Source organism: Sciurus vulgaris, assembly GCF_902686455.1.
Source record: "Sciurus vulgaris genome assembly, chromosome: 3".
NCBI classification, from domain to species: domain Eukaryota; kingdom Metazoa; phylum Chordata; class Mammalia; order Rodentia; family Sciuridae; genus Sciurus; species Sciurus vulgaris.
Genome location: NC_136463.1, coordinates 39,582,949 through 39,871,306, shown reverse-complemented (window position 1 = coordinate 39,871,306; position 288,358 = coordinate 39,582,949). Strand labels below are relative to the sequence as shown.

General features: G+C 43.1%; 8 protein-coding genes and 1 pseudogene across 25 annotated transcripts; 5 read left to right on the top strand and 4 right to left on the bottom strand.

The window, feature by feature from the left end:
* Positions 1 to 49,510: 49,510 nt before the first annotated feature.
* Positions 49,511 to 117,204, bottom strand: CCT6B (chaperonin containing TCP1 subunit 6B). Of its 6 annotated transcripts, none has more exons than XM_079135424.1 (14): positions 100,072 to 100,223; positions 96,871 to 96,934; positions 96,203 to 96,337; positions 92,752 to 92,925; positions 89,997 to 90,100; positions 84,123 to 84,233; positions 83,827 to 83,986; positions 81,549 to 81,631; positions 80,470 to 80,566; positions 79,765 to 79,912; positions 53,570 to 53,703; positions 52,125 to 52,227; positions 50,629 to 50,701; positions 49,511 to 50,119 (listed from the first exon to the last, which is right to left on the bottom strand). In XM_079135424.1, exons 1-14 carry the CDS (start codon positions 100,206 to 100,208, stop codon positions 50,047 to 50,049), a joined length of 1,596 nt encoding a protein of 531 aa, XP_078991550.1. In that variant the 5' UTR covers positions 100,209 to 100,223; the 3' UTR covers positions 49,511 to 50,046. The 6 variants fall into 6 exon arrangements, with proteins under 6 accessions (XP_078991550.1, XP_078991551.1, XP_078991553.1 ...); XM_079135425.1 differs by having other exon boundaries at positions 52,125 to 52,194; XM_079135427.1 differs by lacking the exon at positions 92,752 to 92,925.
* Positions 100,253 to 102,273, top strand: ZNF830 (zinc finger protein 830). The gene has a single exon (XM_079135436.1). It carries the CDS (start codon positions 100,377 to 100,379, stop codon positions 101,493 to 101,495), a length of 1,119 nt encoding a protein of 372 aa, XP_078991562.1. The 5' UTR covers positions 100,253 to 100,376; the 3' UTR covers positions 101,496 to 102,273.
* LOC306657577 (trafficking protein particle complex subunit 4-like) lies at positions 110,934 to 114,713 on the top strand (annotated as a pseudogene). Its single transcript has 2 exons — positions 110,934 to 110,946; positions 111,197 to 114,713. The product of its transcript is annotated as a trafficking protein particle complex subunit 4-like (transcript).
* Positions 117,205 to 117,257: 53 nt separating the features above from the next.
* Positions 117,258 to 142,762, top strand: LIG3 (DNA ligase 3). 5 transcript variants are annotated; one of them, XM_079135416.1, is made up of 21 exons: positions 117,258 to 117,387; positions 117,986 to 118,057; positions 119,312 to 119,865; positions 122,423 to 122,566; positions 124,759 to 124,956; positions 125,575 to 125,726; positions 126,360 to 126,526; positions 126,655 to 126,732; positions 127,185 to 127,353; positions 129,023 to 129,178; positions 130,869 to 131,000; positions 131,691 to 131,770; positions 132,857 to 132,944; positions 133,331 to 133,408; positions 133,681 to 133,804; positions 134,373 to 134,515; positions 134,776 to 134,850; positions 135,261 to 135,407; positions 135,846 to 136,050; positions 136,424 to 136,509; positions 137,553 to 142,762. In XM_079135416.1, exons 3-21 carry the CDS (start codon positions 119,316 to 119,318, stop codon positions 137,784 to 137,786), a joined length of 3,006 nt encoding a protein of 1,001 aa, XP_078991542.1. In that variant the 5' UTR covers positions 117,258 to 117,387; positions 117,986 to 118,057; positions 119,312 to 119,315; the 3' UTR covers positions 137,787 to 142,762. The 5 variants fall into 5 exon arrangements, with proteins under 5 accessions (XP_078991542.1, XP_078991544.1, XP_078991543.1 ...); XM_079135417.1 differs by having other exon boundaries at positions 117,344 to 117,362; XM_079135418.1 differs by lacking the exon at positions 117,986 to 118,057 and having other exon boundaries at positions 117,270 to 117,387.
* RFFL (ring finger and FYVE like domain containing E3 ubiquitin protein ligase) lies at positions 140,693 to 206,519 on the bottom strand. Of its 6 annotated transcripts, XM_079135431.1 has the most exons (8): positions 206,310 to 206,519; positions 188,400 to 188,543; positions 156,448 to 156,635; positions 151,641 to 152,045; positions 148,066 to 148,149; positions 146,960 to 147,170; positions 145,658 to 145,681; positions 140,693 to 143,272 (listed from the first exon to the last, which is right to left on the bottom strand). In XM_079135431.1, exons 2-8 carry the CDS (start codon positions 188,494 to 188,496, stop codon positions 143,091 to 143,093), a joined length of 1,191 nt encoding a protein of 396 aa, XP_078991557.1. In that variant the 5' UTR covers positions 188,497 to 188,543; positions 206,310 to 206,519; the 3' UTR covers positions 140,693 to 143,090. The 6 variants fall into 6 exon arrangements, with proteins under 6 accessions (XP_078991557.1, XP_078991558.1, XP_078991559.1 ...); XM_079135432.1 differs by lacking the exon at positions 148,066 to 148,149; XM_079135433.1 differs by lacking the exon at positions 188,400 to 188,543.
* A 7,887-nt stretch (positions 206,520 to 214,406) lies between these two features.
* RAD51D (RAD51 paralog D) lies at positions 214,407 to 227,330 on the bottom strand. The gene is made up of 10 exons (XM_079133571.1): positions 227,041 to 227,330; positions 226,630 to 226,691; positions 226,367 to 226,485; positions 220,543 to 220,624; positions 220,182 to 220,316; positions 219,589 to 219,684; positions 218,453 to 218,543; positions 218,273 to 218,343; positions 215,051 to 215,218; positions 214,407 to 214,901 (listed from the first exon to the last, which is right to left on the bottom strand). The coding sequence occupies exons 1-10, from the start codon at positions 227,120 to 227,122 to the stop codon at positions 214,818 to 214,820; spliced, it is 990 nt and encodes a 329-aa protein (XP_078989697.1). The 5' UTR covers positions 227,123 to 227,330; the 3' UTR covers positions 214,407 to 214,817.
* A 184-nt stretch (positions 227,331 to 227,514) lies between these two features.
* On the top strand, positions 227,515 to 236,343 carry FNDC8 (fibronectin type III domain containing 8). Its single transcript, XM_079133572.1, is given in 8 exon segments — positions 227,515 to 228,962; positions 232,308 to 232,677; positions 234,096 to 234,332; positions 234,857 to 235,006; positions 235,010 to 235,075; positions 235,081 to 235,104; positions 235,108 to 235,126; positions 235,129 to 236,343. Coding segments are annotated over 8 exon segments (1,224 nt in total). The 5' UTR covers positions 227,515 to 228,729; the 3' UTR covers positions 235,254 to 236,343.
* A 139-nt stretch (positions 236,344 to 236,482) lies between these two features.
* NLE1 (notchless homolog 1) lies at positions 236,483 to 245,362 on the bottom strand. 2 transcript variants are annotated; one of them, XM_079133559.1, is made up of 13 exons: positions 245,141 to 245,356; positions 244,865 to 245,008; positions 243,647 to 243,864; positions 242,759 to 242,838; positions 241,853 to 241,929; positions 241,408 to 241,505; positions 240,891 to 241,083; positions 240,268 to 240,403; positions 240,083 to 240,129; positions 238,702 to 238,904; positions 237,524 to 237,683; positions 237,359 to 237,429; positions 236,483 to 236,812 (listed from the first exon to the last, which is right to left on the bottom strand). In XM_079133559.1, exons 1-13 carry the CDS (start codon positions 245,156 to 245,158, stop codon positions 236,800 to 236,802), a joined length of 1,458 nt encoding a protein of 485 aa, XP_078989685.1. In that variant the 5' UTR covers positions 245,159 to 245,356; the 3' UTR covers positions 236,483 to 236,799. The 2 variants fall into 2 exon arrangements, 1 of the variants encoding a protein (XP_078989685.1); XR_013762811.1 differs by lacking the exon at positions 236,483 to 236,812 and having other exon boundaries at positions 238,785 to 238,904; positions 245,141 to 245,362.
* A 4,454-nt stretch (positions 245,363 to 249,816) lies between these two features.
* On the top strand, positions 249,817 to 274,679 carry UNC45B (unc-45 myosin chaperone B). Of its 2 annotated transcripts, none has more exons than XM_079133547.1 (20): positions 249,817 to 249,969; positions 250,275 to 250,446; positions 250,923 to 250,959; positions 251,815 to 251,990; positions 252,863 to 252,952; positions 254,542 to 254,709; positions 255,273 to 255,441; positions 257,361 to 257,531; positions 260,295 to 260,466; positions 262,712 to 263,012; positions 263,881 to 263,975; positions 264,148 to 264,289; positions 264,884 to 265,024; positions 267,394 to 267,521; positions 268,324 to 268,390; positions 269,173 to 269,286; positions 269,641 to 269,756; positions 270,173 to 270,290; positions 271,023 to 271,178; positions 274,020 to 274,679. In XM_079133547.1, exons 2-20 carry the CDS (start codon positions 250,279 to 250,281, stop codon positions 274,278 to 274,280), a joined length of 2,790 nt encoding a protein of 929 aa, XP_078989673.1. In that variant the 5' UTR covers positions 249,817 to 249,969; positions 250,275 to 250,278; the 3' UTR covers positions 274,281 to 274,679. The 2 variants fall into 2 exon arrangements, with proteins under 2 accessions (XP_078989673.1, XP_078989674.1); XM_079133548.1 differs by having other exon boundaries at positions 249,826 to 249,969; positions 250,279 to 250,446.
* Positions 274,680 to 288,358: the final 13,679 nt, after the last annotated feature.

Sequence of the window (288,358 nt, the reverse complement as noted above, 5' to 3'; positions counted from 1 at the left end):
AGCCACCATTCTGGTGGCTTTTACCCCTGTAGCTGACCTTTGCTATTTTTGAGTTTCATACAAATGGATTTTTACAGTAAGAACCCTTTTGTGTCTGACTGCTTTTGTTTAACATTATTTCAGAGACATTCACCCATATTCCACAAAGAGGTTGCTGGTTCTTTTTCACTGCTGTATAATATTTTATTATAGGCATGGACAACAATATAAATGATCTTGGATATTTGGAACTGTCCCCAGCTTGAAGCTCCTCTAAACAATGATTCTCTAACATTCTTGTAACTGATTTTTGGTAGAAATAAGATTTGTTTTGCTTGAGTCTATATCTGGAGGTAGAATTGCTGGATCAGAGTAGGCAGGCATCTAGTGTTTGTAGATGTTGCCAAACAGCTTTCCAAAGTGTTTGCATAAAAACTGAGAATGTATTTGAAGTGGAACAGCACTTGATGAGCATGTATAAGGCCCTGGGTTTGATCCCCAGCATTGCAAAAAAAAAAAAGTGGCTGTACAAATTTAGGCTACAACTAGCAGAGTTGAAGAACTCCTGTAGCTCCTTGCCCTTGCCAGTACTTTCAGATCTCTCATCTCTGCAATCTAGTGCAGAGTAGCAGTATTCTATTGTGGTTTTAATTAGCATTTCCCTTATGACCCATAATACTGAGCCCCTTTTAATATGTTTTTCACCATTTTGTACTTACTTTATAAAATGCCTATTCAAATCTTTTGCTTATCCTTAAAAATAAGAGTTTTGTTTTATGAACTTGAGACTTTTTTAATTACTCCTCCGTGCTCATGGGGACATAGGTTCTATGCTTAGCATCAGGCATATAGAAGGTGCTCAAGAAGTAGTGGGCATTATTCTTCTATGCTATTAATAGTGTTACCATCTAGGGGTGCTGGATTCGTTGTCTCCATTCAGCAAAGAATTGAAGTACAGGACACAGAGACAGCAAGCAAGAAGTAGGTTTATTGCAAAGGCGACAGAGATACAGAGAGAGTCTTCCCCAAAGAGAAGGGGCCCCAGAGCTGGGAATCTTGTGGGAAAGTTTTGATCTGTTCTTTTTATGGTCTCTGGAATTTCCTCCTCTCCTTATCTTCTCCCGTCCACGTGCTCCTCACTATTATTGGTGCCCCCTCTGTCCACACATCTATTTTAATTTTTCTTTTGGTCCCCCCATTTAGGAGCACAAGTATAGAAGTGTCTGATTGGGTTCCCCACTTGTATTCACAAGGACTTTCTTCAGGCAGGGAGTTGACCTCATCAGAAGCCCCTCTCCGTGCTCCTTTGTTCTGGCCCTGGCCCTAACCTCACTCATCACCTCCCCCTGACAGCCGAAGTCCCTCTACATCTCCCTCAGTAGGCCACAGGCTGGGCAGATGGGTCAGCTGATGAGCAGCCAGGCTTGCACAGGTAGACAGGTAAACCTGAACACAGGCCATGGGCCTGCCCAGGCCAGAGAGCAAGGCTCTGCTTGAGGGGCCAAGGAAACCATTTGCCTTTGTTGGGTGTATAGATTGCATGTATTTCCCCAGGTCTTTGACTGGTCTTTTCACTCTTTAATATATCTCTTACTGAAGAGGAGTTCTGAATTTTAATAGTCTGTTTAGCAATATTTTATTTTATGGTTTTGTGTTCTGTCTAAGAAATCTTTGTCTATCCCAAAGACTTAAAGGTATCCTTCTAGAATTTTTATCCCTGGAAACTTTGCTTTATTTTTCATGTGTAGGTCTATGATCCATCCTAAATGAATTTTTGCATCTGGAAGGCTGTCAGGATTAAGGTTCATCTTTTTCATATGTCTTTCCAAGCACCCAGTAGCAACAGACCCTTCAAGTCAAGTCATTCGGCCTTAGGGGATTACCTTCCAGGGTTTCTGGTAATCCTCAACACTCTGCTTTGGAATTCCTCTTACTCCAATGTTAGACCTTCTGGATTTCCTCTGGGTCTCTCTCACTCTCTCTCTTTCTCCTTGTCTTTTTCCTTTTGTGTTTTACTTTCTGGAATTTTTTTCAGCTTCACCTTCCAATTCTCCCGTTGAATTTGGTTTCAACAATAGTTGATACTGCCCAGCCTTTTGTCTTGCTTTCTGATTGTTTTTGCTCCACGACTCTGCCCTCCTGGGATGCTAGTGGACAGCTCCCTGTTCAAATGACCTGGTGCATCACCCGGGTGCCTTGCAGAGCCTCCTGCACTGAAAAGGAGGGCTGACATCTGTCCTGGTTGGAGTTGCAGGGAGAACCCATGTACTTGGAGGTTCCATCTCCTTTCCTCCATTATTTCTGCCTCCCGTGCTTTCTTTTTTCTCATTCTCGTTATTTCACATCAGATGCCCTAGGGAAACAGATTTACATGCAGGAAATGTTTGGGCAGGATCAACCCCAAGGAGAGGACAGAGTAGAAATGGGCAGAGGAAAGAGCTGAATTGCAATACAAAAAAGACCTCGGTTCACCCAAGGAGAGCTCCCTACTTCCTCGCCTGGTCATTGAGTGCAGTCTGCCTTGGGCAAGGGTGATCTCAAACCAAACAACTCTGCTTGCCTGAAGGCAATTTTTTTGGGGGGGTGGGGGACATAACCGGGGATTGAACCCAGGGACACTTAACCACTGAGCCACATCCCCAGCTCTTTTTTGTATTTTTAGTGACAGGGTCTCACTGAGTTGCTTAGGGCCTCGCTAAGTTGCTCAGGCTGGCTTTGAACTCATGATCCTCCTGCCTCAGCCTCCCAAGCTGCTGGGATTACAGGCATGTGCCACTGTGCCTGGACCAAAGGTGATTATTAAAGAAGGACTTAACCAAGAACCTTGAGCTGCCAACACCCCCAGAACTGAGGGAATGAGTGTCTCCTGGCCCCTTTACACCAGCACCCTCAGGATCCAGTCTGTAACATACCCACCTTGCTTCTGTCAAAATGTGTTGCTAGGTCCCACGGTGTAGGGTCTATACGATCCCTTTCCCTTGATTGCAGGCCCAGCACCTTCCCTAGTCAGGTTATATTTTGCATTAACCCTAGTTACTAGGCAGAGGAGAGGTAGGGGGAGAACCTGGTGGGGGTAGTGCACCTCATTCTTCTAGGCAGAGGCCTCTGCAGCATCTTCCAGCAAGGGTAGAGCAGGGGAGGTTGTTGGCCTTTCACAGGGAAGAGCAGGTCACTTCTTCAGGCCCAAAGGGTCTGTGGGCTTCTGAAAATTCATGAGTTTCAAATGCATTGACCCTGGTCCCAGCAAAGTCTTGGTGCCCGACTCCTGCTCTTTCTTGGTTCTGATCTTGAAACAGCAGGCTGACCTTGGTATTCAGTTTTTTCTTTCCTTCAGTTCCAAGATCCTTTTCAGTGCTGTCTCCTTGGCACTAACTTTCTTAGGTTGACTAAGGCCGACATAGAGAAAGAAATCTGCATTCAGAAAATTTACTGGGGCCAGGCATGGTGGCACACCCCTATAATCCCAGCTACTCAGGAGGTTGAAGCAGGAAGATGGCAAGTTCAAGGCCAGCCTGAACAACACGGCCAGATCCTGTTTCAAAAAACAAAGTTTACTGGGAACTTCTTGTAATCCCTGCCCATAGGGGACAATAAGTGCCCTCCAAGTCCTTGAGGCACACCTCTGCAGCTGGGCGGGTTGGGTTTGCTATGATGAGAAGACCAGACACCATGAGGACCCTGGGAGCACCTTAGTAAGAGGGTGCTACAAAAGACACATAGCATTTGAGCTCACGGTAGGTGATTCAAAGAATGGTTAAGGAAGTGGTGCTTGGTTCTGCTGTTAGGAACCAAGGGTGATTCTATGACTGGGTGTCTTATTAACTTATCTAGAAAGAGGGTTAGGGTTACCACAGTAAGGCTAATGCTGGGAATGGGAAAGAGGGAGCATCGGTCACATGATTTGGGACAGGGTGAATGCAGCTTTTGTGGTTTGGACAACAAAGAAGCTTTTATCTTGGCCCAGATTACAGAGTGCTCTTGTTTTGTCCTTCATTTCATCTTGGTCACTGAGGGGCCTTGCCCAGCGTACTGTGAGAGTGTCCCCTTCAACCAGGGGAACACAAAGGCCTAGGTGTGGGTACTAGGATGGTCCCAAGCAACACCACGGCCTAGCTGATGGTACCAGGCCAGCTCCCAGGGATCGAGGGTTGCTTTTCTCTCTCGGGACTGAAGGAAGCAGGCTAGAGTACAGTGATGACATAGCACAGGCCTCTGTGGATCCCACAGGGAGTTAAGGAGCTGGGATCCTCCATGACCCTGGGGAAGGGACAAAGCCTTTACTCCACCTCCCACATTGGATGCAGACCACCCATGGGGGGGGGGGCTTAGGCCTTTGATGAGGCCCTTTGGCTGAAACAATCCCAGAAGACAGCTCAACTGACAGTCATCAGCTGTCAGCACTCCCAGCAGCTGGGGGAGGGAGTGACCCAGTCCTGAAGGGAGACTCTGGACCACGCAGCACACCACAGTGTCCACTGCTCTCAATATGTCTCTGTCACCCTCTGCACCCCCCTTGAGTACCTTACACGAAAATAGAAACCCTGAATCTCCCCCTGGCACTAGATCTTACTGTGAGGAAATGAAGGCGTCCATATGGTTATTTCCCCTCAGCCCCACAATAGCCTCCCACCCACCTGGCCACTTGGAACTGAAAAATGAGGTAAAGGGGAGAAAGCTGGGGCAAAGGAAAGGTAAATGACAAGAGGACAGGACCACGGGCTGTGTCCTGGACCAGAAACAGGGAGTGGGAAATAGAATGAAAACCACTCAAACGAGCACCTTTATACCAAAGCCTCCCGCCTCAACCCCCAGCTCAGCCCCACGTCTTGCTTCTGCCTCCTGGGAGCAAAATAATGTAAAAGATCCTTCCAAGAAGCTCATCTGCACTACAAAGAGAAGTTGGGGGAGAGGCTTTGGCTACAGGAAAAGATTCAAATTGAAAATGCTCAGGGGGCCCCATTAATAAAGCCAACAGTTCAGCTCCTTCCTAAGCAACCCCAGAACAAAGAGGAGAAATTGCTGAGTCCCTACCTGAAGAGGGACCGAGAGAGGTGAGACAGGGACAGTTTAATTCACATTGCTGGAACCACAAATGCCCCTTTGAGTTTCTCCAGAAAAACTTACAGATCTGTGATTTCAATAAACTCTGTTATGAGGTCCAAACCAAATTTGTCCCTGGTTGCTTCCTATGGCAATTCTCCCAGCTGGGATGAGAAATTCTTTCCAAGGAATGACTGGCCAGAGCCCTGGGCCCAGTGGGAGTCACACGCACTGCCCACGCAAGAGAGGAAGGAGCACGAGCATTGGAATCACCAGTCACAAGCCAGGGGCTGTACAGTCTCCATCGTCCCTTATCTCGTATGATCTACAGCCCAGCGTGGTAATAATAAAATAACAAGTATTTACTGAGAGCTCATTATATACTAGATGCTGTGCTTTATCTCATTGACCCTCACAACAAAATGGAGAGGTAGAACCTATTTATAATCCCATTTTTCTTTGGTAACAGCTTTGTTGAGATATAATTCACTCACTGTACAATTTAATGTGCACCATTTAATGATTTTTCAGTACATATACAGAGTTGAACAACCTGTCACCACAATTTCAGAACATTTTCATCACCCCAAAAAGAAATCCCATTCCCTTTACTGATCACTAGCCCCAATTTGTCCACCTGCCCACTCTGTCCTTGACAACCACTCACAGACTTTCTATGGATTTGCCTGCTCTGGACATTTCCTGTATGCAGATTCATACAACACGTGGTCTTTGTGAGTCAACCATGTCATAGAGAGTCACTAATTTACTCCTTTTCATGACCAAATCGTATTTCACGGTGTGGACACCACATTTCATTTACCCATTCATTCATTGATGGACATTTGGGTTGTTTCCATCTTTTGACTACTAAGAATAATTCTATGAGTTTCTGTGTACAAGCTTCCATGTGGATGTATGCTTTCATTATTTGGGGTTGTATTCATATTAGTGGAAGTGCTGGGTCACATGGTTAAGTCGATGTTTAACTTTATGAGGAAGTACTGACAGCTTTCCAAAGTGGCTGTACCATTCTGTGTTCTCACCAGCTGTGGAAGATTCCAATTTCCCCACATTTCCCCAACACCTTTTATTATCTGTCTGCTTTATTAGTCATCCTACTGGGTATGAAGTAGTATCTCCCTGTGGTCTTAATTTGCATTTTCCTAATGGCTAATGATGTTGAGCATCTTTTCATGTGCTTATTGGCCATTTGTATGCCTTCTTTGAATAAGTAGCTATTCAGATCCTTTGTCCACTTTTAAATTGGGTTGTCTCTTCATTATTGAGTTGTAAGAGTTCTTTATATATTCTAAGTAGAAGTCCTTTATCAGATATATGATTTAAAATATTTTTTCCCATTCAGTGGGTTGTCTTTTCACTTTCTAGATAGTATTCTTTGAAGCACAGAAGTTTTAATTTTGAGGAAGTCCAATTTATCTATTTTTTTCTTTTGTTGCTTATAATAACCCCATTGTGTATGTGGGAAAAAAAAAAAAAAAAAAAAAGCAAAATGTAGAAATTGAGAAACTTGCCTGAGAACACATCATAGTAACTGACAGAGCCAAGATTCAAAACCAGGTCAGCAGATGCCAAAGGAAGGCCTGAGGAAATCACCATGAATGGGGACTGTGTTTCCTGCAATCACAGCCCCAAGCCCTGGGAGAATGTCTGTGTCTGCTTCTGCACATGGGGGTCAAGAATGGCCACAGCATCAGGCCCTGGCAGTGAAAGAATGTTACCCCGTCCTGACGCAGTACCTGAACCACTCACTGATCAGCAAGTCTATCTAGGAGGGCCACAAGGCACAGAAGAGAAATTCTCCTTGCTGCACAGTCCTGTAGATCATCACCTGGGGCAGGGGCGTGGATAAAGAATTGCAACCTGTGGCCCCTCGGCTCACCATAGGCCAGGAGCTCAGCCAATTATATTAAGAGACCCTTTCCCAGTCTGTTATGCTCCAGTTGAATCTCCCCTCTGTATCACCTCATCATTCTCAATAAATATTCAGACCTTCGATGGATGTGTATCTGTTCCCATTTGATATAAAGCACTAAGCTGAGAAAGCGTGGAAGATTAAGCACTCTTCTCTTTAGATCAGTCAGGGAAAGGGGAGAGATTAATTAATACCTTTAACCCAGAGATGAGGAAATAAAGGCACCAGAATATTTCAAGTCTTGATAGAGGTAGCAAACCCAGACAGGGGTCACTTACTAGAGCCCAGTTCTCTGAGTCTTGCATCATGATGAACACCACAGTGAACGTCCAGTCAACAGGGTCAAATTCAAGGTTATCTCTGCCTCAGTTTCCCCATCTAAGAATAGGAGTCTCCCATTGGAGAAATATTACTGGCAGCAAGAGGGAGCAAGAGGTCCCTCACTGACTGTTCCGTCTGCTTCTTCAGCAGAGACAACATGGTCTCTCCACAGATTCAGAGAAAAGCCCCTGCCAGGAGCTGACTCGGCAAGCCAGCCTCCTGCCTAGCAAGATGGGGCCAAACCTATCTTTTGATTATTATTATTTTACGACTAATTTTCCGGGCAAATCTTTCACTTGTGTAAAAGCCCGTCCAGCCTTGAGCACATTCCTCTTGTCTTTGAATTTTATCTCTCTTTTTAATTAAAAAAAAAAAGTACTTGCATAAGGAGACACAAATTAGGTCACCATCAAAGACTTCTTCCTTTTAAAGAGCAGGTCTGCAGATATTAACCCTCGTGCTGCTGCTGAGTCGGAGCTGAACATCCGGGACGCTTCACCTGTCTAGGCTGGTTTTTCTTCTCTGCAGAACGTGGTTCGGGCTCCTCTCTTCCAAGAGTGCTATCCAGCCCTAACATGCTAGGGTCCTCATTTCTAGTCCTGAGTCACAAAAACACAGCTCTATCCAACCAGCATGGGAGGGGAGCCAAGTTACACAATGACCTCAAATGCAAACCAAGGACACATTCCACCTGTTCCTGAGGATGACAGGCCCATTTGTTGAGCACCTGTTGTATGTCAGAAACCTCATCTCTAATCTTCCGTCGCCAGTGTGAAGCAGCCAGAGGAATTCTTTTTAAATATACGTCAGATCATATCATTTCTCTGCTCAAAACCCTCTGAGGCTTCCTTTTCACTTGGAGTCAAAGCCAAAATCTTAACAATGACGTCCAAGGCCATTCGCCATCTGACATCTCTCAATTCCTCTCTTGTCTCCTCTTCACCAGCTTGCTCCACTCCAGTCATGTTCCACTGACATGCAAGCATGTTCTTGCCTCTTGGGCTTCGTTCCCTCGACCTAGGATTCTCTTCCCCCAAACCAGTGTCTCTCAACTGCAGTTGCCCCCAAGGGACAGGCGACAAAATGTGGAGACATTTTTGGTTGTCACCACTGGGGAAAAGTTGCTAAATAAAGACCAGGGATGCTTCTGAATATCCTAAACTGTACAGGACAGCCTCCTGCAGCAAGGAATTGTCCATTCTGGAGTGCCGGCCTCGATCCAGAGGGTCTCCCGGCTCACTCCCTCGCTTCCTTCAGGCTTCTGTCCTCTTCATAGAAACGAGGAAACTTCCCACGGTGACAGCTCCTGTCTCCCAACTATCTTATTTTTCTCTGTAGAAGTGAGAATGCTCCAGCCCTCATCATTTCTCTTTCCTGGCTAGAAGGCCAGCTCCCTGGGGTCAGGGACTCTGTTGCGTACGCTGCCATGTTGCCCCCCCACACACAGGAGATGTGCTGAGACAATAAATCAACCGTCGTTTCGCCCCTGTGGCAGCTGAGGCTCAGTTCCTCGTCTTGTTCAGGGTGGCTGTTGGGGATGCTGTGGGTGCTGCCCAGGGCCCCCTGCAGGGCTGAGGCCCTCACTCTCCAGTTGCCAGGACTGCCATCCACCAGGAGCTCATGGTCGAGTCCCTCTGGAGACACTGCCCTCAGTCCCAGACTGCCAGGCCCAGGTTGAGGCCCCTTCCTGGGAAAGCTCACTTCTGATGCGGCTCTGTGAGGGATAGGAAGGCACTGTCCTCTTGCCTTGATCTAGGGCAACTCCGTCTAGCCTAGAACTCCCCATGGAATCAGCGGAGGCCTCTGTCACAAGTGCTTCTGATTGAAATTCCCCCTCAGCCCCCGCCCGCTTCCCTCACTCCCTGGTAGATGTGGTTCCTACAGGCCACCTTGTGAACCTCCTCGCAGACAGCAGTTCACAGAATCTGCCTCCAGGAGAAAGAGTCACACAGCTTGAAAGTGGTGGGACTGGGGTCCCGACCCAAACGTGACTGACGAACAGCCTCACTCTTTCTGCTCTTCCGTGACGCCTCCGCCTAGACTTCAATCAGTCAGGGGTGGGCCATGAGCTGGTGGTAGCCTGGTGAATATGACAGATCCCCTCTGTGTGAGACATCACAGTCCCCCAAGAAAGACAGTTCCCCACCCAGCTTACCAGTGGGAAGAGCCCCAAAGGCGGAGGGCACCAGGCTCTGGAGGGACTCATGGGCAGCCCCCTGGCTCAGGGCCCATAGCACCACCTGCAAAGGTCAACAAGACAGGTCCCCTCTCCCAGACTCAGGGCACAGTCACTTCAACCTCCATCCAGCAGGGCCTACAGCAGCCACTGCTGCATGGATCCCTTGGGGTGAACTTGAATAGAGGACCCCTAAGTGTCTTGTGTTCATTTTCAGTCCCTGGCCAGGTCTCTCCAGGCTGGCTCAGTCTGGTCCTTGGCACAGGACTGCACCTCCAAACTGATGACCACCAGGTTTTGGGTAGCTTTTGTGTCACTGTGATCAAAAGAACTGACAAGAACAATGTAGAGGAAGAAAAGTTTATATGGGGCTCATGATTTCAGAGGGTTCAGTTCATGGTTGGCCAACTCCATAGCTCTGGGCCCTCAATGAGGTAGAACATCATGGCAGAAGGGCGTGGCAGAGGAAAGCAGGTCTGGATACAGCAGTCAGGAAGCAGAGAGTGCTCCACTCACCAGGGATAAAATATGCATCCCAAAGGCATGCCCCAGTGATCTACCTCTTCCAGCCATACCTACCTGCCTTCGGTTACCACCAATGAATCCACCAGCTAGGTTTTAACTCTCATAATCTAATCATTTCACCTCTGAATGTTCTTACATTGTCTCACACGTGGGCTTTTGGGGGATACCATATATCCAAACCATAACACACCTCTACCTCTTCTGCAGTTTCTCTCTAGCCTTTGCTCTGCCCACCCACCCACCCCCGCCCCCAGTTCTAAGGCTCTCAAGAAATTCTCCAAACATACTCACCTTTTTCCATGTGATTCTATTGTCCAGGTCTACCTCCTGGTCCTGGCATATTTTTTTAAGATACTGCGGATTGAACAAAGGGGCACTTTGCCACTGAGCTACATCACCAGCCAGTTAAAAAAATTTTTTTGAGACAGAGTTTCACTAAGTTGGTGAGTTTGGCCTCCAACTTGCAATCCTCCTGCCTCAGCCTTCCAAGTCATTGGGATTACAAGCATGTGCCACTGTGCACAGTCCTGTTTGGTGTCAGATGTTCAACAAGTGTCAGGAAAGGAGAAAGGGAGGAATAAAGGAGAAAAGAGAAGGAAAAGGAAGGGGAAGGAAAGTGAAGTGAAGAGTACTTGTAAGGAATGCCCCCTATTTATCTGTTTTAAGGAACTGGGCTCCAAAACGTCCCCTAAGGATTTCTGCAACACTTTGATCCTCCAGGGTAAGTCCCTTGCCTCCACCTCACAGCTGAAAACACTGAGGTTGAGGAATAAATGAGAAAACTTTCCTGAGAGCATTGAGAGACAGCAGCAAGCGATTCGGGTCTGGAGCATCCTCGCTGCTGGCAACGCTGAACTCCCGAGTGTGAGATACTAAGGGGCTGTTTCCCCTGACACCAGGATCAGCAAGCAGCCACAGACCAGAGCACCTCAGCTGGAGCAGGAGCCGCTCTAGCATTCTTTACACCCGCTGCTGGCTTCAGGGACGGGCCACTGGGCCGCCAGGGGTGCAGGACACACCCTGGTGCCTTCAAGGCTCTGCTATTCCACATTGGTCCTCAGCCACCACCGCCAGCTTCAGAGGCTGCAGAACCCAGGCCCAGTTTCTGCTCTGCCCCATCCTTGCTGTGTAGCGTTGGTCACGTCCCTTTGCTCTTCTGGCCTCCATTTCCTGCCTGTAAAATGGGAAGGCTGGAGGTGATGGTTTCTGAGAGAACTTTCTAGAAGGAAGGCCTCCAGGCTCCAGGGCACAGCAGGTATAAGACACCCACTAGTGGGCCCCCACATGGAAACGAGTACTCTCTTAACCAGTCCCCTGTCAAGGCCTTCGACAGTGGCCTCCACCAGCCAATCCATCAGTGCAGCCGGAGCCCCTCCAGTGGCTCACTGCCCAGCCTCCCTTGCTTTCTTCAGGATTCTGCATCTCAGACCTTGGTTCTGGGACTGGGCCCTGAAACTCTCACACTGAAGAGGAAGAGGAGGAAGACTGTTTTAGTCAGCTTTTTGGCTGCTTCGACTAAATGACCTGACCAGTACAATTATGGAGGAGGAAAGGTTTATTTGAGGGCTCAGGGTTTTGGAGGTCTTAATCCTTAGAAGGCTGTCTCCATTCTTCAGAGCTCAAGGTGAGGCAGAACATCATGGCAGAAGAGCGTGGCAGAGGGAAGTAGCTCACATCATCAGAAAGGAGAGGGGGACAGGGGGGAGGGGGAGAGGAGTGAGGGGGAGGGGGAGAGGAAGAGGGAGAGAATCCACTCTCCAGATACAAAATATATACCCCACAGCCATGACCCAATTCCCATCTCCTCCAGCCTCACCCTACCACTTCAATTAATCCCATCTGGGATTAATTCACTGATTGGGTTTAGACTCTTACAACCCAATCATTTCTCCTCTGAACCGTCCTACATTGTCTCACATGAGAGCTTTTGGGGGACACCTCACATCCAAACCATAACAAAGACCAACACTCGATAAGCTCCTTTTCCATGCCGGGCCCAGAACCCCTGGGCTCTGACACATACTTCTTGTTAGGATTCTTCTAGTGAGTAATCTTTTTCTCACCTGAGAAATCTAAGGCTCAGAAGTTAAGTTACTTGCTCAACATCACACAGCTCTTGGTGAGCAAGGCCAGAATTTCAGCCTGTGCATCGTCAAAGTTGCTCCCTGAGAACCCATCCCCTCCCTTCTGCAGCCAAAGAACATCCCATGCATTTTGGAAGAGGAAGCCTTGTTGCTGTGTGAAGCCAGGTTTCAGGGCTCATTTGACAGGTGACCAGATACAATGGAAGAAACCCAAACTCTACCCTTGGAATTGAACCCCAACTCTGCCCCTTGCTAACTGGGTAAACTTGAGCATGTTATAACTTTAGTTTTCTGATCTGGAATGAAAGGCTATTCATTTTAATCTACCTCTTTGTTGGAAGCGTTGAACCTGACAGTGGATGTGAAAGCACCTGGCATAGGGTACGCGGCAGATCATACCACACTCCTGCCCCTTCCTCACAGCCCAGGTTCTCTTGGGCTTAACCCCTGCTCCTCCACACATTCTAAGTCTGGGCAGATGGACATGGATACATTCACCTTAGCAAAATGTTTCTATCATGAAGACCTACCTGCAAGAGTGGCTTCTTACCCTGTCCTGGCCCACAAAGCTGCATCAAGGAGACACAGCCCAGGCAGTGGCCACAGCAGCCTGGCTGGTGAGGACAGGCTTGGCCTTCCTCCCCTCCAGCCTGGGTGCCTGCCATCTCTCCGCATACCTCTCCAGCTGAATGTTGGCACACAGGCGCCAACGAGCCAGATGTTTGAGTTTTGTTAAGAGCAGCTTAAATAAAGCCTTTAAAACAATAATTCTCAGCCATCAAAGGGACAGTTCTCTTCTGGCTTCATCTTTCTGACACACACAGAGTTTTTAAAAGACGTGAAGAGGGAGAAAAACAAGTGCTGTACAAAGCAGGCATATTTTTAAACACACACAGATTTTGCTCTGGCCCTTCTGATATCTCCAAAGAAAGAGAAATGGAACTTTGAGGAGGAACCAATTTTCTCAGGCTCCTGGTGCACACCTGCCACTCCAGAAGGTGTCTGGGCAAAGCTGATCAGGTGGTGGCCACTTGACAAGGCCCCAAAGGCAGAGTTCAAAGAGACCTATTCTTGACATCACTGGCGAGTTGGGGAGGCTACCTTCTCCCTCCAAGACTGCTTCTCCCAACAGACTGTGCCAGGGGTATGCTTAAGACAGGGACAAAACCCGCCTCTCACCTCCAAGCATGAGGACACCCGGAAGGGAGACCTGGGGCTGCATGCCCCAGCAGCCCAAGCCTTCCTTCCCAAGGAAGGACACATTGAAAGGGACACCCATAGGAAGCAGCACCACCCAAAGGGTTGTCATGGATACAATCACCATGCTTCCAAAAGTCAGTTGGTTACAAAACAGCAGCATCTTGGTGCAAGTACCTACTAATAGGTGTTGGAGACCAGACTTCTTGGGACTCTGCTGGGCCTGATGGAGCTGAGCCCAAGCCAGGATGTGGTGGCACACACCTGTAATCCCAGCAGTTTGAGAGACTGAGGCAGGAGGATCGTGAGTTCAAAGCCAGCCTCAGCAAAAGTGAGGCACCAAGCAACTCGGAGACCCTGTCTCTAAATAAAATACGAAATAGGGCTGGGGATATGGCTCAGTGGTCAAGTGATCCTGAGTTCAATCCCCAGTACCCCCACATACACACACCAAAAAAAAAAAGAACTGAGTCTGAGCCAGGCATGGTGGCACATGCCTGAAATCCCAGTGGATCAGGAGGCTGATGCAGGAGGATCCTGTGTTCAAGGCCAGCCTCAGCCACTTAGCAAAGGCCCTAAGCAACACCGTGAGACCCTGTTTCAAAATAAAACATAAAAAGGGCTGAGGATGTGGCCTCGTGGTTAAGCCACCTTGGGTTCAATTCCCAGTAGCCAAAAAAAAAAAAGAACCGAGCTTACCTGGTCAGAGCATAGAAGGAACTATCCGCTTCAAAGGGGAGCAAAGCTTTCAATAATGACCAAATACCTCCTATCAGATCTGTCCTCTTACAGATAAAAACGGTAAACTCTAGGTACACTGCTTTAAAGGCATTGGTAAAACAAACAGCAGCCAGAAATCAGAAGGGAACTGACACTTGGAAGAATAGCAGTGGGTATATTTTATGTTTTAAAAGCTTTTCTCTTGAGGGCAGATGTCACATAAGGTAGGGGAATTTATAGGAAACTACAGTATGAGAAGCTTAAAGAACCAGAAAAAAAAAGTGAGTACATCAACTGGAGAGTGATGATGGAAATCCCATAAAGAAGAGAGTCACAGAAAGTAAGCCATAACTTCTACATATAAACTTTGCCCAGATCTTTGCTGATCCCTCTATGTACACTCACAGGAAGACTGCAAGCCACCCAGCTAAGATGAAATACACTGAACTGAGATTTCAGCACCACCCAGAGGGTTGTCATGGACACAGTCACCAGGCTTCCAAGGGAGGTCCACCAGAGGGGAGACCGAGTTTGAAGTTTGAGTTCAGGCAAACCAAATAATTAAAAATCAGCACTCTTCAGAGGAATATAATAGAATCCAGAGTCTCTCCAACATGCCCTTTGTGATGGCCCAGACTCAATCCAGAATTATTAAACATGTAAGAAACAGCAAAATGTGACCATATTCAAGAGAAAAAGGCACTTGATGGAGACCAATAGTAAGATGGCATTGTGGATTCAATGGACACAAGGGGGTCTGGAATAAGAAATCATTTTACTGGAGAAGATCCCATTCTGAGGACAGATCGCCGTGGTTTATGTCCCAGGTCCACCACTCATAGATGTGTGACCCTGGACAATTTAGTTCCTTTACTTCTCTGAGCCTCCATTTCCTCATCTGCCAAAAGAGAACTTCCTTCTAAGGTTTTCATGGAACCAAATGAAGCAATGAATATAAAAGTGCTTAAATTGCATTGGGTGCATATATGAACTCAATAACTTATTTGTTGACTCTAAATGATTCCCCCAGGGCATCCCTGTCTCCATCTCAAGAATCCTTAAGCTCCTTGACATTCCATCTCCTTCAGCTTTTAAAATGCAAGTGTTTTGCTTTGAATAATGGGAGTTATGAGACGATCTCTCAAACATATTCTAAGAGAAAGCCCCACTTAGTCATTGGAAGGCATATATCCAGGGCCAGGGTTGTAGTTCAGTGGTAGAGCACTTATCCAGCACGTGTGAGGCACTGGGTTCCATCCTCAGCACCACATAAAAATATAAACAAAATAAAGATATCATGTCCATCTATAACTAAAAATATTAAAAGCAAAAAGAAGGCACGTATTCAGCCACATTAGTAAAGCCTTAGAAGATTTTCTTCCTCACCCATCACAAGGTTCATGACTGATGCCTCAATAACAAATGACAGATTACCAAGTGAGAAGCATTACTAATTTATTTAATATAAGTTTTACATGATGAAGGAATCTTCAGAAAGGAAGACCTAAAGATCCACAGGAAACCATGTGTTTTATGATCACACAGAAGTGTCATTGGAGAACAAGAAGGATATAATTTAATGGTTATAAACTAGGGGTGGGAATTTAGCAAGATCTATTTGCAGATTCTTCTTGGGCCCCAGGTATACATCAGGAACCCTTTGGAGTGAGGGTCTCAGTTGCCTACTTTCAGGTGAGGTAGATCACAAAATTCTTTTATGACAATGCTTCCGATGAGAAAAGTAGGAGAAAGAGAATCACCTTTTTGTCTGCGATTTTCTCAATTTCCTTCAATTTAAAATCCTGGGTATATGAAGGTGTGATATTTGGGGGTATTATGTTCAACACCTCCCACGTAGAAATCATTTTAGTAAGATGCCTATCCCAACAAAGCTCTGTCTCTTCCAAAACTCTGCATGTCCCACTCTCAGCTGGGGACATGTCAATCAGAAACTGAGGTACCAAGATAGTGGTAGGATCAGAAGTTGTTCAGGGTGGACAAGAACCAAAAGTTCATTTGACCTAAGCTCTTACTTAGATACAGGGACTCTAAAACCCAGGAAAAAGTAGTGATTGGAGTGGATTCCTGTGGGGAATTAACAAGAGAATTCATCACAACACAACCCCTTACAAGATACCAAGTGCATGTTCATAATTCTATTTAATCTATACTGAAATTGTATTTATGAGATATGAAGAGGGCTAATGGAAGGAAATGCTATTCCCATTTTCCAGATAAGGAAATTGCAGCACTATGAGGTGATGTGACTTGTTCAATGCCACCTTAACAAGCAATGTCTGCTTGGGTTCATCCTGGCCTCTCAATTCCTGGTCCACAGACACAGCCATTCCTATTAGATCGTGTACCTGAGAACACCCTTCTTGGAATCCAATCAGTAGAGGAAGCTACATAGAAGTTGGGACTATCCAGAAGGATTCATGATGTTCTGCTGTTGGCTGTGGGAACAAAGCCAGTCCTCTGCTGGGTCTGGAAATCTCTGGGGCCTTGACCTTGGAGATGGCCTTTGGGATATTCCTTCTGGGACTTGACCTACATGGAGTGTGTTATTACCCTCACACTGACAGTCTCTCCTGGAAGACTGGGAAAGCCTCAAAAAGCAACTTCTTGGGTAAGTGGGTCTCTCACTCACACCTGAAGATGGATTGTGTTTGCTTCTCAGAAGCGCTGTTCTAGAAGTCCAGCCAAGCCTCTGGATTCTGGCCGAGCACCCCACCCACTAGGCTAAGAATATGCCCCCTCCCTCTGTCCTCGCCTCTTCTCTCCTCTGCACCTAACCGAGACCCAGGCTACAGGGAACAGAGTAGGATTTGTTCTTCCTCTGAGGCCTGAGGGGCACCCTTGCTCCTTCTTGGACCCTCCTGCCCCATTTGTCCAGGAAATAGACAAATTCCACCAAGCTGGTGGCCCAGGTGCTGGAGCCCAGGGCCCCTCTTCTCTCTCCAGTCCCATTCCCCAACTCTGCCTCCCCCTAGTGCTGCCCCCAGCCCTTCAGACCAGTCCTTCACCCGTCCCCTACCCACCCCCATACTGCTATTCTGAGCTGCTCATAAATTGCCAAGTTTGACTCATTTTTCTTCATAAATCCAGAGCTTCCAGCCTCCTGTTTGATTTGTGTTCCTGAATTATCCATGAAATTTTCAATGGCTCAGCAAACTGCCAAGCAGAGGTCCCCCTTGGTCCAGAAGAGAAGCACTGGAGGCCGAGACAAGTTGATGGAGAAGGTGGCAAGTTGTAGGAAGAGCTCCAGCCTCGAGAGAGAGGATGAACTTCCAGGGGACATGACCAGAAATTCCTGGAAAGCTGTAATGGGAGGCTGACCAGGTCTGGAGGAGCCACTTCCTGCCACCACCCAAGGAGGTGAAATGGAGAGGGAAAGGGACTTTGCTGAGCTCTACAGTCTGCTCCTAGAGTCCCCTCACCTTTCTGTAAATCCAGGATCATCATTCCATGGAACAAGACTGGAAGGGCGCTTCAGATTCAAATGATTTTTAAGAGGGTGTTAAATTTTTTTATTGGACTAAAATATATTTAACATAAATGTTACCATTTTACCTATTTTTAGTCTACAGTTCAATGGCACCAAGTCCATTCACCTTGTGCACCACCACTATCCACTCGGGGAGCTGCACCTGATTCCACAGACTGAACACGCAAGAACAGAAAGATAGAGTACCATTCAGCCTCTGCAGCCCCTGCCAGATTAGAACCTGTCCAGCCCAGTGTCACCCAGAAACAGACCCCTGTTGGGCCCCAGCTGAGCCCACACTCCAGGAGAGAAAGGACTCCCCCAAACCCCACCCAGCAGGAGCCCCTCTTCCCCAACACCTGATCAACCCCTTCCTCTGTGAACTTGAAAAATGGCCTCCAGCTGCATCTGAGCCAGCAAACAGTAGGGGTTGTAGGGGTCAAGGGCCCTGAGGGTTCTGGGAAGCCATCCATTTCCAGCTGAGAACACCACTACATAATCAGCTCTCCCCCACCCACCACCCACCACCCACGGATGCCACCCAACCTCCTGAAACCTCTCTGAAGCACTTTTTTTTTTTAATTGAAAACATAAATGGACCCAGGGCAGACCAGAAACCCTGTCTGACACCAGCCCCATCCCTCCCCCTGTGCCAGTGGCAGAGTAGAGTGGCCTCTGTTTAGGCCCAAGTCCCTGGTGTGGCACAGGCAAGATCAGACACTGGGATGGGACCAGTAATAGAATTCACCTCCCCAACACACACACCCCCGACTCCACACAACCGGGAAATCACTTCCTGACAGTGAATGACCCCCATCTCTCTCTCCGCTCTTGCCAGACATCTTCCACTGGGATACTTGTCCCAGTAATAAGCCCTCAGCCTCCATCTGAATAATTCATACTTGGGCAGGGCTGGGTCTCATGGGGATGGTTGGGATGAAGTGAGAAGCCAGGGGGAGCCTGAGGGCTGATGGAGGCGGGGGCTCAGGCCCATCTACCAGCATCTCTCTGAGAAGGTGGCATTTAAACTGAGATTGAAAGTGTAAGAACACCCTGTCATGGGAGGAGGGCATTTCCAACAGAGGAACCCCAGGCCCCAGGCCACCAGCCTCCCCAACATCTGTACAATCCTATCTACCCCAGGGCTAGTTTCCCTCTGCCCTGCTTACCAGGTTCATCGGTGAAAACTAAATAGCTCCTCCCAGCTGACAGACCTACCACAAGTCGCCCTGGGAGTGGGTCAGGAAGACACTCTAGAGATGACAAAAAGTGGGACTTTAGAGACATTGAGTGACTGCTCAGGACACAGAGGCTGGGACAAGCCAGGCATCCTCCCTCCAAAGCCTCTTCTACTTGCTTCCTGCTCAAAGTCAGAGAAGCTGAGTGGGACAGGGAGGCCAGCCGGAGTCCCACCCACTACCTGGGGACCCTTGGTTTTCACTCTCTGCTGAGGACAGGGCAGCCTAGCAAGAAGGACACAGGCCCCAGAATCAGACTATCTGGCTTCACACCCCTGTGCCGGCTCACTCCACCCCTCCAAGCCTCAGTTTCTCCATCTATAAAATGAGGTCAGATGCTCCCTACTTGGTAAGGTTGCTCTATAGACCTTTGCACAGAACTAAAAGAAAAAAAAAACAAAAAAACAAAAAAACACTGAATCTGATTAGCATTACTCAGGTTCAGGACCAAGACAAGTTTGGGCTTCTTAATTTGTCTTGAACACAAAAGAGGGTTGGGGTATAGCTCAGTGGTAGAGCACTTACCCAGCCTGTGCAAGACCCTGGGCTTGATTCCCATCACTGGAAAACAACAACAACAACAACAACATGAAACAATGAAAGACACACCTCCAGCCCTCACATCCCCACGATTTTTATATATGCCAACATGTCGCTCTCTCCCTTTCCTCCCCTCCTGCTACAAAGGGCCTAATATTGACCTGAGCCCACAAGAGGAAGCACGAGGGTGCTGTGCGGTCTATCTAGACCCTGTGAGGCTTTGCACACCAGAATGAGAGCTGCACAAATGGCCTCTGTGGATTAACCTGCTCCTAAAGCACCAATCTCGCTATCTGCTGCTTCCGGTCCCTGCCGGTCCCCCTACTTCTATTTTTCGTTTGTGAGCAAGCAGCCGTACAGCTGCACCCTAAGTCTTGAGCAGACTTGTCTCGTCGTAATCAAATAAAACTTACAACAAAGCTAATCTGTGCAGTGCGTCATGATGATCCTGCCACTTGGAGATAAGCTCCCAGTGGAAAGCAGCAGCTCGGAGAGGGAGCGTTTGTTCTTCTCCTTTGTGGATGCTTCTGAACTTTGAAATGTGGTGGTGGTAGCTTGAATCCATGTTGCGGACACATAGACTGAAATTCATACTCAGCAAATTCCAAAGACCCTGCCTGCATCTAGCAAGCTGGGGTACCCTGATGCCCCTGATCCATCCAACCACTCCCAGGTGTCTGAAGCATCTAGAGATGGTCCTGGGGGGTTCAGAGTTCCAGTCAGTGTGGCTCACCTTCAAGTCCCATCTGTGCCACTCACTAGCTACACGACTGCAGTCAGTACAGGGGCACATGGAATAGCATGCATCTTAACAGAGCGGCGCACTGTGCAGTCTCCAGCACCAGAAGGCGTGGCTTCAAATCCCAGTTTCCCGACTTATGAGCCAAGTCCTTTGACTTCTCTGAGCTTCAGACTCCTCTTTTGTACAATCAGAATAGAAATGGTCCCTGCTGAATAAGGTTGTCTTGGGGATTGACAGGGACGTTATACAGAAAGTGTTTGGAAGAATGCTTGTGTTGCAGAGAGCACAAAACAGATTGTCGTAGTGGCTGCGGGCACTGTTAACTTGTCCTGTACTTGGCACATCTTAGGTATTATTATTCAACGTGGAGCTTCTCTGCTCACACCTGAAAGGGGGAGCCCAGGCGAACCAAGTAACAGTAGCCTTGGAACCCATAACCATGGCCCAGTGGCCACAAGGAGGGTTTACAGGGCTTCACCTGGAGTAAGGCTGGGGCTGGAGTAAAAATCCAGACAGGAAAAGATCAGGGAGGGGTCACACTGGTGGGAGACCAGAGCTTAAGAAAGACAAGCTCCAGAGCTTAGGGCTATGAATTAACACTATTGATGAACCTAAAAATGTGGGCCTTCCCCCTCAGCAATTCTGGGAAGACATGCCCAGCAGGCCTGACTTTGAAATGTGCTCCACTCCACTGTGAATGAATAATTTACAGTCTTTGATCTTATTTTGCTGAGAAGACCATGAAGGCATTGGGTAGCTGAAGATGAGAAAGGAAGAGAGGAAATGACTTCACCCTCTCTGGCCCCCCTGAATGGGCAATTCTCCTGCAGAGTGGGTCCCAAGTGTCCTGGAGCTGGAAAGCCTGGGATTCCTGCCTCTGGGAGCCCGTGCACCCCCCACACCCTCTTGATAGGGGTATCAAGAGCCACAAGAACATGTTCAGTCTGGCTCGTCACTAAGGCCAGTGGGGAAGAGAAAGAAAGGTTGCTAACTTGTGAGTCACAAAGTTTTGTGTGCAATTATCAGCACCGTTCCAGTCACCCCCACAGAGATCACCTCTCCTGTTGACATATCGCTTTCTTCATGCAGAAAACATTGATGCGGCCCTTTCTTCACCAGCCGATGGGTGTGAATGGCACAAACAACACCCAAATATTGCAGGCGCCACGCGCCTATCTGCCAACTGGAGATTTCCATCCTTTGCAAAGCCCACTCCCACCCCTGAGAGCCCCAGGGATGTCTCACCGTGGGTTACCTGGGTTTCTACTTGCTGGACTGCTCCCCTGGCAGCTATGTTCTCCCAAGACCCTTGCAAATTGTTAATGACAAAAATGGTTCATTGAATGAGCTTTTGGGATTGAATGGAAAAGTAGCATTACTTTAACCAAGTGCGGCTGAGCACCAGCTTTGTAGCAGCTGCTGTACCAAGATTCAGCATTCTCCTGCCAGGAAGGAAGACGGGTCCCTCGGTCCACCTTGGGGTTCAGGTCCTGAAGGAGGGGCCCCTGAAGGGTTGCATGGCCCCCAAAAGGTTAGAGAGTTGTAGAAACAATTCTTTCAGTTCACACACAGTTTCTCTCTCTCTCTCTCTCTCTCTTTTTCTCTCTCTCTCTCTCGGACACATAGGCCATCAAAGTCATTGGGTTGGAAGGGGTTTGAGGGTCAGCCACACACCCATTCCCAAGACAACTGCCCTTCTGGTCCTCAGGCATTCTGCAGCCACCAAACCCAAGGCCAGGCCTCTTCAGTCCCTCATGATGATTGCACTCTCTCACAGGGACCCACTGTCCCACACCATCCTGGCTTCCACTGGCCTTCTCTCTGCTCCAACACACACAACTCTAAATACATGACTCCAGTTGTGGTGGACAGAGTGAAGTATTTGGGACCCCTCCACCCTGAAGTGTCACTCTCCAAGGAATCGATGAATACCAATGGGACCTTGGGGTAAGAGGGTCATTATGACACATGACAGCTAGATCAGAGCCTTGGCTCAGGCCTGGCCAGACCAGGAGACTGCCATCTCCCTCTCTCCCATGGGCTCTGTCCTGACTGGCAGCTCCTGGTGGGAAGAAGCCACTGAGGCCCAAGGCTGGAATGGAAGGCTGGCAAGGCCTCCCTGCAGAGTTGGGCCTGCTCTTTTCTGAGTCTGGTCACGTGGGAGACTGGGACATAGTTGTCCCTGACATGGGCACCCTCCTTTGGCCCTTCTAGCTAGAACTCAAGGTAAACAGAAAAAAGTTCAGGAGGAGACAAAAGGGATGGGAGGGGGTATGGTCAGCCACAGCCAGCTTGCGCACACACTCCAGGCTGGATGACCCCTCAAGCCAGCATGCGACCTGGAGGTTCCAACCCCAACCAACACTCAGGTCCTGACCAGTGGTTTCCACGACCTCCTGCCTCCTTCTGAGGCCAAGCCCCACTTTAGGCTCCCATTCTGATAACTGCAGCCAAACTTGGGCCTGAGACCCTGCCTCAATAGCAAACTAGTAATAACTTAAAAATCAATAAAGATAGGTAATATTTATTGATATTATGAGTCATACACTGTGGCTCTAATTCACACAACCTTGAGAGATAAGAGCCCCATTTTACAGATGTTAAAAGTGAGGCCTGTTCCCCCAGGGTTAGGCCTTACCTAACCCCTCATCCACCTGCTATGGGCCTCCCAAGGTTGACACCTTCTGCCCGCATGACATCATCCAGCTGACTCATCTGCAAGCTGGAGACAAGGCTCCCCATGTGCACTCAATACCTTATGTACATCCTATTTCATCCTTGAAGTGGTTCCAGAGGTGAGCTTTACTGCCCCACTTTGCAGATTCCAACACTGAGGCTCAGAGGCTTGAAGGGCATACCCAGGTTGGCACATCTGGTAAGTAGCAAAGCTGGAATGCCGGTCCTCATGGCCTCTGCCACCAGTGTCCCTTCCACACGAGCATCCAGATTCCGTAGTTGCCAGCAGGTGCCCACCCTTACTTCTCCACAGCTCAGGTTCTTGGGGGGTGGTCTCTGTTCCAAGGGAGATGAGAGGCAAGTGAAAAAAGCAGGCCAAGCATACACTGCAGGGAACAGGATTTGGGGGGACCCTCTGGGCAGCTGCACCCCTCCCCCCTCCAGGGAATCTTGGTGAGGAGAGGCACTCAGACCTGGAGGCCTCTGGTAGAAAGGCCTTCTAATCAAAGGCCCTCCAGGTTATGAGCAGGTCCTCCACACGCCAACACCAGCTCCCAGGCTCGGAGGGCCAGGCCCTGCTGCCACCAGGGATGAGTGTTCTTCTGCATCTTGCTCATCCTCATGACCAGAGCTGCAGCCCCAACCAGGAGCGAGGCCCAGCACAGGAGGACCAAGGGAGGCCTGGGTCTTACCTTCCTCCGCTACACCCCCCCCCCCCCCCCCGTCACTCCATTTTACTTTTACTTTTCTTTCCTTAAATCAATCTCTTTCTGCCACAGGGAAGAGCCACATCCCAACTCCCTGACTATGTCACAGGCCTTGTGGAACCTGGCCTCCCATGGCTCCACTGCCTTCCAGAACAGCCCCACTCTGCTCTCTGCCACCCCCCCCCACCCCCTAGGATGTGTCCCTTTGCTCCAGTTAGAGCCTTCTGAGTGTTCTTGGAAGCTGAAGGAGCTACCAGCTACTCTCCCTCTGGGTCTTTGAAATGCTGTTTCATCTGTGGGAAAACGGTTCCACTCTCCTTGCTCCGGAATCTCCTTTGACTCATGTCACATGGCACGGTGCCCATGTCACCTCCTCTGTGAAGCCAGCCACAATCGTGCCCCAGGATTGATCATTCCCTGCTTGATCATTCCCATCACCCTGTGATCTAACTATGGTCCCAGGAGCCTGCAAACAGCAGTCTTACCTAGCTTGCACAGGGTCAGCGCGCAGCAGGTGCTCAGTAAAGGCTGGGCGGAGAAGCAGCTCGCACTTTCCCTGGGGTGGGATCCCACAGGAAGGGTGGCTCTCATCCCTTTGCAGATCTTGCTCTGCAGTGGGGCCAGGGCAGGATCGGCTGGAGCTGGGCTCCTCGCTGGCACTCAGAACAAACCAGGATCACAGATTCTGAGTAAGGCCGACATTCACCTGGGCACTCGTAGGTGCTGGGTGCTGTGCTAAGCACTTTACTCTCATTATCCTATTTATTCTTCACAATAACCATGTCGCATGGATACCATTAGCCCCATTTTCAGGTGGGGAGGTGGAAGACCAGAGGGGTTAATTGAGCTGACCAAGGAGACACAGTGACTAAGTGGTGCAGCCAGAACTCAAATCAGGTTCGTGCGCCTCTGCAGCCCGCTCTTATCCTCACTGAGCTATCCGCCAGCTCCAGGGGCATCCGCACCCCACTCTCGCCACGCCACAGTGCCCCGCCCACTGTTTGGTATTCTCTGAAGACAGAATGGACCAGAGGCTCTGCTGAGACCAATGTAAACTCCATGCCCCACCCTGTGTCAGGACTCAGACACCCAGGACCATCAAAGGAGAACATCCTGGTCAATTATGGAGTAACTGCTCCAGCTTGGGAGATGAGCTTCACCTGTCAGATGAAAGGTCTTACCAGGCAGGTGCCCAGTCACCTGCCTGTGCTAATTAAAGGGAAGCCAGGGCTCAGATGCAGTTGAAGTCCCCAGCAAGCCTGGTGGGCTCCCTGTGCTCCTACCCAGGCCCCAGCTCCCCTCCAGATCCAAGAACTTTGCGCCAGCCTCCCTGACTTCACCAATCACCCATGCGCTGTCCACCGCCCTGTTCCTGAACAACCTGGAGTTGAGGCACCAGCCTCACTGGTTCAGTGCTGGGGGCTGGTAGGATTCAGGGTCTGGCTGCTGGAGGTGCCAGGCTCGAGGCAAGTGAGTCCTTGGACCATGCGCATGCTGGAAAGAATTTAAGGGTCACCTTTAGAAGAAGGGACACTGTGATCTTGTGCAGGCCTATGGAATTGTGACCATTAATGGTGACCAGGGATTCCCACTGTTACAGGATGCTCACATGGGGCAGACACTATTATAACCACTTTATGTATATTTTATCCTTGGAACAACCCTCTAACGTGGAACTATTATTATCCCATTTTAAAGATGAGAAAAGTGAGGCACAGAGATGTTAAGTAAATTGCCTAAACACACAGCTGGTGTGTGTTAAAATCTGGGTCCAGGTTATCTCTAACCAATAGGCCTTCCTGCCTCTCTAGAGTTGGGTTTGAGGGACAGAGACAAAGTCAGGGAGTCTGCCCTTTTGGACAAGGTGATCAGAGGGAGCTGCCCCTTGGTGAACACTTACTATGTGCCAAGCACTTTCCTCACCTCCTTTATCCAGTAGTTCTGAAGGACAAGACCCCTCACCATAGGGAGACTGGAGTCCAGAAAGCCCAAGATCTCCTGGGTGGCAGGGTGAGTCCGCCATGTCTAATTCCCCTTCCATCTTGCTCCCACTGCACCCCAGCCTCGTCCTCCTGAGCCCAAAGCTCATCCACCCCTGCATTCCTGGGCACTGGTGACTGCACTCCCTGGGGATGGGCAGTGAGGTGACCAGAGGCTGGACAGGGTCACACCCCAACAGCGCTTCCAGCTCTCCCCACCCAGGAACCAGCTGCTCAGCTCCTGCCTCCCCTTCAACCCAGTGGCCTGCCCATGCACCCAGGAGGGCTCTGCAGAGGGGAAAATCCCTGGGCGACCACAGTCTGGCACTAGAGAGACCCCAGTGCTGGAGGACCCCTCCCCAGGCCAGCCTGAGGTAGGTCGCAGATGTCCACCTATGTGCCCAGCAGCCTAGCTGCGCCCTGGCCACCCTGGGACAAGGTCGTCCCTCCTCTCCCCATGAAGGCCCAGTCCTCCTCCCACCTCCTCCGGGAGCCTCTGCCTAACCCTTGGAGCAAGCTGTCTGGCAAGCTCTGCAGAGGGTGCGTGGGGCAAGGCTGCCCCCCACAGGCAGTCCGGGGAGGAGGCTGCTGTGCTAAGAACACCAGAAATCCCTTTTCCAGAAGCGAGGGAGGTTGGGGCGGTGGGGAGCGCCATCAGAATCTCTTAGCTGGATTATCTTCGGGATCCTGTACCTCACCCCTAAGACCAAGGCAGAGAGAAATCCATTTAAAAGGGTATCAGAAGCAGACTCAGAGCGGGGGTGGGGGTGAAGGGGTTCCAGACCTAGAGTGTTAAGGTGGAACTCGGGGCAGAGAGAGAATTTCAGTGTCAGATCCCTCCTCCGGCCTGCGCCCACCACCCCCACCTTACCCCCTTCACAGTCTCTACAGTTAGCACTGGGCTCCCCCCAGCCCCCAACTGTCTTCCTCAGATCCAACCAGAATCCCTCCTGCTGCAACTGAAATGCAGGCCCGGCTGGGTGCAGGGTTGGGGGAGATGGAGTGGAGGGCAGCCTGAATGGAGAGGTGGGCCAAACCAGTACTGCAAAGGAGCCAGGGAAGTGGAAAGCCAGAGGGAAAGTCACAGGCCAGGGACAGCAAAGCAGAGCTCAGAGCATCTTGTGACGAAGGTCTGTGCTTCCTTCAGCCAAAGCCCCGTTTCCATAAAGACAGCGTGCCTCCAACTCTTCCACTTAATTGGAGTGCGTCTGGAGCAGGGAGCGTGCCCACACCAGCTGCGGGGGTAGCCCTGCTCACCAGCGCTTCAAAGCCAGCTGACGAGGGGCTGGAGAGGGTGCACCCACTGCCAGGTCAGCAGGGACTCTGGAAGGGGCAGTTTCTTCCTGGTTCTTGCCTGGGTTTGAATCCCAGTTCTACTACTTCCTCTCTGAGCCCCCTCGGAGTTTCCTTATCCCTAAAGGAGGGAGGACAATTCTGGCCTTGGGTAGTATTTGAAAAGATTGTAATGAGAGGTCACTTCCAAAGCCAGCACTTGCTCAGTGCCCCAAACATATTCAAAAGCAAGTCCTTCCAAAAAGGATGGACCTGTCTGGGTTCCAAACCCATCTCAACCCATTTCCATAAGGATTCTCGGATGGTATATAGAGATTCCCAGCACCTAGAAACTCAGGTCTGTGCTGAGTCAAAATTATTGGCAACCAAATGCCACCCACTAACCATAGGCCAAGGAAGAGACAAGAATGTGTCAGAGGGAAATCTGAAGCCAGTTGTGGAGTTTCCCACTGGTTCCTCCAATGGCCATCTGAATAGTCAAACTCAGGGCACTCAATACCAGGGCTACCACCCATGGCCCTTATCAGGAGGTCTCTCAGGACTGCTGGGTAGGTGATAGGGACCACTGTCTCTCCCCAGAGCACAGAAGTTGGCTCCCTGATTGCTTCTCAGACTCCTCACCACGAGGGTGGGCTCACCCCACACACCAGCTCTGAGACCCCCTGCATCAAGCACACTCTACATCTGTCTGCCTGAGCTCAGGAAGCATGATGAAGATGAAAGGCATGGACATCTTCCTATCCTGGAGAACCTCAGAGTCCTCTCCTGGGGGACCCTAGAGCTATTCTGCCATTGGCCCAGGAGGTCTTTCAGAGCCCCCATGTCTGGGGACCTGGAAGAACCACAGGGCCTCACTGGACAGGGTTAGGACAGTGAGGCCCAGAGAAGGCGAGGCTGGCCTCGAGTCAAAAGGCAAGTCATCAGTGACAAGCTTAAGACAGACCAGCTGAGCCCCAGCCAGGGCAATTCCCCTGAGCCCACCTTTCTCCTGGGACCAACAGTGGCTTCACCACACCAGAGCAGCCTGCTGGAGCAGAGGGCCCGAGCTCCAGTTCCCTCTGTCCCTCTTCCTGGCAGGGCACCTCTGACAAACTCATGCAAGCTCTCCTTCTGAGTGTTGCTGGGATCTGCACATATGCTCGCCTCTCGAGGTGGCTGTGAGGATTCAGGGAGATGATGGAGACAGGTCGTGTGAAAGAATGTAGCCCATGAAGAGCAAACAATACGGGGCAGCCATCGCCATGCCACCTCTGGGAGCTCTCTTCCTACACGCTCACGTGTGCACACATGTATTCAACACCCACATGCACAAACACCCACCAAAAACACAAGCAACACATGCTACAAATATCGCTAAAAGGGAATAAAATAAAAGCCTCGTGCCAACAACCTGGGACGTTGTCCTGCACATATACAGTCTCAATGGCACTGCATGGAGGCGGACAGGGACGAGTGGAACAGGGCCCTCCAGGGTGCAGGGATTCACCCAGAAGCTAACGAAGAAGGGGCCAGGTTTCCACCGCCGTCCTGCTCCACCTCTCCCCACCAGCCCCTGCTGGTCACCTAGCAACAACATCACTCCCAGATCCTTCCCAAATTGCCAAGAGCCTCCTCTTCCACAAGGCTCCCACCACCCTCCCTCCAGGCACCTGGAAATCCACACCTGGCACATCCTCCAGGGCCATCTCCCAGGCCAGGAGGACCGTGGGAAGCATTGCTGGGAGTCTCCATGACAAGGTGCTCAGGTGTCTGACATCCATTGGGGGCAGGACCAGGGTTTCTGAGAAGCCGCTGGGCACATTCCAAAGGCCTACCAGAGACCCTGGGACTTGGAGGACTCCTTGTCCCCTTTGGGAGCCCTGAGGAACTGTTGCCTAGTGACATCCCTGGACTGCCTCTCAGTTCCAGGGACTCATTACTGACCCAGTGGATTCTGCACAGGGGGCTCTGCACATGCCCACAGCTGGCAGTGTGGCTGGGGGCTGCCTGGAGAGGTGGCGATGGGAACAGAAGTGTCAGCGGAACCTGTCCCTTAGCAAGGCAGCCAGCTCCCTAGGCATATGGGGGGCGGACAGCGAGGAGGACCCCTGCCCAGGACAGCAGGACCTGGGGTGCTGGATGTGTGCCTGATCTGCCACCCTGGTGGGAAATTCCTATTCCATGGCTCTGGGTGGCCTGGCAGCAGTATTTTTTAAAAAGCCCTCTTGGAGGTTGTAGCAAACCTGAGGACCTCTGGAGGAATGACCGTTCATAATACGTCAGCTCAGAAGTCACCCCACCCTGGAAGCCTTCCCTGCCCACCCTCCAAGCACTTCCTCTGTGCTCCCAGGACCCCTGGCAGCTCCAACTAGCCCTCGTCACAGAATACTGTAATCCACTTCGTTACAAGTCTACCTTCCAAGGACTGTGAGCAACTCCAGGACTAAGACTGGGTCTAAATTAACTTCTGCATCCACAGCACCCGGCACAGGACCTGCCTCGGAGACAAACTTCACAAATGCCTGGTGAGTGATCGAATGAACCACTGAACCCAGTACTAGTGCCTGGCTGCTGAGGCCTCCTCCCCGCTTCCTCGGACAAGTCTCCCTGACGGCTCAGGCAAGTCCTGAGCTGTCCCTGAACCACCCTGGGCAAGCCTCGCAGGGCATTCTGGCTGTTCCAGGAAGCCTCCCAAGGTCAACGGGATGGACCCCACCAATTCAAAACACTCCTGGTTACTTTCCCATCATACTACTCCCTCCTCGAATGTGGGAGGCTCAGCACTGGGTTGACCACAGATAATACTTGGGAACCAATCTGGGACAAAGAGTCAAGAGGTTTGGGTTCCTGCACCAATTTCCTGGGTGACCTTAGGCCAGTCACTTAACCTCTCTGTGCATAAGATGTCTCATCTATGAAAGAGGGGAATCAGTAAACACTTATTTCAGACTGGCTGCAATAATTAAATGAACCGATGGGCCTCAGAGCCGTGCCAGGCACCGACTGAGTTCTGTTGTGGGCGCATTCACCCGCTTCTTTCATCCAAGTCCAGGGAAGATAAGTCTCTGGGCTGGAGGCTTTCAGCTCCACACGTCATCTTACCCTAGCAGCTGGCCCAAGTCCCCAACCATGGACAAGGCCACCAGCAAGAGACAGTGACAGGCCACTGGGTCCAAGTCTGCTGAGGTTCGTTTCTGTGAACACAGCATGGCCCCGCAGACACCAGGGCTGAACGGAGTCCCACAGGAGAGATCTCAGTCCGGAAGTACAGATCTGCCCTGCTAGGGTCAGAAAAGGAACCTTTTGCAAAGTGCTGAGGCTACAGCAGCCCCAGCTTGTTTTTCCTGCTCACTTTCAGCCTTCATCTCCCCCGTCAGGCCCAGTTCGTCAGGCCCAGTTCGATTCCTTTCGTTCCCTCTCCCCTCTCCTTAAACAGACGGGAGCATCAAAGCGCGAAAAACATTGAAATTGCCAAATGCAATTTCTCTCCAGAGACGACGAATTTGCTGCAATTTGTATTTCCAAACAGGAGCTGCAGCTCCTGAGCTGAGCAGCTGAGCAGGTGTCCTGCCCCCACCAACCATGTTCTCCCAGCGGGCTCCCTCACCCCCTCCACCCCTGCAGAGGACGGGATGCCCGCCCCATCTTTGCTGGGGCGGGGGCACTGCTGAATTGTGGGGAGGGTTGTTTGGGCAAGGGTAGGGGATGGGAAAAACAGCCACCCCTGTGTGCAGAGCTCAGACCGAGAGCTCAGCAAGAATCCCCAGACCGGCTTCCAAGACCAACCAGCTCTGCCTCCAACAGACAAAAACAGAGTCCCAAAGCATCACCAGCTGTGCCAGTCTTGTCACTTAGAAATCCCTGCTCCTGAGGCCACCCTGGGAGCCAGATGGGTTTTTCTCCCTCTTATCTGAGGGGAAACACCTAAGAGGCTGTAATGGGCCTGGACCAGATTTGGTCAGTTAGTAGGAGGACATTACACGGAACTCTAACTCCCTGACTCTGAAGCCCCAATTCTTCCCATCACCTGGGGACCTTGGCCCCTCTCTACATCTGTTTTCTCATCTGCAAATTGAAGCAATTTAATCAATGATTCTCTTTTTTTAATCTGTCTTTTGAACAGAGTATGATGGCTAATTTTAATGTGTCAATTTTGGGACACAGGGTGCTCGGATATTAGATCAGACTCTGGGTGTTTCTGTGAGACTGTTTCTGAATGAGATTATCACTGAAGTCGGAGGACTGAGTAAAGCATTTTGTCCTCTCTAACTTGGGTAGGCCTCGTTCAATCAGTTGAAGACCTGGCCAGCTCTAAAAGCTGACCCCTCCCTGTGGAGTAAGAGACAGTTCCTCTTGACTGTCTGCCACCAAACTTGGACCTGGGTTCATTCCTGCCTTTGGACTCCAAAGAAACATGCACTCTCCCTGGGTCTTCAGTCCACTGCCTTCTGATGGAAGTTATACCTTGGGCTTTCCTGGGTCTTGGGCCTGCAGACTCAGACTGAAACAAACCATTGGCTCTCCTGGGTCTCCAACTGTCAGTCACAGCCTGTGGAAGCTGGGGCCTACCTGTCTCCATAACTGTATGAACCAATTCCTTACAATAAATCCCCAGGATCAGGAAGTATGTAGGATGTACCCATGCATCCTGTGGTTCTGTTGTTCTAATACACAGAACCCTAATACACAGAAGCAACATTAAAAGCCCTTCCCCTTTGTGTGATCTGTGTCATGAAAAACAGGGGTTTTGTTTTCCGAAAGAGAATTCTGGTATCCAAAGGGAAGCTTCATCTCCAGAGATCCTAACGCTGGTGTTTTTCCACTTGCTGCCCCTCACTGCTGCAGGAGGCCCGGATGTGGCCCTGTGGGGGGGCAGAAAGCTCCTGTTGCCCACAGCGTCTGGTTTAGAGCTCTGGGCCCTGGCTCCTGGCTGCTGTGGTGGCTCCCAGGCTGTGGGAGGCAGAGGAACCCTGGTGCTCCCCTCTGCACGGGGAGTCTGGGCAGGCACTTCTCTGCTCCTTAGTTTGTAACCTGGGAATAATAAGAGTTCCTAATGGTGGCGTGAGCTAACCCTGCAGCACGTTGAGAACGCTGCTGCCGGCAGCACTGGGGAAGTGTTCGCCATCACTGTGCTTTAGGGATGCTCTGTCTCCAGAGACCCTTCATCTGCCTGCACCCCGGAAACTCCCGGAGCTGCTGCCCATGCGGTGGCTGGGTCCTCGGAAATCATTGTGTGGACATGCGTGATTCCGGGTGTGCTTCCACTGCGACTTCTCAGTGCTCAGGATCATCCAGGATTATTGTGGGTCTGAGGATCTGCAGAGACCCAAACACGACAGTCTCTCTCCAGATTTCATTTTTTCGTCTTTGAGGAACTAGCCATCTGGGGGAAATTTGAAGTTAGATCTTTACCTCACTCCATATACCAAAATAAATTCCAGATGGATCTCAAATTTAAACATAAACAATGAAAGCAAAAATGTACTTTAAAAAGAAAGAGAAAGCTTAAAGTGAGCAATCCTTTTCTAAGTAGGGCACAAACCAGAAGCCATAAAAGGAAAATAAGAATAAATTCAGTTCCATGAGTTTTCTTACTTATGTGAAAACAATTATAAACAAAATTTAGAGGGAAATGGTAAGTTCAAGGAAATACACTTTAATCCATATTTCATAAATAAGGCTAACTTCCTAATGAAGAACTGGAAGTTAATGAGAAAATACAAAGATCCTATTTAAAAATGGATAAAGAACATGCTCAGATGATTCATAGAGGAGATAAAAATGGCTCCCAGACATCTGATCAGGTTACCAATGGCTTTTTATCTGTCATTGAAAAATAATTCAAATTTGCTAATACTCTGTTGGGAAACAGGAAGTCTCTCTGCTGATAGAGGTTGGAAATTGACAGAATTTCTGGGGGGCAGGGGCAGGAATTTGGCAGAATTTGATCCCAGCACTCCCACCTTTAGAAACCTATCCTTTCCACCTGTGCAAAATGGCATAAGTACAAGGATAACATTGCTGCATAATAAACCCCACACCCATGAGCATAATCAGCCAGAGGTAGGCCCCCTCTCTGGACCTCAGTTTCCTTATCTATAAAATGGGGACAACAAAGGAGATGACCTCAGAGGTTGTTGTGTCATGTACATATGTAAAACTCTGCAAACAGCAGCTGGTGTGTAGTAGTGAGGATTTGGTTCATGTTATTGGGATTAGTTCTGCTGTCTTCAGTGGGACCCCACCCAGAGATGACTCAAACCACGTAAGTGAGGAGTTTGGGAACAGCCCCACTGCCTGCCATCCTCCCTTAAGGAGGAGGAATCTGTGGGGCCAGGCAAGATTGCAACTGCACCTGAGCAGGCAGAAATCTGGTCATGGTCCATCTGGCCTGTCCAGCAGGGGAAACAGCAAATGGCTTTCCCAGAAGCAAATCTTGACAGTGCCTATTCCAGCTCCAGCTGGGGCAGAGCACTTTGGTTGAGGAGGCTGGACCCTTCCTTTCTTCCTTTCTTAGTAACTCTATCCAAGTGAAAGCCCTGCTTAAGTAAGACCCTGCTCCACCGTTCCCGATCATCTCAGTAAGAGCTAACGTTTCCTGATGGGTTTTCTGAATACCAGACTCCCCCAAGCATTTAGTGTCCAGCAGTTCATTATTCCTAATAATGGCTCCATCAGGCAGGTACCATTTTTCTTCCCATTTTACAGAAGCGGAATCAAGGTTCCAAGTTGCAGGGGTTTGCACAGCAGGTAAGTGGCAGAGCCCACATTTGGATCTAGATCTCTCCTGGCATCACCTGGCCAAGGTGGGCACTCCTTCCACTTGGGCAATTGCATGTAACTGGGTGTGGTGGTGCCTGCCTGTAATCCCAGCTTCTCAAGCAAAAAGTGGGGACAGGAGGATGGCAAGTTGGAGACCAGCCTGGGCAACAGAGCAACACCCTATTTCAAAACTGAAAACTGAAAAGGAGCTCAGTGGGAAAGCACCCTGGGTACCTAAGAAAGAAAAGGAGGAGGAGAAACCAACCAACCTGGGCAAAGCCAGTGTCTGCAGGAAGGGGTTTAGAAAGGCTCATGTGCAAGGGCCAGCAGAGCGCTCCAGCATGTCCCCATGATGAGGTCCCCAGCAGAACCAGAATTCTATTCAAGACCATCATGCCCCTCCCCTCCTGCAGGAGGGGTGGCTCTCAGCTGTCCTGGCTAATCACCTCTCAAATAAAGGAGGGGTGGGCACTGGGGAAGGGGTGGCAGTCAGCGCCCCCAGGTTTCCGGGAATCCTTGTAGTCCCTTTTACACAAGATAAATTGTTGCTTCTGATTCAATTTCTTCCTCGCTTGCCCCCACCCCCTGCAGCTTCCTTAAACAATAAGAAAACACATTCTTCATCCTCACTGTAATCCTTCAGGCCTGGAGCAGGAGCGACACAACCTGTTTTGAACATCAAATAAAGTGGGAGAGGGAGAGATGGCCGGCCAGGGAGAAGCCAGGGCAGGTGGGAGAGCTCCAGGAAAGGCAGCTCACGGGCAGAGAGGACGAGGCTGGCCTTACTCTGATCTTAGTGAGATCATCCTGTAGTATGCTGGGGAGAGAAGTGAGAAAGACACAGGCCAGAGTCACCATGTACTGGGGGGTGTCTGAACTGCAAGCCACTCACTAGCTTAGAGCACTATACCAACTGACAGGGGATGTGCTGGGTCCCGGGGAACAAGGATGAGGGGAGGCTTCACCCCGCCTGTGGAAGGTTTTGCAGTGGATGGGGCATTTATGATTCCCATCCACCCCCTGAAATTTGCCAGGCCAAAGACCCAGGGAAGAAAAATGTCATTTCAGTAACAGCCCTCTACTACTGCAGAGGTCCCTACAGCGAACACCGCACAGGACCTTACAGTTGGCCAATGATCTCCCATTCATCTTATTTCCTCATTCCTCAGGCCTGTGAAGCAGGGACTGTCCTATGGTACCCATTCTGCCGAGGTCCAGGTGGAGAAATGGCTTGTCTGAGTTTCCACAGCCAGTGAAGGGTAGAGCTGGAGCTCAAACTCAGTGTTTTCTGACTTCAAAACACTGTGTTCTTTCTACATAGAGATGCCAGCTTGTCCCTTAGGCAAAGGGGTCTGCAGGAGAGGCAGTGGGGATGGAGGGGGCCCAAGGTGGGGTTAGAGAGGGCTGGTGGCCACGGAGGACAGATGGCCATGAATCCCTGAAGTCAGCCAGCCGCCAACCCTGGAACACAATCGAATGCACACACCTTGCTAGGTCCGAGCTGAGAGTGCACTGGTGCTGGGGTGATATTCTCACCCAACCACACAGCCACAGTGGACAGTGCACCTGAGTCATTTTTTGTTTGTTTGTTTTAAGGAAATATGTTTGGTCTGTTGGCTTGGATTTGCAACTCCTATAATATGGAGTTGTAGATATATATGTACAGGTTGTATGTGTGTAATGTGTGATCAGTTGCTATTTGGGGTGGTACTGGGGATTGAACTCAGAGGCACTCAACCACTGAGCCATATCCCCAACCCTTTTTTGTATTTTATTTAGAGACAGGGTCTCACTGAGTTGCTTAGCACCTTGCTCTTGCGAGGCTGGCTTTTTACTCGCACGTGTGCCACCATACCAGGCTCGACTGGCTGCTATTTTGAAAATGGACTGAAGGAACAAGAACATAAGTTTTCATAACAATTTAAATGTGCTAGGTACCATGCTAGGCTATCTATTTCACTGGGCCACCCTGTCAACTCTGTCCAGGAAAATACTAAAATAGTGCAATCCCACTAGCGAGATCAGAAAATTGAGTCTCAGGTGAAGCTGTTTGCCCAAAGTCTCTGACCTGAGTCTGAGAGGAGACTCATTCCTCTGCACCCTAAATCTCAGAAAAGGAGTAGCAAGAACTCCTCAGAACCTGAAGAGCCACTGTGTGGCTTCCCCCTGGATGTCCCAGGGGCCTTCCAATGAGCCCTTCCCCTTCATTTTAAGATGATCAATGTCAGTAACAGTAATTCTCAGCGCTACCATTTGTTTATCAGAGCAGGCTCCTGAGAGTTTTGACTACAAGTTAACTAAAGCAGAAGAGAGCACCAGAATTCCAAAGGAGACTATTTTAATATCTCAGGAAGTGTGACCCTGAGAAATAGAAAGAGCAAACAGAACTACAGCATCCCCTCCAAACTGAAGGCTCTGGAGCCGGGAGACAGGAGGGTACTTAAATGACTCAAGAAGCCATCGAATGGCAAATCCAGCTGTGAGCAGCAATGGCCTCAGAGAAGTTCAGCTGTACCTGCGACTAGCCTGAAGAATTGTGTGACAGGGAACTCGAGTCCAGGGCCAACAGCGGCCGCCCTTTCTTTAGTTTATGGAGCCCCTGACAGAGCATCCAATAGAGCTTAGCGGGTTCCATCAGTGCCACCGTAGGAACCCTGTCGAGTTGCAACTGATACGATGATGATTTTGTAACTGCAACTGAGAAGATGACCCCCCCACAAAAAAAAACAACTTGGGAAAGTGTAATTATCTCCTCAGTGGGTAAAGGTTTTCATCCTTAAATGTGAAAATGTTTGAGATACTTAAAGCCACAGGATGGGTATTTTTAGATGTTGAAGAATCTGAGCATATTTGGTACCCAAAGAATCTGTAATGACTGAGAATTTGGCCTATTTCAGTAGCAGATCAGCTTCTAATTGCAATCTAAAATAATCGAATTATAGTTATCTTACAATTTTAAAAGGATCATATTAACTTCATATACATTTAAGGTTCTCTTAGACATCTAAGAATTACGCTCAACTACTTGGGAAGGTTTATCACTCGAAGTAGGAAACTTAAAAATGAAACCTTAATTTTATCAAATGGTATTTTAAATGTTGGAAGATGTGTAAGTTTTTGAATGGGACAGACACCATTCAAAAGCTCCTTTAAAATGACTGCTAAAATTTAGTAGACTGACACATATAATAAGAAAAACTATAGGGCTCAATTTTAAAAACATAAGGAAGAACTAGATCATTACAAAGTGAGTCACTTAGATAAATTAAACATTCTTTTCAAAAACCAAAGTACCTTCTGAATATTTTTCTTCTGCATTAACAATTGTCTCTGAGGACAGAAAATACCTCACGCCCACATTGAACACTTCCTACATGCTAAGAGCTAATGCTTCACATCCTTGCAACAATAAAACTAGGCACTATCCTCATCTCCATCAGCTGGGGACCAAGTGCCGGAGATGGGGTTCTGATTTTACAGCTAGAATTTCAGAGCCATCTGTCTTAATCCCTAGTCTGCTATTTCCCATGTAAGAAGCACCCCCGCCCCATAGGGCTGGCTTGGTCACCGGCCTCTTCTTTCACTCTAATGAAACCAGATGAGTCCACACTCTTCATTAGCATTGGGCCACAGCTCCTGACCTCACCTCTGGATTTACTTCCAGCTTTGTTCCTCCATGTGTGGTTCAAGAATTCACTGTGTGGGCACCACTTGGGATCTTATCAATAAATGCAGCACCTCAGCCACCCCCCGCCTTTCTGCATCAGAGTCTGCAATTCCAGGTTGTCCAGGTGACATGTGTTTGCAGAAGCCCTGCTCTAGGTGTTAGTTTGAACCAGCCTTGCCCTACCTGGCAAGGCAAGTTGCCAAGTTTCTCTCTGGTGCACTTCTCCCCCAAAGACACCAACCTTCTGCTGGTGGGGGCGCGGGCAGAGTTAATGAGAGAGGTGGCAGAGCAGGTGGCCCAGTCCCCTAGCACGTGAGGCCATTCCATGATTTGAGGTTCTTCTAAAACAAGCTGCCGAGAGAGGTAAATTTCATTGAACTGCCCAAGGCCACGCTGATCTTTAATTATTCCGATAATGTTCGTCTTCCTCCAGGTAGTCAGCACACCTGCAGCTACTGTGGTGCCCTGGCTTGAAACAGCTTACAGATTTCCTGACGGTATTAACAGAAGTTTCACAAATTGATTTGTGGAGATTAGGTAGAAAGAGTCTGGCATGACTTGACGTGAAGCCCATTCTAAGCAGCTCAGAGCCCTGGTGTCCTTGATCCCTGCCCAGGGCAAGAAGAAAGAGCAGGAATCAGGGATAAGGATTCCAGGCCTGGCTCTCTTCAAGCAGGCTGTGACCTTGGGCCTGCCAATTCCTTCTATGCCTCTTCTTCAAAATGAGCAGTTAGGACTCATCTAGATTCACTAGAGGGCTCTCCTGGCTTCTGCTGCCCTGATGGCTGAGTCTTAGAGGCTGGAGGAGGGCTTCCCTTACAGCTGACCAGCCTCCTTCCCTTCTTCCTTATTCATTCAGCCCCCAGGGCACACCACTGAGGACAGTTTCCATGAGGCTCTGCAGTTGCCACTGGGGACAGGTATGTATTAACTGCTTCTGGCTGGCAACACTGTCAGGCCCAGGAAAACCCAAGGTCAGCAGTGCCCCATGGACTGGGCCAACTTGGCACCCAGGGGCTGCTCCAAGATGCAAAGGAAGGGAAACACCAGAAGAATTAGTGCACTGGGGAAGAAAGAGAAGTGGCCTGGGTGCCAGAGGCCTGGGTGCTCCCACCAGGGCTGGCTCAAATCACTGCATGGCCTAGAGCAAGTCATCTTCTATATGGCCATGGTGACCTTCTACAAAAAATGGGGAAATGGGGACAATAATCCTACCCTGGCTTGCCTTGCTACAGGATGGTTGAAAAAAACACAATTAGTGAGCCCCCTGGCCTTTTGTCTACAGATGAGGGAAGAAGGATCCCATCTCTCAGTTGCCAAGGAGCTGACCCACCTGCCTTCAAAAAATCCCATTTGACAGAATATCCAGAGATCAGGCCTATATACCTATCTCATAAGTGACAGTGACCTCAAAGCTTTTTAAAAATTCCCATGAAGACAGACAGAGCAGGGACAATGGAAAAGTGACCCAGAGCAGGGAAAGCAGAGTCAGAGCCAGAATAAAGGTCAGGGGTCTGCCCTGCTCCTTAAGATGGTCCTCAGTGGGGGACCTGAACCCTGAATCCCCATCATAAAACCATTGCATTGAAGACATCCAGGGACTCATTCCCACCCCAGCATCCCGAGAACTAAGGGAAGTGTCCCTAGTTCCACACCCAGTGGGACAGGTTCCTTGTGCCCCAGGCATATCCTTTAAGTGGGGACACCTCTGCATCTTTGCCCTTGTGCCTCCGCCTGCCAGCTTCTGTCTCAGCTCCCCTCTCCACCAGCCCTGCCGCCGCCTGTGTCTTCTAACAGGTTGGCTCCCTCAAGCCTCCGAATTCCTGCCAATACCATATCCCTGGCTCCAGAGCCTCTGTCAGCTCTAGCTCAACAGATTCACCCCTGTCACCAACACAGCCAGCAACAGCAAGAAGGGCTTATGGACCTGGGGTTTATTCTAAAAATAAGTTTTCAACTGAAGTATGAGAGGTATGAGAAAATGCTGCCTCAGGCAGGCAAGGCCCCTCTGCCAGGCTTCCTCAAACAGATGGTTTGTAGCATTTTTAATTAATGCGTGATGGTGCAGATGGGGGCCCCTTAATAGCCTGCAGCAAAATGTAGAGGCTGGGAGGGGTAGACGGGGTCCCTAGGCAGGCTCTGGAATGGGGGCTGGCACCAGGGCAGGGGAGGGGAGCACTGCCCCTCAGCCCTGTCTCCTTCATGGAGGACCTGGGTCAGGCGTGGCCAGCTCTGAGGATGGGAGAGCTGCCCCTCTGCCCTGTCCCAGCACATGGGAAAGTAAGGAAGTGGAAGGGCAAGCCACTCTGGACAGATCGGATGGACCTGAAGGGCCAAGCAGACCTTGCCTTGGGATGTCCTATTCCTCTCTCCCCAAGTCATAAAACGTCTCTGAGCCTTAGTCTCTGAGGAAGATAAGGATGAGAAACACACACCTGCAGGCTTCATGAAAGGATCATAAAGCCATGTAGGTCACCCATCAGGGCTGGCACACTACGAAGACGCCCCTACCAAGTAAATTTCAATAGCTGTGAAAATTAAGAGAAAATGATAAATATGAAGTTGCTTTGAAAATGGAGCAAAACTACCTTAAATTACCAGAGCAGGCAATCAGGGGCCAGGAGAGGAGAATACAGGGATCAGCCAGGAGAAAGTCTCAACACAGGATCCTAATACTTGCCACTGAAGCCCACCAGGTGACAACCAGCTCTCCTACTCTATACCAGCCTAAGTCTATCCCCATCCCTTGAGGTTTTTGCTCATCCCTTTAAAATTGGAAACCAGATCAGAGAATGTATCCCTCAGTGGGTAATAAGCAGCAATTCACTCCATTAGCAAAGGCCCAGAGCCCCCACTATGTGCCAGAGACTGCTTAGGCACTGAGGATCCCACTGGGGATAGAAAGCACCTTCCAGTCTGGTTGAGGAGGAGAGGAACAAAAATAAATATAGCATTTTATTTAATGTCAGATAGTGATTGAGTGATCTGAAGAAAAAGCAGAAGATAAAGACCATGGGGAGAGGCTATTTTTTTTCTCTTAAGTGTAACTAAATTAATGAGGGCCTAAGTCATGCAAGGGTCTGGTTTAGGCTGAGGGAATAGCCAGGGTGAAGTCCCCAAGACAGAATTAAACTTGGCAGGAGGAACAACAGGAGGCCAGTGTGGCTAGAGAGAGTGAGCAGGGTTGGGGAGGGTGAGAGACAGAGTAGGAAACCAGAAGCCATGGTGATGGGATCTCTTTCCTGGCTGGAGCCCTCTTTCTACTTCCTGCCACAGCAGCAACCCCACTTCCATGTTCTCTGGCTGCCCATGGTTCTATGAAGACAGGAAGGTCCCAAAATATTTGTCATCCACCAAGGCATCCCAGAAGTGGGATGGCAAGGGAGGGCTCACTCAAGTGACTGTAGGGACAGAAGAAGAAATACTTCATTATTCAAAAGAGATAAGAGAATGTGAACTTCTGTGGAAAAGTGAGGGCAGGGGGGACCATAAAATGTAGACAAATTATGCAGAGAGAAGGAAAATAGCAAATAATAACAGGTAACACTATATGCCAGACACTGTTCTTAAAACTTTATAGTATCTCTTCATCTTCCGTCAACCCTATAGGGTGGCTACTATCATGATGTTCATTTTACCGATGAAGAAACTGAGAGGCACAGAACAGTTAAGTGACCTCAAAAGTCAGCCAGTTAAGTGGCAGGGCTGGGGTTCTACCAGGTAGGCTGATCTGAGTTTGTGTTTATAGTTAGGTAGGATGCTCGGGACAGGAACCTGCCCAAAGACTGCTCTACAGAAGCCTGAGAGGTGACAGGGGAAGCTAAGCGAATGAATGCTGCCTGTCCTATTATTTTCTTGCCATAAAATTCAAAGGTGGTGCTATCCACTCAGTGCACGGGAAGCTTACACAGCGCCCTTCCCATGGGTCCTTTCAGTGACTCTGTGGGGTAGGTGGATTCAACAGGTGAATCAACCTTACTAAGGAGTAGGAAAGATAAGATTCAAATACAGGGTTTACCTACCTTCAAATCCCATGCTTTTTCATTCATTCAAAAGACATGTATGGGTTCTTGAGTGGCAGGCACTGAGCTAAGTATTCGAACCGGGCAAAGACACTGCCCTTTGGAGAATCCCTTGGTTAGAGCCCCTGTCACCCACATTCTGTACACAGCCACATAAGGAGCAGTCATCTTAGTCTTAGCACATGAGCCTGGGGGTGGGGGCTTCATCAGGTCCTGCTCTGTGCTTGGCACTTTTCAGGCATGATGTCACTCACTGATCCTTTCCATCAGCTCAGTGGTATGGGGATGACTGAGACTGCTTTTCCAATCCAGTGACATATTCTCCTACCTCCACAGCATGAGAATTCTGGTTTTATTGCCAATGCACTTAACTAAGGACTACACTTTAAAGCTTCTATTACAATTAACTAGCCATAGAGCTAAGCTGTGGCTAATGCAATACAAGAGGGAGTCACAGTGCAGACCTTCAGAAAAAGCTTCTCAAAAGGAGTGAATCTGCTGAGGTGCCTTTCTCCTTGCATCCTCTTCCCCTCCTGGAACACGGTGAAGCTCCCATAGATATCATGGATCATAAAAGCAACCTTGAGGTTGAAAATCATATGCTGGAACAAAATAATTAGAAGCCTGGGCCTCAGATGTTATGAGAAACCCCAAGTCCTGATCTCTGTGTCTCTGAACGTGAGAGAAAAGTAAACTTCTGCATTGCTTATTTTAATATTATTCCTGATCTGTCACTGGCGTGGGGTTTTGTGTTTGTTTGTTTGTTTGTTTGGGGGGATTGTTTTATTTTTTGTACTGAGGATTGAGACTAGGGGTGCTCTTCCCAGTTTCCAGTCCCCAGTTTCTTTTTTTTTTTTTTTTTTTTTTTTTTTTTTTTAGACAGGGTCTCACTAAGTTGCTCAGGGTCTCCCTAAATTGTTGAAGCTGGCCTCAAACTTGCAAGCTTTCTGCCTCCAGAGCAAATGCATGCTAGAAATCAATACAATTGTTTTACTATCATACCATTTGGAAATTGAGGCATGTTGCCCCAAATCTCTGTTGAGAGAAGAAATTGGATTAAAACTTGAATCTTTGTTGCTCCAAAATCCGCGATTCTCCCACTCCTTTGGTAAGAAGCCTATGGACAATTCAGTCTCAGAATGAGCACACAGGCATTGTAGTGGAGTTTAAAGCAGCTGACAACTGCTACATCTACTACTTGTCCTAAAAATGCACATCACGACAGTGGGACTTTCCCCTCCTCTACACACTCTAGGAGGCAGACTGTTCATTTCCATTTAACATCCTCTCTGCCTCCAAGTTGGCAGATTCTTTTCAAGGGCTCCAGAAGAAAGTCCCATAAATTCATTCTTATGCAAACTTGATGATGTGCTCTCACAGGAATACTTGAATTTGTGAATTCCTTGCAATTTTTAAAGACTAGATCATGTTGTCTAAAACCAGCTTTACTTCCTTTCTTGCCTCGAAACACTAGCTAAAACCTCTAGTAGTATGTTGAATTGAAAAGGCAAGAATGAACATCTTTGGTCCTGATCTTGGGTGGAAGGTTTTCAGGCTTTTGCCCTCACATGTGGTGTTTTCTTTAGTTTTCTCTGGATTCCTTTTCATCAGATTAAGGAAGAAAATTATCTGCTTTGAGTTTTTACCATGAATTTTGTCATTTTTTCTGTGTATATATTAGGACAATTGTGAGATCTTTGTCCTTTATTTTATTAATATGGTATATACATTAATTGATTTTGGACATTAAACCAACCTTGTATTCCTGGGATAAATCCCACTTGGTCAAGGTGTATAATCTATATGAATGTTGAATTTGGTTTGCTAATATTTTACATATGATTTTTGCTCGGATATTTTTGTGCAATATTCCTGTGATGTCAAGAATGCTAATCATGTCAGAGGTCCCCAAGACCACCTTTTGGTTCAATGATTCACTAGGAAGACAGGATTCAGCACAGGGTCACATTCATGGCTGTAGTTTATTTCAGAAAAAATACAAAACAAAATCAACAAAGGAAAAGTCACATGGAATGAGTAGCCCAGAGGAAACTTGGTGTAAGCTTCCAAGCGTCTTCTCAGTGGAATCAGACAGAATGTTCTTTTTCTTCCAGAAATAAACTGGGACATGTTGAAATGTTGTCAACTAGTTAAACTCATTAGAGATTCAATGTCCAGGATCTTTATTGCCTTACAGGTACCCACATTATGCCTTACAGGTACCCACATCCCAGACTGAACAACTGTTTTCCTAAAAGGAAAACAGTTGTTCAGCATAAACTGACAGTTTAGACACAATGAGATACTCTTAATCAGTTAGGGCAATGGGAACGCTCCCAAAATCCAAGTTTCGAGATGCCAAGCAAGGAACAAACTTGCAAGAAAACCCTACAAGGGATAGGAATTGGGTCTGCTATAACTTTTTTTCTGCACACTTGCATTTAAAACAAAAACCCAGAAGGTAGATGATGCTTAATACAATAGAATTAAATGCTAATGTTGGAATTTGAGCCACAGGAGAAAGGAAGATCTGAGTGTCAGGACATACTTGATAACTTAAAACATTCCCTTGCCTTACTCACATGTCTGTAAGGTTAACTCTGCTTCTTTAGAAAGTTTAATATGGAATGACAGAGAAGGGCTCTCAGTTCATGTTGTACATTGCTTAGGCAGAATATTTTCCCTGCACTCTAGAGAAAATGACTTTAAAGGCCTGTGATCTTTCAGCAACATGAGATCCCCCACACTAAATGAGTTTTACCAGTCAGTTGCCATTCTGGGGCAGAGATTGGGAGAATGTCAAAGGGGAACACAGGAAAGCAAACACTCATTTGGCACAACCTCTGTCACGCTCTCCAGTCAGCTTCCAGTCAGCTCCGTCCTGTCCTGCATCCAAAAACACTTCTTCACTGCTACAGCCAGAAGCTTGCAGAGTTGTTCCTAATTTTGCTCTCTCTATATTAAAAACTGCACATCCAACCCTTCTCTGATGCACACAATTAATTACAATAAAAATAATAATAGCTAAACAGTTAAGAACAAAGAACAGATCAAGCAATGTGATGCAGTTTACACATACTAACTTATTCTCACAACAATCTAAGATAGATATGATATTATCCCTCTTTAAAGGGGATGAGGAAACTGAGGTTAAATAACTGGGGCACACAACGAATCCATGGCAGAGATGGAAAATGATCCCATGTCCCACACACTGTGGTCCCAGAGCCCAGTATTCTAAGCCACCAACACAACCACTCTACAAACACGACTCCAAGATAGAGGAAGTTTCCAGCATTGTCCTCCCCACAGAATAGCCCATCACTCTCTCTAATCCAGATTGGTACACAGGGTAAAAAAAAAAAGTTACTTTTGAGACTGAAGTTTAGTGAAGACAAAAAAAACCAAAAAAACAAAAAACAAGTAATCCAAACAATCATATAAAAGGGGGTAAACCTCAAAACAAAATTTCCTTCAGTGTTAGTATCTTCCAGAAAACATGTGGAAATACAGGGGCCTTTTTTGCTATCTCAAGAAATGGGAGGTACTGGGGCTGAAGTTGGGGCTCAATGGTAGAGTGTTTGCCTGGCATGTGCAAGGCCCTGGGTTTGATACTCAGCACCACGTAGCTGTTGTCTGTGGACAACTAAAATAATTTTTAAAAAAAGAAAGAAATGGGAGGTACTACTGGTCTTCAGCACCTGGATACCAGGATGTGCACCCTCCTCCAGCCTGCTTGGTAGAACAGTCAAGCACAATGAGCAGTACTAATAAACATCACTCCTGCTAATACATTGCCCTGTATGTATCTCCAGAGCCTTAGAAGAAGTAGGCAATAGAAAAGATCCCTTTAAGCTCACAGCTTTCAGAGCCTTACTTTATGCACCTTGAGCTTTTGTGAATTACAAAACAGGCAAGCATATGGCCCCAACCTTTCCCCCAACCTCTGCATCTAGATTTATTTCCAAGGTATGGACAGGAGCCAGATTTAGGCCCACAGGCTATTTGTCCAACAAGACACTTGGCTCCTTCCCAGCCCAGGCAGTGAGCAGACATAGGGCTATACCAGCTGTTTCTTGAACTAAGCAATTGGAAAATATTAAGAGTCTCAAAAGGAAGCAAACTGTGGTCATTGCTCATCAAGACTGTCATCAGCTCAGTTCTATACTGTCAAGGACTCCACTGAGCACAGAGAAGATCTTGGCAAGTCAGGCACATGGGAAAACCATTCTTTACCATCTGTGGGTTCTACGGAGATTCCAGCACCCAGTCTGGTACTTCTCTTCTCTCTCTGTCCTTGACCATAACATCCTTCAGTAGAAGACCAACCCAGGTCCCAGGTGTCCTCGTTGAAGAAGGGCTAATATTTATGAAATAATTAAAGAGCAGGATATCAGGAATATACGATTGACTCCATATTAAAAATCACTTAGCAGTGTGTTTTTCACTAAAGTCAAACAAAACTGATCTTCCAGTTTCCCGTCTCTGTCCCTTTCCTATACAGATGTTCCTTGACTTACAATGGGTAACATTCTGATAGACCCATCATAAGTTGAAAATATAGTAAGTCAAAATGCATTCAATATACCCAATATGCCAAACATCCTAGCTTAGCAATGCAGTACACTGTAAAGTACAGGTCATTTGCCCTCATTATTGGGTGGCTGACTGGGAGCTGTGGATCCCTGCTGCTGTCCAGCATCCAGAGAGCATCACACTGAACATTGCCAGACTGGGAGAAGATCAAAATTCAAAATCTGAAGTACAGTCGCTACTGAATGCATTTCACTTTTACGTTATCTTAAAGTCAAAAACTCCTAAGTTGAACGATTATGTGGCTGACCAGGAAAGGTATGATTGAAAATTAAATCTAATTCATGGGGCATTTGATTTCTTTGTTGGTAATCTTAAAGACCTCAATCTAGAATAGGATAAGGAAAGCAAGACTATTAAGAGAGTCACTGGGGATGCCCTTAATGATTGCATCCTTGTACCCTAGATCTCTTTGACAATTATATAGGCAGCTGTAAAGGAAGAGTGAATGGATTGTTACAAGGCCTTAATACCTACAGATATTAAACTGAATTATGTTCAAAAGTCAAACCCCTGGAAGGCAGTGGTACTGTGGGAGGCTGGGAGAGCAGTAATGTATAACTATGAGGCAAGATCAAAACATAAAGCGATAGTGATGGCACCAATAAAGTGATTATAAAGAAATAGCTATTGTTACAGAAAGGACTGTTAAAAAAATATAGGTAACAAACAGTTAAGAGAATGGCAGACAGGGGGATAACGATTCCTGGCTCATATTTTAACTGAAACCAGGAGATTTATGAAACAATCTTAGGATAAAGTCTTTTTTATTTTTAAGGGAACTGTCATAAATTTTTATGGACTTACAAGTTGGATACTCTCCAAAAGACAGAAAAATTAAACAATTTGCATTATAAACAGATAGGTCTGGCAGTTCTAGCACATTGCAGACTTCCTAATGTGGACCACCTTCTACCTTGTACCAATTTACAAACAAAAATGCTGGAGAAAATATATGGTCCACAATGAGATACCATTCTACACCTATTAAGATGGCTATTATCAAATGATAACAACAGTCACTGGAGATGTAGAGAAATTAGAACCCTTGTATATTGCTGGTAGGTATGTAAAATATATGGAAATTCCCCCCAATATAATTTCCCCCAAAAATAGAATTACCATATGATCCAGCAATTCCACTTTTGGGCATATATTCAAAAGAACTGAAAGCAGGAAATGTGCTCTGCTCATGGATGCTATAAGAAATTGAAACCCTAGGTCTATATCATGCTCAGGCATGGATGATGAAATTATAACACCTGAGGTTTTAAAATAAGGTAAGAGTAAGTGTAAGTATAAAAAAGGTAAGAGTAAGCCTTATAAATTGCCAATGAGAGGGCAGAAAACAATGTAAAAACATTTGCAAAGTGCTAAGAGAAAACAACAGGTAACTCAGAATTCTCTGCCCAGGTAAATTAGCACTAAAAATTGTAAGGCACAATAAAGAATTTTTTGAGGGAAGCAAAACTCTCTAAGAGTGTTACAACACACCTGCACTAGAAGGACTAAACATACACATATATACACAAATATATAACATATACATGTACATATATATATACACATATATGTAATATATGTATATCTAGAGAAAATGAAAAAGTGTTATGGTTTGGATGTGAGGTGTCCCCCAAAAACTCATGTGTGAAACAATGAAGAGGGTTTTGAGGAGAAACAATTGGATTATGAGAGTCTTAACCCAATCAGTAAGTTAATCCACTAATGGGGATTCACTGAGAGGTAACGGAAGGCAGGTGGGGTGTGGCTGGAGGAGGTGGGTCATTGGGGGCATGCCTTTGGGGTACATATTTCATATCTGGCCAATGAAGTCTCTCTCTACTTCTTGATCATCATGTGAGCTGCTTCCCTCCACCACACAATTCCTCCCTGATGTTCTGCCTTACCTTGAGCCCCAAGGGATGAAGTCAGTTGTCTATGGATCAAGACCTCTGAAACTGTGACCTCCCCAATAAACTTTTCCTCCTCTAAAATTGTTCTTGTCAGGCTTTTAGTCACAGCAGCAAAAAAGGTGACTAAAGCCAAGCATGGTGGCACATGCCTGTAGTCCCAGCAGTTCAAGAGGCTGAGGCAGGAGGATCTTGGGTTCAAAGCCAGCCTCAGCAAAAGCGAAGCACTATGCAACTCAGTGAGACCCTGTCTCTAAATAAAATACAAAATAGGGCTGGGGATGTGGTTCAGTGGTTCAGTGTTCCTGAGTTCAATTTCTGGTGAACCACCCCCCCAAAAAAAATAAATAAAAGCTGACTAAAATAGAAAGTGAGTCCAAAGAGAAGAAAATAGTTGCAAGAAAGGTAGTATTGAACAAATAAATGAATAAACATGAAAAAGTCAACAGGAACTAATTTTATAAAATAATAATTATTATTATTATGACTAATTTAGGGAATTTTAAAACAAAATGGAACTACAATACTGAATAAGGACACAATTAAGCCACGCACAAGCACCCCTATAATCCCAGGTACTCAGGAGGTTAAGGCAGGAGGATTGTGAGTTTGAACCCAGCCTTAGCAATTCAGTGAGACCCTGTCTCAAAATTAAAAAGGGCTGGGGATTGGTATGTGGCTCAGTGGTAGAGTGCCCCTGGGTTCAATCCCTATTACCACAAAAATAAATAAATTAATTAAGTGGGAAATAAAAGCAGCAAAAGCATATTACAGAATGATAAGTACTGACACATTTTTAAGTCAAGAAAGAATAGTTTACACTGTCCCAGATACATGCACATATATTAAGAACAACAAAAAAAAAAAATGCACAGGGGTCAAAGATTACCTCTAGGGGTAAAGGATGGGCAAAGCAAATGATGGAGTGTGGTGGTGAAAGATAATACTGTAATTAACATTCATACTTTTATTTCTTAAAAGAAAATTTGAAGCAAACATGGCAAAATGTTACTATTTATTAAAGCTAGATAAAGGGTACAAAGGTATTTATTATATTATTTGCTCTTTTTCTACATTTAAAAGATTTCATGATTTAAATATTTTACATAGAAAAGGTCCAGCAATATGCATGGTATACCCATTTTAAAAGTCTATACTATGGACTAAGGCAGGTTAAAAAAAGGAGATCTTTGTTTATAATCATAAAAAGTTAAAAATAGAATTATATTATTTATAAACAATAAATATTTATAATAGAAATAGGATCATATTATTTAGTTGAATTATATTTATTTTCAAAATAAACTGAAGTACAACCATACAATGAAATGCTATGTAGGACAATTCAGAAGTGTGATTATTGACTTGGAAAGATATTGACAACATTTCAAGTGGAAAAAAATGACTATAAAATTATAGGTTTTCAACTAAGGGAAACCTGCATGCACACATAGACTAAATATCCATTAATGCACCTGCCATATTTTAATCTCTTGGACCCATTAACAAGTTAGCCAAAAGGAACCCAATAACAATTAAAAAGTATAATAGATTAATTCTAGAGTTTGGAACAAGAGGGGAATGAAGGGCCAGGAGGGAGAATGGGAATAGGAAAGACAGTAGAATGAATCAGATATAACTTTCCTATGTTCATATATAAATACGTGACTAATGTAACTCATGTCATGTACAACCACAAGAATGGGAAGTTATACTCCATGTGTGTATAATATGTCAAAATACATTCTACTGTCATGTATAACTAATAAGAACAAAAAAAAATCTATATAGAACAGTGGCATTCAAAGCCCAAACAATTAAAGAATTGATGCAAACAATCTCTACCTTTCAGATGAGACTATTTCATTATATATTCAGATCTGAGCTAGCACAGTAACCTAAGATGTTAATCACGCATAAAATCAAATACACAAAGAGTCAGGGGAAATATAATAAGCTATTTATTAAATAAATGAATTGGGTATTGTAAATCAATGCAACCCAAAATTATACTCATAAAGTGATGTTATGTTTATAAAAAAAAAAGAGTGGAAACAAGAACTTACTGAAGGACTTTTAAGGCAGTAAAACAGTTTATCTTACTACATTTATACCCTCTGATAAATGGGGAATTGATTTGGGTTCTAAAACCTATGCTCCATATTTGAATAATTGGAAGTTGCCCAGAAGGTCTAACAATGACAATAGATTCTATTTTATGAAAGTTGCAATAGCTTATAATTTAAAAGGTGAGGAATTAGGACTCTTAGAAAAAATATTTCCATTATATTCCTTTACCATGCAAATATTTCTTGTGTTCTTTATAACTTGACAAAATATCTTTGAGACCATTAAAACTGTAATACATAAGCTGCATTTATTTTGTAAAAATTAAGAATGACTATCCCATAGCAGTTGAAAGTCAGATGCACTGAATCCTGTCTTCTTTCAGGAGAGCTGGGTTTTCATTTCATCACCCTTTGAGAGAAGACATCCCAGCTCGCATAATTTCATCAACCAGGAGAATGTTGGTGGCAATCACTGTGCTAAGGGAAGAGATGCACATGAGTAAAGCCTCTACCCTGTGCTTATCCTTCCCCAGCAACTTGCAGCTATGAAGCACTTTTTCCTTCAATTATGTTAGTGTGAGATTTTACAAGGCAAAGCTAGTATAAATACAAATCATGCTTTCTATCACAGGTCAACTCCTTCGCTGATAAGGTGGAAGCTTGATTTATGTCCCAGCAAAACTGAGCTTATTGTTAAGCACACTGTTTGATTTTCCCCATAATGCCAGGTGGTACTCTTTCAGTAAAGTTTCCTCTTTCCTTTCCCCCTCACATACTGAGATTAACCTTTCCTATAGCTAATATTGCTACAATCAAAATTTAAAAGGGAATGTAAAATTATAGAAGCTAGTTTTAATAACTGGGTCACACCTTTTCATATGCTTCACAATTTTTCCATTGTAGGGTCACAAAAATAATAGAAAAAATTTTAATGTTATCAATTTTTACCCTTGATGATAGTTCTCTTTATGTTATTACCAACTTACCAAGAGTGAAGAAGTTGTTTTTTCACACAATAATTATCCCAAACTCCTGCATCTGCGGGAACCATTGGCTCCCCTGCAAAGTAAAAATATATATATTGCTGGAGACTGAACTCAGAGCCTTGCTCACATTTCAGTGTAGGAAAGTGGTAGGCATGTTCTCTACCACTCAGCTACAACCCCAGACCCAAATAAAACATTTTAATGCTACAATCTTGATGTTCTCAATCAGTGTTGATTGGTATAGTCTAATAATATGTAATACATCGCTAAGACTACTTTTGTCAAGAGTCATCAATGACCTCCATGTTGTTAAATCCAATGGTCAATTTCCACCCTTCATCCAGCAGCAGTTAACAGTTGATAACTCCCTCTTGTATTTTGTCTTCCAGGACACCACTCTCTCCTGCTTTTGTTTCTTTTGTCCTAGTGGTTCCTCTTCCCTGAGCTCTTAATGTTGGAGTACCCAAAGTTTCAGCCCATTACTCTTCTTTTTCTATACTTACCCCCTAGGTGACCTCATCCTATTTTCCAGATTTAAACTATATATACACCCTCATGACTCTCAAGTTTTTATCTCCAGCTCAGGTCTCTTTCTTGAGTTCCCAACCCATATACACAATTGACTATCATACTTGAAAGACTACAAACACTTCAAACTTGACTTTGCCAAAACTGAATGCTGATGTCCCTTCACCCACAATCTGCTCTATCCAAAGTCTTCTCCAAGGCAGCTGATGGCAATTCCAACCTGCTAGTTGTTCAGTTGACTCCTTCCAACAGAGTGGGGAGTAGCCAGAGTGAAACTTTTGAACATAATTAGACCATGTCATTCCTCTGCTCAAAATAGATCCCCACTTCATTACAAAAAAAAAAAAAAAATCCTTGGACTAGCCCACATGTCCCTGCATGATCTGACCGTCTATCACTTTGGTTCCCTCTTTCCTCCAACTCAAAAACATCAGATGCTGGCTTGTCCCTGGCAGTTCCCTCTCCCTATAATACTGACTCCCAGTGCCCCACATAGCCAACCTCCTTACTTCCTTTGACCTTTTCAGTAAACATCTTCTCAGTGAGGAAGGTCTGCTCTGTCCAACCTGTTCAAGTTGCAACCCCTTTCCTGCCCTCCTGTACTAGCATTCGTGATCATTCCTATACTGCTTTTACTTTTTTCATCAAATTTATTACTTTCTCAAATTTGAGAAGAACTTATTATCTATTAAGGTTATTATTTTCTGCCTGTCGTCTTCACTATAATGAAAGCTCTGAAGAGCAGGTATTTTTGTCCATTTTGCTCTGTGTGGATGCCAATGGGCAAATAATAAGCACTTAATAACTATTTCTTAAATGGACATTTTAAGAGGTCTAAAAGTAAACTAGAGGTATTCAAAATTTAAATAATAAAATCACCCAAACCCCCACCCCTTACTAAAAGATCTGGTTCAATGAAGAGCATCTTGTTTCTTTATTAAGCAGTTCATTTTTCTTCAGTTTCTTACCTGTATTCAAATCTATGCCAACCAGTTGCTTTGATTCTGAATGCTCAGCCTGAATTTTCACTAGTGTTTCCTGCAAGTCATAACCAGAATTCTGAGCCAGAACCTTTATGAATAAAAATTATAATAAGTACATGTATGGAATACCTTCACATATATATTTGAACATCAAATATAAAAGTAAGTCACTATTAGTCTTGGGAAAATACATCCATAAAACATAATCATCTCCTTTTGAAGAATTCCATTCTTTTTTGTTTTTATTTACTTATTTTTTAAGAATTCCATTCTTAAACTAAATAAAAATTTTGTCTATTAAGTAGTGTTTATATTTACTTATGCATTTCCCATATGCACATCACACTAAATTCTGAGGATACAAGGGCTCCCCACCCCTACATTAATTTCCTTCCTTAAAAGATTATTTTAACTGTGAAAGGAAGGAGAATAATATTCTTATTCCCTCTTGTCCCTGTAGCCACATGTTCTTCAGTTTCTCCTAGCCACTTGCTGAAGAAAATCAGCATATTTGCGGCACCTTTGTGCCCCTCATCTTCAGGAGGAGAGCCACAACCTGTGGTAACACGGAAAGAGACACCCACACTCCCAAACAGGCTCATGTCAAGGTGGTCCCCAACAAACAGCTAATGAAGGGTACCACCAATGTATACTAGGGTTACCCCTTTGTATCATCAATAAGATCATTACTTAATGACTTTGCTGCTTTGGGGAAAGAAAAAATAGGTATCTGATTCAAAAAGAACCCACAAATTATGAATAATTTTAATAACAATTATTTTAAGACTTTGCTAGTATTGTTAGTAAAGTTTTAATTTATATTAATAGCATATTTGAAATAGTTTGTTGTATTTCTAAGTGGTTCACAACCAATCTAAGGCAAAGAGAAAAGAAAAGTAGTTAAGTTCTCTGTCCTTTGTCACCCTACGGGGGGGGGGGGGGGGGGGGGAAATTCAGTTTCTCTCCTTTTCTAGGAATTAACATGATAATGACAAATGCAACTTAACAGTATTGAAGAATGCTAAACAGCCTAAAGTCCTCACTTTCCATAATTGGAAGTGATTACATTTGGAGGGTATCACCAACAAAATAAAAATCTACCATAAAATTTCACTAAATTTTAAATTCTAAAACTTCATTATGATTAGTTAATAATGAACCATTCCTGAAGGACCCGTTTGGAGCTGATTCATTTTCTGAAACTCAGAGAATACAAAGGAATCATCTGGCTAAATGATGCTTCTAAAAGGATCTGAGCTATTATTCCAAAAGTTTCCCTGCTTGAGTTGTAAAATATATAAAACTATGTGAAGAAATGCAAATCAATACTTGTCTTTATACTCTGCTAACTGTTAGATAGTCTGGGCAATTTGCAATTTAACATCTTTAGGTCTAAACCAGTTGTTATTTGGCCAGCAGAATGATCATACCTTGGGAATAATGAGTAAGGCGTCAGAAAAAGCTTGGACTCCGAGACGAGCTCTTCCCTTTACACTGTGCTTGTACTTAACAAGAGCTTCAGCTATCGCCACTTCAACTGCACCAGCCCCTGGAACCACACAACCTGTCCAAGGAAGAAAATGATTACCAGGACACGCCACACGGGAAGAGAGAGGGAGAGGAAAACGCAATCAGCTATGTGACCTCACTCTATTACCTTGCCTATCTCGAAAATATATTTAAGTATATACAGAAGTCAAATGAATTGCACAGCTCAGTAATTAGCTGTCCTACAAAGCATTCTGAAGTTAAATAATTAAGTAAGGTATAGATAAATGGTTATAAACAGCTAATTTCATTGTTTATCTTCTGGCAAATAAAGAGTAGGTATTTTTTTCACTTTCAACTTCACCTTATACTTCTATGACTACATGGAAAAGGTAGCTATTTATAATTTATACTAGTAGGTAACTATAATATCTGATATGAAATTTCTTAGGTCAAGATAATTTTGCCAGAAATTTTGGTTTGAAATTTTTGAGATTCAATGAAGTTTTTGTTTTTTGCATTAGAGCAGAACCCAAACTGCCATAGTCTCCAGAGGGAGTCCAAGGAAGTCCCAAAAGAGGAAGACCTCAGTTTCGAGTCATCCATATTCTTAACATTTGTCACAGAAAAAAATTGGCAGGATGAGTCAATAAGCAAGGCACAGGTAAGGATTTGTTTAAGGATAGAAAAGAAATTCACATTCAGAGGAAGTGTGGGCAATCTTCACCTCTCAGAGAAGATGCGTGATGTGGCTAGGTTAGACTCTCTGATTATGTACATAATTTTTGGGGCAGCAGCAGGGTGGCATCCTAAGCAGGCAAACCATTGTTAAGATTTTGTTGATTTGGAAAATGTTTAAAAACATTTTTGGAGGGGCTGTGATTGTGGCTCAGTGGTAGACTGCTTGCCTAGCATGTGTGAGGCACTGGGTTCGATCCTGGCACCACATAAAAAAAAAAATGAAAGTATAAAAAAAACATTTTTGGAGATCAAGTCTCATGGCAACCAAGTTTCATGGTGACCACTATACACTTGGAGGTCAGAATATTCTTTGGTCAAACATCCCAGCTATTTTATTAACTACTTGTGGGAACATTGTATAAGTTCCTCAGGTAGGTGGCATTTTTTTTTCTTTTTTTTTTTCTTTTTTTAAATTGTAAACAAATGGGGGCTGGGGAGATAGCTCAGTCAGTAGAGTGCTTGCCTTGTAAGCACAAGGCCCTGGGTTCGATCCCCAGCACCCAAAAAAAAAAAAAATTAAATTAAATTAAATAAATAAATAAATTGTAAACAAATGGGGTACAACTTGTTTCTCTGGTTGTACATGAAGTAGAATCACACATTTGTGAAATCATACATTTTCATAGGGCAATGATGTTTGATTCATTCTGTTATTTTTCCTTCTCCTCACCCCTCCAACCCCTCCTTTCCATCTATAAAGTATCTCCTTCCTCCATTCTTGCCTCCCTCCCACCCCCATTATGTATCATCATCCACTTATCAGCGAGATCATTCGTCCTTCAGTTTTTTGGGATTGGCTTATCTCACTTAGCATGATATTCTCCAACTTCATCCATTTGCCTCCAAATTCAATAATTTTATTCTTCTTTATGGCTGAGTAATATTCCATTGTATGTATATGTGTGTGTGTGTGTGTGTGTGTATCACAGTTTCTTTATCCATTCATCGGCTTCTAGGTTGGTTCCACAATCTGGCTATTGTGAACTGAGCAGCTGTGAACATTGATGTGGCTGTATCTCTGTAGTATGCTGATTTTAAGTCCTTTGGGTATAGGCCAAGGAGTGAGATAACTGGGTCAAATGGTGGTTCCATTCCAAGTTTTCTAAGGAATCTCCACACTGCTTTCCAGAGTGGCTGCACTAATTTGCAATCCCACCAGCAATGTATGAGTGTACCTTTTTCACATATCCTCACCAACACCTATTGTTGCTTGTATTCTTGATAATCGCCATTCTAATTGGGGTGAGATGGAATCTTAGGGTAGTTTTGACTTACATTTCTCTTATTACTAGAGATGTTGAACATTTTTTCATATATCTGTTGAATGTTTTTACATCTTCTTCTGTGAAGTGTTGGTTCATTTCCTTAGCCCATTTGTTGATTGGGTTATTTGTATTCTTGGTGTAAAGTTTTTTGAGTTCTTTATATATTCTGGAGATTAGTGCTCTATCTGAAGTATAAGTGGCAAAGCTTTTGTCCCACTCTGTAGGTTCTCTCTTCACATTGCTGATAGTCGCCTTTGCTGAGAGAAAGCTTTTTAGTTGGAATCTATCCCAGTTATTGATTCTTGCTTTTATTTCTTGTGCTATAGGAGTCCTGTTAAGGAAGTCTGATCCTAAGCCGACATGTTGAAGATTTGGACCTACTTTTTCTTCTATAAGGTGCAGGGTCTCTGGTCTGATTCCAAGGTCTTGATCCATTTTGAGTTGAGCTTTGTGCAGGGTGAAATAGGGGTTTAGTTTCATTTTGCTGCATATGGATTCCCAGTTTTCCCAGCACCATTTGTTGAACAGGCTGTCTTTTCTCCATTGTCATACCTTTGTCTAGTATGAGAAAACTGTACTTATTTGGGCGTGTCTTTGTGTCCTCTATTCTGTACCATTGATCTACCTCTTTATTTTGGTCCCAATACCATGCCGTTTTTGCTACTATTGCTTTGCACTATAGTTGAAGTTCTGGTATTGCAATACCCCCTGCTTCACTCTTCCTGCTAAGGACTGCTTTAGCTATTCTGGGTCTCTTATTCTTCCAGATGAGTTTCATGATTGCTTGCTCTATTTCTGTGAGGTATGTCATTGGAATTTTAATTGGAATTGCATTGAATCTGTATAGCACTTTTGGTAGTATGACCATTTTGACAATATTAATTCTGCCTATCCAAGAACATGGGAGATCTTTCCATCTTCTAAGGTTTTCTTTGATTACTTTCTTTAGTGTTCTGTAGTTCTCATTGTAGAGGTCTTTCACCTCTTTTGTTAGATTAAATCCCAAGTATATTTTTTTCAAAGCTATTGTAAATGGGGTAGTTTTCCTAAATTCTCTTTCTGAAGATTCATCACTTATGAATAAAAATGCATTAGATTTATGAGCATTGATCTTATATCCTGCTACTTTACTGAATTCATTTATGAGTTCTAGAAGTTTTCTGGTGGAATTTCCTGATTCCTCTAAATATAGAATCATGTAATCAGCAAATAGGGATAGTTTGAGTTCTTCTTTTCCTATTCATGTCCCTTTAATTTCTTTGGTCTGTCTAATTGCTCTGGCTAGAGTTGCAAGGACAATATTGAATAGAAGTGGTGAAAGAAGGCATCCCTGCCTTGTTCCAGTTTTTAGGAAGAATGCTTTCAGTTTTTCACCATTTAGAATGATATTGGCCATGGATTTAGCATAGATAGCTTTTACAATGTTGAGGAATGTTCCTACTATCCCTATTTTTTCCAGTGTTTTGAGCATGAAGGGGTGCTGTATTTTATTAAATGTTTTTTCTGCATCTATCGAAATAATCATGTGATTCTTAACCTTAAGTCTGTTGATATGGTGAATTACATTTATTGATTTCCGAATGTTGAACCATCCTTGCATCCCTGGGATAAAACCCACTTGATCGTGGTGCACTATCTTTTTAATATATTTTTGTATGCAATTTGCTAAAATTTTGTTTAGAATTTTTGCATCAATGTTCATTAAGGATATTGGTCTGAAATTTTCTTTCCTTGATGTGTCTGTCTGATTTAGGTATCAGGGTGATATTGGTTTCATACAATGAGTTTGGAAGGGTTCCCTCCTCTTCTATTTCATGGAATACTTTGAGGAGTACTGGAATGAGCTCCTCTTTAAAGGTTTTGTAGAACTCAGCCAAGAATCCATCTGGTCCCGGACTTTTCTTTTTGGTAGGCTTTTGATGACTTCTTCTGTTTCTTTACTTGAAATTGACCTATTTAAATTATGTACATCCTCCTGATTCAGTTTGGGTGAATCATATGTCTACAGAAATCTGTTGATGTCTTCGAGATTTTCTATTTTGTTGGAGTATAGATTTTCAAAATAGCTTCTAATTATGTTTTGTATTTCTATCATGTCTGTCGTGATATTTCCTTGTTCATTCCGAATTTTAGTAATTTGAGTTTTTTCTCTCCTTCTCTTTGCTAGTGTGGCTAAGGGTTTATCAATTTTATTTTTTCAAAGAACCAACTTCTTGTCAATTTTTTCGATTGTTTCTTTTATTTCAATTTCATTGATTTCAGCTCTGATTTTAACTATTTCCTGTCTTCTACTACTTTTGTGTTGATCTGTTCTTCTTTTTCTAGGGCTTTGAGCTGTAGTGTTAGGTCGTTTATTTGTTGATTTTTCTTCTTTTATTGAATGCACTCCATGAAATAAATTTTCCTCTAAGTACTGCTTTCATAGTGTCCCAGACATTTTGATATGTTGTATCTTTGTTCTCATTTACCTCTAAGAATTTTTTATTTCCCCCCTGATGTCTTCTGTTATCCATTCATCATTCAACAGCATATTATTTAATCTCCACATGTTGGAGTAGTTTCTGTTTTTTTATTCTGTGATTTATTTCTAATTTCAATCCATTATGATCTGATAGAATACAAGGTAGTATCTCTATCTTCTTGTATTTGTTAACAGTAGCTTTGTGGCATAATATATGGTCTATTTTGGAGAAGGATCATGTGCTGCTGAGAAGAAAGTTTGTTGGATGGAATATTCTATATATGTCCATTAAGTCTAAATTATTGCTTGTATTATTGAGATCTATGGCTTTTTTGTTCAATTTTTGTTTGGAAGATCTGCCCAGTGATGAGAGAGGTGTGTTAAAGTCACCTAGTATTATTGTATTGTGGTCTATTTGATTCCTGGAATTCAGAAAGGTTTGTTTAACATACATGGATGAGGCACTGTTTGGGGCATAGATATTTATGATTGTTATGTCTTGCTGATTTGTGCTTCCCTTAAGCAGTATGAAATGTCCTTCTTTATCCCTTCTGACTAACTTTGGCTTGAAGTCAACATTGTCTTATATGAGGATGGATACTCTGGCTTTTTTGCTGAGTCCATGTGCATGATATGTTTTTCCCATCCTTTCACGTTTAGTCTGTAGGTATGTAGGTATTTCTTTCTATAAGATGAGCCTCTCACAGACAGCATACTGTTGGATCTTTCTTTTTAATTCAATCTGCCAGTCTATGCCTTTTGATTGATGTGTTCAGGCCATTAATATACAGGGTTATTATTGAGATATGTTTTGTATTCCCAGTTACTTGGCTTATTTTTGGTTTTTAACATGACTTGGTTTCTCCTTTATTTGGCTGTTCCTTTAGGGTAGTCTCTCCCTTTGCTGATTTATATCATTGTTTTTCATCTCTTCCTCATGGAATATTTTGCTGAGAATGTTCTGTAGTGCCAGCTTTCTTTTTGTAAATTCTTTTAGCTTTTGTTTATCATGGAAGGATTTTATTTCATTGTCAAATCTGAAGGTAAGTTTTGCAGGGTATAAGATTCTTGGTTAGCATCCATTTTCTTTCAGAGCTTGAAAAATGTTGTTTCAGGCCATTCTAGCTTTTAGGGTCTGGGTTGAAAAATCTGCTGATATCCATATTGGTTTCCCCCAAATATAATTTGATTTTTTTCTCTCACAGCCTTTAAAATTCTGTCTTTATTTTGTATGTTAGGTATTTTCATTACAATGTGCCTTGGTGTGGGTCTGTTGTAATTTTGTATATTTGGAGTCCTATGAGCCTCTTGTACTTGATTTTCCATTTCATTCTTCAGATTTGGGAAATTTTCTGATATTATTTCACTGAATAGATTGTTCATTCCTTTGGTTTGTTTCTCTGTGCCTTCCTCAATCCCAATAATTCTTAATTTTGGCCTTTTCATGATATCCCATTATTCTTGTAGATTCTGTTCATGATTTCTTACCATTTCTCTGTTTGTTCAACTTTGTTTTCAAGATTCAATATTTTGTCTTCAATGTCTGAGGTTCTGTCTTCCAGGTGTTCTATCCTATTGATTATGCTTTCTATGGAATTTTTAATTTGGTTTATTGTTTTCTTCACTTCAAGGATTTGTTTTTTTTTCAGAATCTGTATCTCTATTGAAATGATCTTTTGCTTCCTGCATTTGCTCTTTTAACTGCTGATTGGTGTGATCATTCAAAGCCTGCATTTGCTCTCTCATCTCATTCTTTGCTTGTCTGATGATTTTAATTATGTATATTCTGAACTCCCTTTCTGACATTTCTTCCATCATGCTGTTGTTGGATTTTATTGATGTAGCATCTAGGTTTCTTTGGGATATTTTCTTCCCTTGTTTTCTCATATTGCTCAGATATCTTCCCCTCTAGTAGTGAAACTCTGAGATATTGCAGATTTCCCCCTATTGACTCATAGTGCCCCTGTAGATTTCCAATAACTCACCTCCTAGCCTTCAGTAGCCTGAAGTCTTGGAGGAACTTGATAATGCAATGATCCACAAAGGAAGCTGTCCCTCTAGGGTTGGTGGCCTCCAGGTACGGTATATTCCCTGCTAGTGGGCAGAGGCGCCTCCACATGCTGACCTACAGTCAGCCAAAGGGGAACTAGACTGCGGACTGGGGCATGGCTGGTCTGGGCCTGGGTCTCTATTTCTCTCACCTAGGTGGGAAAGCCTCACCCAGCAGGGAAGATTTGCCCGGTGGGGAAGTCTCACTGGAAAGGTCTCCTCCAAGAAGTTCCCTGTGGTCTGGTATCAGTGCCCAGGCCCAGTGAACCTCACCCTGTGGGGTAGTCTCTTGCTGGGCAGCTGTCCTCTGCAATGTTCCCAGCTGTCCAGGTTCACCGCTCCGGCAGGAAAGTCCCTCGCTTGGCAGCTCTCTTCTGAGAAGTTCCATGTGGCCTGGAACTACCACCCAGGCTGGGGAGCCTCGCCCTGTGGGGCAGTCTCTCACTGGGCAGCCCTCCTCTGCAATGTTCCCAGCTATCCAGGTTCAATGCTCCGCTGGGGGATTCTCGCTGGGAAACTCTCCTCCATGAAGTTCCCTGCATTCCAGGACTACTGCACCGGCCCAGGAGCCTTGCCCAGCGAAGAAGACTCACCCAGAGGCTCTGAATTGGTCCTGAGACTCTCAATACCTCTTCTTCTTGAATCTTGAGTCCTGGAGCAACATGGAATGCAGTCACCCTCTAGTTCGCCATCTTGAAACCTCCAATAGTGAAGATTCTGTATGTGATTTAGGATTCAGTTGAACTTGTGATTATCTCCAACTGTGAATTGAGTTATCCATGAGAGGAATGTAGCCAGATTAAACAGAATTTGTACAATCAGGCATGATTCTCTGAAAACTGAGACCTTCATTTATCACCTTTTACTCAATACTGAAATGTTCAGTCAATGTGTTTCATACAAATTCAGGGTCAGGCAGCAGCATTCTACCCTTCTTGGTGAGTCTGTTGGTGGGTGGCATTTTAATTGATAATATGTTTAATCTTTTAGAAGATACATTCAATGTTGTTTATCTTTAATCAAAGCAGCAAGTTTGACATAACTTTTCTCCATAATAAGGTCCCCATTACTGAGGGTTTCTCCCATTGGTCTGTTTTAGTTTACCTATCTCACTACCTGAGAAAAATATTTGGTAGTCTTATTATTCTAAGGCAAGAAGTTTGCTTAAACATATCAATTTTCGGGATTCAAGATGGCGGACTAGAGGGTGGCTGCGTTTCGTGTTGCTCCAGGACTCAGGACTCAAGAAGAGGAGATATAGAGAGCCTTGGGACCAACTCAAACCAGCCGGGCGAGAATCTCCCACTGGGCAGACGTCCCGGACGGGGCAGGAGCCCTGGACGGGGCGGTAGCCCCAAAAGCAGGGATCTTTGCAAAGTAGAACGGCCGCGAGGCGCCCCTCCCCCTGCCGGAGCAGTGATCACAGACAGCTGGGAGCATTGAAGAGGGGGCTGCCCAGAGGAGAAGGAGAAATACGGGTTCGGCACGTCGCTTGGAATTGGATCAGCTGCGCCAGGGCTCCGGGCGGCTATCCGGAGGAGCAGCGTGGGTTCAGGACTCAAGAAAAGGAGATATTGAGAGACTTGGGACCAACTCAAAGAAGCCGGGTGAGTGTTTCCCACTGGGCAGGCGGACGAGGCGGTAGCCCCCGGACAGGGCGGTAACCCCGAAAGCAGGGATCGTTGCAAAGTAGAACTGCCGGCGAGGCGCCCCTCCCCCCGCCGGAGCAGTGACCGCAGACAGCTGGGAGCATTGAAGAGGTGGCTGTTCACCACAGCGCTTAGACTCGGCGCAACCCACCCGCGCTCTGGGAGGCTGCCCAAAGGAGAAGGTGCTTGGTGAGCTGTTTGGACTGAACGTGACCACCCCTGAACACAGGGGGCTGCCCAGAGGAGAAGGAGAAATACGGGCTCGGCACGTCGCTTGGAATTGGAACAGCTGCGCCAGGGCTCTGGGCGGCTATCCGGTGGAACAGCGTGGTGAGTGGTTTGGTCCCAGAGCATCCGCTCCTGAACATAGGGGGTTGTCTGGAGAAGGAGGAGGAGCGCGGCGGGGTGCTTGGGCTCGAAGTGACTGCACCAGGGCTACGGGAGGTAGTTGGGACAAGAAGGTGCACAGTGAGTTCTTGGGACTCGTGACGCACCAGATCTCTGGGTAACTGCCTGGTGGAGAAAGTGGTGCGTGGTGGGTCACTTGGTCTTAGAGCGACGGCACGGAACAACAGGTGGCTGCCGGAGGAAAAGGCGTGTGGCGGGTCACTGGGACTCGGAGCGATTGTAAGGGGCTCCAGGTGGCTGCTCAGAGGAGGGGCCGCATAGCCAGGTGAAAAGTGCAGAGCAGGGTCCTAGTCGGCTTCTTGGTGGAAGGACCCCACAGACAAACTGAGGGGCGGAGCGAAGGCTCCAGGACTGCAGGCAGCTTCTCTGAGGAGAGGCAGCCGAAGGAGATTCGTTTGCGAAGGGTGAGGCTTCCAGGCCCAGGAGGTAGGTCCGGGTCCCTGGGATCATTGCAGAAGAAGGCTGCCCAGCCCAGGCGGTAGTTGTGAATTGAACGGAACCTCTGGGAGGAAAACCGACCAGCGAGACCTCCCCACCAGGTGACTCCTCCCTGTTGGGTGAGGTTCTCCCAAAAGGACCGTAAAATCAGAGACACAGGCCCAAACTGGTCTTGCATCAGCCCACAACCTACTTCCCTTCTGGATGACCATTCATCAGCAAGTGAAGGTACCTCTGCCCACTAGCAGGGAATATACCCCACCAGAAGGCCACCACCCCTAGGGAGTCAGCTCCCTTGTGGAGCACTGCATTATCAACTTCCTCCAAGATTTCAGGCTACTGAAGACTAAGAGGGGATATAATAGAAATCTTCAGGGATATTATAAGACAATAGAGGAAATCTGCAATATCACAGTGGTCAACTGATACCTGAACAATATGAGAAAACAAGGAAAGAAAATGCTGCAAACAAATCTAGATGTTACATCAATGAAACCCAACGACAGCATGGCAGAAGAAATGACAGAAAGGGAGTTCAGAATGTACATAATTAAAATGCTCAGGGAAGCAAATGACGAGATGCAAGAGCAAATGCAGGCACTGAATGATCGCACCAATCGACAGTTAAAAGAGCAAATACAGGAAGCAAAAGATCACTTCAATAAAGAGTTAGAGATATTGAAAAAAAACCAAACAGAAATCCTTGAAATGAAGGAAACAATAAACCAAATTAAGAACTCCATAGAAAGCATAACCAATAGAATAGAACACCTGGAAGACAGAACATCAGACATTGAAGATAAAATATTTAACCTTGAAAACAAAGTTGAACAAACAGAGAAGATGGTAAGAAATCATGAACAGAATCTCCAAGAACTATGGGATATCATGAAGAGACCAAATTTGAGAATTATTGGAATTGAGGAAGGCTTAGAGAAACAGACCAAAGGAATGAACAATCTATTCAATGAAATACTATCAGAAAATTTCCCAAATCTGAAGAATGAAATGGAAGATCAAGTACAAGAGGCTTATAGGACTCCAAATATACAAAATTACAACAGACCCACACCAAGGCACATTATAATGAAAATGCCCAACATACAAAATAAAGACAGAATTTTAAAGGCCGCAAGAGAGAGGAATCAAATTACATTCAGGGGGAAACCAATACGGATATCAGCAGATTTTTCAATCCAGACCCTAAAAGCTAGAAGGGCCTGGAACAACATTTTTCAAGCCCTGAAAGAAAATGGATGCCAACCAAGAATCTTATACCCAGCAAAACTTACCTTCAAATTTGATGATGAAATAAAATCCTTCCATGATAAACAAAAGCTAAAAGAATTTACAAAAAGAAAGCCAGCATTACAGAACATTCTCAGCAAAATATTCCATGAGGAAGAGATGAAAAACAAAGAAACAAATCAGCAATGGGAGGAACCATCCTAAAGGAATTGTCAAATAAAGGAAGAACCAAGTCGTCTCAAAATAAATAAATAAATAAATAAATAAATAAATAAATAAATAAATAAATAAAATGAACCAAATGACCGGGAATACTAATCATATCTCAATAATAACCCTGAATATTAATGGCCTGAACTCATCAATCAAAAGACATAGACTGGCAGATTGGATCAAAAAGAAAGATTTAACAATATGTTGCCTGCAAGAGACTCACCTCGTAGAAAGAGATACACATAGACTAAAGGTGAAAGGATGGGGGAAAACATATCATGCACATGGACTCAGCAAAAAAGCTGGGGTATCCATCCTCATTACAGATAAGGTGGACTTCAAGTCAAAACTAGTCAAAAGGGATAAAGAAGGACATTACATACTGCTTAAGGGAACCATAAATCAGCAAGACATAACAATCATAAACATCTATGCCCCAAACAGTGGCTCATCCATGTATGTCAAACAAATCCTTCTCAATTTCAGAAACCAAATAGACCATAACACAATAATACTAGGTGATTTTAACACGCCTCTCTCACCACTGGACAGATCTTCCAAACAAAAATTGAACAAAGAAACCATAGATCTCAATAACACAATCAATAATTTAGACTTAACGGACATGTATAGAATATACCATCCAACCAAGAGCGAATACACTTTCTTCTCAGCAGCACATGGATCCTTCTCTAAAATAGACCATATATTATGCCACAAAGCTAATGTAAGCAAATACAAGAAGATAGAGACACTACCTTGTATTCTATCAGATCATAATGGTTTGAAGTTAGAAATAAATGAAAGAGTAAAAAACAGAAGCTACTCCAACACCTGGAGATTAAACAATATGCTATTACATGATGAATGGATAACAGAAGATATTAGGAAGGAAATTAAAAAATTCCTAGAGGTAAATGAGAACAAAGAAACATCATATCAAAATCTTTGGGACACTATGAAAGCAGTACTTAGAGGAAAATTTATTTCATGGAGCGCATTCAATAAAAGAAGTAAAAATCAACAAATAAACAACCTAACACTTCAGCTCAAAGCCCTAGAAAAAGAAGAACAGACCAACACCAAAAGTAGTAGAAGACAGGAAATAGTTAAACTCAGAGCTGAAATCAACGAAATTGAAACAAAAGAAACTATACAAAAAATTGACAAAATAAATAGTTGGTTCTTTGAAAAAATAAACAAAATTGATAAACCCTTAGCCACTCTAACAAAGAGAAGACGAGAGAAAACCCAAATCACCAAAATTCGGAATGAACAAGGAAATATCACAACAGACACGATTGAAATACAAAACATAATTAGAAGCTATTTTGAAAATCTATATTCTAACCAAATAGAAAATTTCGAAGACATCAACAGGTTTCTAGAGACATATGAATTGCCTAAATTGAGCGAGGAGGACATACAAAATTTAAATAGATCAATTTCAAGTAATGAAGTAGAAGAGGTCATCAAAAGCCTACCAACAAAGAAAAGTCCAGGACCAGACGGGTTCTCAGCTGAGTTCTACAAAATCTTTAAAGAAGAGCTCATTCCAATACTTCTCAAAGTATTCCATGAAATAGAAGAGGAGGGTACCCTCCCAAACTCATTCTATGAAACCAATATTACCTTGATACCCAAGCCAGACAGAGATAAATCGAGGAAAGAAAATTTCAGACCAATATCATTAATGAACATTGACACAAAAATTCTCAATAAAATTTTAGCAAATCGCATACAAAAATATATTAAAAAGATAGTGCACCACGATCAAGTGGGTTTTATCCCAGGGATGCAAGGTTGGTTCAACATCCGGAAATCAATAAATGTAATTCACCATATCAATAGACTTAAAGTCAAGAACCACATGATTATTTCAATAGATGCAGAAAAAGCATTTGATAAAATACAACACCCCTTCATGCTCAAAACACTAGAAAAAATAGGGATAGTGGGAACATTCCTTAACATTGTAAAGGCCATCTATGCTAAGCCCATGGCTAATATCATTCTAAACGGTGAAAAACTGAAAGCATTCCCCCTAAAAACTGGAACAAGACAGGGATGCCCTCTTTCACCACTCCTATTCAATATCGTTCTTGAGACTCTAGCCAGAGCAATTAGACAGACCAAGGAAATTAAAGGAATACGAATAGGAAAAGAAGAACTCAAACTATCCCTATCTGCGGATGATATGATTATATACTTAGAGGAACCAGGAAATTCCACCAGAAAACTGTTAGAACTCATAAGTGAATTCAGTAAAGTGGCAGGTTACAAGATCAATGCTCATAAATCCAATGCATTTTTATACATAAGTGAGGAATCCTCAGAAAGAGAAATTATGAAAACCACCCCATTCACCATAGCATCGAAAAAAATAAAATACTTGGGAATCAATCTCACAAAAGAAGTAAAAGACCTCTACAATGAGAACTACAGAACACTGAAGAAAGAAATCGAAGAAAACCTTAGAAGATGGAAAGATCTCCCATGTTCTTGGATAGGCCGAATTAATATTGTCAAAATGGCCATACTTCCAAAAGTGCTATACAGATTCAATGCAATCCCAATTAAAATTCCAATGACGTACCTTACAGAAATAGAGCAAGCAATCATGAAATTCATCTGGAAGAATAAGAAACCCAGAATAGCTAAAGCAATCCTTCGCAGGAAAAATGAAGCAGGGGGTATCGCAATACCCGAACTTCAACTTTATTACAAAGCAATAGTAACAAAGACGGCATGGTACTGGTACCAAAATAGACAGGTAGATCAATGGTACAGAATAGAGGACACGGACACAAACCCAAATAAATACAACTTTCTAATACTAGACAAAGGTGCCAAAAATATGCAATGGAGAAAAGATAGCCTCTTCAACAAATGGTGCTGGGAGAATTGGAAATCCATATGCAACAGAATGAAACTAAACCCATATCTCTCACCCTGCACAAAACTCAACTCAAAATGGATTAAGGACCTTGAAATCAGACCAGAGACTCTGCAGATTATAGAAGAAAAAGTAGGTCCCGATCTTCAACATGTCGGGCTAGGACCAGACTTCCTCAATAGGACTCCCATAGCACAAGAAATAAAAGCAAGAATCAATAACTGGGATAGATTCAAACTAAAAAGCTTTCTCTCAGCAAAGGAAACTATCAGTAATGTGAAGAAAGAACCTACAGAGTGGGAGAATATCTTTGCCAATCATACTTCAGATAGAGCACTAATCTCCAGAATCTATAAAGAACTCAAAAAACTCTACATCAAGAATACAAATAATCCAATCGACAAATGGGCTAAGGAAATGAACAGACACTTCACAGAAGAAGATGTACAAGCAATCAATAAACATATGAAAAAATGTTCAACATCTCTAGTAATAAGAGAAATGCAAATCAAAACCACCCTAAGATTCCATCTCACCCCAATTAGAATGGCGATTATCAAAAATACAAGCAACAGGTGTTGGCGAGGATGTGGGGAGAAAGGTACACTCATACATTGCTGGTGGGGCTGCAAATTAGTGCAGCCACTCTGGAAAGCAGTGTGGAGATTCCTTAGAAAACTTGGAATGGACCCTCCATTTGACCCAGCTATCCCACTCCTTGGCCTATACCCAAAGGATCTAAAATCAGCATACTACAGAGATACAGCCACATCAATGTTCATAGCTGCTCAATTCACAATAGCCAGACTATGGAACCAACCTAGATGCCCTTCAATTGACGAGTGGATAAAGAAACTGTGGTATATATACACAATGGAATATTACTCAGCCATAAAGAATGACAAAATTATGGCATTTGCAGGCAAATGGATGAAATTGGAGAATATCATGCTAAGTGAGATAAGCCAATCTCAAAAAGACAAGGGACGAATGATATCGCTAATAAGTGGAGGATGACACATAATGGGGGGGAGGGAAGGGTTAGTGTTAGGGTTAGAGTTAGGGTTAGGGAGGGGGGCAAGTATGGAGGAAGAAAGTACTGTATAGAGGGTAAAGAGGGATGGGAGGGGGTGGGGGGAAGGGGAAAAAATAACAGAATGAATCAAACAACATTATTGTATGTGGATTTATGATTACACAAATGGTATGCCTTTGCGCCATGTACAAAGAGAGAGACAACATGTATCCCATTCGTTTACAATAAAATAAAAAAAAAATAAAAAAAAAACATATCAATTTTCACACCAGCTTATTATTCTTACATCTTCTTGTATAGTTTTATAAGACTTATGACTTAGTAGAATCACAAACTTGCTTTGGAATCATCTCTCTTTAAACAAAAAATACAAACACAATTGCTTCTTTTATTTTGTGTCATTTAAAAAATTACTATGCCCTTTTCCCACTTCATTTCACAATAAAACCACTGAAAGTATTATTCACTCACGAGGTGATTATATCCTTACATCCTGCTCACACTTTTTAAAAAACTCCTTGATAAATACAAAATACACTCACAAAAAATATTTATAGCATAAAGTATAAAGAATAAGTGTACAAATACACAAATGAACCCATGTACCTAACTACCTAGCTTAAGAGATTACTAGTACCTTTGAAAATGTCCCAGATCCCATTCCCCTGTGAAAACACAGCATATCAAAAATTGTGGGATGCTAGTCAAACAGTAAAGAGACATCTGTACCACTAAATACGTACATTAGAAAAGAAGAAAGTCAGTCCCAGCTACTCAGGAAACAGGCAGGAGGATCACTAAATTCAAGGTCAGTCTGGGCAACTGAGTGAGACCCTGTCTCAAAATTTTCAAAATGGTAGGACTGGGAGTGTAGCTTAGTGGTGGAAAACTATCATAGCATGGGTGGTAATATCCTGGGTTCAATCCCCAGTACTGTGGGAAAAAAAAGAAAGAAAGAAAAGAAAGCTCTTAAAACTGATGAGCTAAGCTTACACCTTAAGAAATAAGAAAGAGAAGAGCAAATGAAACCTAAAGTAAGCAGAAGAAAGGAAACAATAAGATCAGAATGGAAATTAATGAAATTAAAATGATAAATGTGAAAAGTGACAATACATATTACACCAATACTAAGATTAATGATAAAGGAATATTGTGAAAATTGCAATAGCTTATAAAATAAAAGCTGAGGAATTAGGACTCTTAGAAAAAATATTTCCATTATATTCCTTTACCATGCAAATATTTCTTGTGTTCTTTATAACTTGATGAAATATCTTTGAGACCATTAAAACCATAATACATAAGCTGCATTTATTTTGTAAAAATTAAGAATGACTATCCCATAGCAATGAAAGTCATATGCACTGAATTGTGTACCAATAAAATTTAAAACTTGGAAGTTGGTAGACTTTCTGCAAAAGGCAAGTTAATAAATATTTTAGGCTATATAGACTATATCACTTCTTTTTCAACTCTTTAACTCTACTACTATGTTTTAGTTACCTTTTTCACTGCTGTGACTAAAGGACCCAACAAACACAATTAGAGGAGGAACAGTCTATTTGAGGGCTCACAGTTTCAGAAAGTTTAATCCATAGAAGGCTGGCTCCATTCCTCAGAGCTTGAGGTGAGGCTGAACATCATGGTGGGAGAGGATGGCAGAGGGAAGCAGCTCACATCAAGGTGATGAGGAAGCAGAGAGAGACAGATTCCAGTCTCCAGATTCAAAATATATACACCCCACAGCCATGCCCAAATTCTCAGCTCCTCCAGCCACACCCTACCCATCAGAGATTAATTCACTGATTGGGTTAAAGATTCTTAAAACCCAATCATTTCTCCTTTGAACTGTCAGGGACGCTCGCCCGCGGAGGCGGGCACGCCCTGGCCTGATCTTCAAGATGGCGCCTGGCGTGGTGACAGGAAAAGCTTGAAGCTGTTAACAAGTTTCAGGAAGTATTCCTGATTGGCTGATGTACCTTGTGCTTGGCTTGTGTACAGTACATGTTTTAGGCGTTTACTTGATATGTCCATGCATTCGCCGGAGGGACAACTTTCTGATTGGTCCCTGTATTCCTTATAACCTGGAGTAGTTCCGCATAAAAGAGCCTTTTGTACACATTAAAGAGAAGAAGCTTCACTGCACCAAAAAAGGCGTATGTGTTATCATTTCCTCCGTGGGCGGTGGGAAGTGATATTGAACCTTCCTACATTGTCTCATGTGAGCTTTAGGGGGACACCTCATATCCAAACCATAACATACTGTAACACAAAATAATCACAGAAAAGACCTGAGCAAATGTGATGTTCCAATAAAACTTTCTTTACCAAAAACAGACAGCAAGTCAGATTTAGTTGATGGGAAGTAGTTGGATGGTCCCCAACCTAGAGAAAGTGGACAAATTCTTGAAAGACAGACTACTGAAGCCAATAAAAAAAAGAGGTAACTGTAATATCCTTGTATCTATTAAAAATGAGATTGAATTTGTAGTTAAAAGCCTTCCCATAAAGAAAATCCCAGTTTCAGATGGTTTTACTGACAGATTCTACCAAACATTTAAGGAAGAAGTAATTCCAATTCTACACAATGCAACATTTTAAAACCCTTGAACAGGAATAAAGATTTTCCAACTCATTCTATAAAGAAAACACTATCCTAACATCAAAAAGATAAAGGTATTACAAGAAAAATATATACAGACCTATATCCCTTATAAATTTAGATGTAAAAATTCATAAGAGAATTTTGATCTTTCAAGTCCAATAATATATAAAAAGGCTAATACATTTAGCAGTGTTATTCACAAAACCCAAAAGGTAGTTGTAGCACAAGTTTCCACCAACAGATGAATAGATGAATAAAATGTGGTATGTACAAACAATAGTATTCAGTCTTAGAAAGGAAGTTAAAGCTTATCCTACAACGTGGATGAACCTTGATGCCATTATGCTGCTAAGTGAAAGAAGCCAGACACAAAAGGACGAATACCGTGTTATTTCACTCACATGAGGTATATGGTGTAGTAAAATTCATAGGCAGAAAGTAGAATGGAGGTGGCAAGGGATGTAGCTCAGTGGTAGAGCACTTGCATAGCATGCCTAATACCCTAGGTTCAATCACCTAAATTGCAAATGAATAAATCAATTAAATTTCCTTTTATAAAAAAATATGGAATGGTGGTTGCAAGGAGATGGGAGTAGGAATGGGGAGTTATTGTTTAAAGGTACAGTTTCACTTTACAAGATGAAAAATGTGTGGATAGATGATGTAATGGTTGCACAACAGTGTTGACTGCATTTATTGCTACTGAACTATACACTCAAAAATTGTCAAGCCATAAATTTTATGTTATATATATTTCATCACAATTTAAAAATAATTTTTAAGTGTAATATATTTTTTTAAAAAGTATCATGCATCATATCTAAGTAGTTTATCCCAAGAATGTAAACTTGATTGAACAGTTGAATCAGTATAATTTACCATTTTAAAAAACTAGAGAGAAAAATAATATGATCATCTCAATAGATGCAGAAAAACCACATGACAAAATCCAATATCTATTCTTGATTGAAAAAAACAAAACAAAACTCTCATTTGCTGGGCATAGTGGCACATGCCTGTAATCCCAGCTACTCGGGAGACTGAGGGAGGGAGAATTACAAGTTCAAGGCCAGCCATGGCAATTTTGTGAGGTCTTGTCTGAAATTTTTAAAACACAAACAAAAAAATCAACTAAGGGCTTGGAATATAGCTCAATGACAGAGACTGACATGCACAGGCTCCCAGGTTCTAGGTTCAAACCCCTAGTACTACAAAAACTAATAATAATAATAAGATTTTTTTTTTTTACAACTTTAAGCTTTTATTTTTTTAAATTTTAATTCATTTTTATTGTAAACAAATGGAATACATGTTGTTTCTCTGTACATGAAGTAGAGGCATACCATTTGTGTAATCATACATTTATCTAGGATAATAGTTTTTGATTCATTCCATTATTTTTTCCTTCCCCCCACCCCTCCCACCTCTCTTTTCCCTCTATACAGTCCCTCCTTCCTACATTCTTGCCCCCCTCCCACTTATCAGTGAGATCATTGGTCTTTTGGATTTTTGAGATTGGCTTATCTCACTTAGCATGATATTCTCCAACTGCATCCATGTGCCTGCAAATGCCATAATTTTATTATTCTTTATGGCGGAGTAATATTCCATGGCACATATATACCACAGTTACTTTATCCATTCATCAATTGAGGGGCATCTAGGTTGGTTCCACAATCTGGCTATTGTGAATCGAGCAGCTATGAACATTGTTGTGGCTATATCTCTGTAGTATGCTGATTTTAAGTCCTTTGGGTATAGGCCAAGTAGTGGGATAGCTGGGTCAAATGGTGGTTCCATTCCAAGTTTTCTAAGGAATTTCCACACTGCTTTCCAGAGTGGCTGCACTAATTTGAAACTCCACCAGCAATGTATGAGTGTACCTTTTTCCCACATCCTCACCAACACCTATTGTTGCTTGTATTCTTGATAATCACCATTCTAATTGGGGTGAGATGAAATCTTAGGATAGTTTTGATTTGCATTTCTCTTATTACTAAAGATGGTGAACATTTTTTCATATGTTTGTTGATTGCTTGTACATCTTCTTCTGTGAAGCATCTGTTCATATCCTTAGCCCATTTGTTAACTGGGTTATTTGTATTCTTGGTGTAGTTTTTTGAGTTCTTTACATATTCTGGAAATTAGTGCTCTATCTGAAGTATGAGTGGCAAAGATATTCTCCCTCTCTGTAAGCTCTCTCTTTGCATTCTGATAGTTTCCTTTGCTGAGAGAAAGCTTTTTAGTTTGAATCTATCCCAGTTATTGATTCTTGCTTTTATTTCTTGTGCTACAGGAGTCATGTTAAGGAAGTCTGATCCTAAGCCAACAAGTTTGGACCTACTTTTTCTTCTATAAGATGCAGGGTCTCTGGTCTAATTTCAAGGTCTTTGATCCATTTTGAGTTGAGTTTTGTGCAGGGTGAGAGACAGGGGTTTAGTTTCATTTTGCTGCATATGGATTTCCAGTTTTCCCAGCACCATTTGTTGAAGAGGCTATCTTTTCTCCATTGCATATTTTTGGCACCTTTGTCTAGTATGAGAAAATTGTATTTATTTGGGTTTGTGTCCGTGTTCTCTATTCTGTACCATTGGTCTAGCTCTCTATTTTGGTGCCAATACCATGCTGTTTTTGTTACTATTGCTTTGTAGTATAGTTGAAGGTCTGGTATTGTGATATCCCCTGTTTCACTCTTCCTGCTAAGGATTACTTTAGGTATTCTGGGTTTCTTATTCTTCCAGATGAATTGCATGTTTGCTTGCTCTATTTCTGTAAGGTACGTCATTGGGATTTTAATTGGAATTGCATTGAATCTGTATAGCACTTTTGGTAATATGGCCATTTTGACAATATTAATTCTGCCTATCCAAGAACATGGGAGATCTTTCCATCTTCTAAGGTTTTCTTTAATTTCTTTCTTTAGTGTTCTGTAGTTCTCATTGTAGAGGTCTTTCACCTCTTTTGTTAGGTTGATTCCCAAGTATTTTATTCTTTTCGAAGCTATTGTGAATGGGGTAGTTTTCCTAACTTCTCTTTCTGAAGATTCATCACTTATGTATAAAAATGCACTGGATTTATGAGCATTAATCTTATATCCTGCTACTTTACTGAATTCACTTATGAGTTCTAAAAGTTTTCTGGTGGAATTTTAAAAATATGTAACACTTCACGAAGTTGCGTGTCATCCTTGTGCAGGGACCATGCTAATCTTCTCTGTATCGTTCCAATTTTAGTATATGTGCTGCCAAAGTGAGCACAATAAGATTATTTTTAAAAGAAACCTCTCAGTAAATTAGGTATAGAAGACAATTTCCTCAGCCTGATTAGAAAAAAAAAAAAAACTACAGCTGATAAAATACATAATGGCAAAACACAGAATGCTTTCTACCTGTGTTAATTAGCTTTTCATTCTTGTTATAAAGTACCTGAGAAAACAACTTGAAGGAGGAAAGATTTACTGGGGTCACAGTTTCAGAGGTTTTAGTGTAATGGTGGGGTGGCTCCATCGCTATGGGCCTGGAGTGAGGCAGAGTGCTTGCAGAGAAGATGTGGTACAGCAGAGCTGCTCACTTCACAGTGGCTGAGAAGTTGATGGGGAGGCAACTGGGGAAAAGGGCATGCCCCAAGGACCACTCCCCTCAACTGGGTCCCACCTCTCATATTTTCCGTCGGTGATTAATCTATTAATAAGATCAGAGCTTTCATGATCCCATTACTTCCTAAAAACCCCATCTCTGAACATTGCTGCTCTGGGAACCAAACCTTCAACAAGTGAGGTATGAGAGAAATTCCAGATCCAAAATATAACATCTAAGATCAGGAGTAAAGAAAGGAAATCCACTCTCATCATTTCTATTCAATGCTGTATTGAAGGTTCTATCCCATGAAATTGAAAAAAAGAAAGAAAGAAAAGTCATCCAGATTATAAAGGAAGAAGTTAAACTCTTTATTAGTAGACTATGTGATCATTTACATAAAGTTCAACGAAATTTATTTTTAAAAAGGCTATTTGAACTAACAAGTGAGTTTACCAAAGTTGCAGAATTCAAGATCAATATACAGAAATCAGATGTATTTCTGCATGTTAGCAACTAATAGCATGAAATTGAAGTTTTAAAAGCAAAATATAAATAGTATCAAAATATCTGAAAAACCTAGGGCTAAATCTGAAAAAAAAAAAAAAATGTCAGAAGCTCACACTGATACTATAAAAAATACTTTTTTTTTTTTTTTTTTTTTTTTTTTGCGGTGCTGGGGATTGAACCCAGGGCCTTGTGTTTACAAGGCAAGCACTCTACCAACTGAGCTATCTCTCCAGCCCTATAAAAAATACTTCTGAGATAAATTCAAGAAGATCCAAATAAAAGGAGAGAAATACCATGTATTGAGGTAGAAGACTCAATACTGTTATCAAGTATCCCCAAAATGATCTACAGAGGCAAGGAAATTCCAAACAAAACCCCAACAGTCTTTTTGATAAAAATTGACAAGCTAATTCTAAAATTCATATGGAAATGCAAAGGACTTACCATAACAAAATAACACAAAAAAGAACAAAATGTGAGACTTAACACTTAATGATCTGAAGACTTATAAAGCTCTAGTCATCAAGACAGTATGATATTAACATTAAGACAAATAAACAAATCCATGAAACAGAATAAAGAACACAGAAATAGAACCACACAAATAGGGACAAGTGATTTTATTATTACTATTAGAATTCGTATTAGTATTAGTATGGAGGATTGAACCCCAGGGCACTTAACCACTGAGCCACATCCCAGCCTTGCCAAGTTACTTAGGCCTCATTCGGTTGCTAAGACTGGCCTCTAACTTGAGATCCTCTTACCTCAACCTCCTGAGTCACTGGGATTACATGTCACTATACCAAGTAGGACAACTGATTTTTAATAAAATACACAGGGAATTTGGTGGTGAAAACATTCTTTTCAAGAAAAGGGGCTGAAACAATTTAATACTTATGTGTGAAAAAAATGAACATGGATCCATATCCTGAACTACAAAAATTAAATGAGGCGTAGAACTATTGCTTCCTGACTGTGGTGTTCTGAGCTGCTTTCTCCTGCCATACCCTTCCACAATGATGTGCTGTCTCACCTCAAGCCCAAAGCAATAGAGTTGGTCATCTGGGGACTGACACCTCTGAAACTAAGGCCACTCAGACATAGATACAATCAGATATATGTATTGCATCCTGATGAAGAATTATACCCAAAGGACTTAAAATCAGCATACTACAGTGACACAGCCACATCAATGTTCACAGCTGCTCAATTCACAATAGCTAGACTGTGGAACTGATACCCTTCGACTGATGAATGGATAAAGAAACTGTGGAATATTACTCAATCATAAAGAAGAATAAAATTATGGCATTTTTTAGTAAATGGATAGAGTTGGAGAATATCATGCAAAGTGAAATAAGCCAAAGACCAAATATTTTCTCTGATAATTGGATGATGATACATAACGAGAGGGGGGGTGGGTGGCAGGGCAGGGCAAGAGAAGAATGGAAGAACTTTGGATGGTATAGAGAAAAATGGGGTGGGATGGGGTGGGGAAAGAAAGATAGTAGACTGAGACAGACATGATTACATGAATGGTGTGACTCTACTTTGTGTATAACCATAGAAATGAAAAGTTGTATCCCATTTGTGTACAATGAATCAAAATGCAATCTGTAAAAATAAAAATAAATTATAATAAGTCATCAAAAGGCAGCCATGGATCTCTGCTACAAAGTAGTGTCTGATAAATACCTTCCACTGCCACCAGGAAGGCAGCACAGCTATTCTCTAAAATGAATAACTCTGCATTCAAGAGGTTTTCAAAGAAGCTAAGAACTAAAACAGTTTAAGATGAACTGAAGACACAGAAAATCATTATGTTCACAGAATAAGCAGTTTTAGTCATTTGATGTTAAAATAAATGTACTTGGCAGTGATGTGCTGCTCTTACCAGTAAAAGAAAGAAAGAAATCAAGCAGGCAAGCAAGCAAAGACCCAAATGTAAACCCTAGGACGATAACACTTTAAGAAGAAAAAAATAAGAGAAACTTTGTGACCCTAGGTTAGGTAAATATTTCTTAGATAGCACACCACAAGTATAATCTGTGAAAGAAAAAAAACTGATGTTAGCCTTCCTCAAAATAAACAAGAACTTCTAAACTTAACAAGAAAACAATCCAATTTTTAAAAAGGGCAAAAAAATTGAACAGAAATGTTACGAAGGATACAAGATAACAAGCACTAAAAATATGCTCAACATCAATAATTATTAGAAAAATGCAAATTAAAACCCCAGTTTGTTTTTTTGTTAAATATTCAAAAGGCTGAACAGGCTTATCATATCAAGTATTGATGCAAATAACAGGAATGCTCTTACACTGATGATGGGTGTAATGTGATGGTTACAAAACAGTTTTGCAATTTCTAAAAAGTTAAACATGTACCTATCATAGTCATTGGATTCCCAGGCATTTATCCAAGAAAAATGAACACCTGTGTCCATAAGAGACTTACCCAGAAATGTTCACAGCAGCTATATTTGTAATAGCCAAGAACTGTAACTAAATTCCATTAACCAGTGAATGAATAAATTACTATTTAACAATAAAACAGAATCAACTACTGAAAGATAAAATATTTCAGAATAATTATTCAGTATCAAAGAAGCCATACTAAAAAAAGAGAACATACTATATTATTGCATTCATATAAAGTATTAGAAAAGGCAAACTTGTCTGTAGTGACAAAAAGCAGACCAGTGATTGCCTGGAGATGGGATGGCATGGGGAGTAGCAGAGAGAAGAATTATCAGTGGGCACTGAGGAAGCTTTTTGGGGTGATGGGTATGTTCATTATCTCAGTTGAGATGATGGTCGGGGTGGGTGTTCATTTTAAATATGTGTACTTCATTATGTCACTTATATCTTAATAAAAATCTTTTTAAAAAACCTAAGTGATTGAAGTAATAAAGAAAAAAATAATAATTCATCCATGTAAGTATTCTAAAGTCTAAGAATCAACTGTAACTTCCAAAGACTTCAAGCCTGGATCACTTCAAGATGTTTTTATCCTTAAAAAAAGCCAGTAGGGTCCATCAAAAGTAACTACAAAAGTTCGGTGTGGTGGTGTACGCCTGTTATCCCAGTGATTTAGGAGGCTAAGGCAGTTGTACTGCCAAGTTAGATGTCAGCCTGGGCAAATTATAAGACCCTGTCTTTTTCAAACTAAAAAAATAAATAAATAAAAAGGGTTGTAGACGACACCTAGTGGCAAAGCACCCCTGGGCTCAATCCCCAGAATAACAACAAAAAAAAAGACTACAAAAAGCAGACAGTGACCCATATATAAAACCCTATATTATTTCCAAATAGGAACTGATGTGTTTTCTCCTTTTTTATTAATGAAATCTATGTACATTCTGGTAATTTAAATGTTAGTAGTGATTAATATTAATAATAGTGATTCTGGCTGGGGATATAGCTTAGTTGGAAGAGTGATTGCCTTGCAAGCATAAGGCCCTGGGTTCAATCCCTAGCACTGCAAAAAGAAAAAGGAGGGAAATAATAGTGATTCATAGTAAATATTAATAGTGATTATTATATTTGCTATTATTGATATTCTTTTCTCTAGGTTCTAATTTTCCACTTTAATTTTACCATTATTTCACATCTGGTTTTGCTTATCAGACAAACCTAACCATTATGTTTCTTATTCCTCTCATATGCCATAAAATTCAGCCTCTTACAGCGTACGTTTCAGTGTTTTTTAAATACATTGCTGGGCGTGGTGGTACACGTCTATAAATCTCAGTAGCTTGGGAGGCTGAGGCTGGAGGATCACAGTTCAAAGCCAGCCTCAGCAACAGTGAGGTGCTAAGCAACTCAGTGAGACGCTGTCTCTAAATAAAACACACAAAAAAAGACTGGGGATGTGGCTCAGTGGTTAAGTGCCTCTGAGGTTCAATCCCCAGTACCAAAAAAAAAAAAAAATTATAATTTGCAGCACTTTGCAACCATCACCACTATCTAATGCCAAAGCATTTTCATCATTCCCCCTGCAAAAAAGAAAAAAAAAGAAAGGAAAAAAAAGCCCAGTGCCCATTACCAATCACTCTTTTTCCCTTCCTAGTTCTTGGCAATTACTGGTCTCCTTTTTGTCTATATGTGTTGTCTTTCTTGGACATTTCACATAAATGGACGCATATATGTGAACTTCTGTATCTATATTCTTTGACTTGTTTTCAGGGTTCATCCATGTTGTAATATATATCAGTACTTTATAATACTCTATCATATGAAAATACCACATTTTTTATCCATTCATCAGCTAATGGACATTTGGATTATTTCCATGTTTAGCTATTTTGAATAATGGGGCCATGAACCTTTGTATACAAGTTTTTGTGTGAACATGTTTTCAACCCTCTTAAATATATCCCTAAGACTTGTTAGGTCATACAGTGACTGTATGTTTAACTTTCTGAGGAACTACCTGTCTTCCAACAGTTCTCATTAGCATTGTTTCCAGTTTCTCTACATCCTTGTCAACACAATGTTGTCCAGCTTTTTTATTATAGCCGTGCTAGAGGCTGGGAAAGAGTATCTCTTTGTGGTTTTGATTTTCATCTCCCTAATGATTGGTGATGTTGAACCTCTTTTCATGTGCCTATTATCCTACTTTAAATGATTATCTGCCCCAAATGCTTTTCATAAAAAAAGTTGGTTATAAGTTATTAATAAATAATGAATGTTAATATTCCTTCCTAATCTTTCATAAAATTATACTGCACCTGAGGTATGGAATGAGTTCTGAGCTATAAAATTTTTCATGCTTTTAAATATAAATTTCTAAAAATAAATAATATTATGTCATTAAGTCAAGTACTTTTTATTTCATAAATAGGAGTTAATTAAGAGAACAGCAGAATATTAAGAATATTTCAAAGGAAAAATCTTTACAACCCAAACAACATACTGTCTAAAGTAAAAAGAGAAAATAGTAATAATTTTTATCTTTTAAAATACCATATATATCCTGACAGATTTATTACTACTTCAAAAATATGTGAGGACCATATCCATCACAAAAAGAGCTTACCATCTTCAATGGCATTTTTGATGGCACGAAGCCCATCTCTTAGGGCATCCTTGATTTGTGTGAGAGTATGCTTATTTGGTCCTTTGATCAACAAGGTGACAGAGCGAGGGTTAACACAGTCCTCAATAAAAGTGAATTTTTCTTCACCCTAAAGAATGACACAAGAATTTCAGGCTGGGAATGTAGTTCAGTGGTAGAGTGCTTACCTAGCATGTGTGAGGCCCTGGATTCAATCCCTAGCAACACACACACACACACACAAACACACATACACACACAGATATAAACTTTAATATTCAATGTGATTATGAAACCAAAACCTAGTTTATATTAGAATCTGTTCTTCACGTGAACTTTTCCTAAGCGTAACTAAAAATATATGTAAAAGTAATTAAGTTATATTTGAACTCTTAAGAAATATTTAGGTAAATAAATTGTAAAATATATCTGATGGGTTAGTCAGATCTCAAAATGCAAAATATGAATTAAAAAGCTAGTTTTTTTTAAAAAAAGGCTTAGTGTTCACTTTATCACAACTATTTTTTTAATTTTTTTTTAGTTGTAGATGAACACAATACCTTTATTTTACTTATTTATTTAATCTGGTGCTGAGGATCAAACCCAATGCCTCACACATGCTAGGCAAGTGCTCCACCACTGTACTATAACCCCAATCCTATAACAATTATTCACAGAAATACTCACTAGTGTATACTCATATACAAGACCAGCATGTCCCAAGCAATCTGCATTGAGGTCTTCAAGAGAATTCACAGCTATTCCACCACAAGCAAGAGAGAGTCTGGAATTATATAGTTTTGGTTATGAAAAATATAAAGGCTAACATCTTAAAGATGAAAGGATCTAATACAGAAGACTATATAGTTGCTGTATTACATTATTTGGGGGGCAGTTTGAATAAGTTTTTTTTTTTTTCTTTTTTCCATCCCCCTCCCTGTTTAAGTTTTTAGTTGACAAATTATATGTATTTATCAGGTAAAACATGATGTTTTAAAATATTTATACACTGCAAAACGGCTAAGTCTAGCTAATTAACAGATGTTTTATCTTTCATAGTTATCAGTTTTGGAATGATAACACTCTTAAAATCTAGTCTTAGCATTTTCAACAATATATTATTAACTACAGTCACTATGATGTACAATAAATCCTTGAACTTACTCTTCCTAACAGAAAATTTGCAATCTTTTACCTACATCTTCTAAACCCCCAAACTGCCCAGTCCCTGTTAAACTACCATTCTCCAATCCACTCCCACCCTACCATAGGGGATTTAATCCAAGGGTGCTTTACCTCTGAGTTACCATCCTCACCCCTTTTAATTCTTTATTTTGAGACAGGGTCTCATAATTGCTTAGGACCTCACTAAGTTGCTGAGACTGGCCTCAAAATTGCAATTCTCCTACCTCAGACTCCTGAGTTGCTAGGATTACAGGTGTGTGCCTTTGTTATTGTTTTCTGTCTACTTATATGACCGACCACAACATTTTTAGACTCCACATGTGAGATCATGTCCCATTACACTGCATTGTTTTTAAGATCTATTTTTAAAATATGAAAACCTTCTTGTACTTTAACAAAATTCTGTAGCAAGTTAATGACCCTTATTTTCGACAATTCAACTGTTTATTAAAACTAAAACAAAATTTGGAATTTGTACACTATATTTTGTTCAACAATGTTTACTTACAAACTAAAAGGATTACACATGGAATAGTTTCAGTTTGTTTAAAGATGTTATTATATATAATGAACAATCTTACCTTTCCATATTTCTTCTTTTTGCTCTGCGAAGAGCTACTATTCCATGTTTTGCAAGAGTATCTAAGGAAAATGGATCAATTCCCTATAATCAAATTAACACAAAAATTGTAAACATTTTTTTCTGTGCTGTATATCAAACCCGTGCGAGGCAAGCACTTTACCACTGAACTATTCTCCTAGCCATAAACATATTTTAAACCAGAATTTCTCAAACTTTTTGGTCTCAGTACCACTTTACACTCTTAAAAATTATTAAGAAGCCAAAGAGCTTTTGTTTATGTGAGCTATATGTGTTTATCATATTATAAATTAAAATTGAGAAATTCAAAAATACTTGTTAATCCACTAAAATAATAAATTCATTTTAAGTTAACATAAATAATACTTTTTAATGAATTTGCTATACTTTCCAAAATGATTTACATGAGAATGATTTACATTTTTGCAAATCTCTATAATGTCTGCCTAAATAAAAGACAGGTAGATTTTCATATTTGTTTCTGCACTCAGTTTGGTATTATATGTTGTTTTGGTTCAGATTCATAAAGAAACTCTGGCCTCACATAAGATAAAAATTGGAAAGAGAGGAACATTTTTAAAGCCTTTTCAGCCAGGTGTGGAGGCACATGCCTGTGATCCTAGTGGCTCAGGAGGCTGAGGTCAGAGGATTGCAAGTTCAAGGCCAATCTCAGCAATTTAGGGAGGCCCCAAGAAACTTAGCAACTTAGGGGGCCCTAAGCAACTTAGTGAGACCCTATCTCAAAAAAGAAAAAAAGGACTGGGGATATGGCTCAGTACTTATGCACCCTTGGGTTCAATTCCTAAAAGCCTTTTCAGATAACTATGGATATTCTTCTCTAATACTACATGTGTTATGGTTTAGATGTGAGGTGTCCCCCAAAAGCTCACATATGAGACAATGCATGTGCTCAGAGGTGAAGAGATTAGGGGATTAACTGAGTGGTAACTAAAGGCAGGTAGGGTGTGGTTGGGGGAGGCAGATTATTGGGGGTGTGTGCCTTTGAGGTATATATTTCTTATCTGGTGATTAGAGTCTCTCTCTGCTTCCTGTTGTGATATCCTGAGCTGCTTTCCTCCATTACACTTTTCTGCCATGATGCTGTGCCTTATCTCAGGTCCTGAGGAATGGAGTCAGCCATCTATAAACTGAAACTTCTGAAACCATGAGCCCCTAAATAAACTTTTCTTCCTCTTGGTCACAGCAGCAAAAAAACTGACTAAAACAACACATATACCAGAACTCAACAAGTAAGAGTATCTTAAAAGTTGGTTTCAATGTGGAATAAAGAAACCATTATCACTGAACTTTTCAGATTCACATTAAAATTCATTTGTTTTCTTTTCTTTTTTATGGGAGGTTGAACCCACAGGTGTTCTCCCAAAGAGCTACATTCCCAACTTTTTTATTTTTATTTTGAGACAGTCTCACTAAGGTTCTGAGGTTGGCCTCAAATTTGCAATCCTCCTGCCTCATCCTCCTGAGTCACTGGAATTACAGACATGCACCACTGTGCCCAGTCATTGGTCTTATACTTTAAATGGATTATTTATCCATGAGTGATTTTGTAAAATACTGCATTTGTTAGTTGTTTATAAAATATTGATTCAGTATGTTAGACTCAAATGTTACCAACTGGCAACAAACACTGTCAGGTGTTTTCCTTGAAGTGATAGGATTGCTTCATTCATTTCTCAGAAAAATCTTCCAAATACCCAAATCTAAATAATATAGTTTGTCTATCAGTCATACTTTCAAGTGAAAATGGCTTTTTATAAATAAAAGTAACTAGTTTCATTCACAGCTCAATCACACAAGGGCTTTGCTTCAAGACAACCACCACATTTTGGTATGCAGCAGAAGTACTCCTTGTGTGCTTCATATTTTATCACACAAGATTTATAAAAGAATGAATTGAAGATCGAAATTTAATAAAATTTACAAGTTTTATCACTTTATCAAAACATTCTTAAATGAAATTGCCTTTGTTTTCTGCAAGAGTGTGGTGGTGTGGCAATAAAGACGATGTTAACTACTACAGTGGTTTGGGGTTGCTGCCTTCATTTGTACTAAGGTGCTGGCAGTTTTATCTGCATTGCTTTTGCACCATCATTGCAAATGTCAGCACAATGTAAAAGGGATTAGTATTAATATGAAAATAGTTTTAACTTCAGACTCCCTGTAAGGGTCCATAAAGTACTTTGAGAAATACTGAAGAACGTTGACAAATAATTAAAATCTAAGTGTTTTTTCCTCACCTTTTGATTAATGACAACAAATCCTTTATTGGACTCAGCACAGACTTTCTCTTTCAAGTCTATTATTTTTTGTACTCTATCTTCAATAAATTTCCTTTCAGCTTTTACCAATTTCTCTTTTTCTTCTGCAGTCTTATAAAAAAAACCAGAGTTCACCTCTCTAAAAAATTAATAAAAACAAGCCAGTAAACACAGAGGGAAAAGAAGTCAACAGAAGAACATATGAGAGGCAAAAGATTTAAAAACACTTTTGGAAAAAAATAGTTTAAAATTTATAAAGAGAAATTATCACGTACGTTTTTTCATATTCCAGTGACACGTTGCAAGTAAGGATAAATGCATCTTTTACTTGTTTCTTCATATCTGGATGACGGGCACCATGATCCAAAACTAATCCTCGGATCAACCTATTAAAACATGCAGTGTTTCTTACTTTGAATATATGCTCTAAAATTTGATATAAAATTAGAATTATACTCAAATTTATAATAAAACAGCCAAAGCACACATTGTTTCTTTGTGAAAACTTCAAATCTAACATATAATTAGTAAAATCAGGGAAGAGAATCTACTTTAACATAGTATGACTGTGAAGTCACAATGAAAAGTCAAACCAGAATTATTCTCTAAGTTATCAGCTCAAAAACATGACACAGCTGATCAAGTAATGAAAGGGAGGCATAAGATGAAGCTCTTAGGAAAATTTGTTCAGAATAATTACATGGAACAACTAAAAATTGTTAACCTAAATATCTAACAATAGGATATTGCTCAGCAAATAATGACCCAACTATTTGACGGTCACAAACACTATGTAACAGAGTTGGGCATAGTAATGCACACCTTAATCCCAGTAACTCAGGAGGCTGAAGCAGGAGGATCCCAAGTTTGAGGCCAGCTTGGGCTACACAGAGAGACCCTTTCTCAAAATAAAAAATTAAAAGGACTGGGGAAGTAGCTTGGTGGTAAAGGGCCTCTAGGTTTGATCCCCCATACAATAATAATAATAATAATAATAATAATAATAATAATAATAATGTGGAAAAATATTTATAGGATAGTTGATAATCACAGAATGACAATTTGCATTTAAAGCACAACTGTAACTATCCTTATAAAGAAATAAGCATCTAGGGCTGGGGAGATAGCTCAGTCGGTAGAGTGCTTGCCTTGCAAGCACAGGCCCTGGGTTTGATCCCCAGCACCGCAAAAAAAAAAAAAAAAAAAAAAGAGAGAAAGAAAAAAAAATAAGCATCTTGACATTAAAAAGGAAAAATATAAGAACCCTAGGCTTTGATGGTAGGAATACAGATAGGGTACTTTTTTGTTTGTTTGCCAAATATTCTTTCTAAAGTATATATTTTTATAACTTGTAAAACTGATTTACACATAATTAGGGGATGACATTCCTACTTCAGAATCTTTTATAAAGCCAATATTTGTTACACCTTAAAGAAATTATTTTTAAATAGTTCAACATAATTATAAGGCAGTTTTCAAATGTTTAATACAACTAGATTACTACAACTCCTAACCGAATGAGATGTTTTACTTCAGAAGAAACTAAACATTCAATGTTCTTCACTTTTCAAGCCTTCTTCATGCTCCCTCTCTCCTAGCTCTCATCAAGTGACCTTGTTTCTTTGAGAAAATAGAAACGCTGTTCCATCACTACCTCTATCAGTTCTAGGGCACTTGAACCTGGACCTCCTACAGCTGTGAATGAACTATTCATCCTCCAATGTAAGGTCAATCTCTCTGCTTATTTACTGAACTCCATTCTCCCCTCTCTATGCCTGCACTGTCTCCCATATCAATTCTTCTTTCCTATTGGAACATCCTTATCAGCATCTAAACTTGCTATGATAATTCCCATCTTTAAACCAAAAATATTCTTCTCTATGAGCCTCATTCCAGTATTTTCTACTATTTCTCTGCTCCCCTTTGCAGCTAAACTCCTCTGAGTTGTCTAAGTTTGCATTTCCACTTCTTCCCTTACCATCCTCCCTTGAGCCCACCTGCAATCTGACTTTCATCTCTATCTTTTTACAGAAGCAGCTCTCATTAAAGAAACCAAAAAACTGTTTTCCATATATAACAATCAATTTTCAGTTCATAACAACATTGTTAAACTTTCAGGAGCATATGACAAAGCTGCTCATTCTGTCATTAAAATACCTGCTGATTTTGGCTTCTGGGGCACTCCTCTCTCTTGGGTCTCCCACTTCAGTGACCACTGCTTTTCAGCCTACTTTATAAATCTTCACCTTTTCGAAATATGAACACTATAATTCCCAAGCCTCAATCTTTAAACTTCATCTTTTTTCTGTTTATATTCACCTCCCAGATGATCTTGTTCACTCTCATGGCTTTAAGTCACTTATATACTGATGATTCTCAAATATACATTTCCAGTCTTATGTTAAACTCCATATATCACACCAACTTCCTACTCAACATCTCCACAGGATACCTAACAGGCATCTTAAACATAACCTTCCCCCACACGTTTCTCTAAACTTGTTTCTCTCAGTCTTTTCATTCTCAAGACATGGCATCTCCACTTTTCTAGCTGATCATGCAAAAATCCAAAAGACATCCTTGACTTTTATTTCTGTTCCATTCCATATGGAACCATTACCAAATCCTACTGCCTCTTCCTTCTAAAATATGCCCTGATCTAAACGATTTTCATTTCTAACCTGAACTATAATAACAGATTCCTAATTGCTCTCCTTTCTTCCCCTCCCTGACCTCCCTACTTGCTCCAAAGTGTATTCTCCACACAGCTACAGATATCCTTCTCAAATGTAAATCAAGAACTTGCTAACCTCAGTAACAGTAGGCTAATTTGGACCAACCCTACTAACGAAAACCCCCCAAAAATGCTGAATTAAAAACCAAAACTTAGTAACACTGTACAGCTACAAGATAGTAAATTAATAAACCAAAATGAAAAACAAAACAAAACTTCAAGAGATTAAGTAGAGAACTGCAGGTACTTTCATCCTAAAGTTATTTAACAAGCCTTGCAAATATGAACTTTAGTTACAATAACTTCAGAATGAAAATGGGACAAAATTTAAAAGCCCAGTGAAATTAAAAGTCTAATAGGAGATCTTCTTTACATTGGGTTTGAAACTCAAAGGGTTACATACTCAGGGTCATACAGAAAGATGAACTAGAAATAATCAGTCCTCATATGGACTGGCATTAAGAATTCGTATCAAATGAATATGCCAAAAAAATCCCAAGCTATAAATGTAAAGTAGTCCCTGGGTTCCCAACACCAGCAAATATAAATCCTCTTTCCAGAAAGGCACCTTCATCCTAGGTCTCCAATTATTTCTACAAATACTTCTTTCAAACACAATGAATGTGTTTCTAGCAAGAACTAGAAAAATACAATCAACACCTGAAACAAACCAAAATTAAGATATTATAATTATCAGATATAAACTATATACTTTAAGGAGTTTATTTAAAGGTAATTTGGGGAAGATCTCCAGGGAACAGGACACCATAAAAAGTGACAAGGCAGATTCAAGGAAGAATCAAATACAACTTCTATAGTAAGTGCATAAAGAAATACACACAAGCACACACCACCATTAAGTTTTTAACAAACAAGCTAGGCACAGTGGCACGTGCCTATAGTTCCAACACTCAGGAGGCTGAAGCTGGAGGATCACTTGAGCTCCTGAGTTTAAGACTAACCTGGGCAACGTAGTGAAACCTTGACTCAAAAAAATTTTAAGGGATCAACAGACATGCAAACATATGTTTAAAAAAAGGATGTTATAATATTTATGGAAGCACTATTCATAAAGGTCAAAAATTGAAAACCACCTAACTGCCTCAATAGAAGAATGAATGAACTGCAAGAGTAACAATAAAATACTAAGGAGCAATGAGAATGAATAATCTACTATACATGGAACAATACAGATGAACCTGACAAACAATACTGAATGAAAAAAAGTCATATACAAAAAAGTACCTACTTTATGATTCCCCTTAGACAAGTACAAAACAGGTAATATCAATCTATGCCATAGAAATACAGGCTACTCTTGAAAAATAATGGCTAAAAGGGAACATAAGAGGGGCTTTGAATATTCTTGTAGTTCTGTTTCTTTTATGAGTGCTAATTATACAGATATATTATAAAATTCATCAAGCTATGCCATTATGACAGGTACACTTTGCACTGTTTTTCCCTTTTTATACTTCATTATAAAGTTTTTTTCTAATCAAAGGATTTATTTAAAGATTAGCTACTGTTCAACAGAAAATTATTGAATAAATCACTACAAAATAAATCACTACAAATTATACAAATAATTGAATATGTAATGTAACACAAAAAAACAAGAGAGAAGTAAATGGAAGACAGAGGAAGAACATCAAGCATACATTTAACAGAAGAAAGAGAATAGGTAACAGGGCAGAATAAAGATTTCAGAAAGTAATGAATGTGAACCAAATAAAATACATCAAGAAACCTGGAAAATAACAAGCAGAATAGACAAAAAGAAATCCACATGTACATACATCATAGTAAAAGTGTAGAATACCAAAGAGAAATATCTGTGTATCACCTAGATAAATTAAAAATTCCCTTAAAAACAGCTAATTTCTTAAAAGTAATAATGGAAGCCAGAAGACAGTATAACAATACCTTCAATCAGCTCAAAGAAAATGCTCCTCAACTTACAACAAAGTTCCATCTCAATAAAAGCATCAAAGTTGAAATCAGCCAGGCCTGGTGGTACATGCCTGTAATCCCAGCAGCTTGAGAGGCTGAGGCAGGTGGTCAAGAGTTCAAAGCCAGCCTCAGTGAAAGGGAGGCACTAAGCAAATCAGTGAAATCCTGCCTCTAAATAAAATATAGAAACAGGGCTAGGGATGTGGCTCGGTGGTCCTGTGCACCTGAGTTCAATCCCTGGTACACCCCTGACCCCCTGCTCAAAAAAGCCAAAGTCGCTAGAGGTCCACGTGTAGGTGTTCCAGTTGAGCCCAGATCCCCAGAGGGTTGAGAATGTAGCTCAGTGGCAGAGCACTTGCCTAGCATTTGCAAAGCCCTGTGTTCAATCCCCAGTATTGAAACACACACACACACACACACACACACACCTCATGGACATTAGAAAATATTTAAAACAGCATAAAAATTATAAAACCACATATCAAAATTTAAGGAATGCAGCTAAGTAATACTTTCAGGAAACTTTAAAGCCTTAAATACTATATTAGAAGAGTGGAAAGCTGAAAATCAATGACCTAAGTAGCCATCTCAATAAAACAGAAGCAAGAACTTGGTGTAGTAGCAAGCAGCTGAAGTCCCAGTACTTAGGAGGCTGAGGCAGGAGGAATCACTTGAGCCCAGGAATTCAAGATCAGCCTGGGCAACATAGTGAGACACTATGTTTTCTCAAAAAAAAAAAAAAAAAAAAAAGGAAAGGGGGGGTTGAGGAAGGAAGGAAGGAAGGAAGAAGGAAGGAAGGAAGGAAAGAATGAGGTAAAAAACATATTATAGAAGCAGAAAATTTCCCCAAAAAAGTAAAAGAAATAATAAATAATAAAGAGAAAGACACTATGAAGCCAAAACCAAGCCAATCCCTGGCAAAATTTACCAAAAAATGAAAAAATAAGGATATCCTGCAAACAGGATTTTTATGAATATTTTATGCCAACTATTTGAAGATTTAGATAAAATTGCTGCATTCCTGGAAACACATTACTTAATAATATGGTTCAAAAACAAATAGAAAACCTAACTAGTCCCAAGAGAACTGCATGATTAATCAAAACTCTTTCCACAAAAATATCTTCAAGACAAACAACCAGACTTCTTCAAACTAATTATCAAAGTAAAAAGTGACTGGCAGGGCTGGGGTTATAGCTCAGCAGTAGAGTGCTCACCTAGCATGTGTGAGGCACTGGGTTGGATCCTCAGCACCACATAAACATAAATAAATAAAAATAAAACGTGTCTACCTACAACTAAAAAAATATGTTTTTAAAAAAGTGACTGGCTCATGGTAGGTTCCCAATTAGTGCATGTTGAATGAATAGACAAATGTCAAGGTAAAACAACTAATAAAATTCATGAAAGAACATTTGATGAAAACCATATATTCTAGAACCTATGTATTGTCAAAATTTACTGTGTATCTGTTCCTGATTTATGCTTCATCTCCACTATTTCCACCATGAAGAGATCAATAGGGTATCCTGGTCTTCTAATAGCCAAAACGGAATCCACCACAGCCTGAAAGAGAAGTGAATGAATGAAGACAGTTAATTATTTAGACTACCAAAAAAACCCACTGGCCCCATAATCTATCATCATGATAAACACAGAAAGGGCTTTAGGCTTCAAAATATAAGGCAAAGCCAACAAGTGCTACTTTACTGTAGACACTGACAAAAAAAATATCAATGGATACTTTAGAGTCTAATGGAACTTCAGAGATCATCAGGTTCAAATCCTTTATTTTATAAATAATGAAACTGAGAGAACTTAAGAAATTGCAGTTTAAAAATAAGGTCTAACAGTAGCAGATCCAGGACTAGAATTCAGGACTCTGTTATTGTCAAACCACTGGTATTTCTGCCACACTAACACTACACAACCTTTCCCACCGAAGGACCCCATAATAGAAAAGGAGTAAATGTAATCTAATATACAAGCTCAAATTTGCTGCCTATAATAATATGCCATTTTAAGCCTCATGTTTTTCCATGAAAAGTTTCCAGGTCATGCCACAATATTTCAGTGTGAAAATAATGCTTCCACTCAAAATGGTAAAGTAAAATTGACACTCCAGAAAAACTTGTCTCATTTATTTTACAATATATCCCGAGGGCTATGAAATTTGAAAAGCAGAGCACAACACATCTTATTGTTTAGCTCAGAAAAGAATATGAAAATAACTGATTAGGAGTATTAAGAGCTAAGGTATAACCACCCTAAAATAGAAATAAAACAAAAAAAAGATATCTTAGAAAATTTTACCTGAGGTAACATAATTCTTAATTGTGGCACTTACTAGGGAATAAGACAAAGGTCACTGGGTAGTAAGAACATAAGTGATTTTATAGCTCCAAAAGAAAGTGGTGCTTCTGCACAGCAAAGGAAACTATTAGGAATGGGACAAAATCTTTGCTAGCTACTCTTCTGACAGAGAATTAATATCTAGAATTTATTTAAAAACTCAAAAACTTAACACCAAAAAACCCAATTAATAAATGGGCAAGTGAATTAAACAGATACTTCTCAAAAGAAGAAATACAAATGGCCAACATATACATGAAAAAATGTTCAACATCATTAGCAATTAGGGAAATGCAAATCAAAACTACACTGAGATTTCATCTCTTTCCAGTCAGAATGGCAGTCATCAAGAATACAAACAATAATAAATGCAGGAGAGGATGTAGAGAGAAAGGAACATTTCCCACTGTGAGTGGGATTGTAAATTAGTATGATCACTATGAAAATCAGTATGGAGGTTCCACATGACCCAGCTATACCATTCCTTGGTATTCATCCTAAAAAATTAAAGTCATCATACTATAGTGATGCATGCATACCCATGTTTAGAGCAACACAATTCACAACAGCTAAATTACAGAACCAGCCTAGGTGTCCATCAACAGATGAGTAGATAAAGAAAATCTTATATAATGGAGTTTTATTCAGCCATAAAGAAAAATGAAATTATGTCATTTGAAGGAAAATGGATGAAACTACAGATTGGTTAGCCAAAATAAGTTAAACATATTTAATAAAATAAATATGTTTCCTCTCATGTGGAAGCTAGAGAGGAAAAAGAAAAAGAAAGGTGGGAACAGGGATCTCATAAAAATCAAAGGTAGATGAATAGAGGAAAGAGAACAGGGAGTGAGAAGATGGGAGAAAGGGAGGGAGAAAGAAGTGCTGGAGAGTGATATTGGCCAAATTAAATTGCTATATTGTGTGCATGTATGAATATGTAACAATAAATTCCATCATCATATACAACTACAATACACCAATAAAATATGTGGAAAGAGAAAAAATAAAGAAAATGGCTGCCCTAAATAGACAGCACAAGATCTTGAGCCACTTGAGTACTCCAACAGAAAAAAAATGCAGCTGTTTCTTCTGACTCTGCTCAGCAAGAAATTGTCTGATTTTAATCAAATTTCCCACATTTTTTCCTATTGGTAAGGAGAACTGAGCAGAAACAACTCAGGTGTTCCAGTCCATCTGGCATTTGTATTTCTCAAATTAATAAGATAGCAGTCTGCTTTGTATCTCAATGTCTTATGAGTTTGGTTACTATGAATTCATCATTCCTGATAAATCTAATATAGTCAATTTTTAGAACTGCAAAGCTGGGGAACAAAAATGATATCATCAAATGATAACATGATAAAAGTCTTCTTAAGGTATCCAGTCAATCTTGTTTGTATATTACATATGTTCTTCCTTTAGAAGAAAACAAAGCAAATATACATTTCCCAAATGTGAATATTATATATATCAAATCAATCATGCTTCATTAAAGTGGTAACTTTAACTACAAGGCATACTGCCAAAACAACTTCCTCATGTATCACTCCATATAACAAAATACAAACCTGTAGGTTTAGACCAGTATACTATTCAAAGGCTTCCAAAGGAGATAATCTACAGGCAGACAACACCCTACCAACTTTCAAGTCACTTCTGCGTTAATATAACACTTTTGAAAAATTACAACTTCTATTCTGACCAACCAAATGTTGTCTATACATAAGCCTGTAAACATTTATCTCCCTATTTTGTTGTGCATTCAAAAGAATCACATGGAAATCTTGGCTGCCTTCTAAGAAAAAGAAAATATCATCATGTGTTAGGCTATACTTATTCTCAATACAAGTTTAATCACATACCTCTGTTAACACATCAGCCAGTTCTGCATGAACTTTCGTTCGTAGAGATGTTCTAGCCACATCTAAGAGGATTTCTCTTTTCATCTCCTTTATTACTTTAACTTCTTCCAAAACCTCAAGTGCTTTTATCTTTGCAGCTTCAAATCCTTCTGCTATTATTCTAGGGTGCAGGCCCTATTACATCAACATAAAATTTTAAACTGTGAAGTAAATTATTGAAAGGCAAGATAACTGTCCTCTCCTATTAATATGCCCTGAAAAGGAATGTTACTCACATTAATGCCACTAAACATAATTGTGCATATGTAATTTATAAAAGTCACTTTTTATTTCCAAAAATCATGACTACATTGTCATGTGGTGTCCTTCTAAATGAGTGTCAACAACAACAACAACAACAACAACAAAGGCTCCTTTTAATGCTAAGCAAAAGAACCAGCAATGATTTAGAAAAATGTGGTAGATAAGGGCTGGGGAGATAGCTCAGTTGGTAGAGTGCTTGCCTCACAAGCACAAGGCCCTGGGTTCAATCCCCAGCACCACAAAAAAAGAAAAAAAAAATGTGGTAGATAAACAACACCTTCACTCAGTGATCAAAGTTAACATCACAGTAATGGGATAGATAGGCATCATGTGCCTCCTGATAAGATGCATTCAAAAGAGCACAATAGTACTTTTGTGATATTCCTGCCAAATATTAATAACCTGAGTCTAACTGTGAGGAAGCAGACAAATCCAATTAAGGGACTTTGTATAAAATAACTGGCCTATAGTCCTTAAAAGCAGCAATGTCATGAAACATAAAAAGGCAGCTCAGGAACTATTTCAGCTTAAAAGAGATAAAGGAACATGACAACTGAATGCAATGTGTGATCCTAGATTTTCTCTTTCTGTAAAGGTCACTATTGAAAGCAGTGGTGAAATTTGAATAAAATATGCAGATTAGGTAATAGTACTACATGAATGTATCAATGTTAATATTAATTCCATTTTATATAATTATACTGTGGTTATATAAGAGAATCCTTTATTATAAAAATGTACACTGACTAATACTGAAATAGATTATATCTGCAGCTTAACTCAAACCATTTAGAAAAAGATACATACACTGATATATATTAGTTCCTCTGATATACAGTATGATATATGTGATATGTACAATGATATACATTATTTCCTCTGATATTATAACATTATGTTATCTATAATTATATGCACATAATTCATACGTTATATATATCAGAGCAAGGCCAAAGATGGAGAAATTATAACACTTGGAGATTATGGGTAAAAAGAACACAGGAATTCTTTGTTAACATTCTTGCAACTTTTCTTTAGATGTGAAATGGACAAAATAATTTTAAACAGTATTATTTATTATGAAAAATAATAAATTTTGTGAAAGCTGGCACAATTTCTAATTCATTCCTTTGTATCACTCCTATAATATTTAAAAGTTGATGTTAATTGAGCATTTGTGCTGGGCACTATCCTAAGGGCTTTACATGAATTAATTAATTTTACCCTCTCAACAACAGTATGAAGTGGGTATTTATTATTCCCACTACACATATGAGTGACCTAAATATAAGGGAATAATGTAATTTGCCTTAGATTAGCTAGTTAAGTGGAGTCATGTACAAGGGAATGAAATTGACCAAATTATGTTGTATGCATGTATGAGTATGTAATAACAAATACCAATAACAAGTAAAATTAGAGTGTACCAATAAAATTTTTTTTATAAATGTGGAGCTAGGATTTAAACCCACAAGCCCTGATCCTAGAGCCTATACTATTACCATTTTCAAAAATATCCTCAGTCCAAGACTTCACAATTGCTCATCTGGACTAATAAAACCTCTGATCATGAACCCCTTAAAATTGTCCCCAAATGTTTAAAATGCCAATATGACCATGCCAGGTGTTACTATGTTGATATGTATAGTCTGTTCAACACAAAATAAAGCACAAGTTTCTTGGCTAATGTACTGCACACCCTCTGTGATCTGGTTCCCACCTCCTACAGCCTCTTCTCTGTTACCATCCAAATCATTTTAAACTCCAGCAACACCAAAATGCTTGTTGCTCTATCCAACACTATGTTGTTCCTTCTGTATGGACTGCCATTCTCCTCCATCCTCTCTTTCATCTGACTTACTCCATCCTGAAAATTTAGCTCAATTTACATCCTCCAGTGAGTTGATTTCTGACTATGATGGGTTAGTTTAGGATAGCCCTCTCTCCTCAGTGTTCCTACCATATCCTGTGCCTGGCTCTATCACCATATGCCCAGTTTCATGATTATGTCATCTGCCAGTATCTCAAAATAAGCCAAACCTTATTTTGTTTGGGTGCCCCTCTTCCACCTATGCTCCAGAGACAACTAGCCTCATTCCCAGGTCAAGGAATGGATCCTGATTAATCAAGTCAATTCCCTTTAAAATGGTTATTGATTTAGAAAGGGCATAAGACAGAAGTTGGCCCAACCACACGAGACGTAGTATTTATATTCCTTAGTTGTGTGAATGGTTTCCTCTTGCCCTCCCCTATTGCGTATTATCAAGAAGCAAGTAACCCTAATTTCCTCCAGCAGTCTTACACTCAAGATAAAAACAAGTCTTAGGATGAAACAGTACTATGAAAGGAAGAGCGAAGAGACAGAAAGGTTCCAGGTACTTGATGACTAAATAAACTTTTTAATCAACTAACCTTGGATCCAGCCTTATCTCTTAATGTTCTATTATGAGAGCTTAATAACTTCCTCATTATTTAAGTGAGTTTTAGTCAATTTCTATTGCTTACAGCCCAAAGCATCCTAACTGAGATAAGTTGTAGGTACTGAATTAACAGACAATTCCCAATACTGAATAAAACACAAAGAAGAAATAATTTTAGCATTTTAACCAGGTAATGCTTTGCTGAATGGTCTCTGAATAAGAGGAAAAATTCAAATAATTATAGGAAAAAGGTAAGTAATACCAAGAAAAGAATACAGATTGAACAAAGACACAGAGGTAAAAATGTGCATTATGTTTCTGAGGCTAGTAAATGGAGGAATCTGAATAGATGGTTTATAAAGAAAAATAAATCTAAAAAGGCAGGTAAATTCACAAGGTAGGAGACCTTTAATAATTTCCTCCAGTTACTTTTTAAAGGGGTATAATTTGATTTCAACTTTTATTAGTGGCATTTTCTTTCTTAAGCCATTACTCTTGGGTACATGGGCAATTTTTTTACCTTTCTATAGATCTTAACTATTTCATTTTTAAAAGAGGCATATAATTCCAATAAAAGGCATTACTTTGGGGATGAAGTTCACTGTTATTTCCATTTATAATTATTCAAGGATATCTTGATTAAATTAACTTTTACCCTCTAAAATGAACCATTTTGCTTTTTTATAAAATTCATTCAAAATAGAGTGAATTCTGTGAAATATTAATACCTCAGAAATGTAAAGATCAGCTTGTTTTAATAATTCTCCAATAATTAGAACATTTGAAGTAGTACCATCTCCTGTGATGTCATCCTGGGCTGTTGCTACTTTTGCTATCAAGGAAGCTGTTGGGTGCTGAATTTGCTGGAAAGAGTAAGCAACAGATTTAAAAAGAAAGGGGAATGAGATACAGAAGACCACAAAAAGATAACCTAAGGGTCAGCAGTATAATTACAAAAATGAAATAAGCTTGATCCTGCAAGTTTGCAAGTTTTATATTATCAAATACTTAGTAAATGTCAAGTTCAAAATTTTAAAATAGAGAACTAATGAGGTTTGAACATTTTAGAACACTCCTTTTTTCAGAATGCAATGACATTTCCAAAAGAAGATTAAATCCTTCAATCTCGAAGATGAATATTTGTGAAAATTGCAAATGAATTTTTATTCTTCCATGATTACAAATAATATAATGCAGTGCCTTATTATGAATTTGTAAGTATCCCTCAATTATCGCTTGAAAATAGCAAAAAAAAAAAAAAAAAAAAATCAACCCAACAGGGATACCTCAGAACTGCAGTATTTACCTGATAACCTTGACTTAAATGTATACAGAGTGTACCATGTTCTTAATTAAGGCTTATTAAGGTTTATTAAAGTCAGCAGCATTAGCTCACCATCTCATGGAGCAGTACATTGCCGTCTTTAGTGAGTTTGATGTCACCAGCACCAGAAACAAGCCTGTTCAAAGAGCAGTAATGATATTAACTTCACATGTCAAGAGTCAAACACAACCTTCCCAGTACTTGCCATTCCACTTTCCTTAACACAGGAAGCAGGGCTTTGAAAACTCCATTGTGCCATGGAGTAATACCACAGTAACTACCACTATTTGCAGTTCACAGGATCATTTCTCCCAAGGTGGATTTATGGTGAATTCAGACCAAATGGAGCATTAGAGAGTGCTTGAGGAGATAGGAACATGGGTCAAAGAGGAGTATGAGTAACAAAGCACATGTTTGCAAATTTCCAGCAGATTTTTAATTTTGGTAAATGTTATCAATCATTCATTCATTCATCTTAGTTCCCCTCATCCATCACAGTTGTTAGATTACCAAGCTCTGTTAATTCTATGATCTAAATATCTGAGTCATATCCCCTTCTCCCCATTTCCACTGTCATTATCATCCTATCCTGAACTACTTGAACAGCATCCTGATTATCTCCAAATTTGAATTTAACTTCCACACATTTATCTTTCTAAAAAGTAATGTGACTCAAAAATCCCTCAATAATTTTTATGTTCTCCATCACCTTCAAGGTAAAATCCAAACTAATTTAGCAATGACATACTTGACCTTTCCCAATCTGACTTGTCTATCTTTCTTCCTCCTCTACCATCTTCCTACAAACCAAGTATTTTGGTTTCCTTAAATTGCCAAATTTTTTTGTTTGTTATGTTTATATTGTTGGGTTTTCTTATTCCTGAAATTACTCTACTTAGGAGGCCTTGTACTACCTTTTCCAACTGGTGAACTCATTCTTCTTTTAAGACTATGATCAAACATCATATGTTATTTGAGAGGCTTTACCTTCTGCCATCAGTAATTAGTCCCTTTCTTCAGTATAATCATATACATCTATATATAATTAGCACCTTTGTCTCTACCAGATCTTCTTAAGAACTGAAACTATCTTTGTCATGTTTTCCCAGCATCTAATGCCTTCTTTTACCATTAATATCAGTTCTCTTTCCTGTCAGGATGTTTATCTTACACCCTTTTGCTCTCACCAGTATCCTCTCCACTTATGTAAAGAAAATAATGGTTACTAGACAAAGGTGCCAAAAATATGCAATGGAGAAAAGATAGCCTCTTCAACAAATGGTGCTGGGAAAACTGGAAAACCATATGCAACAGAATGAAATTAAACCCCTATCTCTCACCCTGCACAAAAATCAACTCAAAATGGATCAAGGACCTCGGAATCAGACCAGAGACCCTGCATCTTATAGAAAAAAAAGTACATCCAAACCTTCAACTTGTTGGCTTAGGATCAGACTTCCTTAACAGGACTCCCATAGCACAAGAAATAAAAGCAAGAATCAACAACTGGGATAGATTCAAACTAAAAAGCTTTCTCTCAGCAAAGGAAACTATCAGTAATGTGAAGAGAAAGCCTACAGAGTGGCCACTCATACTTCAGATAGAGCGCTAATTTCCAGAATCTATAAAGAACTCAAAAAACTCTACACCAAGAATACAAATAACCCAATCAACGAATGGGCTAAGGAGATGAACAGACACTTCACAGAAGAAGATGTACAAGCAATCGACAGATATATGAAAAAATGTTCAACATCTCTAGTAATAAGAGAAATGCAAATCAAAACTACCCTAAGATTCCATCTCGCCCCAATTAGAATGGCGATTATCAAGAATACAAGAAACAATAGGTGTTGGAGAGGATGTGGGGAAAAAGGTACACTCATACATTGCTGGTGGGGTTGCAAATTAGTGCAGCCATTCTGGAAAGCAGTATGGAGATTCCTCAGAAAGCTTGGAATGGAACCACCATTTGACCCAGCTATCCCACTCCTTGGCCTATACCCAAAGGACTTAAAATCAGCATACTACAGAGATACAGCCACATCAATGTTCATAGCTGCTCAATTCACCATAGCCAGATTGTGGAACCAACCTAGATGCCCTTCAGTTGATGAATGGATAAAGAAACTGTGGCATATATATACAATGGAATATTACTCTGCCATGAAGAATGATAAAATTATGGCATTTGCAGGCAAATGGATGAAATTGGAGGATGTCATGCTAAGTGAGATAAGCCAATCTCAAAAAACTAAAGGACAAATGATCTCGCTGATAAGCGGATGAGGACATATAATGGGGGGTAGGAGGGGTTAGGGTTAGGGTTAGGGATAAGGAGGGTGGTAAGAATGGAGGAAGGAAGGACTGTATAGAGGGAAAAGAGGGGTGGGAGGGTGGGGGGAAGGGAAAAAAATAACAGAATGAATCAAACAACATTGCCCTATGTAAATTTATGATTACACAAATGGTATGCCTTGACTCCATGTACAAATAGAGAAACAACATGTATCCCATTTGTTTAAATAATAAAAAAAGAAAATAATGGTGCTAAATACATACTAAACCAATGAACAACTATCAAGAACTATAGGCATAGAGCATTCAAGGAACTTGCCTAAGTACTCAGAGCTATATTTTGAAATTTGAATTTGAACCTATGCCTGCCTGGCTCCAAACCCTGTACCCGTTCCATGACAACACATTGATTGCCATGAAAAAGACTATCAGTCCAGGGGATGGGAATTTAGCTCCGTGGTAGAGCTTACGGCAAGCACGCGCAAGATCCAGGCTTAGATGCCCCGCAACACAAAGTGGCGAAAGGGGGTAGGGGGTGGGGAGAGGGGGTCGAATTTATAGACTTGAGGGCATAGTCTTTAAAAGCAGAGGAGTTGGGGATGATGGTGTAACTCAGTGGTACAGCATTTGCCTGGGGTACACCAAGCTCTGGATTCAAACCCAAGCACGAAAAGAAGTAAAGAGGAGTTAAATGCCTTCCGTTTCCAATGGGCCGTTAAATGAACTGGCTTTCTAACCGCACGTGAAACTTAACGAAAAAGGGGGTGAGAGGGGCAAGTCAAAACTTTACTCATGGGACTCTTCCCCGGGGGAGGTTTTTCTCCTCCTCCCCACCAGGCTAGAGATACTCTCAGGGAATTAGCGAGAAGAAGGGAGCCAGGCGCACAAGTTGACACCTCCACTGTATTCGCGGAACTTCTGCCTTAGAGGACGCCCTAAACCCAAAACCGCCTGGTGCCCTAACGGCCGTCTCACATTTTCATGGTGCCCTTAGGACCCAAGTTGGTCCGCAGCACATCTTGCAGCCCTCGGGCGGCGCATATGTTGACAGCCAAGGCCGCCTGGGCCCGCGCCACCTCAGCCTTGGAGTTTATAGCCTTGATCGCAGCCATAGCCCAACGGCTGAGCGGGGAAAAGACAGGCTTTGTGGTGGTTCTGAGGGGAAATCCTGGCGCCACGCCCTTCTCGGGAGCTTTGACCAATCGTCGCTTCGGCAGGAAGTGACGCAATCAGGCCTCGTCGGGACGGAAGCCAGAATCGCCTGGGATCTGGTCGCGAAGATGGCGTCCTCCGCCTCCGCTCGGCCTCCGGCCGGGAAGCGAGTAGTAAATCAGGAAGAACTCAGGCGATTGATGAAGGAGAAACAGCGTCTGAGCACTAACCGGAAAAGGATAGAATCTCCATTCGCGAAGTACAACCGTTTGGGCCAGTTGAGTTGTGCCCTCTGTAACACCCCGGTCAAGAGCGAGCTCCTGTGGCAGACTCACGTCCTGGGAAAGCAGCACCGAGAGAAAGTGGCCGAGCTGAAAGGCGCGAAGGGAGCCACACAGGGTCCATCTGCCAGCGCAGCGCCTCAGTCCGCCAAGAGGAAAGCGTCGGATGCGGATAACCAAGACGCCAAGAGAGCGAAGGCCTCCTCGGTTCCTCAGGTACAGCCCTCCACGTCCTCCTTCTCCACCAACTTTGATAAAACAGGGAAAGAGTCCGCTAGAGCGATACCTAGTAAACCTTCGGGACTCGGTTTACTCCCTGAATATGAAGATGAGGAGGAGGAAGAGGAGGAAGAGGAGGGAGGAAGAGAAGGAAAAAGAGGGGATGGCAGCAAACTGCCGCCCAACGCACAGGGCAAAGAACACTCGCTTTCCTCCTCGCGGGAAGCAACAAGTAGTGCGCTGCCAAACGATTCCTTTAATACGAATCCTCCCAAGGCCCCCTTAATTCCTCATTCAGGGTCTATTGAGAAAGCAGAAATACATGAAAAAGTGGTGGAAAGGAAAGAAAACACCGCGGAAGCATTACCGGAAGGATTTTTTGACGACCCTGAAGTAGATGCAAAGGTACGAAAAGTTGATGCTCCAAAGGATCAGATGGACAAAGAGTGGGACGAATTTCAAAAAGCCATGAGGCAGGTCAACACTATTTCTGAAGCTATAGTCGCAGAAGAGGATGAAGAGGGACGGTTGGACCGCCAGATTGGGGAGATTGATGAGCAGATAGAGTGTTACCGTAGGGTAGAAAAGCTGCGGAATCGCCAGGATGAAATTAAAAATAAACTTAAAGAGGTTTTGACCATAAAAGAACTGCAAAAAAAGGAAGAGGAGAATGCTGACAGCGACGATGAGGGAGAACTACAGGACTTGTTATCTCAGGATTGGAGGGTGAAAGGGGCTTTGTTGTAAGGTTTTTTTGTTGTTTTGTTTCTTACCTTACTGGGGATTGGATCTGCTGAAGCTCTACAACTGAGTCACAGCCCCAGCCCCCTGCCCCTCCCTTTTTATTTTGAGACAGGGTCTCCCTGACTTGCCCAGACTGTCATTGAACTTGGAGATCCTCCTGCCTCAGCCTGCAGAGTAGCTGGGATTCTATAGGCGTGCCCCACCATCCACTGCTATTGTAAGGTTTTAAAGATCCAAGCTTTTCAATAGTTAAAAAAAAAAAAAAAAACTTTTCAATATATAGATATATCTGTTACTCCTTTCCTAGAGATTTGTATACTCATGTCAGTCGTTGAGATAAAATGAGCCAATGAACAGCAGCACTTTGGAATGTTGGTGTATTTTTGAGGTAAAATTGCTTTTGAAATTTTTGAAGTGTTACATAACAAAGTGCCAACTTTTTCATACATTTTAAGGCTTAAGTGTTTCAATTTTGAGTTGTAAAATCTGTAAGTTGTAAATATTGTATACAGTTAAATATATATTTACCTAAATAATTGTTTTGGAATTTATAAGTTAATATAAGTCTGACCAACAGACAAGTGTTTACATGAATATACTCTGCTGTTTAGGATGTACATATTTTTTCTGATCCCTATATCAAAGGGTTGAAATATTTTGTATTGTCTTAAGAACACTACTCATAAGTTATTCTAGGTTACTCGGTTCTCTAGCTAGGTATTCTGCTTTCAAAAAAGTGCTTTAGAAAAACACTGAGAAAAATATATGCCAAACATGTCCAGCCTCCTTAAAGCAGTTTCTCTTGACTAGACTGGTGATTGTCAGATGTGGATGTACTTGAGAATCAACTTTGAAACTTATAAAATTGTACACATGAATCACCTATGAAGTTTTTTTTTAAAAAAAGTCAAATATCAGAGCTTAGATTCAGTAAACCTGGGTGGAATGGGATTCAGACAACTGTATTTTTCTTTTTTCTTCTTTTTTTGCAGGATTAGGTATCAGACCTAGTACATATTAGACAAAACACTCTACCCCCAGTAGAGACAACTATATTTTTTAAAGTTCCCAGGTAGGGGCTGGGATGTAGCTCAGTTGGTAGAGTGCTGGTCTTGCAAGCACAAGGCCATGGGTTCAATCCCTAGCACCGCGCAAAAAAAAAAAAAAAAAAAAAAATTAAAGTTCCCAGGTAATTCTAATATATGCCAAAATTGGAGAGTAGCTGCCCTTAATCTAGAATACGTTTATGTTGTTTTCAGAATTGCTTTAGTGCTAAAACATTGCATAAATATCCTGCTTCTTGAATGAAAGAAATACTTATTACCTTTATTTCTATCTTTTCCAGTCTGAATTTTTATTTTGTGATAAATTAGGGTTCATTTTTATAGGTTTTATTAATTATGGAGAGGTCATTTAAGTTTTTGTTTTTCTAATAGTAACAGTTACCCTTATGTTGGTTTATAATAGATGAAGTCAGTCCTCCCTTTGGAGGTGGAAGTATTTAAACAGGAAAAGGGAACTAGTGTTCTCGAGACAGAAATGCATATCCAGACAGCATATTCAAATAAAAATGAGCATATGCAAATAATACTTGAGATTTAACAGTTCTTAGAACAGGCCAGGCAGGATTCTAAGTGCTTTACATATATTAACTCACTCCAGTTTCCCTAAAGCTCAGATTTTATAGTCAGAAGTACCAAGAAAGGTTTGCAAAGCCTTGAATTCTAAAGAATTCTTCCTGTTGGCACTGTGAAAATTAATAGAGGTATTTTAAGCAAAGAATCTGCAAAGAAATATCAGATGTTATTCTAATAACATCTGAATGAAATGAACATGAAAGAAAGAAGCTGGGAGACTACTTGAAAACTACATGTACAAAAGCAAGGTAACTAAGACTGATCAGATATGGACTGAGAAAAATAAAAAGTTCATAAGAAGAGTTGTTTTAGTGACTACATTTGGAAGAAGAAAGGAGAGAGAGATGTAGTCAAAGTATTGTTTTTTTAATTAGTGTGGGTGCCTAGAAGTTGTCTGGCAGAAGCACAAGTTACTAGTGTAGTCTTTCCACCTCTGGCACAAAAATCTTTGCTTTCTTGAGCTGCCAGTTGGTCAGTGATAGGAATTTCAGTTTAATGACTAAGGGTGCCTCAAATCTTTGAGCCCACTCTTAGATGTTTACGTCATTCATCACTTTATTATTTCAGCATGCAACAAGTACAAAATGGGTTGAATTGTGAGCCCACTTCTACCTTGGTTAGTAATCTAATAGAGCACTGCCCAATAAATAATACAAGCCACATATATTTTAAATTTTCTAATAGCCAACTTAAAAAGAAATGAGTGAATTTAGTTTTAATTTTTTTATTTAGTATATCAAAAATATTAACATTTCAGTATGTAATCAATATTTAATGCGACATTTTACTTCTACTTTTATTTTTAGCAAGCAAGAAGTAGGTTTATTGCAAGAGATAGACTCGTTCAAAGAGAAGGGGCCCCAGAGCTGGGAATCCCTCTCTACTACATTTTTAAAATCTGAGTTTTTAAAAATCACAGTTTAGACTGGCCACATATCAAGTATTCAGTAGCCATATGTGACTAGTGTGTACCATAAAACACAAATTTAAAGAGAAATTTATCCAGGTGAAAAAAATAAAACATGCTTAGGAAGTAGTGAGCAGGCTTATATGACTAGAGCAGAGGGTTCATTCCTGGCAACAGAGAATTAGCGTTGGAAAGAGTTTATGAACAATGTGGAAGGTCTTGAATGACATGCTGTAAGGAATTTGAACTTACTTTAACTCTTTTTTACATAATACTTATTTTTACTTATTTTACTTATTTTTTTACATAATACTTATTTTACATAATACTTATTTTACTTATTTTTTTAATGTGGTGCTGAGGATCAAACCTAGTGCCTAACACATGCTAGGCAAACACTCCACCTAGCTACAACCCCAACCTTAATGTTGTACCCTTTCCCCCCATATGGGGGGATTGAACCAAGGGATGCTTTGCCACTGAACTATATATCTGTAGTCCTTTTTAAACTTTTCAGACAAGGCTCACTGAATTGCTTAGGCTGCCTTCGAACTTGCAATCCTGCCTCAGCCTCCTGAGGCATTAATTAGGATTACCAGTGTGCACCAGTGCACCCAGTGAATGTTGAATCCTTAATTGTCACATAATTAAAGAAGGGTTTAAGTACCAGGTGTGTGTCACTATGCATTTGAACCTCAATGGGGCTTTTGGACAAAAAGCCCTCAAAATCTGATCTCAATACTCTGAATCCCAGAGCAGTTAAGAATGGGGCCCCGACCATCATTAGTGCTCTGGTAGTCCTTGTTGAATTTGCTGTGCTGGTCTCAAACTTGGGATCTTCCTACCCCAGCTTCCCAAATCACTGGGATTATAAGCTTGTTCCATCAAGCCTGGCTCTGACCAGATTGTTTTTAATACTAAATGTTCTTTTAGCCTGTATGATAGCAGGAATTTAGAAGATTTAAATCTGAATAGGAAAAAAGATCCCAGAATTCACTACATTCTATTTTCTACCTACATTTTCACCCTCAGTGATCTCATCCATTTCCATGTGTTCGTATGTCATCTATGTGCTGAAGATCCCCAGTTTATCTCCCCAATGTGATCTTCCTCTCCTAAGCTCCTGGGTTATTTAACTGCCTATGTAACATTCCACTCAGATCTTTAATTGGTTTCCTTAATTTAGTTAACCAAGCGACTTTGATTTTCTTCCCCAATCTGTTCTCCCTAGTCCTGTTTCAGAAAATGGTACCACTACCCACCTGGATGCTCAAGGCAAACCTGGAAGTCATCCATTCCCTTCCTTTATCCCCCAAATCTGTCAGCTCTACCACTAAAATATTCCCAGAATCTGCCCACTTCTGTCTCCATTGGCCCTAGCCACTTTACCTCATTCATTATTGCCCTATCCTCCCACCTTTGGCCACAGTCTTTTTTAACAAGTTAGGATTCTTTTAAGAACCTAGATTAAGTCACAAAGTCATCACATGCTTCCCTCACACGGAGGAGAAAAAAATCCAGTCCTTCATTAAGCCTACATGGTACTCCAGGGTTGGTAAATAGCACATATGAACTGATAAGAGCTCCATTGAGGACAGAAGGGGACAGAATATAATTGTTCTACATTGAAAGCAATTGTTTCCATCCCAGAATAATGGAATGGCTGAATTTATTTGTTGTTTTCTGATTTTCAAAAGAATCTGCAAGTCAAAAATGTCTTTGTTTTTAGTGAAATCTCAAAAATGCTATGGGGGCTGAATGTGCTCTGGGGCCTTACATTGTGCTACCTCTTTGACTTGATCTGCTATACTCTTCCTCTATTCTCACTGGCTAGCTTTCTAGTCCTCTAATGTGCCATTTCAGAGCTTGTGTCTGTAGTTTTCTCTGCTTGGAAAGTAACTTCAGGTAGCATGACAGTCTTCAGTCCCAATGTCCCTTTCTGAGATAAAAAGTCACTTCCTGTCACTACCATATTATAAGTTCATTAAACTTATTACTATCTTTTTATTTTTGTTGCGGTGCTGGGGATTGAACCCAGGGCCTTGTGCTTCCAAGGCAAGCACTCTACCAACTGAGCTATATCCCCAGCCCTATTAGTATCTTTAATTGGCTTATTTGTACACAAGTTAATGTCTCTCCCCATAAGAGTGTAAAACTCCCACAGGGAGCTTCTCTATCTTAGTTACAAACTAAAATTATTCCAGGCACATAATAGGGTTCAATAAATATCTGTTGAATGAATAATACCCACAAAACTGGATGTTGCTTGGAAAAGTGGTAAAAAGACCAAGCTGACTCACAGAAGTGGCAACCAGAATAAAAGATTTGAACAAAGGGCTAAGAAATCTCTTCCTGCTATGTGTCTCCCTTACTTGCTTGGCACATGAAATCTTTACCTATTCTGAGCACACGAGCCCCTTGAGGTGTACACCACAACCTCTAGAGTGCGATGGGCCACCTCCACTTTTAGCAGCTAATACGAATTCCTCATGACACCAAACAAGCAAAAGGGAATGTCCATATGTTAGAGGGAGCTGTGGGCAGCACTGATTGCCTTGAAGACTCTTAAGTGGAGAATAGAGGAATAAAATGAATCAGAAGCAGGGAAAGATCAAAAGAGTCAGCAAGTACACACTGCCTCCCAGCTGCTCTCAGCCTTCACCATTGCAATTTGGCTCCCTCCTCCCATCACTTGGCAGTCAAAGCCATTTCAGTGAATCTTTGCACTCAGCCATCCTTCACTGAAAGCACTCCCAGTCTCAGAGGAGGAACTGAGTTCCATCTGGCTGCACCACCATTTTGCTAACAGCTTTTGGCAGAATTGTGCTCACTTGGGAGCCAGCGGTCACCTTTAGGGAGTGGTAAGGACCACACTGGGTGGTTGTTTTCTTCCTCCCAGCCAGCTACCTCAAAATGGGGATTGAACCTAGGGGCACTTTGCCACTGAGATACACCCCCAGTTCTTTTTATTTTTTTAATTTGAGACGGTCTTGCTGAGTTGCCCAGGCTGACCTTTGAATCCTTCTGCTTCAGTCTCCTGAGTCTCCAGAATTAGAGGTGTGTGTCTCTGGGCCTGGCATTGTTTTCCTTGTGTTTACTTGTTTTGTCAGTTGTTTTGTAAGTTGTAAGGCAATTTCAGTCAAGCCAGGGGGTCAGATGATTAATAACATGGTATTAGATACATACCATGTGTCTGGCGTTATGCTAAGGCTTGACATATACCATCGCTAACCCTCACAACAACCTTGTAAAGTATACATCTTCATTTTACAGATGAGGAAACGGAGGCTAAGAAGTGAAGCAACTTGTGAAAGGAAACAATCCAAAAGCTCCTATTCCTCCTATTATCACCATGCATCCCTATTAATATTAATGTGTTTGCATAGTGAGAGTATCTTTTCTCCTTCACATTAGTTTTGATGTCTCAACATACCCCAGAGAAGTAAAGCAACTTTTATTACCTAATTATTATTCTAGATCTATGACTTGTCCAGGTCACTTAGTTTAGCAAGTTAATTGCTAAAGTAAGACTAGATGTAGATTAATTCCCAGTTGCAATTTTTTTTATTAAAACTTTTTTTATTTTTACAGACTGCATTTTGATTCGTTGTACACAAATGGGGTACAACTTTTCATTTCTATGGTTGTACACAATGTAGATTCACATCATTCATGTAGTCATACATATACATGGGGTAATACTGTTTCTATCTTTCTGTCCCCTATCCCCTCCCACCCTATTTTCCTCTACACCATCCAAAGTTCCTTCATTCTTCTATGCCCACCCCCCCTCCCCCGCACCACCACCCCTAACAACTGTTTGTTTGTTTGCAGTACTAGGAATCAAGCCCAGGGCCCCATGTTATACCACTGAGTTATATCCCCTGCCCCCCAGAGACATCTTTCTATATTTAAAAATGAAGTATATAAAATGGGAGATGATCCTTCAAAATAGCAAGAATTAAGATTACAGAAGCCAGGCATGGTAGCACATCATGCCTATAATCACAGCTACTCGGGAAACTAAGACAAGAAGATTGCAAGTTCAAGGCCAGGCAGGGGAATTTAGTGAAACCCTGTCTCAAAATAAATATAAAAAGGGCTGGGGATGTAACGTGCCTAGCATGCCCAAAGCCCTAGGTTCAATTCATGGCACTTAAGAAAAAAAATGAAGTTGACTTTCAAGGTCAAGAGAGCTCAGTACTCCTCAGAAACCTTGGCAGGGCTAGGAAGCCCTATTTTTTTGAAGTTTGTTATCCACTGATTCTCTCCACACACTCCCATCCTGCCTTTCCCCCATTTCATCAACAATAGAGTTTACTCCTTTGTCCTCTGATGGGAAGAATGGTAACTTCAGTTCCCAGATGTTCCAAATGGCACCAATAGTTACATAGTGCCTGTGATCCACCACTGCTGTGGTTCAGATGTGGTTCGCCAAAGGTTGAGACCTTGGTCCTCAGTGTTGGGAGCTGGGTGGGATCCTACAGAGGTAAGGCTTGGTAGGGGTCCTCAGGTCACTGGGGCCTACCCTATGAAGGGATTAAGGTAGTTCTATGGGACCCCTATATTAGTTCTCTGGAGATAAGCTATTATAAAAGTTTGAGCCTGAACCCTGAGTCATTTTCTGGCCTCTGTCCTACAATGTGGTCTCTTGCTTCTGCACATGCTCCTGCCACTGTATACCATCCTTCACAGAGTCAAGCTATTGCCAGGACTATGCCCTTGAACTCCTGGAGTGTGAGCTAAGTAAACCTCTCTTCTTTATAAAGGTACCCAGCTTCAGTTATTTTGTTATACTAATGGAAAATGGATTGATACAACCACTCTTTAACAAGGTGACCTTGGGTCACCCTGGTTTTTTCATTGTTATTTGCTTAGGTACAAAATAGGAGATAAGTTCCTACCTTCAAGGATTTCTGAGAGATTTAAGTAGTTAAATTTGTATAGATGCTTTTAACATAGCATTTGACGCACTTAGCACTGTTAGCTGTTGTTATTATATGGTTTCTGGGTTCCAGGGCACTATCATTTCTCCATGTCACCAGCCCCAAAAGGGTATCTTAGGGAAAACACTAAAGGGTGGGCAGTTTTGGATAATCCAGAAATAGCAAAGAGCCTGGATTAAGAAGAGGTACTTTCCAAGAATGCTTAGATCCATTAGTCCCCATTCATTTGTATATTTATTTACTGAGAATCTCCACTTGCCAGTGGAGATGAATAAGATGTGGTCTTGAAGTGAATGGATCTTGGTTTAAACCAGGGTTTCTCAGCTTCTGCATGAAATGACATTTGTAGCTAGATAATTCCTGGGGGGCGGTGGGGAGGGGGCTGTCCTATGTTGTAAGGTGTTTAGCAGCATCCCTAGCCTCAACCCCAGAATGCTAGTGACATCATCAAAAGCCACCACTCCATTGTGTTAACCAAAAATTACTCCAGATATTGCCAAATGTCCCCTGGGGGCAAACTGTCCTCCAGTGACAAACACTGGTTTAAATGTATACAACTAATTATAACATCATGTAATAAAATTAGCGTGCTTGTGCAACATGGTGATTGGGGGGCATGCTGGAGGGAGTAACTGCCTATAGGAAGTGTTGGGAAAGGCTCTGAGGATATAAAATTTGAGCACGGCCCCAAGGATGAGGACGGTTTGCGAAGCACTGAAGAAGAGAAGTACATTGAGGACACAGACAATGAGACATGGCCTTGAGCCTTTATTTCAAATAAGTGGTGACAGGTAGGACAAGAACTCTGCTGGGGCTAGATAAGAACCTTGTGCGTGACCCAAGGAATTTAGACTTCCACTTAGAAGTAGAAATGCAGTGTGGGAAAGAAGAGCAAAGTTTCTGAGGAAGCCTAATCTTCCTCAATTGGGAAAGATAGTGGTGACAGACAAAACTGAACAATTCTTTCTTTCAATAGGGATTTTCCTTGCAGTTATGGAGTGACTCTTGAATCCCCAGCTTCTAGATCCTTCCGAAGGAGACCACAGGGAAAGTAGAAAAGCTTTTCTTTTTTAGAAAATAGTCACTTAAGGAAAGGACTCTGGAAAAAAAAAAAAAAGCCTCGGGTTGGAGTCCCACTTCTGCCCTCACTATCTATGCAAGAGCCACCTATCCTGCTTCCTCAAAGCCTTAGTTTTATCATGTGCATTAGGCTGCCTGGGTGCTCCCTAAGGATCCTCCCACACAAATCATCATCAAGACCAAGACAGGAACTGCAGGCAGGTGAGAGAGGCACAATGGGCTGCTCAGATCAGTAGCCTTCAGCAAGAGGGCGTAGGCAGAACTGTCCAGCAAAAGAGAGAGGAGGGGAGGGGCTCTGGAATAAGGGAGAGGTAAGAGGAACAAGAGCAATAGAAGTGCCTGTCAGCTGGGCATGGTGGCACACACCTGTAGTCCCAGTGACTTGGGAGGCTGAGGCAGGAGGATCACAAGTTGAGACCAGCCTCAGCAACTGAGCAAGACCCTAAGCAACTTAGTGAGGCCTGTCTCAAAATAAAAATAAAAAGGGATGGCAGTTGTGAGGACTTGGAGAAGAGGCTGGATACAAGTTCCTGAGCAGCAGCAGTTTCAATGGTGATTTTTAGCACATATGAGATGAAAAAAAGCAGCGGCCTGATTTACTGATTGGACAACTGCTAGCCACCGGTTGAGGCTGAGGAAACATTCAGATATCCACTGGATCTGCTATCAAGCTACATGAGAGCATGTGCTAGTTGCCTTCAGACAGCAAGATGGCATTCGGGTGGACTGTAAGGAAAGAAGCTAAGAAAGGAAATCAAGAGAGAGAAGTGGCTCAACAGTAACACAGGTTTATTAGGGACAAACCTGCAGAAGGGGCCCAGTGGAGACTGAGACCCATCTTCTGCTTAAAGCCTCAGGTAATTATAGGAGCATGAGGGAGGAAGGTTTGTGGTTAGGTCATTGCTAGGGGGTTGTCAGGAAGGGTCCTTGTGGTCACTTCCATTCTGTGAGGTGGTCACTGTTCCATGTCAAACCAGGTGTTTTCAGAATTCCAATCCCAGATAGCAATTTCCTTTCTTTGCATGATAATGAAGTATCTCTGGGGTTGAAGGTCAGGCTGACTCAGAGTGACTGTGAGGTGACTCATGTTCTAAGATGGAGGATATGTTTCAAAATGGTGTTGCCTGTGTCAAGTTCTTCCTAACACGGGCCATACAGTGCTGGCCATCAATAGCGTGGGTGTGAAGGGCAGTATGTAGCCGATGGAAAAGAGGTGCTGGAGCATCTGGATAACACTGCTAACTTGCTAATTAGCTGGTGTCCATTCAATTTGGTTGGTTCGCCTCATCTCCCATGAGAAGCTCACGCTGACCTCCACATTCCATTCGCTCCTTGCCACTAGCTCCCAGCTGTTTCCCAAACAGGGACGCTCAGGCATGGAGATGCTGGAGACAGACACATTCAAACTGCACTGCTTCTAGACACCGACAGGCATCAAGGTTGTGGTGCTGGCAGAAACTGGGCAAGCTGGAATAGATTCTGTTCTTCAAAAAATTTATGAAATTTACTCAGACTCTGCCCTCAAGAATCCATTCTACTCCCTGGAAATGTGCACCAGGGGTGAGCTCTTTCACCAAAACCTGATGGTAGTTTTAGAGGTGGCAGAGAAGGCTGGGACTTTTAGACCTGGATCCTAGCTTACACCTTCCATGGACCCCCAAATTCTGAAAAGACCCTGCAGCATGGGTTCTACTGTTTCCACTGCAATGGGGATCCCAGTAGTCTTGTTAGTGTACTTGAAAATGGGAGGATGCCAAGCCTGATGACTTGACTATCCCTGAGCCTTAATGCAATGCTCTTCCTTTCTGTATATATCATGGTCCTAATACCCAACTCTGTATGGATTTATTCATAGAGAAGGTAGAGCAATGAATGCTGTAATAAACATTCCTTTGATTCAAAAAAAAAAAAAAAAAAGGGTGAGGATGTAGCTCAGTGATAAAAGCACCCCTGGGTTCAATCCCTAGTTTAAAAAAAAAAAAAAAAAAAAAAGTCTATCTTAAAAGAAAAGAGGCTGTCTTCAACCTCTGCCTCCAAACCAAAGTGTTGGGCAATCACCAACATTACCAGTCAACCAGCTGTGCCCAGAGGAGGATAAGAACTGAAATCTGCTTCCCAAATAGGCTTAACTCTTTATAAACCACATTTCCTCTTAAAAGCATTAATTTTTTTTCCTGAAAAACATATCCACCAGGACTTCACACTAGAAAACCCAACTCAGGAACTGAAGGATGGCGACAACCACATGGAGTCTTCCCCACACCTCAACCCTCTTCTCAGTCCTGCTCCAGAACCATGCTCCCAGAACCAGTCTCTCCAGAACCAGTCTCCCAGCTCTGCCATGCACCAGCCACTCCCAAAGCTTTGCTCCTCTCAGCTCCTCCCTACCTAAGCCTGGTAGCTGTAGCACAAGATGTTCAAAGGAGAGGCCAGGAAACACCTCTGGTTAAGAACCAACTTCTGCAGCCTGTACTAAGAATGAAAAACCATGGACTGATTTGAATTATTATATCTTCCTACAGCTGTTCCCTTTTAAATATTTATCCTGGCAAACACCACCACCATTTTTTACAACTTACTTTAATTGTGCGACTATTAAGCAAACCAAACCGTAAAATTGGCTTTCACTGCAGAGATTTATGTGATTCACAGAGCAGAGCTTATTAAAGAAGAGAATCCACTGAGAGGAAACTAACTTCATGAGTGCCCATCCTCTCTAGGAAGATGTGAAACCTTTCCCCTATTCCTTCCTGTGGCTTCCCAGCTTCCAGTGAGCAGCATAGAAAATATACAGAATCTACACATCTCCCTGTGATCTTCATTTCTTCTTAACAACTCTAATGAATCTAAACTGGAAGTCAGGAATGATAGTCTGAAAGAGAGTGGTGTTGACTCTGAGAAACAAACAAGACCAATGCCCTGGAGGATTTATGACCAATGTCTGAAGAAAGGAGTTAATCATAGATTTTTGAATAGCTAGAAATAGGCATGGAGTGTCCTGATTATTCACCACCATGGTTTTGCTTTGACTCCAAAAGATATTCTCCCCCACAAAATGCGCATGCACACAAACATTTGTATAAAAATTCAATGAGTTCCAGGACACCCTGCACCCATCCAGACCCCCTAGTATGGGTCCATAAGCCTCAGTTATTTCTCACTACTTTCACTGCTGCCACCAAAGCTGCCCTCATTTTTCTCCAGGTGATCACAGTAGCTACCTAACTCATTTTCCAACTCTGGACACAGCAGCCAGAGTGATAGTGATCCTGTTAAAACCTGAGTCAGATCACATCATTTCTCTGTGCAAGGCAATCCATTAGCTTCCCATTTCACCTGGACTAAAAGCTACTGTCTTTGTAATGGTTTAGGGCCCTGCAGGAGCTCTTTGCTGACCTCATCCTCTGCTCTTCTCAAACTTAACTTGAGCCACTTAAGTTGTTCTCCCAATGTGACAGGCACATTCTGGCCTCCTGGTCTTCCCTTGATACTCCCTCTACCCTAGATGGGCATATGGCTCTCTCTTTCATTAACTTTTTTTTTTTTGGGGGGGGGTACCAGGGATTGAACCCAGGGGTGCTCTTCCACTGAGCTACATACCCTATCCTTTTTATTCTTTATTTTGAGACAGGGTCTTGCTAAATCTTTGAAGCTGGTTTCAAACTTGTGATGTTCCTGCCTCAGCCTCCCAAGTCGTTGGGATTACAGGCATGAGCCACCACTCCCAATTTCTTTCATTTAGTCTTTTCTGTTGTAGTTGGTGAATCCTTCCTGATCTTTACTGCATCTCTGGCCCCATGTGCCACACCTCTGATCCTCTTCTCCCTCTCTCTGCAATAGTACCCATTCACACCTTACAGCCTATGTATTTTACTAGTTTGTTTGCTATGTCCCACACTAGCCTGTTGGCTTCCTGCTGGTAGGAATTTTTGCTGTATTCCAGGTTTGAGAATTGTGCCTGATACAGAGTAGGCATTCAGTAAATAACTAAATAATCCAACAAGGAGTGACTAAACTCTGCAGTGGGATTACTGTATCCATACTGGAAGGTGGAGGAGAATGTACATTAACTGAAATACCTCTAAGGGCTAAACAGTTTGCAAGTTAATATTAGTCATCTTATTTAACTACCATAATCACAAAAGGTAATTTTATCCTTATTTCACTCCACCCAAAATGAATTATTTAAGTATAAATCTAGCAAAATATGTACAAGATCTATATAAGGAAAACTACAAAACTTTGAAGAAATCAAAGAACAAAATAAATGGAGAGATACTCAATGTTTGTAGATAAGAGACTCAATACTGTAAAGATGTCAGGTCTTCCCAACTTGATCTACAGATGCAGTGCAATCCCAATCAAAATCCCAGTAAGTTATTTTGTGAATATTATCTTAAGGAAATGATCCTATAATTTATATGAAGTAAAAGACCCACAACATTGAAGAAAAACAACAATGTCGGTAGACCAACACCACCTGATGTGAAGATTTATTATAAAGCTACAGTGATCAAGACAGTGTGTTATTGATGAAACAAACAAATAGGTCAGTGGTTTAAAAAAACAAAAAAACAAAACACAGAACCCAAGCCAGGTGTGATAGCACAGGCCTATAATCCCAGCAATTTGTTAGGCTGAGGCAGGAGGATTGTGACATTTAAGGGACGTCTAGGCAATTTAGTGAGGCCCTAAGCAACTTACTTAGATCCTGTCTCAAAATAAAAGGGCTGGGGATGTAGCTCAGTGGTTAAGTGCCTCTGGGTTCAATTCCCAGTATCAAAAAAAGAAAAAAAAAAAGAGTCCAGAAGTAGACTCACAAATACAGTAAAATTATCTTTGACAAAGGAGTAAAAGCATGAAATAGAGAAAAGAGCCTTTCAAGAACTTGTGCTTGAATAACTTGGACATGCACATGCAGAAAACAATAAAAAAAAGAATCAAAATAACAGACTATCCTTCACAAAAACTAACTCAAAATGGATCACAGACCTACATGTAAAATGTAAAACTACTGTCATTTCATCAAGAAAACTAAGAGCTCAGAGAATAAGACGGATGAAGGTCACACAGGTTGTGGTGGAACATAACACTCAATCTGTTATTCCAAAGCAGTTTTCCCCACTATACTTGACACGCTCCTTGGGAGAGCAGCTCCCACCTTTCTAAAGAGATGCAACTGCCAGCCTTCCCACCTAGTTCATTTCATAGCAGAGGACCTGAGTCAGAGATCATTATAGGGGTGCCATGGAGCTCCAATGAAGCCAAACAACATTAAGAAGCCAAGTCTGCAAATATTGCCAAAGATACAATTTAACAAATATCCTTGTAAGGGATCTTATTACTTTCAAAGTTTCATTTACTTTCTCTGTGTACTATGTACCTGGCACTGTCAAGGAGGCTAAAAAGAAGCACAAGGCACACATGCCACCCTCTGTAAATAGGTGTTAAATCTAGGGTTTTGCCATCTAATAGAAATATAGCACAAGCTAAGCATGCACCTTTCATATTTCCTAGTTGCCACATTGTCAAAAAAGTAAAACAGGTGAGATTAATTTTAACAATATATTTTATTTAACCCAACATATCAAAAATCATTTCAACATGTAATTGAATTAGTATTAGTGAGATTTCACATTCTTGGGGGTATTTATTGGTGTGCCCTTTACACTTAACAGCCTCTCTCAATATTTTTTTGGAGGGGGTACGGGGGGTTGAATCCAGGGATGCTCAACTACTGAGCCACAACCCCAGCCCTTTTTGAATATTTTATTAGAGACAGAGTCTTGCTGTTGCTAAGTGCCTTTTTAAGTTGCTGAGACTGGCTTTGAATTCTCGATCCTTCTGAGCCACTAGGACTACAAGCATGCAACGCCCTCTCTCAATTTACATTAGCCACTTTTCAAGTGTTTAAAAGCCACATGTTGTTAGTGATTATGACAGCATTGGATAGCACAGTGTTAAGGGAATAGATGAATACCAGTTAAGAGTTTCAAATCAAAATGCTGTCAATGCAGTGGTAGAAATGTTCAGAATCACTGGAGTTAGGGTGTGAGACTTCTGAGGCCTTCCTATTTTGAGGATTGTTATTCTGCCACACATTACAGAAAAGACAACGGCTTTAGTACACTTTGAACACTGGAATCAACATTAGTCTCAATCAACCAAATTAAGACACCCAAACGTAACTCATCCCTTTACTAGATGTACTTCCTCCTCCTCTCATTTTCTAGTTCAGTTGATAGCCTCTATCTGCTCACTCAAGTCATCCTTATTTCATAACAGAAAGATGAGCACTTCCTCAGGCCACTCTTATCTTTTACATGGATCACCACAAGGGCCTTCTATTTGGTTCCCTTGCCTCAGTCACTCCGGGCCCAACTTAAACAGTAATCATACGCCCTAGTTTCCTTCGTTGTTCACCGTCCCCTACAGAATGAAGGTCCAACTATCACGCAGCAAAGAATCCTCTTGGGTGGTGCTGCACGCCAATGATCCCAGAGACTTGGGAGGCCGAGGCAGGAGGATGGCAAGCTCGATGCCAGCCCCATCAACCTGGTGAGACCCTGACTCAAAAAAGTGAAAGAGTTGGGGATGTAGCTCAGTTGTGGGAAGTACCACTACCAGAGAGAAAGAGAGAAAGAAAGGGGTGGGGGAGAGAGACAAAGAATGCCCCCGGAATTCTGTTCTTGGGAATCTGTTCTTTATGTAACAAAACTCAGTTGTTTGCCCTTTTTGGACTCTGAACAAGGTTACTTGCTTCTGAGCCTGCTGTTCTTTTCTATCTCAAGCTGTCATAAAGCGGACTTGAGGTTTAGAAGTGAAAGTACACTTTATGTAAACAAAGGGTTAGTCTCCCCACCGCTTCCTCACACGACAGGTACCTACCACCTATCTACTGTCTCTTTTCGATTCAGGAAGTTACCGCGTACTTACAGCGCGTGACACAGGACAGAGGCGATACGGAAAAAGCTTGGAGGACGCGACCTTTGCCAAGCTCATTGCAACATTTTCTTAACCAATACCTTTAAGGACTAGATGATCTCTAGCCATCTGGGGAAGTCCTGGCGGGTCTGGGGATTCCAGGACCTCCACTCCCCACCACCCCCAAAACCCGACTGGGCGGAATCCACACCAAGCACGTGGCGGGCCCGGGGGCGGGGCCGGGTCACGTAGCTCCCGCCTCAGTTGTTGCGCCTGCGCACTGCCGCCAGCTCAAGGACCCGTATTTAAAGAGACAGGCTCTCCAACCGTCAGCGGGCTGCTTGCGGCCTGTGGGCGCCTGGTCCGGAGGCTAATGGTGTGCGCTGGAGTCGGGGAGGCAGGTGAGGGGCGGCGCGGCTGAGCGCGGCGTTGGGAGGGAAGCGGGCCGGGGCCCGGGCCCCTGCGCGGTGCGGCCCGGGAGCCGCCATCGGCTCCTCCCCCGCCCGCCCGCCCGCCTGCGGAGCCTGGGGGCACACCCTCCGTGACGTGGCGGCCCCCCGGGAGCCCACGGGAGCCCGCGGCGCCCCGGGACCCCCAGGGGCCGCCCACTGCCCGGTCTGGCAGAGGTTGGGAGCCTCTCGCGGCCGGCCCCTGGCCGGCCTGCCCGGAGAGCTCCACAGAGGCCCCGGGACGGCGGCTGCGGCCAGGCCTCGGCGCTCCGATCTGTCTCCGCACGGCGGCATGGTGCCTCCGGAGAGCCCTGAGCCGGCCCCTCCATTATTCTTCTTTTCTTATTCGGGGGGCTGCTCTTGGAAGGATCGCGTTGAGGTCTAGCTTGTCCTGAGCTGCTCCTGTGAGCCTCCTGACCTTGCTCAGCTCCGCGGCGGTTCTTCAACTTCGCGGGGTTATGCAGTTCTTTGTGAATCTCACGAAACTTACGGATCTTTTCTCTCCCAAAACTTGCATAGTCAAATATACACATTTTGTATGCATTTTCAGAGAGTTCAGAATCCCACCACCACCATCAGCCCGTCCATGGATTCACTGTAATTTCCCCAACCACCTCTCGAGGTAGGTCTTATTTTCCGTTTTAGAAATAAGAAAACTGAGACTCCGAAGTTCAGAGATACCTCCAGGGTAGCAGTTCTAAGCTGGTCCTCCCATTCCTGAGTCCAAAGCCCACCTGCTTTTCTCTGCACTGTGTTGCACTGCAGTAAGGCCTGCTTTTATTATAATGCCGTAGTAATTTCACTTCATAGCATTATACAGGCTGGAAATAATTTCCAGTATATTTAAAATTCGAACAATAAATATTTGTACAAATATAAAAAGGTGTGGATGTAATCACAATTGATAAACCACTTGGATTGACTTGTCAGTACCTTCAATTCTTCAATCTAGTTGATTCAGCATTCTGAAGTTACTGAATTAAACAGGTTAATTGCACATCTGGATCCTCAGCCTAAAGGTTAACTACTACATTGAGGATAGTAGGAACTAACATTACTGAGCCCTTGCTGTGTGCCCTGTTCTAAGGGCTTTACTCTTAAAACAAAAACCCCTTGAGGGGCTGGAGATGTGGCTCATGGTAGAGGCTTGCCTGACATGGGTTTGATCCTCAGCACTGTACATAAATCAAAAAATAACAATTAAAAAAGGTCCATTGACAACTAAAAATAACAAAAACGCCTAAAACAAAAACAAAGACTAATTGAATTAGTTAGTATTATTAGACATGTTTTATAAATAAGAAAACAGGAACAGAGAGATTAAGTAACCCTCCAAGGACACACAGCTAATAAGTGCTTAGCTAGGATTTGAACCTGGGCCATGTGGTTCTGAGCTCTACTTAGTTGCCTCTCAAAAGAGGCCTTCTGTTTAAATCATGACTCTCTACAGTGGTTTTGCTTTCTGAGGATGGCATATGTGTTGCACTTCTAATTAAAACTTCATGAACATCATTAATTTTTCTTGGTGATTAAAAAGAAACTGCAGGATTTTGTAATACTTAAAGGTCATCATCCATTATGAGTGTCCCAGATTGTTGATGGCCTGAGGAAAAGCATTTATGTTATCTGGATTCTCTTCATTGTGATTTATAAGATATATTTATGTACATTAGATTATTGAACATCCTTTTGGAAACTGGATTTTCCTGTGTTGGAACTCTGCTTCATTCTAGGCAATGAATCTTTAATGCTTTGGGAAGTGTTTGATTAGTCAGCATGGACTAATGAGATTCTGGCCTTTGGGAAATTAGAAGCCTGGCTTCTCATTTATAGCTCACTTTTTTTTTTTTTTTTTGTCTCCTGCCTTTTCATGTAGCTATATGACTTTGGCCTTCAAGATCCTCTTCCCCCAAAACTTGTGTGCACTTGGCCGAAGAGAACTGTGCCTGTTCCGAGAACATTATCACTGGCCTGACATAAGACAATTCAACCAGTGCTTGGAAAAAGATCTGCTTCGTGATCGCTGCCTCCTCCAGAGAAGAAAGCCTGTTCTGTCATTCCTGGGGGGCCATCTAAGACTACGTGCCACCTGCCTTGTTTTCTTGCCAGAGTCGCATGTGGGACTCTGCAGTGGCCCCTGTGAGATGGCCGAGCAACGGTTCTGTGTGGACTACGCCAAGCGCAGCACAGCCGGCTGCAAAAAATGCAAGGAGAAGATTGTGAAGGGTGTGTGCCGCATTGGCAAGGTGGTGCCCAATCCCTTCTCAGAGTCTGGGGGTGATATGAAAGAGTGGTACCACATTAAGTGCATGTTTGAGAAGCTGGAGCGCGCTCGGGCCACCACAAAAAAAATTGAAGACCTCACAGAACTGGAAGGCTGGGAAGAGCTGGAAGACAACGAGAAGGAACAGATAACCCAGCACATTGCAGGTGGGGTGGAGAACAGGGCTTTCTTGTCCAATTGGGGCTCATGGAAGAAGGGAGAAGAGCAGAGCTCAGTTTTTTGTTCCTTTTTTTCTTTAAGCTTTTAAACTTTTTATTTGGAAATAATTTCAAATTGACTAATGAACATAAGAAAAAAATAGCACAAAGAACACTTCACTCTTTAACCAGGTTTACCTACTGCTGAGTTTATTTCCTTTATCATTTGTGTTCAGGTGCTCTCTTTACACAGGCACATATTTTTTGTTTATTTTTTCCTTGAACCATTATTACTTATTCATCATGGCTTTTTACCTTTGTGTGTGTGTGTGTGTGTGTGGTGGAGATAGCAGGCAGGGGTGCTATTCCACTGAGCTATAACCCCAGCTCTTTTTTTTTTTTTCTTTTGAGACAGGGTCTAGGAAGTTGCTGACTTTGTGATCCGCCTGCCTCAGCCTCCCACATTGCTGGGATTACAGGCAGGTGTCACCCGCCCAACAGTTCTTTACCTTTAAATATCTCCATTCATATATCTTAAGAACTAGAATATTATCTTATAGGTCCATAATACAGCTATCAACTTGAGTAAATTTACCCTTGATATAATACTTCAATCATTGTATACTATCTTGTCAATTGATTGAATACTATCTTTAGTAGTTTTTATTTCTCCATTGTAGGATCCCAGTCTAGAGTGGGAATTGCATTTATTTGTCATACCTCTGGACTCCTTTAATCTGGAGCATTTCTGTACCCTTTCTTTTATGATACTGACATTTTTTGGAGAACAAAGTACCCACTACCACCTCCTTTTATGTGTCATTTTATTAACTGTATGGACACATAGATTGCTATTTTTTTCTCTGTAGCTTATAATTCATTGCTGCTTAATTTTGCCACTTAGGCATTCTCTTTAAGCTGCTTTCGGTATCCTGTACTCCTTTTTTTTTTTTTTTTTTATATCCTTGTTTTAAGTATTCCATGCTCAGCATAACACGATACCCTTAGTCTTCTCTTGTGTGTGTCCTACCCCAGTCACAGAATTTTCTTTGTATCCTGTGCTATTCCTCTTAGATAGAAGTCCTGATTCCTGTTAGTGGAGAATGATGTTAGAAACCAAAATCTAAAGCTTGGTGTGTACAGGTTATACCTGCAATCCCATTGATTTGGGAGACTGAAGCAGGAGGATCACAAGTTTGAGGCCAGACTTGGCAATTTAGTGAGACTTGTCTCACAATTAAAAGAATAGGCTAGGGGATACTGGGCCATAGCTCAGTGGTGGAACTTTTGCCTGGCAGATGTGAGGCCTTGGGTTCCATCCCCAGAACCACAAAAAAAGAAAAGAAAAAAAAAAAAAAAGGAGGTCTGGAGATGTGCCTCAGTAATAGAGCACACTGGGTTCAATCCCCACTACCACAAAAAAAAAAATCTGGATTCTACATATTCTCATCATCATGGGATATCTTCACTTTTAAGCCTTTGAACAGATAGAGGTAGAAAATACACGTGTATATAAACACAAACACACGTGTATTTATACATGTATCTGTTCACATGTACATGCATATTCACACACATATACATATTGCATATTTAGAAATCTTACACCGGTACTTTCAAACTCAACTAGTCATTAGTCCTCTTTGATCTTCAGCGTCTGTGAAGTAATATTCCTTTTTTATTTTTGGCAGTACTGGTATTGAACCCGTTGGCACTCTTTAACACTGAGCTACACCCCCAGCTTCATCGCCCCCTCTATTTTTTACATTTTGAGACAGGTTCTTCTAAGTAATCCAGGCTAAATTGCTGAGATTGCAGGTTTGTGTCACTGCACCCAGCTTAATAGTCACATCTTCAGTTAATCACAGTTTTGGTCACTGTAGGAAGAGTCATAATAGTGACTCTAAAAATGGAAATCTGTCCTTGTTGAGAGGAAAAATAAAGAACTTACAAGAGAGGAAACTATTTCCCATATACTTCACTCTCAGGTTCCCCATCCACCCTGCCCTGCATCAGCCATTGGCCTCAGCTATTGTTATATCTTCACCCATCTCTCATAAGAAAAGAAACATGGGTAAACTGTCACCTGACTTCAGATGAGTCAACAGCTGGAAATTTCCTACCTCTGTCAAACCAACATGTTCTGTGATCTGTTTTCATTTTACATTTCTGTTCATCTGTAAATTGGGCCTATTCTGTGGAACTGGGGTCCCCAAGTTTTATCTTCAAAGTGTAACCGCTGATTCCCCCAAATCTTCATAGTTCTGAAGATTATTGTATGTGGGATAAGAGGTGAAGAAAGTTAATGAAAATTTAGGTTACTCATAGAAGTAAATGGTAACTGGGTCTTTTGTCCCCAGAATCCTCTCCCTTTCCCTTCACCCACTACCCTACCACTTCCATTCAAGAAGACTAGCCTACACCCAGCCCATCTTGGGTCTCATGGTAGTGGCTTACCAAGCAAGGCTCTAAAAGCAATTGATCAGAGTCTTCTCTAGAAGACTAGAGATCTAGATCTCCAGATCTTCCACTGAAGGGTATTTTCCTTTCTTTTGGGGTTCTATAGATCTGTCTTCTAAGGCAGCAGGAACACCAAAGAAAAAAGCTGTTGTGCAGGCTAAGTTGACAACGACTGGCCAGGTGGCATCCCCAGTGAAAGGAGCTTCACTTGTCACCAACACCAATCCCCGGAAGTTTTCTGGCTTTTCAGGTAAGAGAAGTTGAAGCTGTATGAGCTGTTAGGGTCTTCTCATTTGACTCAGTGAAAATCGTGCTCTTTGGTCTCAATAATTTGCTTCTCTTGGGGCAGAGACAGGTAGTAGCCAACTTATGCTCTGCTTGTGTAGCATTTTTTTTGTATACTTTAATCTCTTATGTGTCAGGAAGAGGTTTGTTTTGTCAAGACTTTTTCTATGTGAAGTTATTTCCTGGTTCAGACAGATTTTTGTAAACTGCCCTTTACTTCCTTATGTTTTTGTAACAAAAGGACTTTGAGACATTATCTTCCTAAACTTGCCTGCACTGGAGATGAAAGTATGGAAGAAGGAGGGACATGTCATGCATGGACTATATCCCTTGATTTCTCTTATTTCTTAAAACTTAAAAGGGTGGAATGTTTGTGGAACATGGAGCAAGAAGGAACAGAGGATATAAAGAGTATTACTCTGTTGGGAAGCTAAAGTCTCATTAGGAAGCTTGTGCTTTCTGGAGTCAGTGGGTTCTGGGTTCAAATCCTATCTCCTGAAGGGTTGGATTATAGCAGAACATATGGATAGTAAAGTGTTTGATTTTCTTTCTTCCTCTTTACCATATACACACGCATAATGATACACGTGTGGTTTCTTTACATAACATAGAATTACTGTTTTATAGACAGGGATTCAGGAAGATCTTGCTAGAACAAGGGGAGTTGAGAAGATTGTTTGTTGGCCTTTAAAAACAGGTAGCCTTGGCCTAGCTTTTATTTGGTCTTCAGTTAACTTTCAGAAATGTTTTAATGAGGCCTACTTTATGAATGAGAAAGCTGAAGTTTAGGTTTATAATGGAGTATGTGCATTGAAGTCTGACTCCAGTCCCTGTGTTCTTTCACTCAAACCCTATACCTTTTTTATTGTTTTGAGACATTCTTATGATTGGCTCAGTTACAGAAAATAATAAAGCTGTTTGGGAATTGAAAGCAGCTTTATGTGATTGAAAGAAGTCTAGACCTGAAGTTGGAGTGTTGGGGTCTACCCCCAGCCCTGTTGTTTGACAGCTTGAAGCCCTGAGCAAGTCTTCACCTACCTGAGCCTCTGTGAATTAAAGAGTGGCAACATCTGCCTCATCTATCCCAGTGTTCTCCTGAGGACTGTCGGAAATAATATTGCAAAAATGATGCCTGGCTCTGTAGGATTTTTAGTATTTTAAAACCCTGAGACTTGTTTGTTTCCTGGTATTAGGCCAAAGATAGAAATGGAGAAGAATCCAGGTGAAGATAAGGACAGCCTGGCCCTAGAAGGGCCCTGGTCTTGGGGATGGAGTTTGGGAGGAGTTGAGAAGAAATGGGTGTTCTCATGCTGAACGCCGATGCTTTGAAGATTTTGTTCCCTAAAATCCGATTTAGAGTCCAGGTCAGAGATGATGACAGATTTATAATTTAAAAGCCCAGACAAGAAGCTTATGTCAGCAGACAGCTTGCTAATGACCTTGCTTTTGCTTTGTGAATGATCACAAGGAAGTGAGAGGGAATCACTAAAGAGTTGTTAACCATTATTTTTAGGTATCTGAAGGAAAGCTGTACTTACAAGCTACCTTTCAATTTGACAAAAAGAAAGAAAAGGCTGGAGTGGTGAGGGTGAGGGAATGTTGGGAGTATACCAGTGGGACCTGACTTTCCTGGTGGCATCCTTGTCCTGGCTCTGCCACTACGGATGTAGGTGATCCTTGAAGTCATCTGCTCTTCTTGGGCCTGGGTCTTCTCATCAGTAAGAGGACCTTGAGGTAATCTTGAAGGCTCCTTCCAGTTCTGATAATCAATGACAGCAGTACTTTCACATTGACTAATATGTCCTTTGATTTTGTCCCCCTTTCTCATCCCAGCTTTTCTGGGATCAGCTTTACAATTGCTGAGATCCTCCTGAGCAGTCTTGGTGTGAAGGCAGCCTTTGTTCCTGTATGAAGTGTTTACATAAACAGATGCACATCAATCTGGTTCTCTGCTTGGGTGTGAGGGTGCCATTGTTCCTTTACTATTAATAGCTATGAGATTTGAGGAAATTACTTGACTTCCACCTTTACATGGATACAGTGATGTCTACCCCAGGGAGCTTTGAGGGGACTGAGGGAAACGACATATAAAGCACCTGTGAGTTTCCTTCCTTTCCAGAAAGGCAGAATGAATCATCTTTGTTGTTTCTTCAACAGCCAAGCCCAACAACTCTAATCAGGCCCCCTCAAGCCCTACCCCTAAGACAAGTCTATCCTCGAGCAAATGTGACCCCAAGCACAAGGATTGCCTGCTACGGGAGTTCCGGAAGCTGTGTGCCATGGTGGCTGATAATCCTAGCTACAACACAAAGACCCAGATCATCCAGGACTTCTTGCGGAAAGGCTCAGCAGGAGGTGGGGCTGTGATGAGCATTTGAATGGGCTTTTTCCTGAAGATCTCAGAGCCGGGCTGGTTCCATGGGCACGTGAACCATACATATAGTTGCTCTTGCTGTCTTAAAATTCTTAGCAATTCTGAACAAGGATTCCCACATTTGTGTTTGTCACCAGACCCCTCAAATTATGTAGCCAATTTTTAGAGCACTATGGCATCTTTCTTTTTTTGCCCTTTTCCTGCCCCTAGGAGGGCAGAAAAACCCACGTCATTCAACCAGTAAGAAAATTTACTGTCCCCACATATTTGATTAAGTTTTTGTGGACTACATGCACAGCTTGGAATTAAGTCTTCCAACTCTTTCATTTATGTAATAAGCATTGTCACTGAGCATTGTCACTTGGGGACGTGAAGTCAAAGTCATGTCTCTGTCCTGTGGGAGTTCATCCATGAGCTGAAGATGAGGCAGACACATAAACAACCAGCCCCTGAATTCTGGCCTCTGACCTAATGATATACCCAGTGTACTGTGGGGGCATAGACAGTGATATGTAGGTCTTTTTAAACCTCAGCTTCTTTGACTTCATCTATTGTTTAAGCTCTATTTCTCTAGAAGAGTTCTTTTCTTCTCTCTCCAGATGGTTTCCGCGGTGATGTGTACCTAACAGTGAAGCTGTTGCTGCCGGGTGTCATTAAGAGTGTTTACAACTTGAATGATAAGCAGATTGTGAAGCTTTTCAGCCGCATTTTTAACTGCAACCCAGATGATATGGCACGGGACCTGGAGCAGGTCAGAGGGTGGGGGGAGGCTGTATTCCAGGTGGGGTTTTCCAAGCCAGGCACCTGCAGCCATTTGTTTTAAATGGTTGGGCACATACTGCTTTAGGAAACTGAAACCTATTTGAGTAAGCTTCCGTTACAAGGAAGCTGACTGAGGCTGCAGCTGTTAATTTCATAAGTTTCTGAGGACTGAACCCATACCACTGCGTAGACACAAAAGGCCTTATCTCAGAAATCAGGATTTGAGACTGCACTTTGTCTCTCATGGGGCTCTTGTTCTGAACTCTTCTTGTTTTCTTCCCCCATTCACCTTTGGTTTGTTCTTGACTCCAGCCCCAACACCATGAGAAGTTTACATTCAAGCATCCCCACTATGTGATGACTGCATTTACCTCTTAGTTCAAATTTGTAAGCAGGAATCAGATTGACTGAGCTTGGATTAGTGCTGTGTCTCTTCTCAGCTAAGGCAGGTGGGCATATCCTATGTGGAGAGATGTGCCCCATAGGAAGCGAGGTAAATATGTTGAGTTGGGGACAGGAACTGTGATTGAGATCTCTTGACTCATCTTTAGTCCTGAGTTTTTAGGGAATACACCTGGCCACCCGGGGGTTGCAGCAGTGGCATTTTGGTTTTTGGAGACAGGGTGACGTGTCAGAGACGATCAGAGTCTTCTTTGAGCAGAGCAAGTCTTTCCCTCCAGCTGCCAAGAGCCTCCTTACCATCCAGGAAGTGGACGAATTCCTCCTGCAGCTCTCTAAGCTCACCAAGGAGGATGAGCAGCAGCAGGCCCTGCAGGATATCGCCTCCAGGTGGGGGAGCTTCCCTGAGCAAGTTAGAACCAATGGGGCTGGGCTTGGGGAGATGAAGTCACTTGGGAAAGGAGGTTTGGGGGTGCACAGCTCTCCTGAGGTGAAGTTGAGTATGCCTCATCCCATAGGTGTACGGCCAATGACCTTAAGTGCATCATCAGGTTGATCAAACACGATCTGAAGATGAACTCAGGTGCAAAACACGTGTAAGTACCACCCCCGGGGACAGTCTGAGCTGCTGGTTTCCTTTGTTCCCAGCTGGTATCAGGACTCTGGAGTCCTGCTCTGGATTTGAATCCTCTTTCCACTTTTTTGGTTCTTGTGGTCTCTAATCCTGTCTCCACCTTCATTTTCACATGTAAAGTGGCGGTAACAATACCTTTTGCACTGACTTGTTTTGATTGAAAGCTTGGCGCATGTTTAATAAGCACAGGTTGTGTCTCTTGCCCATTTCAGCCCCCCTCTTCTGCTAAGACCGCATCCAGATAGATTCAGGGTCTCAGAAGACTGAATTGTCAGATTTTTATCCTGCCACAAGTCTTTAGACACTAGAACATGACTGCATCCTGACAGATGAGGCTCTGCCTCTCTGAGAGCAGCCTACTATCAAAGCCATAGTATCAAATGCAGACGTCTTGGTTCCTTGCTCCCTTGACAGGTTAGATGCCCTCGATCCTAATGCCTACGAAGCCTTCAAAGCTTCACGCAACCTGCAGGACGTGGTGGAGCGGGTCCTTCGAAATGAGCAGGAGGTGGAGAAGGAGCCAGGTCGGAGACGGGCTCTGAGCGTCCAGGCCTCACTGATGACACCTGTGCAGCCCATGCTGGTGAGGAGCGTTGCCTTGCCCTGCCATCTGCACCTGTCCATGCTGCACATCCTTTGGGGTGGGATCTGGTAGGCATACATGTTGAGAGCCCTTGCAGGTCAACTGGAGGATTTGGGGAAGGAAAAGTGGAGAGGCAGCAGAATGTTGCTCACTGGAGAAGTGAAGGCCAGGAGGAGACAGGTGATGGGGTGGAATGACCTAGTTCCCATTCTGCCACCAAGCAGCTGAGCAGTGAGTTACTTAGTCTCTCTTAGTTTTTAGTTTCTTTGTGGGAATGACATGTGAGACTTTCAGAAGTACCTACCTAAAATAGCTTATCTGTCACACCTGAACATGGGACTGTGTTCAGGAACCCTGAGGTTCTCTGACTTGATGCAGGGTGACTTGGAGTTGGCAGCAGAGCCAGGTTTCCTATGACAGAGTGACATGGGCAGGGAGAGGAAGCTTAAGGAGTAAAGACTAATTCTAGCAGAGATCAGCCTGTGCCTCTGCTTATATCATGAGATGGGGATTTCCTTTGTGGCATTAGTTTTTCTGTGCAAGAAGACCTCTGCAGATGCTGCCATGCCTACCACGGGGCCCTCTGGGTCCTTCCAGTAGTGTACAGTGCTTTTTTGGAAACTGTTTTGTGTGTTATTCTAAAACTTTGGTTTAGGGTTTTTTATTTGGAATAGGGAAATGTCCTCTCCCTACTGGGAATGTGGGACAGCTAGCACCCCAACAGTGACATCTCCATAGGAACCCCCCAGGCATCTGAAGTAGTGAGTGGCCTTCTGACATCTTCCTGGAGTCTGTTGCACAGCCTGTCATTTGAAGAATGACATGGGTTATAGCTTAGTGGCTAAACACACAAGCTTTGGGGTTGAGCTTTGGAGTTGACAAATTCAACTGCTATGTACTAGTTGTGTAACCTTAAATAAATACTTAACTTCTCTGACCTTCAATTTTCTAATCCATAAAGTGGAAACAATACTTGTCGTGTAGGATGTTATATCAAAGATGAAGTGAGGGCTGGAGTGGTGGCTCAGTGGTAGAGTGCTTGCCTGGCGTGTGTGAGGCACTGAGTTCAGTTCTCAGCACCACATAAAAAAATAAAGGCATTGTGTCCATCTACAAGTTAAAAAAAAAAAAAGTAAGATGAATTGAGATTATGTATGTGACCCAACAAGAACCCCAAAACAGTAACAATTGTTTGGGTTAGGCTGGTGCAGGTGTGAGGGTCAGCACACCTGTGTCTGGATATCATGTACTAGGGACCCCTGATCACTGTCACCCTGCCAGCTTTATTGGCAACTGCAATCTTAATTCTGATCTCTACCTGCCTCCTGAGCTGAGCTAACTGATGTATTAACAAGCCAGAGGCCTTGCAGGAGCCTAAATTATTGATTTTTAAAAAATGCTGTTTCAGTGGAATTTGTCAATAGGAAATAGCATTCATCTTCCTCAAAATGCAAATTCCTGTGTCAACTCTAGGGATGATTTCATTCTCAGAATCCAGTATTGCCCAGCCTTTTCCATTCTGTGCTCTTTTCCTGCCCTGAGCGCGTACTATGGTCAGTCAGTCCCAGGACTCAGGTCTGAGCTGACAACCCCATTCTGGGTTCTCTGACTGTCTCTGCTAAGATGCACCTCATTGAAAGTCTCCAGGCTTTGCTTTTCCTATCCCAAGGCCGAGGCCTGCAAGTCCATTGAGTATGCGATGAAGAAGTGTCCCAATGGCATGTTCTCTGAGATCAAGTATGATGGTGAGCGAGTCCAGGTGCATAAGAATGGGGACCACTTCAGCTACTTCAGCCGCAGTCTCAAGCCTGTCCTGCCTCACAAGGTATTGGTCCCTTTCCATTGGGACTGTCTTTCCCTTTCCTGCCACTAAGAATCTCAAGGCCAGATTTCCATAGTCTTCCCAGTTCTAGTTCACAATAAAGACTTTGTTTGTTTAATTAATGGATAGTTCATTTTTGGAGTCTTTCGATTGAAAGAAGGACTGCTCAGGGACAGTCAGAGTCCAAACAGAGCTCCCTGGGACAGTGATAATTCTCTGTCCCATGGTGTTGTGACAGTAAGCTCATTTGGTAAGTTGCTGTGCAAGCCTTTTGCATTTCTGTATCCTGTGTGCTTTGAGCTAAATTAAAGTTCATGTATAAGGAATTATTGGGCTGTCATTCATTAATTCTTTCAACAAACATTTACCAAATGCATCTGTATTGTTGTAGTTAGCATGCAAATATCAGTGACAAAAAGGTGTATAAAAGTTCTGGCCTTCATGAAACTTACATTCTACTATAAACACAATACCATGGGAACATCTGGGAGCCCAGATTCCTGCACTAATTGGGGGGTGGTGAAAATCTCATTCCTGAGCCCTTTTTAGTTCCCAGGGCCAAGCACTTGGAGGGGTGTCTCTAGGGAAAAGCAACTGGAACGTTTAGCACTAGTAGTTGTTAGTAGATGGGATTCCTGACCTTGCTACCCTCTTCTTTCTAGCTTTGACTCGGTTTTTCAGAGCCCCAGGGGTCAAGGGGATGCGTTGTGTAGTCCATGTACTCACTTCAGCCTTGCCTTCCTGCCAGAGCACTGGGACCAGTCAGGCTACTTGTTTCAGGTGTTTGAAAGGAGAGCTGAGCAGTAGCCTCAAGTGGCACTTTAGGGCAGGTTCAGGTACCTCATGTGACCCAGGAAGACATCTGTGCATAGCTTTCCAGCCCTTTCCCATACCTGATTCACTCATCCTTTGCTTTTCCTGTTGTTGGTTCTTAAAGGGCTGGGTTATTGACAGGGAGTGAGACAGATGGGCGGGCCTTTTCTGATCCTGCTCCAAGCATTCTGAGTGGTGACAACCACGTGCCCTGCCCAGGTGAGGAATCAAGCCACAGTTGTGCTTTCTAGTTCCCATTGCTGTTATCACTTGGCAGAAAATACCTAGAGTTCAGATGGATCTTATCTCTGACTAGAGTTGTTAAAGATTAAGGTCTGCCTTTATCAAGAAAAATCCAATTCCAGGCATCCTTTCTTAATCTCTAGAAGGCTCTGGAATCAGAGCTCCTACTTAGGGAAGATTCTGCTCACATTTCCCTTGCTGCTCCTAAGGGGGTTCATTTCTGTCTTTCTAATCAGTCTGTTCTCCCTCATCCCAATTCTCAACCTAATAACCATCTGTCTTCTAAAGTAGGCACTAATCTCTGTCCACCTGTTTTTCCTCCCTCCCCCCCCCCACCTCCACATTTGTCTACCTCTTTCTCCCCCAAATGCTCATTCTGTATCTTCCTTTTTTCCTCCGAAACTGTGCCTTCTCTACAGCCCATAGACAGTGTCAACATAGGCTGACCTCTTCCTGGGTCCGGACAGAGGTACTAAAGCAGCCACCTCTTGTCCAGGTGGCTGACAGTTTTACACATTAACTGGGCTTCTACATGTTGCTCTATATTCCTTCTGGGGCCTGGCTTTGACCTCTGTGGCTTGGCTTTGGGGTTTTGCTACCTGTTCATCCCTTATCAAAGCTACCTTTCTACTTCCAGGTGGCCCACTTTAAGAACTACATCCCCCAGGCTTTTCCTGGAGGCCACAGCATGATCTTGGACTCTGAGGTGCTCCTCATTGACAACAAAACAGGCAAACCACTGCCCTTTGGGACCCTGGGAGTGCACAAGGTACTGGTTTAGAGCCATATGTGCAAAAATGCATGTGCTACCTGTCTTCAAAGGGAGTAATATGTTACTTAGAATAGGGCTTATTTTTTGCTTCTAAACTATTTCTGGATTTAGCCTTGGGTTTAGTATGTCTTTCTCCATAAAGAGATTCTGCTGTTAGTAGCTAATTTATAATTGATTTTGATTCAGCACTCCGTTAGTCAGCTTTCCATCACTGCAACAAAATACTTGAGATAATTTATAAAGAGAAAACTATTATTTGGCTCATTGTTCTTGAGGTTCCAGGCCAAGATTTGAGGGGCCCATTACTTTGGACCTCTTATAGAGCAGAGCAAAACCACATGTATCTATCATAAGCCAGGAAGCAAAGCGAGAATGGGCCAGAGTCCCATGATCCCCCTTGGGGGCACACCCCCAATGACCAAAGGACCTCCCACAAGGCTCCACTCTTTCTTACTGGCACCATCCTGGGGACCAAGCCTTTAACACATGGGCTTTGGGTGAACAGTTAAGATTCAAACTGTAGCAAGCACCATCTGCTGGGTGCCCTTATGGCCCAGGATCTTCTGGGCAGAAGTAGAACTATCAGGTGCTGTAGGCAGCCTTCAGAAGTGAATTGGTACTCCCCATCTCCCCATTTTTTTGTGCCCTCTTCTTGTCATATACCTACTACCTCATTTTTCCTTACAGAAAGCTGCTTTCCAAGATGCTAATGTCTGCCTGTTTGTTTTTGATTGTATCTACTTTAATGATATCAGCTTGATGGACAGGTGAGTTGGGTTAGCTTTTTTTTTTTTTTTTTGGTGCTGGGGATCAAAAATAGTGCCTTACACATGTTAAGGATGTACTCTACTACTAAACTACACTCCGAGGCCCAGCTAGCATCTTTAAACTCAGGAAGCTATTTTAATTGACTGGATAGGAATGTAGGGAGTTCATTTGGGATGGAGGGAAGGGGAAGTGGCCAGCATATATGCCTTTGTATCCATGAGCTTGGCAGGGGCAAGAGCAGGAGGGAACTGAGAGGTAGCACAATTGCTACAAATCACCTCCCCATCCATTGTGAGGAAGACAACTCTGTGAGCTTAAATCTCAGAGGAAACCCAAATCCCCAAGAAGTCTCAGTTTGCTGAAGCAAGATTGAGTCTTGGAGAGAGATGGTGAACATAGCAGAGTTTGTTTATTCTACAATAGCATCCATTGGGGCATCAACAAATGCTTTTCAGCTCAGAGGTTCTGATTTCAGGAGACTGAGAATAGGAAACTCCTTTTTGATGGTAGGGGTGGCTGTTGGTGGGACTTTCTTGGGGAGAGCTAGCAATCCTGACTTAGCTGCATCTAAAGACTTGAGCCCAAGAAACCAGCATTGCCCTTTCCACATTTAGAAATGTATCCCTGCCCCCGCTCCTCCTGTAGCTGCCAGTCCTTTATTGTGGAAGAAAGGCTTGGTGGAATGGGATTTGGGGTTTGGGTCCTGAGGCCCATCAGCCTGTGACCCAAGGACCACCGGCCTTGGGGTTAGGGTAAAGCAGAGCATAAAATACCCAAGTTGGATTCATTTTTCAAGCAGGACCAGATTTTATACAATCTGGGCTAGAGGCCAGTGCTCCCTTGGCCCCATAAAGTAGAAACAGGAACTACAGCTACGAACTGGCTTTGTGCCCCAGCTCACAATTGTCCATCTTCGGTCAGGATGGAGCCTTGCAGCTCATGGCAGCAGAACTGTCACATATGAGGGCTTTAATTCATGGCAGACCCTATCATGAAGCAGCAGTTTTATCACTGTGCTCCTTCCCTCCCCAGAACTGCTGATAGGGGTGGGAAGGTCCTTCCCTCAGCTTTCCTGTCCCCTTTAGGCCTCTGTGTGAGCGGCGGAAGTTTCTTCATGACAACATGGTTGAAATTCCCAACCGGATCATGTTCTCAGAAATGAAACAAGTCACAGTAAGTGAAGATCCTACTCTAGACAGTGTCCTATGGTTTAAAAGCAGGGCATAGAACTCTTTTTACGTAAAAAGTGAGAGAGACTGAGTCTTATTTATTCTTATGGGGGTGGCTGACGTATTTGCCTGTGTATGTGTTGTCTGTTAGTCATTATCCAGGAGAGCAGGGCATGGAAATCCTTGCTAGGTAAGCACCCTGTGTCTCCGAGGCACAGCAGCTCCCTGGTTGAGAGGATCCCTGGTTTGCAAGTCTTCTGTCCCTAGTGTTCAAGTTAAGGTGTTTCCAGCGGGTGCTTTACTAGCATGCAGAAATGAACTGCAGCCCTCGCTGCACTCTCATGCCTCTTTTCTCACACCATCTTCAACATCCCTGGTGTTGTCCCTCAGAAAGCTTCAGACTTGGCTGACATGATAAACCGGGTGATCCGGGAAGGCTTGGAAGGGCTGGTGCTGAAGGATGTGAAGGTAAGGTCATCACACCTGTTGCTTTCCCCTGAGCCTTTCCTGTCCTGGCCAGATGGCAGTGGTATCTGCAGAGGTAGGGGTGGAAGCTGAGAGGAATCCTTTTCTGGGGCTTGGACAGTCTGTTCTGGATCAAGAGGATGGATTTGTACATCTCCCATAGAGCCTAGAGTTGAGGGCCCTTTCTGTGTGGGCTGGAATGCAGTAGTGAAAAGCTAAATCCCTGCCTCGTGGAGTTTCCATTCTAGTATGTGTTCTCTCTTGTGTCTCCTCAGGGTACATATGAGCCTGGAAAGCGACACTGGCTGAAAGTGAAGAAAGATTATTTGAATGAGGGGGCCATGGCTGACACAGCTGACCTGGTGGTCCTTGGGGCCTTCTATGGACAAGGGAGCAAAGGTCAGGGTGCTTCTGGTCCCTGCAGTGGTACTATTAGAAGGCACCATGTGAGATAGAGACTGGCCTTCTTACTGGCTTGATCTGCCAGCATGGCCCTGGGAGCTATGGACTTAGCACAGAGAAATCCAGCAAGAATACTGAGCTGTCCTGGCACAAGAAGGCTCACCACAAGCCATTTCATCAGGGCCAGTTTTTCCTTTTCAGGGAAAATTTCTCCTAACTGGAAGGAAGCTGGTGTCTAAGGAATTAATAGTTTTTAGGTGATTTATTATATGACCGGAATTTCCCAGCAAGTTGGGTGTGATTATCCCTAATTTACTATAGAAGAAAGTTGGGCTTATAAATCACAGAGCAGGTAGCTCAGTGGTGGAGCACTTGCCTGAGAAGCACAAGGCCCTGGGTTCAGTCACACAGCTAAGAAGATCAATCCAAGAGGCAAACTGTGGCACTCTATGCCAAGGACACGGCTTCCTTTCCACAAGGCTGCTTCTCACTGGGCTTGTGGGGCTGGCAGAGATGGTTTCTCATAATGCACACTCAGCTCATATTCCCTACCCCTACCCTGCAGGTGGTATGATGTCAATTTTCCTCATGGGCTGCTATGACCCAAGCAGCCAGAAGTGGTGCACAGTCACCAAGTGTGCAGGAGGCCATGACGATGCAACCCTTGCCCGCCTACAGAAGGAACTGGATATGGTGAAGATCAGCAAGGTGAGCAAGGGACCCTTTTGATCCTAGTTTCTGATAGGCTGCTGTTATGAGACAGATGCTGCACTTGGAGACTGCAGATATCATTTATCTCCCACCTTGTGGACAGTGGCCTGCATGCCCTATAGGCCTCACTCCCTCTGAGTAGGGAGGATCACATGGGGTGAGGGGTTGGTCACATCTCACAATTTCATTACTAAAAGAGGGGTTTAAGCCTTGTTGCAGCTTAGGAACAACCCAGAACAGCATCTTTTTCCCTTTAGGATCCCAGCAAAATACCCACCTGGCTGAAGATCAACAAGATCTACTATCCTGACTTCATTGTCCCAGACCCAAAGGTATCAGCCCAGTGGCTTGGGGTCTCCTAGCCCACAGAATTAGTTTGCAAGTTCTCTAGTGCCACAGAAAAGTTGTCCCAACTTCACAGAAAGTCCACCCAGATAGGGATCTGGATTATTCAGTCAAGTGAGAAGCCCAGGGATGACTGGCCAATACTGAGGAATTGTCTTCAGTGCAGGAAGAGAATAGAATCCCCACCCCCTCATCACAGAGGGTCTGTTCTAGACAGGACCTGGCCTAATCCCTTCCTAAATGATGGGTTCACAGAAGAGGTAGGACTAGCAACCAGGTCTCCCAGCTGCAAGCCAGAGCTACTGTGGTTTGACCCATTCTCTTCCACTTGTGGCTGGCGGGAGATGTTTCCTTCTCAGCCAGAGATGACCTGACCTTCCTGCCTTGGTCCTGACAGAAAGCTGCTGTGTGGGAGATCACAGGGGCAGAATTCTCCAAATCTGAGGCCCACACTGCTGATGGAATTTCCATCCGATTCCCTCGCTGCACCCGAATCCGAGACGACAAGGACTGGAAATCTGCCACTAATCTCCCCCAACTCAAGGTGCCAGCTCTCAGGCTGCATGTGTCCTCCAACTCCATCCCAGCCTTAGAATCTTAGAATCTGTTGACATGTCCTATGTTCCCCTTTACCCCACTTCACTGGTACTGCAAGGAGGGCAGGTAGAGGGAGAACAAACTGGTGGGAAGGGCTGTCTTCCAAGCAGACAGCCTCGTTTTCTTCACCTCTCTGAAAGACCCTTGGTCTAGCTGCCTCACTAGATCTTGCCTGAGTCCTTTGCTGATTAATAACTGGAGTCAAGTCACTCAGGTGAAGGCTCCATGTGGGAAAAGCACCAAGAAGCCACTTCTTTTTCTCCCTGCTCTTTGTCTTTCTCACTGTTTTCCCCAGCCACGTGTGCCTAACACAGACTACACACCACCACTCTGAGGTGTGTCTAGGGAAGGGAGTAGTGATAGCACCTGACCTTCCCCTCCTCAGGAACTGTACCAGCTGTCCAAGGAGAAGGCAGACTTCACTGTGGTGGCTGGAGATGAGGGAAGCTCCACTACAGGAGGCAGCAGTGGCGAGAACGAGGGCACTTCTGGGTCTGCTGCATCCCGCAAGGTCCCCAGAGCCTCCCCGAGTAAGCCCTCTCCCAGTGCCCGGAAGGCTGAAGGGAAGCTGAGGAACCCCAACAGCAAAGGTAGTCAGGATACGGAAGGGGGGCCAGGGTGGCACAGGGGCAGAGACCAAAGGGCAGGGACACATTCTCACATTCCAACTCTGAGAATGTGTGATCATGTGTCTGCAGCTGACAATGACCACATTCCTGGTTTGTGTCCAGCCATGGGTCAGAAGCTGCTCTGCTAGGCACCCCATATCGGCTCAGCAAACCTGAATGATAGCGCCCCGGGAGAGCAGGTCTGCCTGGAGTAAGCCACTTTTGAGATCAAGGGTTGAGCTCGACTCTTCCTTCTCATCCACGCTTATGGCAGAGGAAGGAACTGGCCCAACTTCAAGGACCATGATCAGCAATTCTTACCCTCCTAATTCTCATCCCCAACTTGGTCCTGCAGGCAACAAGCTGACCACGAAGAAGTCTTCTCCAGTGAAAGTGGGGGTGAAGAGGAAAGCTGCTGATGAGACTCCATGCCAAGCAAAGGTGAGCATAACGACAGTGCCCACACAGGCCAGTTTGGCCCAGGGCCCAGCATTTCCAACCTTCTGCACATGAACTTTGAAAGATAAGCAGAAGAGCTGGGGGATGCTTGCTAAGCCTGTCCCCTCCCACAGCTGCTTGTCCATCAGGCAGGCCAGCAGTGCTGCTCCTCCATCGTGTGCCCTCTTGTTACCTTGCAGAGGCGGCCGGCCAGCCAGCAGAGAGGAAGGAGAGCTGTGCCAGCAGGCAGGAGATAGAGCCCAGCTGCCAGTCCCCAGTCACATTTTACATTAAAGGGGAGAAAGCCCAGTCTGGGTGTGGGGTGCAGCGTGTGAGTCTGTGGTTGGGGGAGCAAGTCCAGCCAGCAAGGACAGGGATCATGTGGCCTTGGTGACTCCTCCCAGCAGAGGTGCCTTTTCCTTTTATACTCATGTCAGTCTTGTTTGGCAACATCTGTTGAGCACCTACTGAGGTCAGGAGCTGGGTTAGTACTGGCTCAACCCTGATAAGCTGCCGGCCCCAAGGTTCAGATGGAGAAGTAAAGCCAATCCCTAGAATGATTGCACCCCACCCTTTGCACCTCCACCCAAGAGAAGCACAGAAGTCTTGACAACCCAAGGCCTGAAATCCAGTTCCCAGCAGACCAGTAGAAACCATTTCTATCTCTTCTGCCCAAAACCCTTGAATTCCTGACCCTTCAGTCTACCTACCGGTGCAGTGGACTGTGATCTTCAGAGGTCACTGAGTCACAGCCACTGGATGGCTCCTGGAGACATGCCCTTTTCACATATCTAGGTCCCAAATACTGGAACCCTCCTCCTCACCTAGGGGCAAGGAAGGGAGGAATGCCAGGCATGTGTCATCCAGAGTGACTAGGGGATGGGAAGATTGGCACTGTTGTCTTTTTTCCAGGACACACTTTTTGCTTATATGCTAAACTCTAGGCTCCCTCCACCTCTGGCTCTTTTTCTAAGCTTACTATCTTATACTCAACTGGGTGAAGATCCACCTGCACGCCAACCCCACCCTGACCCCTCTGTTTGCAGGTGCTGCTGGACATCTTCACTGGGGTGCGGCTCCACTTGCCACCCTCCACCCCAGACTTCAGCCGTCTCAGACGTTACTTTGTTGCATTTGATGGGGACCTGGTGCAGGAATTTGACATTGCCTCAGCCACACATGTGCTGGGTAGCAGGGACAAGAACCCTGAGGCCCAACTGGTCTCCCCAGAGTGGATTTGGGCATGTATCCGGAAACGGAGGCTGATAGCTCCCTGCTAGGACTCTGATCTTCCAGAACCCTTGGGACATCCTCTCCCTTATCACACTACTCCACCAGCCTTAGCCTGGAGGCAGATAGATGGAGGAACAAAGGGGGTGTCCTTTCTTCTTCAGGCAGCACATGTTGCAAAATCTGCCAAGTCTTCATGGTCTCTTCTGGAGCAGGAATAAGTTCTGTGGGCACCACAAGTGAAGTCAGTTTCTCTTGCAGGTTTAAGCAGATCTCAGATCTGGGTGCTGGCTTTGTCATTTTTGTGTCCTTCAAAAGCTTATTTTTATAAATGAAACACCCACAGCATCTGTCCTCCAGCACTCCCCTAGTTTCCTTAGTGATTAAGGAGTGAAGGCTGGGCTACTAAAGCTGGTAGCAGCCTTCTCCCTGCCTCATTTTACTTCCACTCCTTTTAAAGCTGTATTTAAAAGACCACCCTCAAAAATGTGTATTACATTTGGCAAAACTTGTATTCAGCCTGGCCCTTTTGCCAGGATGAACTATCTTTTGAAAGAGAACAAAATTAACTTTGATGACTTTATTCTCTGTGTTCTCTATTATAGGGGAGGGACCCAGCTTGAAGGGAGAGACTGGGCAGGAAATGAGGCTTGTACACAGGGAGGGAGGTTATTTGGGCTATTGGGGTGGGGTGGGGGTGGGGTTAGAGACTCCAGGAAGATCAATCTGCCTTCTCAAAATCTGGAAACGACTAGTTTTTTTAAGAATACAAATTCATACCTCAGTACAAGTCTACACACCCTGCTTACGAAGACCTGCCAGCTCCTATGCCACCTGTGGCTGATTTATTTGAAGAACAAAAGGAAGACAGTTTGTGTAGACAAGTGCTGTCCATAGATGTTTTTACAGCAATGGGTACAACGGAAATATCCTGTGAGTCTGCTGTGTTTAACTGAGCCACATATGGTTGTTGAGCATTTCAAATGTGACTGGTGCTGGGTGCAGTGACTCAGGAGGCTGAGGCAGGAGAATCACGAGTTCAAGGCCAGCCTCAACAACTCAGTGAGGCCCTAAGCAACTTGGGAAATTGTCTGAAAAAAATAAAAGGCCAGGCATGTGGCTCAGTGGTAAAGCACTTCTGAGTTCAATCCCCAGTACCCACCTCCCAAAAAAAATGACTAGCATAACTTAGGAACCAAAATTCTTGTCTTTAATTCTAAATGGCCATAAGTCAGTAGTGACCAACAAACTGGATGGGTATAGACAGACCTGCTTTAAGTTAGAGTCCTAAATTTTAATATCTATAACTTTAGGCAAGTTAACCATCTGAGCATCAATTCTTGCAAAATGGGGAAATGCACTGCTTCTAAATCACATGGTGGCTGTCAATGATCTTAGATACATGTGCAAAAGCACTTAGTGCAGAACCTGGCACAGTATCTAGAGTTGGGAACATCACCTTTGGTGTGTGTCCAGGAGGGCTTCAAACTGCAGAACCCACAACTGCATGCCTGTCTGTTGCTCTGAGTGCAGGCTTATCGGGATTTGTGTGTGGTTTCTCTCAGTCCTGCCACCTCATGAGAATCAGCTCTCTTTTTCCTTATTGAATTAGCAGGCTTGTTTGTCCACTTCCAGAGTTTGGTTAATGTGACTCAACCCCTTAAACATGAGTGTCTGGGCCTGTAAGATAGCCCCCTGCCTCGTGTATTCAGCTAAAGTGATCAGGAGGCTGCCAGACAGGATGCTTGCAGGCCAGCTTGTATCTGACCTTGTTTTCCCCCTGTTTAAGATGTGGAGGGTGGGTAGGAGGTGCCCTGGCTAGGGAAGGACACCCCATGTTTTTGAACAGGCACCCTTTCAGTCTGGCTTTAGTATTGGGACTGAGACACCCTAGTCTGTCTTCTGGAGAGATTTCTAGCCTCCTCAGGCCAAGGAAGTGGGCAGGGCAACAGAGCAAGGCTTCCAGAGTCCCACCAAAGGCACTGTCCTTTTCATCCTGGCTGACAGGGCCAGTGCCACCTGCACTTACAACTGTTTCCCCTCAGGGGGCAGCCTCCCAGCCACCATCTCAGCCCTTGGCTCTTGTCTCCCTGGGCATTAGCTCTAATTCACCATCATCGGTCTTTTATGTTTCCTTCCAGTCTTTGGGTGCACATTTTTGCTGCAGAGATTGGACTGTATATACAATTTTGTATCCTTTATGTCTACCTGACCATAAACGTTATGTTAAGCCTCCCCAGGCCACTGGCCACCTGCCCTCTTTTCAGCTGTTCTTTACATGTTGCTGGCTGGCAACAAGTGGAGGTCACCACTGGGTACTGTCCAGAGCAGTGACAACCAAGTGATGTAACTCAGCCTCAAAACTTCCTCTGGGCCAGACTCCCTCCTCTCCTCTTCAACCACAGGGCATATACCCATGTCACCCTATTCTCCCAAGGGCTGCACTCTCCCTCCCACTGGGCAGCTGGTCAGGAAGCAATGTGCAGGGCTATGCACAGAGCAGTCTGCCCTTGAGGCTGGGCCAACCTTTTCTAAGCCATACTCCAACCATACCACAACTATATCCAAAAGCTTCCATACATCTGCCAGGGTAACCTGAAGACTTAACTGGCTATAATGGCTTCCTCTGATTCCTTTCTACCTAGTGCTCATCAATACTAGATCACTGTAAATATCTGAACTCATGTGGTGCTTCTTCACATTTGGTCTAGGGCGTCATCCTTTCCCTACCAGATTTTCCTTCCCAGGTGTTTTAGGATCTCTCCCACATATTGTTCGTGAGGTCTTAGGCAAATCAACACTGAGCAGGGATATCCTGACCAAGGTCCCATGGCTCAAGCGTCTCCAAAAATCATCTCAAGAGCATACCCATGGCCTTGGATTTGCCTATGGTATATCAGTTTGTCAATAATCTAGCAAACCTCTGGCGGCATCCTCACACCAGATCCAACAGGCATCTATGTTGAAACTTTATTACAAAATTATAAAGCAGAACTCTGTAACAAAAAATACACATTTGGGTTTGCTTTAACACCCAAGTGAGTCTGAGAATCTTCATATAAGCCACTTGAAGTAACACATTCACATCCAAGAGATTTCAACAAATTTATACAATATATATTGAGCACTAATTCCTGTACAGCTTATTCTTATTAGTTTGGATCCAACTATTCCAAGGTATTATGAACCTGCCGTCTTTTAAAATAAGTCTCAACTGAAATCTCAGCAGTCACAGCAAAAGCCACAGAATAACTGGAGGAATTAGACATTGCTGTGATAATTAAGACCAAGGATTCATGAAGGACAAGAGGGAAGACTCGAGGATAAAACATCAGCTTTTCTACCTGGGTTAAATATGAACTGGAATGGGATCTTGGAACTCCCAACTTTTATTTGGTGTAATAATAAAGACAATACAAAAGCAAATGGGTTGACATCTTTTTTCCCCACTGGAGACCTTCACCAAAAGGTAAGAGATTTAAAGGCAAATTCTTGTCTTTGAAACTGAGTCAGTGACATCAGTTCTAATTCTAACTGAGGTCACTAACCAGCAATCAGTATATTATTTTGAGTTCCTATCTAGGAGGAAGTTGGGAGGTAGGGGAGTTGAGGGCTCAGCAGAGAAAGGAGGGAGAGCCTTGAAGTTATTGCTAGATCTTAACTGAGTTGCATACACACAGACCTGTTTCACAGTGGAATTAAGGAAGATGAATCAATGACCCTTGGCTAAACTGGTGGGCATTATAAACTACAGTACTTACTATTCAGCAGAAAGGTGGAAGGCAGAGTCATGACAGGAAAATCTGATCCCATCTATGGCCCAGATTATTCTGACTTGGTATAATGTTAAGTCAAGTGGCCCAGCGTTCCACTGCCAACTACTTTATGAAATTGTTTAATTCCTCATAGGGTGTTTAGTGGTTGATGACAGAGGGAAAACCTTACTAATATAATAGGTCCCCTTAGAAGTTTCCCTTTGCCTTCTGGAGTCATGACTGATTGGTTCTAGTCTCAGACCTTGGCTGCACCATGTTGGAACGGGGAATTCTGCCAAGGCCTTCAGGTATTCCACGGATTTACTTATTTCAGCTATTGGTAATGGACACACACAGTTCTAATAGCATGTGTGTTTTGTCTCTATTGAACTGCTCCAGCAAACAAGCTCTTCAGCTCATCCAGGGGTATAAAAAACCTACCTCAAAAACATCACCTACTCATTACGTGTTCCTTCATAAAGGGCCCAGAGAATGCTACCTCTTGCCTGCTGCCAAATATATAAAATGAGAAAGGAAAGCAGGGACTTCCAGCTGTTTAGTTAGATGCTCTTCCATATATGTTTTCCAGGAACTTCATGAGAAGTCTGGCTAGAGGAGAACAAGGCTCTTTGCCTAAGCCTCTTATGCCTTGGGTGAGACCAAGTTTAAAACCTCAGTGGGAAAGGGAGAGACTTCGTTAAAGTAGTTAGGACTCCTGCCTATAGGAAAAGGAGAATCAGAAGCCAAAGTTAAGAAGAAAGCCACTGCCTCCACCAAATGCTTCCCCTTTCCTCATAATCTGAAGTTCAAGGATAGTGCAAAGTCAAGCTCAAAAAGAGGAAGCAGCAGAATATCCATGCACTATCCCTTGCACACCCAGACTATACTTCCCAGCTGTTGAGTCAGATGTTTTGTTAGCTCCCTGAGTCAGGTCAGGAGACTAATAGCTCCCAATCCCAACACTTAAGGAAGTGACTTCACAACCTTGAAATTTTTCTATAGCATTTTTCTATAGAATTTTCTCACCAGAGATAAGTTTACTGATCCAAATTCTGTCCTAAGGACCATTGCTGGTCTTAACCACATAAACTAACACATTTTTGGTCCAAAGAAACAAATGGATTTTAGGCAGTATAGCAAGAAAGCACAGAAAGCTAGAGAGAACAGAAGTTTAAGTTCAAATGTGCTGGGTTCAAAGAAAGGAACCATTTCTAGGAGGACTTCTGACTGATTAGAGGCAAGCATTTTCCAGGGATGAGTGGGATACAGGAGGAAGGTGAAAATGTGTCTAGGTTCTCAGAGGAAGACATGGTCCAAGTGCTGGAAAGTCCTCTGCCATCAACCCAAGATCACTGATACAGGCACTCATCCATGTGATTTGTACCAGTTCCCACTGGCTTTGGGTGCTCTGCCAGCCAAGAGGTGCACCCCTATGGCAAGACAGGAATGCCAAGGGATGACATGGCATCTTTGCTTGCCCTGGTCTTGGGAACACTACAAAATTTCCTGTTAGCCTGCCCCTTTGCAAGCTGATCAACCCTGAGCCCAGATGCCCTGGGCTATATCCCCGTAAGGCACTGAAGAAGCCGGTGCAAGCCCTTAGGACCGGAAGACGTGAACAGCTCGGATCACATATTGCCGGCAGATGGGACATTCATTCATACGCTTGCCACACTTGGTACAGGTTACCATGTGGCCACACTCCAGCAGAACACAGTCAATGGGTGAGTCCATGCAGATCTTACACAGGTTCTCCTCCAGTGCAGGCGGCATTGCTCCCCCTGTACAAACACAGTGCAGAAAGGGGGCAGAGGGGAAAGTGAGCAGAATATCCACTGTCTCAGTGATTGTCTCAGAAATTGTCTCTGTGGGGGAGGTGGGAGAAAACTGGCAAAATGAATCCCCCCAATTCATGTGCTTTCCTCAAAACAGAGCTACTTCCAGAAAACAGCAACCAATCCCGGTTGCCTGTTTAATCCGTACCTCCTCCCACAAGATTATAGATTTGAAGACAGTACTGTGGATCAAATACATCCAGAGCATGGAAACTAAGGCAAAGTCCTCAAAGCTTAAAAGAAATGAGACAATTGAGGGTGTAATATGGTGAGGTGTACTTAGACTCATTATCCCCTGAGGCAGAACATGCAGAAAAGATAAAACTGATTCAGAAAAGTTCAGACATAAGCAGAACAGTAATGAATGGTGCTTAGGAACCATGAGGCTTATTTACAAACACATTCCCATTTTAATAAAGCCCAAGATCATGGGGGTCTCCTCTGCTAACCCACAAACTATACTTGAGCTTTCTCTGAGGAGAATTCCTGGGATGCAAGAGCTCAGTAGAGTTTACTACACCTCATTTTGTGCCACCCCACCAATTTTTTTAACCCCTGTTTATCACATTGTATTCTATTTTTGGTTTGCCTACTTCTCTCTCTTCCCCCAGGAGACTTAAGCAGACTTAATTCAACATGCTCAATTTCCACAGTCATATACTTAGCATTTGCTATGTGCTCTGAAGCCTGGGTTTCATCTTTGAAACCCCAAAACACACGTCACTTGGTAGATATTCTCTAAATGTCTTGTAATGAATGTCCCCCAAGGGAATCACAGCAGCTCATGCTGACTGAATGTCTAATGTGCCAACAAGGCCCAAAGAGCTTTGCAAATACTAACCCACTCAATCTGCATCACAGAAACTATGAAGCAGATGCACTTATTATTCTCATTTTATAGATAAGGCAACTGAGGCCAAAGTTAAGTGACTGCCCAAGAGCACATGGCTGCTAAATGGTCAAGCCAAGATTCAAACCCAGGTGGGCTGGTCCCTCACTGTTCATCGGCAGTATAGCCTTCTGGATAAATGCTCTGTGGAAGGAGACTATCAAGACAGTATCAACTGCCCTGTGCACAGAGTTCTCAGCAAATGCTAACTGCCTTGTGCCAGTGGTAAGATATGGTAGATATGACCAGTATCCTAATTTAGTAGCAAAAACAAAGAAATCTTCATGTTCAAAACCCCAGCTATCTCTAGAATGTCTTAAACTGTAGCCTAAATTAGGTCATCATAAACAGAGAAGTGGTTTCATACCAGTCACTTCTATCATCAGGCTTCACCATTCCACAGGGGCATTGTCTCAGTCTCTTCTCTAAACAATCATAAAGTCAAGAAAGACCTCCCCCCTAGGAGGTAGGTGGCTATTTACCTCCTCGAGGGGCTGTTGCCCTAACAAATATCTAAACAGGATCACTTTATAGAATTTCAGTTACTTATTACTTTTCTCAGGAGTAACTATAAACTCATCAACTCAGTTGTCAATATTCTCCCAGGGAATGGGAAAAAAAGGCAGGCACCAAGTAGATGAGCCTGGTCTTGTATCATGTGACAGATAAACTCAAGCCTCCAGTTATAGGAAACAGAAAAGTTCAAATTCCTGCCCCATTCTGAGCAAAAGGTCATTTTACTAATTAACAAATTTGGGCAGTCTTCTGAAAAAGCTTTAAAATGTTTTGCAGACCACTACACTACTGAGACTGTTCTCCTGGGAAGGAACTCACAGTCCTATGCCTTGAAGGCTTTCAAAATGATGTAACAGTTTATAATACTCCCTGGATGGTCTGGAGTCCTACAGTATGTCCTGGAGCTATCCCTGTGGTGGACTTCAATACACAGGTGGGTGTACAGCAGCTGAGGTCAGAGATGCACCTGGTGCTCAGAGAGAACTCCATGTGACTCCTTTCCTGCTGGGTCCACAGCAGCTCTGCTACCCAGCCCCATAGATAAACAGCTCCTTCAGTTTGCCACCCTTTCTTTTTCATTGGTACCAGAAGCTGGCACACATCTCAAGTGACTTCCTCAACTACACCAGAACTGAGTGGAAACACGAGGATTAGGAAAAACAAACTGAGCAGGACATGTGGCACAAATGCAGCCCAGAGCTGTGCAGATCAGTATGCCCCTGGGCACACTGCCACTCTGCTTTCTTCCCAGAGGACAGGGGGTGAGAATTTCTAAAGATGCCGAGAAACTCTAAGAGTTTCCACATACCCTGTCCCTGGAAACCCATATGCTCACAATTCTTAAGACTGTCAAAAGGGATCAGGGTTGGAGGAGGACAGAATTGGTAGGAATCTAAGCCCATTCCCAAAAAGTAACAACTACATACCGTTTTGGTCCTCAGCACCACACACTGAAAAGGAAAGAGAAAGTTATCTAAATATGTGATGGTGTGATGGCACAAGGAAAGTCGCCCACCACCCTGATGTCATCTCTGAACTCCGGTCACTTCCCTGCTGGGAACCGGCCTTTTCAGAAGTCTGCACAGACACTTGCCCTCCTCCCTCACTACATGTGCAGAACTCCCACAGAGCTCCTGCTGGTGCATTTACTCTACTCTTGGAAGATGTTCCTCCACTGGTCGGTCTGCAGGAGCAAAACTGCCCACCCGAATGACACTCTAAACCACACCATATCCTTTCCTCTTTGAAATCAGCATTCAAGTTAAAAAAAAAAAAAAAAAAATTAATGAGGAATCTGGCTGTTTGTCAGTCATGGGTTCTAGATAAAGTTCTCACATGCAGTTAATATTCCACTCCCCAGGTCCCTGCAACTCTGAGGAGACTTGAGATGATCTTGGAGGGAACTCAGACTTCACATCAGTAGGTCTTAGTCTGCAACCAGGAGAATACTTGGATGTCCCCTAACTCTGATGAACTTGTGCTATTCAATTTATTAGAAGAGAGCCTAAAACCTGACTTCAACCACTGTTATGCAAGGAATCAAAATAAAGCTCTGTAGGAACTGTATCAGCTGGGAATGGGAAGAAAAGTGAGGATTTGGTAGTAAAATAATTTTGGGAAATGCTGACTTCAAAACAACCAAACACCTTTCTCTTCTGTAGGACTTCTCTACATTTCGTAAAAATAAATAAATAAATAAATAAAGTACCTATCATGAAATCAGTGTAGTATTAAATATTTTTCCCAGACTCAACCACAGACTAAGATATTGTGCTGGATAACTCCTGAAAATGGTATGTCAAATGTTTTGAGAGATGAACAATTGGATAAGCCCAAGTGCTGGCAGAACACATATGTTCTCCCACTGTGGTTTCTGAGATTCGCTTTCTAATCTACCAACTGTTTACATGTTGCTGGCGGTAGGGTAAGTATGGAGGCAGTGGCATACAGCAGGAAAGGCATGGGCTTAGACCAGAAAACCCTCAGTTCAAACCTCAGCTCCACAATAAAAGGGTGATGCTCAAGTTGCTGAGGATGAAATAAGTGTGTACAATGTGAACTAAGTCTCGGCAGTTTACCACAAGTAACAGCTATTATTAGATGGTACAAATATAAGTGGCCTTCCTCCTCAGCTTAAAAGCATGGAACTAAGGTCAATGCCATCATGTTTTGGGGTGACAGCAAACACTCCAGAGCTCTGCGTCACTGCCACCCAAAGAGTCCCTCACCCAGGTGCTGGAGTCCTTTCTGATCCTTGTACAGCCGTGTCACTCGCTCCATCAGCTCCCACTTCTCACAACAGCCCTTGTAGTTGACGAAGTTGCGAGCCAGGATCTCTTTCAGCTGCCGCACCGTCAAGCCTTCAATGTCCTCCAGGTGGGTCAGATCAGACAGAGAGGCCCTCCGGCCTGGGACAAAGCTATCCTCAGAGTCAATGGACTGCAATGGCAAAGATGGGATTGGGGGAGGGAGGGTTGTTCAGTTCTTACCTCCTGAGTGCTTTTCTTCAAGGACCCCAGAGCACTCATTCATCACACTGCATTTTGAACTTCAAGAAGAGTAGAAACAACAGAGACAAAGGAATACCTGGCATGGTGCTTTGCACTGCAAACTAGACTACAATTTCTTTCTGACTCACAGTTTTGTGCTCAGGTGCAAACAGCCACAAACCAACCCATCAGTGTAACGTATACAAGGAGCACTGGTTTGAGCCAGATGGCCCTAATTCTGAATCCAGACTCCTCCACTGTCTAAATACTAAATAAATCCTGGCAAGTTGCTTCTCTCTCTGGACCTGTTTGCCCCTCCACAAAGGAGAGAAAACAGTGCTACCACACAAGGTTCCTATGAAGATCAAATGTGGCAGCACATGCAACCACTAAGCATGGTGTTTGCCTGTCTCTCTGCCTGGGAGAGTACTGCTTGCCTCTGGAAGAGGCTCCACACACATCCTTGATTAGTTACCTGGCCCTGATAGCTATGCTTTCTGGATTGGCCTCAGCCTGGCTGAGGACAGAACTCCTCCTTACTGACCTCCTTCTCCAGACAATGTCTACTATATGAGAACACCAAAGAAAAGAACAAGGTTTTTACAGTAACACCCAGAGTCCCGTTTCCAATGTGACTTCACCCCTGCTTACTCACACAGACAGCACCAAAGGTTCACATGGAATGCTAGCACAAAACTCTCCCAAGAACAAAACCTCAGGACTATCATATCATAGAATGGTTTCTTCTCTCTCCACCTCGGAGTCTGCTAAGAGGATCCTAAGAGCATCCTAAGAAAACCAGTGAAAGAGCAAGGCAAAGGCGCAGACCGGAAAAGAGGCCCCACCTGGGTCTCATCCTCGGTAGGTGCTCTGGCTGTGCTCTCCAGGTAGACAGGCTCCTCTTGGTCCTGAGACACATGGCCATTGGCCTGTGGGAAGAGAAACGTGCCATCACATCCACAGAGATGTCCAGGAAACTTGCATAGCATGAGACTCTTTCCAGTTCACAAACGTCCAGTATGTATTCCCATCTCCCCCAGAAACCAAATTTCCCAAAACAGTGTCACAGATGCCTGCTCTCTATAACAACTTTGTCAGGCAGAAAAACCAATACAGATTTCAGTAGACACACAGCTGCCCTCCAGAACAAGAATGTGTTAGTGAATTCTGCCCACAACCAGGATGGCAGTGGCCACCACTCTCAGTTTACTGTCAGCCTGAACACGATCACTGTGTTCATCCCACTGCTGGACTGCTCTTTTCCTACCACCAAGTTTGCTCTGGACACTGATCCAACGTTGCCCTCTCCACAACTTTCACCCAATGCCCATGGTTTGCCCCTCAGAACAATGGCCAATGTTTTTCCAAACAGATCATACTATCTCCTCCTCCTTCACACTGCATCTCCCCTGGCTTCCTCAAGGAACCCTGAGGGAACAGTCTCTAGACCCTCACCACCCTAGTCCTTCACTCCCTCCTGGTCACTGTTCTCACATCTTAGAAATGTGCTCCAAACAGCAGGGCACACTAAGAGCTGTCTCAAAACCTGTTCAAACATTGTTTTAATGCATCTATGAATCCACAGACCTATGATTCCAGAAGACAAATGCCTAGGCTTGCAGAGTTTCATTTTGCTCAGAATTCTAGCTTCCCAAAAGGAGTCTCCTGGGTGCTTCTTTAGAGGGCTTTGCCAAAGCGTAGTCAGAACTCTGAGCTTTCCATTCCATCACCATTTTTACCACAAATTCCTGACTAGATCCTCTTCACTCCCTGCTCCTTCCAGGCAAAGGGTCTGATATGAGCTTAGGGCCTTTCAACCATACCATCAGAACACCAGCAAAGGGATAACCTGGGAAACCAACGTCACCCAGTGGCCTTGTCACTCATCAAGAGGCAAACTACAGTGGAAATGAATAAATGAAAACAAAGACAATATGCCAGGTGATGACAACATACACATGTACAGGGATAGATCCCAAACACAGCTTCATCTCCAGTTTCTTAGTGGTGCCCACTGTTCTCATGAGTTTTTCAGAGTCTAGCCTGTTTCTCTGTGGAAAGCTTCTCTACATCCTTTGTTTCCTAGAAAGAGAAACTAGACCTCATGTCACAAAGCATGCTCCTGTCTTGCCAGTTTGCCCACTGGCTAAATCAAAATCCACAACTAGTATCTGACTGTTTATTGCAGACATTTCCTTCCCTAGCAACTGTCACTAGGGCACTAAATGTAAAGTACAGAACCCTGGTGGAGCATATAATATGAGAAGATTTGCATTCTGGGCAGAGCTCACTTGTAGACTCAATAGGTAGCCTTGCACAGGTTGCCTAACTTGGCCAGGCCTGTTTGTTCTGTTTACTAAATGTAAAATGTAGATCTCATCAGGACAGGGGAAGAGAGCTGACAATAAGTTCCTGTGGAAAAGTACCCAATAACATCTAGTATGCAGTGTGACCTGTGGGTGCCATCTGGAAATTTCTGATTAATGATAAAAAAAGTCTTATAATCATTCATTTAAAAACCCACTGCTAAGCAACTCAGCAAGACCCTGTCTCTAAATAAAATACAAAGAAGGGCTGGGGATATGGCTCAGTGGTTGAGTGCCCCTGAGTTCAATCCCCAGTACCTTAAAAAAAATTTTTTTTTAAATAAAAATCCATCTGAAGCTGGTCTCAGTTGTGCACACCTATAATTCCAGCCACTCAGGACACTAAGGCAGGAGGATCACAAGTTCAAATCCAGTCAGCAACTCAGTGAGGACCTAAGCAACTTAGCAAGACCCTGTCTCAAAATAAAAAATAAAAAGAGTTGGAGGGACTGGGGGGATAGCTCAGCTGGTAGAGTGCTTGCCTTGCAAGCACAAGGCCCTGAGTTCGATCCCTAGTACCGCAAAAAAAAAAAAAAAAAAAAAAGAGTTGGAGATGTGGCTCAGTGACTAAGCAATCCTGGGTTCAAATCCCCAGGACCCTACCACCGAAAGAAGAAGAAAAAAAAAAAAAAAAAAAAAAATACCACCTGAAGGTTCTGTAGAAAAAAAAATAATTCCTCAAGTTCCTCTCCTTATTTCCCTTAAACAGACAGAAGTGCTCCAAAAACTGAGCATAAAGAGGAACATATATTGCAAGAGATGAAACCTGTCCAGCAGACCAAGAGTCAGAGCTTTGGAAAGAGTTGAAGTCCAGCTGGGGAGAAAAACATGCTCAAGCCAACCAGAGTGTTAAATGATTTTACTGCAGTTAACTTTATGCCTGCATTGGCCTTTATGCCTCAGTGCCTGTCAAGAGCTGAATCAGGGTGCCAGTACTGGCAAATGAGGTGACAGAAAAAAAGAGGCAAGCCACGTCACATGTGAAAAAGGATAACACTAGCACTATACCAGCCCTGAGTAGCTCAAAGCTCTTTAGATATGGTATCACACCACTCAAGCATTCCTCATCTCAGCAGTATCAAAACGGACCTGGGATTGCTGATCTCGTTTCACTGTTCCATTTGCCCATGATGACCAAGGAGTCAGGAACAAAAGTAGATGTGGGACTGGGTGACACCTCAGTGATAAAGTGCATGCTTAGCAAGCACAAGACCCTGGGTTCAATACCCAGCAACCCCCAGCCAAAAAAAGGGATGTGGAAACCAGATCTTACAGGTTCTGATCCCCCACTGCCCAAGCCATATAGACATCAGGATCACTAAAGCCTTTGGTAGATCTGTGTGACACCATTGCTCCCGACACTAGGATTAATTAAGTCCACTGGCCTCCCTAGAATCCAAGAGCTGGTCTACCCTCCCTCTTTCAGGGGTTGGTTGAGGACAGATGTTACTCATTTCTGTACTCTCCATGCCCAGCTCACAGTTCTGTCAATGTGCTACCCTTAGCTTACCATTTCCAGTCCATGGGGATAAGGACACCACAGTATATAATACAACAGCCTGCCAACCACTGCCACTCCACAGTGACCAGGAGAGCAGCAGGGAAACTCCCCACTCCCTCCTCAGAGTCCTTTTCTCTATATCTGTATGCCTCGTGTTGGTTACCAAGGAACGAGTTCCCAGTCTGGCTACAGAAGACCAGACAAAAGTAAATGGGAAGGCAAATATGAATAGAACTAAACTTGCAGAGTTCATGGTAAGCTGATAAGTTTCCTCAAAATATTTGTGGAACAATGATTTTTTTTAAAAAAAGTCTGACCAGGATAATATGTATTGAAAACAAAAACCATGAAATATGGTGCCATACATCTCATCTCCGAAGAAAGTGAAAATATTGAGTCTGGGGTCCAGAAAACACTTCCTGCATTAGTAGGCAGAAAGGCCTCATGTCAACAAAACAATTCACCTCACATCCCAAGCGTACAAAATGGGTGGGAGATGGGAATGCATCCCAGGGGCAGCACAGATGTGCAGGGACCATACATGAACTCATACCTGCTGGCTTTCCTGAGCAGGAGGAACAGAGGTGGCTTGTGCAGGTGAAGAAGGGAGGCTGGGTGAGGTAGGAGGTACTGTGCTGGCATGAGGCTGGGTCAGGAAGGCCTGTTGCTCGGGAAGGTCCTGGGACAAGGTGGGGGCATGAGTCCTGTCCTCCTCAGAGATTACAGGCTGCTGACCAAGCACCAAGAATACCAGTTCTTCTTTCTCCCGGCACATTTCAGTAGAGATGTCATGGAGGCTGAGGTAGTCCCTCAGGTCTTTCACCTTCATCTTCATGAGCTCCTCCCGCTGAAAGGCTGTGGCTCGGAACCGTTGGCAGAGAAGGCAAAGGCGGGGCCCATTCCCCTCCTGGCTTGAACAGGTCATGCAGAAATTTTTCTTACAGTCCAAACAGGTCTGCTGCTTAGAGCAAGAAGCAGAGGAAAATGTGTCAGCTTGAGAAAACAAGACAGAGTGGGATGAGTACTTCAGAGCTGCTACACCTGGCAGGACCCCCTCAAGTCACCCTGTTACTAAGCTGTCTCCTATATCCAAGGGTACAAGCTACTTTGCAGACCCCAGATGAAAATCCACTCTGAAGTGGCAGATCTCCTACATGCATCTATGTATCCATGTACAGGATACTTGACATTTATAATTTTATCTAATGCTTCTTAATTAGTTTTAATGACGGGGTACCTAATGTTATTAATTAAGATTACCACCTTTGGAACCTCCTTCTCCCATTTTTCATGGTATCATCTTGGGTGTATAACTTAGCCTCTCTGGCACTCAGTTTCCATATCTGTAAAATGGGGTAATAACAGTACTTATTGCATTTAAGTATATCTGACATGTAGTGAGTCCTCAATAAGTGCTAGTGATTTTAATTATTATTTCTAGGAAATACTGGCTAATTATAAGAGCCAGAATTCAAGTCCTAAACTGTCATTCTTTCTGCTTTATTGCTAAAGAAAGTAAATGTGTGAAAGTCAAGGTGGCAGGTGTTGCTACTATTGATCAGTATTAATTAAATTTATGGAGGTGTTACTGTGCTAGAGCAATACCTAGCGTGTCATTTAATTCTCAAAGCACCCTGCAAAGTAGGTATCAAGGTTCTTTCCTGATTCACAAAGCAACAAGAAGGGAGACAGAGTATTCTGTTCAAGGTTAGGCAACAAAGGCAGAGCCAAGGTGCACACTTGAGGTCTGAGTCCAATGCCCATGATCGTGCTCCTCCTACCCTGCCATGCTGACACACTCAGTACCAACCAAACAGCGGTACTGAGTCACGAGCCTGGCTTCCACCTCCAAACTCCCAAGGCAGCACTCCATCCAGAGGCTGGTGCCAGCTTCCCCTAATCCAGCAAGGCCACTCAGAATGCTGGGAGGTAGGTGGTATATAAGGTCATTTCCAAGACAAATATTTAGACACAGTGAGAGGCCCCAGACACTAGGGCACTCTCCTTTGTGAAAGCACAGAGTGTCTTGGCAACAGCACCTGATAGACAAGCTGGCACTGCCTGGCAGCAGCTCCTCCCACAACTCAGACAGCACGCCAGAGTTTGCTTGACCCCCAGGAAGCAAAGCCGTGCTGCTCATGCTGCAGGCTGTGCCGGCACAGTGACACCTGGCTGAGCTCAGTTCCAGCCAAGGGCAGGTCACCCTTCTAGGAGAGGAAATTCCCAAGCACCCTGGGATTGTCCTCTTGGGCACCCTCACTGATCCTCTAAAGAAGTTAAACACTTTCATACTGTGATGACTTAAGAATTAACCTGCATCTTTCTGCTTCCTCTTTTCTAAATATAGAAAGCTGTTCAAGCCATATAAGAATGCCCAAGAGACTTAAGAATCTCACAGTCAAGGTCATAGGAACCTTCCATGGGGCTGAAGTGAGTCTACATAGTTAAGGCAAGTGCACCGAGTGTTTGTGTAAGCATCATCTCTACTCTAAAGGGAAAAGGACATGTTTATCATCCAGTTCTAGCTATTAAGACTTAGAAGGTATTGCAAAGAGACACACAGTTATAACCAGAAGATGAACTACAGCGAGTGGCAGAAAAGGACACATGGCCATGCTAACACCATAATGGTTCCAGGACCAGCAGTTGCATAGGTGGGAAATGGATGTTTTGGAGTATTTGGGGCTCATTCATATCTAAAACTTTCCCATGGGGAAATGGAACATTTAGGATGACTAGTAGTGAAATGAAGAGGCTTCAATGTCCTAAAGCTGTTGTGGTTCTAGCATGGAATATTACTTAAATCATGCAGTTCAACAGGCTCTAGCTTGACACAATTATAAAGCCTGCATGACTCAATCAGCCAAATCCAGAGAACTCTATTCTTCAAATGTGCTTGTTGAATGAAAGATCAAAATGGAAGGACAGCAACTGGGCTTCTGTGTATCAGTGCCCACCAGGGACTCTGAAGTAAGCCAACATCTGCTCAATACCCTAAAGGACTAAGTAGGATAGCACTAGAGGCTGAACTCCCAGAGTATGGTGGCAGAGAGAGCAAAGAAAGGAAAAAAACTGTCAACCAATGTGGGCAGAAGACTAAATTCTAGTAAACGCTTCAAATCAATCAAGTAACAAGGTAGCGTGAAAGATGAATGAGGGACAGTGAAACACCCAGAGTACACTTGGACACCCAGTATCAAGAGCTAGCAGTGGCACTTCAGGCAGGTACTGCTCTTCAGGGAAACAAGTAGGGTACTTTGCTTTCTTGTCTTCACCAATCCCCTTCCATCCACTACCCCCTCGTCTGTGTTCCCTGGCACTGGTCAGGCCCAGTTTTTCACTTTACCAGTATAAGGACCATTGGGACATTATGTGAGATAATTCATATAAACCTTAGCATAAGGTGGACACTCACAAAAAAGATAACAGTCACCTTTCATTCTCTTTCCCTTCTGCCTCATCTCAGTTCTTCCCAACCTAAGAACCACTCCCCTTTCCAACCTTAACCTTGAACCTGAATACCATTCCCATGCTTCCAAGCACAATTTTCCCCTCCTCTTCAAAACAGTACAACTAAAGAGGCCCCAGCCAAAACACAATCCAAAATTTCTAGGGCCACTGCTAACTAAAAGCAAGTGTTATATGCTGATGGGATATTTGGCTTATGGAAAAATTATAGCCTGCCACTTCTCTCAGAGATTGGAAACTTGGGAATGCACAAAGCACAGCTAAATTATATTTTCTTAAGAAGTCCTACATGTTATCTATACTTTGCACCCAACAGGCATGCAGAAAAAACTGACCATAATGAAAAAAAAAAAAAGACACTAGGATCCATGTAATCATTGCAATTCAACCACTTCTAGAAAAGACATTTTAAAAGCCTCTGGCTATTAAATGCCAAGCCCTTAAGATAAGAATGCTGATCCACTTAAGCATGAAATTACAAATGAAAAATTACTGTAGGAGAAAACATCCTTACTATCCACAAAATTCATTGTGGATTGCACAAAATTAATTTGTACTTTTGTAGCAAGAAAAATATTTTACCAATAACCATCTTTCACTATCCAAATTGGGATTCATCTCCCCCCTCAAAGTTTTTTGTCATGGTGGCTTTTCTCTGGTCTCATTGTATGGTATGTGCTGCCCCAACCTCCCTGTCCAACTGCAAGCTCCCTGGTGAGCAGGGATGGCCTCCCTTAGTCTGTCTCCCTAGCCTGGGTCTGTCACTTGTCATCATCAACTCGACATGTCAAATGTCTCCTGGGAAGGAGCTTTGGAATCCAGGACCTGAGTTTGAATTAGCTCTGCTACTTAATAGTCATTGTAATCTTGAGCACTGGCTAAATAAAGAAAAAAAGAGGTGTTTTTTTTTTTTTTTGTCTCGTATGCTATTTTTCAGGAAGTTGACGTGTACAGTTTTAATATTTTGAACTGTAAGCCTTAGTTTATTTATCATATATAAAATGAGATTTGGTGGACTCTAAAACCTATGTAGTTATTACTGTGAAGATTAAATGAAAACATCAATCTAAATTAAAAAACACTTAAGAAACCTAAATGGAATTAAAAATCTAAATCTTAAAACTGACTCTTACACAGAGTAGGTGGTTTGAAAGTAGTATTTCCTCTCAATTTCCCATTACTACTATTTTAACCTCATATCCTATCACCCTCCCTGGGCAGGAAAACCTCTCATTCTGCAGAAGAAACAACGTGCTACCACTGGGCACTGGCAAAGGGAGAGCCCACGCCCACACTCACACCTTCACACAGCCAATGATTCTACTTCCTGCTCACTGATCTGGGAAGCACAGCTCCCAGTGTTTCAAAAGAAATCTGCTACAGCAAACAAGCTCCAGCCTCTGTCTACTATGGTCTGGATGCAGCTGAGACATCCTTGGTATTGCCTTTGATTTAAAAAACAAGTTAACCTGCAGTCAGGCCTTGTATGATGGCAGCTAATGGAGGAAACAACACTAGTGCTTGTTTTGTCCCAAGCATCATATCATGCTGGGGCTTCTTCAAGCTTATTTTATTCTCACAACACTAGGACATGGCTACTACTGTCATCCCCACTTCACAGAAGGTGAAAATGAATCTCAAGAGATGTTAAGTCATACAGTAGTAATTGAAAAAGATGGTATCTGAATTCAAGTCAACTGGTTCCAAAACTATGCCGAGATGCTTAGCTTTCACTTGAATAGTTATTTTTGAATACCCTTGAGAAAGGGATGGGCCAGGGTCCCTAGCACTGCACAGGTAGAGGTCAGGTGGCATGCATTCACAGCAGGACTAACAGGCTTGCTTGTGGTTCTAAGACTGTGAGCAGAGCAGGCTGAGAAGGCAGCACTCACCTTCCTGTCTGTGTTTGCGAAGTTGGCTCCACAGGCCTTGCAGCTTGGTTCTAAGCCTGTTGGGGAAGGGAAGGAGCTGTACCCAGGGTTGGAATAGGCTTGTGTCCTGGCTCCAGGGGCTGGTGGGACCTCCTCAGGCTGTCCATCCAGGCAGAACCAGTTGCAGCAGGTTGCCCACATGATAAAATCTGGTACAAAGAGGAAGGGAGGAAAGGTCCAAGTTAAGACACATCAGTACTGCAGATTCCATCCCCAAAGCTCAGGTAAGGAGGGATGCTGGAATCACACCTGCCGAGTAGAAGAGAGAATGTGTTTTCAGGGCCCACGGATTTCTTTTTCCTTTTCTGGTACCAGGAATTAAACCCAGGCATGCTTAATCACTGAGCTACATCACAGCACTTTTTATTTTTCTTATTTGGAGACAGGGTTTCACTGATGCTCAGAGCCTCACTAGGTTGCTGAGGTTGATCTTGAACTTGTGATCCTCCTGCCTCAGCCTCCCAGGTAAGTGGGATTACAGGTGTGCCACCACACTCAGCTCTACTATTAATTCTTACTATATAGATGAGGCAACAGCATAGTGGCACACACCTCTAGTCCCAGCTCCTTGGGAGACTGAGGGAGGAAGGACGGCTTGAGCCCAGGAGTTTGAAAACAGCCTGAGAAACAAAGCAAAATGCTGTCTCAAAAAAACACTAGACACAGTGGCACATACCTGTAATCTCAACAGCTTGGGAAGCTGAGGAAGGAGGATCATAAATTCAAAGCCAGCCTCAGCAACTTCACAAGGCCCTAAGCAATTTAGTGAGACCCTGTCTTCTCCTTAAAAAAAAAAAAAAAAGGGGGGCGGGGGGATGCTGGGGATGTGGCTCAGTGGCTTTCAATCCCTGGTACCAAAACAAAGAAAATGAAAAAATACATAGATAAAGCAACTCAGGCTCAAAGAATAAAATACAGACAGCTAATACAGAGCTAATCTGTAGAGTTGAGAGTCTGAAAACCTGAGTTTCAGACTAAACCTCAGGTCCTCTTCCATATGCCACGTTGTCCTTTCATTTCCCCTCGCCAGCCTGTGAAACCAATTACTCTTACATATGTACCCCTAATTCTGGATAAACTTCGAGGACAGCACTTATAATAGTTTCTTACACAGATCATTTATTTTCTATTCTTACGCCATAAATTCCTTGAGGGCAAGGACTATTTCTCATTCCCGTCTGTACTGTGCCCTACCAGCACTGTGCCTACAGCAGATGTTCAATGAATGTTTGCTTCCTTGCTGAATCAGTGCCTCTGTGGATTTAAGAAATTTTAGATTATTGTTCCTGGTTTACACATCAAATACTGATATTGGGGGCAAGGGTACTGATGACTTTTATGATCAGAAAGAGAATCCAAACTCTCAAATATCAGAATAAGCTATAAAGATACTAAAGAGCCCACGAAAATACTAAGCATTGCTGTGATCTATGGGTGTTTTCCACAGCAGAGGAAGACAGCCATTATGGACATTCTGAGCCTAAACTCTGTGCTTACAGAGATAATAAATGAAACATTTAGCATCATTATTCAATAATTAGTTCACACAAAAGAATGGTACTTTCTGCTCTGTTGTCTGACTCACAGTTTTAACAAAGGCACTTTCATAGTTCAAAGACATGATAAGCTGGAAGGAACCAAGAGGCCACCCCTTGGTGGATTTGTAGATGGGGCCAAGCAGAGGAAGTAACCTCTGGGTCCTCCAGGTTAACCTTAGGCCTCAACACAGCTACAATTCGAGTCACTCTCTTTGGCAGATATGTTAACATCTGTGTGTGACCACTTGCCTGTGACCTTGTGAGAAAAGGGAATGTGACAGTCTTACAGTCCCCAGTCAGGTGGCTCAACAAAGACTGTAGAATGAATGAGTTACATACAATATTTAAATCTTCATTAATCACATACTCATTCAACTTCCTGCACATCAAAAACATTTCTCTCAGATTCAGTATTACTTGTCTGAAGATTCTAAGTTCCCAGAAGACAGAGACCTCATCTGCCTTCCTTGCAATTACAAGTTCACAGGGAATAATGAAGCAAAGAGTTCCTCACACTGTGTGTGCCTATGTGTAAATGAGCTCTTTGTTGGCAAGAGGATGAGGACAACAGAGGAGCGAAACCCTCTGAAAAAGGAATTTTGTAATTCTTTAAATCACATGTAGATACACATTGGAGACAGTGTGTAATAAGAACACAGGCTCTGGAATCAGAAGGTCTGGGTCCCAAGCCCTGCTCTACTGCTTATGGGCTATTGTCTTCCCCTAGCAGGCTACACCCTTCCCTAGTTCATGTTTCTCTGGACATTCCACAGGATATAAAGTGCTAAATAAACATTAATTGTTGCTACAATTTATCTGGGAAGGTAAGGTAGAATGTAAACCTTGAGTTTTCACTGTAACTACCTCTTGGCTTTCATGGCTTTGTCCTCTTTGCAGGGGACAAGACTGTAGGTGATTCATTAATTTCTACTAAATGCTCTCCACGTTCACATATGCATGTAACCTTTACTGAAGCCAACCACCTGTTCTTCTCAGTGCTAGATGAGTAAGGTTTAGAACCTAAGCTCAAGAAGTCCATAGCTGGGTCAGGGAACTAAAAACGCAAAACCAAAAACTGAAATTTCAGGGTGGTCAGTGTTTTTTAAGGGAGGCTTGCACAATGTACGGGCGTAAGGATGGGGGACTACAATGATGGAAATGATCAGCTCTATTGGGACAGAGGTCAAGACCAGAAAAGACTTCTCAAGTGAAGTGCCACATCTTGATTGTGGGAGTAGGTAGGAATTACCAGAAATCAGGAATAGAAGGAATTTGCATGGGGGGCGGGGGGGGGGAAGACATGCACTATGTCATTAGTGAAACTACAAAAATGCTTAGTTGGTCAGGGGTAGGAGTAAGGGTGGGTAGGTAGATGAGGGCACACAAATAAACAGGGAAGACCTCATATTCCATGGTAAGGAACCTGGTCTTTACCTTATATGTAATGGGACACAGCTGGAGTCTTCAGGCAGTCAGGTTTGAAGACGTTATTTGCACATAAGAGTGCAAGTGTGGTATTAGTCAGTGTAGAGAACAGATCAGCGAGAAGGTTAGGAGCAGAAAAATGCTCCAGAAATACAGGCAAGATATGAGGATATGGACATAAAAGAAAGACACAGACAGATCTCTGACAGAATTAGCAGAATGTGTCAATTAAGTGAATGAGGTAGGAGGAGGAGAGAAAAAGGAGTCCAGGACAAATCCAAGGGGCTCTTAATTCATAACAAGAAAACTAGAAGGTTTACTTATTGGGATAAGGCTCTCAGGAGGAGGCAACTGCCACGTGTGCAAGACAGCAGGAGTAGGGGCTAAGATGATGAGCTGAGTTGTAAACCAGTGGGCCATGCTAGTGTACACACAGGACCATGAACACTCATCTAGCCTAAACTGGAAGCATGTAAAGCCACAGGGGCAGGAGATGATTAGATCATCTGGATCAGAAGAGAAGAGGGCCTTGAGAAGGGCAATAAGCTGAAAGGCAACCACAGAACAAGGGGAGAAGAATGTTGGGGGAGGGAGAGAACTGGAAGAGTCTTGAGTTTCATAAAGATACAATCAAATGATCCAAAGAACAAAACTCAAGAATGCAAAATGCCCAACAGATGCCCAAGGAGAATGTGAGTATGCTCTTTGCCTGAGCAGTTTAGAAAGGAAGGAAGGTGAAGCCAGGTACAGTGGCACAAACCTGTAATCCCAGACACCTGGGAGACTGAGGCAAGGGATCACAAGCTTGAGGTCAGCCTGGGAAACTTAGCAAAACCTTGCCTCAAAATAAAAATAAAATGGACTAAGGATGCAGCTCACTGATAAAGCACCCCTGCATTCAATCCCCAGGAGCAAAAAGAAAAGAAGCCAACTGATAACCACAAACTGGAAAGCAAATAAGAAGTGAGATTCACAAGATTCTAAAAGTAAATTATTCTTTCAAGAAATTTGATCATGCTGAGTTCAATCCCCAGTACCTCCGCCCAGAAAAGAAACTTGATCATGAGAAGGCAGTAACTAAAAAGGACTGAGGATCACCAAGATAAATGTAGACACATTCATAGACAGAAGAGGAAACCCACAAAGACTAAGAGATCATAGAGGAAGGGAAGCTGGCAATCAATGAGGGGATAAAGGACCAGAAGAAAGAAAAGCAATTAGGTGATTAGACTAAGGGGTAGACTACTCCTGGGCAAGAGAAGGGTCACCTCTTTCACCAAAATGGAGGAGAGAAGTAAAGGGAGATGAAACCAAAAAGAGTTTTATAGCATTAGCACATAAAGGTGAAAGAATGAAATAAAAAAGGAAAGAGGGAATACATTTAGCCACAAGAAGAAAATAAACTCTTTTCGGTGTAGTTCAGTGGTAGAGCACTCTCCGAACAAGCACAAGGCCTGGATTTGATACACACACACACACACACACACACACACACACACACACACACACGAAGAAGCAAGAAGAAAGAGAACACAGAAGAAAGAAGACAAAGATGACGATGATGAAGAAACAAGGAGGAGGAGGAGGAGAAGAAAGAAGAAGAAAGGAGGAAGAGGAGGAAGAGGAGGAGGAGAAGAAAGAAAAAAACATTTCTTCTACATAAGGAATCTACACATTGTAATTTTCCTAGGAAGTCAGAGCTCTGTCACAAAATGAGTAGAACCACTTGGTAAGGCACAAACAGTAGGAAAAAAAAAAAAAAAATGGAAGGTTTTATGTTATTTAAATCCATGTGCTTTAGTAAGCACTTGGGAAGCACCAACTACATGTTAGACATCAGGGGTACAAAAAGCAATTGAACAAAATCTTACCCAAGGGGTCTGGGGGCCCAGAAAGGCACTGGAGCTTCACTAGGCCATCCTGATAGAAGACCTAGGAAAGCTCCTCCTTAGCTGGGGAGTCACGAGAGTCTATTTTTTTCCATATTGTTTTCATTCCCTCTCACCTCAAAGGGCCTCCTTTGAACACAGAAAGAAAAGTTTTCAGAATCCCACCAGTATGTAGAACTATAAGGTATCAAAAAGAAAAAAAAAAAAAAAAGAAAAAAAGTCATCAGCCTGTCCAGATATCTGGCTACTAGGCCCTGTGAGAATACGTGAAACTGATCCCAGAGGTACCATGTTTAGGTGGGTATGTATGTACATGTGGGAAAGGGGGTGACTACAGGAAAGAGGAGGCTGATGTCAAGAGTCGCAGTACTCCAAATACCTCAGATCTGCTCAGTCTAATGGAATAGGTTAACCAAAGTCAGTAGACAAGGCTTTTACTCTTTTTGACAGATATTTGAGTATCAAAAAAGAAACATGTGCTAACATGGTCATAAAAGTACTCTCCTGCCAAATTAAGCTCTAAGCCTAAATGACAACTGCATTCAGGATAATTTCAGGGGACAAGCGGTTGGAATGTAGACAATGCCACGCAAGCTGAACACGTTCTTCTTGGGACTATTCATCCCTCAGCACTAAATAGACAGATATGCACACAGCATCTGATACAGCTAAAGGACTGAAGCAGAGCCAACAGTGAGGTGTGGTAAGTGCTACACTTTGAAAAACTTCACTCTGATCTGCAGACCTCTTCCTGATCTTAAAAGAAAATCAGTATCATGTCTTTATTGAGCGCTTGAAAATTCCTTCCTAAGCTCTCTTCCCCCTCTTCTGAAAAGACGAACTTGGTGATTTAATCCTCAAGAACTGTCTTGGGCTGGGGATACAGTTCAGTTGGTAGAGTGTGTGCCTTGCATGCACAAGGCCCTGGGTTCAATCCCCAGCACCACAAAAAAAAAAAAAAAAAAAGTCTGCTCTCCTGCTGCACTTGTCTGAAAGTTCAAGTTCTCCTCTTCCACTCTGCCTAATGGGAGAATGGTAGCTGTAGGGCCAGAGCCAAGTGTGGGGTGAACAAGAAAAATTTACTATTCCCTGTGGAAGAACCCTGTGTTTAGAGGCAAGATTGGCTAGCTAGTACATGGGGTTTTGAAGGTTTGATAAGTATGCTGGTATTTCTTGGGACACTTAGTCCTGCTAATGGGAAAATTACAGTTAATAACAAGGTAAGATAAATGACATATTGCAGGCAGGTTGGGTGCGGTCATTGTTAGAGGTAAGAGCAGATAATGTGATTTCTTCCTATTTTGTCCCAGTAATCCTGAGTAATTTTAAAAGACTTCTCCACTTCTTCACCTGTCCATGGTCAATAATTTTAAATGGATCAGTGGTTCAGTGGCTGTCACTGGCTTTCCTAAGAAGGGGAGAAGAGAACAGAAGGGTCATGCTGGTTTGCAATGTATTTCCAAACCACCTTTCGAACCACCAAAAACTAAGGCAATAATATCCCCAAGGTTTTCATACATTTTGTTCTGATTTTAATTAGCAACCCTGTGCATAAAGCTGTGACAAAAGGTGTTACACAGATGCAAAGACATCCTGGAACTAACGGATTTACAGTAAACACAGTGTATAAGACTACACCAAAATCCCTAATTAAATGCCCCCAAACCTCAAAAGAAATACTCTTTGACAAGGAAAATCAGAAATGGCTGGATAGCAAGCCTTACAGAATCACCACCAGTTTATTGAGGATGGAACACCATTGTCACAATGTATTTCTGGAATGGTTAAAAGCCTCTATGCTCTAAGTGTATAAAGGAAAGTATCCCACCTTACAGATCATTAATTCAGAATGGGCTTAGCTTCATCTTGTATATTATCCTTAAAAAGCAATTAAAGTACAATTGCAAAGGCTTTGAACAGAAATGCTGTGAAAAGCCTATCAATGTGGCTTAGCTTAGCCTCCTGAAATAATTGATAAGTAAGTACATATTTTGAGAAGGAGAAAGCAGTCATTCTCTACTAGAAGAATGTTGCTTATCTGCCAGGCACTGAGCTAGGTACTTCACCGAGTGTTCTCATGTGATTCTGACAAGGCAGATCAGTTCTTGTTTTCAGGTAAAGCCAAAGCTTAGAGAAGTAACTTGTTAAATGTCACAGCCAGAAGGTAGCCAAGCTAAGATCTGAACTTACGTTGCATAGACCCTGAAGCCTATGCTAAGCAGGCTACAAGGAAAGTACTTTGACTTAAAAAAAAAAAAAAAAGTCAACAGGGCATGAAGGCACATACCTGTAACCCCAGTAGCTCAGGAGGCTGAGGCAAGAGGATCACAAGTTCAAAGTCAGCTTCAGCAACTTAGCAAGGCCCTAGGTAACTTAGTGAGACCCTGTCTCAAAATGAAAAATAAAAAGGTCTGGGGATGTGGCTCAGTGGTTAAATGCCACTTGCCACTGGCTTCAATTCCACAGTACCAAAAAAAAAAAAAAAAAAAGTCATCTGTCTACCCTACAACACGCCCCCCAACCACCAAGATCTGGCTTTCTGTCTCTGCTACAACTTTCCTATCAGCATACAGGCATGCTCCAGGATCTTCCAGGTTTTAAAAACTCTTTTTTGTCATAAGATAAATATAAATTACAACCGGACTGTGTTACGACCACCCACCCACCCACAAAAATGGCTAAAATGAAAAGAGATTCTAACAAGCATTGGTAAGGATGTAGAGTAGCTAGAATTCAAACATTGCTGATAGAAGTATAAATTAATATCATCAACTGGGGTCTTCTCACTCAGTTCTCAAATGTTGGGAGCATCTAGGCTTCCCGTGTGTCCATTCCACCTCAGGTGGCTTTTGGTACCTTCCTAAAGCTCAAGATTCGGATTCCTCTCTTCATCTCCCCACTGTGATAGTGGGCTAACTCATCTTTCATTTGCTACTTACTTATGTTTTGCTCCTTAGGCTCTTTGGGTTTGCTGTTTATTCTTCCTGCCTGAACTGTTCTCCCCAGAACTCTACATGCTTGGCTCCTTCTTGTCATCCAACTCTCAATTTCAATGTCACTTTCTAATCTCATGTATTGCAAACACTTGGGACTGGCTGGTATTATCTGTTTGCTTGCTAACTGCCTTCTCTCACTAGACTAAAAACTCTTTGAGGGCAGGGACTTTGTGTCTTACTACATTTCCAGAGCCTAGAGTAGTTTCTAAGAAGAAAGAACAGTTCTTTCAACTAGCTTCAATTCCTGTTGCTCTCCAGGTCTTTCTCCAAGAGGCATCATCCTCTCCTTTCCTCCCTGTTATTAAAGACACTTGCAGCTCTTTAATAGAGACCTGCTGCATTCTAGAATGAAAAGCTCTACTCTTCACAAGGTAAGACTCTGCTCCTTCTCCAATTCATGCTGTGCTCCTTTTCTCACAGAGCTTCCAGTCATAGTGACTCTTCAGCTATTCAAGCTGTGGGTCTTTGTACTTTTCTTTCTGCCTCTACTGCTCCTTCTCATCCTCTGATCTCAACTTAAGCACCATGTCTCTCAGAAGGTCTTCCCCAGTCTCACACACATGCTCACTGCCTGTTGCCTTCCTTCAGAACTATCATAATCCGTAATTATATTTCTGGTTTACAGTCTAGCAAAAATCTTATTTTCGTCTTCTTTCTTTTTTCTTTTTTTAACCTGTGGCAACTAGCCCAGTGCACTTCATTGTAAGCACCCAAATGATATGTGGAATGAACAGACTGAGGTCAGAGAACCTCAGCTATCTTTCTTTAGGATCAAAAGCATTTTCTCAATATAGTTATAAAGTGACTATAAGAAAGAAAAATCCTTAATGGAAAATAAAGGGCAGCTAAACATAGAAAGGTTACCTAACTTTCTGAATCTGTTTTCCTCACCTATATACCTATGTATGTGTGTATGTGCATATATATGTATACAGATACGTATACACACACGTACTCACCTCACCTCTATACCTATGTAGGAGGTAATTGTAAGAATGAGAAATAACACAAGGTACCTAAACATTTGATAAATAGCACATTTAAAAATTATTAAAACATATTACAATTCTAAAATGGCAATATATTTAAAAGTGTCTCCAAAGAAAAGTCCACAGTCTCTCTCTGGTCACCCAAAGCTTGTTTCTTTCCACCAAAAGGCACTGAGGGGTAGAAAGGACCCTAACAAATATGATGACATGCTGGGCATGACAGCACACACCCATAATCCCAGTGACTCCTGATGCTGAGGTAGAAGGATCACAAATTTGAGGTAAGCCTGGGCAACTCAGCAAAGCCGTATCTCAAAATAAAAATAAAGGGCTTGGGGTGTAGCTCAGTGGTAAAGTGGACCTATACCAATCCCAAGTACTGGAAAAAAAAAAAAAAAAGCTGATGTTAACATCCCCTATGATACAGAATCACCTGTTTCTTGAGAACTCCCCTGAAATTTAAAATCATCTCTCAACTTGAAAGGAAAGGCTGTTTGCCTTTAAAAATAAGTTGGTGAGGCAAGAAACTTGAACTCCCTTGACACTGTTAAATTTAAAACAGAATCTGAGTTGCAACTAGAATTTTCCAGCAAACCCACCTGCAGTGACCATCCTAACTTGGGAAGATTTAAAATGCTGGTGACAACACAGTAAGCATAAAATAGGGTGACTATTACTGCACTTGTAAGTAAGCAACCTGCAAAGTAAACCATATTACCAACTGGTCTCATTGGTTGGGTGTGGGACAATGTAACATGTTCTCTCTGATACTGAGATTCTTTCTGAAATATTTATTTAGGAGTAAAGAATTCAGAACACCTAAGTCACAGAGGAGATAAGTGGATGGTGGAACTTTGGAACCCAAGGCTCAATCAAAATAAACAGCCCTGCTGAAGCGGTACCTGTGCCAGACATAAACAAGGCATGTTTCACAAGGCTAGAACTCAGCAGAGGAAAACATTTCCAAGGGCTTTAAATCCTAACAGACATCTTCCATCCTGCAAGGCAGTCCTTTGGATATGGGTCATGGATAATATATATTTCCTAGATAAGACTTTTATTTGAGGGATAAATCTTTAGAAGACAAAACAGTTTGGAAGTGAAAAGTTGTTCCCAAATTATGTTTTACTTTGGTTTTACAACCAGTCAGACTTACTTTAAATCTTGGCTCTCATGTTGGGCGAGTGCACTTGAATAAGTTGTATCTCTGAGCTTCAGACTAATAGGAATAAGCTTCCCTATACTAGGCAGGCTAGACACAGAGGTGATACCTTTGACTGGGCTTTTCAATCTTCCACTAAAGAGAGATGACAGCGATGGAAATGCAGGCAACGGCAGGCATTCTAATAAAGCCCAGGGTTAATAAGGATTAATGTCTGCCTCTCTCCAAGCCAGCTTCCACAGCCTCCATGCATAGATATCAGTGACTTGAAAGACACTAGGCCTAAGGGCTCCTCTTATCCACTCCTCAAATTATATTTTAATATAAAGTACTTAATTTCTAGGAGTGAGATAATCTCCTGTACTGTTTTTTCAAGAAGCAAAGGAAAAATCAGGGAGCATTCAGATTTAAAATTCCCTAACCCCACTTTCAGATGATCCTAGAAAATTTTATTTTATAAGAACAAAGTGAAAACACTTCAAAAACACCTAACACATGCCAAATGAGTTAGGCTGCATCTATCATCTCATTTAACATATTAATCCTACAAAAATCAGAATTAAAATTGCTTGTTTTGTGGACATATACCTAAGGCCCTGAGGGTTTGGTAACTAGATCAGAGTCACAAAGCTAGAGGATGACAGATGGTGAGTACAAGTTTTGACTATTTGGGGATCATAAAGAAAGAGTAGGCTACTTGCACTTTCCATACTGCCCACAATTAGCAATAGTAATTCAAGGGCTTTGCTGTGAGAGAAGATAATGAAAATCACCCAACATGGCTTACAGGGAGCAAGAATTTAATACTAGTTCCTACCGGCTTCTAAAGACACCAAAAAGGGGTGCCTACTCGCCAAACCAAGCATTCCACACTTGAGTACTTTCTAAAGTGTACTAAACACTTGTAATCCCACTGATTTGTGAAGCTAAGGCAGGAGTATCACAAGTTCAAGGCCACCCTCAGCAACTTAGTGAGATCCTATTTCAAAATGAAAAAAAAAAAGAAAATTAAAAAAGACTGGGGGTGGAGTTCAGTGGTAGAATGCCCATGGGTTCAATCCCCAGTACTGCAAAAAATAAAAAAAGCGTAATGTCATAAACAGAAATACTACTCCTAGGAAGCTAGAATTTTCATTTATACATACAGTAGGGCATCTGCATTTCCTTCTTTCTACAACTTCAGGATAATGGTGACATAGACCCTCAACTTTCTAAAGACAGGGCTTCATAGCTAAGATGCATCTCACTTTCTACTCTTGCCCATCTTTGTTATACTGTGTAGGTTTTTACTGTTTTTTGCTTTGCTAGGGATCAAACCCAGTGCTTCGTGCATACTAGTCAAGGGTAAGTGCTCTACCACTGAACTAATCACATCCCCAGCCCAAGAAGGGGTCTTTTAAATTGTCTCAATTGCACTGAGAGTAACTATTAAATCATAGAGAAAGTAAATCCTCGGGGCCTTAGTCTCCTTGCCTTACCTTGAGCTACCCCAAACGTCAGTACCTCAAATGTCAAGCTTATTTTCGCCTTAGGAATCTCCCTCAAGTACACTTATCCTGGACCACTAGCTACCTCTCTTAAACATCACTTTCTTTCTCAGGGAGACTTTCTCTGACCCTTCTGTACTCTCATAGTACCCCACACACGTCCTTGTAACTCTAATTCACTTCTGGAGTATGGGCTCAGCACTATGCTTTGCCAACACCGCTGCAGATCCTGGAGGAGCAACAACTAGCAAGGTGCTATATCTCTCTCAGTGATTACACTCTGCAGGATGAGCATTCTAGCAGCCCTACATCTAACCATGGCTAATGATCTATGTATTCTTTTTGAAATATTTTTCTCCTAAATTGTGAAAAGTGAAATAGGAAACAAGAATTGACTGTTTATTCTCAGTCTTAATGCCAGCTAAGGTAATCACCATGTATCCACTGAACTAACTAAAGGTAAGAGCCATAGAGTGAAGGGAGGGGAGGGGGCAGAGGGGCAGAAATTCATGCTTGAAAACTCCACAATTATGATTCTAAAATGATCAGCAAACTAAGGGTTTAAAATATGTATAACCACAGCAACACCTTTAAGTAAAGACCTAAGAGTATAAAACATGCCCACTTCAGGCATGCTGACCATAATTCTGAAAACCTCTAATTAGATTACTGGAAAACAATAGAAGAATGGTAACAGATTGGCCTAAAAAGTAAGAGAAAAATGTTAAAGTTGTCAGTTATTACCACAGTAGAAAACCAGAAAGGAAGAGCCTAGAAGAAGAACTGGCCATCACTTCTTCCATCTCTTTCTGGCATCAAAAGGCACAGCCAGTTTCAATGCCTTCCCAATCATTTTGTCATGACACTGTGATAGGAATCACAAAGAATACAAATGAACACAAAAAGCAACAAAGAAAAGAAATGCTAGATATCACAGAAACCAGCCCTACCAAATATACCAGATCAGGGTGGAGTTTCACCTATCTATCATTCCTGACTCACAAAGCCCCATCAAGATAGAGGGGGAAGCAACCAAAGGATATAAGAAATACAATACCAGAAGGCCTTCGAGCAAGAAGTGTTAAAATGACATTTTTTTTAAAAAGGGAGAAAGGAAAGAGACAGCACTTTCTACTAGCAGTAAGTGAGCTCTTTTCCTGAAGTGGGAACTGCTGTAAACAACTGAAAAACATACATAATAATCACAAGTTATAAATGTTCTTGGAAACTCCCTAGTTTCAACTAGTCCATGACAAATATCTGCAGAGGGAGCTCAGCATCTGCTACGAAGTTCAGGGAAAAGTAATTCTAACCAATGGAGCTGTGCCAAAATATCACCCCTGGGGTCTGACCAATTAAATGGCTGCTTCTTAGTGTGGTGTTTAGGAAAGATGACAGATTGAACACTGCAGCAGAGAAACCTACACATTTATTTCAGCCCAGGCATTCTGCCCCAAAGGGCAAGTCAATCAGGAAAGAAAGTAGTTCGAGTAAAATTTCCTACCAATGCTGAAAATAGAATAAACAAACCTGCAGTTTAATTACCTCCTCCTATTAGAATCCTAGTTCCATCAAAACAGATGACAAAACTCATTGAGAAGAGAGACTCTGATCCCCCTCGTATTGCTGTGCAGGAAAAAGGATTCATGAGATATGCCTGTCAGAACCTTCTACCTGAAGAAGCTACTTTCACAAGATAATATCATACTGACTAATGGGTAACCAAGATTTTTTTTTTTTTTTTTTTTTTTTTAAAAGCAGCCACTGCTAGAGACTACAGCAGAGGGTTTGATGCTCCCATACCCTGGGAAAAGGCAGCACTTCAGAACCAGGATCATCTAGAATCAACGTTATGCAATTTGCTTTTCCAAAGGCATGAAAGTTAACATGTCCAAACATATTGTAATGTAGAATAAATAGGACTGTAGATTCTGCTGTTTATTAAACCTCAATAAAACTTAAAATTTCCTCAAACCCACAGAACCTTTCAATTGTAACCAAAAGGATTAAAATATTGCATGTTAACTATTTACTCCACAGTCTAAGACTTAATGAGTATTCATTACAAGTTGACTATAAATAACTTGAAGAAAGTACTTTTAATGTTCTTAAAATTTATCTGCTTTATCTGCACCCTTTTTCTTTAATCAGATTCAATTTGGTTCTCCAACCATCCTCCAAGAACTAAAAGACCCTAGGCCTTTCCCACTAGCTCGAAATTACACACACACATTTATATTCCCTTGAAGAACGTCTCTCAGAAGTAGTGAGAAGTAGTTTATCCTCCTTGTAGAATTTCTTCCCAATTCTACCCCATTGCTAATGAGTTCCAATTTGTCATCCACCTCCTAGGCAGTCTACCCAATTCAGAATTTCTCCCTTAGCTCCCCAACCCTTTTTCCCAGACACATCCGAAAAATGGACATGTACACCCTTGGCCCCCACCTGGTGTACCATAAAGTGCTCTGACTACAAAGGCCAAATGGGATTGTGATAAACGAAGGATGAATTCAGATGAAGCACCTCTTCCTCCCGCACACCTTTAACTTAGTTCAATATTTGATCTCAAGCTGAAAAATAATGCTGACTTCCTAAAAATTTTCTGTTCCTGGCAGGATTTAATATGCCCAATGTCTATCCCAAGAAGCAAAAATAAATGGGTATTTCAATTTCATGGTATGCCACCAAAAACACAACAAACCTTTGTATTCTCATTGTATTCTCCCCTTGCAAAGAAAACCTATGCTTAATCTGGTTTTCAGGTTTTACTCTGCCTTTGTCCCACAACAAAGTGCAAAACATTGCATATTTACCACCTCTCCATAGATTCAAGGAAAAAACACCTATGCGAATATCAAGAAGTTTCTTGCTATTTTCATTTGCAAAGTCCCCAGAGAATCCCTGCTGAGATGCACCTTTTTTTCATCCATTTTTCTTTATCCATTTGCTCCTGCAATTAGAAAGTGGGAGGACAGGCAGTCTTCTTTGTGACACAACTGGGATATGAAATGAACAAAAAAACATCATCAAGACCTTTACCTGCAGCAAGTATGGTTAGAGACCAGCAGAATGGACCAGTTCAGAAATAACTAATGCAGCTGCAATAATCCTCCAAGATCCCAAGGTGACTCCCTGCAGGTGGTTATCCCTTAGCCAACCCAGTCTCCTAATGAAGGTAATAAAGCAGATTTCACAGAATGCAATGAGAAATAGGGGGGCGGGGGGAGGACTCAGAAAAAACAGAAGTCGCTGAGACTGTTTATCAACTGAGTGACCCCAAACAAATTACTAACTTAATCACTCCTCCAGAGGTTTGCCAAGGGGTCAAACAATTGAGCAGCTAGCATTATATCCAGCCTCCAGTGTTCAAGGAAATTTTCAAAGATTAAAAAAACCTTCACATCCCCCAACCCTGTAATTTGTAAACAGCTATGGTCAGAAAACACTCAAAAAGGTGTGCTAGAAATCCTGGAACCTAACAAAAGGAAACTATTATTTAAAAGACGTGAATTACAGGCTGAAATTTCCTATTGTTATTAAAAGAATAAATAGCTAAGCACACACTAAATCCTACACTACCAAAAGTAACAGATCAGCAGTCAATTCTGTGCTTCATTTCATAAACCATGTGGGTGCAACATGGTGTAAGCTGAGAAAAACAACCATGCCCCAGGTAGAATTAAGATGTACACATGCATAAAGGCAAAGGCCACAAAGGACTAGTTATGTTAGCCTCTTCACAAACCAGAAACAGACTTATTCAGTCAAGCACCAATATTAGCAGTCTTGACTTTTTAACCACAGTAAGTTTCAAATCATAGGCACACAAGTTACAGTGAAGAAAAGCATATCCTGGTTTGCACTGGACTTCCTGTTTGGGGATGTCTGATCTCTTTACACTGCTGCTCTAGGCCAACAGTGTGAGATCTTTGCAAACAGGTAACCTAGTCATATGTGATGACTTGAATGACAGTCTTAATACATTTAAACAAAGAAAGTCACCATATCAAAGAGCAGTAAACAAAAAAAAATAAAAAAAATAAAAAACATAAAAAATTGCCGTGCAGGGCATAGTGAGACTCTGCCTCTAAATAAAATACAAAATAGGGCCGAGGATGTGGCTCAGTGGTTGAGTGCCCCTTAGTTCAATTGCTGGTACAAAAAAAAAAAAACAAAAAAAAAACTGGGGGGAAAAAAATCTAGAAAAAGCAGTGGAGCACCTTTGGACTCTGGAACTGCTCGAGGCAAAAAACACTGGAGCTAGGTGGCACATCTTTATCTCTGGAGTGAACAAGGTTATTTCATAAAGCTTAAATGGAAATAGCAAAATAGCAAATAGCTAGGGGTATGGGGTCTTAGACAGGAACTTGGTTCAAATCTTGGTTCAGTCTCTTACCAGTTTGAACACTTAGTTTCCTCACTTGTAAATTAAGGATGATTGTGCCTACTTTGCAGGAAGGTCACTGGGAAAATTAAATGCCCTACTGTACACAAAGTACTTAATACAATAACCAGCATACAGGAAGCAATCAATAATCTGAGCTTTTTTGTAACTCCCCAACAAACCATCCTATTTTATTACTCCATGCTCACCAAGCAAGCTTAATGTTATTAAATTTGATTTCCCAGATCTCTTAATATTGAAGAGCAATATCCTAGCAAACCCTAGAATCCTGTTAACAGGAAAGGAAATCTTTACTCTAAAATAATAAATTGGCATTCCGTTCTGAGCTTAATCACTCAACCCCAAATATAATCCCATCTCCAAAACTCGTCATTCCCAGACACTCAACAAAATACATTTTGTAACTCTAGGTTTGTTCTAGAACAAACCTAGAACATACTGACCAAAACTGAGGAGTCCTTCTGAGAACCTAGCTTGGCATCCCCTCTGGCCAGTCTCACCTAATGCCTTTCCCAGTCTACATGTCAATTTGTATACTATTCTTTACTCTTCTACCTCCACCTCTCCTGTACCCTTCAAACATACACTATGGTGCAATACTTATTTCCTTCTCTAACCTCCTAGAGGTCAAAGATTTTATCTTATCCATTTTTGCATTCCTTCCCCTCCATATTCCAATATACCTTGCATCAAACCAAAATACAATAAATATTTATTACAAGAATGAATTTCAAACACAACTCTGATTTAACAACACAATCCACTACAATTCACCATTCCTGCACTAAACTCTTTCAGATTTACTGAACTCTTCCCTCTTCCTCCCACCTTTGTACGCCTGCATATTACAGAAAAGTCAGAAGGTTCTCAACAAAATTACATAACTGGGGTCAAGCCATCACTGGCTCTGAAAAGCTTTTATTCATCTCTGGTTAATGTCTCCATAGAACAGTTACAAGGAGCAGTGCTATGCAGGGTTAGGGAGTATGAGGCCTAGAGTTAGAATTCATAGTCTTCCCATGCATGCAAATGCTTAACAGAGTAAGTGGCACCCAAACGGGAACTAATGCCATCTTCTACTCTAAGTAACCTTCAAGCACTATATTCTCTTCCATCCTTCTGTGTCACATAACTAAAAACCGCCTCACTTACTTTATCAAAACAATTCAACCTGATTCCATCTGCTTTGAGAAGCACTATGGTACAGTGAAAAGTGAACAAATCAGAAGTCCATCTGGCGCCACAGAGTACTAATTATTTTGTCTGTGCCTCAGATTCCTCAATTGGAAAATGAGTATTTTAATATGTTTCTTATAGAATCACTGAGAATTAAATGGAAAAATGTAAGAAAGCATTAAACAAATGAAGAGGGAAAAGAGTAAGATGGTAAAGTTTTTGTGTGTAACAGACCTGGAGTCAAATTCTAGTTGTATCACTTAACTAGTTGTGTGACCTCAGGTAAATTAAAAATTTCCAGTTCTGTTTCTTAACTGTGATGTGGGGGGGAGGTGTGTGGACAGACAAGACGACTAGTTCCTTTTTCATTCTAGTCTCTGCCTCTTCTTTTCTCCCTATATTTAAAAAATGTCCCTCAGAAAAGTCCTCCATTTTTTTCCTCCCAGTACTAGGAATTGAACCCAGGGGCATTTAACCTCTGAGCCACATCCTCAGCCCCTTTTTTTTGTATTTTAATAGAGACAAGGTCCTGAGTTGCTTAGGGCCTCACTAAGTTGCTGAGGCTATTGTTCAACTCTTGATTCTCCTTCCCCAGCCTCCAGAGCCACTGGGATTACAGGTGTGCTCCACCGCACTCAACAAGTCTGCCATTTTTGATCAGCAGCAAAACAAAACATCTCCAGTGTACTGTATTTGTAAATTGGACATGTACTCCTATACAAATATACTATGTTCTATCTAAATCATAAAATTAAAAAGGAATTTCAAAGAGTAAGGTAAAGCTGCAGAAAAAACTGAATTCTAATTATTTCCTTTTTCTACCCCAGAGAAAGCCTTACGCATCCCTAGAGTTTGGAAATTCTACATTATTTGCAAACTTTTTAAAAACAAAAATAAATAGACTGAGTGACATCTAGCACAGTGACAGGCATAGAGGAGCTTAGTAAATATCCTCTCACTGATTTTTAAAAATTACCTTCATGCTCATGCCCCTCTGTACAAGTTTATGCAAAGTGAGCTCTGTTGTCTCCCTTTTTCTTCAATTCCCAGTCTCTAAGAAAGTAGCTGGCACTCTGCCTTCACTTCCTCATCATAAACTCATTTATTAACTCTGTTTTCACTACAGAAAACCCTCCTCTAGGTCACCAATGAATGGATGGATAAATGCATAGCTTTTCCTAAGCCTTCAAACTTCATGACCTCCTGATGACCTACCCACCTTTCTTCCTTGAACCTCTTACTGGTTCCTTCTTACTGTCTTCCACTGAAAGTGCAGTAGCTAGACTATCCTTTGACTTTAAGGACCAAGCTTTCTCCCTGTCCTCCTTTTCTGGTTCCTCCTTTTGCTCCCTATCCCTAAATATGCTCTAGGGTCTGTCTCCCCACTTTGCCTTTCCTTCTCTAGTAAGTTTTACTGGTTTTAGTCTTTAAATATATCCATCATCTATCCTGGTTTATGTCCACTACCATACCCTAACCTATCTGCCTCCATCTTCTAAGAAGGAAAGAAAACACTTCCTCATTGGTTCCTCCTTTGCCACTATCAAGAGAGTAGCCATGGTAAACTTTTATTTAAAAAATAAACCTCTACTTGTTACTTTCCTGTTTCAAAGTCTTCCATGGTTTCAAATGTTTATCATACTTTTGAGTAAAAGGTAGGCTTTCTATAGTTCACAAGGCTTCATGTGATGTGGGCTCCCCTGCCTCACTGCTTACTTCATTGCCACTCTCCCCCTTTGACCTCACCCAGCCTTCTGTCATATCCTTATTAGACCTTGGAAAAAAAAAAAAAAAGGGTATTTATTACCCTAAAGCCTCACACTTGTTAATTTCCCAACTGGGGACATTCTCCCAGCTCTTTTCAAAAGGAGAGTTCCTTGTCAGCCAGCCTTCAATTCACCTTTTCTATAACAAATGTCTGGCACACAGTGGGGGAATCACTGTATTTGCTGGAAGAATAGACTCCTTGGTATTTAGTCAGATAACTCCCAAATCTAAATATCTGGCATCAGTCTCTCCCTTCAGTTTCAGTACCTCATTTCTAAATGCCTGCTAGATATTCATGCCTCAACTTTAGCATACTAAGTACACTCAAAACCAGACACTTCAACTTTTTCCAAACCAGTTCTTCCAATCTTCTAAAAGTGTATGAACATGATCCCCACTTTCCACTTCAGAACATTCATTTGCTCTATCTGTCCCAAACTCTAATCACTCTTTGAAACTAAATTCAAATATCACTCAATTCATTCATGCATTCAATCAACTACTTATTCATTCAACAAATACTGAGTGCTTTTTATGAGGCAGGAACTGTTAGATACAGGAAAGCAAAGCAGACATAATTTTTGTCAATTATATACCAATCAATCACACAGATATTCAATTATAGACTAAAAAAGGCCATGAAGGAAAAGCAGTAGGAACCATGAGAAAAAAAGATAAGTGAAGCATCAAGAAACACTGCTCTGCCTGGCACATTGGTGCACACCTGTAATCCCAGCAACTCAGGAGGCTGAGGCAGGAGGATTGCAAGTTGAGACCAGCCTTAGTAATTTAGCAAGGCCCTAAGCAACTTGATGAGGCCCTGTCTCAAAATAAAAAGTAAAAAGGGCTAGGGATATGGATCAGTGGTTAAGCGCCCCTGTGTTCAATCACTGGAACAAAAAAGAAACACTGATGATGTGCTGAGTGAGATGTAACTTCTAATAGGCAGCCTGGAGGGAAGGGTATGCCAAGCAGAGGGATCAGCCAAGTCCTAAAAGCAGGAGACTAACAGGACTATTGAAGGCACCTACCATTCTACCTTTTGTAACATATTTATCTGGACCTGTTCCCCACCTCCATACTCATTTTACTGGTAGTTACTTGAGACAAAGGAGAAAGTGTCTCTAATGAGCCAACAGCCCCAGGAGATACTGAGTCATATGTCTGGTACCTAGGAATTTAAGTTTATAAAAAGCTTCCAGATGACTCCAATATGCAGCCAAATTTATATATCATATATCCAACTACCCATTCAAAAGACACATATCCATTATTCTCTCATGAAAAATCTCTATGGCCAATTTGGTAAATGGTTTCTAAAACTGAGAGCAATAATCCCAATCACAATTTGTCCCAAAAGGACAACCAAGTCCTTTTGTGGGGTGACTTAAACGCTCTACCCTTCCAGAGCCATCTCTTGAATCTGGGCTATATTTGTGACTGGCTTTGACCAAAGAATGGTTCAAAAGTAATAATATATGGCTCCCAGGACTAGGAAGAGACCTTGCAGCTTTCATTATGGCCCAGCCACTATGTTTGAGAAGCCTGATCTAGAAGAATAACAATGGGAGGCCATGAAAGACAGCCGTCATGGAGAATCAAGAGCTCCCAGCCAAAAGCTAGCCAAAAGTTTCACGTGAGTAAAGCCATGGACTGAATCCTCCAGTCCAATCAACATCACTTGGAGGAAAACAATGTGTCTTTCTTCCCTGAACTACTAACCCACAGAATCATGAACAACAAAATGATTATTATTTTACACCAACACAAACTTTGGGGGCTGGGGATTTAGCTCAGTGGTAGAGAACTTTCCTAGCACATGCAAGGCCCTGGGTTCAATCCCTACTACATCATGTGCACATGCATTGCACACACTTTTGGGTAATTTATTACTAGATAACTGTAACAGTCAGAAATTCAAAACTCTCTTTAGCAGTCATTCAGATGTTTCCTAACTTTGATGATCAAAAACAGCTTCCTTCTATTCATCAAAATTACTCCTCCTTCAATTTAAGCCCATTTCTTTTTACATCTTTGAAGTTCATGAAGAATAATTAATCAAAAATCCCCCTGGCAACTATTCTCATGCTTGAAAATGATAAGCTATCCCTTAGCTTCTCCTCTAGGCTAAAATCTTTCCTCCTTTTTTAAACTTATACTGATAGGGCCTATTTCCCAACCTTTTAATCATCTTTGATTATCCTCTCAAGTATAAAAGGACCAAAATTGAATGTCATAATGTTTCTAACAGATTACTTCCTAGCCCTGATGGCTCATCTTTTTATAATCTCATTACATATTGTCCCAAACATGGCAGCACCCCAAAAGTTACGTAGTGCTCTACAAACTAATCACTCACTAGAATTGCTATGAGCCCTTTTTTGCTCCTAACACTTAAGTTACTCCTTTTCATTCTGACTCCCTTCATTCATCAACCTGGTGTGACACTGCAGAACAGCAATCACTTTTTACTTATTCCAAATATATGAAGTATATCTGAAGCCCAACGGGACAGGGGCATAACTCAGTGATAGACCACACTTGTTTAGCACCCTTGAGGCCCCAGGTCCAATCCTCAGCACTGTAAATTTATTAAAAATAAAAAGGAGGAGGAGGAGGAGGAGGGAGAGAAAAGCCCGAAAGGATGAGTAGGCACACCATTCATTTCAATCAAGGTCTCTAATCACAACTGGGGCCTTTCCATAGGTCAAACTCCATAGCTCTTCCATTTACCTTGATAATAAGGTGGCCTTGTAAAAGGCAAGACCTGTAGCACTTGCCTTTTCAGCAAAGGTCCTATGTATGTAGAAAAAGACAGGGTGTGTTTAACTACAAAAGACCAATTGGTTACATAACGCAGTGCAAGAACACATTTTCTTTGAGTCTTACTTCAACGTACATATGCTTCTAAATCAGACTTAGTAACTGGTAAGATAGGTATAATAAAGTCTACTCAACGTAATATATAGAAATAATTTTGTAAAGCACTATAAAAATGTTAGGTAATATTGTGGGATAAGACTGAAGTCCCCTAAATCTTCAAACTAACTTAAAATTGTTACTTGAGGGTTTCAGGTAACACATACTGTTACACTTTGGAAGTGAGGTGTCCCCAAAAGCTCATGTGTGAGACAATAAAAGAACGGGCAGAGAGACCCAGAGCAGTGGCTCACACCTGTAATCCCAGAGGCTCAGGAGGCTGAGGCAGGATCTCAAATTCAAAGCAAGGCTCTAAGCAACGCAGTGAGATACCATCTCTAAATAAAATACAAAATAGGGTTGAGGATGTGGCTCAGTGGTTGAGTGCCCCTGAGTTCAATTCCCAGTATCAAAGGAAAAATAAAAAAAGAATGTCCAGAGAAGAAATGATTGAGTTAGGAGTCTTAATCCACTCCATGAATTAATTACCTGAGTGGTACTGAAGGCAGGTTGGGTGTGGCTAGAGAAGGCTGGGTACTGGGGGTGTAGCTTTGGGGTATACATTTTGTTTCTGTTCAGTGGAGTATCTCTCTCTCTCTGCTTTCTGATCATCAGGTGAGCTGCTTCCTTCTGCCACACTCTTCTGCCATTATGTTCTGCCTGACCTCTAGCCCTGAGGAATGGAGTTTGCTGTCTATGGATTGAGACCTCTGAAACCATGAGCCCCTAAATAAACTTTTCCTCCCCTAAAGTTGTTCTAGTCAGATCTTTCAGTTGCAGCAGTAAAAAAGCTGACTAAAACACATACAGAATAGGCAGTCATGGGTTCAAATTACTAATAGGAACCAAAACTATCCATCTAATTGGAGTGTATGAATTTTTCAACATTTCAAAGACTAATGAAGACATTTAGAAGAGTGGTTTGACCTTGGCAACCCCTTCAGGCACTGTTTCTGATGGTGCCAAGTTCCACACTCAGACCAAATTCCGTTGAGGAACTCAACAGTCTAAAGCAAAAGAGAGACAGTGCTGTTGGAATCAAATAAGGCAGAATAATTATATTTGGGAGGTCAGAGAAAACTTCATATATTAGCTAAGCTTCTAGGGGTAAGTACTTCATCAGTCAGAGAAAGGGAGGCCATTAGGAAAAGGCACAGAGTGCTGAAGAAACATATTACCTCCAGAAATGGGATAATGAGAAGTTAGTGAAGGCAGAGAGGAGTGCATTGACTAAGGGAAAAGGAGACAAGATGGGTAACAGTAACTGGCAGGACAGGATCAAATATAAAGGGCTTTACAAATCAAGCTTCACAGAAAACTGAAAACCAGTGGCACCCTGAAAAGACAAGAATAAAGATTAGATTTGGCCTTTAGGAAGATAACTTGGGCAACAATATGGAGAAAATAGGAGCAGAGAAAGATTTAAGGTGGAGTAGCCAAAGTACATTTGATAAGAGTTGCAAACAACAAATTCCTGGAGGCAAAAATAAGTAAAATGTGAAGTCTTTGGTCTATAAGATCTTAGAGAATGGTAGTCTCTGTGATCTTTGAAGAGTACAGGGCCTGACTAAAACTGTTCACAAAAAATTTAGGCCACTGAACTGTTTAAACAAAGTGTCCAGTTTTTTGAACTCGTAAACTAAGGAAATGACAGTGAAGAGGAAGGAAAGTCACACAACCAACCAGTATCATCAACAGGGTTTAGCATATTCACAGGATGTGAACATAAAAGAAATGAGACTTCATGAATGTAATTAACAGTTCAAACCTACAGCAATGCATACACAGCATATGAGACAGCAGGTGAGATAATGAGTTCAGGTATGTGCATGCTAAACTTAAGATCCTTTTTTAAAAAAAATTTTTATAGGTGGACACAATAACTTTATTTTATTTATTTATATGTGGTGGTGAGGATCAAACCCAGTGCCTCACACAGGCTAGGCAAATACTCTACCACTGAGTCACACCCCCAGCCCCTTAAGATGCCTTTTGAACACCCTGATAGATTGTCAGGTTGGACAAAGCTTGTTGAGATTGTTCAGATGGCAATAAGGATCCAGAAAGATGGGAGAGATTGCTGGGTTAGTAAAACATACTAAGGGTAGATAAGTTACGGGCAACTTCGAGATCCGTGGAGCGAAGGCGGAAGGGCAAAGTCTTGGAACATCAACATTCACTGGATTATGAAAAGAATGAGAAAAAAATAACGGAAGGACACTGGAAACTCAATAGAGGAAAAATGAAAAGGGATGTTGGATAAAACAGTTCAACAGTGTTAAATGCTAGGCAGAAATTAAGATGGAGGCTGAAACGGAAACAGTTTGATAATTAGTTACTGGTGATCTGCAGAAAAGCAGCAGTAGGGTGCTCATGGTAGAAGTAAAAATGACAAAAAACTGAGAAAGTAGAATGGAAGCTACTCTATCCTTTCTCTCTCTCTATCCTTACTGGGAACCTACTATGTGCAGAGTACCATAAGTACAATTCTAAAACAAACCCTCATTCCCAGCATCCCTACCCTGTGACTGGTGTAAATACTAGATTCTCCTGGGTATTCAACCAACCTGGTAAATAAGCAGCAGCTTTGTGGAAGAAGTGACTCCTAGGATGAAACCAGTTAGCCAGGTTAGCTGGGGAAAGATGTTTCGAAGAAGGCTCACAGGTACAAAGGTGAGAGAGAACACAGATCACTTGGAATAACTGTAAGGAGAAGCATAACGTTGAGGGGGTGACTCAAAGATATAAGAGTTTGACTCTAGCTAAAGATTTAAAAAGTATAAAGATGAAAAACAGGAGGGAGAAGGGCAGGAACCTGAATAGAATCAGGGATGAGGGGAGGCTCTTCACAATCCCTCAGAAAGGAAGATGGGCACAAACTCACTGGTAACAGTGTTCCCTACAATTTAGTATTCACTTACTAGAAGGTACTCAAATGTGTACCTCTCTTGTGTTCACAATAGTTTAGTCTGGAGGTTTCAAGATGGCGGCCTAGAGGGTGGCTGCATTTCATGTTGCTCCAGGACTCAGGATTCAAAAGAGGAGATATTGAGACACTTGGGACCAACTCAAAGCAGCCGGGTGACTCTCACCCGTTGGGAAGGCGTCCCGGATGGGACGGTGGTCCCGGCACGCAGGAAACTTTGTGAAGTAGAGCTGCCGGTGAGACGCCCCTCCCCCCGCTGGAGCAGTGAACTCGGACAGCTGGGAGCGCCGTAACGGAGGCCGCTCGGCACAGCGCTGGGACTCGGAGCAACCACTGGGGCTCCGGCAGCTGCCCAGGGGAGGAGTGGCGAGGAGAGCTGTGTGGACTCAGAACACCGGGGCCTGCCCTGAGGAGGAGGAGGAGGAGCATGGCCGCTTGGATTCGGAGTGACTGCACCAGAGCTACAGGCGGTTGCCAGAGGAGAAGCCGCGCGGCGAGCTGTTTGGACTCAGACCACTTCTGAACCCAGGGGCCTGCCCAGAGTAGGAGGAGGAGGAGGAGGAGGAGCGTGGCAGGTTGTTTGGACTCGCAGTGACTGCATTTGCACTCCAGGCGGCTGCTCAGAGGAGAAGGCGAGTGGTGAGTTGTTTGGACTTAAAGTGACAGCTCCTGAACACAGGGGGGCTGCCTGGAGGAGAAGCGTGGTGAGTCACTTGGTCTTGAGTGGCCGCACCAGAGCTCCGGGCGGTTGCCCAGAGGACCCGTGCAGCGGGTCACGTGGATTCAGAGCCACTCACAGCGACCGCTCCTGAACACCCGGGGGGTTATCTGGAGAAGGAGGAGGAACAGGGAGGGTCACTTCGACTCGGAGTGATTGATTGCCCAGGGCTACGGGTGGTTGGTGGGAGGTGGAGGCACGCAGTGAGTTTCTTGGACTCCTAGTGACCGCACCGGAATACTGGGCAGCTGTCTGGAGGAAGAGGAGTGTGGCGGGTCTCTGGGACTCAGAGCAATTGTACGGGGCCCCAGGTGGCTGCTCAGAGGAGGGGCCGCATAGCCAGGCGATTAGGTGCGGAGCAGGGTCCCAGGATCTAGGAGGCTTCTTGGTGGAAGAGCCGCACAGAGACAGGCTTAGGGCGGAGCGAAGGTTCCAGGCCTGCGGGCAGATTCTCTGAGGAGGGGCAGCCTAAGGAGACTCATCTGCGAAGGGTGAGGCTCCCAGGCCCAGGAGGTAGGGCCGGGCCCCTGGGAACTTTGCAGAGGAAGGCAGCCCAACCCAGGCGGTAGCTGTAAATTGAGGGGAACCTCTAGGAGGGAACTGACCATCGACACCTCCCCACCGGGTGAGTCTTCCCTGCCGGGTGAGGTTTCCCCACAAGGACGGTAAAACCAGAGACTCAGGCCCAAACAGGCCTTGCCTCAGCCCGCAGCCTAGGTCCCCTTTGGATGACCATTGGTCAACAACTGGAGGCACCTCTGCCCACTAGCAGGGATTATACCCCACCTGAAGGCCACCACTCCTAGAGAGTCAGCTTCCTTGTGGAGCACCGCATTATCAACTTCCTCCAAGACTTCAGCCTACTGAAGGCTAAGGGGGGATATATATAGAAATCTTCAGGGACATTGTAAGTCGATAGAGAAAATCTGCAATATCTCAGCGGTCCACTGATACCTGAACAATATGAGAAAACAAGGAAAGAAAATGCTGCAAACAAATCTAGATGTTACATCAATAAAACCCAATGACAGCATGGCAGAAGAAATGACAGAAAAGGAGTTCAGAATGTACATAATTAAAATGATCAGAGAAGCAAACGATGAGATGAAAGAGCAAATGCACGCACTGAATGATGAGATGAAAGAGCAAATGCAAGCATTGAATGATCGCACCAATCGACAATTAAAAGAGCAAATACAGGAAGCAAAAGATCATTTCAAAAAAGAGTTACAGATATTGAAAAAAATCCAAACAAAATCCTTGACATGAAGGAAACAATAAACCAAATTAAGAACTCCATAGAAAGCATATCCAATAGGATAGAACACCTGGAAGACAGAACCTCAGATATTGAAGACAAAATATTTAACCTTGAAAACAAAGTTTAACAAACAGAGAAGATGGTAAGAAATCATGAACAGAATCTACAAGAACTATGGGATATCATGAAAAGGCCAAATTTAAGAATTATTGGGATTGAGGAAGGCCTAGAGAAACAAGCCAAAGGAATGAACAATTTATTCAATGAAATAATATCAGAAAATTTCCCAAATCTGAAGAATGAGATGGAAAATCAAGTTCAAGAGGCATATAGGACTCCAAATACACAAAATTACAACAGACCCACACCAAGGCACATTATAATGAAAATACCGAACATACAAAATAAAGACAGAATTTTAAAGGCTGTGAGAGAAAAGAACCAAATTACATTCGGGGGAAACCAATACGCATATCAGCAGATTTTTCAATCCAGACCCTAAAAGCTAGAAGGGCCTGGAACAACATTTTTTCAAGCCCTGAAAGAAAATGGATGTCAACCAAGAATCTTATACCCAGCAAAACTTACCTTCAAATTTGACGATGAAATAAAATCCTTCCATGATAAACAAAAGCTAAAAGAATTCACAAAAAGAAAGCCAGCATTACAGAACATTCTCAGCAAAATATTCCATGAGGAAGGGATGATAAACAAAGAAGCAAATCAGCAAAGGGAGGAATTATCCTAAAGGAATTGTCAAATAAAGGAGGAAACAAGTTGTGTCAAACAAATAAATAAATAAAATTTAAAAAATGAACCAAATGACCGGGAAACCAAATCATATCTCTATAATAACCCTGAATGTTAATGGCCTGAATTCATCAATCAAAAGACATAGACTGGCAGATTGGATTAAAAAGAAAGATCCAACAATATGTTGCCTGCAAGAGACTCACCTCATAGAAAAAGATACCCATAGACTAAAGGTGAAAGGATGGGGAAAAACATACCATGCACATGGTCTCAGCAAAAAAGCTGGAGTATCCATCCTCATTTCCGATAGTGTGGACTTCAAGCCAAAGTTAGTCAGAAGAGATAAAGAAGGTCATTTCATACTGCTTAAGGGAAGCATAAATCAGCAAGATATAACAATCATAAACATCTATGCCCCAAACAGTGGCTCATCCATGTATGTCAAACAAATCCTTCTCAATTTCACAAACCAAATAGAACATAACACAATAATACTAGGTGATTTTAACACGCCTCTCTCACCACTGGACAGATCTTCCAGACAAAAATTGAACAAAGAAACCATAGATCTCAATAACACAATCAATAATTTAGACTTAACGGACATTTATAGAATATACCATCCAACCAAGAGCGAATACACTTTCTTCTCAGCAGCACATGGATCCTTCTCTAAAATAGACCATATATTATGCCACAAAGCTAATGTTACCAAATACAAGAAGATAGAGACACTACCATGTTTTCTATCAGATCATAATGGATTGAAGTTAGAAATAAATGAAAGAGTAAAACACAGAAACTATTCCAACATCTGGAGATTAAACAATATGCTATTATATGATGAATGGATAACAGAAGATATTAGGAAGGAAATTAAAAAATTCTTAGAGGTAAATGAGAACAAAGAAACATCATATCAAAATCTCTGGGACACTATGAAAGCAGTACTTAGAGGGAAATTTATTTCATGGAGCGCATTTAATAAAAGAAGTAAAACTCAACAAATAAATGACCTAACACTACAGCTCAAAGCCCTAGAAAAAGAAGAACAGAACAGCACCAAAAGTAGTAGAAGACAGGAAATAGTTAAACTCAGAGCTGAAATCAATGAAATTGAAACAAAAGAAACAATACAAAAAATTGACAAAATAAATAGTTGGTTCTTCAAAAAAATAAAAAAAATTGATAAACCTTTAGCCACACTAACAAAGACGAGAGAAAACCCAAATCACTAAAATTCGGAATGAACAAGGAAATATCACAACAGACAGGATTGAAATACAAAACATAATTAGAAGCTATTTTGAAAATCTATACTCCAACAAAATAGAAAATTTCGAAGACATCAACAGGTTTCTAGAGACATATGAATTGCCTAAACTGAATGAGGAGGACATAAACGATTTAAATAGACCAATTTCAAGTACTGAAATAGAAGTCGTCATCAAAAGCCTACCAACAAAGAAAAGTCTGGGACCAGATGGGTTCTCAGCCGAGTTCTACAAAACCTTTAAAGAAGAGCTCATTCCAATACTTCTCAAAGTATTCCATGAAATAGAAGAGGAGGGAACCCTCCCAAACTCATTCTATGAAGCCAATATCACACTGATACCTAAACCAGACAGAGACTCATCAAGGAAAGAAAATTTCAGACCAATATCCTTAATGAACATCGACGCAAAAATTCTCAACAAAATTTTAGCAAATCGCATACAAAAACATATTAAAAAGATAGTGCACCATGATCAAGTGGGTTTCATCCCAGGGATGCAAGGTTGGTTCAACATCAGGAAATCAATAAACGTAATTCACCATATTAATAGACTTAAAGTCAAGAATCACATGATCATTTCAATCGATGCAGAAAAAGCATTTGATAAAATACAACACCCCTTCATGCTCAAAACACTAAAAAAAATAGGGATAGTGGGAACATTCCTTAACATTGTAAAGGCCATTTATGCTAAGCCCATGGCTAATATCATTCTAAATGGTGAAAAACTGAAAGCATTCCCCCTAAAAACTGGAACAAGGCTCTTTTACCACTTCTATTCAACATCGTTCTTGAGACTCTGGCCAGAGCAATTAGACAGACCAAAGAAATTAAAGGGATACGAATTGGAAAAGAAGAACTCAAACTATCCCTGTTCGCTGATGACATGATTATATATTTAGAGGAACCTGGAAATTCCACCAGAAAACTCTTAGAACTCATAAGTGAATTCAGTAAAGTAGCAGGTTACAAGATCAATGCCCATAAATCCAATGCATTTTTATACATAAGTGATGAATCTTCAGAAAGAGAAATTAGGAAAACTACCCCATTCACGATAGCCTCGAAAAAAAATAAAATACTTGGGAATCAATCTCACAAAAGAGGTGAAAGACCTCTACAATGAGAACTATACAACACTAAAGAAAGAAATTAAAGAACACCTTAGAAGATGGAAAGATCTTCCATGTTCTTGGATAGGAAGAATTAATATTGTCAAAATGGCCATACTACCTAAAGTGCTATACAAATTCAATGCAATTCCAATTAAAATCCCAATGATGTACCTTACAGAAATAGAGCAAGCAATTATGAAATTCATCTGGAAGAATAAGAAACCCAGAATAGCTAAAGCAATCCTTAGCAGGAAGAGTGAAACAGGGGGTATTGCAATACCAGATCTTCAACTCTACTACAAAGCAATAGTAACAAAAACGGCATGGTATTGGTACCAAAATAGAAAGGTAGATCAATGGTACAGAATAGAGGACACGGACACAAACCCAAATAAATACAATTTTCTCATACTAGACAAAGGGGCCAAAAATATGCAATGGAGAAAAGATAGCCTCTTCAACAAATGGTGCTGGGAGAATTGGAAATCCATATGCAACAGAATGAAACTAAACCCATATCTCTCACCATGCACGAAACTATACTCAAAATGGATTAAGGACCTCGGAATCAGACCAGAGACCCTGCAGATTATAGAAGAAAAAGTAGGTCCAAATCTTCACCTTGTTGGTCTAGGATCAGACTTCCTTAACAGGACTCCCATAGCACAAGAAATAAAAGCTAGAATCAACCACTGGGATAGATTCAAACTAAAAAGCTTTCTCTCAGCAAAGGAAACTATCAGCAATGCGAAGAAAGAGCCTATAGAGTGGGAGAATATCTTTGCCAATCATACTTCAGATAGAGCACTAATCTCCAGAATCTATAAAGAACTCAAAAAACTCTACTCCAAAAATTCAAATAATCCAGTCGACAAATGGGCTAAGGAAATGAATAGACACTTCACAGAAGATCTACAAGCAATCAACAAACATATGGAAAAATGTTCAACATCTCTAGTAATAAGAGAAATGCAAATCAAAACCACCCTAAGATTCCATCTCACCCCAATTAGAATGGCGATTATCAAGAATACGAGCAACAACAGGTGTTGGCGAGGATGTGGGGAGAAAGGTACACTCATACATTGCTGGTGGGGCTGCAAATTAGTGCAGCCACTCTGGAAAGCAGTGTGGAGATTCCTTAGAAAACTTGGAATGGACCCTCCATTTGACCCAGCTATCCCACTCCTTGGCCTATACCCAAAGGACTTAAAATCAGCATACTACAGAGATACAGCCACATCAATGTTCATAGCTGCTCAATTCACAATAGCCAGACTGTGAAACCAACCTAGATGCCCTTCAATTGATGAGTGGATAAAGAAACTGTGGTATATATATATACAATGGAATATTACTCAGCCATAAAGAATGATAAAATTATGGCATTTGCAGGCAAATGGATGAAATTGGAGAATATCATGTTAGGTGAGATAAGCCAATCTCAAAAAGCCAAAGGACGAATGATATCGCTAATAAGTGGAGGATGACACATAATGGGGGGGAGGGAAGGGTTAGTGTTAGGGTTAGAGTTAGGGTTAGGGAGGGGGGCAAGTATGGAGGAAGGAAGTACTGTATAGAGGGTAAAGAGGGGTGGGGGGAAGGGAAAAAAACAGAATGAATCAAACAACATTACTCTATGTAAATTTATGATTACACAAATGGTATGCCTTTACGCCATGTACAAACAGAGAAACAACATGTATCCCATTTGTTTACAATAAAAAAAATCCAAAAAAAAATCCAAAAAAAAAAAAAAAATCCAAAAAAAAAAAAAAATAGTTTAGTCTGACCAAACTGTTTCTTACAAGACACAAAAAGATCAGAAAAAAATTTAAAAATAAGAGCAAAAGATGGATGAAGCTGTAAACCTAACGTGGTTTCTCAAAGTTTTATATAATCAATAGTCTAATTAGGTCTAAAGCCACATCCAGATCCCAAATGAAAGAAAATGTTTCCTCTCAAGGACCCTTTCAAAGAGTTGGAAGGACTGACTTGAACTTACCCAAATTGATAAAGCAATGACTCACTTCTGAAGACTAAGAACTTTCTCAGTTTCTTGCCCCAGTTTAGTCTAGCTTAAGGAAACCAAGAAAACAGTCTGGGGTTACCTGATTTTGCCTGTTTCAAAACATTGCCACAGCAGACAGCAAGCTGCCTCCAATTCCTGCCACCGAGGTTGTTGGAGCCATGTTCAGATGAGATCATCTCAGGAACCAACAGCAGCAGCTTTCAGGCAGAGTGAATGGTGCCGCCTGGGGACGTATCTTTGGTAAGCAAGATTGCAACAGAACAGGCAGTTTATCCAGGGCAGTGCTGACTCATGCTAGGCAAAACTCCTATTTCCCAAACAACTCAGCCTGAGCCAACCGCAATCAACTACAACCAAGAAAAGAAAAGGCACCCCACTGATTGTTTTAAATCAAGGGCTGATTACTGGGGGCAGGTAAATTTCATTTCCCTACAGCTAGTAATTTAGCAGCCCCTGGAGCCCTCACCAGGAAAGCTTCCATGGCCGTTTCTGAAATTTCATCTGAGCACAGCCTCAGACTGGGGACAGCAAGATTGCTGCAGGTAGGAGGTTCATAGCTCTAAAGATTTCCCCAGGAGGGTGGTAAAGTGCATCTACGAACTGAACCACCTGGGTCAATGGATTCAGGGAAATGGTCCAGTCATCTTACCCTAGTTGGTCAAGTCATCAGGGTGAATTTTTGTCAGCTCTAACCAGCCTCACTATTCTTTTTTCCCATCTAGGCCTGCTCTGGCATCTCTATGTCCTTAGACAACTCAACTTCCCTCATTAAGTCAGAACTACAGCAGAATTCTCTTCTTTTTTTAATCAGCTGCCACATTCTCTATGCTAAAATGAAATCATCCACCATCATACCTACTGGATGCATAACATAGGAGGCTGTCAAAATCACTTTACCAACTTGCTCTTAAAAGAAAATCCCTAAATGTATGTCAATTCTCATTATTAGCCTACTTATTAAAAAATCAATCCCAGAATGACTGACTCATCAACAGCTATTAATTATTATTGAATTTGCCCTGATAGGAATTGGCACTGGTGTTACACAAAGAAAACAAAAGATCAAGTCCTTGCTGTTTTAATTTGAAAGAAGAAAAAGTAAAGTTCATATCATAGCCTTCTGTCCCCTGTTTTAAAAATGTGAGCGTTCCATGTCCATCAGCTATTTCTTCCAGGGCATTAGAGGCAGTTATACCTCTGTCTTTCAAGGTAGGTCTCACAGGACATGAACTCTGAATGTAGCTGCCAAGCCAACTTGTCATTCAATAAATGTAAGGTTAATTAAAATGTACAAGCAGACAGAGTTTGGGTTTTAAAAAACTATGCTACTTAATTTCATTCCTTTTCAAGGGGCTAAGTTTTTTTTAAAAAGTCTTTTATCCAACTCACAGAATTCTCCTAAGTACATTATTCAAGTAGGATAACAACTCTGGGCTTTTATAAGGTATTATAAAATGTTCCCTTTTTTCCTCAGCTTCAGTGTTTCCTATTCAGAAAATGGCTGTTTAAAGAAACTTTGTCTGCAGTGTGTTAATTAGTCCTTTTCAAATGATAAAAGCATCGGTATAGCAGCTGACAACAATTATCTCATGAACCACACTTTAAAAAATATTTCTGTAGTTGATAAGTCGCAAACATTCTAATATTAAACAACTCATAGGATACAAATACAGAACCTCCTTTAGAAAAAACATGGTATTGTTAGAAAAACTTCTGGCCCATTCAACATTAGTAAACTTTAAATAAAGGAGAGAATATCCAGATGGTACAGTATCCAAGAAATAATGTGGATTACAAGGAGAGCAACCAGGGATCAGAAGCAACAGAACTACATAACTGATAAGACAAACACCATTCAGCAGGTGAGGAGAGCCACTGAAGTTTATCATTTTCCTCTCTGGGATTCTGATAGTGTTAATCAGTTTCCCCAAATAAAGCCATACTCCATCCTAGTTCCTTCTTTTAGACCAGAAAGGTTGAAGATTACACATCTGAAGCTTATAAAAAATGCTAAATTTCAACTAATAAATTACTTGAAGTTTTATGAGGTGATATGAAAATAATATCAGGTTTTGAGAGAATAAGAAAAATAACTGTGGTTATGTGGTTAAGTTCTTTCAATACATTATTTTAAAACTCAAGTAATTTATCATCCAGAGTTATTAACAGGGTTTGGTAGTACCTGGGATCAAACCAGGGTAGGCACCAGGTAGTGCATGCTAGGCAAGCACTCCACCACTGAGTTGCTACATTCCTAGCCCTAGGTTTATTTATTTACACACAAGTGGAGTATACATGCACACACACACAAACACACACACCATATTCATAAAATTTGTATATACCCACACCGTTTTACTTGAACAGAAATACTTTTTTACTTGAACAGAAATACGTAACACATCAGTTTATAGACCTCATTTGGGGTTATTTTTTTCCTCTAATACATCCTAACATTATAAGTAGGTGTCAAAAAATATAAAAAGTATTCATTTCTCAGGATTCTGTAATCTTTCAAATCCACAAAAAATTAACAAATATGCAAAAAGAACAGAGGATAACACAACCAGGAATGGAGCTGCAATGGGAGGCAAGGTTCAAGGAGCCATGTCTAGCTTTCCTTATTTGAATTTTTCTTAAACAAGAATATATTCAAATATTACTTTGTAATTTAAAATTCAGTAAATTTTTACAATTTTTATTGTTTATAGACTACTTTAATCTTTTCCCCTGCAGATTCTTTCCTCTAAATACCTTCTGCCTACTAATCCACCCCCTGCATCTTTTTTTTTTGTATTTTTAAAAGTTTTTATTAGTAAATTAGTTTTTTTTTATTTTTTTTATTGTAAACAACTGCATCTTAAATGATACTGAGCATTTCTTATTAACAAAATTAATCTTAATCTTAGATCCACTTCCTTTTTCTGATCAAGAAAGTTATCAGTAAATCCAAATTTCCAGGAATCAGTGGCTGTCTCACCTTGTTGCTAATTAAAGACACTGCCAAAATCTAATCTTTCGTGTTCAGGAATCATATAGTCTTTTTTCTTTATTTTTAAACTGGAGTACCTACTATTTAAGAAAAATAATATAGATGCCAACCAAACATCCATCATCTAATAAATCACAAAAACTTAAACATGAAAAATGAAGATTTTAGGATTGTCAAAAATCAACTCTAGGGGTACTTAAGAATCAAAAGGGTGCTTACCGAAAATGATCACTTACCATCCCAGTCCTTCAGAAACTCTGAATTAACAGAAGTGGAAGGAGACCCCAGAATCTGAATTTTAAATAAGCATCTCTCTCCCACAAGATTCTGAGGCAGAAAAGGCCTTGGATTGTGCTTTGAAAGATGGGTGACAGCTAATTTCCCTAAGCACTACTCAGACCAAAATCATTTTTTTGAAGACCACCAAGCAGTAGTCACACCGAGGTGATGTCACACCTAGACATCAGTCCCTTCACCCGCAAGAATCACAAAAAATAAAACAACTGAACTGTTATTCTGTTGGTTAGGCCATTATTTTCTCCAAGCCTCCAGAGGCAATTATCTTAACTACTATTAAGGATTTCAGCTGTCACCCACAGTCTTGTTACACAGACACATTTTCATACCTGGGATGCAATACAAGGGGGCTTAATGGAATTTTTATGGCTGTGAAAATTAAAGTTCACTTGACTCAACAGAACAGTCAAGTGAAACAAAGGCGAAAACCTCCCCCAAAGGTACAGGTTGAAAATTGAGGCTTTTGACTTCCTGATGAGGCAGTTTTGCCAGAAATTCAAACCATGGATGCTATATAGCTCATATGTCTCAAGAGTGCCCAAATGTCAACTTATCACCACAGTATCAGCCAGCACAAGCTCACTGTAACATTTGGAAGCACAAACGTGCTGTATAAAATGGCCTCTCCTGGGAGACAAAGACTGTCGCCATGGCAGAGATCATTCCATCTTGGGGCCAGAAGGACCAGGCAGTCCTTTTAATCTTTAACGAGCCACTTCCACATTCAGATATGGGAACTGGCACTGCTCAACCTGCTTCACAGCACTCTGCTGCAAAACCACCCCCGAGTGGCATGAGGGCATGCCAACGAAGTCTGTCCCCGCTGGTACAGTTACCAGAATCGGTTCTATAATGTAACTGTGAACTTTATTATCCACTATGGTATAATACTTCATAGCTTAAGAAAGGTATCCAATATCAAGAGTCTAGCAACTGCCTACCTCAGGCGCAATGAAATACTAGGTTCCTGTATGTCAGTAATTGAAAAAGTAGCAAGCATGCAGGAAAAGGAGGAATCCAAAGCTGTCAAGACAGAGTCTAAGGACCTGATGACAAGATTGAGAGAAAGGAAGTTAGTGATGTGATCAAATTGGTATCTTGGGCAGCTTATTTCAGAAACCTGGCAAAGGATATCTTGGAACTGTTTGATGGGTGTAATTTTCTACGCATGGCCATTTTTTAGTTTTCTTCCTGAGCTGTTAATACAGAGAAAGGGCAGGGAAAAAGCTCCTGTCATCAAACTCCATCACCTAAACAACTCTTAACAGCTTCATAATCAAATGACTAGTAGACTCATGTCATATTACTTCCCTGCCCCAGCAACCTTCCTCTCAGAATAAAGATTGTAAAATTCAGCTTTCAAAGTCTCCTGAATTCATAATTCTTCTCCTCCCTCTTACAACACATGCCCTGCCTCCAATAAGTCAAACTTTCTAAACTTTCACCCTGATTTCCACTAAAAATGCACAGGATTAAGTTACCTTTGTTCTCATCCCCAAGTCTAGGGGGCCTTTGTCAACATGTGTACCATTGTGAAGGGTGATTTCTAGCTGAGTAGATAAGATTACCTGTTCACCCACGGTTCATCTTCAAACCACCTTCTCTAGGCTATGGAAATAAAAGGATAAGACTGCACAGCTTGAATATCCCATCAAGATAATCAAAGTAATGGAAGAGGGAGAGACAACAGAATAAAAGACTTCAAAATAAAGACTAAACTGCGCATTTCAGTAGCACTTAAGAAAACACTCAATCTGACTAAGCAGCTGATGAGCAGACAAATACCCAAAGGACTGCACATTCTCTAAAGACCACTGTGCTCATAGTTCCTGCTTCCCCCAAGAGTATGCAAGAGATCACATCATAACCTCAGACTCGCATTATTTATGATAAAGTGGACGGACACATCCTACCATCCAGAATTCTATTAATCTACTTGCAAATAAAATAACAGACTTACTTCATCCCAAATCCATGTAACAAGGAATGCTTTTTTCAGGTCTTTCAAAGATAGAGGGAGGGAGAGGGATGGAGAGGATGATCACTGGGTACTCAGGTACAGTTCTACAGAAATAAAAGAGAGCCAGGCACAGTGGCGCACATCAATATAAACCCAATCACTGGGAGGCTGAGGCTGAACTGTAAATTGAAAGCCAGCCTCAGCAACTTAGTGAAACCCTGTCTCAACATTTAAAAAATTTAAAAAATCAAGGTCTGGGGATGCAGTTCAGTAATACAGCACCCTGGGTTTAATCCCCAGCATGGGGGTCAGGGGCGAGGAAGATGATAGGACTAAGAGGTTTTGGTGTGCTATTGCAAGTAGGGTGACTATAGATAATGAGAATACACTGTGTTTGTTTTGCAGTGCTAGGGTTCAAACCCAGAGCCTCACATATGTTAGGCAAATACTCTCCCAGGAGAATAAAGGTATTGTGTTCACCTACAACTAAAATTAAAAAAAAAAAAAAGAAAAGAGTGAATGCTTTCACCATAAAGAAATGGTAATTGTTTGAGATCAAGATATATGTATATACGTATTTATTTATTTATACTGGAGATTGAACCCAGGGGCACTTTGCCATTGAATTACACTAATAGCACACCAATTTTGTAATTTTTTATTTTGAGGCAGGGTCTCACTAAGTTACTGAGGCTGGCCTCAAACTAGCAATCCTCCTACCTCAGCCTCCCCAGTTGCTTGGATTACAGGAGTGTACTGCGTCTGGCAAGTGGATAGATATATTTAAGCTGATTTAAATGTTATAGAATGTTTGTTAAAATATCACATGGCATCTTATAAACATGTATAACTTCTATATTTTTATATAACAGTTAAAAAAAATCTAAAATCCAAATTAAAAAAAAGATACTTCGCATATCCCTTTTCTAACAGAACAACAAGGGTTAGAAGAACCTGAAGCTCTGTCCCAGATATTAGGTGCTTTAAAAAAATTTCCATGGAAAAACTGCTACATTATTAGAATAAAAAGTATTGTGAACAGGTGAGAAATATACATTTTTATATATATGATAGATATGCACGCTGACTTGCATATATACACATACATAATACAGACAGAGACAGAAAATGCATAGAATTAAAAATCTGAAATCATTTAGTAGTTACTTCTGGGACAGACGAGCATTTGCCTTTTGCTGTTATGTATTTTTGTGCTTAATTTTTTTCCTAAAGACCCAGACAGAGGTTTCTTTAGAAAATAATAACAAATTCAAGGGAGAATAGGGGCAATCTCAAGAGAGATGCCTCTGGGGTAAAGTAAGGAATGTGCATTCCAGGGAGAATGCGGGCAATCTTCAGAGGGAGAGATGGTCTGTTTTAGAATTTTTAAATGAGCAGTTTAAGCTATGATATTGTCAGGAATAAGGTTCCAAAGACCACTTGACAAATAAAATAATCTGAACAAGATGCTGTGGTCATGGATGCAAATTTGTAAGGAATTAAGACATGCAGAGCTGGGAATCACACTATTTACTGATAGCACTGTGCTGTCAGCAGTGCTGTGCTGGGTACTACTGGATAGAGACTCAGTCCCTACTCTCAAGGAAATCACAGGGCTAAAAAGCAAGTCAACAGACCCCTGCGCCACACTGCAGAGGCAGAATCACATGCAGGGTGAAAACCACAAAACTCAAAGTCTACCTTTGTTGGTCAACTCAGTTTATTAAGTAATCTGATGAACTTCAAAAAACAGATATACCAGGGCTGGGTTGTGGCTCAGTGGCAGAGTGCTTACCTAGGATGTGTGAGGCACTGGGTTTGATTCTCAGTACCACATATAAATAAATGAATAAAATAAAAGTCCATCAACATCTAAAAAAAAAATTTAAAAAAAAACACATATACCACCTATTAAAACAGCTAAAGGGTTGAGGATATAGCTCAGTTGGTAGGCCTTAGGTTCAATCCCCAGTACCGCAAAACACACACACACACACAAATGCTAAAAATTAAAAAAAATACCAAAAGTGAGGATAAAAAGAAACCAGATCTCATTCGCTCCTGGTGGACTATAAAATGGTACGGCCTCCCCCAAAGAGTTTGCAAATTTGAGAAATCTGAAAACATGCATTTTTCCATAAGATCCAACTACATTCCTGGGGCTTAACCCAGAGAAATTAAAACTTGTGACCACACACTCACCTGTACACAAACCATTCACAATGGCTTTATTTCTAATAGTTCGAAAGTGGCAATAACCATAATGCCCTTCAAGGAGTGAATGGTTACAAACTGTGGTATGCCCAGAGAGCTACTTTCTATACTAATCAGGGCTTCCCACTGAAAATGGTCTAGCACCATTTATTCCACTAATATCCCTTACAACATGAGGTCACTAACATCTATGGATCTTACATAGTCATCAATTTGTTAGGAAGGCCTATTGACAAACAGGAAGGTACAACACTGCCACCCTGAAAAATGAAAAAAACCACCAATGAATTATTCTATAACCTGAAGCTTTAGATAGTCAGATATGATTTTAAAGGTGGTTGGCTTATGTATCAAAAACATTTATAATTTGAGAATTAGGAATAAACTGTAAAACAACTCTTCAGTACTAACATAGCAAATATAAGAACCTGGTATTGGTAATATTTTTAAATCCCGTACCATAATAAGGAGGCCCATGTAAAAGCATAGCTTTAAGCCTACACTACATGAAAAAGAACTTATTCATAAAGACCCCCTCCAAAAAATAATCCTATGAGATGAGATGATGGAGAAGGAGGCATCTGTAGCCTCAGAATTGAGAGCTTAACCTTTAATAGATGAAATTTTGTGTTTCAATGCTGTGCAGCCTTAGGCCTGCTCTTTAACTTCTCTGTGCAGCATTTTCACATCTGTGGACTATAAATAATAGTACCTACATTAACAATCATTAGATTGTTAGGAGAATTAAATGGGTTAATATAGTAAAACACCCTGGTCCACGGAGCACACAAGTGTTAGTACTGTGTGTGTGTGTGTTACTGTAGATTGAACACAGGGCCTTGTTCATTCTTGAACCCTTGTGCATGCAGGGCAAGCTCTCTACCACTGAACTACAGTCCCAGCCCAATGTATTTATACTTTTTAAGAGGTAAAGGATACATAGGGAAATATCACATAGCAAAAGAAATGTCAGTCTTTTGATGAGTCTTACACAAAATTCTCTTACTTTTAGACAATACTGGGCCTTCTCCTAACTCCTACTAAAGAATCCATACAATTTCATTCAGAAAAAAAGTATCATTTTACACAGTAGAATGAGTAAGGTAAATCTTGCTGAGCATGCCCAATGCTTCCCAAGCTCCTGGGGCCAACATATGATTTCAATAGGAAAGGGGACTGTTTAAAGACAATTTTAAAACATTCACCACCAAAGTGAAAATTCAAGACTTCTTGTGGCAGAGACTTTCAAAAACATTTGTGCCCTCACTTGTACCCCACCCCTTTTCCTAATCAAGGTTATGGTAATCAAAGCCCTCTACAGGCTGGCACCCAACTGACCACATGCTCTTCTACTGACTAGTCATTAACTAGGAAAGAAAGGCCCAAGGAGACAACAACAGTCCCACAAATGGCCCCTCCTTAGGTGGAAGGTTTGTTCTAGAGATGCTTAAAGAAAAAAACACTTGACTTGAAAAACCAAGACATGTGCAATACCTTTCTCCCACTTCTAGTTTCCTAATCTATTTAGGGAACAACCATAGAAATTTTTGTGATCAGAAACAAATTGTTTCCAGAAGCATTATGCAATGCTTGTCCAAAGGTCCCAGTATAGCCAGAGGTTTAGACAGCTGTGTTGGGAGCCACAGAAGCTGCATTTTCTAACCAGCATTGCTTCTGGACAATTGAAACTTTCTCTGGTGCAAAGTCCAGACACAGGAAGCAGTGTTCCCTGCAAATGTCCAAACAGCTTCATTATTGTTTAACTATCAAAATAACACTCCAATAATCTATCAAGTTTGACATTTCATCCAACCAAGCAATCAAACCAAGATGAAAAACACACATGGAGAGATTCTTTTCCCCCAGGCCCAAATCAACACTAATTTTGATGTCACAGAAATAAATTAATTATACTTCTTTCTAGACTACTTATAAAAGGCCTCTGGAAAGCAAATAGAAACCAAAGCGCCTCAGTTGGGTGCTCTGGCACACACCCTAGCGACTCAGGAAGATCAGGTTTTGGGCTAACTTAGTGAGACCCTGTCTCAAAATTAAAAAATTAAAATAAAAAAGGGCAGGGGATGTGGTTCAGTGGTTAAATGTCCCTGGATTCAATCTTCCATACCAAAAAAAAAAAAAAAAGTGATGCATGACTGAGAAGACCAAATGACAAATGGTACCAAAAGACATAAACACTGAACTACATACTATGGCATCAAAAACTGCTTTCTTGACATGATGTTCAGAACTCTTGAATTTTGTGCCCATCTTCCCCCTCGCCAAGAAACTAGAGGGCTTTTTTAAATTTGCTTTTAAGGTGCTGGGGATCAAACTAAGGCTTCCCACATGGTGAGCAAGTGCTCTGCCACAGAGTTATACCCCCAACCCTAGAGGTTCATTTTTGTGTTATTCTAAAAAGGTTTTGAGAAAAAATATATTACAGACTGCTATTTGCAAGCATTTCCTCAAATAACACTGTAGCCTGCATCACTATCAACATATTTTCGTTCTTAATATTAGTTTTGGTAGTACAAGAGACATGCTGGTGTGCTATATAAAATATTTTATCAAGTAAATGCAATTCAGGAATCTGATGAAGAGAAATAGCGGATGTACTTTCATTTTTATGTCCCCCATTAATTGGTGAGTTCACAGTCACTATTCCTCAAGTTGCTGGTCTACAACTGTATCAACAGTTGGAAAACATTCAACTAGATGATTAGCAGTTAAGATTGATCGTGCGGAGTCATCTGGAGGGCTCAGTCCAACCACACGGCCAAGGGTGAACTGGGACGGTAGAGGGCCCTTTGTCAAGCTCTCTAGGAATATTCTGACAGCCTCTTTCCACCCACTCAGTAAACACTGGCTAAGGTACAAGCTCTGATGTAGAATGATTATGTAAACTCTACCATGGTATATGATGAAATGACCAAGAATGGAACCTGAATCTAGTCTTACCCCAAACACATAAATAGCTTAGTTTCTGCCCCAACCTAATGTTACTTTTCCCCCTGCTTTTCAGTGCAGGTGGGATGGCATCCAGGGCCTCACTCATGCCAGCAAGCAGTGTACCACTGAGCTACATCACCAGTTGGCTCTAAAATGGTTGCCAGAGTGACACCAAACAACCTCTAACCTCATTCTAATCCTATTTGCATGCTAAATGACTCCCCCCAGCACCAAGACAGTAGACAACTGCAACAACAAAGAATGGAAAGGAGGAGGAAAAAGAAGTGGCACCTGAATCCCTGCAAAATCTCTTCCAGATATAATCTCAGAAAATACCTGAATATTCCTCCACTTTTTTTTTTTTTAATCTTCTATCTATATAACCCCAAATAGATTAAGAAACTAATCTATGGAGTCCCTCTCCCTCCTTCTATTTTTGGCTAAAAATAACCTACCTTTCCTGCTCAATCTGTGCAGTCTTGTTATTGGTTTCACAATTCAGAGGGAAAAAGGACCCAGTTTGGGGTCAGTATCGGTAACACCCGAGATACTAAGATTTTCCATTGTGGACCAGGGAATTCCTTATCCCCCAAATTATTCATTTTTATCCCCCTTAGCATTTAATTTTAATCCTTTCCTCTCCATTGGCCCAAACGATGACTACTTATCTGCAAAAACAATTCCACCTTTGACTAAATAATCCTCTAACTAGCTGAACTTCAGTTGATCACCCTTGCTATCCCTCTAGTAAACACTCTGTCCTCTTTCCCCAAATTAGAGCACTCCTTTGTCCAGCATTTCCAAATAAAGCTTATGTATTAATCGTCCATACTGTGTGAAATAATAATTTAGCATGGTTAAAGACAGTATAATTGAAAATAATGGCAACTGGCTATGCACCCACTGACCCAAGACCAAAAAGGTGGGAAGTCAAAATAGGACACAGGAGCTGGGATTGGAGCTCAGTGGTAGAGCACTTGCCTAGCACATGTGAGGCACTGGATTCAATCCTCAGCACCACATTAAAATAAATAAAATACTGTGTTCATCTACAACTAAAAAAAATTAAAAAAAAAAAGAGAGAACACAGCTTATTTCTAAAGCAGAAATCTTAACTATTATGAAAGTGAAAAAACATGAGAAGATTTGCAGAAAAATGCAGTGGGAGACACATGCTTTCCTGCATGTTTTAGGATGAAATATATTAATTTATGTGCCACCAAGCCTGTGTACTTGTTGTAAGTACCAAGACTGGAGAGATTTTGTAAAGTAAATGAAGAAGGTGGGGTAGAAGAGGAGTACATTCCATTTACTTAAGAAAAGACTTTTTTCCTTTCGAATCTTTTAACATAATCCAGCAGTTGCAAATAAACAATGGTGCTGATTACTAATGAACTGTATTTAACCAATCAGAAGCCTGAGCCAGCAGAGCCTCCTGTTGGCCTAACTTCCTGTAAATTTCAGAATGACTAGGCAGTATTTCTTTAAAGAGGATGGATACAGTTAAAATGTTTCAGCAAATCATACTGGATCCAAGTAGTTCAAGTGGGCTTCCCTACTCTTAAAACTAGTAACAAACGGTTGTGCTGGAGATCCCTGATCATCCCACAACCCAAAAGAAAGAAACCACATCTTGAGATGCAACTTTAGAAAAGCTATGTGAATATTAAACTAGGAGACAGAAGACTTAAGCAACCTATCTGTAGCTTCATTGAGAAGTAGCTCAACAAAATCAAAAATGCAAATGTGCTCAATCACATGGAAAGTAGCAGTTGAAAAAAGCTGCTGAGCAAGGTGGGAGGTTTCACCTGTACCTCTTCATAGAACCATGCAGAAATTACCAGACCAAGGTCACTTTCATTTAAAAATGAAAAAATAAGGTTAACAGAGATTTAAAAAAAAAAAATGTATAGGTCATAGCCGTGAAATTAGCAGCCTGCTGAGAAGCCCTCCAAGAATCCTGTAAGAAATTAAGTGGAGATTACAAATAATTAAATGTAAAGTCTTGTTGAGAACAAGTCTGCTGCTGAAGACTAAAGTCATTTTTATGAAATGTATAGAAAAATTATGAAAGGATTTACCAAGCATCACAGCCTTTCTACTTTCACATCAGGTTTGGAAATGCTATGATCTACAAAGAACAGACCAACCATTTGGGGAGGGAATTAACACAGCTTATCAGAGAAAACCACTCCATTCTCCAGTCTTTGCAAAAGTTCACTTGCTCAAATAACTGTAATATACTGAAGAGTTGCCAAAAATTACACACATTTCCTCAAAAGAGATGTAGGAAAAAATATAATCATGGAGTAAAAGGCCAAACATTGTCTCTTCTGAATACTTAAACAGCCAATTATGTGGCTTAATATATTAATTCTATAGCGAGAAAGAGACTATTACAGGAAAGTTGAATAAGACATCTTAAAAAAAATGTACCCTGGGGCCTAAGTCCATTCAACTGACAGTAAAATCACTCCTCAAAAAGCAGTTTTATGCAACATCTAGTATTTTAATTTTCCAGCTGCCAACAGGAATATATAAAGGAGAAGAAATTAACTAATTATGTCAGCAGCACAGTGAACAAAACTTTAATTGTATTACACACTAGACATTTACCGAACAATACAAAGGCCCTTAAGGGTAGAAACTTCTTTAGAATATAAATGATTCCCAATCAATATGACAGAAATTCGTCTGTTTAGACAATAAACAGATTCATAGTTTAGGTGCAAAGATTCAACTGACATAATCCAATATAATAAAATATATGGCATAAGAAACTAATTTCTAAAATGGCTTTAAATCACTCCATGATTTACATATGCTGTATCATTAATAGGCCCTTAAAGCCAGTATTGTACTAATCAGCTTCTTTAACATCCTGCACACAAAAGGGCCTATTCATTTAGCTGGAAGACAGGTGTTAGCAACCAGCAACCTCTTTTAGCGTCAAGTTCCAGGGGCCCAGCCTGCGATTATTACAGCATGATTGGCAAGTGGAAAGGAAGGACAGCTTGAAAGAAAGAGAGGGACAGAAGAAGAAAAAAGGCCAAAGGGAGAGAGGAAGATAAGAAATGGATGTCAGATACTATTTAATAGGGCCACCCTCAAAGTCTCATAGCCTAATCAGAGCTCCTGGGCTACAGTCCAAATACATACAGAATTTGGATAACGTTATTAATTTATTCTTGCAGATAGTAACTCTGGGCACATGCCAATACTCCAGTCATTCTGAAAAAAAAAAAATTTTTTTTAAACATTGCTAATTGTCCTATGACTCATTTTTCTTACCCATATTATTCTAGTTCTTTAGTCCTCACACTCTTGTACACTTTCTACAAGAGCTGAGTAGATATTCCTAGAAAGAGATACAAAGGCTGGATTTAGAAAAAGATATCTTAAACCTACAGAAAAATCCTACAGAAAAGTGGAAGAGACACTGAGTAGCCTACAGTGTACAAAGAACATCTGCTCTCTTTTTTAACTTTTGTATGCATATTTTCCCTCATTTGGATGGCTTTATTTTAAAATCTTACATAGAGAATTCCCAGGCATCTCCCATCCCACACTGATCAAAACTACACTGACTACCTATTCAGACCTCCAGTTGTTTCCACATTATCACTCATTTGTCCACTCATGAGATAAAGAAAGCTACTTTCACCAAAAACTCTCCCTCATGACTCCTGATAGATAATACAGCAGAGGGGCCTTGCTGTAAAGCAATTTACATAAAAGTTATAAAAGCTCTTTGTTATCTGTCATGACTAGGAAATAGGCTATTCTAGCAAATCAAACATCATGGATAGCATGACACAAAGGGACTACCAATTTTTAAAGTTTCAGAACATACAATTTCAATAATTTCAAAATAAAAGAGAAGTTAACCCCAATTTTCAAAGTTCCATAAAGCTTGTTGTACAGGAGGGAGGGAGGAAGAAAGGAAAAGTGCAACAGAACAGTGGTTCCCAAACTAGGTGGCATATCAGAAGCACCTGGGAGATTTTTGGAAATATTTTAGATGAAAGGGAAGTTCTTTAAATATCATGTCCTGTTCATCACTTTTGTACTCAATCAAAATCTCCAGGAGGTGGGGCTAGGTAATCTGCATTTTAAAAGAACACCTGGGTGACTCAGTTACAAAATGCCAGGTAGAGAATCTTGCAAGGAGTGGCTGGCCTTTGGTGACTCCTTGCAATAAAAGCTAAAAAGCTAAAGCTGCACTAAATACAATGTGATCTTGCTTTGATGATTCAGGAAACTTCAGGATCTTCCAATGCCACTGGGTCATAATTCACTATCAGTGACTAGTTGGTGTACTGGCAAAACCAGAAAGTAAGGAAACTAAATGAAGATTCCTATTGGTAGAAAGCTGGAAAAACCAGCTCTTTTTTACTATCAGATTTAAAGAGCTGGTTCTCTCCCAGAAGAAAGCAGGTCTTATGCTTGCTTTGAAAAAGGAAAATGTTTTAAAACCTCATGCAGTATTGTCTTAAATGCTTAGCTCCACTTAAGATGTAAACAGGCTCAAAAGCATCAACAATGAAGAATATTCAGCCTGAATAAGAAAAGCAAAGGAGGGGCTGGGGTTGTGACTCAATGGTAGAGCACTTACTAGCATATGTGAGGCACTGGGTTCAATCCTCAGCACCACATAAAAATAAATAAGATAAAGGTATTGTGTCTGTCTACAACAAAAATTTATATATATAAAAAAAAGTAAAGGAGGAACTTCGTGACAATCTTAATGTATTAAGAGAAAGGATCATGGGTTTAGACTGGCATAACAGGATTAGATAAGACCACTGTCCCAACAATGGTGCTGTTAAATCCTGGGAGCAGGAAGAAAGGAGGTATATTAACAACTGAGGTCAATGAATGCTTACCTGAGATGGCTTTTATCTGAAATATAACAGGATATTCTACTAAGAACCCAAATGTTTTTAAAATTTATAAAACTCCAGGACTATAAGGTCCCAAAACAAAGTGATCACATCATTTCCCTATTTAAGAATGGGAGTCTGTGTGTTTGTATATGAAAAGACTGTTCTTACAGTTGAAAAATCTTTCTTATATAAATATCAAGTAACCATCACCAATAACCAGTCAGTAACCAAACAAAAATAACCATGGGGCTGTGGGTGTCTCTCAGTGGTAAAGTATGTGTTCATCACACAGGAGGCCCTGGGTTAGATCTCCAGTACCACAATAATAATAACCACCATCAGTAACCTTCACCAAACTAGTAATCATTACTAAACAATAATGAAAATGAAGCAGCTATTCCCTTGAGACCTCACCAATGGCAATCTAAACCATCTGTTCTCATTAAACTCTAAATTACACCTGAACTCTGTATTGCAGAGGTTATGAGTTTCTAAGGTACAGAGGTTAAATCTTTTCCTCTCCAAATATAAACACTACTGTCAGTACAAGTTTGGTACAAAAGTCCCTGTCATTAAAACAGTAGCAGTATTAAAAATTCTATTACAGGCATAAATATCAAGGTGGAATATGTCCCCCTAACAATTCTTAGGCTTCTGTAGGTGTTTTCACAAAGTACTGGGTGACACTAATACAGACAGGAGTGGCTGTATTAAACATCACTATGCACATGTAATTAGAAGAGGTGCCCTTTTGTTGTTGTTTTGTCATGCTGTTGCTGGTCAATGAAAATGCCTTTTCCACTAACAAGAATAGTATTCCTATTATGGCACTAGGCAGAGTAATGTCAACTGGTTTGGCCAAGGAAGTCTGAAAACAAATTGTTGAGCTTTCTGAGAACAGCTCTCTTTGTGCTCATTATTTTAACAGTTGGATAAAGTGGTCAATTTAGGATTTATAATCCCTGATCCCAATGTAAACAGAATAACAGCTGATCAATATGAGAGGTTTTAATGGGCTGTTCTTTATAATTCGGTAGACATGAAAATGTGTATCCTAAATGATATATATTCAAGCACAATCAAGTTATTAGTCAGTTCTGATACATCAATCTGTAATTGTTATGTACAATATACATTTTCAAACTTAAGAAAATAATATCTCTAAATAAACCATAACTTATAAATTGTACTTTGAAGTCCAGAATTAAGAAATATGCAATAAGATTTACGAAATGCTTTCTTTCCATCGTATGTTTCCTTGAATGTGAAAGAGAATGCAATCAGGGAAAAGGGTAAAGTTGTCAAACCTGAAATCCCCTTAACAAAAATATGGCCAGCTTTCAGTCCTCGATCTCTGTATACAAACGCTGCCCTCACTAGAAAAATGGAACAATACATGAACACCCTTGCCTTCATTTCAGTATACTAACCATCACTGAGAGAACCACAAGGCAATGAGTTGTAGTAACAGTGGTGACAGGAAGTCTCTGTCCTTCAAGCCACCAGTCAAAAGGATGCGAAGGAACTTACTGCTTTCTTAAAAGGCTATATGCACCCTACAATGTTTGTTCATCTGTCACTCTGGCCTATAACTAGGGTGCAAAGTGACTATTATAGGCAAAGCCCTATTTTCAATCTAATAATTCTTTCCCGTAGTAGACTGCGAGGACCCTGGTACTTTTTGTTTTTGTTTTGGTTCCAGGGATTGAACCCAGGGGCACTAAATTTAACCACATCCTCAGCCCTTTTTAATCTTCTATTTGGAGACAGGGTCTCGCTAAGATGCTGAGGCTGGTCTCAAACCTGAGGTGCCTCTGCCACCTAAGCAGCTGGAATTATAGGCTTGCGCCACCACGCCCGATCACTCTTCCTTGATTACACAGTTTCCCCCCTTCTCCACACAACAAATGACTGACCAACAAAAAGGATAAAATATGCTGTTGTCTCTTCTGCCAACCTAAAATCAAGCTCTGAGCAGACATACAGCCACGGAGGCTCTAGGCTCCCCTGGTCTGCTCAGACTTCCCCATGCCTAGTCTAATGTCTCCCCGGGCAGCCAGCTAGAGAGGCCCCACTTCCCTCTCGGCCTTGGCCAGTGCGGCACAGTGGCGACCTTTCACACATCGTGAACATAAGACGACGCCCGGGTGAAGGAACCGTGGACCCTGTGGGATAAGAACTGCATTCCCAAACTTCTCCTTCATACCTCCAAACTCCAAGCCTCTCTCCTTCAGCCGCCTCCTTCATCCAAGCAGCCCGCGGGGCTCCTCAACTAGGAAGAGGACAAGCTAGTTCTTATAAAGGCGAGCAGGCCTCCGCAAACCTGCCTCAGTTTCCTCTGCCCGACCAACAAGCATCTTTCCCCACAAGCCAAGTGGACCTGCCAGTCTCTAAGGCGCCTGGGAATGTCGAGGACACACGTCCCGGGTTGCCGCCCCCATGGGTGAAATGCTTTGAGGGCACTTTCAATGGGACAGGTGTGGGCTACCCTGATGCGGAGACTTCCTGCGAAGAAGGTGCTTCCCTACCCCAGGAGAGCAGGGAGAGTCCCAGGCCGCGCCCCACACGGAGGGGGCGACCCCAGACCACAATCTGGCGTACCGGAGGCCGAGAAGCGGCCGCCGTCCTCCCGCCAGACCCCACCCCGGGCCCGGCGTCCCGCGGACCCCAGCGCCGCCGCCGCCTCCTCACCTGCCGCGGCCGCCTGCCCGGCCCGCACCTGGGTAAGGAGGGGAGGGGAGAGGCCGGATCCGGGCCCCGACGCCTCAGACAGGGGGGCTGCGGGCTTCGCCGCGGCGGCGTCTCCGGGGCTGAGGGGCACAGGGGGGCGGTCGCGACATCCTCACGGGCGGCCCCAGGAAGTCGCCCCCCCCTCCCCATCCCCTGGCGGCCCGGCGCGGCCGCTCCCGCCCCTCGCGCGACTCCGCCCCCGAGTCGCCCCGCCCCCTCCCGGGAGCGCGCCTCCGCCCTGACGCTCCACCATAGAGAGGAGCAAGGCGCGCGGCGGCGGCTAGAGCGCGCCCTTCGCGCGCGCCCCCTGGCGGAGCCGAGGCTCGGTCAACTGGGTCGACTCGAGCTGAGCGAGGCGTGGGTGCCCCGAAGTCAGGGCGTTTGCTGCGCCTTGTTACCTGGGTCATAAAACCCTGGCGAAGGAGCGAAGGGTCCTGGTCCAAATCTTGGCTGGACCAAACCCCGAGATCCAAGGCTGGACCTTGAGCGAGTCCCTTAACGTCCTCGTAGAGTTTGGAAGTTGTCTCACTTTGGTATCGGCGTTTCCCACCGCAATGCCCTGGGAAGGCGATGATTCCCCAAACCACAGTTGAGCCTGGTCGGGGTCTCACAGCTGGGGGATGTGGGAAGCCAGGCCTCTGGGACACCTAGACCCGTCCTTGTCCGTAACACGCTCTGGCACCTCCCTCCCGTAGCATCTCCCGGTCTAAACCCCTGGGATTAGTGCTTTCGCCTTAGGAAGGTTAGGAAACTGCTGAGAAAGGCTGTGGTAGACTGCAGATGACCCCCCTACTACCCCCGCACCCCAGGAACCACCTGGACCATTCATCAGCTGAGTACCTTTCAGCAAGGCTTTTAACCTTTCTGAACTCTTCCTCATCCCAGAAATGCAGGTTGTCCTGCGGATTAAATGACCTAATGCACCAAGTACTTAGTAAACTATAATGCACCAGGGTAACATAGGGGATCCTTAGCCAACCTGAGCTAAGGATGCCTAGGTATGGAAATAAATGCTAATTCTTCTTCTGTTATCTAATGACACAATTTTCTTATGCTTTAGGTTCCTACGGAGACCTCCTAGAGTTTTTCTGAGCAATTTGTATTTCTCATTTATTTTTGTTGTTGTATCAAACCCAGAGCCTCACCACTTCAAACTACATCCCAGCTCCTTGTATTTTAAAATAAGGAATATCATAAGAAAAAGTGAGATAAAAATATATATATATATATAAAATATATATGCCTTATATGGCTTTGTCATTTTACACGTATCTTTATTTCCAGTCCTCAAAACAGCCCAGTAAACCCAATGTGGTAGCACATGTCTGTGGAGTACCACAGGATGAGGCAGAATTTCAAGTTCAATACCAAACTGGGGAATTAGTGAGAACCTGTCTCGAAATAAAAAAATAAAAAAAAAAAAAACAGTAAATCGAGTGCTATTATTTTCATGTTATCATTAAGGATCTACATAGTAAGTAATTTACCCAAACCACACAGATAAGCTGGAATGCAAAGTCACTTTTCTCTCACCCAGAATGCATGGATAGATCTAAAATTTCCTATACCTGAATTAAATGTGCCCGTATTTTTTTTCCTACCTGGCTAATTTTGTAACTTTCCTTGATACAATTCCCTGTCTTCTCTGCTTCTTTCCAGGGCTTTATTCTCCCCCACAAAGAGAGAATAAAGTCCCTCTTTTCCCTCTCTGGTTCCTATTCTCTTGAGATGCTGACATTGTCCATCGTCTCTTGTTTCTGAAACGGATTCCTGAGCTGTGAAAGAAGTGTACTATTCTCCACTACATCTTTCCTCCTCTGCATATGAATTATACCCACAGAAAATTTAATAGGTCCAAAATAAGGGTGAAATGAGACCCAGAGATGTCCTTTTTGTAAACTCGGTTTATAAACTGAGTGCTAAGTTCTGAAAGGGAGTGCATTTAATCCATTAATTGGACCCAGTAATTTGGAGTCTGGATTCATGACATCCCATGGAAATCTTTTCTCTGGGCCCTCTGGTCCATATTATGGCTAAATCATTAGAATGCTGCTAGACAACGTGCATATCACTGAAGTGAGGAGGCCTCAGAGCTGCATTTACCCACACTCCTTTCTTCAACTTAGGCATTATCACCATCACTATTTTTCATCTTTATCATGCCTTTCCACAGAGGCACTCAATAATGTACCCATTGTGCAAGTAATCTGAAATCCTTTTCCGTGAGCAATAGTATTTAGTAGTAATAAAACACTACTTTGTCTACCAAGTGACATATTTATAGGAGCTGTTTACTTTGACATATTTTTATTATTTCTACTCATTTGCTAAGTACTTTCCAATACATATTTATGAAGCACATGCCTTTCCCCAAACAGTAGTGAAAAAATAAATCATATTATTCTTGTATTAGTATTAACAGGGCTTTTAAGTCCCAGTGCCCTGATTTTTGTTATTTCTGGCAAGAACTGGAAGAATTAATGGTGATTGAACACCTACTATGTGCCAGACTCTCTGCTGAAAGGCACTTTACATAAATTACCTGTTTAATTCCCCTGAGAAATATATTTTACCAATAAGAAGAATGTAATTCCCCTGCAACATAGATTTTACTGGTAGGACAGATATAATCTTGTCCAAGGAATTCAGTCACCGAAGGGCTTAGCAGGGTTTTGAACCTAGATCTTTTCCTGATTCCTAAACCCTGTATGATCATTCCACTTACTACCCACCCCATTGGAATTTCTCAGGACCTCATATATTCTATAAAATACAAAGTATCCCTTTCTGAGACAGGCTGCATATTAATGCCAGAATGGAACACCTAAACATATACAGGATGCTAACCCTAATTTATCTGAGTACATTTTGCATTAATTCCAAGGGAGTTATTCCCTAGGAAATCAATGGTAGGATGGCTCCCAAAAAGAAGGGCCCAAGCTGAAGCCATTCCTGAAGACAAGACTGGCCACATAGTTTGCAAGCATAGTATAAAATAAGGACCCTTGGTCAGAAATTCAGAATTACAAGATGGCAATTACACAGCATTAAACTAAGTGCTGGGCCTTTCTGATCAAAGCACCCTGGGTCACTACATCGATCATATTACCATGAAGCTACCCTGCCTGGACAGCAGCTCTCACCAGTATCTCTAAGGCATCATGAGCCTCTCAATGATATGAGATTGAGTGCCTATGATATTTGGCTCTTTACATAAGCCACATGACCCTAAAACAAGTCTTTGAAGTAGGCATTATTCTTCCTATTCCATAGCGGATGAAACTAGTCTTCAAATGGCCAAGTTATTCATCCAGTGTCATAAAACAGGTAAATATTAGAGCTAAGACCAAGTTAGCTGAAATATTAGAAATTCTGCTCCTTAGCTGGGCATGGTGGCCCACACCTGTAATCCCAGTGACTCAGGAGTCTGAGGAAGAAGAATTGCAAGTTCAAGTCCAGCCTCAACAATTTAGTGAGACCCTCAGAAACTTAATGAGACCCTGTCTCAAAATTTTAAAAAAGTCTGAGGATGTTCAATTCCCATTACCAAAAAAGAAAAACAAATTCTGTTCCTTGACTTTGTATCCTTTTCAGCACAGGCCCTTTGTCTTCTGGCAAAACCTGAACATAAACAGGCTATTATGTCCAGAGACTATAGAGTTCAGGGAAGTGGGGTGCATTGCTGTATGCCTGTAATCCCAGCTGCTCAGGAGGCTGAGGCAGGAGGGTTGCAAGTTCAAAGCCAGCCTCAGCAATTCAGCAAGGCCCTAAACAACTTAGCGAGACCCTGCTTCTAAGTAAAATACTTTAAAAAGGGTTGAGGATGTGGCTCAGTGGTTAAGCACCCCTGGGCTCAATCCCTGGTACCCCCCCCCCCCCACACACACACCCAAAAAATAAATAAAAGCGGCCAGGGAAGAAAAGGGATGAGTGCTACTCAAGGAGTCCATTCATGCTGCAGCTGAAGCATCTCAGGGCACATGGAACTTTCCATTGCTTTGCATCGCAAAGGCAACTGCCAACTCCCAGGACCCACCCTGTTCCCAAGATTAATGGGAAACACTATGAGGTGTTTGGGTTTTGTTTTGTTTTTTGGACAGGGGGGTGGTGCTGAGATGGAATCCAGGGCCTCTTGCATACTGGCCAAGAACTGTGCCAGAGCCACCTACCCTCCAAGTTCTTTATCTTGATTAAAGTTAACTACACAGAACCTAAGGCATCTAACTCAATGATAATATATTGGAAAGGGCCCTCTAAAGTCAGGAACAAGACATGGATGACAGCTATCATTGTTTCTACTCTACATAATACTGGAAGTTACTCTAACCACTGCGGTGGATAAGAAAAAAATGTTGAAAAGCATTCAGAAAAATTTTTTCCTGCTGTGCTAAGAATTAAACTAAGGGCCTTATACGTGTTAGGCAAGTACTCTACCATTGAGCTCCATCCTCAGTCCCCAGGATACCCTTTTGATTCATTATATACCTAACTCTAAAAGGAAAAAAAGCTGAGGGGGGGGATGTAGGCTGGGGATATATTCAGTGGTAGACTGCTTACCTAGCATGAATGAGGCCCTGGATTCAACCTTCAGTACCTCAAGAGCCTCCTTTTAATGCCCATTTCCAATACGCAGAATTACAGTTGAAATTCTACTAAGACAGTTCCATGTCAGAACACAGCAAAATCCTAATCCCTTATCTCCTGGCTCATATCTCAGGGATGCAAAGTTCTGTTTTTTATTCAGTTTTATTTCCACCTAAACCTCCATTTCTCTTTAATACTAATGATATCTATCTTCTCTGAGTGTTTGACACTCTCTCTTCCCTGGGGAAAATCAGAAAAAGCTAATAAAATAGATCTCTGATCCAGCTTTTTATGGTAGCTAAGCTGAAAGAGGTTGAGATACGCAGCCTTTGGTGTTACCATGGCAAAATATTAAAAAGTATTTTGTTAAAACATTTGCATATTTACAGCTGAACACAATGTGAGTTTGGGAAGAAGTGGGCTTGGCATCAGATAGATACATGTTTGTAGTCCTGTGCTATCACTTATTGGCTTTATGTCACTGAGCTCTCATTTACCATCTGTAAGATTTCCTGTGCCGCACAGCTGTCCTAATGTTACCATGACGTGTACAGGAGCTGAACAAACATAAGGGAGCCTGGACGAACTTGCCCCCTGGACTATAGCAGGCCACCACTGATTCCTCCACACACTCCCTCCTTTCCAATATGGCCACAGGATGTACTTCAGGAAAACCCACCTCCAGCCCCGCTCCAGGGCTATTTCCTGGCAATGTCAACCAATCACAGCAGCCCCACTTCCTTTGCCAGTTACTGAATTAGACATGGGTGCACAAAGCTATTCTACCAATCACATACAGAGTCAGCCAGCTTTGGTTAGAAGGAACTTCTGCATTTTCCTTGTTCTTCAAAGTACACAAGTAGGTGATCCCTTTCCTGCCCGTAGATTTTATCATATCTGGACAGATGCTCAGAGTGGCATCAATCTAGAGGGCAAATTCTTTGATGAGGGCAACAAGCTTGCAGACAAAACCAATACAAAACAAAAACAGAGCAAAAGGATGGAAAGGCCCTGTGCTACTGAAGTAACCAGACTTGGACTTCACATTATTAGAAATGAATGACCTTGTTGATGCCTGTTTAAGCCAGGCTTTATAACTTGTAGTGCTAAGTGGCTTCAATAATACACAGAGAAGTGGGATGTAGCTCAGTGGTAGAGTACTTGCCTATCATGCATGAGGGTTTGATCCCCAGCACCAAAAGCGGGGGAGGGGGGATCTTTTACTTGACGGTCTTGAGTTCAAGTGCCATGCCATCAGTGCTAGTATATAGTAGAAACTTAACATTAATTCTGTCTCATTTCAAATAAAGGACATAAAACAGTCTCTTGTAGAAGGATGTAAAAAGGAGACTATGGGGACTTAATGACTATCTAGATCAAGAAGAAAACATTCTTGCATTCCTCCTTTGCCATCTTTAAACTGCATTTCATCCCACTCATTCATAAAAATAAGAGAAAATTTGACATGGGAGCTCTTGGAGTGGAGCTTGGGCTCAAGGGCAGACACATGAACAGAAAGTACAAAGGACTAGCACGGGGGAGCTATTATGAACATCTAGTCCATGGGTGGGACATAAGGGAGGATGTAAGGGTGCACGTACAGCAGACACCGTGAAGGGCAGGCAAAGGCATGCACATAAGCCAAGGGAACAAAAGACTTCCTAGCAGGGGAGCCTACCTGGCTGAAGGCCCCTTAAGAGACTGCAGTGTGGCACATCCAGGATGGAGAGTGGAGCAGCAGGCAGGCAAGACAAAGCCCTGTTCTAGGAACAAGGGTCAAAGGGGTAAAGCAGGCCAGTCAGATGCCTGCAGCAATGCTGCCTGGTGGCCTGGAGTAGCAGGGAATAGAATGCCTTCCCACAGCTAACGTGGGCACCAGGATGAAGGCTGTGCAGCTTCAACTGGAGTCAAGTCCCGCCAGGAACAGAACTATGAGGGCTGGAAATTGCAAGGCCCTGTGGGGATAGCAAGAGCCCTGACCTATAAATTAGTGTGTCCTGGGTGCCAGCCTTTGTTCTGCCACTTTTCCAGGTTCTTTTTTTTTTTTTTTGCGTTACTGGGGGTCGAACTCAGGGCCTTGTGCTTACGAGGCAAGCACTCTATCTCCCCAGCACCGAGCCTCAGGTTCTTTAATAAATGACAAGATGGGTCAGGTGATCTTTACATGCCTTTCAAACTGCACACTTCCAGGGTTTCGGTCAGCTATGAAGTACCTGAACTCATACAGGGAAAAGGACAAATCTGCCCAGGAGAGAGGGGGCAACCAGGCTACCTTGAATGCCAGCTTCAACAGACTAGTAGTGGCTGTCTGTAATGCTGCATTGAGGAAACACTGCAAAGTACTCTAAGTTCTACAAAAGAACGGCTGTGATGACTGGTGATATCTGCCATGTGCCCTGGATGCCCAAATAGTACCATGAATGGCAGGGATTTGCCATTCCTAACTTAATGCAGTGCTTCTTACGACGACTCCAGGGAAGTGCCAACCAATGTGGTATAAAGATTCTGAAGACTGATTTTTTCCTAGGGTCTACTGTGGAAGCAAGGATCAGGATTTAGACTTACCAACCCTGTCCTCACTCAGACAGACACTGTGCAGGCATGCCACTCACTGCCCATCCTCCCCGCCTGTTTCTACCCCTGCTGCAATCATCACCCATAAATGTCATATCTTCTAAGTGTATCTCTGATCCTCTTTTCCTGCAACCAAGACATAACTGATTACACAACAGGTCTTCTTATTGAGAAGAGTGACCTGAGTTAAAAAAATGTGATCAGTACACAATCCTGATCATTTCTCCATTTCATCTTTTTTTTTTTCTTTCCCACCCCTGGCATCATCCTCCCCTCCCAGACAGGGTTAATGGCTCTCAGATGGATGGCCACAGTGGTGGCATCAGACAAGGGGGGGGGTTATTTCATACACTAAGGCATGTAGTGGTACAGCTGGCAGGAAGAGGTGTAATTATATTGCATCTTGGAGCCACTAGCAATGAATTTCTGCATAAAGGACTAGCTTTGCCATGTATTATTTACACCAGCATCAATTTTCCCATCTGACTCTATTTATTGTGCAAATTCTCCTGTCTATATATGGGTAAGGCCATGGTTCAGCACCTCTGGTTACTCTATACTGTAGAAAGGGCCCCACAGGGCACCGTGCATATTAAACAAGTGGCTGGATTCACCAGGAGCAGGTCATTGCCTTCCTTCCTGTTAAATTATATCCCTGGGACAGCAGCGAGTTCACATTTTCACCTAGTCGTGGCAATATATGCAGGTGTGTGAAACCAAATCAACAGGAGGAAAGGAATAATCATTCTTTGGGGGCTTTACTGGTGGAAACTTCAGGGAGGGGTGGTTCTGGAGCTCGGGGAATTTTCTTTTCATATATACAGGACCTAGACGAAAAATAGTTTTTGCATTTATGAAGTTATTTTCATCCAGTAACTCAGAGACAGCTGAGGGGAAAGGAAGGGAGGAAGGGAGGGAGGCAAGTTAGTTTCTTCCTGGCCTCCATCACTGTGCTAGGATTGAGCACAGGATCTGATAGTGATACACAGGATTATTCTTCCAATCTCTACCATGGCCTCTACAATGATGTCCCAGGCCAAGGCGAACTCAGCTTCCACTGAAAATATAGAAAGTGGACACAAAGGAAGGAAATGTGGCACTAGCAAGGACCTGTGCATCGTCCACTGTAGCTTCCTCTTGGCCTGTGGCTCTACATGCATCCACAGAAAGTGAAGCTCAGGAAACAGTTCTTCAGGCCAGTCTGAGAACTTCTGCAGTCCTAGGTGCCAGGTGGCAGCGAACAGCAGCATTACTAGGAAGGAAAGGTATGGGGGCTTTGATGCCTCCTCCCTTCCTAATCAACAGCATCAGTCATGTCTGCTCTCCCTGTAACACTGGGCTCTCTTCTGGGGTCTCCCAGGTCCCAATGTCCACCACCTCCTGGAACCCTATTGGCTGAAAGAGGAGATAGAAGGGAAGGGAAAGTTGAGTTAAGCAACCCAAGTGGGTAGACCTGTTCCACAGTTTCAGCATCAGAGAATTCAATAAAACACTTGTGGGCATGGAAACCTCCCTCCAGGGCCCAAGATCACTAGCTGGCTCACCTGACGGGGAGATTTGGTCAGACACACTGTGCGCTGGCTGCTGCCTGATGCTCCTGCACCCTCAATGACATCCAGAAGAATTCGGGTGCTGGGCACAAAGCTCCAGGAACGTCCAAGAGCAGGTTTGAACTTCCCACTGTCCCTGTCTCGGGTCATGTGGTTGGTCACCTGCAGAAAGGCTTATAGATCCATAATGCTAGTAGAGAGGACATCTGTTCCTAGTACTTCATTTTATAGATGGGAAAATGAGAGAGATAACTCCCTCAAGGCTCTATAACTTAATGGCAGGTCTGGGACTAGATTTGCAGGGCTCCTAACCTGGGCCCATCTGTCTTTACTAAAACCTTCAAGCCTCAAGTCTGACCCCCAACTAGAAGGCAATGTGGCACCTGTCTGGGAAAAAAACAGTGCTAGCCCACTTTCCTAAGGGGAAGTCAGTGGGGGGCTTGCAGCCACTATACCCCCAACCCAGCAGATGGTCATCCAGAGACCATGTCCACCCAGCCCTTTGTAATACATCTGTGTATACATGGGGGCAAGACGAGTTTTGTCTTTTTTTTTTTTTTTGGTAGTACTGAGTATTGAATCCAGGGTGTCAGGCATGCAAGGCAAGCATTCTGCCACTGAGCTGTATCCTCTGCCCTCAGAGTAGTTTGGTTTGGTACCAGGAATTAAACCCAGGGGTGCTTAACCACTGAGTCACATCTCTAGCTCTTTTTATTTTTATGTTAATGTGCAAATATATTTCATACCCAAATTCATGCAAGATATTCAAATACTCGATGTACAATGATCTGTGACTGACTATACACATAAACAAGAACATTAAAAGCATAATGCAAGCACGAAAGAGCCGTTGAATTCCTGTTTTAAAACTGATTTTTTTCACCTACACGACAGTTTCTGCTGCCAAAGCAAAGTATAAATGTATTTGTATATGTTTGGAAAATAAATAGGTTGACCTATACTGGCCACTCCTGCTCTAATGGGGACAGAAATCCTATAGATCCACAGAAATATTTATGATATTCTTTATATTATTTATTTATATCTAAGTGAGGGTTATAAGCAAATATTTATGTGCTAAATCAGACCTTTCTTATCATTAACAATCAAGCCTTTAGAATGTGACCTCAGAAATACTTTTCAAATTACATGTAAGAATAGCTAAAAAGACTGATATGAAAACACAGTGTGATGGTCCACATCTGTAATCCCATTTACTTGTGAAGCCAAAGCAAGAGGATCAGAAGTTCAAGCCCAGTCTAGACAAATTAATGAGACCCTATCTCAAAATAAAATTTAAAAAAGGGCTGGACATGGGGCTGGGAATGTGGCTCAATGGTAGAGCACTTGCTTAGCATGTTTAAGGTACTGGGTTCAATCCTCAGCGTCACATAAAAAAATAAGTAAAATAAAGTAAAGAAAGTGGGGGAGGTCCATCCCTTTTTATTTTGAAATAGGGTCTCACTAAGTTGCTTAGGGCCTCACCAAATTCCTGAGGCTGGCCTTGAACTTTCAATCCTTCTTCCTTAGCCTCCTGAGTCACTGTGATTACAGGCATGTGCAGCACAAGAGGAGTTTTGAATAGGATCAGTAAGCCAGAGAGGCATGTGTGACAGCCCCCAGCGGCAGGGGCTAGGGCTTGTTCATCACTGACTCCCTAATGCCTATTCCAGAGTCTGGCACACAGCAGGTACTTACAAACATCCCAAAGCCAGGAGAGCGAGGCCCTAGAACTTGTATTTGAATAGAAGAATAGGAAAACACTGCCAAGTGAGAATACAAATTAGTATAACCTTCCTCAAAATGTAGAAATGTTTTATCTAGACATTTGTTTGTTTGTTTGTTTGTTTATTTATTTCATGGGGTGTACTGTGGATTGAACCCAGGGGTACTTAACCACTGAGTCACATCCCCAGCCCTTTTTAAAATAGTTTATTTAGAGACAGGATCTCGCTAGGTTATTTAGGACCTTGCTAAGTGGCTGAGGCTGGCCTGGAACTTGTGATCTTCTTGCCTCAGTCTCCCAAGCCACTGGGATTACAGGTATGCACCACTATGCCTGGCCCAGGAGTTATTTTTGATGGGCACAGAATTTCAGTTTTGTAAGATGAAAAGAACTATGGAGATGGACAGTGATAAGGGTACATTACAAATGTATTTTATACCACTTAACATAATTTTAAAAATTGGGGGAAAAATACATAGCTCCTAGGAGGATAGTTAGTTGAAGGCCACCAGAGCAACACAGTGAGAAGCCATCTCAAAAATAAATAAATAAAGAAAAATAAAAACCTGCTAAAGATGACAGTCTTAAAGAACTGGTGTAAGAACATGGGGGATGGACTGAGATGGTTATTTTTTGTGGTTTCTTAAATGAGTTTAGTTTATTTAGAAGGTGGTTAAATGTACAAGTATAAATGCAGAGAAAAAAGATTATATGGAGATAAAATATTAATCAAGTTTCTGTGGATATGGAGACTAATTACAAGTTTGAATTTTTTACTTAATTACTTTTTAACTCTTCCTATGAGAAGCATGAAGACTTTTAAAACTACTTCTAGCCAAGCAGGTGGTGTATACCTGGAATCCCAGTGATTTAGGAGGTTGAGGCAGAAGGATAGCAAATTTGAGGCCTGCCTCAGCAACTTAGCAAGACCCTGTCTCAAAAAAATAAAACAGAAAAAGGGCTGGGTTGTACCTCAGTGGTAGAGTGCCTCTGGGTTCAATCCCCAGTAATAAAAAAATGAAAGAAAGAAAGATAACAAATGAAAAACAAAAAACCAAATTGCTTCATAAGCAGAAAGCATTAACAACAAAATGATCCATTTATAGGAAAAACTGGAAAAAGTAAACCCAAAGGGACTGAAAAAAGACCAGGGATGTCTGGGATTAATGGGCCTTTTGGTGGAATAACAAGATTGGATACAACTGTATCTATGAGTGAAACTTCAAACAAGGAGAGAGCTACTCTATGTAGATTATACCTCGATAAACTTGACTTAAAAAGAGGAAAAGAAAAACAAATTGGTCTCTGACCCCCTTAACTATTAATGGTCTAGTTTCTTCCCTTTCAGTCCAGAGCTCCAGTTGACCTGGGGAAATTGGGCTATATCCCTTTCCTAAAGGGCTACTCTGGAGTTCAGAGCTGCCATCTAAGGGAAATAAAGAGTCAGCTGTAACTAGACATTAAGTTTGTAGGCTGAGCCTCTTCCTCACCACCACAGCCATGCTGAGCTCCCGCGCCAAGGTCTTCAGCTCTCGGGCCAGCTGCATCATCAAGGCCAAGCCTGAGGGAGGAGAATCAGAGGAGGAGGGATAAGGCTGCTCTGGGGCCAGACTCCAGAGCCAGGAGATGAGGGTCAGTCCCCTCCCCTCAGGCTCTGCCACAACACTCACCTTCTCTCTGCTGACCTCCCAGAAGTGGGGAGACCACTGCAGTGACCGAGTCCACAACTACCACCTTCACAGTCCCTGAAGAACACCTCACCTGGAGGGAGGGGGGCGGGTGGGAAGCAGGCACCATGAACCAGTGGCCTCACAGGCAGTGTACCCATTACAGGACAAACTTGCACTTCCATCAGAAGCTCGTCAGAAACAACCTCTCCATTCCCAGTAAGCTGCATGGGCATCACAGAATTCCAGCAATGCTTTCCCCCACCCAGACGGATGACTGACAGACTTCACTGAAGACTTGTGTGGACAGAGGGGGGCTGAAATCACAGGACATAATGTTCCATTCAGAAATTCCCATTCAGCGGACTGTGGTCATCTCTGGGTTCTCTCATGTCCTGCCTCCCATGTTAAGACCTTCTCCTTTTCTAACTCACTCCCTTCCTCTCTTCTGCTCACCTCCACCCCAAATTCCTAACTTCTTTCACTGAAGAGTTTTGCCTTCTCTTTACTTCGCTGCCTCCTTCTAGATCATTCCTCCAAAGCCTCCTTTCCGATAGCTAAAGTAGTTCCAAATAAAGACAGTTCTTTAAGAAGAACTCTGATGCCATCTTTCAAACCACAAGTTTTAGCATCCTCCTGGTTTCCCTGGGCCTCGGTTCCCTTACTTCTTATATTCTGATTTTGTTTCTATCACAGTGGCCTGAATATGGATGTAGATGTGTGAAGAGAAGACACTTGAGGCTATGGCAGCCACTTAGCAATTGTGAGAGGAAGAATGAGAATCAGACATGTCCTCGTGTCCTGATGTTGTGGAGTGGCCAACCTCCATACTCATGAGATAATTAGATTTCCTCAAGGTTCGAGTCTCTGTCAAACAACCTCTATGACTTGCAGCTGAAATCATTCCTAATTGGTTTTAGTGAGGAATGTGGAGATGAATACAACATAATCCTTGCACTGAAGGAGTTTATTGTTTAGCAGGGATGGGGAATATGTAAACAATAAAGTGTATGAATTAAGCACTAAGGAATTCCACTTTGGGAGTGGTACACAGTTAATGTCACCAGATTGTACATATGCATTCCCAAAGAGTCTGTAGTAGGACACCTACATACAGACAGCACCAACAGAAGGCTCACCTGCTGGGTCACAGTGCCTCGGAGGTCCTGCAGCACATCCAGCATCTGAAAGATGTCAAATGCATGCACCACCTGGATCCTCTGGAGAGCTCCTGCCTGTAGGGATGAGAGAGAAAAGCAGAGGCTTGGGATGAGATGGAGCAGGGGGCCACGGAGGGCGATAAAGAGAACTGAGAAGGGGAAGAAGCACTCAGACACAAACACTCAGGTCCAGATGGCAACTGGGTTTTGTCCAAGGGGCCAGACCTCCCCGTGGTGGCTGCCTGGGTGTTGCACTATAACATATTTGACACAGGTGGGAAAGAGATACAATTAATGATATCTGCCATGGGCAAGAAATGGGCTGGAAACAGATGTTGATGGTTGCCAGCTCTGATTTAGAATATACAAGGAGCAGGGAGGGATTTCTGGAAAAATTATCCCAGTTGCATGAAAGCTGGGAAGATGGCACTAGCAGGGAAAGCTTGAGGGTCAAAGGAAGTATCAAAGCAAGAAATGACTGATCACTGAAACAGTCCATATATTTGCAGCATAAGGGACACTGGGGTCTTCTAGTGTCAGTCTCACAGGAACCCAACCATCCTGCCCCTTACCTGTTCCTCTTCATCCTGGGTCCTAGCCTGGAGTAGCTGGAGGAGGCGGGAGGCTGTCAGCCCTCCATTAGAATCAATGTATAGGACGTTCTGCTGCAGGCTGTGGGCCACATTTGCAGACACACAAAGACAAACCTGAGGAGAGAATGGGCCATCAGGTGAACCTGAGCCTTCAGAGAGGCAGGGCCTAGAACTGGAGTTCACTTTGCCCAGATTTCAGAGGCACAAACCGCCCAAGTCTACACCCACCTCTCATCACCAATTTTGCCTCTTTTGACCCCTGAACCCATGAAGCTCACCCACAGATCCGGGACTATGCATCCACCTCTACCAATCCTCCAGGCTACTGCCTCATGCATACCTGAGTTTTGCCACTACCTGGGCCTCCTACAATTTCAGTCACTTCTCCTGTATAGAGACCAGCATCAAGCAGTTTGTCCAAGCTGATGGCAGAAGAGAATCAATCATGAGGTTAGGGGAAATAAAAAGAGAGGAAGAAAAGACCTTCCTTTCAAGCGCAGATTCTGTTCAGAGATGCCCCAGTCATCTCTGGCCAGGAGCTTCTCTCTGGCAGGGCAAAAGCTTTTAATTTTGATTAGGTCCAATTTATCAAAATTTTTTGGCAGTGCTGTGTAAAATTTTTTTAATGGATCATACTTTTAGTGTCAAGTCTAAGGCTTCTGTCTAGCCCCAGATTCCCAAAATTTTCTCCCATGTTCTAAAAGCTTGATAAATTTGTCTTACATGTAAGTTCATGATTCATTTTTAGTCTTTTTCTTTTGGTACCAGGGATTAAACCCAAGGGTGCTTAACCACTGAGCCACAGTCACAGCCCTTTTTATTTAGAGATAGGGTCTCGGCTAGGTTGCTTAGAGCTTTACTAAGTTGGTGAGGCTGGCTTTGAACTCGAGATCCTCCTGCCTCAGCCTCCTGAGTCACTGGGATTACTGGCATGCACCACTGAGCCTGGTTCATTTTTAGTCAATTTTTATATCTAGAGTGAAATTTAGGTTTATTATTATTTTGGCCTATGATATCCAATAGCTCTAGTACCATTTGTTTAAAAAGCTATCTTTCCTCCTTGCTTCTGTATCTTTGTCAAAAATCAGCTGTGCATGTTTGTGTGGGTCTGTTTCTGGGTTCTCTGTTCTGCTGCACTGATCTGTGTCCATCCCACCCACACTTATCTTGATTACTGTAGTTATACTACTAGTAAGTCTTAATGGTGGGTAGAGATGATTCCTCCAACTTTATCCTTCTTTTGTAAAATCTTTTAAACTATTCTAGGTCACTGGCCTTTCTATATAATTATTAGAATAAGCCTGTGAAGGCTAGAGGTGTGGCTCAGTGGTAGCACACTTACCTCACATATATGAGGAAGCTGTGGGTTCCATCACAGTACCAAAAACAAAAAAACAAACAAAAATAGAAATGAAAGAAAGAAAGAAACTGGGCATGGTGATGCAGGTCTGTAATTCCAGTGACTAGGAAGGCTGAGGTAGAAGGATCACAAGTTTAAGGCTAGTTTCAGCAAATTAGAGAGACCCTGTCTCAAAGTAAAAAATAAAAAAAGGATTGGGAATGTGGCTCAGTGTTACAGTGCCCCTGCGTTAAATCTCCAGTACCGGGAAAAAAAAAAAAAGGAATAAGCCCATGTGTGTCTACAAAAACCTCACCAGAATTTTGATAAAAACCTCATTAAATCTATAGATCAATTTGGGAAGAACTGACATTTTTACTTTGTGGAACTCCTAATCTATTAAAACAGCATGTATTTATTTGGGTCATTCATTTTTGATCTCTTTCATCAGCAATTTTTAATTTCTCCCAGGCAAATCTTTCACATTCTTTAGACTTATACTGAAGTATTTCATTTTCTTTAGTGCAACTCTACATGGTATTGTTTTTAATCAGTTTCCACATGTTCTTTGTGAGTATAAAGATATGCAATTGATTTTTATGTGATGTTGTATTCTGCAACCTTGCTGAACTCGATTATTTGTTCTAGGAGTTTGTAATTATCTGCTTGTTTGTCTGTCTCTCTCATCTGGTAAGAGCACCCTGGGGCAAGGACTGGGCCTTGTCCCTGCTGCATCACCAGCACTAGCACATACCCCAAACACCAAAAGGCACACAATAAATGTTACTAGAGAAGTGATAATAGAACATTTAGTTCCTGTAGAGTTGACACTCTAGCTCTGGAAGCCTTGTGATAAACTTTAAGAAGCAGATAATTCCTAACCCAAGTTCTGTCCCTGAATCACCATAAAACAGGTCACCCTGCCTGGTATGGGGCCTGAAGCTTCACCTGAGCCACAGTCTGTACCACAACATCCCTTTTCTGATGCTGCAATCACCTTCACAGACTCCAGGTCTCTGGAATGGTTCTTGAAGACCCCCCATGACCTACCTGCTATGTGTCAGGCAGCACTCTAGTAATTGCCCCATCTATTTCAACCCCTGCCAGTCAAAATGCTCTGGATACCACTCCAGCCCTATGGCTCCTTGGAATAATTGTGCTCACACTGTCTCTGTGAGCACAATTTAACAGGCAGCTGTTTAATATGCAGCCAAGCTCCACCACTCCTGGAACCCATTCCTCCCACTAAGATCTGGGAAGCTCCAGTTTCATTCCAGTGTGATCACCAGATCAACAGCATCTGCCACACTTCAGAATGGCTAGAAATACAAGTTCTCGTTTTCCTTCCCCCTGCCCTACTGAATCAGAAATTCTGGCAGTGGACCCACATCTAGTTTCAATAAGAATTCCAGGTGATTTTGATGCATTTTTCTAGAATCATTAGAGAATTTGAAAAGCATTACACTAGTCTTTCTCAATCCCTCCCATTAGGTTTTGTTGTGCTTTTGAGATAGGAGTCTTGCCTAGGCTGGTCTCAAATTTTGTGGGTTCAAGCAATCCTCCTGCCTAAGACTCTGGAGTAGCTGAGACTATAGGGGCACAACACTACACTTGCCTTCCAGGGAACTGTTATGTTGTAGGTTTCTTTTCTTTTCTTTTTTAAACAGGGGTCGGTGGGGGTAGGGTACTGGGGATTGAATCCATGGGCACATAATCACTGAGCTACACCCCCAGCCCTTTTTTGTTTTTATTTTGAGACAAGGTCTCGCTAAATTACTTTAGGGCCTTGCTAAATTGCTGAGGTTGGCCTCAAATTTGTGATCCTCTTGCCTCAGTCTTCCAAATCACTGGGATTACAGTATGTGCCCCAACACTGGGCTCCAGGGAAGTTTTGAAAAAGATGCCCCTATCAGGAGTTCCCAAACTTATGTGTATATTGGAGTCAGCTGGGAGTTAAAAAAAAAACCCACTGATGCCTGGGTCCCATCCCCAGAGAATGCTACTAGTCTAGGGGAGGCTTGGGCTTTTGGGATGTTTATAAATTTCCCAGGAGAGCCTAATATGCAGACAAGTTTAGGAACCACTGACTTAGAACAATCAGGTTAGAATTTGAAGAAATGAGGCCTAAGTATAAGTATTTCCTTTTGAGTTTCCAAGCAATTCTAATGAGCAGCCAGGGTTGAATCATTGGTCTTAACTCTAGTCAAAAATCGATCACATCCTTGGTTGCCTTTTTCAGTCTACATGAGCTATTCCAAATCTACCCGTGTCCATTCTATGTCTCCTCCAACTATGTAGAGGACCTTCCTACCAGTATGTCCCACATTACCTCTAACATGAGCATGAAAAGGAACCCCTGGCCATCCCACCTGGAATGCCAGTGGTTTCTGGGTTTATCCTCTATCTTTTCCTCAGAACTACCTTTCAGTCATTCTTTCAATCATTCATTCAAATATCATCTGAATGCCTTAGATTTCCTAAAGGCCTTATTACAAAATGAGGGGGTACAAAGTGAACAAAGCTCTGGCTTGTAAAGAATCACCCATCTCTCTGATGAATTTAGCTTTTTCCAAGGTACACTATGTGCTCTATCACCCTGCCAAGATTCATACCACACATCAGCACAAGGGCTCTGAGAAGACAACCTGAGTCAGTCAGGCATTTCTCAAACTTCTGACTATAGGAGCTCCCTCCCTAGAGTCAAGTTTTAAAGTTATATCCATTAACTGGCCACAGTGCACTGTGAAGAAGTCATCTTTGATTCTTTATACCTCTATCCCACCTGTTAGTATGACTTGTCATATTTCTTCTTCAGTATGTTGCCAACTCTCACCTGCCCTAGATCAGACTCTGACACCCTGCATCAGCACCACCAGATCCCTCCTTGATCTTTCTCAGTCCATCTACTCTGCACACCTCTGCCCCACGGCCTAGAACTCGATTTTCACAATGGCCTCCCACCACCAAGGAGGATGAGTTAGTTAGGTTCTTAGACATGACCTCAAGTGCCCAGTCTGCCACTGACTAGTTGTAAGATCTTCAGCAAATCATTTAACCCAAGTCACAATTTATTCAACAGAATGACTTTTTTTTTTCCCCCAGTACTGGGAATTAAACCCAGAGGCATTTTACCATTGAGCTACATCCCTTTTTATTTTGAAACAGGGTCTAAGTTGCCAGGCTGGCTTTGAGCTTGCAATTCTCCTGCCTCAACCTCCCAAGTGGCTGGGATTACTGATGTGCATCACCATGCCCAGTTAGAATGATGATTTTAATGGCAATGTACTCACTCAATAGTGGTTGTGAAGAACAAATGACATAATGTACCAGGAATTGCTGAGCACATGAGTGTCTGATTCACCGTGAGCACTCCAGAAAGTCCATCTATTCCTCAAGGCCAAGAACCCCCACCTTCCAGGGCCTTCCTGCACTCTGATCTGCAGCTACAGTGACCCATCAGCTTGCCATTTGACTGCTCCCTCTGTGTATGATGGTTTTAAAAGCTTCTGAAGCCCAAAAGCCAATCTGCTTCCTGTTAATCACTCCCTCCATAGGGCTGCTTCCCTGTGTGTATCCACATGTCTTGTATTCATGTTTTTCTCCTATACACACTACATGCCATACTCCTTAAGAGCAGGAGCCTTGCCTCACTTGCATATGGATCCTCTGCATGTGTCTGGCCCCCGCTAGTTTGGATTACAAACTCAAACCCTGAACCAGTGAGAACAGCACCATGCTGTATAAACCTTGCCAAGAAAATGTGTTATGGAAACAGTCAGAGCCAGGCCAATCCAAAGGCCTTTGTGGTGGCAGAGTTATTCATCAGTCTCTGCACAAACGGGCCAGGAAAGAGATCAGACTCACTTGGCCAGAAAGCGCCTGCTGTCTTCCAACTCTTTCCCAACCCAAACTACATGGCACAATGTAGCTGCTCCTTCTGGTGAGCTCTCTTGTTCTCTATGACTGCAGAATGTGGCAAAGGCACCAGGTTCTGGGTCAGATACCCCTGGACTTGAGCCTTATCTCTGCCACTTGCTCTTCTTAGATTAAAGCAAGGGAAGTTAACAATCTTGTAGTATCACTGAAGAGATAAGCTACAGGCAGTGACTGCATGCACAGGCTCTCTGTAAATGTTAGCCCTGTTCTGTTCTCTCTTGCCCTATCCTTAAGCGACATGGAAGGTAGGAGTCAGGGAGGACACTAATCTGCTGAATAATATTGAAAGGCTACTGACATCCCACTCCCTCCCCTACTAGCAATTGAAGCCAAGGGGCACTCTATCTCTGAACTACACCCAAGACCTTTTTATTTTCTATTTTGAGACAGGGTCTGGCTAAGTTGCCCAGGTAGGCCTTGAACTTGAGAATCTTCCACCTCTGCCTCCCAAGTAGCTGGGATTACAAACCTGGGCCACTGTGCCCATCTGATACTACAGACATCTGTGTTATTTGATAGAGGTTCTTACCAGGGGCAATTTTCTTCCCAAGGGACATTTAGCCATGTATGGACACATTTTTGATTGTCACAACTGCAGGAAGGGGAGTTGCTATTGGCATCTGGTGGGTAAAGGCCAGGCATGCTCCTAAACATATTCCAATGCACAGCATGGCCCCCACCCCAATAAATTATTACCGGTCCTAAAGTATCAATAGTGTTGAGGCTGAGAAACTCTATAACCTTGTTCTAAGATAAGAAAACTCAGAAATCCCGGATGATTCTCCTTCTCATTGGTCTATACTGCCCTCACCACAGCCTTCAAAAACCCTGCCCTCTCTTGGCCCAAGCACTGGACCTCTCACCGTCTTACCCTAATACACGTACAAACCTTCCAATGCCGGTGGACAGGATGGCAGTGGAGGTCTTCAGTTCCTCATAGAGATCCGCGCCATTGGAGGGGAAAGAGGAGAACTGAGCCAGCAACACCCGCCTCAGGGCAACCAGGGCCTGCCAAAGGGTCGGGAACTCAGGCACGGGAGCCGCCAGATCGCTCAGTATGAGCCGCCCACAGGGCTTCCTCAGGCGCCCCCTTTTCAAACTCTGGAACCCTCTGCTCCGGTGGCTTACAGGGCGTGGAGATCTCGAGCTCACCTTATAGGACAAGCCACACTTCTGAGCTACCTCCTCCAGGTCGGCAGCAGCCAGGTCCACCACTAAAAACAAAACACGTGCAGGTGATTGGCAGCCCGGGCGGCCCCGGCTTCCCACGTTGGTTTTTCCTCCTCCGTGATTCGAGTGTCCCTTCTACCTCGGAGCAGGCAGTCTCAGGAGGCCTGCGTTAAGTCACAGCCATAGGGCCTAGCACACAGTCGGGCTCCTCCCCTTTGCCCGGGTCTGACTCCCGCACTCCAGCCTTTCCAGAAATGTGTGGGACTGCCGAGGGGAGTGGCCTTTCAGTTGGAGGGAAGCGCCCTGCAGGTATGCCAGGTGGCGCGGGTCCCGAGGGTGTGCCCAGGCTGTGTGCGGGGCGTGCGGTTCCCAGGCATGTGCCCACAGGGTCACCTGTCTTGATGCCGCGGCTCCTCAAAAGCTGGACCATCTCCTGGGTGAGGCCGGGGCACAGTCCAGCTCTGAGTACGCCCATGTCCCTGCAGGTCGGGATCTGGGACTTCTTCACGTGGGCACCGCGGGACCCTCTCCAGACGTCCCTTTGCACCCCTTTCGGGAGAAGAGCCTGGCACGCCGGCTGCGAAGAAGCGGGCAGCAAGAAAGCAGGGCGGGGCACACCTGCCCTCCCGGATCGCCCCGGACTCCCCGCGCCCTGGGCTTTCTCTCCCCCGCTGCACCGCCGCTTCCGGGTTCCGGGCTCGCGTGCTACGTGAGCCGGGCCTGCCGCGCCATCTGCTGGCAGCACGGGCAGAACCGCGGCGACAAGCCCGCCCGGACCAGTGTCCCCCGCGCCTCTGCTTCCGCTAGCTGCCTCCGTTCGCCACCCGACCCTGGGCGCTAGGAGCCACCAGCAGATGCATCTGGCTTCCAACTTCTACCCCAACACACACGCCAACCTTCCAAAGACTGGCCTGTATGCCACCTTCCGTTCCCAATGCTGGGAACACGAAGTTAAACAATATGGACAATCCCCTCCCCACAAGGAGTCTACCTATTAGTGAGGGAGACAGACAATGAAAAGAAAGACAGCAGATCATTACAGATTACATGACAGGTGATCAGATGCCTCAAAGTGCATATCAGTCACCTGCTTCTCTGTATTTTCCCAAAGTTCTTTCTTGTGGGGGGGGGGAGGGTATGTGGAATCTCAAGTATATGTAAGACACAAAAATATAATTTGCTATTTTGAAATGGCCTTTGCTTTGCTACATCCACTGGAAGAAATAAAACAATTTCACTATGAGGGAGGTGCTATTTGTATTCACATTTTATAAGTGAGGGAACTGAGGCTCAGTAAAGTCACTTAGTAAAGGTCACACAGCTAGTTAGTACAGGGGGGCTTACTCTAAGCATACATCTAGGTGCAAAGCCACTGTTGTTTTTAAGAGCCCTGCTCCCTGTCCCAGAAGTGACGGAAATGTTTTCTTACTGTAGTTTCCTTGAGAGTAGTGATGATGTCTGGCTTTGTTTTAGAGTCCCTCTGCAATGCCCACCATTGTCACTCAACACCAAGTTACTTGAAAGTGAGGGTGTAGCACATTTAGACTTCTGGCAGTAAAACCAGGTTATGTGTGAGTTCTAACCCCTTAGAAAGCACCCAGCCTTTCTTGTGGCTACGCAACATCCTGTGAGGCCCAGGTGTCAGGATATAGATAGGGCCTCAGCACCTGCAGGCAGTCTCCCACCCCAGAGGTTCTCCAGGTGCTGCCTCCCTCTGCGCCCCGGTGCCTTTCTCTCACCATCCTTTTTCTTCTTCCACAGCAGCTCTGAAAGTCACAGGTGTTAAGCACATTGAGGTTCTCAGAGGCCAGGGCTACGGTGACTGGAGCGTGTTAGAGCTGGACAGGGCCTAAGGCTCCATCCCATTTGTTCCTTGGCTCTACCCTACTCATGATGCAGGCTCTTGGTCTGACTAGCTGCAGAGGGAGCCTCAGATCAAGGGGAAGGCTGGCCCCTAATTGTTACACTCCGTGACGATTGTGAAGTCAGCTCACTGCAGTCCCGTCCCACCCAAACTAAGGGTGGGCCTACTGCCCTACAGTTTCTCTCTACTTCCTGTCAGCTGGGCTATCCTGCATATTGATGGCTGTGGTCCCAAAAAACCAGATGGCATCAGAGACACTTTATAAAGTGGGGGATGGGGAGGAGGCTGTACTGAAGAAGGAAAACCTCAACGTTGTGAATGCGCTCGACCAACTTCCGAAGCCTTTTCCAAACCCCAATTTTATGAACAGGGCTGTTGCTACCAAAGGACTCCCACTTTCCTCAAAAGGCAGTTTGGCTAACTTCTTGGAGGCAGATAACAACAATCTCATGTAAGACACAAGTCTGGTCTCTCCCTCCTTTCTAAGGCTGGAGCTGGGGGTGGGAAGAGAGATGTGAAGAAACCTAATTTCCTTGACCTGTCTTAACAGTCCCTGGACTCTCAAGGAAGGGCATGTGTGCAGGTTAGACCTGTCTGTGTGTTCTTGTGCCCCAGGTCTGTTCTCGGAGCATGTGGGCTGCCCCCTCCAGGAGGCTTTCCTGGATTAGCCAAGAGTTTTGTTAATGGCACTTCTCATCCTGCTTTGTCTGGGTACAGTCCTCACCACCCCCACCACATACACCCTATGTCCTAATGCTCCCTCTCTGGTGCCTCCATCTGCCTGATGATGATCCCCATAGCCTGCCTGCCTTCCATTGAGGTTCACTATTACTCTTAGAGTCTGGGTTTCCTCTACTTCAGGCCACAAAACTCTGCTGGCAGGATGTCTGGCTCGGTGTTAAGTTTTGGGAATACATAGCTGGAAGGCACAGTCCCTGCATTCAAGGAGTAGCTAGCCTGGTATGGGGCAGGGCAGGGAAGAGGGCAGTGACATCAAACAATAACGAGAATGATACAGCATGGTCTGGTACTAGGACAGGACACCTAGAGGAACCAAAGGTATCCCCTCTTACATGTGGGTGCAGAGAAGGGAGGCTTCTTGGAAAAAGTGATATTTGAGCAGAATCTCCAGGGAAGGGGTGTTGGTGCAGGGTGATGTGGGCTGAGGGAAATATATGTAGGGTAGTTTCATGTATGTGACCTGTCAAGTCACATGCAGCCCCAGAAGAGGACTGTACTTAGTTTAATGTTTTGCTGTCAGTCCTTGGTAGTTTTTGGACAAGGGGCTCTCTCTACACTTCAACTTGCACTGGGTCCCACACACCATGTAGTTGGTCTTGATGATATGAGAGGGATATAGTGTCCATACCCAAGTTCCTGTAAGTAAGGTCTGGTTAAAGTGCTCAATGCTAGGAGAAATTTCCTGGTGTAGTGGAAAAAGGTCTTGGGCAAGGAGCCTTATTTCAAATCCAAGCTCTACCACTTAGATATATGGCCTCAGACAAGTTCATTAAGATGAGATACTTGGGCTTTCATAAGTAAAATGGGATTAACACCCATCCAGCAGAGCTGATGTGAAGATCAGAAAGAGGACACGTCCACCATGATGCACTAGTGGGCCATGTTAGCACCAGCATTTTTAATAAATGAATCTGAAATACATATTAGGACAATCTAAAGTATAAATCACATGGATATCCAGACTCTTCAGCGTACCTTGTTGGAGGAATCATTTATTCCAAATGTTTAACAAGAAATAGAAGGGGTGAGGAAATTGGCCTAATTAGAATCTCTCAGGGGGTTGATAAGCTGGAACTCAGGAGGAAAAATACGGCCTATCAATCAACCATTAAGTAGGAGACTGACCTGGAGTCAAGGACATGCAAACTGAGTCATGACCCATTAAATTTCAGGGAGTCACTCTAGTTGGCGGAGACCAGTATGATAAAAAGGAATTCAAATACCATTAGGGATTCCAGAGCACATCACACTTAGAGTAAATACCGATCTGTGAAACGTTTTAGTTATGTGTATGTATACCAAGTGGCCATGTAATATGTATTTCTTACTTTGGGTTAAGGTAAAAAATGATTTGAAAGTCAAACTTTTTGGATCGGTGCCCTTCATCAGTGAAAAAAAAGGTTTAAGTAGCAGCAAATTGTGTATGAAGTTGTTTGTTTTGTAATAGCAAAGAACTGTTAATGATACAAATATCCATGTTATAGAAAACCATAAAAGTTAAAATGATTGAACCAGAGCTGCATATATCAAAAGACATGACTCAAAACAGAACAGAGTGAAGAAAAGCTGCAGATGTTCTGAATAATACATTTAATCTACATAAAGACTGAAAAACATACAAATTAATAGATCTTGCCTAGGGATAACATCTATATGTAACAGACCCATAAAGATACATAGAAAGTAGTAGAAAACTTTTAAAATTTACTCTACAGGTTACCTCTGAGTGGGAGTATGGAGTGTTGTGAGGGAGAAGCATCTGGGGGCTTTAACAATTCTGAATTTCGTTTATTGTGGTGCTAGGGATCAAACCCAGGGCCTTGCACACGGGAGAGCACTCTTCCACTGAGCTATAGGAAAGTCTCAATGCCAGATTTTATTTCTGAAGCTGAAGGAGGGGTAAATGGAAGTTTAATATGTTACTCATCGTGTATATCTAAAATATTCCTTTTTATTTTCCTGATACTGGGGATTAAACCTAGGGGCACTTTACCACTGAGCTACATCCTCTGCCTTTTTTATTTTGAGACAGGGTCTGGCTAAATTGCTGAGGCTGGCATTGAACTGGTGATCCTCCTGCCTCAGCCTCCTGAGCCACTGGGATTACAGGTGTGCACCACCATGCCCAGCAATATTCCATAATTAAAAAAAAATCAGAATGGAAGACTTTTCTGAGCATTCCCTCAATGTGTATTGTACATAATCTAGACTTAATTTACATGCTATGTATCATTAGATGTCACTAAAATGTAAATATAAATCACATTGAACATTAAACAATAGCAGATAAATACTAATAAAACTTTTATTTATTTTTTTGGTACCAGGGATTGAACCCAGGGTGGTTTAACCACTGAACCACATCCCCAGCCCATTTGATTTTAAATTTTGAGACAGGGTCCTCACTAAGTTGCTGAGGTTGGCTTTGAACTAGGGATCCTTCTGCCTCAGCCTCCCAAGCTGCTGGGATTGCAGGCCTGTGACAACACACCCAGCAATACTCCATTTTTTTTTTATTAGATATTTGGGGATTTTTTTCCACCCCAGAAGATTGCTATGGTCATCCCCTGGAGTGCTTGCCTCCACTTTGAAGGGAGAACATCAAGTTTTAGCAGTTTCTCAAATTGTGGTTCTCACAACACCTGCATGAGATCTTTGTTTTTTTGGGTCTGGGGATTAAACTCAGGGGCACTTAAACACTGAGATACATCCTCAGTCCTTTTCATGTTATTTTGAGATGTTGGGGGGGGGGGCGTTTCAAGGTTGCTGAGGCTGGCTTTGAATTTGCAATTCTCCTGCCTCAGCCTCCTGAGTGGCTGGTGCTACAGATGAGCATGACTGTACCCAGCTAAAGATCTTATTAAAGCTGCAGTTTCCCCTTTTGCATCCCAAATGAGGACCAGGCATTTTCAGCGAACAATCCTGGTGGATCTGATGTACTGCTGCAGTGAGGGTATTCACAGGTATTCAGAAGCTGGGGATGCTGGTAATAAGGCCCTCAGGCTGGATGGGCTGGCCTCCTTCATCTGACTCACCTGTCTCCCTCCTGCTCTAGGAAGCCTATGACAGTGGAAGAATCTGAATACAGCTCTGATGACACCAGCATAACCCCCATCTCATCCACTTCCTTGAACCCTATCAAACTGGCCGTGACCCAGCCCAACAGCAGCTTCTTTGCAGGGATGCTGGAGGGTGAGCTGAACAAACTCAGCTTTTCCTCACTGGTCAAGAACCCAGAAAAGGGGGACCTGGCCCTCTGCCCCCATGCGTCTAAGACCCAAATGGCTCCTGGGGGCCTGCTGGACCTTGACAACCCCGCGCTGGACACAGACACCTCCTCAACACGTTCGGAATCCTCTGTGGTCATGAACCTGCCGGAGGCCCCTTTCATCTGTGAACACACCGTTAGCGATTCCACAGCGGTGGTATGTTTTCTGAGTTCATGTGCTTGGCAGAGGCTTGCTATGTTGGCACTGAGTTGAGCTCCATGGGGAATGGGAAGCTGCCCGTGTCCTGACCTCAAGTTCATGGCTTAGGGAGTGAAGGAGGGGTTTGTCTGTAAAGGACTTCAGTGAAAAGCAGAAAGGGCTCAGTGCTGCAGGGAAGATTCAGACCAAGTGCCACCAGAAATTCAGAGGGAAAGACATTACTTCTAGCTGCAGGAATAAGCTTGGTGGCTTGGTAACACTTTGGGAGGTAGAACCTAAGCATCCAGAGGTGGAGAGGAGGCATTCCATGGAGGAACTAACCTGAGCAAAGGCTGCAGGTGGGAAAATGTGGGAGAAAAAGAGCAGCTGCCTCGTTTGATCCCAGGTCCTAAATCCAAGGCTTCTCACTGGTGTTGCTATAGAACACCATCAGCTTGTCAAAACCAAGATTCTGGTTTCATCCCTATAGGGGCTGGGAGGGGCCTGAGCATATGCATTGCTAACAAACCCCCAGGCAGTGCTGGGGCTGCAGGTCATAGACCACAAGTAAAAAGCACTGTCCTGGAGGGCGGGAGGAAAAATGAAGGGCAACAGTTGGGGAAATTAGTTTGGGCTCTTTTTCTGGAGGTCCTCCAACTTCATGTTGTCTTATAGATTTTTCTGTAAGCAATTTAGAAGCTAAATCTGGAAGCTGCATTGTTAGATGGCTACAGCAGTGTTTCTCAAAGTGTGGTCAAAGTGTGAACAGCATCAGGATCACAGGGCAATTTGCTAGAAATTTAAATTCTCATCTCCTTCACCTGAATCAGAATCAGTGAGTCCACTGAACCAGAAACAGTTCTGGTTGAAGTGGGGATGAAGACCAGCAGTCTGTTTTGGTAAGTCCTCCAGAGTATTCTAATGCACACCTAAGTTTAAGAACCACTGGCCTAGATGAAGAAATTGGGAATGGGAGACCAGAAAGGAGACAACAGGCTCAGGAATGTGCAGTGTTAGCAAAACTCCAAGATGCTGACCCAAGCTTGACAACCATTGTTGTAGTAAAGTGTATGGGCTCTGGAGCTATGGGTTTGAACCTTGGCTGTCATTTAATTGCTGTGTGATCATGGCTCAGTCACTTGCCCTCTCTGGACCTTTACCACCACCTGCAATGAGTGAGGTGGACAAGATGATTTCTGAGGTACCTCTCAACTGTCACACACGGTCTAGAAATATGGAATAAGGTGGGTGAAGCTGCCCAGGGAGAGTGGCCTATGCTGTAGTGCAGGTGGCTCCACATACAGTGTTGTGTGCCTTACAGCTTCCTTCAGACCTGCCTGAACTCCAGCAGGAGCAGGGGATGGGAGGAACCCTTCTGATCCACGTTGGACGGTCAGGCCAGGTCTAAGGAAGCCTCGGGTTCTCTCTTCCCCTAGATTTCCTGGACCTATACTTTGGGCAAGCAGCAGGTCAGTTTCTACCAGGTCCTGTTACAGGAGGTGAGCAAGAAAAAAGACGATGAGCCACCCAAGGCCAAGAATCGTCCATGGATCTTCAATAAGATCTTGGGCACCACTGTCAAGCTGATGGAGCTGAAGCCTAACACGAGTTACTGCCTCACGGTCCGAGCAGCCAACACAGCTGGGGTGGGGAAATGGTGCAAGCCCTACAAAGTGAGCCCTGGGAGAAGAGGGGCCTGGGGCTGGGAACCAGGGCTTTGAAGGTTGGAATACCCCTCCCCACTGTGGCTCATGTCCTCCCTAGCTTTCCTTCTACCTGGAAAAGCATCAATGCCAGATAGTTTTCTCTGGGAGGTGTAAGGATTAGGTTCACTAGGAATGCAAACACATGGATTCAACACAACCCTCCTCCTCCAAAGCCTTTGGCTTTTGGATTCCTTAACTATGATCGTGAATGGACCAGGAACTACAGGAAGGAGAGGGAAGGCAGGAGGCTAAAGCGGGAGGAAGAAGGGAAAGCTTGGGGTGCGCAGGGGTCCAGGGGTGGGGGAAGCTCAAACAGTCCACAGCTGGGGAGGTACACCTCGGTGTCACACCTCTTTGGAGCTGTGTCCTATGTTATGACTGGGTTGGATGAGGCTGTCTAAGATCATATTTAGTCGGCAAAAAGGGAGCAGAGAGAAGCCAGGCTCAAGTCTGGGAAGGAATTCTGAGGGTCTTTTCTTGTTTCACTTTAGTTTGCAACTGTGGCCACTGACTTTAACAGCTTTCCTGAGAACAACCCCATCCAGATCACTGTGCAACGCAAGGAACCCCAGCGAAGAACTGTGTCCATTGGGCTGGAGGAGATGCGGAGGCTGGAGGATCTGGAATATCTATTTCCCTACTAGGGGAGGGCCCAGGACACCCCTCACCCGGGATCAGCCTCGGCCCAGGGCCCTCAGGAACCACAACCATGAGATGTACCGTACCACCAGCACCATGCTAGAGAACCACTGACTACCCTGCTGGCCAGGGCCTGGAGGCAATGGTACTGGAACCCTACCCCTGGGCCACAGCCAAGACTGGGGGAGTCCCATTCATCTGGAGACATCTCAGGCCAGGCCAGGCTCAGCCACTGCCCACAGCTGCTAGGCTCCCTCCTTCCCCAGATCTGGGCTGGGTCCAGGTCCCTCATTAAAGAACTGCAGGTCATCCAGCACCCCTAAATTCTGCTTTATGCTGCAGACAGCCTCAGCTGGGCCAGCTGCCACCTGCCCTCAAGCTTTTGCCAGGATCAAGAATCCACATAGGTCGGGGGTGGGAAACAGGACAGCCAGGCAATGGATGCTACCATCCCTCAAAGTTTGGGTTCTGCCACTGCCCATGGCCCGGGAGAGGGGAGGACTGGTAAGACTAAAACACTCTTCACAAGGAGAGAGACCCTGGGCAGGTGCAGTGGCAGCCCACGGACCATCACTGCTAGCTTTGAGCTCTGGAGGGACATGGTGTGAAGAACACAGGCTTTGGAGCAGGGTCAGATTGAATCCTGGCTCTTCCGCTCATTGGATGTGAGGAAGCTTCCTGAGCTGGAGTGGCTCATCAAAAGTATGAGGAAGAGAGAACTTTCTAGGCACAGGGCAGGATTACTCTGAGCACAGCAGAACAAGTGCCTGCATCAAGGAGTAGCTCAGCAACTGGCAGTTCATGCTGCCCCTGGGGCAGTCTCATGGTGCAGGCTGAGAACCAGTTAGGTGCAGTGCAAAATCATAAAATCAGAGGCAGGGGCTGGAGAGGGTGAGAGGAATGAAGTATTAGAAATGGAGGTGGGGTACATGCAGGGCAAGGCCTTGGTCAAGGCCTGAGGAGGTCTTGGTGGGGATTCCTTTCATATTTGAAAGTTCTCACAGGGTACAGTATGCTAGAGTGCTCTCAGTACCACCCCACACCACTGCCACCCTGTCAGAGAGGGAGTCCTCCAGCATGCCCATGGCCTTCTGTAGCACAGAGCATAACACCTAGCAGGGCACAGATGTGCCGTGGGAAAAGCAAGCGGCATGGCTGGAGCAGGACTGGCGTGCTGAACTCTGACAACGAGAGCTTTCCCTGTGCTGCCCAACACCGCATGACTGAGGAGCTGCCCTCCAGCTGTACTTAACCCTGGCCAACAGACACATGTGGCCAGGGCCTGCATGGAGAGCACTGCCTTAACCTGTCCTCTGGCCAGGATCACACTGGCCTCTCCCTTATGCACAGGGGAAAGGAAGGGCAACTCCTAGTTAGATGGTTTTGCCGTCATCCAGAGCAAGGGAGGGGGTCAAATGGATCGAGTGCAGTCCATGGCTGAGCCCGAGGATTCTAGGAAAGGAACTGTAACCTGAACACACAATATATACATTATTTACTTGGCCACAGAATCTGGGGTGTGACCCTGAACACAGCCAATACTTAGAAAAGGAGGCGGGGCAACAGTGGAGACTGTGCATAGAGCCTGGCCTCCCTACTGCTGTCAGCACCAGCAAGGGACAGCAGTGTCCAGAGCAAGCAGAGGGCCTGTGGAGACCCCGCCAGGGTCTGTCAGGGACAGGAGGCCGCTGCTGGTGAGGAGGGGATGTGCACTGCCATCCTGGTCTTTGTTCTCTGGCAGGGCAGGCAGCTGTTAGAAGCCAAGTTCAGGTGGGAGTCAGAACTGTGAGACTTTTCATCTCCTCCATCTGTGGGAAGGGAAGGAATCCGAATGGGGATCCTGCTGTACATTCCCAGGAGCCCCCTGTACCATGCAAACCTGCCTCAGCCAGGACTCCGCCTAGGACCTGGCCTCTGATGCCCACCACCAGTGACAATCCTTTGCAAGTGCTTCAGGGTCAGAGTGTGTTCGGCCTCCTCTGTGATCCTCCTGTCTATGGAGGTTCAAAAATTCCCATGAGCCAGATTAACTGAGTTCCCTGTGATTTCACACAAAAAGCAGAACAGGATCTGAACTCAGGTCTCAGGACTCTCAAGTTCGAAACTTTAACAAAATTGAGGGCCTTGGGCTGGCAACCTGGACACATTGCTAGAGAGCAGCCTGAGTGCTGTTAGGGCCTTGCAAATTCCCTAACTCCTGCAGCCCTCCCACTTGCGCACTGAGGACCTGGCTCCACACACCACCACAAGACTCTGAGCACCAGGATGGTCCCTGAGAATGCCACGCCACAGGGAAAGAATGCAAACAGGGACCACCCCACTCAAGGGCAGGAGAGAGAACACCCCACACTCACATCCGGAGGCATTTGTCCTTCCCACCACTTGCCACTCTCTGGCCATCTGGACTCCAGTCAACAGCATATACCTAAACAGGAAGAGGGGGAAGGACAGTGGAAGGGTGAGGGCAGAAGGGTCAGGCTGCAATCCCGGCCCTCACCTGCCCGCAGCGTCAGGCCCACCTCATCAGCATGGCCTGGCAGGTCTGTGGCCAGCTTCTGGGCCTTCACGTCCCACACCTTCAGTGTGCTGTCACTGCTACCGCTGACCAGCAACCGGCTGTCAGCTGACCATGCAATCTGGTACACAGCAGCCACATGGCCACGCAGGGAAGCCAGGTACCTGGGTCGGGGAAGATGATGATGGAGATTAGAAAAACAGGTCTGCAGTGTCCCCCATGCCCACAGCAGTGGTTCTCAACCTGAGCCATCTGCTAGAATTACCTGTGCTGACTGGCCCCCATGCCAGACCATTTTAATCACCGGTCATTACTATTTTGTAAAACTTCTCTAAATGAGTTGCTCTAGGGTGTCTCCTGCCAGGCTTCCATACCTGCATGACTCTGTGTGCTTTAGAATACAACATGGCCACCTGCTTAGCCCATCTGCCTGGCATCCCCCAGCATAGCAGCTGTTTGCTGACAGGTGGCATGGAATAACTGTGGGCCAGGCACACCTGGAACTTTCAAGTCAATACAGTCTAGCTGTGAGCCTTTGGACAAGCCATTAGGCCTCTCTGAGACTGTTTATTTGAAAAAGGAATTGTATTATCTATTTCACAGAGTTGCTGTGTGAAAACACACAACCGACAGTTTCCCTTCAGTCCCAACAAGGGTTTCCCTTATTCCTGTCCCTGGTACATGTCTTTGCCTCTCCTCCAACCTAGTTAGCCCCAAGGCATCATGCCTCCTTACACTAGGGCTTCTCAAACTTTTAACTGGTAGCACCATCACCTGATGACCTTACTAAAACACAGACTTATTCACAAGGTCTGGACTGAGACTCAAGAGTCTGCATTTTCCATTATGCTCCTGGGAGATGCCAATGCCACTGTCCATGGATCCCAAGGGCAACATAATGACTACACTACAACCCTACCTTTGGTTCTGCCTTTTCTAGGGCCGCCACATCCCTGGCCCTTTAGTAAGCTCTAAGATCATTTCTTTATGTCAATATGAAGTCATCTAGCATTTTTAGTGCCCATTTAGTACTGGTCCCAAACACACCATCCTTATAACAGTACTGAAAAAGAGGCAGACGCATAGAAAATCTAGACCTGTGCCAAGGCCACACAGGTAGTGAGAGGCATCATCAAGCTCCTCCAGTCTCTGCTTCCAGAGGAACGTCACCCCTCCACTCACTTGCCAGTCCTGCCATCCCACAGCTTGATGGACTTGTCGAAGGAGGCACTGGCCACCATGCGGGAGTCAGGAGAGAAGAGCACCTGATTGATGAGGGCCTGGTGTCCCGTCATCCGTGCAAGGGGCTTCTTGTCCTCTGCTGGGGACCACAGGAATAAGGTGAAGTCGTCTGAGCCAGACACCAGCCTCTCTGGGCCTTGGCCCTGGGGAGAGGGGCAGAAAGTACATCATATTGGAGATGGTCAGAAACTGACTACACACACCAAGGACAGAGGCTAGGCCTAACTAGGAGAAACGAGGCCTGGTCACTGCTCACATGTGACTGCAGGCAAATCACTTCACCCAAAAGGAAAATGAAATTCTAAGAGGAAAATGGAATGATTCCTAAGATACAAAATTACACATGAAAGCAAGGTACAGATTGGTATACTAAAAACAGGGATGGATTTTATACATTTATTGTGTACATATACTGTGTGTGTGTGTGCGTGCATATATATGAAATCCTTTCAAGGAAACGCAAGAACCTGGATGTGGTGGCACATGTCTGTAATCCCAGTGGCTCGGGAGTCTGAGGCAGGAGCACTTCAAGTCTGAGGACAGCCTCAGCAATTTAGCAAGGTTCTAAGCAGCCTAGCAAGACCCTGTCTCAAAAGAAAAATAAAAAGGGCTGGGAAAGTGGCTCAGAGGTAAAGTGTCCCTGTGTTTAATCCCTGGTACCAAAAAAACAAAAACAAAAATAAGCAAGGAAACACAAGATACTGGTAGCACTGGATGCTTCCATAAGGAATGGACAGCTGTACAAGAGATGAGAGAGATGTTTCATAATATACCTTCTTAAAGGGACTGGGCTGTGGCTCAGTGGTAGAGCGCTTGCCTAGCACATGACAAGCCCTGGGTTCAATCCTCAGCACCGCATATAAATAAATAAAACAAAGGAACTGTGTCTACCTACATATAAAAATATTAACATACATATATACATATACATTATATACTTTGAACATTAGACTATGTGAATGTGTCCCTTAAAAAGACTTAAACACAAAATGAAATAAAATGATCCCCAGTGCAATGAGGATTGTTAAGAACAATCTTTCAGTGGTGCAGGTCTATATTCCCAGCATCCAGAAGGGAGGTTGAAGCAGGACGATTGCAAATTCAAAACCAGACTGTGCAACTTGGTGAGCACTTGACTCTCCCCACCAAAAAAAAAAAAAAAAAAAAACTTTTCAGAATAGGTACTTTGTGAACTGGGACTAGAAGGGACTAGAAGGGAACAGAGGCCAGAATGTCTGACAGTTCTCAGGCCCAGAGTGTTTCAGCGACTAGCTGAGACAGAATACAGAGCTGGGGATGCATATGGCTGGCACACACTCACCCGCACGAGGTTGTACCGGCTCAGGGCCCTTTCCTTCAGCTCCTGCACTGTGTCCAGGTACCAAAGGAAAAAGAAGACGGGGAACAAGTCTGATTAGAAAATCTAATACAAACAGCAACAGCCCCCTTATGCTGGAGAACTGGCTCCTCCTCCGACAGCCCTCTCCCCTCCTCCTGCTCACTCACAGGACCCCTGCAGGTCTTGGGCATTAACCGTGGCCTCGGCAGGTTCAAAGGCTCCTGTGCGCAGGGCATAGTCGGTGCTGAGTGCCATGGTATTCACCCAGTGGCCATGGCCTTGAAGAGTCCGGCATAGCACACCCTAGGGTAGAGGGAGATGGATCAGACACATATAACCCACTCCCACCCTTGGAAGATTAGCCCCAGGAGAACAGCACAGAACTAGGAATCAGGACCCTGAGACTTCAGCACTCATTCACTGTAATCATAACCTAACCACCTTTGGCTCAAGTTTCTGTTTATATATGAAATGAGAGGACTGGCCTGTTTCACAGAAGAGAAATCCACCCGAATAAAAGGGCTCCAGTCGAACAGGTTTGGGAAATGGTAGGTTTTAAGAACCTACCCTCAGCAGGACTTTCCAGAGCTGGACTGTGCTAATGGGTGTGCTAGAATCCCCAAAATAGAGCAGCACCAACCACAGAGCCCCTTGTTCCAGCAGCAACCCCAACTGGACTCCCAGCACATTCGGGAAACACTGAACTTGCCGAGGCCAAGTGTGCTCCCAGTTACAGCACTAAGTGGACCAAGTTTTGCCAGAATGGTTTCTGCGCCCTCCCAGTTCTTACATCATGGGCCCTCCAGACTTTGATGGTGCGGTCCTGAGACGCGGAGTACAGAAGCCCGTCTCCTCCCCACCGGAGACAGGTGACCGACTGTGTGTGCCCAGTGAGGATGCGCTCACAGCGGCCTGCAGTTGTGTCCCAGACCCGCACACTGCCGTCCTTGGAGCTGCTGGCCACATAGCGACACTCAGGGTTCCTGTCAAGAGGAAGGGAGATGTGCTCTTCTTTCTGGCCTGGCAATGCCTGTCTGTCCATAACTCCTCCCATTCCCAACTCAAAGGCCAGGGACAAACTTCTGACAGTTTCTCCACCCCAAGATCTGGCTGCTCTGCAAGACAGTTCTCAAGGCCAGAGATGAGCAGCCTTCCTACAAGTGACAGGGCAGGTCTGGAGCCAGAGGCACTGGCATCTTTCAAACTGTCACTGGCATCCAGATGCCTATCAGGAAAGTGCCTCTGCATCAAACAGAAAGGGGGTAGCTTTGATCCTGGCTAATTTATCCCAGCTCGGTGTCACTCACGCATGGAGGGGCTCCCAACTCAGGCCTGTAATCCACTTGCTGTGGCCGGCAAGGGTCCGGCCCACCTGCTTCCCCGTGCTTGGGTCCCAGAGGAGAATCTGAAGAATAGAAGCTCACTGAATAATCCTCTCCAACCTGTCCCAAAGGTCCCAACACTTCCCGAAGATCACAGAACCTGATTCTGAACTGTCCTGTAGGGAGGGAATCCTAAGTCCCTCCTTAGTTATTTTATTTTGTTTTGTACTGGAGATTTAACCCAGGGGTGCTTTACTACTGAGCTACATCCCCATCCCTTTTTGTTTTTTGAGTTTTTTGAGACAGGACCTCACTAAGTTGCTGAGGCTGGTCTTGAACTTGTGATCCTCCTGCCACAGCCTCCCAAGCCACTAGGATTATAGGTGTGGACTACCACACCTGGCTGCTTAGTTATCTTGACACCACCTACCTGGCCGTTCTTGCAGCCTGAGGCTAGCTTCTTGCCATCTGGGGACCAGGATATGCTAAGGACCCAGTGTCGGTGTCCTAAGAAAGCAAGGGAGAGAGAAAGGAGGCCCATGTCCATCTTCATCTCCAGTGCCTAACAATGCACGGCACATTGCAGGCACTCCTTAACCAACTGCCAAAAAGTGAATGACAAGAAAAGGGGAGATGAGGATTTCTAGGCTGAGGGAGAACATAGCCCAAGTGCTAGAGCTGTGCATCTTACTGCACAGGTAACACCATCGCTTTCTAATAATTCCATATGCGACACACAGTATACAGGGTTTCCACACACAACATTCCTTTTATTCTAAGATAGGGAGCAAAACAGGAATTATTCTCTTTTTCCAGATATGAAAACAGAAGCTTAGGGAACACAACCTGCAACAAATTAAATCATCCCACTAGTATATGTTATAGCACTTATTCTTCTAGTGTGGTTCCCAGACTAGCAGCACCGGCATCATCTGAAACTTTTTGGAAATGCAAATTCTCAGGCCCTACCCCAGATCTACCAAAACAGGAGCTCTGGGAGTAGCACCCAGCAATCTGTATTTCACCCTGCCCTTGAGGTGATTCTGATTATGTTAAAGTCTAACAATGACCATGGCAGAGGTTGGATTTGAGCCTGGCTCTCCTTGCTAACAGGTGATCAAGCTCTCCCCCACAAACCCCCACTGACTCTGGTTCAGACTCTACTTGTTTGTAAGTGGCTGGCTGGCCTCAAGGACATGGTCTTTATCTAGGAATGGGAAACCAGAAATTGGATGATAAGGAGTTAGAATTGGCTCCAGGCCTCCCCATGAACTAAACAGAGCTAGGCAAAAGTCAGTCAACTTAAGACGCCCTAAGTGGTGACATACATACTGACCCTTGCATGTGAAATGTGGTGTCTCTGTACTGAGATCCCAGAAGCGCACAGTGGTGTCTCCGGAGCCACTTGCCAAGTATCTAGGGAAAAACAAGAGGCCCTTTGACTGCTGCAGTGCACCCCAAGATGCTGTACATGTGCATTTCTGCTGCCTATCCGACCATCTGTGAACAAAATTTGGGATAGGACTCCTTCTTCTCCTTGAGGAGGAGAAATATGACAATGATGCCATTTGGGAGAAGACCCCAGGAGGTCACTTCACCTCCTCTTTCCTGATAGGAAGAACCACAGCTATAACCAGCCTTCCACCTCTCCACTTCCCAGTGCTAGGGATCAAACCCAGGGTCTTGAGTGTGCTAGGTGAGCAGTCTATTAATTAGCTACATCCCAAGCCCTTTTTATTTTTTATTTTGAGATAGTATCTCAGGTGCTGAGGCTGGCCTTGAACTTGCAATCCTCCTGCCTCAGCCTCCAAAGTTGCTAGGATTATAGGTATGAGCCACAACACCTGGCTATAACTAGCTTTGGAAGCTTTTCATATCCTCAGAAGCTTTTCATATCCTTTTTCATATCCTAAGAAGAAATGAATCCCAGTTTCTTGGGGACTAATGAACTCAGAAAAGTGAAGTGACTCATTCAAGTCACAGCTCAGAAGAAATGAACGTAAAGCTCCAATGATCTGACATCAAGTCCATGAAAGACTCTTCCAAGGCAGGTAGCCTTAGTTTTGGGGAAAGAAACCTCAACAGGGAAGTCCCTTACTTGCAAATTGGGTCCAGAGCTCAAGTCTATAGTAGGCAGCATCAATCTTAACTCTGAGGCACTATCCCCACCCCAGTTAGAGACTGCACCCCCAAATCCCAATCATAATTCTACAGCTATCCTTACTTTCCTGTGGGGCTAAAGGCCACAGAAATGACTGCTTCACTGTGACCCTCCAAGGAGCTGGTGCAGCGAGTCACAGCTCGGACCCTGAAGATGGCCTGTGGCTGGTAGATGATGTCTAGGATCTTCTCTGTCTCCACTGCCTGGGACTCCAGTGTCTTCCCCAGTGAGGAGACGATTTCTGCATCATGGACATAGAAAGCCAGGGGCAGGGGATCCTCCTGGAAAGCAATGATAAAGGGCAACTCTACCATGGAGGACATACAGGGTCCACCTCTGCCCTGAACATTCCCCACTGAGCTGTGGAAGGTGAGGTTGCTTCTTTATAGCCACCCTGCTTGGGATATCCCTGTCAGTCCCCATTGAACAGGACCTTTTTAATCCTTGAAGTGCAATCTTAGGACACTCACACAGCCTTCTGAAATTGTTTTTTTTTTTTTTTTTTTTTGGAGGTGCTGGGGCTTGAACCCAGGGCTTTAAGCACTCTACGAACTGAGCTATAGTCCCAGCCCCCTGAAATCTTTTATCTGCATATCACAACCACTCTGGGAAATAGACATTAATATCCCCACTTGATGGATTAAAAAAAAAAAGGCTCAGATCAACTAAGTAATAATTAGTTCAATGTCCTATTGCCAATGACTAATTCAGGTTATCTGGTGTTCTGCAAAAAGAACAGTAAGGTTCAGGGTTATGGTCACCATATAGCATTATTCGGTGTTTTCCAAACCATCCCACTATTCTAAACCTGTGTAAGAAGCATCCGAAAAACTGATTAAAAATGCGGACTGTTTGCTAGGTCTGGTTTAGTAAGTGGGGTGGGGACCAAGAGCTGCCCACCCCAGCAGAGAGCAGCACTTCATAAACACTGATGTAAAGGTTAAGAACACGGGTTTTGACTCTGACAGACTTGCATTCCAATTACAAATCTATCACCGGGGGATATTAATGTGTTCCCTCTTGAGAGGCTGTAACATGGAATCAAGGAGATCTGGCATCCAATTCGTTCAAAACGCGGCTTCTACGCGGGTGAACCCGAAGTAAAAGGGGTAAAGCGCTTTCACACGGATCCCACCTTCTGCCCTTCCCGGGAGGTAGGTGGGGACGCTCGCCAGATAGGCCATCCACTGTCGGTGAGCAACCGGGCCCCTGAACCCCAGACCCTCGATCTCCTGGTCTCCCATGGGGCCCGCCAGGAGGAGGAGATGCTGGGCGGCTCACCTGCGCCAGCAGCGCGTTGCACACCAGCTGCAACTTGTCGGGAGTGATGTCCACGGGCACGTCGAACGGCGAGCCCAGCAGCTGCCCACCCTCATCCTGGAACTGCACTAGCAGCCGCTGCACATCGGGCGCCGCCGTCTCGTCCTGCGCGAACAAGCGGGGTTGCCGTGAGCTTCGCAGCCCCGATCGCTAGGTCTCAGCTTTGCCTCCCACCGGCCTCGGGGACCCAGCCCGGCGCTGAGCCGCGGCGCCCCCGCCCCATCCGAGCACACCCACCGCCGCTACCACCGCCATCCTGCGTCCCCACGTGGAGGAGAAAGACTCCGGCAGGACAGAGCGCCGCCTCCGTGTAGCGCGTGGCCGCCGGCGGTCACAGCGCCCTCTGGGGTTCGGAGGAGAAGAGTCTGGCCGCTCCCGGACGCGGCTCTGGACTCAAGCGGTGACCTTCCTCTGCTCAACAGCTCTCGTGGAGGCGCCTCCCACCACTTTAGTCCCCGCAGTGCATTCCTGGATACAATCAACCTTTAGACTCTTCACGAAAGGGATTCTTTCAGCCCATTTTATAGATGAGCAAATCGAGGAGCTGAGAAGTTAATAACTTACCTCCAAATCACAGAGGCAGAAAATGGCAGAGGCTGAATGGGCTGAGCTCCAGGCAGGGCACCTGGCAGGGATGGCTTACGAAGTCAGAAACTATTATTCTTTTTAAAAATGGATCGAGTCAATTAATATTTGATGAGCACAAAAGCAAATAATCTCAACTGGACATGGTGGTGCAAACCTGTGTTCCCAAATACTTGGGAGATTGAGGCAGGGGGATGACAGTTTTGAGGCTAGCCTGGGCAACTTGGCCAGACCCAGACCCAAAATAAAAAATAAAAAAGGGGTGGGATGTAGTTCAGTGGTGGAGTGCCTGCCTAGCATGCATGAGGACCTGGGTTTGATCGTCAGCACTGCAAAAAAAAAAAAAAGGCAAACCATCTACAGTTACCAGCACTGTATAGCAATAATAATAATAATGTAATGATAGCACTGTCAGGCATTGTTTGAAGTGCTTGACATACATAACTCATTTAATCCTCCCAACAGCCCTTTTCTCCCACATTCCTGATGAGCAACCCCAGCAAAGAGTATTGAACATGAGCTCTCTTATTGGTCACTTGGGTCTTCCTCAGCTACTCTCCTCTCCCTGACTCGCAGAGGCAGTCTCAAACTCCTCAAGTCACTTGGCCTCACTAACAACCTTGTTCCCTGCAGCTCCCGTGCCACAATGAGTAACACACAGTCACCTTCTCCTCCCCCTCCTCCTCCTCTTCTTCTTCATCTTTTGGTTCAGAGGATTGAACTGAGGGGATGCTTAACCACTGAGCCAAATCCCAACCCGTTTTTATAGTTTATTTATATACAGGGTCTTGCTGAGTGGCTCAGGTCATTGCTAAGTTGCGTAGGCTGGCTTTGAGCTTTTGATCCTCCTGCCTCAGCCTCCTGAGCTGCTGGGGTTACAGACAGGCACCAGTGTGCCCTGCTCACCATCGCTTCCTGTCTGGACCACCACCACAGCCTCTGGGCCAGCCTCTCCGTCTCTATCCCCTGCTTCTCTCGTCCATTTTCCACACAGCAGCCAGTGACATCTTTCAAACCAAAAAGCTGCTCTGTTACTGACTCTTCATCCAAATACCCTGCAATGGCTCCTTTAATGCAGGAACGAACCAAATTCCTTAAGGTATAGTCAGCCTCACTGTCTCCAGCCATCCCTCTATAAGACCAAATCCTTCTGTCTTGCTTCTAAACTCATCCAAGGCATGGCTCTTCCTGCATTAGTGCTCTTGTACTTTCAGTTTTTGTTTTTGTTTTTTTTCTGTCTGGGACTCTTATGGACAGAACTATGTCTTTTCAAATGCATATGTCAAAAAATAGAGGCCCCACTGGGAGTGGTGGCACATACTTGTAATCCCAGTGGCTTGGGAGGCTGAGGCAGGAGGATCGTGAGTTCAAAGCCAGCCTCAGCAAAAGCGAGGCTCTAAGCAACTCAGTGAGACCCTGTCTCTAAATAAAATACAAAATACGGCTGGGGATGTGGCTCAGTGGCCCAGTGCCCCTGAGTTCAATCCCCAGTACTGAAAAAAAAAAGTGTATATATATATATATATATTTTCCACCCTCTAAGGAGGAAATAAAGGTTAAGTGTGGTCATAAGAGCAGGACCCCAATCAGATTAAACTGATGCCTTTATAACAAGAGAAGGGATTCCAGAGCACACACTGCCCCCTATCTCTGGTGTCTCCATCTCTCCCAGCACCCCATCTGAGGACACAGAGGAACCAGGGAAACCAAGAAGAAGACTGTCTACAAGCAGAGGAGAGATGCTTCATCAGAGTCCAACCCAGATGGAACCTTGATCTTGGACTTCTTAACCCCAGAGCTGTGAGAAAATCAGTATCTGCTGTTTGGGACTAGGATTCTGTTATGGCCATCTGAGCAGACTAATACAGAGACAGTTCCTCCAGGTCTGGCCTTAAATATTCATTCATTTATCCATCCAACAAATGTATTGAGCATGTAGTCACTGTCAGACATTGTTCTTGGAATTCTTCCTGTATTTACCACTTATTCAGGGACACCTTCTCTGAAACAACAACATAGTTCCCTGTTTGCTTTTTTATTTTATTTATTTATTTGGTAACAGGCATTAAATCCAGGGTCACTTAACCACTGAGCCACATCCCCTGCTCTTTTTGTGTTTTATTTTGAGACAGGATCTTGCTAGGTTGCTCAGAGCCTAGCAAGGCTGAACTGCTGAAGCTGGCTTTGAACTTGCAATCCTCCTGCCTCAACCTCCTAAATCGCTGGGATTATATGTGTGAGCCAAAAAGCTTCACCTGTTTCGTGTTTTTAAAACATCTCAATATTCCTCACATTTAGAAATCACAGATCCAGCTGGGCATAGTGGTACTCTCCTATCAACTCAGGAGGCTGAGGCAGGAGGATCACAGTTTGCCAGCCTCAGCAACTTAGCAAGATCCTGCCTCAAAACAAACAAACAAACAAACAAAAAAATTAAAAGGGTTGGGGATGTAGTTTAGTGGTAGAGCACCCCGGGGTTCAATCCTCAGTACCAAAACAAAGAAATCACAGTTTCATGGAATTACTTCATTAATTCATTCAATAAATATCACTGAGCACTTACTATGTATCACACATTGTTACAGACACTGGGAATATGTGAGTAAATAAGAGGCACAAATCCTTGCCCTTGTGAGTATTCTCTGCTTCTCTTACCATTCACAGTTCCTGGCACATAAGAAATGCATGTAGAATAAATTACTGATCAGAATTTGAATTTAGGGTCTCCTAGATCTAAAATCACAGAACCAAACTTCTCTGCTAATGGCAGCTCTCTATTATATTATTTCATTGCTTACCCCACAAATGGGGTCCAGGGTTTGGGATACCATTAGAGCAGGGGATTCATCCATTCATCCATTCATTTGTCCATTCAACCAATACATGTGGACGCAGTAGTACATACCTGAACTTAATTAAGAGGCTGAGGCAGGAGGATCCCTTGAGCCTAGGAATTCAAAGCCAGTCTGAGCAGCATGATGAGACTCCATATCAAAACAAAGACAAAACCGAGGACAAAACCAAAATCAAACCATGGGTTGGGGTTGAGCCTCATGTTTAGCAGGGCAGTAGAGCCTGTCCAAGGTCACTTAGCTGTGTCTAAGTGTTCAAGGTCGCAGAACTAGGAGCAGGATCTGGTGTGGGTGACTCCACCTATCCTTTTCCTTCAGTGTCTTTCAGGCAAGTTGGAAAATATATGGGAGGTGGGGGTGGAGTAGAGATGAGGAGCAGAGCCCCAGCATGCAATGCTGTTCACTCACGCACAGGACGTGACTCTGCCTGTCTCTCTGGGAGGGCAGGGGGTTGCAAACTTTCTGAGCAGCTGTCCATTCCCTCTGGGGGCAAGTTCTCAGCCCAGGTTTAGGGGCATTGGAGGGCAGGAAGGTCCTCAGTCCTAGTGGGGCCATCTAAGTAAATTTGCCTTGGGAGTCCTCTGTTGGCGAAGGAATAAGCGTTGCACCCCAGGATAGCCCCCTGTGTGATGATGGACGCAGCTTGTCCCCAGAAGCCTGCTTCTGATGAGGAGCCTCCTCTTGTCCTGGGAAAATTCCCCGCCACCTGGGCTGTGTGTGTGTGTGTGTGTGTGTGTGTGTGTGTGTAGGTGGGGGTGGTCATAGTTCTTGGTCTCAGGGAATTTACATTCTGACCCAGCCCTAGCCCTAGATTTCAGTCTGAAGGGGAAGAAAGAGAGCCCTTAAGGATCTCCCAATCTGACAGAAGAAGTAGGCTGAATATAATCCCAGGACACAGTGGAGGGAGGAAGAAAACATTCACACCCAAACAGCAACCCCCACACACTACACCCAGCTGGCAAGTCAGGCTGATCTTCTTGCAAGGACATTTTAGCAAGTGAACACAGGAGAGCCAAGTTGAGGTGTTGCAATAAGTACAAGTGGAAGAGGAAAAGGAACTTTCCTCCGTTCTGCCCTCCCCTTACCCCTCCCGCCAGAAAGGCATTTCTGGAAGTCTCCAGTTGTTCAGGGACCTAGGCAGCTGCTCTGTGTCCAAGTCCATCATCCCCTCAGCTGTCACTCTGCTCCCAAAATAGCAGTGGTGTTGGGGGGGAGGGAGATTGTTTATCTGGGATGGAGGTGGAGATGGGGTATTATGGCTGTGCCTGGGGAGGGGATCTGCTGGGGGGTTCCCGTCCCTTCTGGATCTTTCTCTTGTTCTTTGTGGTACGAGTGTCTGAGGCTCCCAGGACTACCCCTGAGCCTGGTGCTCAAGGGGCAGAGGACAATCAGCATCTCCACGCATCTCCACGTGGTCATGACTGAGCCAGTCAGGGGAGGGGGAGGACCCTGAGTATCAATGACAGACTCCAGGAACACCTGCCCCTGTGTCCAAATATGGTCTCGAGTCACTGGCTGGAGTGATAAAGTCTCCTGGGTCAGGGCTGGGAGGGGCAGACCGAGGCTGGTGGCTGAGAGAGACAAGAGAACTCCACAGCAGCATCCTAGGACAAGCGCCTCGTTGAGAGGGTGAGCTGCCCGGGAGGCCACAGGGAGAGGGCACTGGGAACCTTCAGGCCTGCTGGGAGTTGACAGTGCAGGCCTTCAACATGCTGGCTTCACCCACCTGGCCTGGGAGGCATGGGGACTCAAGCTCTGAGCAAATGTTATAATGTCCTTCAGGAGCTATGATTTTGGGGGTGCTTGGGTGGGTCCCTTCCATGCAGAATCCCTGCCCTCCACCCTGGTGGTGTCCTGGAGCCCCGGACCTCAGGACAGGAGCCCTGCCCTGGGTCTGAACTGAGGGGTTAACCAGACAGAGCTGCCCTGTCCAGACAGATGGCCGAGGTGGAAGCAGCGCAGCTGAAGGAGGAAGGGAACCGGCACTTCCAGTGCCAGGACTACAAGGCGGCGACGAAGAGCTACAGCCAGGCCCTGAAGCTGACCAAGGACAAGTCACTGTTGGCCACGCTCTATCGGAATCGGGCAGCCTGTGGCCTGAAAATGGTCTGCACAGGGTCTGGGGGCTCTTGGGGCTGGGAGGCAGCCCCTGTCCTGATAAGAATTGGCCATTGTCCTAGCTCTGTCACCTGGGCACAGGGTGCGGAGAAGGGTGCTTCCTACTGCCCAACCCACTGCTCTGGAGAGAGACGTTCACCCAGTTCACAATCAGCCTAATACAAGGGGCTTTTCAGATGGAATTTCAGGGCAGCTTAAGAATAGCCCTTTGAGGTATCTATTGCTGTCATCTCCATGTTGCAGACAAGAAACTCAGGGCTCAGAGGGCTCCATGAACTTGTCCTAGCTCTCCCAGGTGGTCAAAGAGCCCAGATTCAATTCTGAGTTTGATGCCAAAGCCGGTTCATTTTCCCATGCCTGAGGCTGCCCAGCAAACCCTCTTCTGTCTCTACTAGCAAACACTCTCTGGTGGCCTCTGCCGTGGGTCCCCATCAATTGTCTCCTTCCCCTCCCCCATTTCTCAGGAGAGCTACGTACAGGCAGCTTCAGATGCCTCAAGAGGTGAGTTTCCCCACCCCTGGCTTTGTCTCTCCCAGCGTGGTTTGTATTGGGTTTTGATTTGGTTATTATTTTTTTTAAGGAAACAGTGATAGTCTGGAGTGAGTTCAGAAGGGATAGAACCAGTCAGGCGTGGTGTCACATGTCTGTAATCCTAGCAATTTAGGAGGCTGAGGCAGGAGGATCACAAGTATCAAGGGCAGCCTCGTCAATTTAGCAAGGCCCTGTCTCAAAATAAAAAATAAAAAGAGCTGGAGGTGTAGCTTAGTGGTAGAGCACCTCTGGATTTAATCTCCAGTAATATACACACACTCACACATACACATACATTCACATGCACACAAAGGGAGGGAGGGAACCAGAAACAGCTGAAGGAAGCAGCAGTATCCTCCAGGAAGGCAACTCCCAGGTGGACAGAGAGGTTGCCTTCAAATACCTAAAAGGTTGTCACAAGGAAGCAGGGTTGTATTTCATCTCAGGGGCTCCAGAGCCAGATTTAGGATAAAAGGACAAGTTATAGGGAATATATTTGGGTAGGAAGAAGGAAGCGTTTTCTAACAGAGCTGTCTGGCTGTCTTGAGAAGGAGGGAGCTCCCGTCGCGAAAGATGCGCAAGCACCAATCAGATGAGCCCTGACAAGACTGGAACTGAATGAGATGACTCTTAAGCTCTTCCAGTCTTAAGACTCTGTGGATCTTACTCTTTCTCTAACAAAAAGGTGGTATGGGTCAGATAGTCCACATGGGCAGATAATCTTCGAGGAAGACAGGATCCTGGAGTTGGGGCTGGAGGGGAAGTAGGGAGAGGTGGTCTGCATCCTGGTCCCCTGCGACTCTGCCTGGTGTCTTTCCTCTCTAGCCATAGACATCAACTCCTCAGACATCAAGGCTCTGTACCGGCGATGCCAGGCCCTGGAGCACCTGGGCAAGTTGGACCAGGCCTTCAAGGATGTGCAGCGCTGTGCCACCCTTGAGCCACGAAACCAGAACTTCCAGGAGACACTGAGGAGGCTCAGCACCAGCATCCAGGAGAAGGTAGCTGGATCTCTACCCATAAACCTTGGGTTCCCATCCACTTCCTAATAGGGATGGGTGAAGGAAACAGGACCCCAGGACAGAGCCAGCCCTACCTCCAACACTCTGAACTGGAGATAGCCAGGGGCACCAGCAGGCTCCACAGGACTGCTGAACCAGTGCACCAATCTCTGAGTGATTAAAAAGTGTTGTGATGCTGTCTGAGGGCACAGGACAGCCAGGGCTAGAAGCTTCCAGTTGGAAGCTTCAAAACAACTATGATCAGTTAGCATTTAAATGTCTAAGGGAATTGTTTATTCTAAAGTTGGGCTGATGTTTCCTTCTCTTCCAAGACTATTATGATGACCACACAGGCTAATCAATGTAACTAGATTGAGAATATCATGGGGCAAAGACTTTATTTTATTTCCTGTTCTATCACCAACATCTAGAATAGCATCTGGTACACAGTTGTTATTCAGTTAACTTTTGTTTAATGAATAAATGGATGTGCCAGGGCAGAGTAAACTTTTTAAAAAAATTTTTCTTATTACTTATACATGACAGTGAATGTATTTTGACATATTATACATATATGGAGTATAACTTCTTATTCTTCTGGTTTACATGATATAGAGTTACACAGGTCATGAAATCATATATACACACAGGGTAGTAAAGTCCGATTCATTCTACTATCTTTCCTATTCCCATTCTCTTCCCCCTAACCCGCTTATTGTGAGTTAGTAACCGCATATCAGAGAAAATATTCGGCCTTTGGTTTTTTGGGATGGGCTTATTTCCAGAAGAAACTTTTAATATTTACCGAGATGAACAGACAGAAATAATGTGATCCCTCCTGCCTCCTGCATGAATCCCTCCTCTCTCCTCAGCTTCGTGTGCAATTTTCTACAGACTCGAGGGTACAGAACATGTTTGAGATCCTGTTGGACCAAAACAGTGATGCTGATAAGCTGGAAAAGGTGAGTGACAGGCTGCGCCAGTCAGCCAGCAGAGGGCGCTCTCGGACCCGCGGCTCTGGGTGCTGGGTTGCTCCGGGTTTCTGCACTTAAACGCCCTGACCTGTTCAGAACGAAAGGCTGGGGTCCTTGGTCCTTGAAGAACATGGAGAGAAATTAGCACAAAGTCAAGCACGTTAGAAAACAGTGCCAGAGCGAATCTGGTGTGGAGAGTCACGTAGCAGGGTCCGATCCTGTCTTTAAGATTCTGATATTTTATTCATCATAGATTTTTTTGGCATTGATTTTGATTTTTAAGAACATCGCACTAAGTATTATTTACCTGGATTACTAGCTTTTGGGTGCCTCTTTAAATTTTGCACCCAAGGGGAATGCCTCACTTGCCTCACAGTAATTTCAGAACTGAGAAACAATGACGAATTTAAATAATGTTTTATTTCATTTAGAAATATTGCAAAGTCATTCCGAAACATTAAACTATGTACTGATACAATCATCTTCTTAACCAAATGTGATGCTGTGTCTTTTATGTTCCCTTCTAGTCCTCCTTTGGAAAAAAAAAAAGAATGTCGAACATTTGAGTGTTTTACATTTACAAGAACTCAAAAGACAGTGCCTGGGGGTAGGAGTTGTTAGTTTTATAGTCAGAAAATCCACAATATGAAAATGTCTTTTTTTTCCCCACAATATTGGAGTTCTCTACACTGAGCTACATCTGCAGAACTTTTTGTTTTATTGGAGAGGGGATCTTTTTAAATTGTGCTAATTGGCCTTGAACTTGTGATCCTCTTGCCATGGCTTCTTGAGTAACTGGGATTACAGGTGTGTTTATCACCACACCCAGCTTGGAGTCTTTTTTATATACATAATTTAGACGTAGATGGACACAATACCCCAATTTTTATTTATTTATTTTTTATGTGGTGCTGAGGACCGAACCCATTGCCCCACACACGCCAGGCAAGAACTCTACACTGTGCTACATGTAACCCCAGCCCTTGGAGTCTTTTTATCTATAATTTTATTAAGTGTTTTTCTTGCTTTGGTTCTTGGGTTTGTTTGTTTTTTTTTAACTAGGAATTTAACCCAAGTGTGCTTAACCCCTAAACCACATCCCCAGTCTATTTTATATTTTACTTAAATATAGTTTCTTGCTAAGTTGCTTAGAGTCTCACTAAATTGCTGAGGCTGGCTTTGAACTCACAATCCTTCTACCTCAGCCTCCAGAGTCACTGGGATTATAGGCATGTCCTCCGCCTCTGGCTTGGTTTTTGTTTTTGTTTTGTGGGTCCCCTCTCCCTCCAGTTCTGGGCATCATACTTAGGGCCTTGTTATGCTAGGCAAGTGCTCTACCACTGAGCTACACGTCCAACCCTTATCTGTGACTTTAATTGCTGCTATATATTTTGAGTTGGTCTTTATGCAGGTTACTTTGACATCTTTTCGAATTATGTTTTTGGGTTGTGTTTCCAGGAATAGGATTATAAGGGACTATAATGATGTTCTGAGGACCCATAGCTTGCACCAACCTCTGTACTTGATCCATGAACAAAACCTCAGCTTTGATCCTCCTTGTCTCTTTCTTCCTTCAGGCTGCCAACAACCTCATTGTGCTGGGCAGGGAGGAAGCAGGGGCTGAGAGGATCTTCCAGAACAATGGAGTGGCCCTGCTGCTGCAGCTTCTGGACACTAAGAGGCCTGAGCTGGTGCTGGCTGCAGTGCGAACTCTGTCAGGCATGTGCAGTGGCCACCGAGCTAGGGTGAGGACCTGGGGACTGGCATGCTCAGTGCAGGTGGCTGCCAGTCCAAGGATTTGGAGGGAGACATATGGTCATGACTGTGATGGGCATAAAGGGAACTGGAGAACAAGTCTAGAGCGTTTTCCTACCCTCCAACCTTGGTTGTGTGGGCCCTGAAAAGAGTGTTTCAGGCCTTTTCTGTTTGAACTGGAAATGGGTTTGATGAAACAAAAGTAAGGTACTGAGAGTGGTTTATAGGAAGAAACTGAATGAAAGGCATGCTAGTTCATATTTTTTTCTGACTGTCTTTGAAACCCAATGTGTATTTCACACTCACACCACTTTACAATATGATCTTGCTATGTTGCAAGGGCTCAGTATCTCCGTGTGGTGAGAGGCTGCTGTTTTGGGTGGTGTATGTCTTCACCTTTGGAAAGACGTTTCCCAGGCTGCGGGACTCGTGAGAGTGTGCCCTTTCCCTACGTCTTGGAGTGGGATAGAAGTGATGTTACCCACCCTTCGCATGCATGGCAGCCGAGAAGGATAGAGAGTACAGCTGACTGTGGTTCTTGATGGGGGTCTAGGCCACAGCGATTCTGCATGCAGTCCGCATAGACCGAATCTGTGGCCTCATGTCTGTGGAGAACGAGGAGATGTCTCTGGCGGTCTGCAACCTGCTCCAGGCCATCATTGACTCCCTATCTGGGGAGGACAAGCGGGAGCATCGAGGAAAGGAGGAGGCCCTGGTTCTAGGTAGGAAATGTTCTGTTTTGGAGCAAGTGGTCTCAAAGGGACAGTCAGTCATCCAACTGGGCATTTCCTGTGTGTGGAGGTGACCTGATTATTTATTTATTTATTTATTAGTATTGGGGATTGAACCCAAGGCCCTTTACCATTGAACTACATTCCCAGCCCTTTTTATTTTTTATTTTGAGACAGGATCTCACTTAGTTGATTCTTTAAGGCTTGTTAAATTGCTAAGGCTGGCCTTGAACTTGACATCCTCCTACCTCAGTGTCTTGAATTGCTGGGATCACAGGCATGTGCCACCATGCCTAGTGTTTTCTGATGATAAAAGTGTGAAAGGTATAACAACAGTATTTACAGTAGCCAAAATGGTGGAAAATACACAAGTGTCAAATGGGCATGATGATGCACGCCTATAATCCAGCAACTCCAGAGGCTGAGGCAGGAGAATTGCAAGTTTGAGACCAGCCTCAGCAACTTAGCAAGATAGGCGGGCTGGGAATTTGGCTCAGTGGTAGAGCACACCAGGGTTCAATCTCCAATATCATTAAAAAAAAGTGTCTATCATGGATGACTAGAGAATCAAAATATGGCATATGCATGCAATGGAATATTATTGTCTTAACAAGGAAGGTAGTTTTGACATGCTACAACATGGATGAACCTTAAAGACACTATACTAAGTGAAGTAAGCCAGTTGACAAAGGACAAATAAACATGTGATTCTAGTTATTTGATGTAACTTGTGGAGTCAAACTGAAAGAGACAGGAAGTAGAAAGGTGGTTGCCGGCAAGTGAGGAAAGGGCAATGGGGAGTTATTGTTTAATGAATATAGAGTTTCAGTTTTGTAAGGTGAAAAATTTTCTGTGGATGAATAGTGGTGATGTTTGCACTACAATGTGAATATACTTAATGACACTAAAGAGTACACTTAAAATGGCTAAACTGATAAATATTGCATTATGTATATTATATCCCAATTTTAAAAAGAGTTACAGAGGCTTACTAGAGAAATTTGGGGAAATATCGAAATATGTAAGGATGAGAAAAAATACCTGTAACCACTCATTCAGTAATCACTATTATCATCACCATGTGTGCCTGTCCAATTTCTATGCATATAAATACGACTATTCATATAGATATCTATTTAATGAAATTGGAATTCTGCTTTGAATAGTTTAATGATTTTATCTTCCCTGAGTATTATATTAGTATTTCATACCATTGAAAATTCTTCTTTTTTTTTTTTGGTACTGGAATTGAACTCAGGGGTGCTCTACCACTGATCTACATCCCCAGCCCTTTTTATTTTTTAAGACAAGATCTCACTAAGTTGCTTAGGGCCTTGCTAAGTTGCTGAGGCTGGCCTTGAACTTGGGATCCTCCTGCCCCAGCCTCCCAAGTTGCTGGGATTACAGGCATGCGCCACCATACCTGGCTTGGCATTTGCCTTGCAACATCCATGGTGGGCAGGGAAGTCCTGGCATCACAGGCAGAGGCTGGAATTCAGGCTCCCAGGACATCTGAGTCTGGGAGGGAGTCAATGTCTGTAAGGAATATAAATTTCCTTTTTAGAAAGCATTTTATTAAATCAGTTTATTAAAAACTACGTACAGTGTCCCTGGATCTCTGCCAGTCATTGCCAGGAAGTGAAGAACTTTCTAAGAACCTAAGCTATTTAAGGGCTATTGTGGAAGACAAGGTTCAGAGTGGCTGAGAACCCCAGGGGTGTTTTCTAGGGATTTCCTTATTTTGGGGGGGGGTGATATGGGCAATATCATAGTCCCCTGGGACATTCACATATCCAGAAAGTAGTGGATTCAATATTTCCAGGGTCCTTCTAGAAGCCTCTGCCATTCCTGATACTGTCTATCTGAGATGTTCTACTCCTTGCTCTTGACCTCTATCCTCTGTTCCTCAGACACCAAGAAGGACCTGAAGCAGATCACCAGTCACCTGCTTGACATGCTGGTCAGTAAGAAGGTGTCTGGGCAGGGTAGGGACCAGGCACTGAACCTGCTCAATAAGAATGTCCCCAGGAAGGACCTTACCATTCATGACAACTCCCGCACCATCTATGTGGTGGATAACGGTGAGGAGAGGGGCGAGTTTGGGGCTCACATGGCCTTCGAGTGGACACCAGGTTACCTGGCATGGAACAAAAAGCAGAAGAAGTTTTCTAGCAGACAGTTAGTAAATTCATCAGATCCAGGTTTACCTCTTCCCTAAACTGTCTTCTTTAATTGTTCAGAAATCATATATGTGGCTTTATAATCTGCTCTGGCTAATTCTCTCATGGGTTCTATGCCTGTTTCTAAAAGGTTCAAGTCAACCTCTATGGGTGTGAAATTTATCTTTCGATGTTACACTTCTCTTGTTTGCTTTTCACAGATCTCAGTAAAATGCACATGCATTTGCTTAGATCTTATAAATCACGGGTCACTGCAGTGCTTAAGGCCTGGCCTATGTTATTTCCCCCCACTTCTGGTCTTCTCTGCATATTTTTAAGTGGGGCATCAGCAGCCACCTCTGTTCTCTGCACTGGGATCTAGGCTCAACCATATGGTTTATAGGATGGGGCACCATCCTATAAAGAAAAGCACCAGAATGAATAACATTTGGGTTAAAATACAGTGGATTTAAAAATTCTGAGATATTAATTCAAAGCTGCAGCGTTGAGCTCCTTGGGTAATGCAAACTGGGGTGGAGTGAAGCTTCCATTAGGAGATCAAGTCTGGCATGAGCTCTTGGCTCAGGGAAGGGGCAAAGGCTGACAAGGAGGCCGTCCAGTGTTCTAATAGAAGAGGAATGAGATGCTCAAAGCCAGAGCAGGATGGGAGCAAAGAGATGAGATTGGGGAGGTGACGGGAAGTAGAGCAGGTGCCTTGGGGAGCCAGGCTGGGGAGTTTGGGTTGCTTCATGAGGCTTCTTTCAGTCCTGCCAAGCACTTTTTTTGTGTGTCTGGTTGTGACATAATAAATATATATTTGGCATCTGCACCTGTTTCCTGGCACACAGCCCCTAAACCTGTTGGAATCTCCAAAGCAATAAAGTCCTCTTATGCTAATGAGAAGACTAGTGACTGGGGAATCTGGAAAGACTCAGGATGAGGGTGGAGGTTTCCAGGGGAGCCAACCATGTGATTAGAGGTTGGAACTTTCTGTCCCATCCCTCAACCCCCACCCCACCTCTGACCTCTGAGAGGTGAGGGGAGAGGACCAGAGGTGGAGTTAATCACTAGTGGCCAGTGACTTGATCCCTCATGTCGACCTCAGGGAGCCTCCATGTAAGAAGCTCTAACTGAAGGATTCTGAGAGCTTCCAGGTTGGTGAGGTGCTGGGAGGGTGGCACCCCTGGAGAGGATTTGGGAGTGCCATGCCCCTACCCAGACCTCGCCCTGTGCATCTCTTCCATCTGGCTCTTCCTGATTGCATCTTTCATAATAAACTGAAAATCTAGTAAATAACGTTTTCCTGAGTTCTGTGAGATCTTCTAGCAAATTTTGAAACTGAAGGAGGGGAAATCGTTTGTAGCCAGTTCAGACAGAAGTTGTGGGAAATGTGGAACCTACCACTTGAGACCAGCATCTGAAGTGGAGGCAGACTTGTCGGCCTGAGCCCTTAGCCTCTCGGGTCAGCGTTAACCCCAGGTAGAGAGGGTCTGAGTTGAACTGAATTGCAGGACACCCAGCTGGCATCGGATGTGAAGTACCAAGAGGAGTAACAGAGAGGGAACAAAAGTTTTCCTTAAAGTGATAACATACACATAACACAAAAAATTGCAGCTAAGCATTTTTTAATTCCTTCTTAACACCCATATTTACCCTGACTGTTCTTCCCACATACCCCTACCACCCAAGGTCTGGCCAACTCCCAGGCACCTCTAAGAGTTGGCCCTGAGATTAAACTGTCTGTTGTCCTGGAGGAAGCATAGCCTAATGGTCAACAGTGGGGGCTTTGATATCAGATATCATGGGGAGATATCTACATCTCTTGCCAGCTACATGATCTTGTGTGACTCTCTTGGCTTCTCTAAGTCTTGGCTTTCTGCTCTGAAAGATGGGAATAATGATTCCTAACCAGAAGGTTAGTTTTAGGATGAGGTCAGGTACACTTTGGCATACAGCAGGCACTCAAAATGAGTTGCAAGTCTTGTTTAAGCCAACTGTCCCTTCTGTGGTGTAACCTACCAGTATTATTCCTTCCTTAAACATTGTATGTCTGCTTTCCATACTGCTTTGAAGGGGGGACCTAAAAGGTACACATTTTATCCTTCACTTATTCCACAACCACATGACTAGCAAACTAGTCTGATGAAGGAAGTTTTGAAGAATCTCCACCAAAGATGATAATGATAAATAGTAAATGTAGTATTGCCTAAATTAATAATGGATTGAATTGAGTGACAATTGTGTCTCTGGATTGGCACCAGGCTGTTTCTGCATATTGTTTTTTTTTTTTTTTAAATCTTATTGAACCCTCAATCTCAATAAGGTAGGTAGTATTATGTCCATTTTATAATCAAAGTAACTGAGGCCTAGAGAAAAGAGAAGACAAAATAGTATGTGAGGATGACTGCATATCTACTCAGAGTGTTAGTACCTGAGTGCTCTGAGATCAACTCATCTTCATTTTCAAAATGTGAAAATAGAGTCCCACAGAGGATGGTGGATCACTGAAGGTAGGTGCAGAGCCAGGTGGAGAACCTGTCTCTTGTCCCCATTCCAGTGCCCTAGACTCTGCTGTCTAAAGACAGGGCTGGAGTGAAGCCAGGGATAGGACATTGCTGAGTGAGGGGCATGTTCATGAGGACAGAGCTCAGCAGGAATCTCACCTTTGCCCCTGTCCCCCTGTAGGCCTGAGGAAGATCCTGAAGGTAGTGGGGCAGGTTCCAGATCTGCCCTCCTGCCTGTCCCTGACCGACAACACCCGCATGCTGGCCTCCATCCTCATTAACAAGCTCTACGATGACCTGCGCTGTGACCCGGAGCGTGATCATTTCCGAAAAATCTGTGAGGAGTATATCACGTGAGTCTCCTGGAGGCCTCATGGGGTCAGGCTCTGTATTAGGTCTCTGTGGTTGTTTAACAGATTATCCCCAAACTTAGCAGCTTAATAAACATCAGCTTGCTGAATGGGTGGTTCTGGCTCAGGGTCAATCCTAGGTTGGCTTGGGCTATAGCCATTCAAAGGCTTGACTGGGCTTTCAAGATGGCGCACTCACATGGTTGGCATGCTGGTGCGGGCTGTTGTTGGGAGGTCTCAGTTCCTCCCACGTGGACTCTCCTCAGGCTGCTGAAGAGTCCTCACCACGGCAGCTGGCTTCCCTGAGTGATGATCCCAGGGAGAGCACGGGGAAGGGCAACGTCCTTCACACTCCAGCCCCAGCAGCCACCCACATCACTTGCACCACATTCTAGTCATTAGATGCAAGTCCTTAAATCTGGCCTTAATCCACTGTGTGTCCCAAGTTGTCAAGTCTGCAAATATCACAACAAAATTAATACAGTTGCATTAAAATAGGTGGAAATCATTATCTAGATCTTAAATGTAGATTATATTATTTAATATTATAATTATTATAGTCAGTATAATATATACTGCTATTACATATTATATACTGTATTTAAGTTTTTGTAGTATTCTACATCCAGGATGATGCCACAAAATGGGTTAAGGGAAGAGAATTACATTCCACCTTTTGAAGGGGGAGTGTCAGTATATTTCTGGACAAGAGGTAGGGATGTGGCTCGATGGTAGAGTGGCCTACCTAGCATATACAAGGCCTTGGGTTCAAAGCTCGGCACTGAAAACAACAAAAAACTGGGCATATTTTAAGCCTACCACAGTCTCTGATGGTTAAGAGGAACACCCATGGGCTGGTCAGGTGGGAAGCAGGCTCTCTGGAGACTTTAAGAACTGAGTGGTCTAGAGAGCAGGTGGGGTGGGACCCTCTGAAGCCCAGTGCCCTGGGTCTTCTTCCTGCTGCTCCATCATCTCAGATGCTCTGTCTGGGTCTCCATTTCTTCTTATGTGTCCTCTCCCTTCTCCTCCTACTGCTATATGACCTTTTAACTATTGCAGTGATTTGCAAACTGGTAAACTGTTCAGATTTCTGGGACATGGCCCGTGGCTCAGTAGTGGGGGGCATGACTCAGTAGTGGGGGGCATGGTCAGGAAGCCAGGGCTGAGCCCGGTGAAGCTCAGGTGCCTGTACTGTGCTTCTCCTTTCTCTCTTCTCAGGGTCTGTAAACGGTTTCCATAAATGGCCAGAGAAGAAATATTTTAGTCTTTTCAGAACAGACATATATTTCTTTTTAATTATTATAATAATTACTATTAATTATATTATTATTATTGCAATGCTGGAGATTAAACCCAGGGGTGTACAACAAAGTGCTACATTTCCAGCCCATTTTTATTTTTTATTTCCAGACAGCTAAGTTGCTAAGACTAGCCTTGAACTTTCTGCCTCAGCTTCTCAAGCAGCTGGGATTATAGGTGGGCACCACCGTGCCTGGCTTACCTATTTTTTAAAAAATCCTTTAAAATACAAAAATGCTTCTCTGCTCCCCAGATCTGCCAGTCCCTGCTCTATCCTATGGCATTTACTGACCCCCAACTTTGGTTCTCTTAGAGCTCCTCATGGTGTCCCTGCCTTTTCCTACACAGCTTCAGTTTTTCCTACTACTTCCAGAGCCCCCCATGAGATTCCAAATTGAGTTCCACATCCTCACTGGACAGGGGAAGGGGCTGAGATGTTATGCCAAGCCATCCAGTGCACAGGCACCGTGCCAGGCTCCCCGGCCTCTGAAGCTATGGGGCCATCCGTCCCTCCATGCACAGTTGCTGGCCCCTGTGGACTCTGGCTGGAGGGCCACAGCTCTTGCCTGTCTGTAGGACCTGCCTCAGCCGAGGACCGTCTCACCTTTCCTAGGGCAGCCAGCATCTACTGACTTGTCCCTCACCCCAACTTAAAACAACTTTGCTGGGTGTCCCAGCTCCATAGTCTTCCTCGACTGAGGCTTTGTGGTGACTGCATTGCAGCCCAGTGCCTCTCTCTACCTGGTCCAGCTTCCTAGGTACAACTACTAGTATCCTCAGGTTAGGAACTGATAATCTAAAGTTCAGAGAGGTTCTGTGAATTGCCCAATGTCCACAGCATATGAGTTGTAGAATCACAACGCAAATCCAAATCTTTCTGCCTCCACATCTCACACTCTTTCCACAAACTTGTACCTGTTATCTTGACAATCCTTACCCTCTGTTTTAGGGGCAAGTTTGACCCCCAGGACATGGACAAGAATGTGAATGCCATTCAGACAGTGTCTGGGATCCTGCAGGGGCCCTTTGACCTGGGCAATCAGCTACTGGGAATGAAAGGCGTTATGGAGATGATGGTGGCTCTGTGTGGCTCAGAGCGAGAGGCCGACCAGCTGGTGGCCGTGGAGGCCCTCATCCACGCCTCCACCAAGCTCAGCCGTGCCACCTTCATCATCACCAATGGCGTGTCATTGCTCAAAAGCATCTACAAGACCACCAAAAATGAGAAGATCAAGATCCGCACACTGGTGGTGAGTAGGCTTATACCACCTACCCAGAGCCAGACACCGTGCTGAGCACTGGCACCCCAAGTAGAACAAGGCTGCTCTCCATTCTCAAGGAGACACCACACCAGGGGCACCCAGACCCCTAGGCTTCCCCAGAGTGACATGTGAGGACAGTGATTCAGAATGGCAGGTCCTGCGTTTAACCCTGGGATGTTTGCCTCATGAGTTTTGTCCAGAAAGCATTTTCAGAATGAATGCTAAGAAGCCAGTTTCCTTCATCAGCTTGTTTGTGGCAGTTAAGCCTGTTTCCCTTTTCCATTTTCATTTTACTGAAATTACATCCATTGATCTTTTCTTTATCTCGTGAACAATTACAGAAAAGATTTGAGTCATTGATCTGGTTTTTTATTCATATCAATTTTTTAAAGAAAACTGATCTTAACCTCTGCCATGATGAATTTCTTTAAACAAAAGATTTTTTTTTCCCCCCTAACAAGAGTATAATTTTCCCTGGGTTAAATTTTGCACTTCTGAATTGCTCCCTCTTAGGACATTACTTCTCTGCGGTTTTTTGTGCCCTAACTAGGCTGACCATCGCAGTTGCAGATGGTTAACATCCTCTCAGGTGGATTTTTCAAAATACCTGTGAGATCAGCATGGCAGGAGAGTGGGGCCAGGGTAAAGGTCCCCAACTCTGTGAGTGTCTGCCCTACCTAGAGGGTTCTGGGAGAGCATTTAGGAAGAGGTAACACCTGGCAAGATGTGTAGTAGGCATACAGCTGTGTCCAGACAGAGAGAAAGGGAGAGGTATTCTGGCCACAGGAGCCTGTTGAGCAAGGCCTGGTCCCAAGCCTTGGTGTCCCTGATCCTTCACATGTCTGTTCCTCCACAGGGACTCTGTAAACTCGGCTCTGCAGGTGGCACAGATTATGGTCTCAGGCAGTTTGCTGAAGGGTCGACAGAGAAGCTGGCCAAGCAGTGTCGCAAGTAAGAGGGTTGTTTTCCAGCCCCTCCCAACGGACTTCCGTGTAGGGGTCTCTGGGCTGCACTGTGGTGGGTGGTGAAAGGCCCGTCACCCACTATCCACCTCCCTGAGGTCACTTCACACTTTATTGGAGCTCTGTCACCTTCCCCAGCAGTTCTCCCTCCCCACTTCCAGGTGGCTGTGTAATGCGGCCATAGATACCCGAACCCGGCGCTGGGCAGTGGAGGGCCTGGCCTATCTCACACTGGATGCTGATGTGAAGGACGACTTTGTCCAGGACATCCCTGCTTTGCAGGCCATGTTCGAGCTGGCCAAGGCAAGTGTGGCCCTGACTTCCAACCTGGGGCAAGGACTACCGGATTCAGGACCCTCCAACCCTTGTGTAAATCTGGGTGGGCCACCTCCCTCTTTCTGGCCTTCATCTTACCTGGTTGTAAGTGAAGCCACGTGCCTTCTTGGCAAAGGGAGGATGAACAAGAAGACGGCATGTTTGCCTGTGGCCATGAGGGAGTGAGGTCCTGAGGCATTTGGGGCAATGCCTCACCTCCTCTGGAAGCATGGGAAGGATTTCCAGCAGAGCCAGACGAGAAGGCCAGCTCCCACCTGAGCCCCCACTCCAGTTAGTGGGATGTGAGTGGGCTGGGCTTTTGAAAGGTGCCAAGCAAGACGCTGAGTGAGAAGACCCCTGGCCTACTGTGGAAGTGCTGCTGGGGGTTCAGGAGGCATTTCTGCCACCCTCTAAGAGCAAAGCCAGTTCCCCTCTTCCTGTGCCACTTGTACTTCTCCAAACCGAGTCCCACCAGCCACACACCTTCCAAACCTACTTGCGTGCCATGTCAGGGAGCTGTCTTGGAAGCAGAGTCTGGTTCCAAAGTTCCTTTCTGCCTTTCCCCTAACCCGGTGCCTCCAGACCAGTGACAAGACCATTCTGTACTCAGTGGCCACCACGCTGGTGAACTGTACCAATAGCTATGATGTCAAGGAGGTCATCCCTGAGCTGGTGCAGCTGGCCAAGTTCTCCAAGCAGCATGTGCCTGAGGAGCACCCCAAGGTGAGTATAGGATGGCCCTGGAGGGGACTCTGCCACCAGACCCCCAAAAGAAGTGGAATGGGAAAAAAAAAAAAAAAAACCCGTGAAGCAGGCAGCTAGCCCTGTAGAATATGTTTGGGAGGGTTTGGGATGAGAGACGGATCTGTTGAGGGGGATAATGGTAAATTTCCCCACCAGATGGTGCTCATGCTTTTCCTTTGTTTTGATTTTCTGTCTTGGGAGAACAAACAAGTTTGAGAGTTAGAGTGGTGATAAACAGGGCTTTCATATGTGGAAACCAGACAATTAAAAAAAAAAAAAAGAGGGCTGGGGTTGTAGCTTAGTGGTAGAGCGCTTTACTTAGCATGAGTGAGGCACTGAGTTTGAGTCTCAGCACCACATAAAAAAATGAATAAATATATAAAATAAAGGTATTTAAAAAAGAGCAAAAAAGAGGGAGGATCTCATGAAAATAGAAGGGAGACTAGTGAGGAGAAGAAGGGGACCAGGAGGAAGGAGGGAGGGAGGGACAGGGAAGGTACTAGGGAACTAAATTGACATGCATGTATGTGACATGCATGTATGACTATGTCACAGTGAATCCTACTGATGTACCAATAAACATTAATTTAAAAAGCATGTAGTGTGATGTGCATAGGTTATGTGACAATATTATGCCATTTTATATAAGGGACTCGAGAAAAAGATACTTTGTGTGTTTTGCACAGTACCATCCCATTCTCTGAATTGTTTTTAAAAGTTGCAGTTGCATTTCAGGCAAGGGTGCATAGCATGTTCTGCTGCTGTGAAGTTCCCTGTGCCTAGACATTGCATGAGATATCCATCTCTTCCTCACCACTCTGAGCTCTCTGAGGATCAGCCTGGAATTGACTTGGGTTTCCAGCAAAACCCACTCCATTGCTGTCTGCTTCATCTGCTGTCCCCTTTTACTCCTTTTACTCCTGTCTATATCCTACCCCAATAGAAAGCCAACCTTTTAAAAAAATTTTAGCTGTAGATGGACACCATATCTTTTATTTTATTTATTTATTTTTATGTGGTGTTGAGGATCAAACCCAGTGCCTCACACATGCCAGGCTAGCACTGTACCACTGAGCCACAATCCCAGCCCAGAGAGCCAACCTTTTGCAAGAAAGTCATCTAGTATTTGGGATCATCTTTTTTTTTTTTTTCTTTTTCACTTCACTCTCCTGTGAAAGAGACAGTTATGTCTTTGAGATTGATTTTCTTACAGCATCAGCTCCACAGGCTTTGAACTGCAAGTAGGTAGGGCAAAGCAGAGAAGAAGTTCTGATGTTGCAATGAAGAAGCAGGATGTGCTATTTACTGGCTTGCCACAACCTGAGTGGCCATTAATTCAGAAACCAGTGCGGGGCAATGGGGGATTAAGACAAACACATAAACATTTAGATAGAAAAGTGGGATCAGGTGGGAAACTGAACTCTGATTGAGAACAGTGACCCAGAGCTGGCTCCACACATTTATTATACAGATTTTATCGTCAAATGGTTATTTGTGAGAAAGTTTCTGCAAAGCATTCAGACTGGAAGTTCACAGCACTGACGAGACATTGTGGTTATCTTGCCATGCTCTGAATCCTCTATCCTTAGGAGTCAGTGTCTGCGTTTCAAGGTCAGAACTGATAACTCTGAGTGTTGACCTAGAGAGACCCAGGACTTGTGTTGCCATAGCAACTGGGAAATGCTAACCCTGTACTTGGGCACAAGGAAATCCCAGCGCAAGCGCACCGCAAACAGGAGGCCATCAGGCACCTCGGTCCACATCTCTGCTCCCTACACCCCCTGGCAGTTGTTTTGGCAAAGGGAACATAAAGAAGTGTGTTACTTCCATTTGCCTGTATAACACATTGCCACAAACGCAGTGGCCTGAAAACACATTTGTTGTCTTACTGCTCTGGAGGTCTCCCTGGGCTAAAGTCCAGTGTCTGCAGGGTTGACTCCTTCTGGAGACTCTGGGGGAGAATCCTATTCCTTGACTTTTTCAGCTTCTAGAGGCCACCTACATTCATTGACTTGTGACTTGTGAATCACTCCAATGTCTTCTGTTGTCACAACTCCTAGAATTAACTCTGACTTCCTGTGTTATGGTTACCTTATGATTGTTTTGGGCCTACCTGGGTTTTCCAGGATTATCTCCCCTTCTCCAGTTCCTTCACTTAATCATCTCAGCAAAGTCCCTTTTGTCATGTAAGGTTACACATTCTCAGGTTCCAGGGATTGGACTGTGGGTATCTTTGAGCATCACCATTCAACCTACCCCAAGAAGTCAGAAACGTGCCATCTTAAGTTCCAGTACAGATTTGCCTGGTGCCCAGGTTCCTGCCCCATTGCCTCTCTTCCAACCCCCAGGACAAGAAGGACTTTGTAGACATGCGGGTGAAGAGGCTCCTGAAGGCAGGTGTCATCTCCGCTCTGGCCTGCATGGTGAAAGCAGACAGCGCCATCCTCACTGACCAGACCAAGGAGCTGCTGGCCAGGTGCCACTGCATTGGGCTGGGGCTGGGACTGAGGGGACTGGAGGGCAGGAGGATGGGCATGGAGATGGAAATGGTGGAGAACTAAATGAGAGGCTGAGTGAGCTACCAGGTGTCTTGGAGAAGAGACTGAGGGGACCAAAAATGAAAAGTGACATGATGGGACAGAATGTGAAGGGTGGAAGCTTGTGTCAGGAGGTGGTCACTGTCCACTCTGGTTGACTTGTTCCCAGAGATCAAAGACACAAAGTGCAGCCCCTGGGAGGCTAGCTGGGCAAGATTATGTGCAGTGCAATAGATGTCACATGGTGCTACATGGGGAAGCACAGTGGGATGGTTGGTGCCTAAACAATGACATCCAAGCAGCCAGGAAGGCCTGGTGGAAGAAAAGGATCCCCTCAAATGCAGGTTCCAGGCCCAGGAAACAGCATCTGCAAAGACACCAAGAACAGAGGGAGAATTTGTGAACTTTGAGTTCGCCTGCAGGCCCAGGAGGCAATGGTGCTCATAGGGAATTAGGAGACCTGGGAGGAGGCAAGGGCCAAGCAGTGGAGGTGGAGTTTCTCCTGGGTGGCAGTGTCCACAAGCAGGAGTATGGTGACTCTTTGCAGCCTTACTTGGCCTCACTTCCTCCGATGCCACCTAACAACATGACAGCATGGCTTATTCTAGGACAGGGGCACACAAGGTGCACTCTCCAGGCTTTCCCTGTTCATCCTAGGACTTCCCGGCCTCTGGCTGCTGTCTTGCAATGGAAGAGAGGAGTTGGCAATTTGATCGTTCTCCTTTATCCTTGGTTCTGCAGGGTGTTCTTGGCACTGTGTGACAACCCAAAGGACCGAGGCACCATTGTGGCTCAAGGTGGTGGCAAGGTAATTGGTCAGAATAAAGTCTTTGCTTTCCTAGAAGGTGATCTGCTTCACAGGAGCACACTGACTGTGTGTGTGTGTGTGTGTGTGTGTGTGTGTGTGTGTGTGTGTGTGTACCCTCTTGCCTGGCCTGAGAATCCTATATAGAATACAGTAACTCAGTTATTTGCACTGACTGTTCTCAAGGCCTCAAACCAATTTCTACTTGATTGGATGATGTCATGGTGTGGGCTTTGGAACCCCCTTTATCTTCCTTGCTATTGGAAGGAAGCCTGGTGCAAAGATCAAGACCTTAGACTTTCCTGTAGACTTGAGTTGAGTTTTGCTCTTCCCCTTTGTAGCTGTGTAACCTTGGGCCAATACTTACTCTCACTGAACCACAATTTCTTCATCTGTAAAATGGGGGTGACATTTCAGAATGTCACCAGGATTACATCAAATCCATGGAAAGCTCACACACAGTAGGTGCTCAATAAATGATTGCTGTTATGAGGAGGCTTGACTTAGACAGAAAGTAAAGAATTCATTTATTGATTATTTCTCCAAAAACTGAAGGAACCTATGGATGGGTGGGTGGAAATGGGGGTGAAGACCTTGATGATTGGGAACAAGGGGAGTGAGTCTGAGGTTGAATTGTTATTTTCCACGATGCTCACGGGCCAATTATGTTGCAGTCTTCATGAACCTCTGATGGGACAGAAAGACAGAAAGATAGCAGCTGGGGTGGGAAGATGGGAGAGGGCTCTGGATATGTGACCTAGTTGTGACTGTACCCTTCCTTGCAGGCCCTGATCCCGCTGGCTTTGGAGGGCACAGATGTGGGCAAGGTGAAGGCGGCCCATGCTCTGGCCAAGATCGCTGCTGTCTCCAACCCAGATATCGCCTTCCCTGGGGAGCGGGTGGGTATTTGGGATGGATGGGATGGAGCAGGGAGGAGTCTCATCTGCTCTCAAGGGTCTGTTCCCTTATCACCCCAGCCTGGGAGAGGGACGTGGTGCTGTCTCAGGGTGGGTGATGATTCACCTGGATTCCTGGTCTGGCTCTACCTCTGGCAAACAGGATTATCCTCCCAGAAATTCAGTGATCTCATTTGCAAAGTAAAGGCAATAATCCTGCTTCTGAGGATCATTGTGAAGATGAAATCAGACATGTGGGAAAGTGTTTTGGAAATTGAAGACTGGCCACCTATAAATGCAGGGAAGGGAGGGGAGATGTGATCCTCACCTGACCTGATCCACGACCCTTCCCCACAGGTATATGAGGTGGTGAGGCCCCTTGTGCGTCTCCTGGACACACAAAGGGATGGACTCCAGAACTACGAGGCTCTCCTGGGCCTCACGAACCTGTCAGGGCGGAGTGACAAACTCCGGTGAGTGGGGTGGGGTGGAGAGAGATGTTCCAGAAAGTTTGGTTGGAATTTCACACGGCGTGTGCTCAAGCTGCTCTGCTCAGAGGACAGCCTCAAAGGCACTGGGAAGAAACCAAGTGGGAGGGGTTTGAGTTGGCACCTGCAAGACCACACAGAAAATGTGCGAAGCCAAAAGGGATCTCCAGTGAGGTGGCATGTTCCTCCCGGGGTGTGGCCGTGTCCAGGATGTTAGGCCATTTAGTTTATACCCACTGGTGCCCCTCCTGGAGCCAAGAGCAGTGGATTCCATGCCACCCAGCTGGCTGACGATGTGGGAGGGACACCTCTAGGATGGACGAATGGTCCCGGGGGGGACCCAAATCCCACATAAGCACTACCAGGCACTCAGGGTCTCTCTTCCTCCACCCACTCACCAGACAGAAGATCTTTAAGGAAAGAGCCTTGCCGGACATCGAGAACTACATGTTTGAGAATCATGACCAGCTGCGGCAGGCGGCCACAGAGTGCATGTGCAACATGGTGGTCAACAAGGAGGTGAGGGCTGGGCTCAGGGTGGGATGGGAGAGATCCAGGCAGGGAGGGTCAGGCCTGGCGTGAGATCAGGGGCTCCTGTGATGGATCCAAACTAACATTTTGACCAGAGAACTCAGGAATCTCTAAATCTTTCCTAGATTACAATCCCTCTCCCTATAGTCACCCTGAGAAAAAACGTATTCACAACATCATATGATTCCAGACTGAGGTTTTGACTCCAAAGCTTGTGATGGATGAGGTGTAGGTACCATTTTCCTAATCTTCTTAGGCCTGAATAACATCATAGCAAAGCAGGATGTAAAACCAGGGCCTATTAGACAGAGAGGCTAGACATGGGAATACAAAGTCATTGTGTAGCCAATCTGGAAGTCCTGGGCCATGAGAGAATCATTCCAAGCTTTCCCAAAGGGAAGTGAAGCGGGTTCTTCAGGCATCACCCCCTCCTGCCTGCCTCTTTTACTGGTGCCAAGTTGAATGCACAGGTGGTGCAACCTGCTCAATGGAGAATCCCTTATTCTCTTTGATCTTTTAATTGGAGGAATTTCACCCAACCAATCAGGGAAGGCTTCCAGGGAGTGGTGGCCTGGGCAAGCTAATGGAAGAAGAGGGAAAACGCCCAGGGATCCTGGATCAGAGAACTTCAGATGCGTGTCCCCTTTCTTCTTCCCCTGCCCCTCCCAGGAGGCACAGGTGGGGACATTTTTCTCTGAATCAGACCCCTCCCTCCCACAGGTTCAGGAGAGGTTCCTGGCGGATGGGAATGACCGGCTGAAGCTGGTGGTCCTGCTCTGTGGGGAGGATGATGACAAGGTCCAGAACGCAGCTGCTGGAGCCCTGGCCATGCTGACAGCAGCGCACAAGAAACTGTGCATCAAGATGACCCAAGTGGTAAGTGTGGATCCTGGGGACGGGAAGAGGCTGGGCATGCTCCAGAGAACCTCCCCACTGCTGTCCCAGATGATCCTCTGGGGAGGCCAGTCCACAGGGCAACCCCTGCCAGTCCCCATTTCTGTTCCTATGGCCTAAAGAGAGGAGGTCTGTATCCTTTGGCTTCTTGCAGTCATTATTTGAACCTCCTAAGTATGCCGGCTTAAATCCTCTCTTTGTAGTTTTTCATCCATTATCGTCAATGGTACATATAACTCATTACTTAAGAACACGACAATACATCTGGGCACCATGGTGCACATCTGTAATGCCAGGGACCCGGGAAGCTGAGGCAAGGAGGATCATGAGTTCAAGGTCAACATTGGCAACTTTGTAAGACCATTAATAAAATTAATAAAATAAATTAATAAAATAAAATTAATAAAAATAAATGGACCAAGGGTATATAGCTCAGTGGTAGAGCACTTGCCCAGCATGTGCAAGGCCCTGGGTTAGATCCCCTGTACCGAAAAGAACAGTTATAACAATAATACCAACAATGCTCACTGAGCTGCTGGGCTCCTGAGCTCCTCAGAGAAGCATGGCAGTGGTTGGGATGCTGCGGGGAGTTTATGGTTTGGAGAAAAGGCTGCAGGTTCCCTAAAGTCGCTATGAGGAGCAGCTCCTAAGGTGGGCCTGTGCCACAGTAGCAGGTGTGATGGGACTGATGTTGACACAAAGATGGGGGTTTCAAAATGCAACTTTCCAAACTGAGTGTGCACTCATGCCCACTGATAGGAAAAAATGCGAACCTCTCATTTTAAATGTACTCATGTCTGGGTGAGACAGGTTTTTTTTTTTTTTTTTTTTTTTTTTGGTGCTGGGGATTTGAACCCAGGGCCTTGTGCTCACGAGGCAATCACTCTACCAACTGAGCTACATCCCCAACCCCTGAGGCAGGCTTTTAAAAATAGATAATTTAAGGTATGTGTATATGTGTATGCAAGCATGTGTGTATGTGTGCGTGTATGTGTGTGTGTGTGTGTGTGTGTGTGTGTGTGTGTGTGTGTGTTCTCTACATTCCAAGAGCTTAAGCTATTTTGGCACCAGAGGCCTCTGCTGAATCTACATGGTCTTTGGGCTTCAGCTTCTTTCCCTACAGCAAACTTCTCAAAACTGTAATGTGTGTAAAAATCACCCAGAAAGCTTGGGAAAACAGTTTCCCCAGGTATTCTGGTTCCATAGATTGGGGTTAGGGAGCTGGGTCTGCAGATCACATTTTAAAACCATTGTGTTCAAGCAGCTTCTGCTGGAACACCTGTGGAATACCCAGGGCTGCTCTGCGTCTCCTTGTGCTAACTGTATGCCAGATGTTGCCCTTAGCCTTTACACATATTGCATTACTTATTCCTCCCAACAACTCTGTGAAATGAGTATTATTATTACCTTTCATTTACAGATGAGGAAACTGAGGTACAGAACAATAACTAGTCTAAGACCACAGTTAGTTAGGAAGGGACTAGAGTCCTTCAGGATTGCCACCCTATCCCTGGCGCTTCTTCATTCTTCCTGAGGGACTCAGTATTCTTGGCCATATTCTTGTCCCATGCTGGGGGCATGTTGGGGGACTTATGAAACTTTCCAGGCCCATCTTTTGTACAACCCTGTGTCCATATTGGATGCTGGGCATCTCTGTAGTCTCACCTCAGCTGGGGTATGCCCGGAGAAGCCAGGCTATAGTTTCTCTTGCCTGGGATCCTGATTGAGTTTCTATCCTTTCCCTTAAGACCCGAGTGACATCCCACAGAGGCCCCTTAGCAGACATTTATGAGCATACAAGCTGTCCTTGAAACTCCCATAGCTAGATGAGCTTTCATTTCCTTTCCCTGGGTCAGGAGACTCAGTGTAGAGTGTCAAAAATATACTTAGAATCTTGAAAGCCAGGTATTTGTCCTTTCCTCCCCTCTGGGTTGATCTCTGCATCTAAGAGCAGTGCATGCAGAAAGCAATCCCTGCAGACAAAGGACGGATGAAGGCATGAAAGAGCCGAGGGAAAAACTTTGGATTGGTGTCAGGTCACCTGCCCACACCCGCTTATTGAATACCCATGCTAAGCTCTTTTCATGAATCATCTCATTAGTCAGCGTGATGTTAGAAGCAGGCAGAGCAGAAAACAGAGAAGATTTCTGAAGCTTAGAGAGGGTAAATAGCTTAATGGAGGCCGTTGGTTGGTAAATGCTGGCTAGGACTAACACACTGGTTCTTTGACTACAAAACCCATGCAGGTGCCTATTCTGTTCTGCTGCCTGGTGTGTGTTTATTGAATGGTAAAGGAATCAGTCTTCTGGTTCGACTCTGTTTTATCAGTGTGTCCTAGGGTGAGCAGAGTGGTCTAGAGCCCTGCTTCCCTATGTACAGTAATTGGACATCTTCTTCATTACTGTGGATGGTGGATTGAGGAAGAATGGAAGAGAGGATTCCCTCCAGCCTCTGGTGTTGATTCTAGGCAAAACCAAGACTGGTGCAGAGCACACCTCCCTGCCTGGAGCTCTAGTTTCCAAGGGCACTCAGTCTGGCAGAAGCAGGCATTGCCCATTGCCCAGGGTGAGATATTGTTCTGAACACTCCATATCCCCATTCTGCTCAGACATGCAGAAAGCCTATCTCGTTACTCTCACGTTACTTAAGCCATGCATAGATGGAGGATTTTAATCCTCTACTCTTTCCAGATGTGTGGCCACACGCTAAGTTACTTGACTGTAAGTCTGACCAATGCTTTCTACTTATCTTGTCCCCAAATCTCCTCTCTCCGTCTCCCTCCTGATTCCTTGAATCCTCCTTTACCTATTCTGCCCTTTTCAGACATCCCAGTGGTTGGAGATCCTGCAGCGGCTTTGCCTGCATGACCAGCTGTCAGTCCAACACCGGGGCCTGGTCATCGCCTACAACCTGCTGGCAGCCGATGCTGAGCTGGCCAAGAAGCTGGTGGAAAGCGAGCTGCTGGAAATCCTGACTGTGGTGGGCAAACAGGAGCCAGATGAGAAGAAGGCAGCAGTGGTTCAGACGGCCCGGGAATGTCTCATCAAGTGCATGGATTATGGCTTCATTAAGCCAGTGTCATAGACAAGGGTCCCCAGGGGTGCTGAGGCTGGTTCTGTACTGTGTCAAGTCCTGAACTGGGTACTCCCAGAGTGTCAGTTCATTTGGGGATAATAGCAGTGACAATTAGTCTCAATATAAAGGAAAAATTTTGTTTCCTGAGTTGTGAATCTTCCCCCTTGTCCTAAGAAAGTTTGGTTGTTTCTGGTTCTCTTGTTCTCTGCCTCCTTACATGTGTCATGTTACGGAAGTTCCTAGAATAATTTTCATCTGTAATTAGAAGACAGGTTGGATAATTTTTTCTGTACCCATTCTGAAGGTCAGGATAATGGGCTGAACTTCTTTATATTTTGGAAAATGGATTGCGTGGTAAGGTAGAAACTAACAGGCATGTGACTATAAAGATTAATGCTGTTGTATTTGGATTCTGACTTGAGCTGGTTTTCATACCCTCTCTCCCACACTGTTGAATCAGGATGTCCAGAACTGATTTTTCATCTGAAGTGCCCTGTCCCAGCCCTGTCTCCATTCCCTTCACCCCACCATGATGGAAGTGTAGCTTATGTCCTGCACAGTGGTATCATCCTTGAAATTTGCTTGGGAAAGTCTTTCAAGCAAAATGGACACAATGAATGTAAATAAAACTCAAAGTACTTTAAGCAAAAATTACATTTATCTTGGCCACCCAAGGAAAGGCCTGACATGATTGTTAGACCCAGTGGTTCAAAGTTGTCACCAATATTATTCTCTGCGTATGGGTCTTTTTCTCCCTCTCATCTCCCCACTCCATATATCTTGTCTTGACTTCCTCCGGGTGTTGACCTCATTCTCTGGAAGGCTCTCTCCATGTGGGAGGAAAAATAGTCACCCCAGAAGCTCCAGACTTATGTAGTTATTACAGTTCATTACAATAGAGAAGAAAAAAAGGACCATTCTCAATAACCCAGTAAAATTCCCAGGAATGGTAGGATGTTCAGCTTGGGTTATATTTCCATCCATGAGTCAATCATATCCAGAGATGACTATTCACTGCCAGGTTCAAATCATATCTGCAAGTCTGAGGTGAGAAGGAGCTTCGTTCCTGTCCAATTGACATGGACGGATCAGGGCTACCAAGGAATGGAAGAGATGTGTCACCACAGAAGAAAGCATGATCTGGACGTCAGGTCTGGCCACAGAAGAATGACACAAGCAATGTGCTTGTAGATCTGAATTTCTCTATTAGTATTGCCTTCCCAGAATGGTTAAGACGTCTGTGATGGAGTACCACACTCCAGTATGTCCCAGTTCTACCCACAGTTATTGAAGGGCCAATGTTTCTGATACTCAGCATTGGGTATGCTAGGGCACTGAGATTTATGGCTTTTGATAAAATTAAGCTTATTTTGGTACAATAAATATAATTTTACATGTATCTGGGAAGTCAGTTGGAAAGGATACAGATTGCTGGAAAGTTGCATCATTAGAATGTGGGTCAAATTTTAACATGATTTCACCTCCCAGAGAACAGGTGCAAACATCAGAAAAACCTATTTCTCAGATCTTCTCTCTACTAACAATTCTCGTGTACACCTTCCCAGCTCTTACATGAGCCTGCATAGCATACTCTTCATCTCCTTATTCTGACAGAGAATGACAGTCATTGAGGTGTGGCCCTTTCGAAAATATATACAACATTTGTTAGTAATAAATGCTGTGATTTGACCTCCATCTCTTCTTCTTTCCCTGCATTTAGGACTGAGTGGGTGTATTAAGTGCCTTAGAAAAATCACTCAGAGATAGGGCCAAAGTCTTATTTGTCTTCTCTTTTATGAGGTTATTACCTTTTGAACACGGTGGTGCACACCTGTATTCCCATCAAGTAAGGAGCTTGAGGGTCTGGGGTTGTGGTAGAGCGCTTGCCTAGTATGTGTGAGGCTCTGGGTTCAAGCCCCAGTACCACATATAAATAAATGAATAAAATAAAGGCATTCAGTCCATCTACAACTAAAAAACACTTAAAAAAAAAAAAAAGTAAGGAGCCTGAGACAGGAGAAATACAAGTTTGAGACCAGCCTGGGCAACTTAGTAAGACCCTGTCTCAAAAATAAAATAAAATAAAATAAAAAATGGAAAATAAAATAAAATAAAATTAAAAATGATAAAATAAAATAAAATGTAAAAAAAACTGGGAACATAGCTCAGTGGTGGAGCACTTGCCTAGGAAGGCCCAGGATTCAATCCTCTGTAGTACAACAAACAAACAAAACCCACTATGAGAAACTGTCTTTGCTTCTCACCCCTTAGTTACTGAAGCATTTGAGTTTTCCAACCTAAACTCAGCCATTTTTGTTTGCAGGACACAGGTAAGAGTGCCCTTCCTAGCAATTTTATTTGTTCCCACCTATGTCCACAAATAGGCCAATGCTAGCCTGGGATCATCTCTTTATCGTGGTATCTCACTAAAACCCAGTAAGGAGCAGCCAGTATGGGCCAACTTCCTAACCAGTTTCCTTACAGCAAATCCATGAGTGAATTAGAGGTGTGTTTCTTAATTTTCAAACACAGGAAAAAGTCAATATTGTTATCATTACTTTCTAACTGAAGAACGTTATTGTCTGAGAGCTTTATCTACATAATATTAATCCTTTGCCATTTGAGAAGCATGGGATTTTCAATGTTATGTCTCCAAAATTATATTTTGTAAGAATTTAGCCTCTTTCACTCTTTGTCTTCCTATTTATTAAAAGTGAATGGTAAAGGATTTCTGTTTCTAGCCATAGCATCATGACTTGTGGCAGATTAATACTCCAACAGAAAAAATATATAGAAAAGCTGGCAAAACCTAATCTGTTTAAAGGCATCAGGGAGCAACTGAGGCAGTGAGGACTTGAGGGGTGAAGGTCAGGGAGAAAGAGCAGAGAACTAACTTGATTTTTTTTTTTTTTTTTGCACTAGGAATGGAACCAGAGCTATATTCAGGCTAGGCATGGAATTTTAAATTTTGTATCTCCAAAATTATATTTTGTAGCTCCACCCGCAGCTGTATCCCCAGCCCCAGGGAAACTGACTTAGGTGTAGGATTTTTCACTAAGATATTTGCCAATTTGCAAACAGAGGTAAAAAGTTGAAGAGGTAAGTGGTGGAGACCATTTATTACCAAAGAAGAAATAGGGCTGGGTGGAGTAGTGCATGCCTATAATCCCAGCCACTTGGGAATCTGAGGCAAGAGGATAGCAAATTTGAAGCCAGCCTCAGCAACTTAGTGAGACCCTAAACAACTTAGCAAGATCCTGTCTGAAAATAAGAAATAAAAAGGGCTGGGAATGTGGCCCAATAGTTAAGTGCCCCTCAGTTTAATCCCTGGTTACCCCCCAAAAAATATGAATGTGGTAAACTATTAAAATCAAACCCTGAATACCAAGATAAAATATTTTCTTGCAGTTCATACACATGAAAACTTTCAGAGGTAACAATCACACTGTTAGCCAAGTTTCTGGGATCCATGTTGGTAGGCAAATTCCTGAGATCAGTTACAAGGATTGTGGTTCTCAGACACCTTCCTAAAGGTACAGCAGGCTGGGATATGCAGGACTCAGGCTAGCCCAGAACGCCGCACATCCCATCACAAAGCTCAAAGAGACACTTGGGGGATACCAGTCCCTAGAGACTGAGGCCTGTGGAAGGGAGATTTCCTCTCCCATCCATTCATGGTGGGTGAGAGATTCAGAAAGGAATCCTCTAGGGCAGAGCCAGAGGCAGGAGTGTAGAAAGTGAACTGTTTCTCCATGAGGATCTGGGAAGGGAAGTGTTGACTGCTCTTATGGAATTAGTTGGTAACTATTTAAAAAGAAATTCAGGGCATCTAACCACCTACCCAGAATGTTCTGTGACATTCCTTCTTTTTCCATGTGTTTCCTCTTGGAAATCCACCATGACTCTTGGGGACTTCACCCCAACAAAACTGTAACTGTTGTCAGGTGTCAGGTCTGTCTGCTTCTCTCTGGATGGTTATGATGGTGGGTGAATCATGACCATCCATAGTGGCCAGTTACCTGCAGGTAGAAACACCATTTTTACTTTCTGTCCAGCAGAGGAGTTTTGTAAATAAAATATTAGCATTAAAACCCATATGCAAATCCATTGACATCACAGTGGAAGAAATGTCAGAGAAGAATATACATAAACTGATCTGTGAAGTAAAGGACAGTATAAGGAGTGAAATCAGAGAGAAAATACAGGAAGTGAAAGATCAATAAAGAGGCAGAGAGTCTGAAAAAAACAAAAACAAGCAGAAATACTTAAAATGAAGGAATCAATAAACCAAATTAAAAATTCGATGGAAAGCATCATCAACAGAGTAAACCACTTGAAAGACAGAACCTTAGGCAATGAAGACAAAATATGTAATCTTGAAAATAAAATTGACCATGCAGAGAAGATGTTAAGAAACCATGAATGGAACTTCCAAGAATTATGGAATAAAATAAAAAGACCAAATTTAATATTTATTGGGATAGATGAAGTTACAGAGATACAAACCAAAGGAATGCAAAATCTTTTCAATAAAATAATAACAGAAAATTTCCCAAACTTAAAGAATGAAATGGAAAATCAATACAAGAGGCTTATAGGACCTCAAATGTACAAAATTTCAACAGACCCACTCCAAGGCACATTATAGTGAAAATGCCTAACATAAAGAATAAGGATAGAATTTTAAAAAGCCATGAGAGAAAAATATCAGATTATGTATAGGGGGAAACCAATTTGGATCTCAACTGATTTCGCAACACAGACTCTCAAAGTTAGGAGGTCCTGGAATAATATTTACCAAGCTCTGAAAGAAAATGGATACCAACCAAGAATCATATTTAGCAAATTTGATGATGAAATAAAACCTTCTATGAGAAACAAAGTTAAAAAATCTACAACTAGAAAGCCTGCATTACAGAATATTCTCAACAAAATATTTCATGAAGATGAAATGAAAAAAAAAAAAAAGGGGGAAAACCAGCAAAACCAGCAAAGTGTAAACTACACTAGAGGAATAGTCAATCAAAGGAGAAACCATTTTAAATTAAATAAATAAACCAGAAATAAACCAAAATGACTGGGAATACAAGTCATATCTCAGTAATAACCTTGAATATTAATGGTCTAAATTCATCAATAAAAAGACATAGACTTGCAGATTGGATTAAAAAACAAGACCCAGCAATATGCTGTCTCCAAGAGACTCACCTCCTAGACAAAGCCATCCACAGACTGAAGGTGAAAAGATGGGAAAACAAATATCACTCATATGGATTGTGTAAATGAGCAGGGGTTTCCATCCTCATATCAGATAAAGTGGACTTCAGGCCAAAGTTAATCAGAAGAGACAAAGAAGGTCATTTCATTCTACTGAATGAAATTGTACAGCAGCAAGACATAATGATTGTAAATATTTATGCCCCAAACAATGGAGCATCTATGTACGTCAAACAAATCCTTCTTGATTTCAAGAATCAAATAGACCACAACACAGTAATATTGAGTGACTTTAACATACCTCTCTCACCACTGTATAGATCCTCCAAACAAAAATTAAACAATGAATCTATAGAACTAAATAATACAATGGATAATTTAGACTTAACAGACATATATAGAGTATTTATCCATCAATGAGCGAATGCACTTTCTTTCTCAGCAGCACATGGATCCTTCTCTGAAATAGACCATATCTCATGCCACAAAGCAACTCTTAGCAAATACACAAAAATAGAGATAACACTCTGCATTCTATCAAATCATAAGGGAATGGAATTAGAAATCAACAATAAAATAAAAAATAGAATCTACTCTAACACCTGGAGACTAAATAAGATGCTATTGAATGACCAATGGTTAGCAGAAGAAATCAGGGATACAACATAAAAAATACTTAGAATAAATGAGAATAATGACATAACATATCAAAATCTCTGGGACATCTTGAAGGCAGTTCTAAGAGGAAAGTTCATTGCATTGAGCTCATTCCTTAAAAGAATAGAAAGTCAACAAATAAATAACCTAATATTATATTCCAAAGCCCTAGAGAAAGAAGAACAAATCAACACCAAAAGAAGTAGAAGACAGAAAATACTTAAAATCAGAGCTGAAATCAATGAAACTGAAACAAAAATAATTCAAAAAATTAACAAAACAAAAAGTTGGTTCTTTGAAAAAACAAATAAAATTGATAAACCCTTAGCCACACTAATGTAGAGAGAAAACTCAAATTATAAAAAGTTCATGATGAAAAAGGAAAATCACAACAGACACTACTGAAATACAGAAGATAATCAGAAACTACTTTGAAAATTTATACTCCAATAAAATAGAAAATCTTGAAGACATTGACAAATTTATAGACACATACGACCTACCCAAACTGAATCAGGAGGACATTTACAATTTAAATAGACCAATTTTAAGCAATGAAATAGAAGACACCCACAAATCAAAAACTCACAAATCGAGAAAAGCCTGGGACCAGATGGATTCTCAGCCAAGTTCTACAAGACCGTCAAAGAAGAATTAACACTAATACTCCTCAAATTATTCCATGAAATAGAAAAGGAAGGAGCCCTTCCAAACTCATCCTATGAAGCTAGTATCACCCTGATACCAAAACCAAACGAAGACACACCAAGGAAAGAAAACTTCACACTAATATCTCTCATGAATATAGATGCAAAAATTCTCAATAAAATTCTGGTAATTGTGAAAGAGTAGAGACCCCCTTATAAAAAGAAAAAAGTAGAGACCCTCTGATAGAAAACAAATATATCTAGTTAAGATTGACCAAACCAAAATGGGTGCACATAAAATCACTGAGTTGTGCTGACTGTGGTAAATACAAGGACAGTAACACGAGATAAAAGAATGTGGCCATGATTTAAGGACATTGTGACCATTTCTGGGAAGCAACCTATCCCTTCAGAGGCCCCAGAAGTTGCCAGTTTCAGATATGGGTAGTCTGGCTCCCCATGCCTAGCTCACCCTGCTGACCCACCAGGTGCAGCCTGAAATAAATAAGCTGGGGCTGGCTGCTTGCACTCCTTGGAAAAAACGGAAAAAGACTCCTCTTGTAAGGCTGCCAGGATTTTTTTTTTTTTATGGTTTTCACTTTAAAAACCAGCTTGCTGAAGTCACTCCCCACTGCTGCCCCACTTGGAGTAGTGACCCTGACATGTCAGTTTGTTTTCTTTTTCTTTTTTTTTTTTTTCTCTCTCTCTCTTTTCTCCAAGTAAACTTTTTTCCTACTTTAGTTTCTGGTGGTCTCACTATGCATCAATAACCGGACCCCACAACAGCAATCGCATACAAAAGTATATTAAAAAGATAGTGCACCATGATCAAGTGGGGTTCATACCAGGAATGCAAAGTTGGTTTAATATACATTAATATATAAACATAATTCATCACATCAATAGACTTAAAGACTAGAATCATCTGATTATCTCAACAGATGCAGAAAAAGCATTGGACAAAATACAGCACCTCTTCATGGTCAAAACACTAGAAAAACTAGGGATAGTAGGACCATACCTCAACATTGTGAAAGCTATCTATGCTAAATCCAAAGCCAACATGATTCTCACAGGAGAAAAATTGAAAGCATTCCCTCTAATACTGAAACAAGACAAGGATGCCTTCTTTTACCACTTTTATTCAACATCGTCCTTACAACTCTAGCCAGAGCAATTAGACAGAAGAAATAAATTAAAGGGATACAAATAGAAAAAGAAGAACTTCAACTATCACCATGTGCCAATGACATGATTTTATATTTAGAAGACCCAAAAAATTCCACCAGAAAACTTCTAGAACTAATAAATGAATTCAGCAAAATAGCAGGATATAAAACTAACATCCATAAATCAAATGTGTTCCTATACATCAGTGATGAATTCACTGAAAGAGAAATTAGAAAAACTACCCTATTCATAATAACCTCAAAAAAAATTTGGGAATCAATCTAACAGAAGTAGTGAAAGACCTTTACAAGGAAAACTATAGAACACTAAAGAAAGAAATTGAAGAAGACCTTAGAAGATGGAAAGATGTCCCATACTCCTAGATAGGCAGATTAACATTGTCAAAATGGTCATACTACCAAAAGTGTTATACAGATTTAATGCAATCCTTATTAAATCCCAATGATAGTCTTCATAGAAAAAAAATCATGAAGTTCATTTGGAAAAATAAGAGACTCAGAATAGCGAAGGCAATCCTTAGCAAGACGAGTGAGGCATGAGGAATCACAATACCAGACCTTAATTATACTTAAGAGCCATAGTAACAAAAATGGTATGGTATTGGACCCAAAACAGACACATAGATCAATGGTACAGAATAAAAGACACAGAGACAAACCCACATAAATACAGTTATCTCATGATAAACAAAAGTGCCCAAAACATTCTTTGGAGAAAATATAGGCTCTTCAACAAATAGTGCTGGGAAAACTGGAAATGCATGTAGCGAAATGAACCCCAATCTCTCACCTTGCACAAAACTCAATTCAAAGTGGATCAAAGACTTAGGCACTAGAACAGAGACCCTGCGCCTAACAGAAGAAAAATTAGGACCAAATCTCCACAATGTTGACTTAAGAACAGACTACCCTAACAAGATTCCTGAAGTGCGAGAAGTAAAATAAAAAATCAATAAACTGGATGGATTCAAATGAAAAAGTTTCTTTACAGCAAAAGAAACAATCAAGAACATGAAGAGAGACTCTGCAGAATGAGAGAAAATCTTTACTACTATCATCTCAGATAGATCATTAATCTCCAGGATATATAAAGATCTCAGAAAACACCAAAAAAAAAAAAAAAAAAAAAAAAAACCCAAATAACCCAATCAATAAATGGGCTAAGGAAATGAACAGACACTTCACTCAAGAAGACATACAATTGATCAATAAATATAAGAAAAAATGTTCAACATCTCTAGCAATTCAAATCAAAATGATTCTAAGATTTCATCTCACTCCAATCAGAATGACAATTATCAAGAATTCAAGCAACAATAAATGTTGGTGAGGATGTGGGGAAAAAGGTACACTCATACATTGCTGGTAGGACTGCAAATTGATGCAACCATTATTGAAAGTAGTTTGGAAATTCCTTAGAAAACTTGGAATGGAACCACGATTTGGCCTAACTATCCCACTCCTCGGTTTATATCCAAAGGACTTAAAATCAACAAACTATAGTGACACAGTCACATCAATGTTTATAGTAGCTCAATTTATAATAGCTAAACTATGGAACCAAACCAGAGGCCCTGCAACAGATGAATGGATAAAGAAAATGCAGTATCTGTATATGATGGAATATTATTCAGCTTTAAAGAAGAATGAAATTCTGGTATTTGCTGGTAAATGGATAGAGCTAAGTGAAATAAGCCAAATCCAAAAAACCAAAGACTGAATATTTTCTCTGATATGCAGAAGCTAATTCACAATAAGTGGGTGGGGTAGAGGGGAAACCAGAGTTACTTTATATTAGGTATAGGGGAATAAAGGGAGGGGAAAGGGTATGGGGGAAGCAATGAGAGGAAAGCGAAACAGACATTATTGCTGCATGTACATCTATAACTGCATGACCGATGTGATCCTGCAATATGTATAATCAGAAAAATGAGAGATGATACTCTATTTATGTATGATTTATCAAAATGTATAAATGCATTCTATTGTCATGTACAACTAATTATAACAAATAAAATTAAAACATTAAAAAAAAACCAAAAAACCAAATAAACCAATCAATTAATGGGCTTAGGAACCGAATAGACACTTCACAGAAGAAATACAATCAACAAATATATGAAAAAATGTTCAACATGTCTAGCAATTAGAGAAATTCAAATCAAAACAACTCTAAGACTTCATCTCACTCCAATCAGAATGGCAATTATGAAGAATACAAGCAACACTAAATATTGATGAGGATGTGGTGGAAAAAGGTACACCCATACATTGCTGCTGGGAATGCAAATTGGTGCAACCTGTATGGAAGGCAGTATGGAGATTCCTCAGTAAACTTGGAATGGAACCACCATTTTACCCAGTTATCCCACTTTTTGGTTTATAACCAATGGACTTAAAATCAGCATACTACAGTGACATAGTCACATCAATACTGATAGCAGCTCAATTCACAACAGTTGAACTATGGAGCCAATGTAGGTGCCCTTCAACAGATGAATGGATAAAGAAACTCAGTTATATATACACAATGGAATATTAGTCAGTCTTAAAGAAGAAGGAAATTATGGCATTTTCCAGTGAATGGATGAAACTGGAGAATATCATGCTAAGAAAAATAAGTCAATCTCAAAGAACCAAAGGCCCAATGTTTTCTCTGATATGTGGATGCTAATTCACAATAGGTGTGTGTGGCGGGGGGGAGGGACTAGGGAAGTATAGAAGTTCTTTTGATTAGACAGAGGAGTGAAGGGAGAGGAGGAGTATGGAGGTAGGAAGGATAGTGGAATGAATGGACATTATCACCCTATGTGCATATATGATAACATGCCTGGTATGATTCTACATCATGTACAATCAGAAGGATGAGAAGTTAAACTCCATTTATATGTGATATGTCAAAATGCATTCTACTATCATTATAACTAATTAGAACAAATAAATGAATACATACACATATATATAAATAAATACATATACACACATATATACATGTATATATTATAAATTTTTATAAACCATATGCAGAGTAATGGAGGCTGTGAGCGAGAACGGAGCTACAGCTGCTGGGTGGAGCTGGGCTCCTGGCAGGTGGCAGTTACCTGAGTGTGTTGCCTGCGATAAGTGGGGTTGTTCCGCAGAGTTCCAGAGTGAGAATTCTGTCCCCAGGCCAGGAGGGAAGGCCCACCTCCAAGTGTGGCAGCAGTTCTGGGTGTAAAAACAAAGTTAATTTCCATGAAACATAAACTCCTAAGAAATTGAGCAGAAGTTTAGGTTTAGTGACTCTATATGCATTTGGAGAACAGCAATGAACTTTTCTTCCATTTTCCTTTCTCAACTAAACAGGCCCTTAAGTGTACATGCCTTCCAAGAAAAAAAAAAAAAATGTAATTTTCAATGTTGTCAGAGCAGCATGTCAGGGAGTTAAAGAACCCCTCAGGGTGAGAGGCTGCGAGCAATGAGTGACTGCCTTCAGAGGACACAGCAATCATCGCTGTGGTCAAGATGTTTCATACAATTCTCCTTTGCTAGCCATAACCTTTGGGAAGACAATTTACAAAGCTAAGCTTTCCTGCAATTGTAGAGGGTCAGAGAGACATTATCTGCTTATCTTGCTGAGTTGGGCTTTATTTTCTCTTTCCCACCTGAGACCTCTAATTTTTAGATTCAATCACTGCAATTGCACTACAAATTTGGAAAAAAATAAATGCCAGAACCACCAAAAGTCAAAACTTAGACTATGCAAGGAAGAAGATCAGAATGGATAACATTTGTGGAATGTAGAGCATGGGGTATTTTACATCCATAGAAGGACCATAAACACTGATCTATAACACACAAATTCTATCAGATGGAGGTTTTTTTTTTTAAAAAACTATCTAGTAGGAAGCATACCTTGTCCATCACTTCCCACATTGTTGTAAGAATTTTTATAAATTCTAAAACTGCAATTTGTACATACACATAATATTGAATGTCAAATCATTCTGTGAGCCTTGATATAAAATCAGCAATCTCCTGTGTCCCTCCCCTTTCCATTTTTAGGGGTGACCACTTAGAAGTTTTTTTTTTTTTTAATCTACTCTCTGTGCAGTTTGGGGTTTTAACTAGTGTCTGTTTCAGTAAGATTTAGTTCAATTAGTACTCCCTCCCCGTGGTCCTCTCTCCACATCCTGCCAATGTGATGTTAGAAGTGATCATTTGTTATGACAGTTCACAGCTGTATGAGGTGATATACAACCAGTGAATTTCATTTCTCAGACAACTTTCTGCTTTCCTCAGGATTTATATTCATTTGGTTTCATTTTCAATATATGTCTAACATTAATTTATCTTCATATTCTCTGCCTCCTTCAAGGAAATATTTGTTTGGTACTAGAGATTGAACCCAGGGGGTCTCAACCACAGAGCTACATCTCCAGTCCTTTGTTATGATGTCTTAGATTAAAAGTTTCCTACTACTTTAAAAAATAAAGACCCACTATCATTTAGTTAATGATCTGCCAAAAAAGAAATTCTAGAAAAAGAAGTCCAGATGAACTACATCACAGCGATAACCGTCTTGGACAGTAAGTCTTTGTCTTTCCTCTTGCTTTAGAATATTTCCCCAGAACTTCCAAAAATGTCAATATTGACAGTATATATTTAGCAATGGGAGAAAATGAAACAGACTTGCAAAGCATAAGAAGCTCTGAATTTTTTAAATACTTTTTATTTTTAAGTAAGACTTAAAGAAAATTTGTAAAAACAGCGCATTTCCTTTATATCCTCCATTTAACTTCCCTTAATGGGAACATCTTACAAAACTATAGTATAAGATTTAAGAACAGGACATTGACATTGGTATAATATTAATGAAGACCTTATTAGATTTCACCAATTTTTCCCATGATTATTGTGCTTTTATTCCCCCTAGAGAGGCCTAGAACTTTGGAAAAAAGTTTTACTTTTTTGTTAAAAATTTTCCCCTCCATTTGGAACTCTTATTATCTGAATATTATATAAAGATATTTAAGTGTTCTAGAAGTTTGTGAGAAGGGAAGTGCCTTGATGACAGGTTGCCCTTCCAGTTGTTTCCAAGTTTGTGTGGAGTGTGGGGGGAGTCAGGGAAGACTTGACATATTCTGAATATTTACTCAAGTCCAAAAGTAAAGTCCTTGGGTTAGTTCTGTCCAAAAAAAAAAAAAAAAAAAAAAAAAGAGAGTTGGAAATGCTCAGAGCCACAGCTGATCACACAGCACACAGCCTCACACACCCATACACTGTTGGTTAATGGAATGTTTATTTTATTTTATTTTATTTTCTGCTCAAATGGCTAAATAGGATGTGATCCAATGAGAAGGCAGGAAGTAGGTTAAAGGGACATGTGGCCTTTTTTAGGGTCAGGTGGCTTCCCACAGGGAGAGAATCACTGAATCAGTGTTAGGAGGTCATCTGCCAGGATGATTTTCCTCCTCCAATCTGCACAGTGAGGCCGGACAACTTGTCTCACGTGCAGGTTACAGCTGAACTCTAAACAGAGAACAAAAATCAGGCACTGCACTTGAAAACACCAAGAAGTAAATGGGGGACTAAGTTGAATAACAACCCACAATGGGTTTTACTTCTGGAGACTTTTCCCCTCCCGTGTCTCCCAGGTCCCTCAGGGCAGGTGGGCAGGTCAAGTTCAGCGGGCACTGAGAGGAAGAACTCAGGGCACCAACGTCCTTTTTCTACCCAGGCAAGTGGCCAGGGGCCTTGCATGTTGAGGAGTGAGGGGTCACCCCTATTTGCTTTCTTTCTCTCTCCACAGTTAGGAAATTGTCCTGCAGCCCCAACAGTGGCAGGGGGACCTGACACTGAGAAATTGCCTCTCTCTCCAGGCAAAGGACCTGGTAGAGAGTTCGGCTACCTGAAATTTGCACCGCAGGTTTTTCCTCTTCTTTCCTCTTGCTGTTGTGCCTGGGAGCTGAACTGGTCATGTGGAGTGCACAGCAGTCAGGGGGCTGATATCCCTGGGAGCAACATGAAGAGGGGCCCTGAGAGGTCAGAATGGGGCTGGAATCCCCAAGGAAGAGCGAGTTGGAGAGGGGACTAGTTGAGTATGTTGTGAATCAACACAGTTCCCAGAACCACCCTGAGCTGCACATGCACAGATCACACACAGGGAGCAGAGCGAGAACGGGACTGTGCCATGAGCTGCCACTCAGCCCCACATCAACCCCTGAGTGGTGCAGGAGCCACGGGGACATGACCACACCGCGAGGGCCTGAAATCTGCACTGAGTGAGTGCAACAGAGGTAGGTCTCCTGAAGGCAAGGCACACATGTCCTTTGACCTTGACTGTGTTTTAATAGGAGCCAGAATCTCACCATACCACAAGCCACCTATCCAGGAC

Bases quoted from the DNA above. Each gene is read 5' to 3' on its own strand.
- CCT6B (XM_079135424.1), bottom strand. From the start codon at position 100,208: ATGGCTGCGATCAAGGCTATAAACTCCAAGGCTGAGGTGGCGCGGGCC. The intron at 96,935-100,071 runs GTGAGACGGCCG...CTCTTTGAACAG, and splicing joins CCTAAGGGCACCATGAAAAT to GCTTGTTTCTGGTGCTGGTG. The intron at 80,567-81,548 runs GTAAGATTGTTC...ATATAATTCCAG, and splicing joins AAAAGAAGAAATATGGAAAG to ACTCTCTCTTGCTTGTGGTG.
- ZNF830 (XM_079135436.1), top strand. From the start codon at position 100,377: ATGGCGTCCTCCGCCTCCGCTCGGCCTCCGGCCGGGAAGCGAGTAGTA.
- LIG3 (XM_079135415.1), top strand. From the start codon at position 117,894: ATGCAGTTCTTTGTGAATCTCACGAAACTTACGGATCTTTTCTCTCCC. The intron at 129,179-130,868 runs GTATTGGTCCCT...TTCTACTTCCAG, and splicing joins AGCCTGTCCTGCCTCACAAG to GTGGCCCACTTTAAGAACTA. The intron at 133,409-133,680 runs GTAAGGTCATCA...GTGTCTCCTCAG, and splicing joins TGGTGCTGAAGGATGTGAAG to GGTACATATGAGCCTGGAAA.
- RFFL (XM_079135431.1), bottom strand. From the start codon at position 188,496: ATGATCTCATCTGAACATGGCTCCAACAACCTCGGTGGCAGGAATTGG. The intron at 148,150-151,640 runs GTATGAGTTCAT...CTCTTCCCACAG, and splicing joins CTGCTCAGGAAAGCCAGCAG to GCCAATGGCCATGTGTCTCA. The intron at 145,682-146,959 runs GTGAGGGACTCT...TTTCCTTTTCAG, and splicing joins GAAAGGACTCCAGCACCTGG to TGTGTGGTGCTGAGGACCAA.
- RAD51D (XM_079133571.1), bottom strand. From the start codon at position 227,122: ATGGGCGTACTCAGAGCTGGACTGTGCCCCGGCCTCACCCAGGAGATG. The intron at 218,544-219,588 runs GTGAGCCTTCTG...CCCTCCCTCCAG, and splicing joins GAGGCACTGTGACCCAGCAG to GTGAGGTGTTCTTCAGGGAC. The intron at 218,344-218,452 runs GTGAGTGTTGTG...CTCCTCCCTCAG, and splicing joins GGGAGGTCAGCAGAGAGAAG to GCTTGGCCTTGATGATGCAG.
- NLE1 (XM_079133559.1), bottom strand. The intron at 243,865-244,864 runs GTGAGCCGCCCA...ATTGCTTTCCAG, and splicing joins GCAACGCGCTGCTGGCGCAG to GAGGATCCCCTGCCCCTGGC. The intron at 242,839-243,646 runs GTAAGGATAGCT...GTTTTTCCCTAG, and splicing joins GCCTTTAGCCCCACAGGAAA to ATACTTGGCAAGTGGCTCCG.
- UNC45B (XM_079133547.1), top strand. From the start codon at position 250,279: ATGGCCGAGGTGGAAGCAGCGCAGCTGAAGGAGGAAGGGAACCGGCAC. The intron at 260,467-262,711 runs GTGAGTCTCCTG...CCTCTGTTTTAG, and splicing joins ATCTGTGAGGAGTATATCAC to GGGCAAGTTTGACCCCCAGG. The intron at 264,290-264,883 runs GCAAGTGTGGCC...CGGTGCCTCCAG, and splicing joins CCATGTTCGAGCTGGCCAAG to ACCAGTGACAAGACCATTCT.